This window comes from Dermacentor albipictus, chromosome 6 (genome assembly GCF_038994185.2).
Source record: "Dermacentor albipictus isolate Rhodes 1998 colony chromosome 6, USDA_Dalb.pri_finalv2, whole genome shotgun sequence".
In the NCBI taxonomy this organism is placed as follows: Eukaryota; Metazoa; Arthropoda; class Arachnida; order Ixodida; family Ixodidae; genus Dermacentor; species Dermacentor albipictus.
In genome coordinates, this window is record NC_091826.1 from 109957636 (window position 1) to 110192184 (window position 234549).

A 234549-nucleotide genomic window follows, 5' to 3' on the forward strand; every position below is an offset into this window, starting at 1 on the left:
ATAAAGCGAGATATAAGAAAGAAGAAGAAGCATGTGCTTGCTGCGGTAAAGCTAGGGAAATGGCGGAGCATATTTTATTAGAATGTGAAGACGTCTACCCAGAGGTCGATTTAGGCACCACTGGCCTCCTTGAAGCCCTTGGGTTCAGCGGGGGCAGTGGTAAAGCAAACAGGTCCGCAATAGACATTAGTAAGAGGCGATTGGAGGATTGGTGGAAGAAAAGTAGGGAAACGACAAAAGGCGGAGACGCACAAAAGCACTGTTCGCAATAAGGGATCAGAAAATTTGGACGTGGTAGTTCATAGCGTTTTTTTTCTTTTTCTCATTGGTTAACCTAGATAGGATATTAGGCAGCATAGTAACAAGAGCTTGGTGGCGCAACCCACCGCCCCGTTCCAAAGGGGATGCTCATAACATCCATCCATCCATCCATCCATGGCTTCTTTGTGGTACGTTGGCGAGCAATCACTGTCGGAGGAGGCCTGACACTGAAACTTCGATGCGGACTACTAAAGCGCTGTTTAAGTTTCCGCATGACTCAAAACTAGACCAGCGGATCTAGCAAGGCCACTGTCTAACGTACATAAGCACTCGCCACTTCTTTCATCACCATCATCCATCCCAGTACTTTCACTCTCCTTCCCTCTTCGCCAGCGCTGAGGAGCGGACTAAAGCGCACTTGCGAAGGTCGACCTGTCTTTCCTATAAATAAAATTTATCGATCTAACACATGTCGCCGGAAGTGCGAGGGCTCAGTCGTCCCCTTGAGCCGGCGGGTGACGTGCAGTACTGGTGCGGTGAATGACCGCGACAGTCCTTGAAGATGAATTCCATGAACTCGTAAAAAAGACAGGGCCTTTGTCACTCAGCCATTCTTGAACACGTCACATCGCCCGAAGTGCTGCGCAGAGCTGTGCTACCATGGTCGCCGTAGCACAGCGACTGCCATCCAATATGCTCAGAGGGGACCCATAAACTCTCGTGGGCGGTGGTCGAAGGCACGTACCCGGAAGAGCAAATGCCACAGTGTAGCAACCAAACTATGGGAATAATTGTTGGTGTCGAAATAAACGCGTCACTGACAACGCCCTCGGAGTAGCAAACGCAAATCTCGAAGGCCATACTTTTGCATTCAGCATTCGCGGGTAAAGACTGCACATCCGGAACACAGGGACTCTAGCTCAGAAGCCCGATATTGAAACCATTAAAGGGACCCTGAAACGATTTTGACGATTTTCTACAAACATACTGAGTCGTTAGAGTGGGTCCTTCTGATCATTAATTGACACATCTAAGTGCTCCGCGTAAAGCGTGTAATTTCTTATAAGGTTTTAAAAATGCACATCGCTGCCGATCGCAGCACGCTGCTCGGCGGAATTTTAAGCCGCCCCTACCCATATGACGGAAATCACCCATATGACGTCAGTGGGGCGAGCTATCCGATTGGCTGAGCAGGGCGCGTGATCGATAATTTTTCCAACTTTATGGTAAACAATTGATCTTCGTAATAGTTGGAATGTCAGTTAATTTGTTTTTGTAAAAAGAAAGTAACATAAAGGGAAGGCACAAGAACAATTTTTCAGTACACTTAAGCACTTCCGGCAGACAGCAAGCGTCGTCTGCTTGTGTTACAACGTACTCCATTTTGACGAGAGCTCCGCGGTCAGAGTCGGTCTCAGTCTTTTCGCGAGCACTATGATTCGACTTTGTTGCCTTGTGGACTGCAAACCTAGCGACTGGCAATATGTCAAGCTGCGACATCGTGTCCCTCTACAAGGCAGCATACGAGCTAACTGGCTGCTGCGCATCGGACTGCCGCTATCCGATCAATGCCAGGATTTGCGCGTTTGTGGCCGTCACTTTACACCGGAAGATTACTAACGCAATAGCGTTTGGCGAGTCCGGTATTAGGGCAAACGCAAGCGCAAGGGGACAGGGACTGGCCGGCTGACTGTGCTGGGATGAGCCATGAGATGAGCAGAAGGGCGAATGTGAGTGGTCTAAAGCCCCACAATCTCCCAAAGTAGCGCCATTCACTTCCCTCCTCCTCCGCTCGGCGCGGCCTCGACGGTGGCGCCGCCGGTGGTGGGCCTCCCTTAGCAGACGACGGCTAACACGCTACGGGAGGAAATCCGCGGAAAAGTTCGTTCGAGTCCTGCGGAGCAGTTTTTTCAATCTAGATCTTGCTTTGTCAGTCGGTAACTGGCCTTAAGAATGTCGTGTCGGATTTGCGGAAAAAATAGAGAAAAGCACCATTATTCAAGGCGCATTTAAGGCGTAAAGCGTGCGCGCGTTGAAAGTTCGTGTTGCTGAAACACGACACAAGCACGCGGTATGCTCAGACACGCAAGTAATTACCAGAGTTTCAGGTTTTGACAGCGTGAAAGTATGTGCACGTGGTTTCGTAGGTTAATTTACGTACCTGCAGGATGCTTTTGTTCGGCCGGCGCGTGAGAGATTCCGACTGTCTGCGGTCAGCAATGCCTGGCAGCAGGGCCGTTTCTGTTCCGCGCGTTTTACAGATGTACGTAGCTCATGCACAGGTTGTGGTGGCCATGAGCAACGTTTTCACACATAGGCGGTATAGATAATTTGAACAACGTACCAGCATATGAAATCGTTATTTATTTATTACAGTGGAAATGGTTAGAATTTGATAGAAAAAAAAAGAAGGAACTTGATGGGACAACTGGAAAGAGGTTCGAAAATAATTATACCCCTCCCCTCATTGGCACCAGCAACACTCTTGTTGAAGTGCTAATTTCATCTCTGTATACTACGTGCGTCTGTATTCTTTTGCGTTGTAAATTTTCATAAGGAAGCAGTGTTCCGTTAACTGGAACAGTCAAGGCACATAAGACAGAAAAAAAGTTGATTCTTGGGTCTTGCATCCGAACACCACGATCTCATAGGGCACGACATAATGGGGGCTCCGGATTAATTTTTTTCCAGCTGGGGTTCTTTAACGCGCCCCCAATGCACTGGACACGGGCCCGTTTTGACACGGGCGTCAAAAGAAGAGGTTGGAGGAGCCGTGGCACTTCACAAAGCCGCGCGTTCTTTGCCACTTGCTCGAAGTCAGCCCGCCCGATCTTGTGAATCCACACTCTTCTTCGTTTTGCGTTGCGCCCGGCGGATGGTAAAGCAAAAAGCTTTTTGCCGTCACTGGGTCTGTTGTGGCAACCGTAGGCGCAGCAGCACGGCATCGCAATTAAGCACTCGGCCCTAACACATTGTATAAAACTACCGCGCTCCTTCAAACCGCCTGCCGTACTTTCGTCGCGTAGGCCCAAGAATGGGCGTCGCAGCGCGTTGGAAAGAAAAGATATACAAAAGCGCGGCGCCTGCTCTGCGCCGGAAAGAAAAATTATACAAAAGTGCGGGGCATGCTTTCACGTGACACAGATTGGCCAATAGGGGAGCGGAGGAGGCTGGGGCGACAGGAGGAGTGGAGGAGGAAGCACCTGGGTGAGCGGGGTGGCGGAAAGATCTAATGGCGTTTTTCACTGGTCGATTCGGAGCAGGATTTCTCGCCCCGTGGCAACGAATCCGAATTTCACTGGTCGATCTGGAGCGAGTTCGCGCGTTCCACTGGTCGTTTCGGATCAACTCGCTCCGCGCCGGATCGCTCTCACTTGCTCCGCCGCCGAAGCGCGGATTCGGGCGGAAATAGCTCGCGTCACTTCCGTCTACAAGCGAAATCGGTACCGGTTGGCACGCACAACTACAGAGGCTAGAAGGTTCTTCTAGCCAGGCCTCGAGCTCCACCACTGGAAAAGCTGGCGCCACCGTCGGCGTGACGTGCTAGGAGGGATCACGTGGACATAGCGGCCGCGTCGGCTGCTTCGGGAGCGCCGAAGCGAGCTGAAAACGAGTTTAAATTCCCTCGTACGCTGCGGTCCTCATTTAGTGGCGAAATTTTCCCCTTTCGAGTGTATCCTTTACAACGCTTGCAAGCACTACAATAGGTAGTGGCTGCCTTTGAAGGCGCGCAAAATGGTAGGCTACTGCTCAGTGCCGCAGGGCTGGACGCACGTAACGGAGGCCGGTGTCAGGCTTATTCACACGTAGCCGCAGGACAAGAAGCTGCGTGAAGCTTGGCTCGCGAAACATAAAACCGGCAAACAGTCATCGGCTACAACTCGGGTATGCAGCAAGCACAGACGCGAGGAAGATTTCTGCTACGGCGCCCGGTCTGCGATGTTCTGAAAACGCGCACTGAGACGCTCGCCCCAGTCCGCTGCCCGACTAATGTCATGATGGTTTGGTCTATGAACCTGTCGATGCTATAGATACTGGCAAGTTCAGAGGAGTGGAAAGGCAGCGGTAAGAAGCACATTTTAAAAAAGCATGGCATATGGTCATGTTTATGTTATTCGAATTAATGCACTGGATTACAAAAAAGGAGCAGCGGGAAATTGCACGCTCAGAACACCGATAAACATACAGTGCCACGCAACTCGAGAAATAATATTGAAAGTTCAAAGAATTTAGAAGAAAAAAATATTGAATCGTCGCGACGGCACATCACAGTCGCTGTTGGCGTCGAAGTCTCTACAATGAAATTATTTTTGAACAGGTCTGATAGTGTCCACGCAACAATGGTTGCTTGTATACTGTCAAATGCTCATATTCTGCGGCCTAAAGCTCATGGCACGGTGCGAAAACGCGCGCGCGGTGAAAGCGAAACACTGCGCGGACAAGCATGCAGACGCGCAGTCGGTCGCTGCGAATCTGCGCGATCGCTGCATTGAGGCTTCGTTCTATTACGCTCCATTTAGTTATACAAACACTATAAGAACATATTTCACATAGTTTGTTCTCAGCGTTTACCTACCTTTTACGCAAGAAGCTGGTTCGGGATACTTCATCGCGGCGACCGCACGCAGTGGCGTTCACTGTACGTATTCGGTACAGAGAAAGCGTCTGTAAACGATTGTGTGCTTTCAGTTTGTCCAAGATTATTATTTAGACAGTAAAAACTTCTCTCGTTTCTAAAGTGCTTACAGAAATGTCCGGGAGAGCTCGCGCGTGGTGTTTTCAGTGAGCGCTGACAGCAAAACCTATGAGGAGCGCGCCACGTGATCCCTCATACTACGCCAGCGAGGCGCTGCCGATAGATGGCGACTCCGCAACTCCTCGCCGCAACATTGTTATGGTGGCTAGCCACCATAACATTGTGTTGCTTCGCAAAATGGCTGCGTTCGTTGCTGCTGCAGAGCTCGCGTTTAGCGACGAGAGCTCGGACGACAGCGATTACTAGGTGACGCAGGTGCTGTACGAAGCCTTCTATGCACGTTGTCCATGCATAATCCTTGCGGGCGCGACATGGAAATGACGGACTCTGCGATTGCCGTGGTCAAATTACACACGGGGGACGGTGAGTTTGGTTGCCGTGGAAACGTAGAGAGCAGAAGTCGGGCATGGTTTCCGGAACCGGTTTGTGCGACGTGCACGCAGACTTCCTGTGGGATCCCCCACGGAGCATTTTTGCGCTCCGCTGGCCGATTCGGATTCGCGAAACCCGAGCGCTCGCTCGAGGACTTCGGCGGCCCCTCCAGATCGACCAGTGAAAAACGCCATAAGAATGGCGCTACATTTGGAAAATTGAGGGGCTTTAGAGTGGTCTGCACGGTGCAGCCACCTGGTGGCACAGAGCTCAACCATACACAGTAGCAGCAACAAAGTGTAGTCTTCTTTGCTGCTGGTGTGGATTTTTCGCAGGAGTGTAATCATCAACACCTTGTTTTTATAAATGTTTAGAATGTTTTACACTTGGTCAGAGCAATATAAGCGCTTTGTTTGACTGGTTAAGCGCTGCGCCAAGAAGTGTCTGGACCGTGCTGACCAATCAGGCTGCTCACGTACGTCTACGCTAAAGTTCCTTCATCCGCTTGAGTTTATGCCTCCAGTCATTAGCCGAATGACCAGCTTGCCTGTGGTTACCGGAATACCGGACACATTCGGCGCTACGACAGAATGCTCGCAACGCACGCTGCTTCGATAGCTCTTGGTCGACGGCCAAGCGGCTAGCGGAGAGGTCTCGCGCGGGAGGGGGCGTGCTCCAAAACAACCGGAAGTGGACAATGTGACGTCGCATCGTGACGCAGTGCCAGTGAAGGTGGAGTTTAGCGCCGCTCGCTCGGCGAGCGAGTTGAGGGGGAAAAGCATGGCTAGGGAGGAGGGTAGCTTCTAACCGCTTGTAGCTCAATTATTCGGTAACGCTTCGCTTAAATTGTGGTGTGAATGTTCTAGTTAAGCTGTACCCTACGCGCCTACAAAATTTGTCCGAGCCGTTTCAGGGGCCCTTTAAGCCACGGACGCATGCATCGACAAACGAATCAAACGCCCTTATGAATTTATCGCGGGCATGCCAGTGCCTTGAGACGCTTGGCGCGTTTCGATTTGGCCACCTGGACAAGCTCAATCATTGCAATTAATAGCAATTGTACGCGTTCCGGCGTCTTGTGCACTTCGAAGAATATAGACTGTTTTTTCGTAGGCGCCACCATATTAGGGTGGCTAGAATGGGTGGCTAGAATTCTAGCCACCCTAGCCGTATTGCGAACGCAGTGGCGCCGCCTATGAGCAGCGCCATACTGGCTTTGGTCTTTTGCATGGCAGGTATACGCTCCGCGGTAGGTTCTGGCGTTTGTTTTCGCGGTCGTGCGGTCTGTTTAGTATGACGTGCGTCTTCTACGTGGTAAACGGTTCTGTGAGATGTGCTGAAGTGGTTTAAGGCATCATGGCATAAATTTATGTTGCCGTTGAGGTGAACGGAACACGCAGCGCGATGTGTGCGCGCATACTTGAGCCCACAATGAGCCTCGGAGATCAATTGTGTATTTCTGAATGTTCCAATCACTAATATTACCATATTGCAGTATTATCCTCTATTTCTAAGCTGTGGTTTACGAGCCATGAAACATACGCGACGATCCGAACAGCGCCGGTACCGTTCTGCTACAATATGAGCTGTGATGTTATACTACGACATGCGTTCAAACTGTTCGCTGCAGGTTACATTGCGTGACTACTTGGTTGGATGGATGTGGTTTCCGCCCCTGAATAAAATAGTTTTGGCAAGTAATAGCAACATACCTTACAGTCTGAATTAAGCTTCTCCAGCAAAGGGACTGTTTACGAATTGCGCGAGCGTCCTAAGCAGTGGTAGGTGCTGGATTACATATATCTTTGTTCTATATACCGCGTGGTCCGAGCATACGGCATCAGCGGTTACATATTTATAAACGCTGTGCGGAGTGAGTATGCGAGGTCCTATCGCGGCCTTAGCCAGTTTTCTCTTGCTTCTTCGAGAAAGAGGCTGATAACCGAATATTTTTCGGTTGTGTTCGTTCCGTTCTCTACGACACACTTACACGTATTACGGAAATGTTGGCATCGCATTCTTTTTATGCGATCCCTCTCATATGTTATGACTGTATGCAGGCCAAAAAGACAATGCCGAAGCGCACAGCTTAAATGTGTATCGTGCTGGTTCATCAACCGCAGTGATCGCTGTTTAGCAGAGCCGTCGGCCTGATGCAGGAAGGCTAGCGTAGACATGTGGTTATTTGAAGCCTACTAGACTTTAAATGCGCGAGAACGACGCCGGTGTATCACAAATATTTGATAGCCCTGCCGCTCAGATGTTTCGTGGTTGCCTTAGTTTGGCCGTGCACGAGCATGCGCTCTTATGTTTTATGTTTTGCTCCCTACGCCAAGCGATCAGACCATGAGCTGATTTACCATTTAATGCTGGTAATACAGAGACGCCGGTTTTCTTTGTTGAATTAAAATCGACATAAGCAAAATAGTAAACAACACATACACGCACCGCGACTGATAATGCGCGTACACCGCGGCTGATTATGCGCGTCACATTTTCGCGCCCCCAAGACGTATTTCTGCTTACAGTATAGTTACTGATACACTGAAAGGCTTCCTTGACGATCTTATATGAACGAACATGGCGTAAATTTCACAACGTAAGATCTAAAACATCTCGAAATCGTTCCGCAGCACGCGACAGCAATACTTTCAAGCAGCGCCGCGCCGGATCGCCCAAGCCAGAGAGGAGGAAAGGCTCTCCGCGCGCCCTATCCTCCTCGCCCGGTGAAACGGTCTATATAGGTTGCGCTGAAATATACGAGAATAACATTTATATAGCTAATATACAAAGCTACAAGAACGTCTGAATCCACAAGCACGAAGATCAGACAAATCCATGTACTTCCCATCATTCCCATGGTAGGACAACGACTGCAGCGCCAGAGTTCCCTCTAGTAATTTTTGTAGGAAACTCTATGGGATCGGCCACACTAATATCTCCCCACCCAGCAATTCGCGAAAAATGCAGAAATAGCAGCGGCTAAGAAGTTAATCTTACTCTTAACATCAGAAACGTAACAGACTCGTGTAACACATCTTGTATTCCGGTGCCAATAACAGCAGCGCGCTACGCTGACAGACAGTCCTGGTAGGCGTCCGGGGACTCGTACTTTTGCTTGAAGAACTCGAGTGTCTTCTTCACTGTGGTCAGCAATGGAAACTTTCCCATTCCACAGTAGCCATCGTAATCCGAAAACTCAAGTCCCACCGCCGTGAATCCGTACTTCAGTGTGGTTGCGTTCTTCCGGCTAAGGCAGAGCTTTAGAAATAAAACAGAAGAAAGTAAAAACACATAAGACTTGACATAACAATTGCAAGGTACATATGCATATTGACAGGCGCTTATGAGTAAATTGTCTGATAATCGGTGTCTAACTGAAGATTAATGGAAACTTGTAAAATTTAGAAACGAGCCAGAACTTGAATGAAGGCATAAAGAAACCAAGGGACAAATTAACAAGGCCTTTAGTTCATAAGTATCATTTTCTAATGGCCGGCGGCCTTTGCAAATAATACGCACGTACAACATCAGGATTGGTTCCTACGTGCTTTTACTGACAATTCTACACTCTTAAACAATATTGCACCCTTTGGCTCGTATCTTGCCACACAACGATAATCGTCGTCTGTCTTGTCCGCATTTACTTTCCTTAACGCTGCGAGCCCGGTACTTCCAACTCACAAACGGCATGCACGTTATCAGTACGAGAAAGCATTTTCGACAGGAAACGTACGTTTTCAAGAAAGGAAACGCAAGCAAGGCAGATGATTATTGTTATGTGACAAAAAAGGGTCTAAAAAAGGGTCTAAAAAAGGGTCTAAAAAAGGGACAAAAAATTTGTCTAAGAGTGTAGCGCAGGAGCTTTTTTGTAAAAACGGACCCACATCGTTAACCGCGTGCGCAAATGTCTTCGAGCAGGGCAACGACGCAGCCAGCGTCGTGTAGTCAATAGATAAATATTCAATAGCAACACAGATTTGCAAAATATACGCACGCAGTACGTACTGAAAAAAGACTTCAGGCATACGCATAACGCAGTTGAGGCAAGGAAGACAATGCGCAGTGATTAATCAATGACGACTTCCTTTCGGCAATGCTTTATCTCATATGACCATCCACTCTCTCAACACCCAATAAATTAGATTCCATATAGGGAAGCGCCCCAACGCAGCAGCTTGAGATGTACTGGCGATCGTGTACCAATGCATTACGAATTATTTTCTTTCCACGTACACTTCTGATAAGCTATGGACATATAAGGAATACTTTATTTAGCAAGTAAGGCAGCAAATTCATAGACAGTTGATATAGTAGTTTTCATAGAATTGACGTAATAAGAAAGTGATGGGACGGACTTAGTTTGATTGTAAATAAAATTTAGAACACGTGTGGACACAGACAACACATTCTCCGTTATAACTAACCTCACGTTTGGAGAGGTTGAGTAATTTGATGTGCCAGCATATCTTCTTTCTATTTTTCTGTTTTTTTTATAATATCCTGCTTTCAAAGTGAGGAACCTGCTGTTGTTTCATATATATGTAGCAACTCGTGAATTTGTTTTTTTTTTCTGCCATAGAAAAGCACACTGTACAGCCTTGTAGGCTCGGGACCCGCTGCCACGTATGCATATCTAACGGTCATTCAAGCCCCGTCTGTGAGCTTTTTTTTTTCCTTAGCCTAGCCCCATGTAGGTGGAATTGTTATCGGAAAGTAACAACGAAACTTGAAAGGAATGTAACGATAGCGGTACAAGATTAGATTCGTAACGCTAATGAATATCTTCCTGCTGGTACTAAGAAAAACATGTGGAGCTGGACAAGTTATATACAGTCGCGCCCAGATTTTGCGTAGTCGACGGGGAGTGATGGAAAGTCCGTAAACTCGAGAATTCGGTAAAATCGAAAGATACGAAAACTCCATGGTTAGACGGCTAATTTATTTCTCGTGAAAAAAAAAATCGGTTATCTTTACTTGCCTACGGTTTTTCAATGAGAGTGCCACGCCGCTCACGTGTGTCGCCAAAGCGAAGAGTCTGTTTTGTTATTTCTTCAGCCTCGGCAAATTGCTAGGAGGAGGTCGATGGTGTCCGTGACCTCGCTAGCTGTCGGCACGCGACCTACGTGTGCGTTCGTGTCGTCACCTTCTCACCAATAGGTGTTGGAATACCAACACGCCCTAACCTACGCTCTCTCTCACGCTTGCTCTGCGTCGGCAAGAAGCGTCTCAAGCTATCCCAATTTTCTGTTGCATTCATGTCTGTCGTCATTGCTTACGTAGACGACGAAGTCCACGCCTGGCGGGATAGCGTGGCAGTCAGTCAGCGCAAGCCTTGTATTCGCGAATTCCCCCGCGCGATCCCAAAGAGCGTGTCTTTTGCTGCGTGGCATTTTTTAGTTTCCTTTTCCGCTTTTTTTCTTTGGTGTGGCTTCCTAATATCGAGAGGCATGGTCAATATTCCACCAAGCGATGGAATTCGTAGTTTCATTACACCTAATGGAATAAGTTTGGGGAATTTGAATTTCTTCGTAAAATCAAGACGATGAGCAAAACGAGAACAAGGTGAAAGCAGGAGCCAACGTTTCGACAAGTGGACTTGCCTTCTTCGAGGCGACGTACGAAGACAAGTCCACTGGTCGAAACGTTGGCTCCTGCTTTCACCTTGTTCTCGTTTTGCTCATCGTCTTGAATTTCCGTCTAGCACATTCCCCGTGTTTTCGTAAAATCAAGAAATTCATAAAATTGGATTTTGGAAAATCCTCGTTCAACTGTGATACGTAGAGCACATACCATCGGTCTTTTATGAATTTAGAGAATTTGTGCCGGCTGAAAGAACACATAGTCTACATCAAGCGGCTGTTAACTTTTTTTGAAAGATGCAATTAGGATTTCCCTATTCACATGACTTGTTTCGTTTATTCAGGCCAATGTTAAGCGATGTCTGAGCGACACCCGACGTGGATGCTAAGTGGCTATGGTGTTGGACTGCTAAGCACGAGATCGTGGGATCGAATCCCTGCCACGGGGGCCGCATTTCGATGGGGGCGAAATGCGAAAACACCCGTTTACTTAGATTTAGGTGCACGTCAAAGAGCCCCAGGAGGACCAAATTTCCGGAGTCTCCCACTACGGCGTGCCTCATATTCACAAAGTGGTTTTGGCACGTAAAACCCCATAATTTTTTTTATGTCTCAGCGAGGGTTTCTTTATCCTCCTGTAGATTTCGCTGATGTTAGCTATGTCAGCTCAACACTGGCCATTCACAACAGTCTCTAGTGGCTTCAGGATTAAAACGACCTTGGAGAAAACGAATTCATTGGCTCGACTCATTTGTGCTGAAGATGCTAATTACCTTGTACCGTAGTGTCTCGGGCACGTCGTAGACAAAGGTCATGAGCTTCTTGTTGTCAACGTTGTACCTGCACTTGAACAGTTCGTTCTTCTGGACATGCCCGTACTTCCAATCTTTGCACACCTGCGGTCAATTTTGGCGGTTATAAAAGTGGGGCATGACAAACCTGATCATGCAACCTTGAGCCTATGCTTAAGCTCTCAACTTATTCTTTCGATGGGATTTCAACCAATATCATCTAGCTACACCGAAAAATGTAGTATGCACGAGATTTAAAAAGCAACTTATGTAAACCAGTTTTCAAAGCCATGCTTCGATAGACTTCTTATGCAGTGCACCTAGTGAACAACTGAAGGCTTCAGTTAGCCTTTCCATCAAGTGAAATTGTCATATGTAGACGGTGGGGAATGGTTTCGTCGAAAATTACATACGAATGCACATTTTTTAATGAGTGCCGCGTTACTAATTATTGAACTGGACATTGTTAAGGAAACGAGATCATCCTAATGGGGCGACTTGAGTGCTGCGCCCACGTACCTCAGGGGCAGTTATGTCAGACACCCCCTAGCATTTTGCTCGTCAAGCAGCTGGCTTAAATACCGGGACCATGCGCCTATGCTCCCATCTTCCTTTTAAAAAAATACAAGAGGCATCCGCATGGCCAGATGTTCAGGTGCTTCTATCGCCTAAGTGGCGTAGAACCACTATATGATATTTAGTAAACTATGTATACCCAACAATAGCGTTTGGACACATGTTTCTTATGTGATATCATACGCTAAGACCAAATTGTCTTACATGAGTTATTGACCCCTTTCACGGAGTAGTTTGTTCTAGAGAAATCAGATGGCGCTTTTGGCGGCGCGTCGCACGTCGCCTCAGCGAGAGCGCACGAATACGAAACCATTACCGCTTCCACCTTGGTTCTGTGTGATCAGCTGTCGGAAATGCAACTGAGTTTTCGCTGACGCACTGTGCTCCAATCATGCCGGATTGAATCCCGTGGATTGAAGATGTGTGCAGTAGTTGGCTCCAAAAATAGTGGCTAGCATATTAAGGATTGGAGTGAATCTGTGTAGCCAAGATCGCGGACCATTGCGGCAACTGTCTGTACGTGTTACCGGCACTTCGAGATGCACAGCTTTCTTCGAGGATACAGAAATGTGCCCATCCGCGAGCGTTGTATCCCTTAGAGCTGCGCACGGGCTCGGGCCGGCCCGAAAGCCCGGACCCGGCCCGCGGGCCGGGCTCGGGCCATTTGGAGATTCTCTTACTCGGGCTTGGGCCGGGCTCGGGCCAGGCTTTCTATGTCTCGGACGGACCGGTCGGGCTCCCCGATCTCGACTGCGCACCTTATGGGAAAGTAGGCTTGTCGTCTCGCATGTAGATACAGCAGGAAGTGCAATGTATTTATTCATCAAAAATGGAATCTACAGGGCGGGAGAAAAGTACAAACGCCAACAAAAGGCAAACGAAGGATAGCGGAGGCTGGGAATGCGTTTTCGGTTCTACGAAGTACCGACGCTTTGGAAAAGCCGCCGCTTGCAGGCGCCTCCCAGTAAAAAAGCTAAGAAGGGAAGCGTTTGCGGCCCGTGCACAGCTCTAGTGTCCCTAACCTTTGAAGAAAGTGCTTCAGCCCCACAACGTCGGCAAGAGTGAGTTCCGCTCCTTAAACAATGACAAAGGGAGTAGCGCCACTTTCTGTCATAGTACGTTTCGCGCACAGTATCTATGCACGTCTGCCCCAGCGTGCACGGAATCTTACGCAAACTTTGTCGCCAACGTGTCAGTAAGTGAATGGACGCACACATAAATATACGCGCCCTATATGCGCACGACAAACGACGGACTGCACCAATAGCGCACGAATGGTCGAAGCTGAATGTTTCGTGATGGTCCACAAGAGTAAGCGAGTTACTAGCGATAATACATCCTTGCAACAAGGTACTAAAATGTACAAAACGGCCATGTTTCAAGCCTTGTGCGCGGCAAGAACAAATACAGGGTGTTTCAGCCAACACTCCAATTTTTTAAACGTTGCCTGTGGCAGATAGCTCGATTCTAGTTTATTAGCCGGTCTACTCGAAGCGGGGGACACTACTTACACAAAAAATTGAAATGCAATATCGACTAATTAACAAGAATGCACTAATTAACTTTATAACTAATTATGTTATGGCCCATATTACAATTTACAAATTCTAGCAGTGGACTGCGCAAGGCGGATCCAGTTGGAACAAATTCTCCGGACGACACCAGTTTCGAGATATAAATTCGCGAACTTTGCGGAGAAATGCATTGGCGTTCCAGTTACTTGTGTGCTTCGGTGCATGAAACGACGTTTTGTTAACAAATTAACTGCGACGCCAATGCATTTCTCCGCAAAGTTCGGGAAGTTGTATCTCAAAACTGGTGTAATCTTGAGAATTCGTTCCAAGTGGATCCCCCTTGCGAACTCCACGGCTAGAATTTGTAAATTGCAATATGGGCCATAACGTTATTAGTTAAAACTTAATTAGTGATTTTTTATAAATTAGTCGATTTTGCAACTCTATTTTTTGTGCAAGTATTGTACGCCGTTTCAAGTAGACCAGCTCATGAACCAGAATTGTGATATCTGCCACAGAAAACTTTTAAAGATTTTTGAAAGTGTTCGCTGAAACACACTGTATATCAGAACTGAGCACTCCCCCGAGCGATTAGGCCGAAATAATCAGAGAGCGACCGCAACAAGGAAATGTACTGCGTCAGAAATGTGACAAGCATACTGCTTCAAAATATTCGCAAAAATAAAGAACGAAGGGCAAAACATGCTGTTTCAATTCATAAGTGAAAGGTTTGGATAGCTCGGAATACATATTTAGCCTCGCTTTTAAAACAAGCACCATATACGCTGCTCGCGCTGTTTGGGCATATATTTTGATCAGCGTCCAAATTTTGCATGTTCTCTGAAGCTGTGGCCAAAGCTCCGTGTCGTCCATCCAGTCACCGTCTATGATATCTCCTGAAACACGAGGTTTGCTAGGCCACATCTGCGTCATACACACCCATTCTAAACGCGGAGGCAACGGAGGCAGTTGGCGCAAGAAATGGACGCGTAACCACGTGATCAAACGTGGCAGCGGCCACGGGGTCGCCGCGAAGAGGGTCCATAGCGCACATTTTCATAGTATTTTGTAAATCCACAAAGTAGTTCCAGCCGTTTCGCACTATGAACTTTCAAGCAGGTATTGTAAAATACAAGGAAATCTCCATATTTAATGCATCCCTTTTAAATTTTGTGAATGCTTGGAACGTTGTATTTCCTCCCCTTTTATTTTTCGCCTGAGGTCTCACATGCCACTCACCCGCTGCACTCTTTCGGTGTTCCATTCTGATGTGACATATATTTTAAATACCAGCATCACATCTAGAAACAACACGTTAACTAGTCACATCAAGAGAGCCAGCGCTTTACGCACTGGCTCTCTGAAATATTCAGTGGCGATACAGTTAATTACTTACGGTTACTTAACGGTTACGGTTATGCTTACATACAGTTAATTACGTTAATGACAGCTATAATTACTTTCATAAAAAGCTATGTAACACTGCATTTAAACTCGCATCGCCGCGAAGTATTTGAGAAGTCATAGCGTATTCGAACGACAGAATGTTCTAGTTTCACATTTTAGAGATTTGTTTCGGCGCATTGTTGAATGGTGAAACGTGGGCTGAGCCTCCACGAATTACTGAAGCTTAATTTCGGAAATTCGCCCTAACACTCCCAATATTGCACTGCACTCTGGTACACACCTTTGCACTTATATCTTTTCAGTAGAGACCCACAAAGGATTATACTCTCAAAAAGCTTTTAACATACGTCCATTGATAACATCAGCGTCGTATTCAGGCAGTTTTGAGTTGGCCGTTTAATGTACAGATCCAGGCACGTGATACTGTCACAGAGCACTCCTAGCTTCCCGCTCTCAACGAGGCGATGATGATGATTTACCCATTCGATAGTAATTATTTTCTTATAGAGCTAGGCTCGCCTAAAGTCCCTTGATAATATGAAAGTACCGCCACTCTTTGAACTCTGCCGCCGCCGCGCGACCTCCTCGCCTCCTCCTCGCCCCTTGCGTGTCCCCTCCGCGGCAACCAGTTTTGTACCCGTTTTTCTGCACGGCGATTGGTCTCCCTGCCGTTGCCCTTGGAAACGCACGGATCTTGAGTTTTGCTTGTGTTTTTCTTTTTCGTTCGCGCCATTTTCCTCCTGAGTACGGCTGGCTCGGTGCTTTAGCTCGGCGTAGCGAACGTTGTGCGCAGTGTTTCTGGTCTATGTGCTAGCGCTATGCCGGGCTGTTGCGCATATAACTGCAGCAAGAAACCTGAAGATGCTTATACCGTTTTTATGATACCACAAAGAAAGCGTAACGGTTTGCGTAGGAAGCAGTGGCTGCATGACATTGGCCGAAGCAACATCAAGGGGATTCAACGGAACCGAACTTCGGTGAGCCGCACTTTTAAAACCAACGAGAGCCCTATTCGTTCGGCCACGCCGACGGTAGGGTTAGCCCTAACGCCGAACGCTGGCGCGTGGGAGCTCGGAGACCCGCAAGCAGCCACCGTGTCTACGGTGAGCTCTGGGGACGACCCAGCCCGGAACGGTACGATCGCGGGGAAACCAGGCACCATTGCCCACCAACCACCGACACCGAAACCACGGAAGTTGTATCCGAGAGTCACCCGAGACCCCTGCCTGACGAGGCCTTGCCCGGGCCGTCTCCCGTCCTCTCGGAGCAGCTCCACAATCAAGAATCCCAGTGGCAAATGGTCGTTTCCCTTCATCGGAAACGCCGCCTGCAAAAACAACAATCCACTGGTGAGCAAGATCCAGTCGGGCAAACCACGCCATCGGAAACCACACCGTTAGGGCTAGCTCTAACCAAGGTACCAGCCGCCGCCGCGAAAGCCACGTCGCAAGCTACCTGCGAAGAGCGCGGAGCCGGAACACCTATTTCTGAAGACGCGGCTGCAAGGAGCAGGCCTCGCCGACGGGCGCCTCCACTTCCGCGCACTGACATGAAAATCATTATACACCCTGCCCCGGGCCTCATCGTTCGAAAACTACAGACCCACCAAGTGGCCAAGGCGATCGTCCAAGCCACCGGAGGTGCGCCGACCTGCAAGGGGGACGACTTCATCATCCGCCTGCGACACGGCTCGAACACCATCATCGTGAGCACACCTCACGAGGCCACGGCGGCCACATTCATGGAAATTATAAGCCTCACCTTTCACGGACGATCACACCCCGTGAAGGTGTACCTATCAACACCCGAGGGCCTGCTTAAAGGTGTCGTACACGGCATCGACGCAGGCACCGGCAAAGAAGAGCTTATGGCGAATCTTCGGGTCCGCACACATGGAGTCCGCATCGTGCGGGCCCGTATGCTCGGAAAATCCCAGACAGCCCTACTCCACTTCGAGGGACCACAGGTGACAAGATTTGTGTACTACTATGGAGGGGAGATGCCCTGCCGAGACTACCAGCCGACAAGGCAGTTCTGCTGCATCTGTAGAATCACCGGACACCGACCAGACGTCTGCCCCAACCCAACGGTTCGTGCGTGCAACGTTTGCAACTACATTAATTACATTAACTACATTAACCCTGACGCCTGTCACACTTGTGTTCCGAAGTGCGCCCTTTGCGGAGGGGCCCATCTCACCGCCGCAACAGAGTGCAACAACAAGCTCAAACGCATTTCTTTCTTTCTTTCTTTCTTTATTGGTTTATTCAAGACAATGAACAGATTGTCTTAGGGGACACGGCTAAAGGCAATACATATGCCTGACTAGGCCGTGCCACCCGTACATTGGCAGCAACATGGCAGTGGCAGGCTTTCAGTCACACATGAAATTAAAGTAGTACACATTTTCAACACTTGAGTACACAATTCGTGTAAGAAGAAAGGAAAAAAAAAGGTTAAAGTTTATACAGTTTTCTAATCAATTGAAGCACGACAACGACAAAAAAAAAAAAAAACAAGTATGTACGAAATTTTCCATACCGGTAGCTGAAAGGTTAAAGTTTACACAGTTTTCTAAAAACAACAACAAGAAACATGAACAAAATTTTCTATACCTGTAGTTCAACATTTCTATTAGTCTTCGGATAGTAACAATTCTTTTACCGTCTTCTTAAAGCTTTGCTTTGAAATTCCAGAATTTAGCAGGTCCAATACCAAGGGGTAGTCGTTTAGAAGGTTAGGAAGTTGAACTGCTAGTTTTTGATCTCCGTATTTCGTTCTGCAACGTGGTTTTCCTATTAGAGTTTTTCTGAGGTTATAGTTTGTCGTTCTGCCATGGTATTTACTTTGGAAGGAACATTTGTCTTCCCAGAATTGCCGTGAAATTTCGAGGAATAATTTGTAAGTGTGAAGTTTTGATGCTGTTAATATTTTGTATTTGTTATAGTATAGTTTAGTGGTATCAGTACGTTCTAAGTTACCTATCGCGCGCAGTGCCCGGTTTTGGAGTGTTTGAATTGATTTTAAGTTAGTTTGTGTAGTGGTTGACCAAACTAGCAAACAATACGTTAATCGAGAATGTATAAGCGCGTTGTAAATATTGCGCTTCACATTTATCGGTAGCAAATATCGCAACCTATTTAGCACACCGACAGCACGAGCGATATTTTTTCTAAGAACGTCTACGTGCGGTGACCAGGACATATTTTCATGGAATATAACTCCTAAAAATCTGGCTGTTGCTGCCTGTTCGAGGTTGACCTTCTGGAACTGGAGTGTTATCTGAGGGTGGATTATTGTTCCTTTTGACTTAAACACTAGATACTTAGTTTTAGTTATGTTTAATTGGAGTTTATTCGCATTTAGATGTTAGCTTGCTCAAAAAGATTTCCTATTTCCCTTCCTGAGAAGAACACGTTAGTATCATCCGCGTATAATATAATATTGGAACAGCCTTGAATATTGACAATATCATTAATATAGAGTAAAAATAAAACAGGCCCCAAGACGGATCCTTGCGGCACGCCATATTTAATGTGCTGGATTTCGGAACTAACTCCATTTATTGTTGTGTACTGTGTTCTAGAGGTCAGATAGCTTTTTATTAAGGATAATGCGACACCACGAATTCCATAAAGAGGTAGCTTTTTCAAAAGGACATCGTGTTGCACGCAATCGAAGGCCTTCCTAAAATCTAAAAAGATACCTAGAGTTAACATTCGGTTTTCTATGTTGTCAAGGATTTGTTCCTTTATTTCAAGTAAAGCGGTTTCTGAAGATTTAGCCTTACAGAAACCATATTGCTCCTGAGCTATTATGTTATACGTGTTTAGAAACTGACAAAGTCTTCTATTAATTACATGCTCAGCAATTTTCGCGAAGACAGAAAGAACGGATATTGGCCTGTAGTTATTCATGTCGTTAACTGGGCCACTCTTATGAATGACAGTCACTCGGGCTAGCTTCATCCTATCTGGAAACACACCGTTAGAAAGAATTAGGTTACAGATATGTGAAAGAGGCGTGCTTACAATTTCACTGACGGCTTTCAACGGCTTCACTTTTATATCATCTTCACCTGAAGCACAACTGTCTTTCAACGATAAAATTATTGTCTGTATCTCGTACTGCTCAGTAGGCGCCAAGAACAGCGTAGAAGAACATCGATTTAATATATATTCCGTGCAAGAGACTGGTGTATCATTTTGTGAGGACGCACCAGCATCAATAAAATGAGAATTAAAAGTATTTGCAACCTCAATATCTGACAATTCACTATGCTGAAATGCAACTTTTCTTGCGATAGCGCCTTTGTTAATTACTTCATTGATCGCTTTCCACATGAGATTTGAATTTCCCATGATAGCAAAAAACTTGTTCGCGTAATATTCTTGTTTAGAGCGCTTAATATCGGAATTCAATTTGTTACGCTCAGATTTGAAAGACCGAAAGTCATCTTCGCTTCTGCTACTCAAAAAGATTTGGAAGAGCTTGTTACGACATTTTATCCTGTTATAGAGGTCACGAGTTATCCAAGGCTTTCTAGCTTTGTTGTGTTTTTTAAACTTCTTAAGTGGGAAACATCTGTTGTATAACAACGCGAAGGTAGATATAAAAATATCGTAAGCATTGTTTACATCAGTTTCCGCGGTCACTTCGTCCCACCGATAACCAGAGACAAGTTCAACAAATTTCTTAACACTTTGTTCTGAATACATTCTTTTTAAGCTTTCAGGGCATATATTGGATGGCTGTCTATGAGGTAGCAGACAGTATATAGGCAAGTGATCACTAAGATCGCACATCAAGACCCCTGCCCTTACATATTCAGCAGAAAAACTCGTCACACAGAGGTCAAGTGTTGTCTGGCTTGTAGGTGTGATGCGAGTAGGCACGTTGATGACATTTGAACACCCGTATGATTCAAAAGCTTCCTGAAAACGCGTATATTCTGGGTTGTCAGGGCAAGCATCTATATTAAAATCGCCCATTAATATTGTTTCGAGTTTAAGTTCGGTGCTGAGTTCTAATAATTTTTCAGTAAATTCTAAGAACTTGCACATGGATCCAGATGGCGGGCGGTACACTAGGGAAATCAAGGTGTTCATGCACTGAAGACCAATACATTCATAGCATTCGTTAACAATCTTGAGCTCGGGGATTATACTGTACGACAAACCAGAACGGATATAAATAGCAATTCCTCCTCCTAGTTTTTTCGTTCGGTAAACAGAGATACAGTCATATCCAAAAATAGAAGCGCATTCATCCTCTGATGTAAACCACGTTTCACTAAAACAAAGCAAATCGAAGCAGTGTTGCAGCTCAGACAGATACAAACTGACTTCATCAAACTTATTTCTCAAACTTCGCACATTAAAATGAAATATTGAAAGTGGACATCGGTTCTTTAACGACGCGACATCCCCAGAAAATTGGAATTCCAGGGTCGCCATTGTGGTTTAGTAAACATAACACATCTTTTGCTATCACGTATGCGGCCATCACTTCGAGGCTGTAAGACTGGCCAGATCCTCCTCGCCGCGTATGACAACAGCTCGGTCGCCGCTCCTTTTTCGCACCAAAACTTTACCGTTTGAGTGCCAGACGTATGCGTATCCTGAGGTCTGGGCCCATTCCTTCGTCTTTGATAAAATAGCACGTGATAGCCGTGTCATATTTTCACAGAAAAACACGTGCCCATGGTCCTTAAGTTGCTTCTTGTTAGCGAGCCAGGAATCGCGAAGTTCCTGGTGAACAAAACGGATAATGATCGCCCGTGTTTTGCCTGGTTTAGCGGGAAGTCTGTGTATAGCCATAACATCACTCTTGTTCAATAGTGGAAGCTTAATTTGCATCGCTACTTCGTTTACCTTCATCATTAGGTCTTCGTTGTCACTTTCAGTAATACCGTGTACTTCAATATTTAACCTGCGGCTACGGCATTCAAGGTTATCCAGATCCCGTTTGATTTGAGACAATTCACTGCTCGAATCTGCATGTTCAAGTTGTTCAACTCTGTTTGATAGTTGTGTGGTAACTTTTTCCTGAGCCTGCAGCCTCGTCTGAAATTCATCGAATTTATAAGAAATATGTTGCACGGACGATTCTAGTTCCACCAGTTTGATTGGCAGATCCAAAAGGGTATCTAGCTTGGTTTCGATTGCTAGAAGTCGAATTGCGATGTCTCTCTGCGGCGTGTGCCGCTCAATTTCAGCATTCGCCCCTTGTCCCACCCCCCGACATGTCTCACATTTCCATGCCTTCTTAGACATGTCGCGCTTTCCAGTAAAAGCTTCTTCCGTTATACCGGAGCACGAACCAAAATGAAATTTGAATTTGCACTCACAGCAAGTCATGTACAAGCCATTGTCAGGCACCACGGAGCGGCACACACAACAACGCGACATTTCAACAGGTACTAGTAACACTCGTAAATCTCAAGCAGCGTTGGCAGCAGCGGCTAGCACATACAAAAGGTAACTGATGGAAAACCACCAACCTGTAATATTTCAAAAACGTGTTTCAGCGGACATGCGTCAGATGCTGCCGCTACTGCCAAAGTGCGCAGGAAAACGGTTGTCAGGACTTGATATAGCCACTGGTCCAGGGGGCGCTTCGGAAAGTGCGTTGATAGTAGATCTATGGCAGGGAAATCCGCGCGGCGGTATGGGCTCACAGTATCGGCGATGAGGCTGCAAGTGGCAGAAGAAACCGGGAGTACAGTTGAGTGCTTGAAACCGGGGTAGGCCAAAGACGGGGCACGGGCACCACAGTCTTGCGACGAGCGCCCGACAATTCCACGGGTAAAGCTTGTAGACGAGGCAGAAGCCACCGTACCTGTAATATTTCAAAAACGTGTTTCAGCGGACATGCGTCAGATGCTGCCGCTACTGCCAAAGTGCGCAGGAAAACGGTTGTCAGGACTTGATATAGCCACTGGTCCAGGGGGCGCTTCGGAAAGTGCGTTGATAGTAGATCTATGGCAGGGAAATCCGCGCGGCGGTATGGGCTCACAGTATCGGCGATGAGGCTGTAATATTTCAAAAACGTGTTTCAGCGGACATGCGTCAGATGCTGCCGCTACTGCCAAAGTGCCGTGTCATATTGCCACCCAGATGGAAGCCTGCCTCCACCACCACACCCAAAACCCAACGACAGCCCCGCCCGGTCACTCACTCGACCAAGGCGGCTGACCTTCACCCGCGATAGTTCAGCTCCGAGCGGGAAGGCTCCGACTTCGACTACTCGGAGTCTCCGAGCATCTACAGATCCCGGTCCGGTTCCAACCCGAGGTCCAGGTCCCGCTCCTGCTCTCGCCCAGGGTCTCACTTTCGGTCGCCCAGACGGCGATCTCGGTCGACGCCCAAGCAAGGACAGCAGGTAGCACCAGCCATCACGGTACTCAAAGACAAGGGGCCCCAGCAACACCACCGAAAGACCAAGGAAGCCTCAGTCAAGAGGACTACCACCAAAGAACACGAGGTAAGCGGGGCGGCAGTAGCCTCCCCCTCGTATAAAAAACCACAGACGCCACCATCGGTGAAATTGGAACAGGAACTCGCCACCATGCGCGCACAGATACAGACACTCACACAAGAAAACAGGCAACTCAAACAACAAGTGATACAGCTCACACAAATACTACAAGAGGCGGCTCCACACAAGGACATCATTGACCTACAAACCCATATCGATGCCATCCGCACCCAGATGCAAGCCTTTATGGACGCTACACGCGCCCAGTTGGAACAAATAACACAGAGTGCAATACAGCGGACAGATGCAGCAATAAAACATATGGAAGCCACTGTAGACAGCAAGCTTAAGAACCAGCTTCACTCCATAAAACTACGAAAGACACTACGACAGAACCTTTACAAGGCCACACCTGTAGCAGCACCAAACCAAACCGTAACATCACCGACCACAACGTCCAACAATGCCTAGACCATACAGGCAAGTCAAAGAAAACTTAGAAATTTGGCAATGGAACTGCCGTGGGTACCGCAGGAAGAAAGGGCTGCTGGCACAATTGATCGCTCATTCCTCAAAACCACCAGGGGTCATAGCCCTAGAAGAGCCCAGTACCCGACCAACACTACATGGCTACGAAGAATACCACACAAGTCAAGACGACAAGTGGAAGGTAGCCACACTAGTAGACAGAAACATCACAACCATACAAAACAGACCCATAGACGACGTGGACGTACTACATGTACTTTTCGAAATAATATACAAAGGCAACCAGAAACAGAGCGCCTTCGTACTCAACATTTATTGCCCCCCTAGCCAAAGGCGGGCAAACAAAGGAAAACTCTTTGGGGACACCCTCCGCCTCGCTAAAGACAGTCCCCTGGTAATCATGGGTGACTTCAACGCTCAGAACACCCTGTGGGGGTACCAGAGGCAGGATTGGAAGGGTCTCCAGCTACAAACACTAATTGAACAGTGTCATCTCACACTCATCACAGACCCGAACATACCGACGAGGGAAGGGAACAGCGCCACACGCGACACAACTCCCGACCTCGCTTTCATCACTCTAACCACGCGAGCCGAATGGCTCAACACACTCGAAAACCTAGGCAGCGATCACTTCATATTAAACATAACACTACAGACTAGACGCCTACGCAGGCAGATCGGCACAGCTAAACTCACTGACTGGCGAAAGATCAGGGAAGCCCAAGAACAGGACGCCGACACAATCACGAATCTGGAACATTGGTGCGACAACCTCCGTCGACATAAACAACGCCACGCAAAGGAAATCGCCAGAACGGAAGAGACCCCAGAGGTGGATCCCCACTTACTACACCTGTGGGATGCGAAACGGGGCCTTACCAGCCGCTGGAAAAAACAGAAATATAACAGGAAACTGAAGACGCGCATAGCACAAATAACAGTGGAAGCAGAGGAATATGCCATGCAACTCGCTTCCGCGAACTGGTGTAGATTCTGTGACTCCTTCGGTGGCGCGCTGGACACGGCCAAGACGTGGCACATCCTCAAAGCCATCCTGGACCCCACCAAAACCAAAGGAGAAGGACACAGGGCTCTGGAACGGTTACTACACACCTACCCAGGCAGCCAACAAGAACTCATCGATGCCATCAAGACCAAGTGCTATGGAGATCCCTCTCCTACACAACCATGTAGAACACCCTGCACAGGACAACCCAACCCGCTAATGGACGAACCTATCACCGAAAATGAAATGAGAGCGGTCATCGCAGCCACCACTCGTAACACAGCGGCGGGCACGGACCAGATCACAAATTCGATGATCAGAAACCTGAGCGACAAGTCTATCTCCGCGCTCACGGCCTTTCTCAACAAACACTGGGAACAAGGTACGGTACCGGCGATGTGGAAACACGCACGAATAATCATGATCCCCAAACCGGGCAAGAAATTGGCAATTGAAAACCTCAGACCCATATCGCTCACGTCCTGCCTCGGCAAGGTGTACGAAAAAATTATAAACACGAGACTACAGAGACACTTGGAAGATAACAAACACCTGCCGGACACCATGTTCGGTTTCCACGCAGGCCAGTCCACACAAGATGTGCTACTCCAAATCAAGGAAGAAGTCCTCAGCAACGTTTCCCGCTGCGGCGAACACGTCCTCCTAGCAATCGACATCAAAGGGGCTTTCGACAACGTCAGCCACCAAGGAATCCTAGAAGGGCTGGCCAACACCAACTGCGGCGTGCGAACGTACAAGTATGTTCAGAGCTTCCTGAGCCACCGCATGGCGGAGCTGAAGATGGGAGAGATCCAGACTTCAGTGTACCACCCTCCCAACAAGGGAACACCACAAGGTGCCGTCATCTCTCCCACGCTGTTCAACGTCGCCATGATCGGCCTCGCAAGCAAACTGCAGGACGTAGCAGGTCTTCGGCACGCAATCTAAGCAGACGATATAACACTCTGGACCACAACAGGGTATCTCGCTGAAAAAGAAGAACGCCTGCAAACAGCAGCAAATATAATCCAAGAATACGTCAGCCAACGGGGACTACAATGCTCGCCCGAAAAATCTGAGCTCCTACGGTCTGGCGAGGCCGGGGTAACCACGCAGTCCCCACAGACCCAACAAGAAGACTCGAGGTACGCCTCAACGGGGGCCTCATCCCAGAGAAGCCGTTGCTGAGGGTGCTGGGCATGTGGTTGCAGTCCAACCAGCGCGCTACACACACCCTTACACTCCTCAAAACCAGTGTCAAGGCGATATCACGCATGATCTCCCGCGTAACATCCAAGAACAGAGGAATGAAGGAAAGGGACACCCTCCGACCGGTCAGTGGTCTGGTGGGGAGCAGAATCACATACAGCCTGCCTTACTACCACCTCACACAGTCCGAGGCGAAGCAGGCCGACACACTTTTGAGGATGGCGTTCAAGACCGCTCTCCGCCTGCCGATGAGTACATCGACTGAAAAATTATTGGCGCTAGGGTTGCACAACACTCTCAGCGAACTCACAGAAGCCCATTACGTCTCGCAACAACAGTGACTTGCGCGGACTCACATGGGCCGGCAGGGCCTACAAACCTTAGGGTTCCAAGCAATAACAACACGAACCCAAGAAACCTGCTTAATACCTCGTCACGTCCAGGACAGGTTTCACGTTGCCCCGATACCACGCAATATGGACCCTAACCTACACTCCGGCAGGAGGAGAGCAAGGGCCCAGTACATGGAGAAGGCGTTCAGGTTCAATACCACGGCCCGTTTTACGGACGCCGCCATGTATGGGACGAAAAACAAGGGCGCAGTGGCAGTGGCATACGACCACCGAGGCCACGTTACCTCCGCTGCATCGACCCGCCCCTGCACGATCACGGAAGCCGAAGAGATGGCCATCGCGTTAGCCATCCGCGAGGGCCTACACGCAAACCAATCACTGACGATCCTCACGGATTCCCAGCAGGCCTGCCGCAACTTCCTACAGGGAAGAATTGGAAGACCTGCTGCACAAATCCTCGCCGGAATACTCAAGGAGGACCCTGAGGACTTCACCACCCAAACCATCATCTGGATACCAGGCCACACTGGCATCACGGGCAACCTGCAGGCCGACAGAGCAGCTCGAGGATTCGTACATAACCGAGCACTCATCACGCCGGCTGCAGAAGACCCAGACCCTGTCGACCTCGAGTATTCAGCCATCGTTAACTACCACAGAGGGCGTCGCTTGCGATATCCACCACCTCATCGAAATCTAAAGACAGAAGATGCCGCTGCCTGGCGTAGGCTCCAGACAGGCACTTACACGAACCTACACATATTACATCGGATACACCCCACAGCCTACAGGGACGAACGCCCATGGTGTGGGGCCACGCCAACCCTATACCACATTACGTGGGAGTGCACACTACAAAACATAGAACACCTAGACACGAACACCACGAGGGAGCAATGGGAGGCACTGCTGTCGAGCTCGGCCCTCGACGACCAGCTCAAGCTGATAAAGAGAGCCGAGAAGATGGCAAGAGCCAGCGGAGCCCTGGACTAAGGGCCCCGACCATTAGCGGTTTTCTGATTTTCTTTTTATAAAGTTTATCTGTCTGTCTGTTTTGCGAGCTGAGGAGTCTATCTTATAGCTCGTAGCAAAGCATCCCGTAATGCTGCATTTTTTTATCATTCTTCCGGCCTGCTCACCAGCGTTTTTGTTGCAGTTGTCCTCAGTATGCTTAATATTCTGGGGTGGCTCCATCACTTCGCACGTCGTTAACTGTTGTTATTCAGTCAGAAGCACAGTATTATTGACTCTGCTTTGCGCCCTGAAAAAATTAGTGGCAAGTATCCCCGTAGTATTGTAGGTGATGAGCATTCACTAGTCAAAATTGAGCTTTTTTTTAAAGTTTTAAGGCGAAAGCCTTTAGATCTTTATGTTTCAAGGTCGCATTCTAAACTGGAAGTATCACGTGACCCAAGGAAGGCCAGAGGAGACCCAAAGCATGTCCACCCCTGTATGAAAGAATGATGAACCAAGTTAATTAATGAATCATTAGTGGTTGACATAAGGTGGATTAGGGAGGATTAAGGTTGATTAGAGTGTATTAAAGAAGATTATAGTGGATTAGAGTGCATTACGAAGGATTGCATGAATAAAGATTTAGGTGCGTGGAGGAGAACTATGGTGGATTAAGGTGAAGTGTTGATGAAAGGGTATTAAGACCGATTGGGGTGGATTAGGGTGCATGAACAACAATCCAATCACTAATCAATCATTACTTTGGTAATCATTAATCATCTCTTATACGCGGCTGCACATGCTTTGGTTCGCTTCCCGCCTTCCTTCGGTCACGTGGTATTTTCTGTAGCTCAAAACGGGACCTTGAAAAAGAGGTCTAATGCTGTTATTAGCATTTCTCAAAATTTTCAACCCCACTGGGGCGCGCAACTGGCCCAATATAACACGCCTCCATAGAATCCTGCGGCCCGTATGCGGGAGCCCAGGAGGAATAGCGTGTCGTGCGCAGCCGGTGGGCGAGTAGAATCGAGGAGGAAAGCGCCGCGAGGAGGAGAGTGTCGCTACTTTCAAATTATCAAGGGGTTTTAGGCTCGCCCGCTAGGCTCCGGGGGGAGGGTGTGGTGGACGGGTGCGGGGGGGGGGTCGTTTTACGGGTGGCCCAGGTGGCCACGGGTGAACTTTGCGCGCTTCCCCGGGCCACTCTATCTCGAAACCCTTCTGCGCAGGGAACAAGAGTCCGCCGTGCGCTGTGTTTTCGCGGCTTAGTGCGCGTTGATGCGAGAGGCAGCACGAAGACCAATTCGCTCCCTGCTGCTGCCGCGATTTCTCACTGCAGTGTTTTGACAGCCGGCTTCCGCGGTCATCGAGTGAGATGTGCGCATGCTTGCTTGCGCGCGTGTGACACCATGCTTGTCGATTTAGTTAGCATGCCTATGTCTACGACTTCAAACAGCCGATAAAACTACTGCTATCCTTAGTTAATACAGCCATCCACTAATTTGCTATCGCAATCAATGCTTCGCCTTTCGGGCGAAACTTCGACTTTTAATACTAGCTCTACAAGCACTCTTTAAACCCGGTTCAAACTTTTTGTACTAAAGAATTGCATATATATGATTTGCTGTGCAGCCTTTGTAAAAAATATACGGTCCAACCACCGCGTTCACCATAAACGTCTTTCTGCCGTGTGCTCAAGTTTTTATGGCGCCCGTGATAATGAGTGCAATAGTTCTTTTAATTCCTCAGTAAGTTAGTAAATAGTAAGTAGTGACCGTGGCGGTCATAGGAGAACTAGCATGTGTACTTTTGACAAAGACTGTATGTAGCGCCAAGGAAACATAAAATACAGTACCAACACGCTTACTGCACAATTCATACAGAACATTTCTTTGAAACATTTAGGATACGAACGTATGAAGAAAAACTCAGTGCCCTTCCACTCTCTGAAGAAGGATGACCAGCGAAGCTGTGTATGTGGGCCCCTTAATGGCGAACTACACCTCCGCCGTGGGTCGCACCAGTATCGCACTATCTTAGGGATCGGCCCACGTATGGTTAGTGCTTAAAGCTTGTTTCACCTCCGTAGCGGGCCGGCCCGGTATTGTACTACCCTCGATATCGGCCCACGTATGAGGAGTGCTTAACGCCTGCTTCACCCTCGCGTGGGTCGGCCCGGCATTGCACTATCTTCGGTATCGGCACACGTATAGGGAGTGCTTAACGCCTGCTTAACCTCCGCCGTGGGTCGGCCGAGCATTGCACTATTTTCGTGATCGGCGCACGTGTGATGCAATGACATTTTATGCTCGTAGGGCTGTGTCAGTCACGGCGCGTACTCGACGGCACGTACGCATGTGGCGTCGACGCAGACGCCGGAGAGGAGAAGGTGTGCCTCCTGGGGGAACTAGCTCTTAATAGCTTCGCTCTAAAAACTGCAATGTTTCAAGCACTTAAAGGGACACTAAAGGTTACCAGAAAGTGAAGTTAAAGTTGTAGAGCAATGTTGTAGAACGTCTAAGGCGTCAATATAGTCGCGAACAGAGCTTTAGTAACCGAGAAATTGAGGTAAATGCATGACACGATTTGAGACCCCCCCAGCGACATTCCGCTACTGGCCCGATGACGAAAGCACTCCTCATAATTTGTGTTACTAATACTCAACTACTCGTATTAAAAATATCATTTCATTCGATTATAAGACGGAAGAAAATGCTACTTCTATACGTCTATTCGATTCTAAGAAAAAATAACATGTTGACGTTACCCTTCCGTAGTATGGGTGGTCGAAAGGTTTCGTTTTCGCTCAACTCTGCACCGCGCACGCTTTGGAGTTTCAGTAGTTTCGTTATCGCGTCATGCTGTGCGGGTTCTGCTGGCTCGCGAAACTTTCATTTCGAACAAGCACTGAGAATGCCACGTCCATGTGATGTCGTGGGAAGCCCTCGTTGCTTTCCCGCTCCAGAGAGCCGGTGTCGAGGTCGCCGTCGTAGTACGCAACGACGCCGGCAGCGCGAGCCCTCAGCAGCAGGTCGCGCTCGTCAGCGCTCAAATCGCTGAAGTTGAGCCCAGCATCGCGAGCCAATCTGTCGTTGTCAGGGTCCATTGCGACGAGCGTCGAAGGTTGCATCATAGAATAAAGTACCAGTTTATGGTCGCGCGTTTCTCTTTCCGCTAGCCGCCACACTCCTGCTTTCGCTCTGCTGTCGGCTCTGTCTTGGCTCTGTTTCTAGCCGCGCGTTCGCGTTTTGCGCAGAAAAGCCGTAGCGCCGTCTGCGGACGCCGTTCTACTCACCGATGGCGAACGTCACTATGAGACCATGATGTCAGTACTCCTCGATCGGAGGGTGGGCGATTTAACTGCGCTAGAGCGGACTCTTCAGTACGCGGACTCTTCAGAACGCATTTTCTCTTAATATAAGTCTCTCCTTGGGACGAAACAAGCATTTCGAGGTTTCTGGGACGGTATTTCAACAGTCCACGTTCACTTAATAGTAACCTTTAGTGTCCCTTTAAGGCAGCCGCATTTTTTTTTTTCGCGAACGTTGGGGACGCAACAGTTTCAACGCGGTGTTCATCAATCGATTCTTTGCAAGGCGCAGATAAATAGAACCACCAATGACTTACATCGTATAAATATACATCAAGTCGGGCATGTAATCTCAGAGTTTTTAGTTTTATTTGGATGGTTCATTTATTCACATGATTACCGCACATCAGAGTGAACGCCCGAAAAACTGAATACGGTTTGTTAATTGTCGTTGCACTGCACTGCACAAAAAAATAAAAAAAATACGTAAGACAATTCAGTTCCCTCAAGAAACGAATTATAAGGGATAGTTCGTGCAAAGTTTGACATACCGGCACCTTTGCCGCTTTTCATGGCACAAGAAGTCTTCCTTCTACGTTAAAACGGTAGCCGTTTAGGCTAGCTGGGATGCTATAATTAGCTAGATCTACAGCGCTAAGCAGAGGACGAGTACACAGCGTCACAGGCGACGACAAGCGCTAACTTCCAGCTGAGCTTTATTGTACCGGAACACGGAAATAAGTAGACGAAGGCAAAAAAAAAACGTGATTAACTAGAGATGAGGCTAAGGAAAGAGCAAAACCCATACTATCGCTAGGTGCGGTCGTCGGCACCCCTTGTACAGCTTTTCCAGAAGGAAGCACAGACGTCTTGCTCTGAGATAAGCCTTATTCGCGTGTCATCTGAGCAGCTTCAACGATGATGCTACAGTGTGGTCGTGCCAGTGTTTATAGAGTATTCGCATGTGTTTGAAAATTCGTCTACATTTGCATGGCCTGCATGTGGGCAGGAAAAGCCATCCTTGCCACTACGGAGACAATTCGCATGTCCTGGTATGCAGGCGTTCGCACATCTGCTGGTATATGACCCACGCGAAATGGGCCGGCATTGCACTATCTTCGGGATCGGCCCACGTATGGGGAGTGCTTAACGCCTGCTTCACCTCCGCCTCTGGTCGGTCCGGCATTGCACTAACTTCGGCATCGGCCCACGTATGGGCAGTGCTTAACGCCCGCTTCACCTCCGCCGCGGGTCGGTGCGGCATTAGATATCTTAGGGATTTGTATTCCACACCTAGCGCACATTCGACCAAGCTCTTCCCGCGATGAACACTGCAACTATCCGACTTTCTCCCAGGGACCGGTTAGTTTTGCAACGGTAATTGATTTGAAAGGGGCAGAAAACACCACACCGAACGCCAGCCCGTTGTGCAATCTTTTTCAACCAATGGAAAAGTGTGTGCTTCGCAGGAATGACAGCCTTTTCCTGTGCCCAGATTTTCTATCACGAAGGATACACCTCCGCGGTTGGAACGATTAACGCTTCTGGATAGTCTGAAGCCTTATTAAGGCGGGATAGATACTTGAGCTTCAAAGCAGCTGGGACGGTGCAATGGCAACATCGGTCTGAGGCATTCGAAAGGCAACAGTGTGCAGTACCTCGCTTCCCTCTACCATTTCATCGCCCTCTAGCGGATCCCTAAATGTTTTTCTTATTTTCGCTTGGCACTAACGATTATTCTGGCAATCACGTCGCTGCATCCACGATGCCAAAACTCACAGCACCTTTTCCCACGTCCTCGCACTACCACTCGCTTGGGAAAATTTTCCACAGCTTTTACTCCGTGGCTAGATCCACTCTACGACCAGCAAAAATTTAAGACCGCGACAATCGCATTCTGATGGGGCTGTAATGGGAAAATCCCCATTTGCTTGTTGTGAACGCGTGATCAACAATCCAACGTGATCGAAATCAACTCGAAGCCCCCTAGTACTCTCATCATGGCGCATGTGTTTCCTCGGCACATTAAACCCATGGCTTGATTCGATTCGGTGAACGGCTTTGAACACATGTGAACGTGCTCGTCATGGGAGCAGCATTGCTACACCTGCCTAAGCGAGTTGTTCAGTATATGTACGCGCTGTTACGTGCTAGGCACTGGCATTAAAGAAACAAAGAAATGGCACGGCACTTCGGCTACGATTCATTTCTTGAGAACGCAGTGTGCCTTGTTTTGTCTAAGCCGCGGCTAGATATCTGTCCTCAGATGCTCACTCTGGCGAGGCATATATCAGCTTCGCGCTAAAGCGATTTCACGAACCGACACATAGTAAATATTTTATTGATAAAAGAAAAACAAGGCGAAAAAAGGCATCGTATATACTGTGCCTGACGAATGATAAATAGGTCAGCGTACCTTCCGCAATACTTCATAGCACGAGGGTATCATTTGAACATTGAATAAGGCAAATGATGCTCACATCGTTACGCTTCGTGAAGCCACCGAAGCATAAAAAAAAAGGTTCTGTATTCGACATACGTAAGCCCATGTAATCAAATGCATTTGCGTGCGTTCGGATTCTAATCGCCAGAACATGATCGAGTCTCTGAAAGGCGTACGAAATGTCTGCAAGGAGATTCATCGCCGACGAGTAAAACTTGTGTTGCACCGATACAGGTAAATTTGCAGCTGTCTTTGCTAAGCAGCCGAAGCACAAGTGAGCCCTCGTAGGAAGTTCCTCCACAACTTTACTATGATTGCACTGGCAATAACAAAGCGACATATGTGCTAACACCGTACTATATATACATACCTAAACGACGTCGCTATGTCTTGAAATCTCGCGAAATAATACCTGAAGCTACAATATTTACACGTAAATAGGCCCAATACAAATACAGATCGAAATCTATATATTGAATTCGGCTAGAAATAAAAGCAGCGGACACTCGCTGTCGAGATGCCGGTGTGAGGAAACATGGCAGCAGTACCGAGCGACGTGCCCTTCGTGCTGTCTATCGCTTTAGCGTAAACTGAGCGGCGAGAACACACCACGCGCAAAGGTATGAGCCGTCGGCGCACCCCAACGCTGATCGCTTTCAATATATGGTCCGTACGGTCGCGCACGGCTGCGCAATACGAAGTTGCTGCCAGAGTACTACCACAGAGAAACAAATTCAACAGGGGACACGGCGAAAACTGGCAACAGGAAACACGTCAAGCTCTGCGTTCACGCCATCCGTTAGTTGACGCGCGCATCGAGAAAAAAGGATGCGAAATGACCTTATAGACAGCGTTTTATTTTTGATTCTTTCACGCTAAAAATGAAAAGTTCTTGCGTATGAACGAACCTTTACTTTGTGACTTATTTTCCTTGCGTTACCTAGCCAGAAGCTAACGGCATGCCAGACACGCTGACGAAGCGAGCGAGGCCGGCTGCGCATGTGAAGTTCGCGTGTTCGCCTCTTTTGGATGTAGCCTGTTTGTTGGGATCCCGGCGTGTTCTTGCGTTCCTTCCGCACTTCGACACGGCACGACTGCAAAATTGGATCACGGAAAGGCGAGAAATTTTGTTTGACTGTCTGCGACGCATTTTAAGCAATTTAGGCTTTTACGGCACGGAACAGAAGCTCGTGACGTATAGTTCGCGAAAAACAGCTCGGTCATCTTGGCATAGTTAACTTGAGGTAATGACTCATTCTGGGAGATGTTTGCGATACTTTCTGTGAGCCCCAACATTACTGTAACATATTCCGGTGTTGTCTGGGCACGCCACGCTCGCCGCACCCGGCTTCCTGACGCAGTTAGCGAAAAGGAGCTCGGGTGTGTGACGCAGCTAGTTAGTTTCGCGTGTACTGAATGTTACTGGAACTATATAGGAAGGAACAGCGCCAACCAAGACGACCACGAGAGGGAGAACGACACAGGACAGGCGCTTGTCCTGTGTCGTTCTCCCTCTCGTTATCGTCTTACTTGGCGCTATACCTTCCTCGTTCAAGTGTGCATCATCTAGCCCAAATGAATGTTGTTCTGAAACACGAATCTTACTGGGACAATTTTTGGCGCTTTCTCTGACCCCCAACGTTATTGTACCTAATTTCGATGCTTTTTGTGGTACTTTTGAAGCGCAGTGGCCGCACCTGGTGTTGTGACACAATTAGCGAAAAGGAGCTCGGTTGGGATGACAGTTTCATTTATTGATTGATTATTATTACTCATCTTAGCCCCCACTCCTGCATTACAAAGAACTTTCGGGACAAATAGGCAAAGGCTAGTGATAGGTCCGACATTATATATATATATATATATATATATATATATATATATATATATATATATATATATATATATATATATATAAATATATATACACATACATACATATATATATATATATATATATATGTATGTATGTGTATATATATTTATATATACACACACCGGCAACAACAACAAACAGGAAAAACATGACAATGAGTGAAACAGGAAAGTAAGTGGTGTGCTTTTCCCTGCAGCAAACTGGAACTAAACTGAAGTGCACTAGGAAAAAAAATAAAAATAAAAAATATCACGCATGGCAGATTTTTTTTTTTTATATACACAGGGCATGCATAGACTTCAGAGTCACAGTAAAGCTTTTTGCACGTGTGAGAAAATATGGAATGCTGTGTCATGCAGTGTAGAAGGAAAGAAACTAAGAAGTGAAAAAAGACATCGGGATTCAAGATGGTACAAGAAAGCGGAATAAAACTTTGCGTTATATACCAATTGAAATCTTGGACGTTGCAGTGAAGGGAAACAGAATATGTAAGTTTGTAATCTGTAATGTCTGAATGATGAAAAAGAAGATCACGTAAGCGAAAGCAATTGCAGATAATATTCTTCAATTCCTAGGAAAAGTTTTGAGAATGTTTTATTTTTGGTGGTATACTGCTCCATATTTCTACGCCAGCAAATTCTAGTACCCTTTGACCATAAATGTTGCTACTGGGAGGAAGATTAAAGTTACCTATTGTGACATATATAGTGGGGCGGGCTGATGCCTGAAACAGAGCAGCCGGACAGGGATGGCTAAACATTACGACGTTATATGCAATCTGTGCAATTCGTAAGTCGCGTAGCTGATAAAACGGTAAAATTCTGAGCTCTCAAAAGAAAGGCTTGCTTGAAGCGGTGTAAGTAGACTGTGTCATTATTCTAACTGCACGTTTTTGTTATATTCTTATGGGATAAATATACGTTTTAAAAATGCATCCCCAAGTTTCAATACGGTATAGAATTAAGGCAAAATAAACAATCCGCAATATATTGATTTCAAAATAGTTCCATGTTTCTGCAAAAAGAAAGATCTGTACTGCCGAAGTAGAACTATTTATTAATAGCTGCCTTCTGCGACAAAATAATTCATGTAGATACCTTGGTGTAGTTTTTGATAAGTATATGCACTGGCACGAACACATTAGTGGAAAAATAGCATCCGGGTGCTATTTTGGAGCCAACATCACTGATGTGTTCTTGCCAGTGCATATACTTATCAAAAACTACACCAAGGTATATATATGAATTATTTTGTCCCACAAGGCAGCTAATAATAAATAGTTCTACTTTGGCAGTACAGATCTTTCTTTTTTTGTGTGTGGAGAATGGAACATAACATATTTTCTTCTTCAAGTATTGACGGTAATCTTGTTGGCCAAAAACCATTTGGAAGTTCTGTCGAGCTCAGCGTTAGCTTTTGCCGCCAATTCTCTAAGATTTTCGGCTGTTGATACAATGCATGTATCATCGGCATACATGATAATTTCTGCATAGTGTAACAGTTGGCGTGTACTGAATTCCAGTGAGACAAGTTTGTGACGCTTTCTATGGCCCCGCAATATATACTTTCTTTCGGTACTCACGCTTGTCGAAAACGCGACGAGCGATTGCCAAGAGTGATAACACGGGAGTGGGGTGCTTGCGCCGGCAAAACGCCCAAAAGAGCTCAAAAACCAGGAACTTGAATATTTGTCTTCTGAACGACTGAAAACAGCCTTTGCATGCACGTATTTGTCTTGCGTGCGAGCAGAAGGCGTTCTGCAAGCTTCTAGCATGGTGGCCTGTGTTGTGACCACCGCTGTGTATGTAGCGTACCGTCACGTCGGCTGAGTCCAAGTTGTTTTGGAAACGCGCAGTCGCCCGTATATTTGTGCTTTAACATTGCAGGAAATAGTGCCCGGGAATGGGGGAATGCTTGGAAATCAGATGTTTTCTTCGTATTTTATGGTATTGTTTGGGATGAGTCGGGTACATTCTACGGCATGCGTCATCATCAGCAGCAGCATCAGAATCATTGGACTGTTTTATGTCCCCTGCAGGACGAAGGCCTCTCTCTGCGATCTCCAATTACCCTGTCCTGCCCCAACCGGTTCCAACTACTGCCTGCGAATTTCATAATTTCACCTTCCCGCCTATAGCCTTCTGCCGTCCTCGACTGCACTTCTTTTCTCTTGGCGCCCATTCTGTAACCCTAATGGTCCATCGGTTATGTAACCTACGCATTAGATGACCAGTAAAGCTCCATTTTTTTTTCTTAATCTCAATTATGATATCGGATATCCACGCGTTTGCTCTCTGATCCGCACCGCTCTCTTTCTGTCTCTTAACGTTACGCCTAACATTCTTTTTACTATATTTGCGATATTCACTACTATATATTTACTACTATATTTTACATTATTTACTAGCAAACTAATTCCGCTAAATAGCTTAGTTTCAAGTCTTGCGACACATGTTTGTAATCGCCAGTTGAAGGAAACCATCGCATTAGTCTAGTCTAGTGCTTACATGTGTCAAAACGGCTATGTAGATTGAAGTCGCTGGCGTCAAATTTAAATTATCTGATTACGAGCGCGGTGCCTCGTAACGCGACTCTCTGTCGAATCCTTTGTGACGTAAAAAAACGTTGCGTAAAGTGAAGCGGCCCCCGTTCTTAATCCGACTGCTCCTGTGCACAGCTGCCGATTGCATGCATCCGCCGCTTCGGGAGCAGGGGTCGGCCGCACTGATTTATCGCGCCGTACGGCCCAGCTTCATTTCACGCCGCCCCGCTGCGTCACATCCGGCTGCGCTACGTCACTGCGACTCGCGCTTTACGGGGCGGCGTGCGTAATCGACTAAATTGAAGGAATTTGCCAGATGCCAGATATTTTCGGTTTCCATGGCCGTTTCCAAAGTAGAAACACGGAACTAGACTGTAGTGAATCCCCTTCAATGTTACAGTACAAGAACTTGGCTTAAAATTCGTAACAGAGAAGTTAATCATGTAATTGGTTTAATTAGGGAACAAAACGCTTTTCTTTTTGCAAATGATGTCGAAAAAGCAGAAAGTTATTCTTTAGTGACGCGATTGGAGTAAATTTTGTATTTCCTTTATTTCCTTACGAACGTGCTCGAATTAAAAAAATATATATACATACATATTATTCACATTCCCTCCGCTCTATCTCCATGGAGCGAATGCAGGATTCTGTAGTAAGTAAATAATAAATAAACGTGGCTGCTACGTAATGCGTGTGTTGTTATGTGTGTCCCATTGTGGGCCGCCATCGTGCCAAAAGAATCAAAATTTCCAAGGGAAATTACTGATGAATTGTGACAGGTCTAAATTGTCACCTCTCAACGTTCTGCGCTTAAATCAGACACTATTCATGAATTCAAAGATGGTTGCATAGATAGATAGATGCATAGATAGATAGATAGATAGATAGATAGATAGATAGATAGATAGATAGATAGATAGATAGATAGATAGATAGATAGATAGATAGATAGATAGATAGACAGACAGACAGACAGACAGACAGACAGACAGACAGACAGATAGATAGATAGATAGATAGATAGATAGATAGATAGATAGATAGATAGATAGATAGATAGATAGATAGATAGATAGATAGATAGATAGATAGATAGATAGATAGATAGATAGATAGATAGATAGATAGATAGATAGATAGATAGATAGATAGGCCACGGCCAGTGAAAACATAAGGTAATGTGGTCAACCGGAGTTCGTTTATTGGACACAATACATTCGCGTCCTTCCAAGCACCCAGGAGTCGCACTTCGGTGTAATTGCGGGTGCGCAGACGTACCTTGGCGATGCCAGCGAGCTGGTGCCTATTTTCCTTCTGGGCGCAGGCGTCACCAGGGGCGTAGTTCTTCACCCGCTTCCATGAGTCGGTGTGCACGTAGTACCAGCGGCCGTACAGACCCACGGAAACGGACAGCGCCGCCGTCTTCACGCCCTTGTTCCGCATCTTGTCCAGGTCGCCGGCGTGCCTGATTGCAGTAAACTGCGCACGTGTTGCCGCGGTGTAGAGAGGGGTTGTAGATGTCACGTGATTAGGCGTTATCATTCACGCCCTCGCATTGCTACGCAAAGTCGATGGTGGTCGGTATCGACAAAGCAGTTATAGTAGACTCGACCCAGTTATTCTCGAGCTCCAAACTTCGTTTATATAACACAGCGCGGTATAGGTCCGTGGCGTTGGCGTTGCGCTGCCAAACTTGGGCTCACGGGTTCCATCGTGGCTGCATGGACGCATCCCAACGGGGTCAGAATGCGGTAAGGATAACGTTCGTGCTCGGCACATTGGGTGCACATTAGAGAACCCCAGCTGGTCAAGCTTAATCCGCAGTTCCCCAGTAAGGCGTGCCTCATTATGATCCCAGGAATGTACTTTTTTTTTCATTTCTCTCCTCTTTAATGGTTTTGATTTCTGGCATGCGTCCAACAGCTCCACATAACCACAGCTGCACCGGCCAACACATAAAACGGGGGAGACGCCACCACCTTTGAGAGGGAAGTATAGAAATCCCATATTCATAAGCCTACAACGGGATGCATCGTTATAGAAACATAGTATCGATACAAACGGGGCATTCATATAAGCAAAATTTTCTTCGCTTTTACTGAGCGCAGCTGGGTCACCTTTGCATAATGCGCTTATTCACGCTAATTATGACATCATTCTCGGTTGTCACATTATAATGCCAGAGGCTCTGCAAATATCACTTCTTCAATGACGCTTATAAGGGCATAATAAAAAAAAAACGACCTTCGTTGCACGAAGTGAGCTCGCATTTAGCGTGAGCGTACTTTCTCTCATTTCTGCTGTCATTGTTTATCTAATAATTCTCTGATTGTTCATGTTATTGTTCCCCTAAGTATTTCTGTTATTTTTCAGCCCACTTCAATATAGCACAATTACTTCGAATATTAAATGACTGTTTTGTTTCACATCTCATTTAGTAGGATCCGCTGCTGGTGCTTCTTCATCTTCCGACTAAAGCGACGACTTCGGCGTAGGTAAACTAACGTTGTTCTAGACTTCTAGACGGCGCTGGCGTTGCATGTCAGTCCTTCTAAGCTCATCGTTAAGCTGCAAGATCATGAGAAGCACCCGCTCCGTTTAGACTACTTCACAGCAATGGAGCACCGACTGTTCTTTCCACTTGTGGCTATGGTGTTGACCTGCTAAGCACGAGGTCGCGGGATCGAATCCCGGCCACGGCGGCCCGCATTTCGATGGGAGAGGGGAAAGCGAAAACACCCGCGTACTTAGATTTAGGTGCACGTTAAGGAAACCCTGGTGGTCAAAATTTCTGGAGTCCCCCACTACGGCGTTCCTCATAATCGGATCGTGGGTGTGGCACGTAAAACCCTATAATTTTATTTTGAATTTTTCTTTTCTTTCCAAGCGCCGATGCAGAAGAGACTATGCGCCTCTCCGAGCCGCGAATTGTATCTAGCGCTGAAGCCATGCACTCCTGGCAGTGTTAGGTGAGCCGATGACGTCATCCGCAGCGCCGCTTGCCTGTTCTTATCTGCGCCATCGACCGTCCCCCGTGACAGCTGCGCGGCTCACCTCATTCTTGGGGTTGTGCGAACTTCTATCGCCGAGCTTCGTACACCCGCATCGCGAACCTTCAAAAACGGGGCAATATAGGCTCACGCGTATAACAGTCGTACCGAAGGAGATACTCAGGTGATCACATGAGAATCAATACTGCGTAGCGTGCCAGACCTTGTCATCCTCCTAGTATGAAGCTGCTTCTAAGTTCTATTGTGTAAAAACGTGCTCATATAAAGTATAGTTTCTCAATTGAGAAAGCAGGCGCCCCCTAGAACTCTGCAATGTATTGCCTCTAATTGCGCGCCTCTCCCCCCCCCCCCGCAAAACAAAAGAGAAAAGAAAGAACAGTCTCAACAACGAAAACATATATCGAGGGCTACGCTTCCGTGTGCCGCATGAGCTGTAAGTCATAGCAGAAGTCACAATAACTTCACGATGTCCCTGCTCAACTCATGCACTACAAAAAGTATAAAGTGAATCGAGTGTAAGCGTAGCATTTTTGAATACGGCTCCTATTTCTACTACAAAATCCATGTAGCCATTACGAGAGACTGTTAAGTTATTATTACGCGGATTATATACTTCAGATATTCTGCCTTTATTCTGACCATAATACAGGGGAATGTGGTATTGAAGCTTTCTCACCAAGTTGATGTAGTAGACGTATTTGGTCTTAAGATCCTGTGGTACTCTCAGTAGATTCGGTGGCAAAATTCTGCAGGCGTTAAAATGGCTGTCCGGATCGTATAGGTGCGCTTTCGAGATGAATAGATCCGGCATAAGCACGGTCCTAAAAAAAAAAAGAATTGAAACAGTGTGGTGAGCTGCGAAGCATTAGATGAATCCTTCATTCAACTTCTTTATCAAGTTCACTTGATGCTCACAATTATCAGCATGTATAAAAACCTACATTGTTACGTTTGGTTACAAATTTTGTCAACTACGGTTGAGTGAAGTAACTTCATTTCGGTCCAGAGAAGACGCATGGGAGACCCCGCGCCACCCGGCTAGTCCCACGTAGGAACCGCCAAGCCGAGCTTGACGGCCCGATCGCGGGCACTCTGGACGGCCAGGGTTTGGTCGTTGAGTTCGGGGCTGCCCAAGAGCGCTGAAGGAGGAGCCGATGGCGGAGCCGCTGAAGGAGGAGCCGCTGAAGGAGGAGCCGATGGCTTCACACTCCCACAACACATGGTCCAATGCTGCCCTTAGTCCACAGGCAGGGCAGCCCGCACTGGGATATCTTTCAAGGTATATGGCATGAAAAACCGCAAGGTTTGGGTAGGCATGGGCTTTTAAATGTCGAAGGGTAACCGCCCGCGCCCTGCATAAGGCGGGGTGCGGGAGGGGGAATGCCCGTCTTGACTAGTGTGTGGTGATTCCATTAAACGTAAGCAAGGGTTCCCCGCGGGGTAGGGGGACTGCTGAGGCGGCGCGGTCAGTGAGTCCTCGCGCGGCCTCGTGTGCGCCCTCGTTAGGGTTAGAGGGAGAACCCTCTATCGACCCCAAGTGAGCGAGAAAACAAATGAGAGAATGCGGAGAGATACTTTTGGCGCTTTGGAGAATGCGGAGGGCCTGGGGGGAGACCATACCGGTTTGGTAGGCCTTAATGGCTGCCTTATAATCACTATATATTGCCTCTCTGCGACCATCGAGCACAGCCAGCGCGATTGCAACCTGTTCGGCTAACACGGGCCTCGAAGTGCGTACCGTAGCGCAGCAAGTGAGCCTTGAATTGGAGTCTACGATGGAGATGGCGAATGCCTCTTGTTTGACATATGCCGCGGCATCCACGAAGCTTGCCTCAATGTGGTTATTGCGGACATGCTCGAGTAGAGCTGTAGCCCTGGCCCGACGTCTGCCGACGTTGTTTGCGGGGTGCATATTGCGGGGAAGGGGCGCGATGTGCAGTTGAGACCTGATGTCGCAGGGAATCCGCACGGCGTCAGGGCACTGGTCGACAGGATTGAGGCCCATCTCCTACGGTTGAACGTTATGCATTGAAAATAAAGGACGAAGAGGTCACAGCTGACGTGAGAACACCATCATACCCCTGTCACACGGCACGTGTAATGTCATTCGCAGCCAATGAGATTATGTCTCGATGCTATTTTTATTGCTTCTACACGGGCATGCTAAATTAGATTCGCAGCTAACGCTATTCACCCATTCAACGAATTTCCCTAAGTCATGCAAGTGCGACTTATGTAATCTTGAATACAGGGGCTTGGCAAAAATTTACGAAATCGATAACCTAAAACGAAATGTAGTTACAGCAAAGGTTGTCATAATTGGTGTTATGAGCTGTAATAATTTTATGACGTACAGCACGATAGTTGAAGTCGTTTGTGTGCAGCTCAATTCTTGTTCCCAGTCTCCAAGTGCACGCTATATGACCTCCAGTCGGCCATGTTTGCAAACGCTCATTTGTTTTGTTTTCATTTTATTTATTTATTTATTTTTATTTATTTCCAAATACTGCAGCCCTATTCAGGGCTATCGCAGGAGTGGAGTACAGTAAACATAACCGAAACAAAAGCAGTTGAACACTATAGATAATACTAAAAACAACAACAAGGGGAACAGTCTTATCGCACTAGTGCTTCTACAAAATCACGCGGTGTCAATTCACGAACAGAACCGGGTAATTCATTCCAGCACCTGACAACCCTCGGGAAATAACTGTGTTGGAACATGTTAGTACGTGCAAAGAAAGGCTTTAGGTTGAGGGAGTGGCAACGTCTGGTTGGAAGAGCAATGGTATATCTGATGTAATCATCAGCAGATAGTTGACAGCAAGAGTGAATAATTTCTGCTCATTGTTTTCAAAGTGGTGCCGCGTAAAAGCTTATCCGCCCACTACGGAAGCCAACTCTGCAGCTTCGTCAGTGGAAAATGAGAAGCAAAAAAGCGCACTGGACTGACGACGAGAAGCGTGCGCTGCTGAAAGGGCGGGAAGACCACCTTTTTGCAGGGCGAATCACAACCTGAAAGCACGCATGCCGATTGCCCGTGTGCGCAAGGTGCCGACAGACATTGCCATCAATCGGGAATGCCATTTCGCACACCTGTGTATACAGGGAATGCAAGATTGCAATGACATTCGGTATGAATGTCATTTACTGTGAATGACATTACACATGCCGTGTTTCGGAGGTACTGTACAGACTTGCAAACTTCTTTTATGTTGTGTCCAAACTTTTTTACCGAAATATCAGCTTCATACCGGCCAACTCAGTCACGACATATTGTAATAAATTGTGCAGCTTAGGCAGAGCCTCAGAATTGATCACCTTTTTAGGAAATAGGAAGTTCGCGCTTACTTTGATTGCAGGAACGAGACGAAAAAAAAAATAAACTGCCTACAGCTTATGTCCTGTATTGATTTACGCCTTAAGCGCATTTTTAAGAGACAGATTTCGTCAGCGCAAACAGGGGTCATAATTAATGCTGCCACACAGCTTTTGACGAGACCGTTATGAGATACACAAATTATGACTATCTACACCCCTATGGTTTCTCCTTGTTCGGTGTCTAGTTCACGTGTGCTACCGGATGTCTTTCGTAATTACGCATTTGGCCCTTGTCAAGTGTTAATGTGGCGTGGTCATCCACGTTTCTCATGAGTATATTGTAGTTATTTGTCTTGGTTAGTTTGTTCCGATCGCAACGTTTGACATTGTCGTCCAGTCTTATATGTAAGTATTACAATGGGGACTCACGGATGTGCCGTGTTGGTCCCTTTTTTTTTTGTTCCCGTGTATGCGAGTGAGCTCAACTCGCAGGAGGGAAATCGCCAAAAGACATGCAGTTTACTCTCATCATATGGCCTAATTATATCTGATTACAGTGTACGTTCTGCAGAATTTCCGCACACTTTCTGCATCCTGTGACTACAGATGCTTCATGCAGTATTTGCAGTATAAAAACATGCACCAATTCGTAGTAGGGAGGTAGTAAGAATTCGATGCCAAACGATCGATCGATTGGTTCGTTGAAATTCACCCCCACCGTCGGCGTCCGAGACGCACCGTCAGAGACGGTCTGCACAGGTGGCTCAATGGGTGACTTAGGTTCGAAAGGACAAAGCCGCTGCCGTAACAAACGAACAACAACTTGTATTTACAGTTATAATTACAAAGTTCGGTTACAAGATTGCATAGTTACAACAGTACATAGGTTACAAATTGCTACACTGGTTTGGACCACATAGGGCGACCCTATTTCGGCAGAGCCGATGGTGCTTAGCACCGAAGCCAGGTCCAGAACTGCCCTTCGGAGCGCCGCGGCCGCATTTTGTAGACGCAACGCTCCGCCCACAATCTTTGCTGGCGAATTGCCGCCGGGTTGCGTCTCAACTGGACAGTCCATTCACCAATCACTGCGTTCAGCAGAACTTGCGTGCGGGACTGGCCAGTCGAACAACCAAAAGTCAAAGAACATCTTTTTTTTTAGTACAGTTCATGGTGTAGAATCCTCACCCGAAATACACAATATACAACAACAAAGGGGTGAGGGTCATGCCAGCTGTACACATCGCAAGTTCCGAGCAACGGCTCTCGAGCACAGCCGGCACAACAAGCACTGACTAACAAAATACATTCACAAAACCTAAAAGCCTGGGATCGTCGGGACCATGTTTTCCAGTGCTCGAACATGTGCGCGACGCGATCGGATTCCAAGAACCCGCAGGCCATGCGGCGCCTTAAACAAGCAATTGTTTGCAAGCCAAACTGTCACAGAGGAGCCCGGGATAATTGCCCACCCGCCGAGGTCGGCCTCGTGTCCGGGCCGTAAGCCGAAGAAGACGTTCCCACGGCGCCTCGGAACCGAGACAAAACGGCAGGGTCTTTTGTGGCTCAAAGAATCCCTACGCCGGTCAGCGCGCGGTGCAAAGCCGTCAAAGTCAATGAGGCTGGCGCGCCTGCTTGAGGCCGCGCGATCTCCGTTGCCCGCGGCTAGACCCGAACCAAGCACTCTTCAAGGGCGCCGATGAGAGCACCGCGGAAGTCAGACGGGCCCACCCGTTACGGCGTCTGACGCCCAGTCGGGGAGATCCCAGCTGGGAAGGAGTTTACCCCCGCCAGCCGGCCGCGCGCAAAGGAAACGCCTGTGGGGATCCCCAGGAAGCACAATGCGACGGGGGTCCGAAGCTCCCTTTTTTACTGTGAGGCGCGACCGCAAACGTGGCGCTGATGGCCTTCTGCGCTCCCCGAGCTGTGCGGCAGCCCTGGGTGCCGACGGCGTGGTTACTCTGCTTGCTTGCAAGGCCCCGCTCTGGGTCAACCGTTGACAGCCATTACTCAAGTGTGGAAACAATTTCGCCGAGACGCATGTCCCCTGCCCAGATGGCCCGCGCCGTCCGTTTGGGTTTGTTTTGCAGCCGCCCGTAGCGGGGCTTACAGAGGTGGTAGAGGCCGCGTCACAATGTATGCTGAGTGTGTGTACGTCTTTTGCAGACTCGGTGGCACATTGTCTGTAAATTTTCTGTAGAAAGACCGAAAAGATTTTTGTGATTTCCTTACAAAAATATTTTCTAACAATGCCCCATACAAATACCCCAAATGTGGTATTTTACTCTGCCCTGAAAACCGCCTTTGCATGTTCCGGGGTTTTACACACCTTGAAACTCAGAGTAACCGAATTGGCACGGTTTATTATTTTTTGATATGCATTCTTGTATATTCAGCTTTGTACCACAAGCTTCACAAATATGTTAAAAACAGCAATAGCGTCACATATATAAAACTATGAATTAAGATGCTTAATTGAGAATACATGTAAGAGGCTGCAAAGCTAAGCGCAATATCGCAAAAATATGAAGGAGCGAGGAAATGCGAAGTGAACTGCGCATATTAAAATATAAAAAAATACTCTAGGTGTGGGAATAAATTTGCAGCGCAGACTACTAATGCATTTGAAGTTGCTGTATTTCTCATCATTATCATAATGGTTGAGCAATTGCAGTGCCAACTTTTTCATTATGGCACCGTTTTAAGAACATGTGTAATTTGTGTATTGATAAATTTGTGCCTGATAAGTGCAAACTAGTCCGCAAACACACACCGTGGATGACACGTGATATTATCCATATGACCCGCAAGATAAAAAGGTTAAAGAAAACACGTTTACAACCTGATCGAGGTAAAGAAATGAAAGAAAACCTTGCGCGTGCAGTATGCACCTCGAAGGAACACTATTTCAAAATAGTACTACCAAAATTTATTGTTGAACAGCCCGAAAAGTTCTGGAATTACTTGAGCGAAAAAAAGAAGCCAGTAGCACAAATCTGCATCGATGGTTCAATCATTACCGATCACAGGGAAATTGCGAGTCACTTCAATTATTATTTTCATAGTGTATTTTCTAACTCTCGCATTAGTTCACCTACAGACAAAACGTTTCACCCATCCGAAGCTAATTTTATTTCATACCCTGGCTTAGTTTCGATGCTAGTTAACTTAAAAACTAAATCTTCTTGCGGTCCTGACAACCTTCCGAACATTTTTTTGAAACGTTATGCTGAAACTATAGCAAGGTTCCTTCTTATTATATTTCATGCTTCGTTGCCTGCTGGAAAATTACCGGATGACTGGAGGGTAGCCAGAGTTGTACCCGTATTCAAGAAGGGCGACTGTTCATTGTTAGAAAATTACCGGCCAATATCATTAACATCCTCATGTTGCAAACTAATTGAACATATTATTGCCAATCAGATTACCGAATTTCTAGATAAACATTCGATACTGTCTAATTTTCAACACGGATTTAGAAAAGGCTATTCAACAGTTACACAACTTGTCACCGTAATTCATTCACTCGCCTCATGCCTCGATAAAAATGGTCAAATTGACACCGTATTTCCTGATTTTAGCAAAGCCTTTGGTACAGTTCCACATGACCAATTAATAATAAAACTTAGACATTTTGAGCTCCCTGAAATATTAATCGCATGGATAGCAAACTACCTAACAAATCGCCGCCAGTTCGTGGAAATTAATCAGCAACAGTCTGGCTGTCTTCGGGTCACTTCGGGAGTTCCTCAAGGAAGTGTCCTAGGGCCACTGCTCTTTTTACTCTATATAAATGATATTACTACTTCAATCCATCCCAGCGTGCAAATTAGGTTGTTTGCTGACGACTGTGTGCTTTTTAGGGAAATCACTTCAACCAATGATCAAACTGATTTAAATGCTTCTCTAGCTGGCATTACTGATTGGTGCAAAACATGGGGAATGCGGCTTAACGCTGAAAAGACTGTCTTTCTTCGCTTCACTCGTCAGAAAGCTCCACTAACCTTCAGTTACACATTAGGTTCGTTGGCCCTGCAGGAAGTAACAAAATATAAGTATTTGGGCGTCACAATTACTACCAACTTATCATGGAATTTACACATTGATAATATCTGTTCTTCAGTCTTGCGTAAATTATACTTTTTGCGGCATAAACTTAGAAATTCCCCACCTAATGTAAAACTGCTTGCTTATTATTCATTAATTAGACCTAAACTTGAATATGCATGTGTTGTTTGGGACCCGTTTACTAAAGAAAATATTAAATGTCTCGAAAGGGTACAGAAAAAAGCCGTACGATTCATATATTCTAAATTCTCTCGCTATGATTCCCCCTCACGAATAATGCGTGATAATGGCATTGAAGTCCTTCAGCAGAGAAGGCAACACTTAAGAATTCGATTTCTTACCATGCTTTTTAATGGAGACTTATCAATTAATCCTGCATCGTATCTGTTCAGTACAACGTCTAGGCTTACTCGACACCATCATCCCAATTCACTAACACCTTATTTTGCAGGAACGGATATATTCAAGTATTCTTTTTTCCCCCGAACTATAACAGACTGGAATAACGCGTTGTTGCCTGTTTCAATTGATTGACTCATTGTATTACTGTTGTATCTTACCACCTCACTTGATTGAATAATGCATTGTAATATTGTTATGTTTAACCACCCTGCTTGGACCTGTTTTAGGTCTGCAGTATGAAATAAATAAATAAAATAAATAAAAAATTATTAAGTGCAAAAAAATTCCCTAACCTCGATCTGAAATTCTCCAAATTTTACAGCAACGCCAGAGAAGTGTCCCAAGGAGTTGGAACCTTCACGTTCACTTGATTGATATTCCTAGTTTTCTTGACAAAAACAAATAATGGGGAAAACCAAATGCTGAAGTCTTAAGGCGCGCACCTGCATCTCACAGAGGGCCGTGATGCAGATTACCACTTGAGTGAGGCCCTGGCGCAACTAGAAGTGTGGATACGTGATGAAAACGCTGCACTGGCTAAAAACATTTTTTGTTCATTCTTGCATTATCTTCGCACACTGACCTAAAGTCTTGTTTTATGCAAAAAAGTAAGCTCGCTTACCTGAACGCCTCTGCCGCTTTCGAAGCCGAGACTATATCAAAGAACTGATCCCATGCCGACGCCATTACGGTGTAGATCGGGCGCTCAGGGGTCTTCCGGTCTTCCAAGTAACTCGTGAGCCGCTGGGAATTATTCATTTTTACGAAAATCAGTCAGCGCTCTTGGACTACCTTTAGTGCTGCCCATAAGTCAGCAGTTGTAACTGAGCACGTCTATCCGGATTTTTCTATTGCGATTAGCATTCTATGGGAAACTTCACTCAATTTTCGATACGTATATGTATGCTGTCCTTATCAAACGTTATTCAGGCAGTTTTCTACGAAAGAAAGAATAAGAACGTCAAATACTTTGGTGCTGGGAGGAATCAAAACCACGCCATAGAAAATTTTCAAGCGCAGGAATCCGACAACATAGCGCGCTGCGTCACGAATGAGAGGCCAGCACCCGCCGTGGTTGCTCAGTGGCTATGGTGTTGGGCTGCTGAGCACGAGGTCGCGGGATCGAATCCCGGCCACGGCGGCCGCATTTCGATGGGGGCGAAATGCGAAAACACCCGTGTGCTTAGATTTAGGTGCACGTTAAAGAACCCCAGGTGGTCAAAATTTCCGGAGTCCTCCACTACGGCGTTCCTCATAATCAGAAAGTGGTTTTGGCACGTAAAACCCCAAATATGATATGATGATGACGAATGAGAGGCCAGCGAGGAAACAGTTCTTCCGCACACCGGCGAGCCGCGAATCTCGGAGGCATCGCGCGGAGTTCGCGACGGCGTCACCAGATGGCGCACCATGTGCAGGGTAAAGCACCAGAGAGCTAGGAGCTCGGCTGCGATACACGCTTCCTACGTGATGCGTTTCGATGACGGCGACGCTGTGTCGCTGCATTATTCGAATGATAATCAACCGCATTAACATCGACGCTCATCCTGAGATTGGTTCTGCCAGAATGCTTCTTTTTTTTTTCATGATAAACGTGGGGTTGCTGCAGATGCTATATCTTCGCGCTACCCAGCTGACGGGGTTAGCCAAATATGACTCATGTGTGTAATAGCTCTCCTTGCACATTCTTTCCAGTCGTGAGAGGCTAGCCCCAACTCTTTTGGCGGAGAGATCAATACTGCAGAAAAATAGGTCCATCATGACGTTCAGGGAATTTAGCGGAAGAGAACCGAGAGTCGCCCTTGTAAAACTGGACAAGGTTCGTCTAGAGGTTACTCTAAGAAATTAACTAGATAAGGTAGGCATCACCCTGCTACAAGCACGATTACTTATATATTTATACAAAAATCGTGTGCCTTGTTTCCTGCAACAACCAACAAAATGCATTTGGTCACGTCCCACTAAAGTGTATCGGCATATATTTAAACCTTAGCTAAATTTAGCTGAGGCGCTCTGTATGATATGGCTTCTTATTTGGTGATTATTTCACGCGCCAACCTTTTCAATGAGCGCCAATAAAGAAAGCCGTGCAAATACTATTGCATAGCACGCCTGTTTAAGTCACGCGTAAAACACTTGTAGGTAATTCACAAAACACTTGCGAAAATACCATCCGCGATTGGTCACAGTCGCGGTAGTTGTACCATTGTCACACTGACTATTGTCGTGAACGACGGTGGCCTAAAATCCGGCCAATCAAGAAATACATTGAAGTGTAAGAACGGCAGTAGTTATGTAAATAATTATTTTCATTTGTTTATATTTTAAGGCTAATGCAGAGGTCTGAATGGTACTCTGACTACTTTTTCACAAGGAATGACTTGTCGTGAGTAGTCTTTGATCGGAAAGGTATCAATAATAACGAAAGGAATATTTGCACTACTCTGGTCTTGTTTTATGAATAGGGCCCCAATGACATGTGTCACTAGGAACAGTAAACTTTAAGCGTCAGAACACATTAAAAAGAGCATACAAGCCTGCGTAGTAATCAATGTACTGTGTGTGATTGCCTGAAAAACTCCCATGTTTCTATACTTCCAAGTTGACATTCTGATGGGAATGCATGGCAGAAGCAACTGCCCATCGACGCGAAAATTCTAAGCAGCTTATCGCTTTAATCATTTTGCGCTAGAATTACTCCGTCACAACGCACCGTAGATGCAGTATCATCACTGGTGGAAGAAGGTCCTTATCGCTGCTCCTCGGACAATAAATCGGACAGCGGGAATTTAGCAAATATACAACTGTAAAACGCATCGGCAGAGCATCATTGCACTATGATTTGTAATCCATGGCATTGCCTGTTCATTTCAATGTAAGGATTTTCATTTTGCCTGCCGCTGCTCTTGCAGCAGTCTTTTTGTAAAAGCCTTTTCGTTATAGTTCCACCCTTTGGCCGCACGGTCAAGGAGGCTATATTTAAGCGCTAAGAGAGAATAATTTTCAATCACTCAAGCGCAACACACGTACGTAACCACACGGCCATGACCCTATTTTACCATATTTGGCCCTTCGGCAGTAAATGCTGCAGCAAATGGTGCAATACCTTAACACATGCTGCAAACATTAAGGTATATATATATATATATATATATATATATATATATATATATATATATATATATATATATATATCGTTTGCTACTAGGGGTGCGGAATAGCAATTGTCAAGACCGAATTGAATAATTTTCGAATAATGAACAGCCATTATGACATATAATATCGCACGTTCACATCCCAGTATTCTTAAAACTTATCAAGTTTCCATGACACAGTGCCTTATGCAGCATTGTTTATTAAAAGCACAAATAGAGCATGAGACCCAAACAAGTGGTTGCTTCGATGACCAGAGCGCGAATTACCACGGCACAGCTGGTAAAGTATGGCTACCCAAGTCACGCGCAGCCTGCTCCAATATGGAAGTCCACTTGTTCTATGTTTATACTATGCCCTTGGCGGAGGGGGGGGGGGGACTTGCCGTACTTTTTTCCGATGTTATATTTGTTTGGGTGCAGTTGCCGTTTTGAGATTTTCGAAAAGTATTACAAAAACATTAACATTTGAGAATACTGACTTTTCGATTCGAAGACCGAATCAAATACGGCACTATTTCATTAGTTATTGGGAACTTTCGAATATTCGCACATCCATATTTGCTACCGTGAAGACAAATCCCGCGCTTCCAGTTTGCACTTAAGCAAACTTCTTTTTCTCACTTTTGTTTTGCGAAAAGCTCATATACATACCTTTAGTATGTGCAGCAACTCAACCATCCTTCTTTTGTCGAATACGTAAGTGTCGGTGTTGATGTAGCCGTAATGGAAAATTCTCTTCATAAACAACTTGTGCAAATGACCTTTCATGGAGGAGTCTTTCGATGCCGCAGCCATGTGGCTACGTGTTCTGTTGGATTGAAAATGTAAAAAAAAATGCACGCGAAAAACGAATTCTTTCACGGGCGTCAACAGGCACAGAGACAACACGCATGCACCTGCTCGGCCGAAATACCCTCATTAAATAACGACCGGAGAGGGCAGCAGTAATAATTGGATGCAATGACAAATATCAAACGCTATTCGAGCCAAGAGCGTAGAATAACCTACCCAAAGTAATTCAATTCGACACAGAGTGTTTCCTATGCGTTCGAAATATTCACGCTGTAAACAGAACTTCCTGATCTCTGCGATCGGGGCAAAATAGCACCCAGCCAAGTCTCTTCGTTGAAGAGGAAGAAAAGACAACAGGGTCAGTGAATCCTCAAAGTGAGGAAGCTATACGTCTTTTAGGGGTAACCTGTAGTGGAGGCGCCTGAAATGGCCTAGTGACCTCCGGTCAATTCTTCCAGCGCTACAGATTTAGATGGGATGCGTTTTAATTTTCGAGATCAGTTGACACTGCTCAGATGGCGTAATTTATTTCATGTTCCCTTTCTGTTTGTTTGTACATACTGTAGCGCAATGAGGGCTGTAGCAGGCGAGAATTAACAGATGGAAATTGTACACCGTAAAATACGATACAATGATGAGGGCGATGTGCAAAGACCATACATCTTGGATGGCAGATACAAAACTTCGGGATGGGCATGAGAGAATAGAGCCAAGTAATGAATTCCAGTCTTCTATGCAAGGAAGGAAAAAGCTGAATGTCAACATATTAGTGCGTGCAAAGTAGGCCTCAGGTTTGAGTTGTGGTGTCGTCTCGTCGATGACTTTGCCACGAGGTTAGCATAGTTTTTTAAAAGTGTAACGGAAGAATTGAAGATGATGTGCAAGAAATCTAATAATGCTATGCGGCGACGTCAGTAGACCGAAGTTAAATTCAAGGAACGAAGTGCAGAAAAGGGTGGAAAGTCACGATCATAAGGGTGACATATAAATCTTACAGCTTTCTTTCTGAATTGTTCCTAGCGCGTTAATCTCACACTGCTTATAAGGATTTCAAACGACAGATGCGTAGTCAATAAGAGGATGGATTAGCGATTTATTTAGTAACAGCTTATTATCTTTTGGATAGTGTACGACGTAGGAAACCACATTTTTAGTGTTTTGTTATAAATTATGCAATCAACGTGATTAGACCATGACTTGTTACACGCAAAAATGACACCGAGATATTTTTGCTCAGATACTCTACACAAAGCGTGGTTATCGAAGGAGTAATGCAAAAAGAGAAGTTTTTTACAGAAGTACACATGGACGGTTTTATCAAATTTAATGCTATTAGCCAGGTGTTATCTAGAAAATTACTCCTGGAGGCGGCAGTGGTGATTAGAACAGTTAATAATTTCATATTGTCCCGTGGTGGTGACGTTCAAAAACACAGTAGCAATACTGTGAAAGACAAAACTAACTTTTTTTGGGCGAACCTGTGCCCACAAAAAAAAAGCCCACAAAAACAGGCCACCCACATGCCTTCCACAAAGTTCTACACCATTCGCGTCAGGTGATGAAATCAGATAACATAAGGTTCGCTGACGACAGACAGCGGATAGAAGCATCGATAACTTTCCAGAAACTTCGGATACATGCAGGCGCGTCCCGCGCTGTGCGATAAGATCTGTTAGGCGGTGAAACGTGTCGCCCGATAAATATAAGTGCACGCGTCAATATAAAACACAATCATCAGCGTAAAGACAACTGTCAGAAGAGGTGTTAACAGTCAGATCATTTATGTAGATTAAATAAAGCAGTATCCCAAGAACGGAGTCTTGGGGCACTCCATATGTCACATCATCAGCAGCAGACTCGCTCGAGCTGTAAGAGACATACTGAGAGCGAAATCAAAGAAAGCTTGGAATCCAGTGAACTAGCTGCGAATTATTTAGTACAGCGCTGAATTTAGCAAGGAGTTTAGAATGTAATACCCTGTCAAATACTTTAGATAAGTCTATAAAGATGGCGTAAACCTTGTTGCCAACATTAAAGTTAAGGAAAATGTTATGCGTAAACTGAAATAACTGTGTTTGCGTATTAAAACCGCACCTAAGCCCATGATGTATGTTAGATAGCAGATACTTTGATTACAGGAAAATCACTACGTGTTCATGAACATGTTTTAATATTTTGCATGACTGCGATGTTATTTAAATCAGTCTGTTGTTCGACAAAAACTGCTTATCTCCTCATTTATAAAGAGTAAGCATTGTAGCTAAATTCCTCGAGGAAGGAACAGTGACAGATGATAAAGATTTGTTGAATATATGACCGTCAGGTATCTTGATGACCACAAAGAGTAGCGAACCAAGAATGCATTGTGTATCTCGTCCGGACCGGTGCATTTCTTGGTATCCAACTTTAACACCAGGTTAAAAATGCTTTCATTGTTTAAGTCAATGTCACTGATTGCTTCAGAGCAAACTATAGTGGTGAGAAAAGGAATGAAGTTGTTATTGGGTAAAAATACAGTCGGAAAATACTTCTCTCGTACAAGGCGGTATCATAGCGTAGTTTCAATCTATTTAGACTCTTCTGCAATTTCTAACTTCTGAGCTGCGGACAGATGGCGCATAAGCCAAAAAAACATTGAATTTCATCTTTCATCCTTGCAACATGCAACATTTGTGTTTACCATCGTTCACGCGGGCTTGCACGGACACCATGTGCTTTTCCATCTGCGTATTTATTATTTATCACAGCAGAGCGCTCCAGCCCTGCAACTGATACACGTCGCCCCCGAGCGCAGAAACTTTCCTTCTTTTTGAGGTATTGCTCCCGGCTCCTCCTTTCCTTTTTCCTCGAACATCGTTTTCGCCGGACCTATTGTCAGGCTCACTTGCCTCGCACAACAGCAGTACGTGCACGCTTAGCTTATCGGTTTTATTTCATCTATAAATAAGAGCGCAACAATGCCGTTTCTCTCTGCTGTTTGACTGGTCGTGTCCTGAGCTCAGAACGCAAAGGCTTAGAAATCGACGAAGTTGGGCCCCACTTAAAAATACAACAATGGAAAAGCAGATGTCGGCCTTTAATCCGAATTGGTTCTCTAGACTGCGCTGTGCTATGCCTGACTTACAGCAGAGTCCACGTGTAAATCTTATCGCTTGGATCTAGCGTCTGCGATCGCATTTATTCGTCTTCGTCTAGCTGTCGCACTGACGGGGCATGAACGTATTCCCACTCGCCCTATTCCCACTACTTGTCCCTACTCTGCTTGCCTAGCTTAGCGTTGTCTAGTTGCGTCCTCGCCTACCTTCCATTTCTCCACGGCGTTTTTTATCGTTTTTCAGTCTGCTTACTCTCTTCCTGAATATGTGAGGCCATGGAACTGGCCTTTAACAAAAAAAAAGGGGGGGGGGGGGCAGGTCGTCGCTCCCCAAGGCCAGGCTCACGCGTAATCGAAGGCGACGCCGTACTCGGTCTTCGTGTGCCGCGCCGCGGTGTTGATGAAGTGCTGCACTTCGGACGGGTACGGCCCGCCAAAGTCCTTGGCACGCGAGGCGGGCATCTGCTCCAGGAAGGTGTAGTCGCACACGCCGTCCTCGGGGAACCGAGAACTCGCCTTGATATCCGGCCCATACGTGCACGCCAGCGAGTACTGTGGGATGGGCCGCTCTGTACGCGCAAGGCACGAGTAGAGCAAGCACAAAGATGGAGGGCACATCACGTAGCATCAACGGGAATGCTCTAAGGAGCACTACAACGATTTATAGGAAACTATTATCCTGGGCGATAACTACATGCAATGTGCTTTTGATTGGAGTCATCGGTAATGAGATGGTATTGGATGCACGCCCTTCCGCACTTTGCGGTCGAAGCTCTGCCGACCTGAGGCGATGCTCGCGATGGGCCGATGAAAACTTAGATTTTTTTTTATGTCGCTAAAAGGAGTACGCGAAGTACGGTTTCCATTTCCAGCCAATGTTCCAATTATTGACGAACGAAAATGGATTAGTGACTAACTTAAAACGTAAACTTCCTAAGGAAAGTCAACAATCGGTGATTACGGCAATTAAGCCGCGACAAACGTGCCGGATCCGTAAGCACTTTCAGGCCTCAACAAATACTGACTTGCTGGAGGACAGCCGGCAGTAAAGTGCTGTTTTCCGACATCTATTTTCAATGACACAAAATATATTTATTAATTCACCAAAATATACCTAATACCAGTGCTTTTCTTAAATGTACAATACCTTACGTAGTCCCTATGCGCCTTCAATGTAAACACAGATCCTGTCAGCTAGTCAACTCTTATAGGTAAGGTAATTCATGCCTACATTTTTGTTTTTCTCCATTCGGTCATTGCACGTTCAAACAACAGCTCTCAAGACACGGTTTACTTTGAGAGGACGTGTAGGTTGTGTGCCGCGCACACGCGAATGTTTAGTTCCGGTGTTGATGACGACATTGTGTAAATACTAGACTGGCTCCGCGCATTAAAAATTTATACAAGCGTTTCCCGGCCAACGAACAATGACACATTCGCTAGTTTTTTCAAAGCACCGCGCACGCCCTTGGAGCACTTGGGAGGCGCTTTCCTCGCCTAGTTGCGAGAGTCACGGAGACATTTCCAGTCACGTGGTCCCTCCGATTGCTCAGGGAGCAGCTGAACGTACGGCTAAGGCCAGGCTTTCTCCAGCTTCATTGTGGAGAGGCAGCATTGGCGACAAACCATTCGGAGTGCCGGTATAGGAACCAAACTACAGCAAGGGCCGAGTACATTAACGGGCCGAAAGGAGCTCATTTATTTTTAAGTTGTAGAAAGATGTGATATATGTGAAAGATGCAAAGTCTTCGAAATAGCCGGTGTTTCAGCTAACGCTCTCCTCCTTTTTTTTAAATTGCATGTGGCAGATTGCACAATTGTAGTGCATGAGCTGGTCTGCTCGAAGAGATGGACATTACTTGAAGAAAAAATTGCAATGCAAGATCGCCTATTTAACAAAAAATTCAATAATCACATTTTCAGCTACTCACCTCATGGAACATATTGCAATTTAGAAATTCAAGCCGGGGAGGCGGATCCGCTTGGAATGAATTCGCAGGATGACAACTGTTTAGAGATAATATTTCCCAAACGATGCGCTCAAATGCATTGGCGTTCGAGTTACTTTTGTGGTTCCATGCATAAAACGACGTTTTGGTAAGAAAGTAAGGGGAACGACAGGACATTTTCACAGCCATTTTGACAGCGCATGTCTGGTAAATGGTGTAATCTACAAATTTATTTTCAAGTCGATATGCCTTGCACTCTCGGTGGCTAGGATTTGTAAATTTCGATATACTCCGCAAGGTAATTAGTTAAAAACATAATTTGTTTTTGTTGATTAGTCGATTATGTCATTCATTTTTTTGTGCAAGTAATGTCCGCCTCTTCGAGTAGGCCAACTCATAGACTATAATTGTGCCATCTGCCAGAGGCAAGTTCTAAAATAAACATTCGTGGGGTTTCACGTGCCAAAACCACTTTTTGATTATGAGGCACGCCGTAGGGGAGGACTCCGGAAATTTCGACCACCTGGAATTTTTTAACGTGCACATAAATCTAAGTACACGTGTGTTTTCGCCCCCACCGAAGTGCGGCCGCCATGGCCGGGATTCCATCCCGCGAACTCGTGCTCAGCAGCCTAACACCATAGCCATTGAGTAACCACGGCGGGTTAAAATAAAAATGAAAATCGAAAGTGTTCATTGAAACATCTTGCATGTGTGTGAGGCGTGTCGCATGGTTTACATATATGTAATGCGTTAGTATTAGGAGTGTCAAAGGGAAAAAGCAATGTCTGTTAAATTTGGGAAGCCGGCATGAGAGCTGGAGAGGGGATGGGACAGCTTGGAAGAGAGCGTATATATATATATATATATATATATATATATATATATATATATATATATATATATATATATATATATATATATATATATATATATATATATATATATATATATATATATATATATATATATATATATATATATATATAATGATCTTCCAGTGCCGATCTTCCACTCTGAATGGCTCGACCTTATAATCCTACAAAGCGCGAATTATGCCAATGAAATCCCCTGAGGCAGAACTTGCGCGGTTAGCGCGAAATTGACAAGGGGAAGGCAGGTGCGGTTGCCAGTAATTGTCAGCACAGTGTGCGGCACGGTAACACCACGTGTAACTGCTGGAATTGGTGCGACAACGTAATTACCGTCAGGTACAGCTGGTCAGTACAACAAGTCGACGTGTGTCAGAGTGGGGCGGTAGGCGAATAAAATCCACGCAGCTCAAACAGCTTGGAGGTGGGTCCACAGGGTCGGCAAGAAGAGGCAAGTCAAGGCAAAGTGAGCAGGCCGAACAGTCAATCAGGGCAGAATGATTGGCAAGAAAATCCAGACCGAGAATGAGTTCGTGAGGGCAATGCTCGATGACGGTGAAGTGAACGACGGTGTGTCTGTCAGCAATGGTGAGTCGGGCAGAGCACATGCCAACAATAGCGACAGTCCCTCCGTCGGCGACTTGTACAACTCGGCTCGGGGCGGGCGTCAGAACTTTCTTGAGGCGACGGCGAAGAGCAGCACTCATAATGGGCACGTGCGCCCCGGTGTCAATCGACGCGCGCACGGGAACATTGTCGACGAGAACGTCCAAAAGATTCTTGTTCGAGGGTAAGCAGAAGCGAGGATTTCGTGCCAATGTCGTCATTGCAGCTTCACCCACAGAAGCTGCACTGTCTAGTTTTCCGGTCGGGGGCGCGGCGAGTAGGTCGGAGAAGGAGCACGGCGTAACGGGGGCGAACGAGATTGACGACGGGAGGAAGAAGGCGAGCGGGAGTAATGGGGTCGTGTCAAAGGGATCGCAGGGTCATATGATGGAGCGGGCATAGAAGGGGCGAAGGAAAAGGATGCGCTAGGGGGGCGAGGGTGGTAATCAGAAGAATAGCGCGTCGGAGAAGTCCAGCGGCTGCTGCATTGGCGAGCGACATGTCCAGTGCATCGGCAGTTAAAACAGATCAGCTTGTCGTCCACGGTTCATCATTCGGAGGGGTTGCGCTGTCCGTAAGAGGAGTAAGAACAACGCGGTGGGGACGTGCGTGGAGAAAGAGGTTCCGAGCGTTTGGAACGAATGGATTGCAGGTAGACGTTAGACAACTCCTGACGGACGACGGCCTGAATCAAGGAGATTGTCACCGGAGAATGATCAGGTGACGGGAATGAAGGGGCCGCCGGTTGTGCCGCTTCGACCTCACGACGAATGATGCGGGCCAAGTTGTCACATCGCGACGGCTGGTGGAAGAGGTCGTCGCAGGATGACGTAGTAGCTGTGTTGGGAAGTCGGGTGATGTGCTGGGATACCCGGCGGCTTTTAGCATCCTCGAGACGGCGGCACTCCTTGAGGATGGTATCGATGCTGGTGACGTTCGTAAACACCAGCAAATTGAAGGCGTCGTCAGCGATGCCTTTGAGGACGTGATTAACCTTATCGTCCTCAGACATGGTCGAGTCAGCCTTGGCACAAAGGGCCAGGACGTCGAGAATGTACGACACGTAGGACTCGGTCGACGTCTGTACACGTGTGGCAAGGGCTTTCTTGAACGAAAAAACCAGTCAAAAACACAAAGGACAAGAGAAGAAGTTCACGACACAACGACTGGACTATCAACTGTGGTTTATTAGAATTGGTGTAGTCCCAGCAAGGGCAGCAGAGCATGCGCAACCGCATCATTACTTATCACATAGCATGAAAAGACAGCACCGTTTCTATCGGGACCGACTTAGAAATTCAAATTCTTTTTCTTGTAAGCGCACCGAGGTTGTACTAACGCAGTCATCACCTAATATACTGATGAAGTACGCTTCCAAGATTTCACGCTCTTCTTTGCCCTTGCCCCTACCAAGAATCATAACATTGCTAAACAATGGATAACAACCACACTCATTGCAATGGCGAGGCAAGTTTGCACCGTTATCTGACCCCAGGGAGGAGTGGTGCTCACGCAGGCGGTCATTAATACATCGACCGGTTTGGCCTATGTAAAATCTTTCGCACGTGAGAGGGAACTTATAAACAACCCCTGCAGCACATGTCGTGAAACGATTTTCATGCTGCGTTGTGCAAACATGGTTCCGTGCCCTGCCTCGAGAAATGCGCGAACACAGACCCGAAAGCTTACAAGGGGCAGAAAAAACAACACTTACTCCCTGTTTGGCGGCAACTTTCTTAATACTGTGGCTCACTTTATGTACGTACGGCATAACTTCAAGTTTCTTACGTTCAACAGCCCCACCATCTACCAGCTCCGTACGTTCCTTCTTTAGCCTCTGAAGCAGCGATTCAGCCACCGCTTTCAAAAGAGGCGGAGGGAACCCTGCGGCTTCTAGACGTTGGTATTGTGCGTCAAAGCTACTTTTAATGGCGTGGTGACAGCTTCTTTCAAGTGCATTGCGGAAACAATTCATTGCAATCCCTCTTTTTACAATCTTTGAATGTGCAGATCCAAATGGTAAAAGAGCTTTCTTGCCCCTAGGTGAAAACATCCAGCACAAATGCCCGTCGTCAAAGAAAGTTAGTTGCAGTTCTAGGAACCTGATGGAATGCTCTTCTACACAATTCCGCATGATGAATTGTTTGTAGCTGTGCGTGAACTTATTGATCACTGCAGTGCTGTAAACTTCTAGAATGCATGTGGTATGTCGGTGGATGCCTTTCTAGAGCTCCTATTCTTTTATCTGTCATCCACTGTTGTTGAATTCAAAGGTTCCTTGTTCCTTCAGAAAAAAGGAATATGTATTGGCTGTAGTGTTGCCCCAGTGCTTTCCCAGATATTTTTAGCAAAATGTGACAGGAAACTTCAAGGCTTCCTTCTAAACAAGCATGTGTGCTAAGTTTTTAGGTAAGTGGACGATTTTTTAGTACTTCTAGAGCTTTTACCAAATGACACTCTGCCCGCAGCAGTCAACGATGTATTGACTGCTTTTAACGCTTTTTCACGCTCTCTTAATTTCACTCATGAACTTCCTAGCAATCATTCCATCAGGTTCCTAGAACTGCAACTAACTTTCTTTGACGACGGGCATTTGTGCTGGATGCTTTCACCTAGGGGCAAGAAAGCTCTTTTACCATTTGGATCTGCACATTCAAAGATTGTAAAAAGAGGGATTGCAATGAATTGCTTCCGCAATGCACTTGAAAGAAGCTGTCACCACGCCATTAAAAGTAGCTTTGACGCACAATACCAACGTCTAGAAGCGGCAGGGTTCCCTCCACCTCTTTTGAAAGCGGTGGCTGAATCACTGCTTCAGAGGCTAAAGAAGGAACGTACGGATCTGGTAGATGGTGGGGCTGTTGAACGTAAGAAACTTGAAGTTATGCCGTACGTACATAAAGTGAGCCACAGTATTAAGAAAGTTGCCGCCAAACAGGGAGTAAGTGTTGTTTTTTCTGCCCCTTGTAAGCTTTCGGGTCTGTGTTCGCGCATTTTTCGAGGCAGGGCAAGGAACCACGTTTGCACAACGCAGCATGAAAATCGTTTCACGGCATGTGCTGCAGGGGTTGTTTATAAGTTCCCTCTCACGTGCGAAAGATTTTACATAGGCCAAACCGGTCGATGTATTAATGACCGCCTGCGTGAGCACCACTCCTCCCTGGGGTCAGATAACGGTGCAAACTTGCCTCGCCATTGCAATGAGTGTGGTTGTTATCCATTGTTTAGCAATGTTATGATTCTTGGTAGGGGCAAGGGCAAAGAAGAGCGTGAAATCTTGGAAGCGTACTTCATCAGTATATTAGGTGATGACTGCGTTAGCACAACCTCGGTGCGCTTACAAGAAAAAGAATTTGAATTTCTAAGTCGGTCCCGATAGAAACGGTGCTGTCTTTTCATGCTATGTGATAAGTGATGATGCGGTTGCGCATGCTCTGCTGCCCTTGCTGGGACTACACCAATTCTAATAAACCACAGTTGATAGTCCAGTCTTTGTGTCGTGAACTTCTTCTCTTGTCCTTTGTGTTTTTGACTGGTTTTTTCGTTCAAGTATGTACCAACTGGCCCAGATTTCAACCCTTCTGCAAAGGGCTTTCTTGGCATTGGCTTGGCGACCGAATTGATTGCCAAAAAGGTCGCAGAGCTTCTCTTCGAAGAGATTCCAGCTCGAGATCTCGTCTTCGTCAGTCTGGAACCATGCAAGTGGGGCTCCGTCGAGGTAGAAAAGAACCTTCGCAAGCATATTAGTCGGATCGCACCTGTGACTGGTGCTGACACGTTCCTATAGGCGGAGCCAGTCGTCAATATCAGGACTGCCGACTTCGTTGAAAACACCAGGATCCCGAGGGGGGAAAACGGCGAAGTAGGTCGGGGCTGCAGGCGGAGACGGTTGCGTAGATGAAGTGCCGCCAGCAGAAGCCGAAGTTGCACTGTCGCCGTTGCAACCGCTGCGAAGCTCCATGATGGGTACGGGGAACGTCCCCCTCCACCAAATTAATGTTATGTGCTATGCTATATATGCTATATACAATGCTATATACAATTTATCTACAGCGAGGTCTGCGGCACCAAAGAAAACATACACCACCAGCTTTGCCACTGTCTACGACATGCCCCAGAAAGACAAGAACTTGCTAACGCTCTTTAAAAACAGGAAAATCGGCCGCTTTCTGTGCAGGTGCTGCTGGAACACCGCCCCCGTCGCTCGTCGTCCCATAAAGCGGCGAAGGCGCTTTTGTGCTTCTTGAGGACGACGGACTTGTGTGAATGTCTGTGACTATTAGTGCAATTTCTATTAGACCACACGCGTGAGCGAGCTCACCGCTAATGTCCTTCTTTCCTTCCCTCCTCTCTCGCCCTCTCATCTTTGTTTTCCCCTTTCCCATTCCCCCGGAGTAGGGTAGCCAACCGAACGTTATTATGGTTAACCTCTCTGCCTTCTGCTTTTGTCTTTCCTCCCTCCCCTACGTGTTTACATGTGCTTGTATCGGCGTGAATAGGTTCAAAGGCCGTTTCTTCCGTGGCTGTAGCGCAGTCTGCTGCCCTACGATGTTCGACGGTTTTGAAAAGCATTTAGCATTGCGCTGTCGTCTTTGCGCTGCAGTAAGACAGGTGGAAGAAATTTCCGGAGTCCTCCGCTACGGCGTGCCTCATAATCAGAAATTGGTTTTGGCACGTAAAACCCCATATTTTTTTTTTCTTAAAGATCAGTGAACGCCCGGGTCAAGCGCGCGATGTGTGATTGTCGCGCCCTGCGCTCGCCACAATCACATCACCTTTATTATGGCATCGTTTTTCGAGAACATCACAAAAGAATCGCATGTTGGTTTAATTAAGTGAAGTCGCTGCAGCGAGACGTGAATACCGTGCTAAAAAAAGTGACTCGTCACGGTTTGTCGTTCGCTCCGCAAACTCTGAGTTGCCACGAAACATGAACAGAGTGGTGTGAACATCACTCAAAGCAGTAGAAAAAAAAAGAGCCTTAAGCGTGCATTCATGTCATACCGCATCATACACTTTATGAGCTTGATGCAAGACAAGGGCCACTATTAGCTGAAGTAAAACTAGCGAACGATATTAGCTCAAAAAGTAATTGCAACTTTGTCACATCGCTGTTGTGCGCGAAACAGTGCAAGGACGATAAAAATAACCTCGTCTGAAGGGACCTGATGAGCGTATACAAACGTACTGTCACAGTGGCCTAGCTTGCCTAATTGAACTCATTAACTGTTTGCATTTCACAGCGAATAAAAAAAAAGGAATTCAAGCTGTAGAATGCGCATCAGTTGGTGGTGTAGAGCGCGCATTAACTTGCTACTTTACCTTTGTTTTACAGCAATACACACTCTTTTTTTATACAGTGCAAGACTGTCACAGAATGCACCATTAATAACTGACGCAACTGTGTTAACAGACTAGGCGGAATCCAAGCCGAACATACACAAAAAGCCCCGAGAAAGTGCTGATACAAAGACTGCGTTGTTGAGTGCCAGTCCCCCTTTGAACGAGAGTACGCGCTTCTTTCGCGTAAATGGAAATGCTGTGCGGATTTCGTGCAAAAAAAAATGTGGCGCTGGAGGGCAATATGGGACCAGCACAGTACAGTCAGCGGGTTTCATTACCTGAAAATCGGGCCAAATCGTTCACAGTGGAATGCCCACGCCCACACGCCAATGCGCGCCGTCGAAGGCCTATGCACACTAACGCGGCGACGGTGGTGCCACCTATAGTTCGATATCGCGGTAAATATTTGATATTCTGGTGCTTTGTTAGAATCTCTCCTTGCATATTTTGCATTGCCTTGTACTAGCACAGTCCATCCGCCATCCTCATTCGGGAGTTACATGACCTGTACTATAAGTAAACATATATATATATATATATATACATATATATATATATATATATATATATATATATATATATATATATATATATATATATATATATATATATATATATATATATATATGTATAGATAGATAGATAGATATATATAATCGTGCACTTGGATTTTCCGCCCTTCTTTTCACACCAGTAGTCAAAAACGAGGATTAGCATCGCAGCAACTGTGCTGTCGTTAATATATATATATATATATATATATATATATATATATATATATATATATATGTTGACGACAGCACAGTCGCTGCGAAGCTAATCTTCGCTTTTTCTACTGGTGTGAAAAGAAGGGCGGAAAATCCAGGTGCGCGATTTCAGCTAGTCACAACAACGTGGTTTTTGTCACCGCCGATTCAGCAAGAGCTATCGTTACAGTCAATATGATCATGAAAAGGATATCGAAACACCCGCAATTTAGCATATCGCTGACGAATGTTCAATCATTAAATATTTCCACATTTTATTGTTAACTCCGATATTCACTAAGGAATCCGTCATGATCAATATATGTATAGAGCAACGGCAACATGTATACTTCGTCTTGCCTTTAAGTAACGTTCAATAATTTTTGTGCGTGCGTGAACCGCTATTTTTAAACTGCCCTTAATAGGACTGTGCGTCAGATACTCATCCTGATGAAGAATAACAAATGGCGGAGGCGCTTTATTTCTTTTCCACTGGTTGTGGTTCTTATAAATTTCACGAAAGTCAACGTAAAACAGAATCACCCTAAGCTTACGCGTCGTTGTCGTTGTCGTCCTCTTTGTTGTCGTCCTCTTTGTTGTCGTCCTCATTGTTGTCGTCTTCCTTGTTGTCGGCTTCCTTGTTGTCGTCTTCCTTGTTGTCGGCTTCCTTGTTGTCGTCTTCCTTGTTGTCGTCTTCCTTGTTGTCGTCGCCTTTGTTCTCGTTGCCTTCGTTGTCGTCTTCCTTGTTGTCGTCTTCTTTGTTGTCGTTGCCTTTGTTGCTGTGGTGGTCGTCGTTGTCGCTGCGTGAGAAAAAGATTTAGTGCACGTTTGTTTAATTATAAAACATTTCCGTAAAATTAACTAAGGTTTTGAAATGATTCCTAATTTTAAGTGCGCTGTATGCAAACACCATCACAACACGAACTCAATAAGTTTTTTTATTTCTCACATGCAGTCTTTTTTTCATTCTCCTCCCGACTTAGGCATGCTTTATGTAGGTGGTTTATACGGGGCGCCTTTAATTTTTGCTGCGTGTTTTATTTCTTTCACTACTGTACTTTCATTATTTTGCAGGTTAGATCCGGAGGAAAAAAAACACAACTACCCAAATCGCTAACATTTAAGTTTTAAACACGAGCGCATATGTTAAAACAATGCATACAATTTTTCTCGATTTCCAAGCTTCTTTTCCTCCCGCAGATGCATTAGTCGTCGCCTTTTAAGCAAACTTATAGACGTCTTACCGTGTTTCTTCCTTTTAATGGCTTTACCGCAGAGACCAGCCAGAACTTTTGTGAACAAAGCGTAATTATTACTATTAATACAAGAGTCCTCGAATAAATCATGTATTGTGCCAACATTCTAGGCCAGTTACAGGAAGCACACTAAGCTTCGTTTTCCTTTCGAACGATTTGTGTTGATTGATGAAAACTTTGGCCTTACCCGCTTTTACTTTATTACTGAAAAAGAGTTGCTTGCTTCGTTTCAATCTGCGTACCACTTGACGCACAGTACAAATGATAAAGCTTCCCTTTTTGTCTGTTCAGGGAAACGTGGAACTATCATGACCTATGCAATGGTACCACTTTTAACGCGATAGCGTTAAGGAGCTCGTGTCGCAGAAAAGCCGGTGTCGTCGGCGTCGGTGTCGGCGTCGGCGGCGTTGACCGTGAGCGATAAATCACGGCAGGCGCTTCATAAATAAAAAGCAACTTCCAAGATTGGCCCGGTGGGAATCGAACCCAGGTCTCCAGAGTGTGAGACGGAGACGCTACCACTCAGCCACGAGTTCGATGCTTCCAAGCGGTGCAAACGCGCCTCTAGTGAATGCGGTGTTGCCTTCGAAACGAGCCGTGGAAAGTTATACTGCGGTGTATATCGGTAATTATGAACATGTAACGTACAGAAGTCACAATTACACGAGTTGCGAAGTGCGTTTCCGCTGCATTTCTTCTGCGCTTTCCGCACACGCAGAGCCATCTTGCGGCAAACACAGAAGACCCCCTCCTCTCAATGTACGGCGCTGCCCCGACAGGAGGCGCGCCGCGCGCGCATTGGGACCGCTGCCAGGCGCGTCGCGGGACTCCCTCTCCCCTGACGACGCTTCGCCGTGCTCCCGGTTTAGATTACTATCTATCTCTCTGCCCGTGCCGATCACGACGTTTGGCTGGCGTAGATCGTTTCCCCTCCGAGACACCGAGTTCTTTGGTTCGTTTCTTTCGCTCAGGCGCACGTTTTTTGCTTACTATTTTTATCTTTATGCCTTGTTCTGTATACATCGATCTGAACCTTCGCTGTACATACATTGAAATAAAACATTTTCTATTAAAATTTTAATGGTGGACTCTCGTGCAGTGATAGTACGCGTGAGCGTAGATGGCGAGGGACGCGAGCACCTGAGGAGAAAGGGGCCTGGAGGAAAAGAGAATCGCAGCGTTTGCGCCCTTTTCCTTTGTGCTTCGACGCCGCCGTGCTCGCTGTGCACCTTCGAGTCGCCTCTTCTTTGCACTTGGGTGCCTCGATGTCCTCCTCGCCCGCTGCTCCGTACAAAGTGCAGACAGCGGTGGCATCTACTATGGCGTTGAGCACGCGAATGGCGGACGTCGTTGCAGCCTTTGGCGAGCGCCATCTAGGACGCGTTGCCGGCGCTCGTGTGTATCCGCCATTCGCGTGCCCAATGCCGTAGTAGACACTGCGATTGTCTCTGCCCTGCACGGAGCGGCAGGCGAGGAAGACATCGAGGCACTCTGCACGCGTATAGCGATATACGCCTGGAGGTGGAGAAGAGAATCGCCACGTTTGTGTCCTTTCCATTTGTGCTTCGACGCCGTGGTGCTCGGTGTGTATGCATGCGGCGTGCTTACGCTTGCGCGGAACCTACATTCACGGAGTGAAACGTCACTATAACTTTATTATTTATTTGAGGCTCTAGGAAGATTCACGGCGTCCAATGTTTGGCGCGCTTTTTTTAACAGTTGTTGCACCAACTTTACTAACAGTGAAATAACAGGGCAAGCGCACATTGCTGCAGATGCAAAGAAGAGGTGCCGCATGCATTGTTAAGAACGGCCCACCTAAGGTGCAAGTTTTGCCAGCCACTTCCGACAGGGGCGGCAACTTTCCCTGGCGTTACGCTCTAACCTCGTCGCCGTTGTGACCGAATGAGTTCGACGAAGCAGGCTTTGTGCGCAAAACGACACCGCCTACCTGGGTCGGCCGTGAGCGGGGGAGTGTGCCCGTGGGAACGTCTACTGATGCTCCTTCCCACGCGTTGACCAAGACGCAAGACAATGGCTACTCGGCCGCGCTGCGAGGGTCAGCTCCGAGTTCTACAAAACTTGCGTTACGTCGGTTCCGGACCGGACCGTGAACCTGTGTGTGTGTGTGTGTGTGTGTGTGTGTTTGTGTGTAAGCCGTCCCGGAGAGAGGCGGCGTGTTTACGATGACTGGACGAACGTTTTCCGTCCCCTTGGAATTCAAGGGGGGATCGAGTGTTTATACACCGCTGTTGTGCGGATGCTCGAGACACTTTCTTAAGCAGTCATGTTGGACTGAGACACTCTCTCAAGCAATCGTGTTAGACTGGCGTACTTTCTCTCGCAGCCATGCTAGACTGATGAACTGCATGTAAATACTATAAATAAACCCTTATTCCTCGTTCTCTATGAGAAGCAGTCCTTCCCTTCATCAACGTCCTCAGCGTGGATAAGTTGGATGACGGCATGTGCCAGCTACCTCCGAATTCATGCCGGACTCCAATCTTGACAACGAGTTACGAGCGATGGGATTGAGCCCCCAATCCTGACAACTGGTGGCAGCGGTGGGATCGTCCTAAAATCTTACAACTGGTGGCAGCGGTGGGATCGTCCTAAAATCTTGCTGCATGCACGGTGAGCACTGCGGCGTCCAAGCAAACAGAGAAAGGGGGCGAGCCTGCCGACTCTCTCCTCCACCTCCAGGCGCCTTCCTCCTCCGGTGCTCACTTCCTTCGCGGCTTCAAACGTAAGCTCGCCGATTTCACAGCTCGCCGATCTACGCCTACGCGTAAAATCAGCTCCATCTTAGTATTACCGATAACGATTTCGTGTTCGTGGAATTGCTACGGTATTTTACGTGTATCAGAGTGCGCGTAATTGCTCCTTTTTCTCTCATGTAGCAACACCGGTGCCTTCTCATCTCCATTTTGAGTTATGCTTGAGTTCACTTCCCCAAGGGTCATTTACGTACGAGCTGAATCTGGGTGACCTTATTAAGAGACTGCGCTTCGTCGTGTCAAGTCAACATAATTATCAATTTTCACATTTTTCTCGAGTGGAGAAATAGCCTTTCGGCTAAGTAGCAAACGCAACACAAATTTCAAAATTCTCTAGCGTATCCAACATAACAGTCAACAGGTCAACAGTATCAAATGCACGCATCAATTACAATACCGGTGAATATACTGCCTCGTTCATATCTGACATAGAGCATTTTCTTATGTCTTCATTAAAACTGAGATTATAGAATGTCTTGCTTCATTGCCTTCATTCCATGTACAGGGAATCACTGCTAATCTCAAACAAACGTTTAAGATATACAGAGTGGCTCTCAAGGCGACTGTGGCAATCGCAGTAGGATAATCATTTGTGACCGTTCACTTATCGCGCGGTATTTGTGAAAGCTCCTTCAGTCTCTCCTCTTTGTACCAAGCGTGTGTGAAATGTTCCAGCCTGCTATTCTGTTTTGTCGGCAACGAGCATATTAAATATTTGAACTAGTCGTGAAGGCTACGCATGACGATGTTGCTCATGCGACACACGGCGCGACAAAGTCATTAGCTGATTCAATAAAAGCAAAGCCTGCTTGCGCATTATTTCTCGGCTATATGTCGTTAAGATTCCTGCTAGCGTTCACCGTTGTACGCAGATCACGCTTCAACCTCGAAATCTGAGGCTGTTTTCGTTTTCTATGAACACATATTGATATGTATAAGCGATAATTCAGCGAGAAACTTATGCTCACGCGTTGTCTTCCTCGGCATCACTGCGAAAAAATTCAATTATTCAGAACATGCTAGTTCATTCCATCCTTCCCTTATACGAATTATGGAGGTCGCCTTTGTCTCGCTGTCGCCCAAATATGAATCATTACTGTGCAAATTTACAAATATACCTCTTTTTCCGGAAATCATGACACAATTTCATAAGGATTGTGTAGGAATGATGCATTACCTTTTGTAAGCCAGTATTTAGAGTGGTACGCTTTAGGAATATTCGCGGTACGCTTTTTCAACAGTTCTGGCACAAACTTTCGTAAACCTTAGATGGTCGGACCCAATACCATCTGCTTGAAATTTTCTTAACCAGCGCTAAACCTTCAAGACTATCAGGCAGATATTATATGATATCGTCACACGCAATACTGCTATTTTTACCACTGCCTAAAAATATTCATGAGAAAACGCCACATTGACCGCTGTAATATATTTCGCCACACATCCTAAATCCCAATATATTTCCACACTGGCACTTGAAATTTGGGTAAATATACATAAATTCAGTTAGCGCTGTTTTCAATTCCAATTTAAATCATTACAGCGAGAGTTCATTTTGCCTTGCCTAATGTCTCAACGACTTCCCGACGGCTCTCTCCACGCGTTTACCCTCAGTCTGTGGCCAACATCGACACTCTTCCACTGACATGCTAACAGGAATACGACTGCCAAGCGTAAGTTAGAGCTTGCCTAGTGTACTATTCCATTTCTTTTTCTTTTGGACGCCAAATAATATGAACGTTTCTGCTCACCTGGCTTCTTCGATGTGGTCGCTCTCCTAGTACCTGAAAACAGGTTTTCGTTTGTTTAAAGTAAAATAGTACTTGTTCGTCACACTCATGTTCGCAAAACATAAAACGTGGCTGCAGTAAAAGTTGAAAGCTTTTTGTAATCTAGAGCGATTCGTACGGACAAGCACCGAACCAGTTAGTCCGTGCGAATACACGAGGCGTTTCTACGAAGACAAGAAATGTCTAAAGATTGCTTGCGTCAGATAGCACAAATGTGGGCCTTGAGCCAGTATGCTCGAAGAGGCACACATTATTTACACGATGAATCGAAATGCATAATAGACTAATGGACAAGAATTCACAAGTTAGCTTTTTATGTAATTCCTTACCACATACATTCTATTTTACAAATTGTAGCTGGCGAGACCGCAAGGCGTATCCACTTGAAAAGAATACTGTGGATGACACTGTTTTCGAGGTACGCGCCATGAAACTGGCAGTAAAAATGCACTCTGTAAATGGCGTTGGCAAAACCGCCATATTGGAACAAAATGACCTTTTGCACTAAAGTATCTGGACTGCCCATGTATTTCTTCGCAATGTTTGTGATTTAATATTTCAAAACTGCTGCCATGCTGAGAATTCGAAGTGGATCTGCCTTACGAACATTGTAAATTTGTCAGATTTGTAAATTAAAATATCTGCCCAAGGCAATGAGTTAAAAAAACTAAACCAGTGAATGTTTGGTAATTGATCGATTGTGCGTTGCAATTTCTCCTGTAAATTATGTCTGCTTGTTTGACCGATACAGCTCAAGGATTAGAATTGTGTTATTTGGCAGAGGCGATTTTTTTTTTTGAAGTCATTGCGCAGACACACAGCACAAGCGGAGAGGTTGCACCATCTTAGCTCAGACGTGCTTTGTGGGGAAGTGTGCCTGGCGTTATGCATACGTGCCGGCACAAACACTGCTTCCCAAAGGTAACCAGCACACGGACGGCCACGAACAGCGCAGGGCAAGCGAGAAAGTGTTAGCGATCTTGACCGAGTTGTCAAACATGGTGGCCATATCCTCGCGCCGCAGGCTTTACGTCAGAAGAAAGCCAACCTTTGCAGTATCTGACAGTGATAGCACACTTTCAACAATTTTCAATATGTTTAGTAATGATATATTCGCTAAGAAGCATTCTAAACAGTATAGAAAAGTGGTGTGGTTCCCAACCTATCAAGTAATGGAAATACCAATTCAAGCTAAATTGCTATATCTACAAGCAAAATTTTAGAAGGAATTGAATTTTATAACAAAGCATATGCTTTGTCATTTTGCCAGTTTAAGCTTACCTAGATTTCATTGCACAAATTATATTTTCTATACGAGAACTCATACCTCAACATTCTTGGTGCTGTACATTCTTTGCGTAAAAAATAAGATATACTTTTTTTGGGTTGGCAGTAAGCTTTGCCTGTGCGTATTTTTTTGGTTTCGTATACTCCCAGAATACGATGGTGCCGCGAAAACTATTATCACATGTGAGCGCAACAAATCATTGTGATCCAACGCTGAAAACTGTTTGCTCCCTGACAGTATACACAGATTTCAGCGATGAAGAAAAAGCGTAGTTTGTAGGATGCGCGTGTAAACGAAATGATATAGGCGCTAAGTTGTTTTGCCTTGGCTGCTATACGATTTGCTACCCCCGTAGTCACCTTCGTATCTGTGTATTACAATACGCAGCCTCTATGTAGAATGCATGAAAGAAGGAAGTCGCGGTAACTGTTGGACTTTATGGTCGACACATTACCGCGGTGTCACAGAACGCGAGTGGATGAAAAGGTGAAAGAGTAAAGTCATAGCCTCATTTGTAGGGAAAAGTACGGAATGATGGAGTAATCGCTCATTTTGAAACAGGTTGCCTAATGTCGACCTTCTTACCACCACTGGCATGTACTTTCGGTGCACGCAGGGCGTCTTTAGCTAATGTGATGCCGTCACCCAAGAGCAACGAACTGTCGCATAACGGCTGAGTCGTTCGATCTTACTCGTAGGGATATAAATGCTAGCTAAAACTGCTCTACTAATGTTCCTGTGTAGACTTTCAGCTATATTATTACACAACAAACAGGCTGCTGATTCATTCCACATGTGGAGCAGGACGTGTATGCGATAAACTAAATCATGATAGCTCGATTTCACTAATTCACGCCTCCACAAACCAATTAGCAATTTGACCTGTCATTTAAAACCAGCTTTAGCAGGCACGTGGAATGCCTCAGATGCGATGGCATGCACGGGAATTTATAGGGCCGCATTACAAAAAATGCCGAAGGGTTGGGCTGAAACACACAAAGGGCTTGACCTGGCAAGCATTCCCCTAAAGCTGTGTAGGGGTGTCAAAAATGGGAAATGTCTGACAGCACGTGGGGATCAGCTAACGCGAGCCGGTGATTCCAAACATGTAAGACTGGCAGCGTGACCACAACTCAAATTGATGCTGTTAATGGTATATATTTTCACCTACTGCACCTTATAATTATGGCCCGCTGCGTTCCCGTGATGTTTGTGTTGGCCGTATGAGACAGAATTTAGTTAGGCCTCATTACCTTTCGAAGTAGGCTCCTGTGTGATTCCCTAGGTTTCTGCAAGAAGTTGTACCCGCACTACAGTATAAGAGCCGACTAAACACAAGTAGCAGCTATAGGGAAGGAATACTTCACTTCTTTGAGAGCCTTACAATAGAGTACTGGCTCACAAGTTCTGTCTCAATGCTTTCTTTGATAAAGTAGAAACAGAAAATAACAAAACATTATTCTAATTATCACACTACGAAGTTCTGGTTGCGTCACACCCCCGCCCCCAAAACATGCTAATTCGTCATACTAGAAATGGGTGGCTGTGCTGTATTCCTGCTGCCTTTTGCTGTTGTCTGCACTGCCGCACATCATCCTGTATGCAAGTGTCGAACCTCAGCTGATTTTCGAAATGTATTTTTCAGAAACAATTCCCGCCGTTTCGATGACACAAAGGCAATATACCTTATTCACCTGGTTTGAGGCCAGCCATCGTTTAAGGCCCCCACAGCCACTTTGGAGTATGAAATTAAAAAAAAACAGAAGTCACGGAATGCCCTGTGCATACTAGCGTCTTGATTGATTCCCGCAAGTCGCTACAAGATGGCACTAGTCCATGTCCAAAAGTTCGTCGGCCACTGTCAATGTGTTCATAGTCTGTGGCCTGTGATTGCATTTATTTGCACAGCAGTCTGAGCGCAGTATGACGCTTTAGTCAAGTAGCCACAAATTTGCCCCGTGTAAAGTCCGTACCGGTAAAAATATTGAAAAAATGGCTGTGGCTTAGGTAAGGTTAAGCCCAGGATGCGAAGCATACTAGCCTTTATTTTAGTTGTTGAACCACTGTTTAGCCTGGTGAACTGCTGTTGCTTGGCTATATTTGGTTCGGCTAGACGAAGAAACAACTCATGCATTACTTCTTCGCCTTCAAGAGTGGAACGCGACAGCGTTCCCGTCGACCCGCCAAGGGGTGTAAGAAAATGGGCTACAGGGCAGCGACTACGCGCCCCGCATTGGACGCGGTGAGCGTCGAGCAAAGCAGCGTTCGGCGCGGCAACGAAATGTGCGCCTGAGCAAGAGACGCACGCCTTAGAAACAGCGCGTTTCTAAGGCAACACCGCATTCACTAGAGGCGCTTTTGTACCGCTTTGAAGCGTTGTACTCGTGGCTCAGTGGTAGCGTCTCCGTCCCACACTCCGGAGACCCTGGTTCGATTCCCACCCAGCCCGTCTTGCAAGAGTTGAGCCAAAGCCACTTCTCCTCTGTCGTGACGTCACGGTGTCACGTGATTTCATGGTCACCGCCGCGCCTGAGGAGCTGGGTTGAGCCCTCGTAATATGCTTCGCATAAAAGAAATTACGCATGGCTCCGCTATCGCAAATACTAGAGACTAGGCGAGCTAGGGGAACTTAGGGCTTACAGAAAAATGCATGCCGCCTTCCTCTGTAAGGGGTTTCGGTTGGGACGGCGCGCCATTTGAGGCAACCGCCGCAACAGAAGCGATTTGTTGAGACTCCATATGCGTCGCGGTGTCGTGTGCCAGACGCTTCACGGACGCGACGCGGCGGTAACCTTCGACGAGACGTTCATTTGAGGAATCGCCAGCCGTTTGTGCGAAGGCGCGACTAAGAGCGGGCGCGAGAGTGAAAATCTGGGGGCTTTTTCTCCTTGAATATATAACCATAGAGAAAGATATAACTCTGCCTACATACTACGAAGGAGGTTTCTCCTTCGTAGTATTTTTTTTTTCGCAAAAAAAAACAGGCACACGTGAAATCAGGTGATGTACATTTACTCAGACCAGCTCGGAGCTAAATGATTCAAAACACACAGGAACATAATCTCAAGTAAATGCACACACACGCACACACACACACACACACACACTCACACTCACTCACACACACACACACACACACACACACACACACACACACACACACACACACACAGAGCGATAGAGAGAGAGAGAGAGAAAGAGAGAGAACGAAGTCATAAGGAAATCAGGGAGGTTAACGAGGCTGAGCCCGGTAGGCTACCTGCACTGGGAAAAGGTGATTGAGAGATGAGAAAGAAGAGAGTAGGTCGCACTTTACACTGGTACATAAACAATCAAGGTTTAGTTGTTCACTCAATCAGAAACAGAATAAATGCAGAAAACACAATTCCCAAAACAGGTTACATAAAGCGCACTAAGGCACGATGTAATATTGTTCCAACATTTGCTTGGCGAAAAGAAATCTGTTGAAGAGCACAACAAGCGCTTATCTTTGGGCGTCCTCACTGTTTCTACAGTGGTAATAGAAAATCAGAGGCACAGTATTTAGTATGCAGTTATTTTATTCACTTCTACAGTATATTTACGCAGCTTTCTTCGTTTTATACAAAATACTCATATTGTGTGAGCAGAAAGAGAGGTTCGTTGCTGAGAAAATTGGTGTGTTTGTCTGCGTTGACAGGTGACGAAAACTAGTTGCTGCTATAGAACTATTTTGATACATACTATAGAATGGTCACTAAATTATTCTAATACTTAGACGTGTGCAGCTGCATAAATTAGCCAACAAAATGCAAAGCTAAGAATGTAAAGTATGCGCCTTTGACACTTTATTTATACTGCTTCATTCAAACGTTCAGACTTTTAAAATCTGTCCTGGAAGAAACCACAATTTTGTCGCTCTGGCTGCGTTACACGGAGGTGTAGTCTATTAGAACAAAAAAGTGAAACGCAATGTTGAGTAATTAAAAATGCTTCACTAATTTACTTATTAAGTAAACGCTTCATAGACCATATTCTAATTCAGGAGTTAAAGCACGTTACTTGCAATGCACGTTACTTGCAATAAATCTGTAAACGAGACTTGAGGTAAGCCCCGCTAAACTTCTTTTGAAATAACTGTTGCGAGAATAACCAATTTAACAAAACGCTGTCCTAATTAGTACTGGACCAATTTAATGGGAATCCAATACATATTGCTACACAACTGGAAAATCAGTTTCTCCAAACTGATTCCAGTTTAAGGATTCCTGCTAAGCTAATGAGCATGATTTACAAACAGAGACTATTTCCAGGGATGGTCAAGATGGCTAAACACTTGCAAGGTCCTGGCCATCGTCGTCGTCTTCGTTAGCCCAAGGAGGTGGTTCGTAAGACCTAACCTCACCGGCGGTCGGAGCACCGTCTCGGCGCAGACTAATTAAACAAGGAAGACGTGGTGGAAAAGTTGGGCTTCAAGCGGGGATACATGCACGACGTCACGAGATGACAGGGTGGATGGTTGAGAAGTGTCCAGTGGCACGATCTCGTAGTTCACGTCGCCAAGTTGCTGTAAAACCTTGTAAGGTCTGGTGCAACGCAACAAAAGCTTTTCAGAAAGACCTACACGATGAGATGGAATCTGGAGAAGTGCAAGAGATTCCGAAGCAAAGCCGGGCGAATGGTCGTTCCCTACGGCGACTCTTGGCCTGCTCGAAGCGCTGGCACTCCTCGATCACGGCACCGACGGTAGCACAATTTCTGCACATGAGCAGATTGAATGCGTCGTCCGCTATCCCCCTCAGGACGTGGCCGACCTTGTCAGACTCTGGCCTGTAGCTGTCAGCATTATGACACGGTGCCAGCACATCCTGTATGTGTGACAGGTACGACTCCGCGGACGTTTGGGCTCCAGTTGACAGCGGTTTCTTCGCAGTGATTTTGCGACTGTAGGCCTTGCCGAACAGATCAAGGAGCTTTTATTTGAATGTATCCCAGCGCCCAAGTTCGGCCCCACGATTGTCATACCACAACTTCGCCGTTCCACTCAGATAAAAGACCTCATTGGCCAGCATGACCGTCAGGTCCCATTGAATGTGTACGCTCACGCGTTCGTATTGTGTTAGCCACTCCTCAACGTTGGTGTCATCGGTCCCATTGAGCGTTTCAGGGTCTCGAGGGTGGGCTAAACCAATCGTGGTCCGCGGCGCAGACGCAGATTCTGGCTGCTCTGCCATGGTGGTTGCACCGCAGCGCCGACCGCTTCGAAGCTCTGTCCTGGGGCGAGAGCACCCCGCACATCCACTAATGTGTGACGCGGCGTCAAATAGATGAAAACGAAGCACGATTTAAAAACAGACTCTTTACAGGGATGGCCAAGATGGCTTAACACGCACAGCGTCCCGGCCGTCGTCATCTTCTTCGTTTGTCCAAGGAGGTGGCTCGTAACAATATAGATAAAGTTGTTTAAAATAAGCTTCGTTGTTTAGTTAAATATGCATTTTGATGACTCACGCATCAATTGCCGTGCTATTCCAGAATTCCAGCTTAAGTAGCCAAAGTGTACTATCAACTGTGAACGATTTAGTAAAATTCTCGTAACAGCACAACAAAACGGTGTTTAAAGTAGGAATGACAAAGGAGACACGAAGTATACACATGGAACCATGATGTAACGTTTTGTAGCATAAAAGCTTCTCAGCGTGTTTTCTGCCATGTTAATGGATTTGTTTCGCGATATAGCAAGAACTGATATGCATTTCCGCAGCTTATTCTTTTGAGGCCACATTTGAAACTCGAGGCAACTTACTCTTTTTTTTCGTTGAGAGTGTTTTCTTCGTCTTCCCCTTCGTCGTCTCTGAAATGTTGATAAATAATGAGAACATGGCTGGGAGCAATACATTATAAGCCCACCGCGCATCCCACTAGCTCAAATGCAATGAACCTAGAGCTCGAAACACGTACAAAATACTCACTGACGGCCTCGCAACCGCCGTACTTACAGCCAGCAACGCAAAAAGCTAGAGGCCAAATTATTCCCGAGTCCCCCACTGCGACGTGTCTCATGATCGAAGCCTGCGTTTTGCGCCCAATACCACAGAATTCAATTCATTTCAATCCAGAAGCGAGAGGTTGTTTCGATTCCTCTGTATCAATGTTGTGAAACTTATCAACAAGACGACGATGTGATGTCCCTGACGTCACGTCTGTGCCTTCTACAGCAAGCTGCAGAATGGGATGCTATGCCATTTTACGAGATTCGAAGACTCCTTCATGCCTGTAAGGTATTGTTTACAACGAAATCTGTCCACATGCCAGCTGCTGAGCACCTATGGTCCCGTGTGCGGGTGCTTTTTACAGAGTCGTACTTCAGCGGCTGGTATCCGTTGCGTATTCTCAGCTCTCTTACACCATGCTATGCGAACCAAGCGCCGTATTCGAGCGCACACGGAATATTCTTTTCCGTGACTACACGCGATCCCCACTCTGCAGCTACAAAGAGTACTCGGTGAATTATTGCAATGAAGATTGATTAATTGAGTGAGTGAGTGAGTGATGTTCCCATCTCAAAGAAGCTCGATGGCTATGAGAGACGCCGCTGTGCAAGTCTGAGACATAATCTTGACCACCTGTCCGTTCCAGTGGAATATGCCAGTGCGCATTCCCAGCGGCACGTACGTACTTACCGAGTCGGCGTCAAAGACGTTCAACAAAGAGCGCCACACACATTGGCACACACCCGGTGATCCAAGCTGGCCCGATGGTTGGTTTCGACCCATATTATTTCAGCGCAGCATGCAGCCCGATACGCTACCCATTCTATCAATGACTGTTCAGTGACATAGGTATAGGCGTCAAAACGATTAGATACAAACATAAAACAAATATAGATAGCCTCCGAGAAGTGCATGAAGTACCCAAGGGATGCTAACACATTAAAAATATCCCTTTGAGAAAAGGAGAGGCCCAGGCGTAAAACAGGACCTTTAACGCAGTGAGCGTTGGAGTGCTCGACTTGAACCAGTGTTGTTTACTGCGGGTCTTTCCGGGTCCATGGCGCACATCTTTACAACCCTTTACAAGCCTCTTTACAAGTGGTAGAGGTGCTGGAACCATGTCACTCCTGCACTCTGGAACTTCTATCCTACACGCTACACTCGACCATGCCTTCCAATGCATCGCATAGACGCCACCGCCGGCAGTCATCCTTTGCTCCGGCGCGCTTAGCCGAAGAGATCCCCGGTGTGTTCAGAGGCGGAGGTGACCATGACGTCGAGGACTTGCTCACGTGTTACGAGAGTGTGAGCACGCACAATCGATAAGACCGCGAAGTCGCATAACGTCATATTTTACTTCTCAGATTGGCGAACTTGTATAAAAACCATTCAACAGACTTTCAGACCTGGTCCGCTTTCAAGGCGTCGTTCTTTAGGCGTTTTCGGCCGCCCTGCCATCCGGAAGTCGCGCGCCGAACAACGTTTGCGCGCTCGGGTGCAACATTCTCGGGAGACTTTTACAAGTTATACCGAGGACGTCGTCGATCTGTGGAAGCGTGCCGACACTTCAATGACAGAATCTGCTAAAGATCAGGACGTAATGAAGCCTATCGACGACGGTGTTTCGAGATTCACCGTGGCCCAACTTGTAGCGCTGCGTCAGATTTATGATGAATTGCTAAAGAAACGAACTTGACCCGACGTCCTTACCAACGCGACGACCCACTCACGGGGCTGGCAGTCGACCCTGACCACTTGTCAATCTTCACACAAACTAAAACGGACGTCCGTGAAGAGACGGCTCGTCAAATATCTCTCGTGTCCACCATCACTCAGCATCTGGACCTGCTACAACAGCAGCGGTAGCGTACCAACAGCAAGGTACCTCGTTCGGCTTCCGTATTGTCGCAAGGATTTAATAGAAGTATTACTACCCAGTACCCGCGGCTGACATAAGAGCAGCAGCTGCAGCACCAGCCGCCGCTGCGGCCAACCCTTCGTCTCGGACTCTCCATCACGCGATTCAGGAAAACATCCCTAAGGCCCTACTGGTGTCCGTCCTGCAGCAGACTGTCGCCGCGCCCCTGAGTTACGCCGAAGCAGCTAAATGGCACTCACTGCAAACCTCCTTGCCGTTTCGCCAAGTGTACCCAACGACAGTCGCTTCTACGCCCGTAGCTTGGCATCGACCCATCGCAGCCGCGAATCTTAAGCCTACGGACGATACCGGGCAGATCTGTTTCGCGTGTGGCAGCCTCAATCATATCGCCAGACACTGTGATCGCCACGTGCAAACGTCGCGGGACGCTCGTCATCCAACCTACTACGTTGACCGGTCCCGATACACGCGACGAAACTTGTGGGGGGATTGGGGTTCTCCTCCGTGCTCTTGGGACAAAGGAACGACAACCCAGTAGTGCAAACAATCCCAAGGGCATTTATTGCACCTTTCATAGATCAATGCCTGCTTGCCGAGTTGAAATCCACAAAACATGCCGATGGGCGCGCGACAAATCTAGAAGTCCGACTCACCGCGACCGGAAGCGAGCGAATATGTTCGCCCCATGCTGGATCCCAACGCCCGGTCGTTCGCGTGTATAGTCACGCGAATCGTGGCGCGTTCGAAGGCGACCACGCGAGGCGGTCTCGCAGAAGCATCGGTCGCCGCGCGCGCGGAATGTCCGCGCTGTTTGCCGACCCGCCGGGAAAGAGGGTCACTGCACGCGCGGCATGGCACGTCCGTGCTGCTTGCTGTCTCGAACCCAAGAGAGAGCACCTTGTCTTTCCCGCACCCAAGTAACCGCGCAGCGGCGCGACACTCACGCCATCTCTCGCACCGCGCTTGTACCACTCCGACCACCGCACGGAGAAGGGGGCTATGCGGGAAAACAAGATATCAGGGGAGGCGCGAGGGTCGCGCATCCCCACACACTTCAGATTCGCAATCCAGAATTCCCCTAAATTTCTTAGATGCTAAGCAGAATTCAGAACGAGCAGAACATCACAAGATTCCTGAATGTCCGCAACCCGATGCTTTAGCAGTCTGCGCCTAAAATGCAAACAGTATGTGCCGCTTTTCAACGCGGCAGCGCTACATGGCGCCAATTTTTCTTCGGGAAGCGCGAAAGAGGAATCCCGTTGCTCAAACGCCTCATACATAACTCTTTTCGACGGTGGCAATGCGTTCTGTCGATATATTGATTCAATACAAAACGCATTACCGTTGACACACGTCAAGAGATGGGTTTCGCCGAAATTTTGCATTAATAACTGGACGGCGAATCGTGCCTAATGTGGATGTCGACCCTAACGATCACCACTGCTAATGTGTGTTGCTGAAGATGTAAATGCTGGGAATAATTTTTTTGCTCGGTTTGTTCACGAGTAAATGATCAACTAATCGTCTCAAACTAGCAGGAAAAACTTGGTACCACACTTACTGGCCCCGTTAGTCGCCGTATTTCCTGCGGAGCCCCTGTCCACGACGTACGACTGCGGTTGCTTGGTCGCGTCACTGTCTTCATCGTCTTTCCCGGCGCCGTATTCCGACGAAGCAGCTGGAGTTCGGAAAAGACAGAGAAATAAAGGTATATGTAGTCGCCATGCTTTTAAGGGTAGCGTTATAGATGATACAGGACGAAAAAAAATACATAACATGAAGCAGTAACAACTCGCACAGTTTACTGTTCCTTAGTCGCTATGCTTTTATGCTGTCGTACCAACCGTTGACTTCGCGTACCTAGATAAGTGTCCCGTTGTATAGATATCGACAGCTACAAGTCGTAGCGGAACTCCTATACTGCTCAAGTGATAGTTACTTCTGGATCGCTCATTTACACACTTCGCTGCAAGCATGGCATCCAAGATCGAGAGGCGCGCGCTGCGGGATCTTGGAGGCCGTGCTTATACTGCTGCACTATTCACTTTGCCACTACGTGGCTACGTGGCAAAAGTTTTTACTTTTGATAGGACTGTTCCAGTGGTGCGTTGTGCCACAAACTAAATTCGTAACATCGTGCCGACTGTCGCTTTCAGAACACAGCTCGCCTGCTCCTGCGTCGGCGCTGGCGTCCCTCGTAACCAAGCGAACGACGAAAGAGCGAACGTGAACGCAGCGGGGGATGAAAGACGGCGATAGCGAAGAAAGCGCGCGAAGGAAAGTGGAGGAGGAGGCTGCAGTAGAGCCATGAGCCAGATAAAGGAGGAGTAGGGTATGGCGAAAGCTTGAGAAGTTCACTTACCGTTCACCGTTCACTTACCGCAATTTATTGCTTTTACAACCAATAACACACCGCTCCGCTCCAAACAAAGCTTTGACATCTGTGAACTTTCAGTCCCACGCGCTTACCCTGTGGCTGCAGCCCAAATTTTACAGCCAAGCTGTAAATGGCTAGCCGATTCATTCGTACGTCTGTCGCCTGTACGCCGAAAAAACTCCTTCGACGCAACACCATGCGCATGCGAAAAAAAAAGAAGAGAGAAAGAGAGGCACGCGATTGGCTGTGCCAGCAGTGATGTCGTTGCTCTTTATCGCAGCCGAGCGCACACAGGAGTTTCTCTCCGGCTCCGAAATGGGTAGGCCACGGGTCATACGTACTCCTGAGGAGCAGGCAGCCTTTGAATTGCAACGCCGCGATCAGAGCCGGGAACGAGCTCGTATACGCCGGTTCGTGCCGATGCTGCAGAAACACAGGCTCATGCAGCCGAGCTCAAGCAGTGGCTGCGTACCGAAGACGCGGCAGCCTACCAAGCCGTCGTTTAATGAACTGTCGGAATTAACCCAGTTATAAAAGACCGGGGCTGCACGTTTCACCTTCGCTGGTTAGCCATCTGGACGCAGTGCCTGGACGGCAATTTTTTGTATTACTAATGCTTAATGGGCCATCCAGCGGGCCGAGGACCCGCGGGGCCCACAAACTCCTGGCCGTCACCTAGGCGGGTCCTTTGGCCTTCCCCACATACTCGCAGGGCACGCAATAAAGTTATTTCCTCCTCCTCCTAATGCTTAAACGCCAACTGTGCCCTACGTACGACTGAGTAAAGGTTTACTGGCATAGTTCCAACTCTCTATTTTTACCTCTATTAAAGGTCGTTGAACTAGTTAACATTAGAATGATGGTGATATTAAGAGTGGTCTAAATATTGACTATAATGAGATTTCTAAAGCCAGTTTTTGTATCGGTTCGAAGGAGTTGACTTTGTTATAAAAATCAGTCTGGTGTTTTCGTGCCACAACCACAATATGATTATGAAGCATGCCGTAGTATGGGGCTCCGGATTAATTTTCACCACCTGGGGTTCTTTAACGTACACGCAATGCACAGCGCACAGGCGTTTTCGCCCCCATCGAAATGCGGCCGGGATTGGTACGGCGCCCTCGGCTTAGCAGCGCAAGGTCAAAGTCACTAGGCCTCCTTGGCGCGTAATAGTATGCAATGACGTTATGAGAAATGTCAATCACGGGGGAGCAGGATATAATGGCGCCTTTCAGACTCGCTCCCACTTACTATGTTATGCTGCTACATTTCGACTCGCAAAGAGGTGCAGCATAGGACCAAGCGAGCAGGAGTGAACCTGGTAGAATACGGTTACTCATCAAGCTCAAGTGGTTGTTGAGGACATGTGCAATTTTCGTGAAAAAACCCTATAAGCTCGCGCAATAATCGCGGTTAGCTATAGCCCGCCACTCCCGCCGCTGCATTTTCACAAAGCAGAGGAAGCATGACTTACACGAGCTGCCTGTGAGCAGAAGCACTGCGATAATCAAGACCACGAGGATGGCCAAACAGACGGCCACTGCAACATATACATTCTTGTTGCTGGATTCGTTCCTTTAAGCAGAAGCGCAGTGAGGAGCACTTCGATGTTCATACATTATCATAGCTTCTGAGGTATGACCGAGTGAATGCTCGTTCATGAATATGCTTCGGTTTGTCTTATATATGGTGCGGACACATGAATGCTGGGTAAAACATTCTACACGAACTGCTACAGGATTTATGGCGCTATACCACCTCCATGAAATTCAGCGCGAACAACCAAGGCACGTTTATGGTGACATAACTTTTCAAATGAAATGAAAAGGCCAGCGCCATTCAAAGCATACCAACCAGCCATCGCCGGTGCCTTTCAGAGGAGCTGCGAAAAGCCGCGTTAGAAATGGTCGGGTTAAGTATGTCAGACTGTGCACAACAGCCTCCAACACGCGAGGCCGTACGATGCGAGAGCAGCGGGTATTCGGTACGTCCGCTTTCCCACGTATTCCCACACGAAGCTCTCGATCAACTTCACCGGGAGGAGGACAACGCCTCCCAACGACTGATAAAGCAGATACGTACGATTCCCAAAATTCGGCAGAGACACGTAAAACTGCTTACGCCTGGGAATGCGAAAACATTATATTCGCTTTTGTGAAATGTTTCTTTTCTGCGCCTTCCTTGTCCGCGCAAGCTCTCATCGCCTGCGTTTTATATGAGCCTGTGTACGGCCAAATGAAAAGTTGTAGATAGCGCAAGCTTCGCCGTTAAGAGTGGAACGCCATAGCGTTCAGAGACCCCTTACTGCATTTCAGACTTCCCGACAACTGCAGCTTATGTAACCGTAACGTTTACCGAAAAACGCTGGCTGCGAACACTATGCGCGAAGGCGAGCGTTCTGGTAGAAACGCGGCCTCTTGCGTAGGTCTGTATCCTGTTATTGTTTCGCACTTTAACGGGAACAACCGCTAAGCGGCACTGGATGACTTGCAGAGTGGCGCGTGTCCTCTTACGTGCAGCGGCAGTACTACAAAATTTGGTTGGAAAACGGGTGCCAAGTTGGACCGCTTCTCGGCGAACTAAGTTCGAGTGCTTGCACATGTCAAATGAGTTTGCTTTGTTTATGTAAATATTAGGGTTCTTATAAAATAAAAGCTACGTGTTCAAGACAAAAGTGCTATCTTTGCATGAGTATTGATGACTTGACCTGCAATAAAATTCGCTAAGATGTCCTGAGTTCATCCAAAAACCAGTAACACGAAGACACACGTCGACCATGTATGTGAGGCAAAAAAAAATGGCTGTGGCTTAGGTAAGGTTAAGCCCAGGATGCGAAGCATACTAGCCTTTATTTTAGTTGTTGAACCACTGTTTAGCCTGGTGAACTGCTGTTGCTTGGCTATATTTGGTTCGGCTAGACGAAGAAACAACTCATGCATTACTTCTTCGCCTTCAAGAGTGGAACGCGACAGCGTTCCCGTCGACCCGCCAAGGGGTGTAAGACAATGGGCTACAGGGCAGCGACTACGCGCCCCGCATTGGACGCGGTGAGCGTCGAGCAAAGCAGCGTTCGGCGCGGCAACGAAATGTGCGCCTGAGCAAGAGACGCACGCCTTAGAAACAGCTCGTTTCTAAGGCAACACCGCATTCACTAGAGGCGCTTTTGTACCGCTTTGAAGCATCGTAATCGTGGCTCAGTGGTAGCGTCTCCGTCCCACACTCCGGAGACCCTGGTTCGATTCCCACCCAGCCCGTCTTGCAAGAGTTGAGCCAAAGCCACTTCTCCTCTGTCGTGACGTCACGGTGTCACGTGATTTCATGGTCACCGCCGCGCCTGAGGAGCTGGGTTGAGCCCTCGTAATATGCTTCGCATAAAATCAGATGTCTTAAGAAACTTTGGTTAGAAAATACCTTTCCTGCTCATGCGCAGTATATTTCTGCAAATGGGTAATTGTACATTAATGCTTTTTACCGCGCCAGCGCTGAGGGCACCGTGTAGCATACAATCCGGCTTCTTGCGTCGGACCTAGTTTGGCGAACAATCCTTCCGTACCACAACCACTCAGGCCCTACATGTGGCGCAGAGGCGTTACTGCAATAATTGAATTTCTCAACGTAAGATGTGTCAGAAAAATCGAACAGTCTAACCAGAACCTACAGACATGATAGCGTCGCATTGTAATTGGAATATGGCAGAAAGCATAATTCTGTTACGCGGAAACTCAAACATCAACCTATTTCCAGCGTTTCTGCCATTCATAGAGCAGCGCGATGAGCTCGCTTCCTTGAAATAAATCAATCCAGATGGCGCTACCCTCCTCGCATTTGCGGCCCACGCAAGAGGCTGCGTTTCTACCAGAAAGCTCGCCTTCGTGCATAGCGTTTGCCGCCAGCGTTTCCCGATAAACATTACGATTACATAAGCTGCAGTTGGCGGGGAGTTTGAGAAGCCTTCAGGAATCTTTGTATGCTATCGCGTTCCGCTCTTGAAGGCTAAGCTTAAACGTCCTCCAAATTTTTATTTAATACATTCACTTTATTCTCTCATGACCTGGTGCGACCTCCTACACATTGGCTGCGCCGTCACGTGCTCAATGACGTACGCTCTAGGCCGCACGTTCAGTCAGCCAGGTGGTTGCGACGTGACATGCGCAATATGACCCGTGCACTAAGCGCGCATTTAGTCAACCGGAACCGTGGAGCCGCCGTGGAGTCGGCGAAGGGAGCTCGCCTCGTAGCCCGGACGCCCGGGCTCGATTCCCACCCAGGCCTAAATTTACGTAATATTGTTTTCAAAGGTATTATTTTACTTTGTTCACGGGGACCTCCCTGAGAAATCTCACGTCAGTTCTAGTATTTTTTTATGTTGGTTTACTCTTTGCCGTCGGCCATTTTTGGTACCAGGATTCGGTCGTGCCACCAACCCTCGCGAAATGGGGCATATGTAATGCTTTCCCATTAAAACCGCCGTGGAATGCGAATCAGGTGCAGGGACAGTTCCTATAAAAGAATGGCGCAGCAATCAACTCTCTTATGCAGCTTACGAAAATGAAAGTCACGATCCGGAGAGTGACCAGGGGTGGAAGGTTCGCTTAAACACGAGGAAACGAAAGTAGCTGCGAAACAGGCTATCTGCTGGAATGTATCCCAAAAATATTGTTCCTCTCCAAGCGAGCACCAACGCCGTGACTTTCCCGTAGGCGATGACACGTCAACACCTTGCGCTTGGTGACGGAAGTGCTTTCCGAATGAAGTGTGCGGTCTCACGGATTACAAAGAGGAGCAGGCTCGCGAAGTTCCGTGCAAAGACAGATGCTACGTTACAGGAAGCTATGACAGAGGCGGATGCGGCGACTGATACTTGAAGCACCCCAGAAGCGATTATCATCATCATCCATGATGGCCTTCAAGACATTCCCCACAGCAGCGTACTTGTAACGAGATGCCGTATAAACTCAGTAGTGCGATCTCGACTTGGAAAGAGAGCAGAGAGGAGCACCCTGTGTGTTATATGGGATGTCTGAAGTGTCGACCGAAGAGGTCTTGTATTAGAAGTGTTAGCAGTGAAACGATCAAGTTAAAGTAGCTTGCACGAAAATGGGTCCGCGCGAGGAATTTGTCAGGGAACCACACATAGCTCGAGTCAGCCATCAGGGCCTGGTGCAGAGCCATATCGCGGCGGAAGAAATGGGAGAGCGTGTGGGTCGTAGGATGTGAGTTTTTTTTTAGGTCTTCGTCCAACCCACGCTACCCAGCACCAACCCTGGATGAAAACGTCAGCAGTAGCTCCGCTTATGCTTGCCCCTGGACAGCTAATCCTCCAAATGGCAGGGCCAAAGTTACAGGCCAAACAAGTGCTGCACCCCCACTACGCCAAGTTGTGGCCCCGCCATGGCCGTTGCCATCGCAAACGAAGCTTCAGATTGAATTAGTAAAGGAAAGGCGCAGAAGACCAGGACTCAATAAGAACACAAACGACAGGACCTTGAGTCCTGGTATTCTGCGCCTTGCCTTTACTAATTAAAGCATGAACCAACTAGCCCAATCAAGAGTTTTACTAGAGCTTCAGTGTCGGTTTCCTGAATATGAATGGTGCCCGCCGGTGGGAATAGAAGTGAATATTGCTATATAGTGTCCTAGTGCAAGCGATATCTCGCTTCGTGCAGTTGCATAAATACACCTCCGAGGTCTTGAGCACCCCCTAGTGCATCTTGGATGACATTGGGCGGGCAAGAATCGAACTGGAGGTGACCGGAAGGGTGGAGAGGTTGGACAATTCTGACGTCGAGCTATGCAGTGGCAAAGTGTGTGTGCTACGGTGTGAATCATTTGTGGACACTGGGGGATGTTCTGGGCAGGTCAACTGCTGTGTTCGTGGTGTATGAGTCAGTCGGCAGCAAACAACACACTGCCAATACTCAGCTCGTGGAGTGCCTCTTCAGGGACGCAAAAAATTGCCAGTAGGTAGATAATTCTTGTGGGCCACTTTATTGAGGAATGGGTTCACAGATGGAAACGGACACCTCTTGCTTCGAATGACCGAAGAGATTAAACTAGTTGGGGCGAATCTGGAACCACACTGTCCGGGTATAGTTCCACGAGGACGCCAGGTAACCTGAGGGGGAGGTGGTATTCTGTAAGAGTCCACCTAATGGACGGTCCGTTTCGGCCGCTGCTGATTGGCGAGGGCCGCTCGTCTCCTCCTCGCTCGTACAGCTGCATCCGATCAGCAGTGGCCAAAATGGACAGCCCACTAGGTGGATTCGTCCGAATACCTTATCCCCCGCGGTGTCCCCATGACAGCTACACATCCATCGATTATAACCCTTTGTGGGACAGTGGGACACATACGTCCCACATAGTGCTCCACTCTAAAGGGCTCGTACGAAGCAGAAGGAAACCGGAATCATTCTTGTGATGTGCTGCCACCTATTGAGAGGTTTCAGTACTTCTTTTAAATATAGTTTCAGCAGCCTCCACTAGATGAGGCAGTGAGTCCAGAACTTGAAACTTCGTTCTTTTTTTCTGATGCATTGGAAGTTTTCGACTATATGCGATCCGGCAGAAAAGAAAATCAACATGCCTGGTAAGTAATTCCTTTTTTCTGCATTCAGAGAAACAACCCTGGATTAAAATCAGCTCTTGTTTCTGAGATTTGAGCTTACATATAATGAGATAAATGCAAATTTTCAATACCATGCTGAAAAAAGTTGCACATTTTGCTAAGCCTAATGGCAGAATTTTGAGCGGTAATTTTCGAATTATTTGATCTAGAACTTGTCGTTGCTTTCTAATGCAGGCAAGCGATTTCTATCACAAGAAGAAGCTCTCGAGCTCTATTTTAGCATATCGGACGATCCGAACTCCAATGATTCGGATGGGGAAAGCACAGACGAGAATGTCATTCCCGAGCTTGCGCCTCATTGTACAGATGAGGATGCCAGTGCAGATGAAATGGCTGCGTCAACGAGCAGACAGGCAAAACGCAAGGCAACCTATACAAAAAAGAAAACAAAGAGGCGGAAAAGATCGCTAGACCTGTGCGACAACATCGTGGAAAATGAGGAAGAAACGCCGGGCACATGGGGTTGTGACGAGCCAGACCATGTTCTGCAAGTCCCAAAAACATGGGATCCTGAGATGTCACAAAAGTTGCCATCCAAACCGATTGAAGCTTTTTCACTCTACTTCGACGACGAAGTAATGCAGCTCCTTGTAGAGGAAACAAACCGCTTTGCAGAACAGAAAAACCGGCGAAAATGGAAAACGATCACGTTAGATGAGCTTCGGGCTTTCTTCGGCATTCTGATTCTCATGAGTGTAAACCCGAGACATCAGCTGTACCTTTACTGGAGCAGCGATAACTTTTTCAATGCACCAGAAATCTCAAAAGTCATGTCGTTCAAGCGATTCCAATCCATCATGAATTGCCTGCATTTGAGTGACAACACGAAAGAAAAAAAAAGAGGTGAAGATGGATATGACCGGCTGGCAAGAGTACGCCCTCTCATCGATGCTCTGAACAAACGTTTTCAGAAAGAGTACACGCCATCGGCTCATCAAGCTATAGATGAGAGTATGATCCTATTCAAAGGAAGATCGTCTCTGAAGCAATACATGCCAATGAAGCCCATCAAACGCGGCTACAAGGTGTGGTGCCGGGCCGATTCAGAAACCGGCTACCTGATTGCGTTTCAGGTGTATGAAGGAAAAAATGCGAAGCGTCCTGCCAACCAAGCACTTGGAGAGTACGTCGTATTGTCTCTGGTAGAAGGCGTTGAGCCTGGCACGCAACTCTACTTTGACAATTTCTTCACTTCCACTCGCCTCATGGAGGACCTTGCACAGAAAGGAATTCTTGCTGTTGGTACAGTCCGGACAAACAGGAAGGATCTGCCTGATGAATTGAAAATGGACAACAAACTCCAGAAAGGAGAATATATCTGGCGATCAAAAGGAAGCATTGTTGCATATCAGTGGCGTGACACAAAAAATGTGCATGCTTTATCGAATTTTCACCACCCAAAGGACACAGAAGAAGTTGTCCGCAAGCTTGCAAATGGGTCTTCGGTTTCCGTCCAGTGTCCAAAGGCTATATCCGACTACAACACTTGGATGGGAGGAGTCGACAAATTCGACCAAAAGCGCAATGCATACCGAGCTGACAGGAGGTCCAAAAAGTCCTGGTACAGAATATTTTATTTCTTGCTCGATGCAGCCATCGTCAACGCGTTCATTCAAGTAAATGCTGTGAATCCAATGACCTACTTATGGTTTCGATTGGTTCTTGGACGGGAACTCATCAATGGCCAGACATTCAGAACCACCGGCAGCAGGAAGCCGTTCAGAATGAACAAGGAGGGTAGAAAAAATGGCCACAAAATGGTTGGCGTATCGGATGAAGTTCGGTTCATGGGAAGAGAGCACAACCCTGTGAAAGTGGAAAATAGGCGCAGATGCCGTTGGTGTTCCACGAGGGGGAAAGAAGTGCGAACAAGTTTCTTGTGCAAGGCATGCTCAGTCCCGCTTTGTGTGACCTGTTTTGGAAAATTCCATGAAGTGGTTAGTCAGAACTAACCTAGTGTGGCACCCGTGTAGGTCAATGGGATAAATACGTCCCACATTTCATTTTCCCATTTGGTGTCAATGGGACAAATGCGTCCCACATTTTTTTCTTTAACTATACATAATAAAACTGTGAAATTTGTTTAGAATCATTTCTGTACACCTCATTTTCAAGTGTAATAAAAAATTTTTTATAATTCTTGCAAAAAATATATGTTGTCCCACAAAGGGATACCCTGGGTGTCAACAGGCCTTAACCACTTTCTTGGGCAGATGAACATCAACGAGGAAGGCTTTTACAGAGCTTGCAGCGACCACAATCGGCTGGTTATTTAGTTAAACTGCTCGAGTAGTTTGGTGCCTCACGCCCGATATACAAAGAAACAGGGTAAGTACCTGCCCAGCCGAGCCTCTACGAATGTCGTGGGTGAGTACGAGACGAGTGCTTGATAAGTAGGGCTGTGACCTAGTATGACTATTTGGCAGCCTTGCACTTAGTTATACAAGGACATATGGTGTGGTAAAAGCGCGGTACACGTGCAGTACGCAAACCTTGGTGGAAGCAGAAGAAACACGGCAAGTCCGCTGCGAGGCCAACCGCCAACACACCGATTCCTTGTCAAGAAAGGAGACAAATAGACACGCTCGGCTGCCTGGGCTGAGTACCTTGACCTCAAACACGATCTGCAAATGCTGATACGGGTAAGGATCGTTATATATAATGCCCGTCTGTTTTGCTCTTTAAACGAGGAGGGTAAATCTGCAGCGCAGAGATTCTGGCGATATGTCCAGTCTATGGACTGGACTCATAGATTCTATGTTCAGCTCTTAAATGCGGATACCGGGGAAGCAAGTACGGAGCTTGAAAAGCATCTCACTTCCCACGTGCGTCGCTTATATGGCCATGAAGAGGGAAGCTAGGCCGCAGGCGGAGGAGAGTCATCCCATGTGCCTGAACACGAGACATTTCCAGGAGAGATGCCAGGGTAGGGTTTGGGTGTGTGGTAGCAAGTCAGCGTAGGTGAAATTGATTGTGCATTAAAATGTAACGGCGCCCGCAAAGCAGCTGGACTGGACCGCCTGCCAGCAGGAGTATTTATAGGCTTCGGCAATGAGACGAAAGAACAGCTCACTGGACTGTTCACAGAGATCACTGAAGGTGCGCTAATCCCAAGGCAGCTCGGCCGCTTGTCTTTTTCATATCGAAGAAAGGAGGCAAAGTTGATCTTGTCGAAGAATGCCGCCCACCAGCGCTCTCCACAGGCTTTTTGCAGGAATCTTAAAAGAGTAAATAAGCAGGTGAACATAGGCAAAACACCTGCTTACGGAAATACAGAATAGTTTCCGTCCAGGTCGATGACTGGAGAACGATTTCCTCGTGCTTAGTGGGTGTGTGGCGATTGCCAAGACAGAGCAGCGCTCCCTCCCATGTTGCTTGGTACGCAATGTACCACATGCTCCACTTATTGACTGCCTGTCTACAATCGAAATCCGGGCAACATTGCTGTCTAAAGTACAGCGCCTGTACAGAAACAATACTGCCATTGCTTACTCTGGGGGTCTACTTTCCTGACCTATAAAGGCTGCGAGGGAACTACGACAGATGCCCTGTCGACTACGAGAGGGATACGCGTATAATCTGTATGTAGCCAACCTGAAGCACAAACTTCTCAGTAGTGGTCTCGGTTTCCAGCTATGACTTAGTGCGGTGGACGTGAATGAGAAGTGCAGATTACCTGTTCTCACCTTTGCTGACGACCTTGTATTGATGGCACATTGCCCTCAGGACCTACAGGCGCTGATTAACATCTGTCAGGTGGAGGTAACTCTCCTAGTACTCCGCTTTAACTGCAAAAAATCTGCAATAGTCCCTCTCGCGGGCCCGTCCATGAATCAGGGCGATATAAGGCTAGGGGACGAGGTCCTGATGGTGTGATCGGCATGCAGATACCTGGGAGTGCAAATGTCAAGTAGACCGGAGCTACGTGGCCTACAAGAGGACATCCTCCACCAGATGGCACTTCGGACACAGTGCATCATTCGTCGCCGATGTCTCTGGGGACGGAGCAGCTTTACCATGGTTAGCGACCCATTCAAAATCGTTCATGTTCAGGCGCTAACGTTCGCAAAGGCTGTGCTCTGTCTCTCGGTGCCCACGCCAGAGGTGCTCGAGCGGAGCCAGTGAGATGTTGGTCGAATAACTGTCGGCTGTCATGGTGCGGTGTCCAACGAGGCTATTCAGGGCGAGCTGGGCTGGTCGAGCTTTTAGGCTCGGAAGGTGGTCGGCATAAGCGCATACCCTGGCCACCTGCTCTACATGCCTCGAGGGCGGTGGGCGAGACGTGCATTTGATTACTTGTCAGCGACATGCATGCGCATTCCGAGAATGAGGCGCTTATGTCGCACAAAGAGTAAATACGGCCTATTTCGCGCCGCTGTCAGCGCAATCTCACCAAGGGAATTGGGCAAAACAGGCACCGGAACGAGTGCAGGACGAAGAAACACGTTGGATGTGGGATATGGCGACGAAGTCGACGTTGGCTGTGTGTTGATGTCATAAGAACACTATTGGCATGGTGCACCTGTATGACGATTCCCTTGGGAGTATAGGTTGCCTCTTTGAAGCAAGACCTGGTGTGCTCCGTACACTTGTGCGCCTTCGAAGTATAAACAATGATGTGCGGTGTCAGGCGTGCGGTAAGGAGGACAAAGCCATTGAACATGTGCTGCTACGGTGTGAGGGCATTGGGCCATCTGCAGTACAGGATGTATCCCTGGAGGATGCTCTTGGCTTCGAATGGACTAGTGGAGAAGACAGTGCTTGAGGTGTAGGCAGAGCTGCAGTGGCGGAGATGGCTCATGGCCCAAACTTCTCCAAGTCTAAAACATTGCGTAAAAATAGCAGCATCTTTACAGCGGAAGCATTCGGTATTCTGATAACTGTTGAGCATATAGTACAACACAAAATACAAAAGTCTATAATATACACAGATTCTTTAAGCGTTGTCACAGCCCTGTCCTGTGGCAAAGCAAGCCGAAACCCTGTATTAAACATGCTCCTTAAACACATTCACGTAGCGTATAAACAAAACCTAGCTCTTGTTGTATGCTGGGTGCCAGGCCACTCTGGGATCACAGGCAGTGAAATGGCGGACAAAAATGCTGGACAAGCGGCTCATAGGAATACCGTTGATGTAAGCAGGATGCCTGGTGTGGACATGAAACCTGTGGTACGAAAGGCGCTCGGTATTCATTGGCAAGCTGAATGGGACAAGGTAGTTGAAAATAAGCTCCACCTGCTTAAACCGCAGTTAACCAAACCTTTCCCACTGAAGCTTGATAGACACTCCGAAGTCACACTGGCACGACACAGAATAGGACACACTTATGGCACACACAAACACCTCTTGACTGCAACTGACCCACCGACGTGCACACGCTGCGGTGAGAACTTAACTGTCCTACATGTCCTCATTCAATGTCCTGAACTTCACCGAGAGCGAGTGGCTCATTTTAGGGAACTTTATTCAAATCATATACCCCACAATCCATCAATGTTTTTATCAGAGGATGCATTCTTTAACTTTGAAAGAGTGCTTATATCCTGCAGAAGTTGATTTTCTAGACATAATCTCATATCATCCTAACCATCAGATTGTGCCTCACAGGTGAGGCACAGTCTGATGTACAAAGTATGTCTGAGCTCTCTTGCACTTCTTGCGTAAGCAAGAATTGTACAGCAAGGGTCTCGGGCTATCGGCAATAATTTACTATGTGTGCCTATAACCAAGCATTCGAGGCTTTATATTTATCTTCGTAATTTAACATTCATTCACTAATATTTACAGATTTGTCGTACGTGTAGGCCTCTATACAGCCTCTATTTTAGGCCATAGAACTAAACCCACAATTCTACTAAACCAAACCAGATATCCTGGCGCTCTTTGGCCTTGATGCCCTTGCGCCACTAAACTTCAATCATCATCAGATGCCCCGAATGCTATGGCGAGTGGCACTTGCGAATGGGCACAAAGGACTGCCCATGAGTGTAGCGTGCTCTCCCATTTTTCTTCTTTTTTTCTTTATTGTTCTCCTCTTTCCTACCCGTGCTTGCTTTGCTCAAATGGGTAGGCAGCAGAGCGTCATCCTGGCTTAGGCGTGGTTGCCACGTTCACCCGATACAAAGGGTTGGCAACAACATCATGATCAGTCGAGCGAAAGGACACTCTGGAATACAGGGATTCGAATGCTACTCCTAGCCTCCGGATAAGTTATACTTCCAGAGCATAGCTGAAATAGAGTATTCAACACCTAAACATACAGAGTTTCATGCGGGAGCTTCATTCGGGGCCGTTCAGCCAGCATGGTAATTATGGCATGTGATATGATTTACGCAAACTTCGTCCCTCTGGCTTCGAACGGCTTGGTGACTTTGTAAACTCGTCATTTTCTACAAATTTCTGTGTAATAAATAATTAAATAAACGTTATTAAAGCTGTCCAACGGCAGGATTCGAACACAGGAGCTATGATACAGAGGCCCCCCATTGAAACCATCACGTCACGGACGCCCTTATGAATTCCTAGCGGGCAAGAGAGTGCATTGAGACACTTGGCGCATTTCAGTTTGGCCACCTCGACAAGCTGTAGCAATTGTGCAGGTTCGGAGAATATTCCGCAAGTAGAAAAGTAGGATTGCTCTGAAACTGAAGACAATGAAGGCAGAAAAAGCGAACAATAAACAATGCCACAGGAGCGTCTGAACCCGCAAGCATGAAGACCAGATAAATCCACGCGCTTTCCACCATTACCATGATGGCTGAACGATCGCTGCGACATAGTTCCCTCTAGTAATTATTGTATGAAACTCTATGCCTAATACTAACAGAACGTGCAAGAAGGCATACCGTACGAGTCAAGATGCGGTTTACGTGTTGCAGTGTCTTAACACATAGTTCACGCAAAGAAGCAAGAAAGACAGGTCGAACCATTCATATGGTGGTGGATCAGCCAGCAAAGCGGCTTCTGACGCTTATACGCAGCCTCAAACAACCTACTTCACGCTTTCGAGCGGCCTTCAGTGCGCGCTCTTCATCGGTAGCTTGTGCTCGCCGCTGACGATCACTCTCTCGCATCTGCTCTCGGTGATGTTCTTCGGAGGCAAAGTCACTGGCCGCATTCTCCGCTTTCGCACGGGCATATTGTCGTTGGTTATAGTCGCGTCTCTGCTGTCGACGCATCTCGTCGTACTCGGCTTGTTCTTCAGCCGTGCGCACAATGGATGGCCTTCCCACGTTTCCCATTTTTTTCGAAGTTGTAACTGTTGCGATCATCTACCTCTGCAATGCACATTCCAGTTTTTACACACGTACCGCGGCGCACATCCCCGTGTTTTCCACAACAGCTCTATGCTTTCCCTCCACAACAGCCGCGCCGTTGCATTGAGGGCAGACGGCAGCAGACGCAGCCGGCAGCAACAGCGGCCTGCGCGGGATCACTCCCCCACTACGCAGTTCTGGCGCGCCGTGAAATCACGCGTCCTTTCTTTGTTCTGCGCCGTACTATGGTTCGTTATCTTTTCTGCTCACTTTACGGACGTTAGCTAGCCCAGATACCCCCCCCCCCCTTCCCCCTACGACATCTCACAATCTGCTCACTCATACTAGTCCGTCACGTACGCTGCTTCGCTGTAGAAAAACATCATTCTTGATTTCTGCCGGCTAACAGGAACGGATTTCACGGCACATATAAAAGGCTGCCGACGATTTGCTGTGGCTGCCGACGGAGATAACGGCAGCCATCCGACCTTCGTTTCGTGCTTACACACACACACACACACACACACACACACATATATATATATATATATATATATATATATATATATATATATATATATATATATATATATATATATATATATATATATATATATATATATATATATATATATATATATATATAAAGTTACACAGCTACACAAAATAAGGTTATGGGTAAATTCAGTAAACGTTCATTTATTAACAAAATTTGCAAGCATGTGACAGTACAACGTTAAACTATTCCAATCTCTTTTTATTGCGAGAGCTCGAGGCAGCACGAAGGTAAATCCGCTCGCTGCTGCTGCCGTGCTTCCACACTCCAGTGTTTGGTCAGCGAGTTTCTGCGGTCAACGGAGATCTGCTTGCGTTCCCGGTACGCGCGTGACGTCACGCTTATTAACTTCGTAAACAATAGCTTATAATTTTATACGACCGTTAAAACAAGTATTCTTACTTCGCATAGCTGTCGATTAAGTTGCTATCTCATCGATGCTTCGCGTTCAGAGCGAAACTGCGATGGAAAAATTGTGCGTTACACCGAACACAGTGCGGTGGTCGTACAGGCAGACGTGAACAGATGTCACTCGATGACCACGGACACTCGCTGCCTGGACTCTGACGTGATGAAGAACGGCAGCAGCGGTCAGCGAACACTTCGTGCTGCCTCTACAGCTTCAACGAGTCTCTAGAAATTGAGATGACGCGGCCTCCAACTCTAGGGATGGACAACACAGCTCACACGAATCCACAGGTTATCTCGTCTCACGAAATCTTTGTATCTGCCGCCGCTGATAACCTTCAAGATAGGTCCAGTGCGGCCACTATCAGCTGTGCCACGCGCAGCAACGGCTGGGCTAGAATTGGAGACACGCTCATTTGCCTCTACCCCCTCCACCCTTGTAGGCTAACACTCGAACGCTTTCCCTCGCACCTACAACATACCTACAACATACCGCACCTGATCGTCAGAACCACGAGGATACCACCTTCGAGCCGGTAGGCCCATTTTAGGACTTTTTATCGGACTTCGAAGATCTCCGACGTGGCCGGGGATCTAAGTCTCGCGTTAGGCTTAGCCACACCCGACACCCAGGCGGGCAGCAAGTAGGTCGGAGCGACAAGGCATCGACCGAAATGGATCCCCGGGGCGCTACCAACTCTGTGACAAGCAATTTTATGGCCGGGCCGGCCCAAAACCCGGCAGAATGCCAAGTAATGGAGGAGGCGCCCGCCACCACGCATTCGAGCACGGAGGAAGCGGGCACCGGAGCCGCAGAAGGGGACCTCATGCAGCAGGACGCCACGGGCTAGGCGAGCCGGCAGCAAGACGGGGAAAAAAACTGGCAAATCTACCATTCCAGGCGCCAGAAAAAGAATCTCAAGCGCGCTACAGAGAGCGACGTCATTTTGAAGACGAGAGGATCCCAAGCCACGGGGAACAATAACAAGATGACGCCGGCAGCCACAGCTGGCAGCGGCGTCACGCAAGACGGCGTGACGGGAGCGCTGCAGCAACAACAACAAAAGGTGCGAGCGCCGCGGCAGCCGAGGCAGAGGCTGCCACCGCTACCAACGGACGACGCGAAGATCATCATCCGGCCCAAAGGGGGGCTGAAAATCAAGGACATGAAACCATATCAAGCAACGCAAGCCATCATAGAGGCCTGCGGGATGAAATTCAAGGAAGAAGACTTTCTGGTCAGGCTCCGACCAGGGTCCAACATCGTCATCGCAACTAATTCCAAGGAAGAAGTAGCGGACGTCATCAGGAATATCAAGTACCTCCCATACAGCGGCATCAATTACGAAGTAAACGCTTACGTGGCGATGCCTGGGGACGTAAAGCGGGCGGTCATCCACGGACTACCGATAGGATTACCATCTGAAATACTGGAATCTAAGCTGCGAGTACGTACTAAAGGGGTGGAGATCCTGGCGGCAAGGATGCTGGGCAAGTCGAAGACGGCGCTAATCACCTTCGACGGCCCCATCATTCCCAAGTGGGTCATCTTCAGCGCAGTAGAATACAAGACATACCCCTACAGACCAACCAGACAGTTTTGCTACGTATGCGGCACGCAAAGACACCGCTCGGACGTCTGCCCAACGCCGGGAGCGAGAACCTAAAGGCAGTGCGGAGCAAACAACCCAGTTGAAGGACATCAGTGCCAACCAAAGTGCCTGGTATGCGGAGGCGAACACGCCGCCGGTACCCGGGACTGCCGGATGCGCCTCAAGAACATCGACGAGCTGCGAGGACGAGCCTCGCAGAAAAGCCGAGGGCGGAGCCGGAGCCGTAGGCGCCGTCCCAGGTGGCTGAGCTCAGAAGGAGAGCAGAGCCGCTCGCGGAGCCGAGGCCGCAGCCAAACGCGGAGCCGGGACCGCAGCCACTCCAGGGACAGCTCCTTCCCACCGCTGGGGCCACCATCCGCAGCCAAAGGGCAGTGGGAACAGCAGCCAAAACCACAACAACAACAAAAGAAGGGCGGAGTTAAGGTAAGCTGGGGGGCAGGCCCTCCCAAATCACGGTTTCCGCACATGGAAAATAACAATAACGACAACGAACTTAAACAACTAAGGGAAGAAAACAAGGCTCTAAGGCGAGAACTAGAGCAGAGTAGGAAGAAAACAGAACAACTAGAGGAGAGAGTCAAAGAACTAATCAGGGAACTGTGAGAGCAAAGGGCGGGTAGCCTGCCGCGACAGCAGACTCCACCTCCAGCTATGGAGCAACAGCCACATCAGTCGGAAAAGGGAACCATAGAAATGCAAATGCAATCCTTTATGCATAAAATGCTGGAGCAAATGAGTTTGATGCAACAAAAGATCGCAATGCAAGATCAAAGCTTTCGCAACTACATAAAAAATCAAAATAGGCAAAAGATAACAAATGAGCCTAGAGATAGGCTCTATCACGAAAAAAGATTCGGCACCGAAAACGAAAGTATAACAACAACCAACAATAAACCAACATGGCTAGAAACAACACATTAGATATATGGCAGTGGAACTGCAGATGCTACCGCAAAAAGCAAGGCCCGCTGCAGCAATTCATAAATTCACAGTTAAGTCGTGCTGACATAATCGCGCTGCAGGAGACAAACACCATGCCGACACTCAAGGGATACACGTGCCAAGAAAAAGATCGCACGGCCACCTTAATTAGTAAACAACTAATCGCCATAGCACACGATGAAATTCCGGACACGCGGATAGTACACATCGTGACAGAGGTAATTCCAAAGAAAAAGGGAAAACAAAAAAGCACTTTTATCATAAACTTATACAGTCCGCCACGACAAAATGACGGGGATTTTCAGAAACTTTTCATACGAGCCAGCACGCTAGCGAAATCCAACACCCTGCTTATAATGGGTGACTTTAATGCCAGGGGGCAGAGCTGGGGATATCAAAAAGACACTAAGAAGGGAACGCAAGTTAGCGACGCAGCAGAAATCGCAAGCTGCACCGTTTTAACGGATGCAAACCATCCAACGCGAATAGGCAACAGCGTTAGTCCCGACACATGGCCAGACCTGACATACGTCAGGGGAGCTAGACAAGCCACGTGGGAGAACCTGCTGGAGAACCTGGGTAGCGACCATTATATTATAAGAACGCAAGTGTCAGCAGAGAACAGCAAGCGCAAGGTAGCAACAGCCAAAATAACGGACTTGAACGCTTTTCGCAAAGAATGCAAGCACATGGAGGGGGCGATAACCTCCATAGAGGAATGGTGCAAACAACTTAAGGAAATACAGCAACAATACACCCAGGAGGTCGAAAGGTCAGAGCAAACATCGGAGGTGGACTCGCGACTCCTCAGGCTATGGGAGGCAAGGCGTGGACTAACAAAAAGGTGGAAGAAACAACGACTAAATAAGAAGCTAAAGAAGAAGATAGCAGAGGTTACCAAGGAGGCAGAGGAATACGCAGCCCAACTCACACGACAAAGTTGGCAAAAGTTTAGCGACACGCTGAATAGAACCCTCAGCACCGCAAAGACCTGGCGTATCCTCAAGGCTCTAATGGACCCAACCAAGACCAAGTCAGAAAGTAACAAGGCCATCCAAAAACTAGTACACCAATTTGAAGCGACAGAAGAAGAGCTACTGGAAAAAGTCCGTGTAAAGTGCTACGGGCAAGATAACCCGAAGCGTACACGGAGAGATACCGAGGCGAAGAAAACCCCGACCTAGACAGACCCATCACCAGGGAGGAAGTTTTCGCAGCAGTTAAGGCATCGACCCGGAACACAGCAGCAGGTGCGCACAAGATTAGGAACGCACTAATCCGCAACCTAAGTGATGAGGCGGTCACAAAGCTGACGAACTTCCTCAATACACATTGGGAAGCGGGGACACTGCCAGAGGAATGGAAACATGCGGAAGTAGTTATGATCCCCAAGCCAGGGAAAAAGCTACTAGTAGAAAACCTACGGCCGATATCACTCACTTAGTGCCTTGGCAAGTTGTACGAGCGAATCGTGACAAGGAGGCTACAACAATACATGGAAGATGAAGATCTGTATCCCCACAGTATGTTCGGCTTTCGCACCAAATTATCAACCCAAGACGTCCTACTACAAATTAAAGAGGGGGTTCTAAGCAACATCCCCTACAACGGAGAAAACATAATAATGGCACTCGATGTCAAAGGAGCATTCGACAACGTCAGCCACGCGGCCATCCTCAAGGGACTGGACGATCTCAATAGCGGACGAAGAATCCACGGCTACGTGACAGCGTTCCTATCAAACAGAACAGCCACGGTGCGGTGGGGTTAGGAGACCTGCGCACAGACAAGTTCCACACGCCTAACAAAGGAACCCCGGAGGCATCCGTGATCTCACCGATCCTTTTCAACATTGCAATGATTGGGATAGCGCGGAAGCTGGAAGGGATCGACGGCATACATCACGCAATTTATGCCGACGATATCACCATCTGGACTAACCAAGGCTCACTCAGCCAAAAAGAAGAACGACTACAAGCCGCAGCAACATGCGTGGAAGAATGTGTTAGGGAAAGTGGCCTCGCCTGCTCGACGGAGAAGTCAGAGCTCCTGCGAGTCAGAAGAGGAAAACGCTCGGAAGAACAAATCAGCGTCACCCTAGAAGGACAAAAAATACCAGAAATGAAGCCGTCAGGATTCTGGGAATGTGGGTGCAGAGCAATCAATGCTGCACACACACCATAAACATACTCAAGCAAGCGACGGCACAGGTGGCACGTATGATCACCCGCGTCTCGCAAAAAAGAAGTGGCATGAAGGAGGAAGATACAGTCAAGTTGGTTAAGAGCCTCATGATCAGCCGGATTACGTACGCCTGCCCATATTACTACACAAACAAAGGCGAGCGGGACCAGGCCGACGCCATCACAAGGAAAGCGTTTAAAGCAGCGCTTCACCTGCCGGCCAACACCTCGACAGAGAAGCTGCTGGCCCTCGGACTCCACAACACGTTCGAGGAGCTCAAAGAAGCTCAATTAGGGTCGCAGCTACTCAAACTCCAGCAGACTACCACGGGCAGAGAGCTCCTAAAAGAAACTGGGCCATAAAGAAATTGAGAGGGAAGAACAAAGATCGGCAAACCTACCCGATGAGTATCGCAGTACTATCAAAGTAGGGTCCCTGCCAAGAAACATGGACCCGAATTTACACACAGCCAGGCGGAACGCTAGGGCAAAGTATGTAGAAAAATACCTAGCAACCAAGGCGAACACGGTATACACGGACGCCGCGGTATATCCTCGAGAACGAAGGGAAAAAGAACAGTAATAGGCTCGGACTATAGGGAAATCACTTGCGCGTCGGCACGGTAACCGAGGGAGAGGAAATGGCTGTTGCTCTAGCAGCTGTGGAGGGCTACCGCACAAATAGATCCCTTATAATTCTAACAGACTCCAAGTAAGCATGTCGAAACTACACTAACGGCAGAATTGGTCTAAAAGCGCTCCAAATCTTCCTCCGCGCTGGCCAACAGAATAAACACATTGGACACACCATCTTTTGGGTACCGGGGCACACTGAGATTGAGGGCAACCAAAGGGTCGATAGGATCGCTTGCGAGCATACAAACCGAGCGGGCCTAAACAGAGATCCTGAGGACTTCATGACAGTGATCCCAACGTACTCTGACATACTAAATTACCATAGAGGGACGAGGATCAGATATCCCCCGCCTCACAATACACTCACTCAACAACAGGCAGTTCACTGGCGAAAGCTGCAGACAGGAACTTTCCCAAATTTACGTAAACTACACAAAATGTCCCCAGGTCAATACAGGGACACATGCCCGTGGTGTGGCGCAATACCCACACTTTATCACATCACATGGGAGTGCAATACGAATAAGGCATTCCACAAAATAGAAAATCCGAGTGTGGAGCAGTGGGAGAGCGTGCTCTCCAGCGGCGACCCTAGGCTCCAACGGAGGCTGGTGGATCATGCCCGACGAGCAGCCACGCTCAGTGGTGCCCTGGAATAGGGGCGCCAACCATGCAGGCCGGAGATCGGCATCAACCATTAGAAGATGAAGACATCCGGCCCGACCGCTGAATTACTCTTTCTAGGGCAATAAAGTTTACTTCCTCCTCCTCCTCCTCCTCCTCCTATATTTATATAACACAATAGTTTTTCATGCTGTAACTGGGGTTACGCTAACTATAGACTTTCTTCGTCAGCACATAAAAGTTATACAAAACAATTGCAAAAAAGAATTTTGATATTGCTGAGGGCGCCAAGTAATACATTTCACAAGCACGGCTTTTGTATAGCAGAGAAAGTGAAAATGGTAGCGTTGCCAAAGAATTATTTCTTCTTTAGAAAGTACAAGAAATAACTTTGCGCAAACTTACAGGGCCCAATTTTCGAAAAGTCCAGTGATGAAAATTTGCATATTGACACGCGCATGGATAGCAAAGCATAAGTCAACAAAAGTCAATGTAGAATTTACTGTAATCCCCACTCTAACAATTTCACATACAAGCTGTTTTAGACAGAGAGATGCAATTTCGTTTCCTTGATTTTCACGGAGTGAAGAAAACATATCATGCAAATGCGCTTCGGTCATTCAGAGACGGCACCAGTCTCTTCCAATGTGGGCATTGCCCCTAGCTTTAACTTACTTTCGCTTGTGTAAGAAGACGCTGTAGGTGAGAGACAAATGGAAACACGTGAGTGGTAACTACAGCACGTAACCAATGCCTCATCGTTTAGAAAGTGTCAAACCTCCATTTCCAGTCCACCGTACCTCAAGCTTAGAGTTATGAGTTAATTCTGGAACGCTTAGACGAACTTACTGTCGGCCTAGCCGGTGTATATTTGAGAAATATTTTTAAGGCGCAAACAAGAGACACGGCACAAAGTTAAGGTCATACACAGGACCGGCGCTTGCCCTGTGTGTGTGACATTCCTTTTGTGCCGCGTCTATTGTCTGCCTCTTAAAAGTATTCGTCAAATCTGGAACGCTCATTGCAAACAAACAAAATGGCTGCAATGTGTAGTCCAACATCTTAAACGATTAAATCATTAAAATGTTTCCTAATTAATTTCATTCATGCATTAACGGTCGAGATTGGCCTAACCTGATGGCCATTTTAAAAAGGAGAGGGGTGAAGACCTTGCAATTATCTCTCAGTTGCATCAACAAGCCATCAGCTGAAAGGTTAAAAAAATTAAATTGTGTGGTTTTACGTGCCAAAACCCCTTTCTGATTATGAGGCGCGCCGTAGTGGAGGACTCCGGAAATTTCGACCGCCTGGGGTTCTTTAAGGTGCACCTAAATTAAGTACACGGGTGTTTTCGCATTTCGCCCCCATCGAAATGCGGCCGCCGTGGCCGGGATTCGATCCCGCGACATCGTGCTCAGCAGCCTAGCACCATAGCCACTGAGCAACCAGGGCGGGTAGCTGAAAGGTTTGGAAGATTATAATACGCTGTGTTCAAGAAAAGTTGTAGAGAATTACTTCATCAACATGGCTTTACCCTGAATTCCTGCAAATTCGTTGACTATTTTCTAGAGCCACATTGTTTTTTTCCCCTTAAATTACGAACACTAAGGCATATAACGTGCATTTCTGGTAGACTTTATTGCCTGCAGAATGATTCTTCATTCTCTGAAAAATTTCTTCTTAATTATATTCTATAGAGTGACCTTGCTACTGCGCCATAAACTCGCCAACAGCCAGAAATCGGAAAAAAGCGCGAAGGGGGCAACTGCGGCGCTGTTGTCCTACGAGTGTTTATTTTGGTGTAAGAATATGAAGGCAAAAAAAGCAACAAACGGCTGATAACTCATAAGACTTATATAAATAAAGCTGACTATCTACCATCATACCATAGATTCTAAGCTCGCACGTAATTCGCATATATATCTTTAAGGCGACATTTCTCTTAGATATAAGTTTTATCTATACCGGCATCAGTATTGGAATGTCCTTATTATTCAGAGTGCAATCGCATAACTAATACATTCGAACGAGCTAATTAGTATGTTACCGAACGTGCGTACTCCAGTGCCGCCCCTAATTCTCTGCAACTTCTGCGAAACGCCGTGTCGATGCAGATTTCGAATATTGTTTCATAAATACCCGTGGCTGGAGCTCAGTAGATAGGCAACCGCGCATTTCAATAATTAGCTTCTCAGCTAATTTGGCTAAACGATAACCAACTGACCCAACTAAACAAACCAGCAGAGTGGGTTTCGCCATTGTAATGTGTCACGAGTCCGAGTCAAAGGTCGGCGTGGCATCCGCAGTTCTTTTGGCCGAGCTTGCTACGAAACTCGTCAATTATCCACTCGGTTGCTCCAGTTCCCATATTAGCAAAAGTGAGGATGCGGTACTGTCGTAATTTCTCAGGCATTCGGCGTTTCGCATTAGTGACCGAGGAATGGAAGAAGGTACGCTTCGCATTTGCAGTCCGCTTGGAACTCTGTGTTACCATATGCCGTGACTTGAACCTCAATGATCTTTACACCACTGCACCCGAGCAGAACCGTGCCGTGTGCTTTACTGAGGGCAGTATTCGAACCCGGTGGGTCGGGCTGCATAGAACATATAGGCTGTCATGTTGGCCTCATGAATTTCCGTCCATCCTGCTAGCACCGGCCACTACAACAAGAGTTTTCAAAGCATCGCCATGCATATATCGTTTTAGGCTGTTTCTGAGCCTGCGGCAGCACCTGCTTCATTGCACTAGCAAGAGTGAAGAGCCTGCCTTTCGCTACCGCTCGCAACTGTCCTGAAAGCGTGCGCTTTGGCATCCTGACGTAATCAGCCGAAAGGTGCTACGCCCTCACGTGACCGTTTGGCTCTAATGGTTGGGAGAAGGTTAGCACGCTTTAAAATCAAAATACAAAGACATTTAGAGCAGGCTGTATGGCTTCGAGGATGGCGAGTATGCAATGGCCACATCCTAGTAGCAGGGACCGTATTACGAGCCGCTCGCAACACTGCTCAATACTGTGAGTTGCGTAACAAAGATGACCATGCATGCTATGTTAGTCGAAATACGAACAGCCTTGCTGACAAATCGAAGCTATTGAAAGTACAGCCACGATTGTGATTCCTAACGAAATAACCTGAAGCAGCAGAAGCTTGATGTGGGCGAGTTGGTTTTGCATACTTGAAGAGCGCTACGAAGACGCGGATTAAAAGAAGAACATGTACGACGGACAAAGCGCTTTGTCCGTCGTACATGGTCTCCTTTTAGTCCGCGTCTTCGTAGCGCTCTTTTTATGCGAAGCATATTACTAGAGCTCAACCCAGCTCCTCAGGCGTGGCGGTGTCGCCTTCAATACCACGTGACACCGTGACATCACGACAGAGCAGAAACGGGGCTCCAACTCGCGCCGTCGCTCGCGGCGTCGCCTTCAAGGCTGACCACGTGACACCATGACGTCACGACAGAGGAGAAACAGGGCTCCAACTCGCGCTGTCGCTCGCGGCGTCGCGGCGGTATATAAGCAGCTGCGCTTGCCTCTGCTAGACACTCACGAAGTGAGATACCTCCTGGAGACAGAGCTGCTCGTCGGAATGAGAAGCGAAGGCTGCGGCGTGCTACACAGACTGTTTCTAGGCGGCTTTGCTACGGCGCAGCGACTACGCGCCCCGCACCAGACGCGGTGAGCGTCGAGCAACGCAGCGTTCGGCGCGACAACGAAATTTGCGCCTGAGCAAGCGCCGCACGCATGAGCCAAAGATACCGGCTTGTCTGCGACACGAGCTCCTTAACGCTGTCGCGTGAAAATAAAGGCTAGTATGCTTCGCATCCTGGGCTTAACCTTAGCTAAGCCACAGCCAGTTTTTCTTCAAGTAACGAAATAAGGCGGTAGCGCTGTTCAGTGTAAAAAAAAGGGTTTTACGTGCCAAAACCACTTTCTGATTATGAGGCACGCCGTAATGGAGGACTCCGGAAATTTCGAACACCTGGTGTTCTTTAACGTGCACCTAAATCTAAGTACACGGGTGTTTTCGCATTTCGCCCCCATCTAAGCACAGCCGCCATGGCCGGGATTCGATCACGCGACCTCGTGCTCAGCAGCCCAACACCATAGCCACTGAGCAACCACGGCGGGTCGCTCGCTGCTCGGTGTAGGCGCTGAGGAAGTAGGATTGGTCAGTACTACATCTCCTTCAGGTACACCTTGAGGAATTTTACACTTCTTTTTCACTGCGAAAGCTGTATATGACTAACCTTCCGTTGTTTCTTTGGCGTCGGGCAACAGAAACGGACTTAGCGATTTGTAACAAACCCATACCGGTGTAGCACGGCAGCGCAGATGTGAGAATGCGGAGCCGATCAGAACAGTTCGCCGTGAAAAATACCGTGACGTCAAGGTTATCGCAGTATATAAGCAGGAGAGGTATCGGCGCTAAAAACAGCTGCGTTATCGTTGGGGCGGACACGTATAGTTCGTACACTCGAAGAACAACATGCGTACGAGGAGCGCCCGAGGGTACAGCAACGAGAATGCAAACGGCGCAGGCACGAAACGACCACCAACGAAGAACGTTCCCGCGATTCTGAACGAAAACGACAATCTCCAGCCCGGGCAACCATTCCACTCTGTGAAGATGGAATGACAGCGAAAGCACTTTGCTTCTCGTGTGAGAGCTTTGACTGTCAGCTTTCGCTGCCATTCCATCTTCACAGAGTGGAATGGTCGTCATTCTTTAATTCCTTTTTAGACACATACGCGAAACTTCGGAATGCCTACCGCGGGTAATATATGATGCACATGATGCCTAATTAGGTGCAAAAAAAAAATCAAAATGACCATGATTCTGAAAAAAAGCAGCAGACATTTGGTCGTCTTTCTGTGCGCATGAATTTCGAAATTGCTCCAGTAACAGCTCAAACGTTTTCAGAGTGAAGGTGCTATGTTTCGAGCGTGGCACGTCTTTCTAAACGTGGTCATCGGGACTTACCTTCCACAGTGGACTCGACCGTCGACATCTCTGTCTCACCTTGTCATGTGCGAAAGAAGAAGAAATTATGGACCAACAATGCGGGGAATACAAACGTGAATACAATTATAGCCAATGAATAAGCGCGTGACAGAGGTACACACGTAGTAAGACAAGCGGCCTTGTATACGTAGTAAGACAAACGGCCCTTGTATTTCCGGGATGCATTTATCTGGGTAGATGAGGACCGCCAAGCAGTATTACGCGATCAGTAACACGGAACATCTTACCCGTACCAGAACGTTGACTTCCCGCAAAAAAAGCGTTTATCAGGTGCACTTCATATATTTGATTTATAATTTCGTTCCTTTAATTATTAGCTTATTACTTAGTTGCTAGCATTTTTTTGCTTATTAGATTTCTCTCGTCTCTTGCAATCTTCAATACACACTTCTTCCACTATGCAGGTTCTGTGAGTCTGACACATTTAGACATTAAAAAAAAGAACTCATTTTAAAAGAAACGATGCTTTGTGCATCTCGTGGTTACGATAAGGTGCACGGAACTACAAATTGTGAAAGAGGCAGAGGCGATGTTTATTAGCATATTTGCGACTAGGGCTGCACAATGCTTTCGGCTGTGTTCTGCTGCGTTGCGTGGTTTATCTCAAGCCACCGAAGCTCAAAATGGGTGTGAACGGGGCAGATGTCTATAGATGCCTGTAGATCGCAAGTAGCGGCTGCCATAAGGTTCTTTCTATTTAAATTTCGAGCTGAATGCACACATGATCCCGGAACGGGAGCCCGCAGGCGCATTGTGCATCTGTATACGCCAACAAAGACGACTTTACTTGCGTATAGGTACATCCTCTTGCACCCGCACCTTCTATGCCACGGCCTGCCTATTACTAAGGTTGCGCAGTGGAAATAAACAGGACACGCAGGAACACAAAGCGACGTACTCGAGAGACATGTTGCATGATGCATGAGGCATTTTATTTCGTTTTCCCGTTATATGGGTTCTTTGTGCTGTTTTACTTTTGCGCTCATTATTTCGGTTATTATTATTGTATTTTTTGCCCAATGACATTAGAGCGGCTATATATTTTGCGTTGTTTACGAGAACAACTGTATCTTTTGTCGTTTCTCTGATATGTGCACTACAGGTCCTATTATTTTTGCGCAATGATTTAATGTATGCATAAGATGTTGTGCATACATTTTTGTACTGTCTGCTAATAATGCATATATATTATGCTTTGTTTTATGCCCAACATATATACTCTGCTAGTCTTTCGTGACGCCCCCCTTACCGCATACCTCGTGCGAGGCTTGTAAGGACATTGTTGATAGACAAATAAATGAATAAATAAATAAATAAATAAGTAAATAAATAAATAAACTAGCCCTTGAGCGAAATCCTTTCGTTAATAGCTTGGTATTCGTGTCACAGCGCTGTAATGTGTACGCCAAGGAAAACAATACTAGGTGGAAGCTTACCATCACAATTTTGAAGCTTATATTCATTAAAACATATAAAGGAAAAGCTCGAGGGCAATCACTATATCATAATCAAGCAGCACACTCTCATAAAAGTAGTAATTCGCCTTTCGGGGCGTATCTTGACCTCAAACAATAATCGACATCTATCTTGCGTACCTTTCCTGTCCACAAAGTTGCGCACTTGGTGTACTTCTAGGTCACGAACTGCATGTTCGTTAACACCGTGGCGTAACAGTCATCTCTTTCTCTTTCATCAAAAATTTGTAGACCTTTTACAGCGAGCAGTCTGCGCACCAGGAGCGCCGCCATTGGACGCCTTCTGGATCGAGAGCAGACGGGCGTCAGCAGCCACTAGCTGCTCCAGCAACGTTCCGCCGAAAGGCCGCGAATCGCTGATTACTATTATTTGAAAATGTGAAAGAATAGAGGAGGAGACGAGCTCTGTCGTGAACTGCAAGGACTGCGACAGAGTCCTGAATGTGTCAAGAGCATAGACTTGAAGAAAAATACAGGACACCTCTTGGCAGATCCCTGACGAAGGCAAGTATTATTTTGTCTATTCGATCACTCCAACCTGGAATATGCCGTTTTCAACCATAGTTTATTGCTTCGTCTGCTTTTCCCTTGAACATCAGTTCCCAGTGGACGTCCTCGCTAGCTTTGATAACAGGCAGAGGTATGTTGCTCTAAGGGTTCAACACAACTGCTTCGGCAGCGAGAAACAAGCGCGAGGAACACTGCTTGATGCATTTTATCTTTTACAACTCTGTAGATGAAGCGGATGGCAAAGACAATTTCCATCGTCATCATCAGCAGCAGCAACGACATCAGCAGCCGGTTTTGTGTCTACTGCAGGACGAAAGCCCCTCCCTGCGATCTCCAATTACCCCTGCCCTGTGCCAACCAATTCCAACTAGCGCCCGCGAATTTCCTAATTTCGTCGCTCCACCTAGTCTTCTGTCGTTCTCTATTGCATTTTCCTTCTCTTGGTACCAATTCTGTAACCCTAATGGTCCAACGGTTATCTAACCAGTGCATTACATAACCTGCCCAGCTCCATTATTTCCTCTTGATGTTAATCAGGATATCGTCTACACCCGTTTGCTCTCTGATCCAAACCGCTCTCTTTCTATCTCTTAACGTTATGCCTAGCAATCTTCGTTCCGTCGCTCTTTGCGTGGTCCTTAACTTGTTCTCAAGCTTCCTTGTGAGCTTCCAAATCTCTTCCCCATATGTTAGCACCGGTAAAATGCACTGATTGTACACCTTCCTTTTCAACGATAACGGTAAGCTTCCAGTCAGGAGCTGGCAATGTCTGCCGTGTGCGATTCAAGCCATTTTTATTCTTCTGTGAAGTTCCTTCTTATGATAAGGGTTCCGTGTGATTAATTGACCTAGGTAAACGTACTCCTTTACAGACTCTAGAGGCCGACTGGCAATCCTTAACTCTTGTTCCTTTGCCCGGCTATTTATCATTATCTTTGCCTTTGCATATTAATCTTCAACCCCACCCTCACACTCTCTCTGTTAACGTCTTCGGTCATCTGTTGTAACTCATCCCTAGTGTTGCTGAACAAGACCATGTCATCTGCAAATCGAAGGTAGCCGAGATATTCGCCGTTGGTCCTTGCTCCTAAGCTTTCCCAGTTTAGTAGCTTGAATACTTCTAAACACGCACTGAATAGCATTGGAGAGATTGTGCCTCCGTGTCTGACCCCTTTTTTTATAGGTATCTTCCTGCGTTTCTTGTGTAGAATTAAGGTAGCTGTAGAACCTCTGTAGATATTTTACAAGGCATTTACGTAAGCGTTCTGTACTCCTCGATTACGTAATACCTCCATGACTGCTGGCATCTCTACTGAATCAAATGCTTTTCGTAATGTATGGAAGCCATATAGAGAGGCTTATTGCACTCTGCGGATTTCTCGATAACCTGATTGATGACATGGATTTAATCCATTGTAGAGTATCCCTTCCTGAAGCCAGCCTGTTCCCTTGGTTGACCAAAGTCCAGTGTTGCCCTTATTAGATTATTTTGGTAAATATTTTGTATAATACTGGGAGTAAGCTAATGGGCCTATAATTTTTCAATTCTTTAATGTCTCCCTTTTTGTGGATTAGTATAATGTTTGTATTCTTCCAGTTTTCTGGGACCCTTGTAGTCGATAGACACTTATAAAGAGCCGCCAGTTTTTCAAGCTTTGTCTCCTCCATCTTTGTTTAAATCGACTGTTATTCCACCTTGTCCTTCCACTGTTCCTCGTTTCATGTCTTTCAAGGTCCTTCTGACATCATCGATAGTGATAGGAGTTCCTGTATCCTGTTCATTACTGTTTCTAATGGAGGTATCCTGACTCCTCTGGGTAGTGTACAGGTCAGTATAAAATATTTCCACTTCCTTTACTATATCTTCGAGATTGCTGATGATATTACGCTGCTTATCTTGCAGTGCATACATACTGGTTTGTCCTATGCCAAGTTTCTTTCTCACCGATTTCAGGCTGCGTTCATTTTTTACGGCCTCTTCAGTCTTTCCCACGCTATAGTTTCGAATATCCCTTACTTTCGCCTTGTTGATCAGTTTTGACACTTCCGTGAATTCTATCCTATCTCTTGAGTTGGACACTTTCATTTTTGTCGTTTCCTTAATTATTAGCTCATTTGTTACTTGGGAGAGCTTGCCTACTAGTTGCCTTGGTGCCTTGCCACAATTTTAGGCACTGTTCATTCTTTGGAAATGCTTTTGCACGTTAATTCGAGTGGTAAGTGGCGTATATGTTATTTGGTGACGGCAAATTCACTATTGGCAGCGATGGCAGCAATAATGTAATTAGGAAGCGCTAGTTGTCTGTCCGGGAAAATACCCAGCGGCCCCCATACTCGGTAACCCAAGTTGTCTACTGTGCCAGGCAGCACCCAGTAGCCAGTTCCCGCGACTCGTGCTGCCTGCACGGCGGATGCCTAGTGGCCCAAGCTGGTAGACAATTTAGGTGACATGGACGAAGGGCGTAAAGTAGCTGAATAAGGCTTAGAATACTAATGAGGTTACAAAAATATGCCTCGCATTTTGCGCCGCTCTAATCATGCTGCTCTGAGAGGCAGTAAAATATTCAATGTTTAAAGATGGGCAAAATCAAATAAATGCTAAGACGCCTTGTTTGGTACAGGGATTGTGTTTTCCCACATTTCCTCTAGAATCTATGGAAATGTTGATGTTTTGATTAATGCTGTGGCTATTCTTTTGACAGCAAGCAGGATCGCTCGAAGTAAATTTTATGGGCAGTTTTCGCAAATTGCACGCGTGGATTATGATCACTGACAGCGCGAGAAAAGTGAAAACTTGAGCAAGCACTAAGTGTAAGCAGCGTGTCATTGTTTAGTAATGTCGCTGCATCCGGGACAACAAAGGAGCGACGGGGACACAAAATGAAACCCACACATTCCAGTTGTTTGAAGGCTCGCCGAGATCTCCACATGCAGGTTATGTATGAGATCGACTGTCTAGAAGAGCAGACGACCGACTTCTTTTACGAACGCTCCCACGCGCGCTTAGGCCTCGGTATGTTGTAAAACAATGTACACCCTAATAGTGAGTAATAGTATAAACCATTCTATATCTAGCACCCATACCCACTCTGGGGCGTACGTGCATGCCTCATTGTGTAAGGGTGTGAGTTATAGACTGATTTACACCTTTGTTCACTTTTGAGGGTGTAAATTATTTTGCAGTGTAGCCCCAACCACCTGACCACCCTGGTACGAGCTTTGATCCCCTCGTTGCCCTCTGGGTGCCCTGAAGATCCTGCCCAGTGGGCTTTATTGTACTTTCAGGCTTTCTCCTTTGTCCTCAGTTTGCCAGCATTTTATTTTCTTGCATGCTAAGTCATCTCTAACCAGCAAATAACACTAGAGACAATGGACGTCGGTTCGACCAAGGGACACTATGGAAATGCTGGATGGTATAGTTATCCAGCTTCGACTGGTTGCCGGCAAAATAGCCTATTTGTTTACGCTGAATCCCGAAAACTGACCTAGCCAGATGCGTTGGTCACATCATCATCATCATCATCATCATCATCATCAGCCTAGTTACGCCCACTGCAGGGCAAAGGCCTCTCCCATACTTCTCCAACTACCCCGGTCATGTACTAATTGTGGCCATGTTTTCCCTGCAAACGTCTTAATGTCATCCGCCCACCTAACTTCCTGCCGCCCCCTGCTACGCTTCCCTTCACTTGGAATCCAGTCCGTAACCCTTAGTAACCATCGGTTATCTTCCCTCCTCATTACATGTCCAGCCCATGCCCATTTCTTTTTCTTGATTTCAACTAAGATGTCGTTTACCCGCGTTTGTTGCCTCACCCAATCTGCTGTTTCCTTATCCCTTAACGTTACACCCATCATTCTTCTTTCCATAGCTCGTTGCATCGTCCTCAATTTCAGCAGAACTCTTTTCGTAAGCCTCCAGGTTTCTGCCGCATATGGGAGTACTGGTAACACACACCTGTTATACACTTTCCTTTTGAGGGATATTGGCAACCTGCTGTTCATGATTTGAGAATGCCTGCCAAACGCACCCCAACCCATTCTTATTCTTCTGGTTATTTCAGTCTCATGATCAGGATCCGTGGTCACTACCTGCCCTAAGTAGATGTATTCCCTTACCACTTCCAGTGCTTCGCTACCTATCGTAAACTGCTGTTCTCTTCCGAGACTGTTAAAGAATACTTTAGTTTTCTGCAGATTAATGTTCAGACCCACCCTTATGCTTTGCCTCTCCAGGTCAGTGAGCATGCATTGCAATTGGTCTCCTGAGTTACTAAGCAAGGCAATATCATCAGCGAATCGCAAGTTGCTAAGGTATTCTCCATCAACTTTTATGCCCAATTCTTCCCACTCCAGGCCTCTGAATACCTCCTGTAAACATGCTGTGAATAGCATTGGAGATATCGTATCTCCCTGTCTGACGCCTTTCTTTATAGGGATTTTGTTGCTTTCTTTGTGGAGGTCTACGGTGGCTGTTGAGCCACTATAGATATCTTCCAGTATTTTTACATATGGCTCATCTACACCCTGATTCAGTAATGCCTCCATGACTGCTGAGGTTTCGACTGAATCAAACGCTTTCTCGTAATCAATATAAGCTATATATAAGAGTTGGTTATATTCTGCACATTTCTCTATTACTTGATTGATAGTGTGAATATGGTCTATTGTTGAGTACCCTTTCCGGAATCCTGCCTGGTCCTTTGGTTGACAGATGTCTAAGGTGTTCCTGATTCTATTTGCGATTACGTTAGTAAATACTTTGTAGGCAACGGACAGTAAGCTGATCGGTCTATTATTGTTCAAGTCTTTGGCGTCTCCTTTCTTATGGATTAGGATTATGTTACCGTTCTTCCAAGATTCCGGTACGCTCGAGGTTATGAGGCATTGCGTATACAGGGTGGCCAGTTTCTCTAGAACAATCTGACCACCATCCTTCAACAAATCTGCTGTTACCTAACCCTCCCCAGCTGCCTTCCCCCTTTGCATAGCTCCTAAGGCTTTCTTTAGTTCTTCTGGCGTTACCTGTGGGATTTCCAATTCCTCTAGGCTATTCTCTCTTCCACTATCGTCGTGGATGCCACTGGTACTGTATAAATCTCTATAGAACTCCTCAGCCACTTCAACTATCTCATCCATATTAGTAACGATATTGCCAGCTTTGTCTCTTAACGCACACATCTGATCCTTGCCTATTCCTAGTTTCTTCTTCACTGTTTTAGGCTTCCTCCGTTCCTGAGAGCCTGTTCAATTCTATCCATATTATAGTTCCTGATGTCCGCTGTCTTACGCTTGTTGATTAACTTAGAAAGTTCTGCCAGTTCTATTCTAGCTGTAGGGTTAGAGGCTTTCATACGTTGGCGTTTCTTGATCAGATCTTTCGTCTCCTGCGATAGCTTACTGGTTTCCTGTCTAACGGCGTTACCACCGACTTCTCTTGCGCACTCCTTAATGATGCCCATGAGATTGTCGTTCATTGCTTCAACACTAATGTCCTATTCCTGAGTTAAAGCCGAATACCTGTTCTGTAGCTTGATCCGGAATTCTTCTAGTTTCCCTCTTACCGCTAACTCATTGATTGGCTTCTTGTGTACCAGTTTCTTCCGTTCTCGCCTCAAGTCTAGGCTAATTCGAGTTCTTACCATCCTATGGTCACTGCAGCGTACCTTGCCGAGCACGTCTACATCTTGTATGATGCCGCGGTTTGCGCAGAGTATGAAGTCGATTTCATTTCTAGTCTCTCCATTCGGGCTCCTCCACATCCACTTTCGACTAACCCGCTTGCGGAAAAAGGTATTCATTATCCGCATATTATTCTAGAAGAGTTGACTGTTGGGCTAGTTGGTCGTCCATATTTGAAGTAGTAGCTTAGCGCAAATAAAACCACAGACACGAGGAAGACAGACAAGGACAAGCGCTACTCACAACTGTTTAATGGAAAGGAAGGATAGTGCATATATATATATATCCTCTTGTCACGCATGCGCATACCAAGCAGAAGTGAAGCCGGTATATATATATATATATATATATATGGTGCATATATATGCACTATCCTTCCTTTCCAATAAACAGTTGTGAGTAGCGCTTGTCCTTGTCGGTCTTCCTTGTGTCTGTGGTTTTATTAGCGCTAAGCTACTACTTCAAATAAGCATATTATTCTGTTCTGCAAACTCTACTAATAATTCTCCTCTGCTATTCCTAGAGCCTATGCCATATTCCCCCACTGACTTGTCTCCAGCCTGCTTCTTGCCTACCCTGGCATTGAAGTCACCCATCAGTATAATGTATTTTGTTTTGACTTTAGCCATTGCCGATTCTACGTCTTCATAAAAGCTTTCGACTTCCTGGTCATCATGACTGCATGTAGGTGCATAGACTTGTACCACCTTCAATTTGTACCTCTTATTAAGTTTCACAACAAGACCTGCCACCCTCTCGTTAATGCTATAGAATTCCTGTATGTTACCAGCTATTTCCTTATTAATCAGGAATCCGACTCCTAGTTCTCGTCTCTCCGCTAAGCCCCGGTAACACAGTACATGCCCGCTTTTTAGCACTGTATATGCTTCTTTTGTCCTCCTAACCTCACTGAGCCCTATTATATCCCATTTACTACCCTCTAATTCCTCCAATAACACTGCTAGACTCGCCTCACTAGATAGCGTTCGTTAGGCCGCTCATCGTCGAACAGGCAGAATGGACGGCGTAGGGCTGCATGATTGTTTTGTATATACTTTTGCAGTGCCGCGAGTTGCCCATGCGTTTTGTGAATGGGGAAGCGTCCACCCCCCAGCGCCTCGGGCGGCAACCGTTTCTGCTGTTGAGGGGTCGGACGGCCCGCGTGGTGTTGGGTGACGAGCCGAGGCGCGCGCTGCCGCGGGGGGCGCGGTGCGGGAGGCGGAAAACGGATTCGGAGAACATGCTTTTACGCGCGCTGTGTTGACATTCCGCCGATGGTCATAATAGGGCCACGCGGACAAAGCTCGAGTGGGACGGTTGTATACGCGACGTTGTGGCGCCGGCTCTTGAGTCCCCTGCTAATTAGAGACGCAGCTGCTAGCAATGTTGACCACGTCTGGCGCGTACGGAGCGGGGGGTTCACGCCCCTACGCATTCGGGCGGCAGCCACGTGCATCTTGTTTTGAGCGCTGGGGAGAGCCCGCTTGGTGTCGTGTTACAACATGCAGTGCGCGCCGTAGAGAGGGGCGCGGTGCGCATGCGGAGGCCGCGTTCGGAGAATGTCGTTTTAAGAGCACCCGAGTCCGAATGCCGCCAGCGGTGATTATTTTTCTACCAGGAAAAACCTTGAGGGGGACTACGGTACGCGGTGTTGGGACACCAGCGCCCGAGCCCCCTTGCTGGCTAGAAACGCCGCTGAGGTGCGAGATGGCCTCAATAAATCGTGCATGCCTGGCGTGTTTGCCGAGGCCGTCACTGACCACGTGGAAATAGGAGGGGGAGAAGAAGATGTGGGAAGAGGGAAAACAGGATGGTTTTCCAATAGATTCACTTATGAGAGTAAGCCCATCCCTTTGGGTTGTGGCTTAAGAAACTGTCAACTCTCATTGGCAATTGCTTCCGTGGGATGGGCTAACGACCCTACCGCCCTTTTTCTTTGTCTCTTTCCCCTATAACAACCGAGACGAGGTGCTTGTTCCTCAGTCTAGGCTGTAATCACTAAACCTGATAGAACAGTAAGACTCCGTACGATGCAACGCTAGTCTGGGCCGTAACCACTTAGTGGTAGAACAGTGAGACTCGGTTGGTCGTATGTAGTGACAGTTGTCCTAGGCTCTAACTTAAGAGAAGTAGAAGAGTAAGGCGCTGTTTACTTGTGTGTTTTGTATCAGTGTTCTTTTGCTAACTCTGTATATGACTGTGTAAATATTTCCGTTGCAATATATCTTCAAGTTTTGTTACCTCCAACCTGCCTCCTGCTTCATCAACGCCGATAAACACCTTGAAGAGACTGGTAGACTTCAAGGAGAAAAGAACAATCCAAAACTTAACTGCGTTCTAACGTTAAACGTTGCCAGGTTCAGATTCCAATGGCGGCCTGTCCGGAGCCAGGTATTCTTAGCACCCTCTGCAGCGTCACAGATCTGACCGTCGCCGTGGTCAGTTGCTTCGCGGCTGCTAGGGACTGAGGACCGGGGTTTGATTGTTGTATTCATATAGGAGGTTGTGGCCAAGTACTGCACCAGGGTGGCCAATCCTACTCTGGTGAGAGAGTGCGTTACCGGTTCTGGTCACTGGGATCAGGCCGCACTCCAGGCCTGTTTGTGCAATTTTCTCAACACACGGTTTTTTGTATTTTCCGGTGAAGAATTGCGCGGCGCCGGGATTTGAATCACGGTCCTCTTGCACTGGAGATGGATACTCTACCGTCCCCGCAGGAGTTATAATAAAAATTAAATTATGGCGTTTTACGTGACAAAACCGCTTTCTTATTATGCACGCCGTAGTGGAGGACTCCGAAAATTTCGACCACCTGGGGATCGTTAACGTGCACCTCATTCTAAGTACACGGGTGTTTTCGCATTTCGCCCCCATCGAAATGCGGCCGCCATGGCCGGGGTCCGATCCCGCGACCTCGTGCTCAGCAGTCTAACACCATAACCACTGAGCAACCACGGCGGGTCCCGCAGGAGTTGTACGCCTCATTTAACTTACAGTGGTGCCCTGTTTAGCGGTAATAAACTAAGAATTCCTGCCACAGAAGTTCAGCACGTAGAAATTGTTTACCCGGCGTTCTCGAGACATAGACGTGGACGAGATAGCTCACCCATTTTTTTGCCAAGTTGTCACCAACGGAGAAGCCGGAAGAGAGCCAGTGGCACAACGGGTTGCCTTCGTCTTTGCGGTGCATGCACGCATGATGATGATGGTGGTGGCGGTTATTCCAGACATTGGCGAATACCCACGGCGCAATATTGGCCATGTAGTACACGGTAGGATCATATGACAAGAAGGGGAAGTTATGTTACAATGAGAAAAATAATAAAGCCAGCGATTATTTTGACATATGCGTGTACGTAAGAATGAAGAAACCGCTCAAAAACCCTACTGGTTATTCAACTACGAGTTCTTTAGTACAGTTAGAGTGTACTAGCACAGTGTACGTAGAAAAAGAAATACAGTTGAAAACATAGGCTCCCTTGAAGTTGAGTGAAGTGATGGTCAAAAATTGCATCGAAATTGTCGTCCCGACCGGTTTTCGAACAGTCAAATATAGCTTAGATAGGAAATCAATCTTTTTATTTTCAGCGCGGTCGAGTGCTTTTGGGAACAAAAAATCTATGCGCATCCTCACCTAGGCCAACACTGACAGTTTTGCAGTTCTATATCGTGAAAAAATTGTTTTGTTTAAGAATGGTAATAAGGTGTAGATTAGCTGAAGAATAATGAGTTCAATGCTAAACGAGTAATCACGGCTAAGAGCCAGCAAGTTCCGTTGACGTCCCAGTTATGTTTTGGCTCCTAGAAAACTGTCTTTGTGGATAGCCTAAGACACTTAGGTGTGCATTTTGCGGGTCACCTGAGTTGGGATAATCGTGCAAATGCAGTTGCAACAAAGCTGTGTCGTATAGGAGGACTAATAGGCTGACATCGGCACTTCCTTCCAATGAAAGTAAAAGTCTTGATCGTGTAATTTACAATTTTGTGAGACCTGAATTATTGCCAGCTTGTATGGGGAACAGCAATCGCTACTAACTTGCAAAAAAATGTTCACTTTATAGAAGAAGGTGTTGTGCTCCATTTCTAAGGAAAGTATTTTCACACACGAAGATGACTTGTTCGTTTGGTACATACGTTAATAAATTTCTGACATTTATTGCGTTAGGCTAACTGATAGTTACAGGAGGTAAATAAGAGCTAATGTCAATACCCTGTGCGCTGTGGCGCATCTTCATACCAATGTACCCGTGCATAACAGCAGGCACTGAGACCTTTGGCACGTTCCGAAATGCTAAACTAAGTACATATCTCAAAGTTTAGTTAACATCCTACCACGTATATTAAACAAATGTAAACACATGGAAGCACTTGTATGGAATATTTCTCGCAAAACTCTAATTTATATCCCTTGTGGTGTGTCTTAGCCATGTGTTTATAACATTCTGCGAAATAAGTGTTGATACGGTTGCTACAGCATGCCAGTTTGTTGCAATGTATATACCATCGGAATACAGTGTCATCGTCCTATGCTCTGTGTAATGCTTTCGTTTAAGCGCTTATCATTTGCTGTATAAGCATATTACTGCGAGATGTTTTGTTTTCATTCATTGCGAATCTCTGGTTTACCTTTTCTTAATTTCACTACATACTTCACAACATCATTTTAATACTTCTATGTTCTGCCTCATGTTCGAGCATGTTTTGTTTATTGCGAATATCCAAAACTTTGCGTGCGAGTTTTTTTATTTTTCTATATGCATCCGGCTCGGCGACTGTGACAACGTACTGTAGAGGTAGATGGGCTTGTCAAGCTGCTCATGAAGCTTTGTTTCCTCGGCTCTCCCCATGTGCCATTGGAAAATTAGAATCATTTCCATTCAACTCATATCATTGGTGAGACTATGGAGGCCTTGGATAAGAAAGTCCAATGAACAATGTGCATTAAAACTCGCTAAAAGATCGATTTCGTATTTCAATTCACAACTGAAACACGCCATGGACACAAGAAGTGGTTTTATATAAACGAACGGCACTCTGCTTTCGAAGGACGCATTTTAATTTACGTCTGGAATATGCAAAAATGCAGCCAATGATCGCCTACTTGAATTCTGACAGCGTTTATTTACACCTTCTTCACCCGTGACTTGTACTTCTCTCAAACCCTGGAATAACCTGCCGTTGTCGGGTATCGTTTTCTCAACGTAGGAAATATTTTATTGTAGGTAGTATCCCAGACAAGCATATTAAACTAGAACCCAACAGGTTTCTATTGGTAGTGAATGTGACCAACCGGTTCCAGCAGGAAACCAACTGGTCCCAGTTAAACAGGACAACAGGTGCCAGTTAGAAGCCAACTGGCTAGCAACTCGTTTCTGTTGGGATTCAACTGGAGCCATCTCCAGTTGTACTGGAAGCAATTGGTTCTATAGTTGGGATCCATGAGATACAGTTACCAGTATTGGTTTTATAATTCCTTACATCAAAAGATGAACTAAGTGGTATAATGGTGAAGCGAGTGCAACATTTGAACGAATGGGTTTTACCCGATGCAAGATTTATTGACCTGTCGTGGTTGCTCAAGGGCTATGGTATTTGACTGCTAAGCGCAAGGTCGCGGATTCAAGTCCCGGCCCCGGCGGCCGCATTTCAAGGGGGGCGAAATGCGAAGACATCCGTGTACTTAGATTTATGTGCATGTTAAAGAATCTCTGGTGTTTCAAATTATTCCGTAGTCCTTCACTACGGCATAGCTCATAATCGCATCGTGGTTCTGGCACATAAAACCCCATAGTTTAGTTCAACTTTTTAATATTCATTTCTATGAATAAATGAATCGTGCAGGATCCCGTTGCAGAAATGCGCAACGCATCGAGTTGTCAAGCAAGCACGCCTTAGTTTCAGCGCACTAAGCGTGTGAAAGTAGGCCCCGGTCCTTACAGTCGTCGAATGCGTCATTGGTTCGTCTCGTGACATTACTCGGCGTGACTGGTAGCCATCGTGGTGGTGCGGTAATGTTACACCGGCTTTGCTGCCGCCGTTGCCTAGCTATGCGCTAATGAGCTTAATGATATTTCGAGAAGTCAGCTGATGTTTGCAGCACGTCGATTATTTCACTACGACAAAGAAAAGCAATTGCTCCACAAGCGTAGAGCTGCAGAGACACACGAGTGCATCAGCCCACTTTTTACCGATGGACCCTATTGTGTTTGATATTGCTGGCATAGAAAGAATAACACATCAGTTAAAAGTTTCTTCATCATGTGGCATTGACAATATGAATTCCAAGTATTTAATCAGCACTAAAGTGTACAGTGCTGTAATGCTTTCTCATCTATCCCAGCAAGCTCTTCAGACAGCCTTCATTCCAGAAGACTGGAAGGTTGAGGAGGTGATTTCCTTGCACAAGTCTGGGGATAGCCATTCGTCACATAATTAGTGGCCCATTTCACTTACGTGCATTCCCGGTGAAATTATGGAACATGTCATGATCATTAGCATGGAATTTGCAAGTCATTTTCCTGTGAAACTCAACTTTTATCGTTTACACAGGATCTAAATTCCACACTTGACAAGAGTTCCATTGTTGACTGTATATTCCTACATATTTCGAAAGCGTTTTACAAGGTTTCTCATCAACTGCTTCTTTTAAAGCTAAGTAAACGTAACCTTGATCCTAACGTTCTTTCATGGCTGCACTCTTTTCTCACCGATTGCTTGCAATTTGTCACAGCTAATAGCACTTCCTCTGTCATTTCTACAGTTGAATCGGGTGTGTAACAAGTATCTGCGCTGGGACCGTTGCCTTTTCTCATTTACATTAACAATTTACCTGATAGCTTATGCTCATCAATTAATCCTTTTGCAGGTGACTGTGTCATATACCGCGAAATTAACAGCGACTCCGACTTAGGTCTTCAGTCTGATACCAACTATGCTCCTGACTGGGCTAACACATGGAACAAGGAACTAAACATAAGCCAATGTAAGTGCATGCGTTTTTCTCATCGTGATACTACTCTGCCCTCATATCATGTTAAGAATAGTAACCTCAAATGTGTGCCCTGTTATAAATGCCTAGGCATATTTATTTCTTCCAATCATTTTTTGGAACATGCATGTAGACCATATAACCAACTATGCTAATCGCATGCTGGGCAACATACGCCGCAATTTTCATCTTCTAGTTCTGTAAAACTACTTAACTTAATTTGTCCAGAACCGGGCGCCTCGCTTCATTCTTTCTAATTATCACCGTAACTCCAGCGTCACTAATATGAAAGGAAGCTTATCATTACCATTGGTTATCACAATGTAGGAATATTTTGCCTTTGCCTGTTGCATAAGTTACATTATGACAACCCAATTCTTAACAAATTGATAACGCTCCCTCGTTACCTTTTAGCTAGCACCGACCATCGTCATAAGGTTAGTATTCCTTCATGGCACACCAACCACGTTTTCAATTCATTCATCCCAAGTACGTCAGCCAATTGGAATCACCGTCCCCAATCTGTCTTAAAAATATCAGATAAACCGAAGTTCAAAGCTGCTTTAACTAACCTGCTGCTGTCAAAACACACGAAATTGCAGCACTGTCAATTTAATTTTTGCTTAGCCCATTTATTTATTTATTTATTATTCTCCTGCAGCTGATTCAGACGCTGACACTTTTGTTTTGTTTTTCATATTTTTTACTCATTCAAGATTTTCCGATTGATTTGTAACAGCAGACAGCTGTGTGCAGTGAAGGAGCCTGTGCAAGGTGATATCTCTATGCATACAGTGGGATATTTTTATTTGCTGAGAAAGAAAGAAACAACTGGTGAAGCTTGTCTGTGTTCAGTTCATAATAAAGTGGTTCACAAGTGTCCCAAATAAAGCAGCTAGGTTCATTGCTGGTGCCACAAAAAGCCTGCCCCCTATACGCGTGTGGCTTTCTCTCTCAACCTCAGTTCACTTTGCTCACAGGATGGCAGACTTTCACAAGACTCTGCTCCCTAAAAAAGCATGTGTAGTAGCTGTAGTGGGAACTAAAGAATGACGACGAAGAAGCTGCAATGTAGTGCCAACGCCTTGGTGAAAGGGTTTTCCTATTTAAAATATAGATGAGGGCAAGTATTCTCGTTGAAATGTTGGCACCAATTCAAGGCTTCCTAGTTGTCTTCCTTGAGCTCCCTCAATGTCGCTTGTGAGTGTATTTGTATGTACCACGGGAGAGTATCTTATCTTTTTTCACTGCATACCTCGGCCCATATTCTGAAACATTCGCCTTCCACAAAACTACCGCCTTGGCCACACTTCCGCAAACGGCGCTCACTGATTGGCGTTTCTAGCAAAACCGGAAAATAAACACCATCTAGTAGTACCGGCCTACGCCATTTTAGTGTCATGGTGTTGATGGGTGCTCTCGACATATATTGAATAAATGAACACGTCATTTGGTGTTCGGTTGGTGGTGGAGTGTAGTAGAGATAAGGTAGGTGGTAGTTTATAGTAGCTTTTTTGTTGGCGTCTTACACGTTGTTTCACAGCGATATTTGTTGATTCATTTAAAATAAAACATTTCACCCTTCCTTATTTAATTTATTTTACCTAAAGGGGCTGCAATCAACCGTAGTCGGTACGCAGAACCCGTACTGCAGCCACTACACTCGAGAACAACACACCCGAGGAGCTCTGCACGGTGCTCTTTCTCATGCAATGTGAAGCGTGCGACATCGCATGTTGGTAGTGCACGCTGACGTCACGGGTAAGCTGTCGCTTGATTTATTGAACGTGACTATCGCGGAAGGCGAACGTTTCTGTATATGGCCCCTGTGGACAAATTGGAGCTCATTGAAGCATACGTTTATGCAAATGAAAGAAGTGGACAAGAGTTCCAGGGGTGGGAATTCTGTTCCAATTGCCGCATTTTAATATTCGCACAAATTCCTGTGCCGAATTTCACCAAGAGTGCCTAAATGATGAAGACTGCACCAAGAAATAACCAAAACAACTTTGGCTCCGTCACTTGGAGCGTCGGGTATTTGGGAGTCATCCAGGTGAACCGTTAGTGCGTTTATTCTGAAATTTTGCACCGAAGTGTTACTTTTCGGTGAGTTTAGTTTAACACCATGCTTGCAGGCATCACTTACCTTTTTCTTCCGCAACAAATCTGAAGTGCACGTGAACTACAGCGACACTTATAGAAAAGCGTTCGTTTTGCTGCAAGAGATTGGCGGTGTGATCTGTCATGACTACGGTGAAGCATGGCTTTCTTGTCATTATTTTAGCGGCATCGCTGCAATTGATGCATACTTTAGATTTACTTGAGGGTATTTATTGAAAAATGTGTTGAAGAAGTATGTATTTAAGCTTTTGGTGTTTTCACCATTATTGTATGAGGGACATTCCTAGAGTAAGCTTCGTCAGTTATTTTCACACGGAAACATTATTGCCAAAAAACAAATGCACCATGGCATCACAAACTATACACCTTGCACTATTTTTCCACATAGTTGCCACCAACATTGAGACATGTTGTAGTGCGCAATGAGTTTGAAGAAACCACTCGGTTAAAACTCGGTACCCCGCGACGCAAGGCCCGAGACGTGACCTCTTCGCGATACAAGATCATACAAGATCTGTAGGCGTTCATCGATGAGGGACACAGTAGTCCCACATGCCCATTCATACCGGAGAGCGGCACGCACTCCCATTGCTGACCACATTGTCGGCACACATCTGTCTGCCATTGTAATTTGTACTCGAATAACCATGGGCACGGCGGTCTGCTATCGCTCTCTCTTCGGCACTCAGCACATGCGTCATTAATGCCTCCTCCACTGATGCTGCTGACGTCGTTGAACCAGCAATGGGCATGAATTCTTATGACGATTGTTTCTTTCACCTGGTGTACCATCTTCTCTATAGAAAAATATGACGAAGCTTACTTTCGAAACGTCCCTCATACTTTTTTATGAACAGTTATGATTACATGAATGATCATGAATAGGAGGAGGGAAGAGCGTGCGTCTCAATTTTGGGCACTCCTCGGCCCCTAGGTTTATGAAAATTTGAGTGCGAACTAACCTAAACTGGAAGTCTTATTTCAGTGCAATCTGGAAGAGTTGTATGTACCTGGCGCTCATATTTTCAAAGAACTTGTAGAGGGAATGTTTGGGAAACTAAAATATCTTCACGGCTTCTGTCATCCCTTTACGTATCACGAGGAGGCATCGGCATGAGGTGGTATCGGCAATATCACTTTATTGCGATCACAAAAAACACAATGAGGGAAACAGGCTATCACAAGTACTCATATACAGTTAAACCTCAATATAATGAACTTTCTTGCGCACTAGAGATTCAGGTGCCATTGTCTGCTCACCCTTGCGTGCTTCAACTCGCACGTACTGTACAGCATACGGCACATGGCGACGATATTATTGCCCCTGGACTTTATACGGAATACCACGGCGATGCCGATGGCAGAAATGCACTTGGAGTGTCCGTATGATTGATGTCGCAATAAAAACAGATTTAAATAGCTTTACATTATATTAGCCCGGGTTGATCGCGGCTGTCTGAGTCTGCAGTGACTTATTGTGACTGAGAATTTGTTACCGCGTCGATTGGACCGCGTAATTTGGGAGCATTTTCCGCTGTCATCATGAGCGCTGGCGTGCGAATATATAGTTCGATCGTAGTGCCACTGACGTTCTCGGCTTTACAGGAAAGCATGTGCCGTGCCGCCTCTCGACACACTCTTCCACATAACATCGGGCCCCTTGAGTTACCTCCTTTCTTCTCATTATCTTCCATATTCTAGTATGCTGTAGCTACAAAGTGCACTTCTGCTACGTGCTTCATGTTGGTTTCATCGCGGTTTTGAAGTGTGCTGCCATATTTCATTTACCAATATTCTGCCAAAATTTAGATTGACCTGCTCCAAACAGCTTCAATATTAAATTTTATCTGCTCCAAATTGCTCCAAAATGAAATTTAGACTGTTCCAAGATGCAATTTTACGTGCTCCATAAATTGTACCAAAATTTCATTGGGCAGTCACACCCCAGAATGAAGTATTTAAGTTTTCATAACCTCTTGTCCATTGAACACCACCTATTTAGAACCTCAATATAACGAAGCGCGTTTGTATGCTATCTCAAAATAGCGAAATTTCACTGCTGCCTCAAAGGAATGCCGAGACAATAAATGGAAACTTCCAGGAAAGCCCGGTCAAATGATTGAATTACGAGCGGCTGCTTGCAAATGCACATCTGAAGTCGCGCGCTGCGCAACAAGAGCGAAACCACCGAAGTGGAACCGCATCGTGTTCCGTATAAAGTCCCAAATGTGACAAGATCCTCTCGCACCCCGCACAATGTGCTTTATGTGCGAGGGTGAGGCGCAACATGATTGCTCCACGAGTGCCGCCTTCCCGCGCAAGCAAAAGAGGGGAGCGAGCTCGCGGTAACGCGATCAAGAACGCGCCAGGGGGAGGTGGAGTGTAGCAAGTGGCTGATAATTAACTGAGTGGATGATAACTTGTTTGTATCTTATTCAGTGTATTGAAATATCAAAAGCAGAAAGCAGGCCGTTGTGTGTGGCCTTTTTGGACATTACAGGAGCCTACGACAACGTAGACCGCAACATTTTGTTGGATATTCTGGAAGGCGAAGGCTTAGGTAAAGATTGTCTACAGCTTTTCAGAGAGATATACCTAGAAAATACCGTTTGCGTTTAATGGGAAGGGATGAGGAGCGAGGAGAAAGTTCATATCAACAAGGGACTGACGCAGGGGTGTCCTTTATCCCCGCTGTTGTTTATGATGTACATGGTGAGGATGGAGAGGGCGCTAGAAGGAAGTAATATCGGGTTTAATCTCTCATACAAACAGGCGGGTACAGCAATAGAGCAGCAACTCCCAGGTTTATTTTGTGCGGACAACATTGTGTTGCTAGCTAACAAGCAAAGTGATTTGCAACGTCTGGCTAATATCTGTGGACAGGAAGGCAACAATTTAGGTTTGAAATTTAGTGTTAGAAAATCAGGTGTTATGGTATTCGATGAAAACAGTGAACAGACAGTGGAGATACAGGGCCAAGAAATGCCTCGGGTAACAGAATATAAATACCTTGGTATATGGATAAACGAAGGCAATGGATATATGGAAACAGGAAAAAACCATAACAGTCAAGGGGAAGAGAAATGCAGCCATAATGAAGCACAGAGCGCTATGGGGATACAATAGGTACGAGGTCCTCCGAGGTATGTGGAAAGGGGTAATGGTTCCAGGACTTACTTTTGGAAATGCGGTTGTTTGCTTTAAATCAGGGGTACCATCGGGACTCGATGGGAACCAAAGATCAGTGGGTCGCCTCGCATTGGGCGCTCACGGGAAGACTACAAATGAAGCTGTGCAGGGGGATATGGGCTAGACTAGTTTTGAAGTGAGGGAAGCTCGCAGTAAAATTGAGTATGAAGAACGGCTGAGGAATATGGAAGAAAGTAAATGGGCTGGGAGAGTGTTCAGGTATCTGTAGAGGCGAAACATTGATTCACAGTGGAGGAAAAGAACTAGGAAGCTTACCAGCAAGTATGCGGCCTGTGGGGTGGGCAACACAGCAACAAAGAAGGTCAAGTGGAAAGTCAAAGAGGCTGAATTAATCTCATGGGTGGCGGCAATGGAAAAGAAACCTGCCATGAGTAGCTACTTAAGAGGAAAAAACGAATTCAGGAAAGAAACCATTTATGATAACTCAAAGGGAAGCTCCACCTGGTATGGGTGCCAGGGCACCTGGGGCTCACTTTAAACGAGTCAGCAGACGCACTAGCAGCGGCATCTCTTAAAAGCCCGGTACTGAGGATCTTAAAACCGTCGGTATACGTCACTTCTGCAAGATTTAAAAAATTTTCAATTCAAGAAGAACATGCCAAATCATGTGTATTAGATAACGCCGATTTTCAGCACCTTAGATTTCCTTGGCACAGCGGATGCTGTGCAACAAGAAAATTTGAAGTTTCATTTACGCGTCTGCGTTGCCGAATACCACGGCTTAATTTCTATTCTCATAGGTCTGGTTCGGCACCTTCTCCTAAATGTTTTCACTGCAATGAGCCCGAAACTATGGATCATTTTTTTATTGAGTGTCGTAGGTTCAACGTGCATAGAAAACGACTTCTAGAAGGTCCCTTCCGCCAACTTGGATTAGCCATCACGCTACCTATCATTCTGTCTCTGGGGGCGTCGGCACTAGGACACTGTAATAGGAACGTATAGAATGCCATATATAATTTTATAATGGAAACAAGGAGACTTCCATGCTAAATTTATTGTTTTATTTTCCAAAACAAGCAACCAAAAAAATATTAACTTCTAATTTTAAGAAACTATAGCATGAAAATTATTATTAACGATTAGAATTTTTTTAATATCACATATACAGTAAAAAAATCCTATTTACGTATTTATTGTTTTTCAACCCACTGCAGCCCGATTCATGGCCAATCCCCTGTAGTGGGTTGTGCTATATCTACAGGCTCCAAACCAAACCAAACCAAACCGAAGCTCATTACTTTTCGAAGCGAGATCGGGATGCATTAGAACACGCACCAATAAAGCGAGATATAAGAAAGAAGAAGAAGCATATGCTTGCTGCGGTAGAGGTAGGGAAACGACGGAGCATATTTTATTAGAATGTGAAGAAGTCTACCCAGCGGTCGATTTAGGCATCACTGGCCTCCTTGAAGCCCTTGGGTTCCGCGGGGGCAGTGGTAAAGCAAGCAGGTCCGCAATAGACATTAGTAAGAGGCGATTGGAGGATTGGTGGAAGAAAAGTAGGGAAACGACAAAAGGCGCAGACGTACAGAAGCACAGTTCGCAATAGGGGATCAGAAAATTTGGACGTGGTAGTTTGGACGTGGCAGTCGGCGGCAAGGCTGTACCATGTACTGATCTGTTATTTTGCTGTCGACAGGCTGTCCGGTTGCGCACGCACCCAAAGCTACCAATCCGGTAACACGCATCGACGCGTGCTGGCTGCCTGGATCACCGATTTTTGCATCAAGATACCAAAGGACCTGCATCGGCTTCATTCCCTGTCGCCCTACGTCGCTCCTGTCGCCTTGGTCACCTGGTCTCGGCAGCCCAATCAAGTCTTACTACCGTCTACAAAAGGACTGCTCTCGCTGAGTCCCGTCGCAGTCGGCGGCAAGGCTGTACCATGTACTGATCTGTTATTTTGCTGTCGACAGGCTGTCCGGTTGCGCACGCACCCAAAGCTACCAATCCGGTAACACGCATCGACGCGTGCTGGCTGCCTGGATCACCGATTTTTGCATCAAGATACCAAAGGACCTGCATCGGCTTCATTCCCTGTCGCCCTACGTCGCTCCTGTCGCCTTGGTCACCTGGTCTCGGCAGCCCAATCAAGTCTTACTACCGTCTACAAAAGGACTGCTCTCGCTGAGTCCCGTCGCAGTCGGCGGCAAGGCTGTACCATGTACTGATCTGTCATTTTGCTGTCGACAGGTGAGTTGAAACGACCACCTGCCCGCGTTCTTTTTTCTGTTTTGCTCTCTGCCGCCGACTGCACCACAATGCCTGATTGTACCGCTTGTGCTGAGCCATTGCCGCGAGACGATAAGTTTCTGACGTGCTCTGTTTGTAATGAAGCTTTCCACCTGGGTAAAAACTGCTCGGCGGTCGCTGAATCAACTTTTTCGAAAATGTCGGCAGCAAAACGTGGGTCTTGGGTATGCCCGGCATGCAAGACACAAACTGTCAAGCACCCTTCAATGGGTAATAAATCGGATGATGGAGTACTTGAACAGCAACTTTTGACTGTAAACGATAAACTGGACCGGCTGACGACTACTGTTGAAATGTTGGCTAGTCGAGTGGAAGAACTACTGACCTTCAAAGCTATCGGAGAAAAAACTGCAGAAACTGTTCTGCAGATACAGGGGTCGCTCGATTCCCTTGCTGTTAAATATGAATCGGTGTCATCGACAGTAACTGCGAACCAGATAGCAGTCGGCGAGCTTGGCACGCAAGTAGATACACTCTCCTCTAAGATTGCTGCCCAGGCTGAATTGCTTGAGAAGGTTGGCTCTGAACTTAGCGAATTAGAGCAATACAGCCGACGCTGCAATTTCGAGATTCATGGCCTGCAATATAACCCCAACGAGGATTTGCCTTCCTTCTTGTCAGGACTGGCGGCGAAGCTAAGCATTTCCGAATTCAAACTTACCGATGTTTCTGCTGTGCACCGACTTCCCGCGCGCAGCAATACCATTCCTGTAGTCCTTGTGCAATTGCACACTGTTTCGGCCAAACAGCAATGGCTCGCTGCACGAGGAATCCTACGTGACCTTGCTCAAGACAGTACCTTTCCACGGCTTTACTTCAACGATAATCTTTCGCGTGCCCAGCGGGAACTGTATCGGCTGGCAAGGCAGAAAGGCAAAGAATCAAAATTTAAATTTGTTTGGACCAAAAACGGCAGGATACTGGCTAAGAGGGATGAACATGCACCTATTCTGCATATCAATAAGGCATCTGATCTCGAGATTATTGCATGAGCATGAACAAAGTTGCCTTCAAGACATGTACTAATCTAAACGAGGTTCTTAGTTTCTTCCCAAATCCTAATGGTTGCGCCTTCCGTGCTGTTCACGTCAACATTCGTAGTATTAGAAAACATTGGGACCATTTTCAGGCCTTAATTACTCCTTTCAACTCCTATTTCGATGCGATCGTGCTTACCGAGATTAACATACCGTCCGCCTGCATCAATCAGTATCAGATTATTGGATACCAAGTTTTTTCATACACTAGGCCAATTAAAAGGGGAGGAGGCGTGGCAGTTTTCATCCGGGACACATGGGCAACAACTGAGCTGACTTTTTCGTTTTCCCAAGCTGAAATTGTGGCAGTGCGTCTTTGCGCACCTTCCTTGTCACTACTTCTGCTTGCGGTTTATCGCCCACCGTGTTGCAACGGTCGTATATTCCTGGATGAACTTGATACTGCCCTGGCCTCGATGTCGTCAATGGACCATGTTTGCCTAATTGGGGATGTCAACATAGATACGTTACGCCCTTCAGCAACGACAGTTGGCAATTATTTGGACGTCATTTCCAAATGGGGCTTGAAAAACACGATCTGTGAACCTACACGCGAAGAATTCCTTGCTGGTCATGTAGTTACATCTTGCATAGATCACATAAATATACGTGCACATAACTTAAGTGTCAAATCTGCCGTTATTACAACGAAACTTGCTGATCATTACATGGTCTGCTGCTCTCTAACAGATGACACTACCGACTTGGTCGCTCCAAACGAAGTCAAACAAATATCATTTGTTGACCCCTTGGCTTTCGAAAAATTTGCAATGAATCACGACTGGCATAACTTTTTGATGACTGTTCCTCCAAGCGACGCCTATGACAACTTTGTAACACCATTCACCGATTTCCGGCTTGCAGCTACACGGGTCTGTAAAATCAAACAACGTAAATTGGACCAAAAATGGATGTCTACAGAAATCCTCACGGCAATACAAGCAAAAGACTTATTATGGGTTCAAACAAAGAGAAGTCCTAATTGTACTGCTTTGCGGCTTCGGTACAAAGAGCTTCGAAATAAGGTCAATGCTATGATACGTCTAGCAAAACGCAATAACTTACGAGCAAAATTCACGGACGCTCGTTGTGACAGCAGGAAAACATGGTCCCTAATTAACAATCTTAGAGGTGGTGATGTAAACGCTAATCGCCATGTTGATCTGATGTCTCATTTTTCCTCAAATGGTACTGCCACCGCTAATGAGTTTAACTCATTTTTTTCAAAAGTGTCTGGTGTAGCGAGACCTCATCCAGATACTTGCACATTGCAAACTAGTATTTCAGAATCCGCCCTTCTTCCCATGTTTTCGGAACATGACCTCAAATCAATCCTTTTCAGTCTAAAACCAAATAAATCTCCCGGAATTGATGGTATTTCAATATTAGAGCTGCGAAGAACTTTCGAAGCAATAAAACATGTGCTACTACTCATTTTAAACAATATTATTACCACTGGTATCATTCCCGATAATCTGAAGAATGCGCTGGTCATTCCTCTTTTTAAAAGTGGCGCACGCAACAATATTGAAAACTACCGGCCTATTTCTATCCTTCCATGCATTGGGAAGATATTGGAAAAACATCTGCTCAAGACAATGAGCAGCTTTTTAAGCAATCATGGCGTGTTATCTCCTAGCCAGTATGGTTTTGTGCCGAATCGGGGTACGCAGTTGCTGCTTGAAGATTTTTCCGATACACTAAACTCTGCGTTTGAACACAATCAGATTGCTTGTGCACTGTTTCTAGACGTCCGCAAAGCGTTTGACAGTGTCTGCCATAGTATACTGCTAACCAAACTTTCTTTGCTAGGCTTTCGGGGGGCGTTTTTGCGGCTTCTGAAAAACTTCTTATCTCATAGGCAACAACTTGTGTCTATTGGAAAATTTCGTAGCAGCCTGACTGAAATTAAAGCTGGCGTCCCCCAGGGTTCAATTTTAAGTCCGTTATTATTTAACCTATATTTTAATGATTTATCTAATGTTGTGAACATCAAATTATATCAGTATGCTGATGACACTGTCCTTGTTTCACACGCTCGAAGTTACACTGACGCCATCTCTTCTTTACAAATGGCAACAACAAGAGTGATGGACTGGTTTCAGAATAATGTAGTCCATATAAATGCGTCCAAAACTCAACTGATCTGTTTCCACAACCCTGTCAAGCAAGTTACCCTGTCCTCCCCGTTATATTTGCACACATCACATTGCAATCCCTGTTCGTGTGCCCCTGTGCAATACGCTTGTTCAATTAAATACCTTGGGGTCTTTTTTGACAGTGATTTATCCTGGAACTCTCATTTCGCATATATTTGTCAAAAACTTCGCGCAGTGTCTTGTGTTTTGTATAACATAAAATTTTACATGCCATTGTCTGTCCGAAAGCTTGTAGTACATGCCTTATGCTACAGTGTAATCCGGTATGGGATATCTACATATGGTCATGGCGCTCAACATTTGGTAAGCCGGGTCAACTCCGTCCTTCGTGGCATTCTGAAGCATGTTGCTTATGATGTCTCCCCCAAATCTGATGTGTTCAAAACTTTGTCTTTACCTGATTTCAATTCTTTGCTGCTTGAAACTGTTATCTTAAAACATTTTTGGTTAAGTCAGTATAAAATTCCTTATGTGCCTGTCCGTTCCCTGAGACCAAAGAATCCTTACATTACACCCCGCTGTAAGACGAGATATGGTCGAAGACTTCGTAACTATTATGTCCCAGCAATGTTTAATCTACTTCCTCAAAGCATACAAGATGTGAAAACAAAATATGGTCTTAGAAAGGCTCTTAGACACATGAATGCGTGATTGGAAGCCTGTCATGTGAGTGTGTATGTGTGTTTTTTTTGTTTTTTTTTTCACTGTTACTGATGGCTCTGTCGCTGTCTGCCAGGCACTGCCGTTCAAGCCCACTGTGGCTTTGGCAGGCCCGATTCTTGCACTGTATGCTTCCGAAGTCATCAATAAAGTATTATTATTATTATAGTGTTTTTTTTTCTTTTTTCATTGGTTAACCTAGATAGGATATTAGGCAGCACAGTAACAAGAGCTTAGTGGCGCAACCCACCGCCCCGTTCCAAAGGGGACACTCATAACATCCATCCATCCATCCATGGCTTCTTTGTGGTACGTTGGTGAGCAATCACTGTCGGAGGAGGCCTGACACTGAAACTTCGATGCGGACTACTAAAGCGCTGTTTAAGTTTCCGCATGACAGAAAACTAGACCAGCGGATCTAGCAGGGCCACTGTCTAACGTACATAAGCACTCGCCACTTCTTTCATCGCCATCATCCATCCCAGCACTTTCACTCTCCTTTCCTCTTCGCCAGTGCTGAGGAGCAGACTAAAGCGCACTTGCGAAGGTCGACCTGTCTTCCCTATAAATAAAATTTATCGATCTAACACATGTCGCCGGAAGTGCGAGGGCTCAGTCGTCCCCTTGAGCCGGCGGGTGACGTGCAGTACTGGTGGGGTGAAGGACCGCGACAGTCCTTGAAGATGAATTCCACGAATTCGTAAAAAAGACACGGCCTTTGTCACTCAGCCATTCTTGAACACGTCACATCGCCCGAAGTGCTCCGCAGAGCTGTGCTACCATGGTCGCCGTAGCACAGCGACTGCCATCCAATATGCTCGGAGGGGACCCATAAACTCTCGTGGGCGGTGGTCGAAGGCACGTACCCGGAAGAGCAAGTGCCACAGTGGAGCAACCAAACTATGGGAATAATTGTTGGTGTCGAAATAAACGCGTCACTGACAACGCCCTCGGAGTAGCAAACGCAAATCTCGAAGGCCATACTTTTGCTTTCAGCATTCGCGGGTAAAGACTGCACATCCGGAACACAGGTACTCGACAAACGAACGAATGAAAACGAATGAAACGAATGAAACGCCCTTATGAATTTATCGCCGGCATGCCAGTGCCTTGAGACGCTTGGCGCGTTTCGATTTGGCCACCTGGACAAGCTCAATCATTGCAATTAATAGCAATTGTACGCGTTCCCGGCGTCTTGTGCACTTCCAAGAATATAGACTGTTTTTTCGTAGGCGCCGCCATATTGTGAACGCAGTGGCGCCGCCTATGAGCAGCGCCATACTGGCTTGGGTGAAAGCGGTCTCTATGGCGGTCTTTTGCATGGCAGGTATGCATCGCTCGGCGGTAGGTTTTGGCGTTTGTCTTCGCGGTCGTGCGGTCTGTTTAGTATGACGTGCGTCTTCTACGTGGTAAACGGTTCTGTGAGGCGTGCTGAAGTGGTTTAAGGCATCATGGCATAAATTTATGTTGCCGTTGAGGTGAACGGAACACGCAGCGCGATGTGTGCGCGATTACTTGAGCCTACAATCAGCCTCGGAGATCAATTGTGTATTTCTGAATGTTCCAATCACTAATGTGACCATATTGCAGTATTATCCTCTATTTCTAAGCTGCGGTTTATGAGCCATGAAACATACGCGACGATCCGAACAGCGCCGGTACTGTTCTGCTACAATATGAGCTGTGATGTTATACTACGACATGCGTTCAAACTGTTCGCTGCAGGTTACATTGCGTGACTACTTGGTTGGATGGATGTGGTTTCCACCCCTGAATAAAATATTTTTGGCAAGTAATCACAACATACCCTACAGTCTGAATTAAGCTTCTCCAGCAAAGGGACTGTTTACGAATTGCGCGAGCGTCCTAAGCAGTGGTAGGTGCTGGATTACATATATCTTTGTTCTATATACCGCATGGTCCAAGCATACGGCATCAGCGGTTACATGTTTATAAACGTTGTGCGGAGTGAGTATGCGAGGTCCTATCGCGGCCTTAGCCAGTTTTCTCTTGCTTCTTCGAGAAAGAGGATGATAACCGATTTTTTTTTCGGTTGTGTTCGTTCCGTTCTCTTTTTATGCATCGCATTCTTTTATTCCGTTCTCTTTTATGCATCGCATTCTTTTTATGCGATCCCTCTCATAGGTTATGGCTGTATGCAGGCCAAAAAGACAATGCCGAAGCGCATATGTATCGTGCTGGTTCATCAACCGCAGTGATCGCTGTGTTGAGCAGAGCCGTCGGCCTGATGCAGGAAGGCTAGCGTAGACATGGGGTTATTTGAAGCCTACTAGACTTTAAATGCGCGAGGACGACGCCGGTGTATCACAAATATTTGATAGCGCCTGCCGCTCAGATGTTTCGTGGTTGCCTTAGGTTGGCCGTGCACGAGCATGCGCTCTTACGTTTTATGTTTTGCTCCCTACGCCAAGCGATCAGACCATGAGCTGATTTACCATTTATTGCTGGTAAAGCTATGTTCACACTACGGTCGTAACGCGCGTGACAGCTTTTTCGGCGTATCGAACGTAACGGTTGTAAAAAACGTTACGGCAGTTAAGCCGGCACCTTTGTTCACATTTACTGCTGCGTAAATTACGGCTTTTACAACAGGCCAATCAAATTTGGAGCTGCAGAATCGAAGTCACCAGCGGTCCAATATGGCTCCTGTCAACAGGCGAGCGCTGGCCGAGATCGAAGAAATTCACGTTCAAAACAAGCTTATAGTCATGTATTCAATCGCGCAAAGAGGACGAAGGTGACGCAGAAGGGTTTGGGAGCGGCAAGTATTTCTCGACGGGGCCGTGGACGGCGATTTTCACAACCTTTTTGCCAAGCTCCGAGTTGGTGACGCTGTGATGTTTCATAACTTTATGCGCATGTCGCCCCCGCAGTTCCGCTTCCTAGAAAGCCTAGTGAGACAACTCATCGAAGTTCGTAGCACGCATCTGCGGCCATCAATTTCCTCGGCGGATCAACCACATGAACTGAAAACAGTCTCCCAAGGCGCACTGCACACATTTGCACGAACACAGGCAACCTAATCGTGCGCACAGAATTGCACTTCCCGCGCCCGGAGCTGTCTGCAGACGGGAGGACGGGAGTGTCGTCACCGGTTGTTGAAAACCGAAAGCTTATCGGTCATTGGCTGTGTCGCAACGGTCGTAATATCACAGCCGTAAATGTTGCCGACCCTTTAACACTCTCACCCACGATTTTCGCGTGAATTGCGCATGTTGGTACATTTACGTTCGCAGTCTGAACTAGACGCATACGCTTGTTGCGCTTCCGCTTACGCATGTTACGAAAAATCGGCGCCTTACGAACATAGTCTGAACGTAGCATAATACAGAAATGCCGGTTTTCTTTGTTGAATTAAAATCGATATAAGCAAAATAGTAAACAACACATGTACGCACCGCGACTGATAATGCGCGTACACCGCGGCTGATTATGCGCGTCACATTTTCGCGCCCCAAAGACGTATTTCTGCTTACAGTATAGTTACTGATGCACTGAAAGGCTTCCTTGACGATCTTATATGAACGAACATGGCGTAAATTTCACAAAGTAAGATCTAAAACATCTCGAAATCGTTCCGCAGCACGCGACAGCAATACTTTCAAGCAGCGCCGCGCCGGATCGCCCAAGCGAAAGAGGAGGCAAGGCTCTCCGCGCGCCCTATCCTCCTCGCCCGAGGAAACGGTCTATATATAGGTTGCGCTGAAATATACGACAATAACATTTATATAGCTAATATACAAAGCCACAAGAACGTCTGAATCCACAAGCACGAAGATCAGACAAATCCATGTACTTCCCATCATTCCCATGGTAGGACAACGACTGCAGCGCCAGAGTTCCCTCTAGTAATTTTTGTGGGAGACTCTGTGGGATCGGCCACACTAATATCTTCCCACCCAGCCATGCGCGAAAAATGCAGAAATATCAGCGACTAAGAAGTTTATCTTACTCTTAACATCAGATACGTAACAGACTCGTGTAACACATCTTATATTCCGGTGCCAATAACAGCAGCGCGCTACGCTGACAGACAGTCCTGGTAGGCGTCCGGGGACTTGTACTTTTGCTTGAAGAACTCGAGTGTCCTCTTCACTGTGGTCAGCAATGCAAACTTTCCCCTTCCACAGTAGCCATCGTAATCCGAAAACTCAAGTCCCACCGCCGTGAGTCCGTACTTCAGTGTGGTTGCGTTCTTCCGGCTAAGGCAGAGCTTTCGAAATAAAACAGAAAGAAGTAAAAACACATAACCCTTGACATAACAATTGCAAGGTATATATGCATATTGACAGGCGCTTATGAGTAAATTGTCTGATAATCGGTGTCTAACTGAAGATTAATGCAAACTTGTAAAATTTAGAAACGAGCCAGAACTTGAGAATGAAGGCATAAACAAACCAACGGACAAATTAACAAGGCTTGTGGTTCATAAGTATCATTTTCTAATGGCCGGCTGCCTTCGCAAATAATACGCACGTACATCAGGATTGGTTCCTACGTGCGTTTACTGACAATTCTACACTCTTAAACAAAATTGCACCCTTTGGCTCGTATCTTGCCACACAACGATAATCGTCGTCTATCTTGTCCGCATTTACTTTCCTTAACGCTGCGAGCCCGGTACTTCCAACTCACAAACGCCATGCACGTTATCAGCACGAGAAAGCATTTTCGACAGGAAACGTACGTTTTCAAGAAAGGAAACGCAAGCAAGGCAGATGATTATTGTTGAGTGAAAAAAAAAAGGTCTAAAAAAGGGACAAAAAACTTGTCTAAGAGTGTAGCGCAGGAGCTTTTTTGTAAAAACGGACCCACATCGTTAACCGCGTGCGCAAATGTCTTCGAACAGGGCAACGACGCAGCCAGCGTCGTGTAGTCAATAAATTAATATTCAACAGCAACACAGATTTGCAAAATATACGCACGCAGTACGTACTGAAAAAAGACTTCACGCATACGCATAACGGAGTTGAGGCAAGGAAGACAAAGCGCAGTGATTAATCAATGACGACTTCGTTTCGGCAATGCTTTATCTCATATGACCTTCCACTCTCTCAATACCCAATAAATTAGATTCCGTGTAGGGAAGCGCCCCAACGCAGCAGCTTCAGATGTACATGCGATAGTGTACCAATGCATTACGAATTATTTTCTTTCCACGTACACTTCTGATAAGCTATGGACATATAAGGAATACTTTATTTAGCAAGTAAGGCAGCAAATTCATAGCCAGTTGATATAGTAGTTTTCGTAGAATTGAAGTAAAAGAAAGTGATGGGACGTACTTAGTTTGCTTGTAAATAAAATTTAAAACACGTGTGGACACAGACAACACATTCTCCGTTATTACTAACCTCACGTTTGGAGAGGTTGAGTAATTTGATGTGCCAGCATATCTTCTTTCTAATTTTCTGTTTTATTTTATAATCTGCTTTTAAAGTGAGGAACCTGCTGTTGTTTCATGTATATGTAGCAACTCGTGAATTTGTTTTGTTTTTTTTTTCTGCCATAGAAAAGCACACTGTACAGCCTTGTAGGCTCGGGACCCGCTGCCACGTATGCATATCTAACGGTCATTCAAGTCCCGTCTATGAGCTTTTTTTTCCTTAGCCTAGCCCCATGTCGGTGCAATTGTTATCGGAAAGTAACAACGAAACTTGAAAGGAATGTAACGACAGCGGTACAAGATTAGAGACGTGACGCTAATGAATATCTTCCTGCTGGTACTAAGAAAAACATGTCGAGCGGGACAAGTTATATACAGTCGCGCCCAGATTTTGCGTAGTCGACGGGGAGTGATGGAAAGTCCGTAAACTCGAGCATTTGGTAAAATCGAAAGATACGAAAACTCCACGGTTAGACGGCCAATTTATTTCTCGTGAAAAAAAAAAATCGGTTATCTTTACTTGCCTATGGTTTTTCAATGAGAGTGCCACGCTGCTCACGTGGGTCGCCAAAGCGACGAGTCTATTTTCTTGTTTCCTCAGCCTCGGCAAATTGCTAGGAGGAGGTCGATGGCGTCCGTGACTTCGCTAGCTGTCGGCACGCGATCTACGTGTGCGTTCGTGTCATATTCTCACGCTTGCTCTGCGTCGGCAAGAAGCGTCTCAAGCTATCCCAATTTTCTGTTGCATTCATGTCTGTCGTCATTGCTTACGTAGACGACGAAGTCCACGCCTGGCGGGATAGCGTGGCAGTCAGTCAGCGCAAGCCTTGTATTCGCGAATTCCCGCGCGCGATCCCAAAGAGCGTGTCTTTTGCTGCGTGGCATTTTTTAGTTTCCTTTCCCGCTTTTTTTCTTTGGTGTGGCTTCGAAATATCGAGAGGCATGGTCAATATTCCACCAAAAGATGCAATTGGTAGTTTCATTACACCTAATGGAATAACTTTGGGGAATTTTAATTGCTTCGTAAAATCAAGACGATGAGCAAAACGAGAACAAGGTGAAAGCAGGAGCCAACGTTTCGACAAGTGGACTTGTCTTCTTCAAGGTGACGTATGTTGCCAAGGCGACGTATGAAGACAAGTCCACTGGTCGAAACGTTGGCTCCTGCTTTCACCTTGTTCTCGTCTTGCTCATCGTCTTGAATTTCCGTCTCCCGCATTCCCCGTTTTTTCGTAAAATCAAGAAATTCATAAAATTGGGTTTTGGAAAATCCTCGTTCAACTGTGATACGTAGAGCCCATACCATCGGTCTTTTATGAATTTAGAGAATTTGTGCCGACTGAAAGAACACATAGTCTACATCAAGCGGCTGTTAACTTTTTTTTAGTGATGCAATCAGGAATTCGCTATTCGCATGACGTGTTTCTTTTATTCAGGCCAATGTTAAGCGATGTCTGAGCGACACCCGACGCGGTTGCTTAGTGGCTATGGTGTTGGACTGCTAAGTACGAGATCGCGGGATCGAATCCCGGCCACGGCGGCCGCATTTCGATGGGGGCGAAATGCGAGAACACCTGTTTACTTAGATTTAGGTGCACGTCAAAGAGTCCCAGGTGGACCAAATTTCCGGGGTCTCCCACTACGGCGTGCCTCATAATCATAAAGTGATTTTGGCACGTAAAACCTCAGAATTTTTTTATGTCTGAGCGACGGTTTCTTTATCCTCCCGTAGATTTCGCTGATGTTGGCTATGTCAGCTCAACACTGGCCATTCACAACAGTCTCTAGTGGCTTCAGGATTAAAACGACATTGGAGAAAACGAATTCATTGGCTCGACTCATTTGTGCTGAAGATGCTAATTACCTTGTACCGTAGTGTCTCGGGCACGTCGTAGACAAAGGTCATGAACTTCTTCTTGTCAACGTAGTACCAGCACTTGAACAGATCGCTCTTGTAGGCATCGTGGTACTCGCGATCACGGCACAGCTGCGGGCAATTTTGGCGGTTATAAAAGTGGGGCATGACTAACCTGATCATGAAACCTTGAGCCTATGCTTAAGCTCTCAACTTAATCTTTCGATGGGATCTCAACCAATATCATCTAGCTGCACCGAAAAATGTAGTATGCACGGGATTTAAAAAGCAAGTTATGTAAACAAATTTTCAAAGCCATGCTTCGATAGACGTCTTATGCAGTGCACCAAGTGAACAACTGAAGGCTTCAGTTAGCCTTTCCATGAAGTGAAATTTTCATAAGTAGACAGTGGGGAATAGTTTCGTCGAAAATTACATACCAATGCACATTTTTTAATGAGTGCCGCGTTAATAATTATTGAACTGGACATTGTTAAGGAAACGAGATCATCCTAATGGGGCGACTTGAGTGCTGCGCCCACGTAGCTCAGGGGCAGTTATGTCAGACACCGCCTAGCACTTTGCTCGTCAAGCAGCTGGCTTAAATACCGGGACCATGCGCCATTCTCCCATCTTCCTTTTAAAAAAATACAAGAGGCATCCGCATGGCGAGATGTTCAGGTGCTTCTATCGCCTAAGTGGCGTAGAACCACTATATGATATTTAGTAAACTGTGTATAACCAACAATAGCGTTTGGACACATGTTTCTTATGTGATATCATACGCTAAGACCAAATTGTCTTACATGAGTTATTGACCCCTTTCACGGAGTAGTTTGTTCTAGAGAAATCAGATGGCGCTTTTGGCGGCGCGTCGCACGTCGCCTCAGCGAGAGCGCACGAATACGAAACCATTACCGCTTCCACCTTGGTTCTGTGTGATCAGCTGCCGGAAATGCAACTGAGTTTTCGCTAACGCACTGTGCTCCTAGTCATGCCGGATTGAATCCCGTGGATTGAAGATGTGTGCAGTAGTTGGCTCCAAAAATAGTGACTAGCATATTAAGGATTGGAGTGAATCTGTGTAGCCAAGATCGCGGACCATTGCGGCAACTGTCCGTACGTGTTACCGGCACTTCGAGATGCACAGCTTTCTTCGAGGATACAGAAATGCGCCCATCCGCGAGCGTTGTATCCCTTAGAGCTGCGCACGGGCTCGGGCCGGCCCGAAAGCCCGGACCCGGCCCGCGGGGCGGGCTCGGGCCATTTGGAGATTCTCTTACTCGGGCTTGGGCCGGGCTCGGGCCAGGCTTTCTATGTCTCGGACGGACCGGTCGGGCTCCCCGATCTCGACTGCGTACCTTATGGGAAAGTAGGCTTGTCGTCTCGCATGTAGATACAGCAGGAAGTGCAATGTATTTATTCATCAAAAATGGAATCTACAGGGCGGGAGAAAAGTACAAACGCCAACAAAAGGCAAACGAAGGATAGCGGAGGCTGGGAATGCGTTTTCGGTTCTACCAAGTACCGACGCTTTGGAAAAGCCGCCGCTTGCAGGCGCCTCCCAGTAAAAAAGCTATGAAGGGAAGCGTTTGCGGCCCGTGCACAGCTCTAGTGTGCCTAACCTTTGAAGAAAGTGCTTCAGCCCCACAACGTCGGCAAGAGTGAGTTCCGCTCCTTAAACAATGACAAAGGGAGTAGCGCCACTTTCTGTCATAGTACGTTTCGCGCACAGTATCTATGCACGTCTGCCCCAGCGTGCACGGAATCTTACGCACACTTTGTCGCCAACGTGTCAGTAAGTGAATGGACGCACACATAAATATACGCGCCCTATATGCGCACGACAAACGAAGGACTGCACCAATAGCGCAAGAATGGTCGAAGCTGAATGTTTCGTGATGGTCCACAAGAGTAAGCGAGTTACTAGCGATAATACATCCTTGCCACAAGGTACTAAAATGTACAAAACGGCTATGTTTCAAGCCTTGTGCGCGGCAAAAACAAATACAGCGTGTTTCAGCCAACACTCAAATTTTTTAAAGGTTGCCTGTGGCAGATAGCTCGATTCTAGTTTATTAGCCGGTCTACTCGAAGCGGCGGACACTACTTACACAAAAAATTGAAATGCATTATCGACTAATTAACAAGAATGCACTAATTAACTTTATAACTAATTATCGTATGGCCCATATTACAATTTACAAATTCTATATATAGCAGTGGACTGCGCAAGGCGGATCCAGTTGGAACAAATTCTCCGGACGACACCAGTTTCGAGATATAAATTCGCGAACTTTGCGGAGAAATGCATTGGCGTTCCAGTTACTTGTGTGCTTCGGTGCATGAAACGACGTTGTGTTAACAAATTAACTGCGACGCCAATGCATTTCTCCGCAAAGTTCGGGAAGTTGTATCTCAAAACTGGTGTAATCTTGAGAATTCGTTCCAAGTGGATCCCCCTTGCGAACTCCACGGCTAGAATTTGTAAATTGCAATATGGGCCATAATGTTATTAGTTAAAACTTAATTAGTGATTTTTTATAAATTAGTCGATTTTGCATCTCTATTTTTTGTGCAAGTATTGTACGCCGTTTCAAGTAGACCAGCTCATGAACCAGAATTGTGATATCTGCCACAGGAAACCTTTAAAGATTTTTGAAAGTGTTCGCTGAAACACGCTGTATATCAGAACTGAGCACTCCCCCTAGCGATTAGGCCGAAATAATCAGAGAGCGACAGCAACAAGGAAATGTACTGCGTCAGAAATGTGACAAGCATACTGCTTCAAAATATTCGCCAAATAAAGAACGAAGGGCAAAACATGCTGTTTCAATTCATAAGTGAAAAGTTTGGATAGCTCGGAATACATATTTAGCCTCGCTTTTAAAACAAGCACCATATACGCTGCTCGCGCTGTTTGGGCATATATTTTGATCAGCGTCCAAATTTTGCATGTTCTCTGAAGCTGTGGCCAAAGCTCCGTGTCGTCCATCCAGTCACCGTCTATGATATCTCCTGAAACAAGGGGTTTGCTAGGCCAGATCTGCGTCATACACACCCATTCTAAACGCGGAGGCAACGGAGGCAGTTGGCGCAAGAAATGGACGCGTAACCACGTGATAAAACGTGGCAGCGGCCACGGGGTCGCCGGGAAGAGGGTCCATAGCGCACATTTTCATAGTATTTTGTAAATTCACAAAGTAGTTCCAGCCGTTTCGCACTATGAACTTTCAAGCAGGTATTGTAAAATACAAGGAAATCTCCATATTTAATGCATTCCTTTTAAATTTTGTGAATGCTTGGAACGTTGTATTTCCTCCCCTTTTATTTTTCGCCTGAGGTCTCACATGCCACTCACCCGCTGCCCTCTTTCGGTGTTCCTTTCTGATGTGACATATATTTTAAATATCTGCATCACATCTACAAACAGCACGATAACTAGTCACATCAAGAGAGCCAGCGCTTTACGCACTCGCTCTCTGAAATATTCAGCGGTGATACAGTTAATTACTTACGGTTACTTAACGGTTACGGTTACGCTTACTTACTTACTTACATACAGTTAATTACGGTAATGACAGCTATAATTACTTTCACAAAAAGCTATGTAACACTGCATTTAAACTCGTATCGCCGCGAAGTATTTGAGAAGTCATAGCGTATTCGAACTACAGAATGTTCTAGTTTCACATTTCAGAGATTTGTTGCGGCGCATTGTTGAATGGTGAAACGTGGGCTGCGCCTCCACGAATTACTGAAGCTTAATTTCGGAAATTCGCCCTAACAGTCCCAATATTGCACTGCACTCCGGTACACACCTTTGCACTTATATCTTTTCAGTACAGACCCACAAAGGATTATACTCTCAAAAAGCTTTTAACATACGTCCATTGATAACATCAGCGTCGTATTCAGGCAGTTTTGAGTTGGCCGTTTAATGTACAGATCCATACACGTGATACTGTCACAGAGCACTCCTAGCTTCCCGCTCTCAACGAGGCGATGATGATGATTTACCCATTCGATAGTAATTATTTTCTTATAGAGCTAGGCTCGCCTAAAGTCCCTTGATAATATGAAAGTACCGCCACTCTTTGAACTCTGCCGCCGCCGCGCGACCTCCAGCCTCCTCCTCGCCCCTTGCGTGTCCCCCCCACGGCAACCAGTTTTGCCCCCGTTTTTCTGCACGGCGATGGTCTCCCTGCCGTTGCCCTTGGAAACGCGCGGATCTTGAGTTTTGCTTGTGTTTTTCTTTTTCGTTCGCGCCATTTTCCTCCTGAGTACGGCTGGCTCGGTGCTTTAGCTCGGCGTAGCGAACGTTGTGCGCAGTGTTTCTGGTCTATGTGCTAGCGCTATGCCGGGCTGTTGCGCATATAACTGCAGCAAGAAACCTGAAGATGGTTATGCCGTTTTTATGATACCACAACGAAAGCGTAACGGTTTGCGTAGGAAGCAGTGGCTGCATGACATTGGCCGAAGCAACATCAAGGGGATTCAACGGAACCGAACTTCGGTGAGCCGCACTTTTAAGACCAACGAGAGCCCTATTCGTTCGGCCACGCCGACGGTAGGGTTAGCCCTAACGCCGAACGCTGGCGCGTAGGAGCTCGGAGACCCGCAAGCAGCCACAGTGTCTACGGTGAGCTGTGGGGACGACCCAGCCTGGAACGCTACGATCGCGGGGAACCCAGGCACCATTGCCCACCAACCCACCGACACCGAAACCATGGAAGTTGTATCCGAGAGTCACCCGAGACCCCTGCCTGACGAGGCCTTGCCCGGGCCGTCTCCCGTCCTCTCGGAGCAGCTCCACAATCAAGAATCCCAGTGGCAAACGGTCGTTTCCCTTCATCGGAAACGCCGCCTGCAAAAACAACAATCCACTGGTGAGCAAGATCCAGTCGGGCAAACCACGCCATCGAAAACCACACCGTTAGGGCTAGCTCTAACCCAGGTGCCAGCCGCCGCCGCGAAAGCCACGTCGCAAGCTGCCTGCGAAGAGCGCGGAGCCGGAACACCTATTTCTGAAGACGCGGCTGCAAGTAGCAGGCCTCGCCGACGCGCGCCTCCACTTCCGCGCACTGATATGAAAATCATTATACGCCCTGCCCCGGGCCTCATCGTTCGAACTACAGACCCACCAAGTGGCCAAGGCGATCGTCCAAGGCACCGGAGTTGCGCCTACCTGCAAGGGGGACGACTTCATCATCCGCCTGCGACACGGCTCGAACACCATCATCGTGAGCACACCTCACGAGGCCACGGCGGCCACATTCATGCAAATTATAAGCCTCACCTTTCACGGACGATCACACCCCGTTAAGGTGTACCTATCAACACCCGAGGGCCTGCTTAAAGGTGTCGTACACGGCATCGACGCAGGCACCGGCAAAGAAGAGCTTATGGCGAATCTTCGGGTCCGCACACATGGAGTCCGCATCGTGCGGGCCCGTATGCTCGGAAAATCCCAGACAGCCCTACTCCACTTCGAGGGACCACAGGTGACTAGATTTGTGTACTACTATGGAGGGCAGATGCCCTGCCGAGACTACCAGCCGACAAGGCAGTTCTGCTGCATCTGTAGAATCACCGGACACGGACCAGACGTCTGCCCCAACCCAACGGTTCGTGCGTGCAACGTTTGCAACTACATTAATTACATGAACTACATTAACCCTGACGCCGGTTACACTTGTGTTCCGAAGTGGGCCCTGTGCGGAGGGGCCCATCTCACCGCCGCAACAGAGTGCAACAACAAGCTCAAACACATTCCACCCAGATGGAAGCCTGCCTCCACCACCACACCCAAAACCCAACGACAGCCCCGCCCGGTCACTCACTCGACAAAGGCGGCTGATCTTCGCCCGCGATATTTCAGCTCCGAGCGGGAAGGCTCCGACTTCGACTACTCGGAGTCTCCGAGCATCTACAGATCAGGGTCCGGTTCCAACCCGAGGTCCAGGTCTCGCTCCTACTCTCGCCCAGGGTCTCACTTTCGGTCGCCCAGACGGCGATCTCGGTCGACGCCCAAGCAAGGACAGCAGGCAGCACCAGCCATCGCGGTACTCAAAGACAAGGGGCCCCAGCAACACCACCGAAAGACCAAGGAAGCCTCAGTCAAGAGGACTACCACCAAAGAACACGAGGTAAGCTGGGCAGCAGTAGCCTCCCCTTCATATAAAAACCACAGACGCCATCATCGGTGAAATTGGAACAGGAACTCGCCACCATGCGCGCACAGATACAGACACTCACACAAGAAAACAGACAACTCAAACAACAAGTGACACAGCTCACACAAACACCACAAGAGGCGGCTCCACACAAGGACATCATTGACCTACAAACCCATGTCGATGCCATCGGCACCCAGATGCAAGCGTTTATGGACGCTACACGCGCCCAGTTGGAACAAATAACACAGAGTGCAATACAGCGGACAGATGCAGCAATAAAACATATGGAAGCCACTGTAGACAGCAAGCTTAAGAACCAGCTTCACTCCATAAAACTACGAAAGACACTACGACAGAACCTTCACAGGGCCACACCTGTAGCAGCACCAAACCAAACCGTAACATCACCGACCACAACGTCAAACAATGCCTAGACCATACAGGCAAGTCAAAGAAAACTTAGAAATTTGGCAATGGAACTGCCGTGGGTACCGCAGGAAGAAAGGGCTGCTGGCACAATTGATCGCTCATTCCTCAAAACCACCAGGGGTCATAGCCCTGGAAGGGCCCGGTACCCGACCAACACTACATGGCTACGAAGAATACCACACAAGTCAAGACGACAAGTGGAAGGTAGCCACACTAGTAGACAGAAACATCACAACCATACAACACAAACCCATAGACGGCGTGGACGCACTACATGTACTTCTAGAAATAATATACAAAGGCAACCAGAAACAGAGCGTCTTCGTACTCAACATTTATTCCCCCCTAGCCAAAGGCGGGCAAACAAAGGAAATCTCTTTGGGGACACCCTCCGCCTCGCTAAAGACAGTCCCCTGGTAATCATGGGTGACTTCATCGCTCAGAACACCCTGTGGGGGTACCAGAGGCAGGATTGGAAGGGTCTCCAGCTACAAACACTAATTGAACAGTGTCATCTCACACTCATCACAGACCCGAACATACCGACGAGGCAAGGGAACAACGCCACACGCGACACCACTCCCGACCTCGCCTTCATCACTCAAACCACGCGAGCCGAATGGCTCAACACACTCGAAAACCTAGGCAGCGATCACTTCATATTAAACATAACACTACAGACTAGACGCCTACGCAGGCAGATCGGCACAGCTAAACTCACTGACTGGCGAAAAATCAGGGAAGCCCAAGAACAGGACGCCGACACAATCACGAATCTGGAAGATTGGTGCGACAACCTCCGTCGACATAAACAACGCCACACAAAGGAAATCGCCAGAACGGAAGAGACCCCAGAGGTGGATCCCCTCTTACTACACCTGTGGGATGCGAAACGGGGCCTTACCCGCCGCTGGAAAAAACAGAAATATAACAGGAAACTGAAGACGCGCATAGCACAAATAAACGCGGAAGCAGAGGAATATGCCATGCAACTCGCTTCCGCGAACTGGTGTAGATTCTGTGACTCCTTCGGTGGCACGCTGGACACGGCCAAGACGTAGCACATCCTCAAAGCCATCCTGGACCCCACCAAAACCAAAGGAGAAGGACACAGGGCTCTGGAACGGTTACTACATACCTACCCAAGCAGCCAACAAGACGTCATCGATGCCATCAAGACCAAGTGCTATGGAGATCCCACTCCCACACAACCATGTAGAACACTCTACACAGGAAAACCCAACCCGCTAATGGACGAACCTATCACCGAAAATGAAATGAGAGCGGTCATCGCAGCCACCACTCGTAACACAGCGGCGGGCACGGACCAGATCACAAATTCGATGATCAGAAACCTGAGCGACAAGTCTATCTCCGCGCTCACGGCCTTTCTCAACAAACACTGGGAACAAGGTACGGTACCGGCGATGTGGAAACACGCACGAATAATCATGAACCCCAAACCGGGCAAGAAATTGGCAATTGAAAACCTCAGACCCATATCGCTCACGTCCTGCCTCGGCAAGGTGTACGAAAAAATTATAAACACGAGACTACAGAGACACTTGGAAGATAACAAACACCTGCCGGACACCATGTTCGGTTTCCGCGCAGGCATGTCCACACAAGATGTGCTACTCCAAATCAAGGAAGAAGTCCTCAGCAACGTTTCCCGCTGCGGCGAACACGTCCTCCTAGCAATCGACATCAAAGGGGCTTTCGACAACGTCAGCCACCAAGGAATCCTAGAAGGGCTGGCCAACAACAACTGCGGCGTGCGAACGTACAAGTATGTTCAGAGCTTCCTGAGCCACTGCATGGCGGAGCTGAAGATGGGAGAGATCCAGACTTCAGTGTACCACCCTCCCAACAAGGGAACACCACAAGGTGCTGTCATCTCTCCCACGCTGTTCAACGTTGCCATGATCGGCCTCGCAATCAAACTGCAGGACGTAGCAGGTCTTCGGCACGCAATCTACGCAGACGATATAACACTCTGGACCACAACAGGGTATCTCGCTGAAAAAGAAGAACGCCTGCAAACAGCAGCAAATATAATCCAAGAATACGTCAGCCAACGGGGATTACAATGCTCGCCCGAAAAATCTGAGCTCCTACGGTCTGGCGAGGCCGGGGTAACCACGCAGTCCCCACAGACCCAACAAGAAGACTCGAGGTACGCCTCAACGGGGGCCTCATCCCAGAGAAGCCGTTGCTGAGGGTGCTGGGCATGTGGTTGCAGTCCAACCAGCGCACTACACACAACCTTACACTCCTCAAAACCAGTGTCAAGGCGATATCACGCATGATCTCCTGCGTAACATCCAAGAACAGAGGAATGAAGGAAAGGGACACCCTCCGACCGGTCAGTGGTCTGGTAGGGAGCAGAATCACATACAGCCTGCCTTACTACCACCTCACACAGTCCGAGACGTAGCAGGCCGACACACTTTTGAGGATGGCGTTCAAGACCGCTCTACGCCTGCCGATGAGTACATCGACTGAAAAATTATTGGCGCTAGGGTTGCACAACACTCTCAGCGAACTGACAGAAGCCCATTACGTCTCGCAACAACAGAGACTTGCGCGGACTCACACGGGCCGGCAGGTCCTACAAACCTTGGGGTTCCAAGCAATAACAACACGAACCCAAGAAACCTGCTTAATACCTCGTCACGTCCAGGACAGGTTTCACGTTGCCCCGATACCACGCAATATGGACCCTAACCTACACTCCGGCAGGAGGAGAGCAAGGGCCCAGTACATGGAGAAAGCGTTCAGGTTCAATACCACGGCCCGTTTTACGGACACCGCCATGTATGGGACGAACAACAAGGGCGCAGTGGCAGTGGTATATCACAACCGAGGCCACGTTAACTCCGCTGCATCGACCCGCCCCTGCACGATCACGGAAGCCGAAGAGATGGCCATCGCGTTAGCCATCCGCGAGGGCCTACACGCAAACCAATCACTGACGATCCTCACGGATTCCCAGCAGGCCTGCCGCAACTTCCTACAGGGAAGAATTGGAAGACCTTCTGCACAAATCCTCGCCCGAATACTCAAGGAGGACCCTGAGGACTTCACCACCCAAACCATCATCTGGATACCAGGCCACACTGGCATCACGGGCAACCTGAAGGCCGACAGAGCAGCTCGAGGATTCGTACATAACCGAGCATTCATCACGCCGGCTGCTGAAGACCCGGACCCTGTCGACCTCGAGTATTGAGCCATCGTTAACTACCACAGAGGGCGTCGCTTGCGATATCCACCACCCCATCGAAATCTAAAGACAGAAGATGCCGCTGCCTGGCGTAGGCTCCAGACAGGCACTTACACGAACCTACACATATTACATCGGATACACCCCACAGCCTACAGGGACGAATGCCCATGGTGTGGGGCCACGCCAGCCCTATACCACATTACGTGGGAGTGCACACTACAAAACATAGAACACCTAGACACGAACACCACGAGGGAGCAATGGGAGGCACTGCTGTCCAGCTCGGCCCTCGACGACCAGCTCAAGCTGATAAAGAGAGCCGAGAAGATGGCAAGAGCCAGCGGAGCCCTGGACTAGGGGCCCCGACCATTAGCGGTTTTCTGATTTTTCTTTTTATAAAGTTTACCTGTCTGTCTGTTTTGCGAGCTGAGGAGTCTATCTTATAGCTCGTAGCAAAGCATCCCGTAATGCTGCATATTTTTATCATTCTTCTGGCCTGCTCACCAGCGTTTTTGTTGCAGTTGTCCTCAGTATGCTTAATATTCTGGGGTGGCTCCATCACTTCGCACGTCGCTAACTGTTGTTATTCAGTCGGAAGCGCAGTATTATTGACTCTGCTTTGCGCCCTGAAAAAATTCGTGGCAAGTATCCCCGTAGTATTGTAGGTGATGAGAGTTCACTAGTCAAAATTGAGCTTTTTTTTAAGTTTTAAGGCGAAAGCCTTTAGATCTTTATGTTTCAAGGTCGGATTCTAAACTGGAAGTATCACGTGACCCAAGGAAGGCCAGAGGGGACCCAAAGCATGTCCACCCCTGTATGAGAGAATGATGAACCAACTTAATTAATGAATCATTAGTGGTTGACATAGGGTGGATTAGGGAGGATTAGGGGTGATTAGAGTGTATTAAAGAAGATTAATGTGGATTAGAGTGCATTACGAAGGATTGCATGAATAAAGATTTAGGTGCGTGGAGAACTATGGTGGATTAAGGTGAAGTGTTGTTGAAAGGGTATAAAACCGATTGGGGTGGATTAGGGTGCATGAACAACAATCCAATCACTAATCAATCATTACTTTGGTAATCATTAATCATCTCTTATACGCGGCTGCACATGCTTTGGTTCGCTTCCCGCCTTCCTTCGGTCACGTGATATTTTCTGTAGCTCACAACGGGACCTTGAAACAGAGGACTAAGGCTTTCGCTTAATAAGCCACACACAAAGGGATGTGTCACAAGCAATACTAGACCAGACGCACGAAGTAAAGCATCTGATCATGTGGCAGAAAAATTGTCTGGAGTATAGAACTCGCCTCAAAGCTCCCTTTAAATCAGGATACCCCGTTCATACGGCTTTAAGAAAAAACCAACCTTCTCATAAACATAAGCATTATCGATGCTGTTATTAGCATTTCTCAAAATTTTCAACCCCACTGGGGCGCGCAACTGGCCCAATATAACACGCCTCCATAGAATCCTGCGGCCCGTCCGCGGGAGCCCAGGAGGAATAGCGTGTCGTGCGCAGCCGGCGGGCGAGTAGAATCGAGGAGGAAAGCGCCGCGAGGAGGAGAGTGTCGCTAGTTTCAAATTATCAAGGGGCTTTAGGCTCGCCCACTAGGCTCCGGGGGGAGGGTGTGGTGGACGGGTGCGGGGGGGGGGGGGTCGTTTTACGGGTGGCCCAGGTGGCCACGGGTGAACTTTGCGCGCTTGCCCGGGCCACTCTATCTCGAAACCCTTCTGCGCAGGGAACAGAGTCCGCCGTGCGCTGTGTTTTCTCGGCTTAGTGCGCGTTGATGCGAGAGGCAGCACGAAGACCAATTCGCTCCCTGCTGCTGCCGCGATTTCTCACTCCAGTGTTTTGACAGCCGGCTTCCGCGGTCATCGAGTGAGATGTGCGCATGCTTGCTTGCGCGCGCGTGACACCATGCTTGTCGATTTAGTTAGCATGCCTGTGTCTACGACTTCAAACAGCCGATAAAACTACTGCTATCCTTACTTAATACAGCCATCCACTAATTTGCTATCGCAATCAATGCCTCGCCTTTCGGCCGAAACTTCGACTTTTAATACTAGCTCTACAAGCACTCTTTAAACCCGGTTCAAACTTTTTGTACTAAAGAACTGCATATATATGATTTGCTGTGCAGCCTTTGTAAAAAATACATGGTCCAACCACCGCGTTCACCATAAACGTCTTTCTGCCGTGTGCTCAAGTTTTTATGGCGCCCGTGATAATGAGTGCAATAGTTCTTTTAATTCCTCAGTAAGTTGGAACTTTTGCCGTGTCATGACATGGCAAAAGTCCTTAAAAGCTGAAAATAGCCAGTAGTGACCGTGGCGGTCATAGGAGAACTAGCATGTGTACTTTTGACAAAGACTGTATATAGCGCTAAGGAAACATAAATACAGTACCAACACGCTTATTGCACAATTCATACAGAACATTTCTTTGAAACATTTAGGATACGAACGTATGAAGAAAAACTCAGTGCTCTTCCACTCTCTGAAGAAGGATGACCAGCGAAGCTGGGTATGTGGGCCCCTTAATGGCGAACAACACCTGCGCCGTGGGTCGCACCAGCATCGCACTATCTTAGGGATCGGCGCACGTATGGTTAGTGCTTAAAGCTTGTTTCACCTCCATAGCGGGCCGGCCCGGTATTGTACTACCCTCGATATCGGCCCACGTATGAGGAGTGCTTAACGCCCGCTTCACCCCCGCGTGGGTCGGCCCGGCATTGCACTATCTTCGGTATCGGCACACGTATAGGGAGTGCTTAACGCCTGCTTAACCTCCGCCGTGGGTCGGCCGAGCAGTGCACTATTTTCGTGATCGGCCCACGTGTGATGCAATGACTTTTTATGCTCGTAGGGCTGTGTCAGTCACGGCGCGTACTCGACGGCACGAACGCATGTGGCGTCGACGCAGACGCCGGAAAGGAGAAGGTGTGCCTCCTGGGGGAACTAGCTCTTAATAGCTTCGCTCTAAAAACTGCAATGTTTCAAGCACCCAAAGGGACACTAAAGCTTACCAGAAAGTCAAGGTAAAGTGGTAGAGCAATGTTGTAGAACGTCTAAGGAGTCAATATAGTCGCGAACAGAGCTTTAGTACTGAGAAATTGACGTAAATGCATGACATGATTTGAGACCCCCCAGCGACATTCCGCTACTAGCCCGATGACGAAAGCACTCCTCATAATTTGTGTTACTAATACTCAACCACTCGTATTAAAAATATCATTTCATTCGATTATAAGACGGAATAAAATGCTACTTTTCTACGTCTATTCGATTCTAAGAAAAAATAACATTTGACGTTACCCTTCCGTAGTATGGGTGGTCGAAAGGTTTCGTTTTCGCTCAACTCTGCGCCGCGCACGCTTTGGAGTTTCAGTAGTATCGTTATCGCGTCATGCTGTGCGGGTTCTGCTGGCTCGCGAAACTTTCATTTCGAACAAGCAGTGAGAATGCAACGTCCATGTGATGTCGCGGGAAGCCCTTGTTGCTTTCCCGCTCCAGAGAGCCGGTGTCGAGGTCGCCGTCGTAGTACGCAACGACGCCGGCAGTGCGAGCCCTCAGCAGCAGGTCGCGCTCGTCAGTGCTCAAATCGCTGAAGTTGAGCCCAGCATCGCGAGCCAATCTGTCGTTGTCAGGGTCCATTGCGACGAGCGTCGAAGGTTGCATCATAGAATAAAGTACCAGCTTATGGTCGCGCGTTTCTCTTTCCGCTAGCCGCCATACTCCTGCTTTCGCTCTGCTGTCGGCTCTGTCTTGGCTCTGTTTCTGGCCGCGCGTTCGCGTTTTGCGCAGAAAAGCCGTAGCGCCGTCTGCGGATGCCGTTCTACTCACCGATGGCGAAAGTCACTATGAGACCATGATGTCAGTACTCCTCGATCTGAGGGCGGGCGATTTAACTGCGCTAGAGGTACGCGGACGCTTCAGAACGTATTTTCTCTTAAAATAAGTCTCTCCTTGGCACGAAACAAGCATTTCGAGGTTTCTGGGACGGTATTTCTACAGTCCACGTTCACTTAATGATATTCCTGTAGTCTCCCTTTAAGGCAGCCGCATATAGTTTTTTGTTTTGCACGAACGTTGGGGACGCAACAGTTTCAACGCGGTGTTCATCAATCGATTCTTTGCAAGGCGCAGATAAATAGAACCACCAATGACTCACATCGTATAAATATACGTCAAGTCGTGCATGTAATCTCAGAGTTTTTAGTTTTATTTGGGTGGTTCATTTATTCACATGATTACCGCACATCAGAGTGAACGCCCGAAAAACTGAATGCGGTATGTTAATTGTCGTTGCACTGCACTGCGCAAAAAATAAAAGAAAATACGTAAGACAATTCAGTTCCCTCAAGAAATAAATTATAAGGGATAGTTCGTGCAAAGTTTGACATACCGGGACCTTTGCCGCTTTTCATGGCACAAGAAGTCTTCCTTCTACGTTAAAACGGTAGCCGTGTAGGCTAGCTGGGATGCTATAATTAGCTAGATCTACAGCGCTAAGCAGAGGACGAGTACACAGCGTCACAGGCGACGACAAGCGCTAACTTCCAACTGAGCTTCATTGTACCGGAACACGGACATAAGTAGACGAAGGCAAAAAAAAACGTGATTAACTAGAGATGAGGCTAAGGAAAGAACAAAACCCATACTATCGCTAGGTGCGCTCGTCGGCACCCCTTGTACAGCTTTTCCAGAAGGAAGCACAGACGTCTTGCTCTGAGATAAGCCTTATTCGCGTGTCATCTGAGCAGCTTCAACGATGATGCTACACTGTGGTCGTGCCAGTGTTTATAGAGTATTCGCATGTGTTTGAAAATTCGTCTACATTTGCATGGCCTGCATGTGGGCAGGAAAAGCCATCCTTGCCACTACGGAGACAATTCGCATGTCCTGGTAGGCAGGCGTTCGCACATCTGCGGGTATATGACCCACGCAAAATGCGCCGGCATTGCATTATCTTCGGGATCGGCCCACATATGGGCAGTGCTTAACGCCCGCTTCACCTTCGCCGTGGGTCGGCCCGGCATTAGATATCTTAGGGATTTGTATTCCACACCTAGCGCACACGCAACAAAGCTCTTCCTGCGATTAACACTGCAACTATCCGACTTTCTCCAAGGGACCGGTTAGTTTTGCAACGGTAATTGATTTGAAAGGGGCAGAAAACACCACACCGAACGCCAGCCCGTTGTGCAATCTTTTTCAACCAGTGGAAAAGTGTGTGCTTCGCAGGAATGACAGCCTTTTCCTGTGCCCAGATTTTCTATCACGAAGGATACACCTCCGCGGTTGGAACGATTAACGCTTCTGGATAGTCTGAAGCCTTATTAAGGCGGGATAGATACTTGAGCTTCAAAGCAGTTAGGGACGGTGCAATGGCAACATCGGTCTGAGGCATTCCAAAGGCAACAGTGTGCAGTACCTCGCTTCCCTCTACCATTTCATCGCCCTATAGCGGATCCCTAAATATTTTTCTTAATTTTCGCTTGGCACTAACGATTATTCTGGCAATCACGTCGCTGCAGCCACGATGCGAAAACTCACAGCACCATTTCCCGCGTCCTCGCACTACCACTCGCTTGGGAAAATTTTGCACAGCTTTTACTCCGTGGCTAGATCCACTCTACGACCAGCAAAAATTTAAGACCGCGACAATCGCATTCTGATGCGGCTGTAATGGGAAAATCCCCATTTGCTTGTTGTGAACGCATGATCAACAATCCAACGTGATCGAAATCAACTCGAAGCCCCCTAGTGCTCTCATCATGGCGCATGTGTTTCCTCGGCACATTAAACCCATGGCTTGATTCGATTCGGTGAACGGCTTTGAACACATGTGAACGTGCTCGTCATGGGAACAGCATTGCTACACCTGCCTAAGCGAGTTGTTCAGTATATGTACGCGCTGTTACGTGCTTCGCACTGGCATTAAAGAAACAAAGAAATGGCACGGCACTTCGGCTACGATTCATTTCTTGAGAACGCAGTGTGCCTTGTTTTGTCTAAGCCGCGGCTATATATCTGTCCTCAGATGCTCACTCTGGCGAGGCATATAGCAGCTTCGCGCTAAAGCGATTTCACGAACCGACACATAGTAAATATTTTAGTGATAAAAGAAAAACCAGGCGAAAAAAGGCATCGTATATACTGTGCCTGACGAATGATAAATAGGTCAGCGTACCTTCCGCAATACTTCATAGCACGAGGGTATCATTTGAACATTGAACAAGGCAAATGATGCTCACATCGTTATGCTTCGTCAAGCCACCGAAGCATAAAAAAAAGGTTCTCTATTGGACATACGTAAGCCCATGTACTCAAATGCGTTTGCGTGCATTCGGATTCTAATCGCCAGAACATGATCGAGTCTCTGAAAGGCGTACGAAATGTGTGCTGCGAGATTCATCGTCGACGAGTAAAATTTGTGTTGCACCGATACAGGTAAATTTGCAGCTGTCTTTGCTAAGCAACCGAAGCACAAGTGAGCCCTCGTAGGAAGCTCCTCCACAACTTTACTATGAGCGCACTGACAATAACAAACCGACATATGTGCTAACACCGTACTATATATACATCTCCAAACGACGTCGCTATGTCTTGAAATCTCGCGAAATAAAACCTGAAGCTACAATATTTACACGTAAATAGGCCAAATACAAGTACAGATCGAAATCTATATATTGAATTCGGCTAGAAATAAAAGCAGCGGACACTCGCTGTCGAGACGCCGGTGTGAGGAAGCGCGGCAGCAGTACTGAGCGACGTGCCCTTCGTGCTGTCTATCGCTTTATCGTAAACTGAGCGGCGAGAACACACCACGCGCAAAGGTATGAGCCGTCGGCGCACCCCAACGCTGATCGCTTTCAATATATGGTCCGTACGGTCGCGCACGGCTGCGCAATACGAAGTTGCTGCCAGAGTACTACCACAGAGAAACAAATTCAACAGGGGACACGGCGAAAACTGGCAACAGGAAACACGTCAAGCTCTGCGTCCACGCCATCCGTTAGTTGACGCGCGCATCGAGAAAAAATGATGCGAAATGACCTTATAGACAGCGTTTTATTTTTGATTCTTTCACGCTAAAAATGAAAAGTTCTTGCGTATGAACGAACCTTTACTTTGTGACTTATTTTCCTTGCGTTACCTAGCCAGAAACTAACGGCATGCCAGACACGCTGACGAAGCGAGCGAGGCCGGCTGCGCATGTGAATTTCGCGTGTTCGTCTCTTTTGGATGTAGCCTGTTTGTTGGGATCCCGGCATGTTCTTGCGTTCCTTCCGCACTTTGACACGGCACGACTGCAAAATTGGACTACGGAAAGGCGAGAAATTTTGTTTGACAGTCTGCCACGCATTTTAAGCAATTTAGGCTTTTGCGGCACGGAACAGAAGCTCGTGACGTATAGTTCGCGAAAAACAGCTCGGTCATCTTGGCATAGTTAACTTGAGGTAATGACTCTTTCTGGGAGATGTTTGCGATACTTTCTGTGAGCCCCAACATTACTGTAACATATTCCGGTGGTGTCTGGGCACGCCACGCTCGCCGCACCCGGCTTCCTGACGCAGTTAGCGAAAAGGAGCTCGGGTGTGTGACGCAGCTAGTTAGTTTCGCGTGTACTGAATGTTACTGGAACTAGGAAGGAACAGCGCCAACCAAGACGACCACGAGAGGGAGAACGACACAGGACAGGCGCTTGTCCTGTGTCGTTCTCCCTCTCGTTATCGTCTTACTTGGCGCTATACCTTCCTCGTTCAAGTGTGCATCATCTAGCCCAAATGAATGTTGTTCTGAACCACGAATCTTACTGGGACAAGTTTTGGCGCTTTCTCTGACCCCCAACGTTATTGTACCTAATTTCGATGCTTTTTGTGGTACTTTTGAAGCGCAGTGGCCGCACCTGGTGTTGTGACACAATTAGCGAAAAGGAGCTCGGTTGGGATGACAGTTTCATTTATTGATTGATTACTTATTACTCATCTTAGCCCCCACTCCTGCATTACAAAGAACTTTCAGGACCAATAAGCAAAGGCTAGTGATAGGTTCGACATTATCTATCTATATATATATATATATATATATATATATATATATATATATATGTATATATATATATATATACACACACCGGCAACAACAAAAAACAGTCAAAACATGACAATGAGTTAAACAGGAAAGTAAGTGGTGTGCTTTTCCCTGCAGCAAACTGGAACTAAACTGAAGTGCAATAGGGAAAAAAATAAAAATAAAAAATATCACGCATGGCAGATTTTTTTTTTATATACACAGGGCATGCATAGACTTCAGTGTCACAGTAAAGCTTTTTGCACGTGTGAAAAAATATGGAATGCTGTGTCATGCAGTGTACAAGGAAACAAACTAAGAAGTGAAAAAAAGACATCTGGATTCAAGATGGTACAAGAAAGCAGAATAAAACTTTGCGTTATATACCAATTGACATCTTGGACGTTGCAGTGAAGGGAAACAGAATATGTAAGTTTTTAATCTGTAATGTCTGAATGATGAAAAAGAAGATCAGGTAAGCGAAAGCAATTGCAGATAATATTCTTCAAGTTCCTAGGAAAAGTTTTGAGAATGTTTTATTTTTGGTGGTATACTGCTCCATATTTTTACGCCAGCAAATTCTAGTACCCTTTGACCATAAATGTTGCTACTGGGAGGAAGATTAAAGTTACCTAATGTGACATATATAGTGGGGCGGGCTGATGCCTGAAACGGAGCAGCCGGACAGGGATGGCTAAACATTACGACGTTATATGCAATCTGTGCAATTCGTAAGTCGCGTAGCTGATAAAACGGTAAAATTCTGAGCTCTCAAAAGAAAGGCTTGCTTGAAGCGGTGTAAGTAGACTGTGTCATTATTCTAACTGCACGTTTTTGTTATATTCTTATGGGATAAATATACGTTTTAAAAATGCTTCCCCAAGTTTTAATACGGTATAGAATTAAGGCAAAATAAACAATCCGCAATATATTGATTTCAAAATAGTTCCATGTTTCTGCAAAAAGAAAGATCTGTACTGCCGAAGTAGAACTATTTATTAATAGCTGCCTTCTGGGACAAAATAATTCATATAGATACCTTGGTGTAGTTTCTGATAAGTATATGCACTGGCACGAACACATTAGTGGAAAAGTAGCATCCGGGTGCTATTTTGGAGCCAACATCACTGATGTGTTCTTGCCAGTGCGTATACTTATCAAAAACTACACCAAGGTATATATATGAATTATTTTGTCCCAGAAGGCAGCTATTAATAAATAGTTCTACTTTGGCAGTACAGATCTTTCTTTTTTTGTGTGTGGAGAACGGAACATAACATATTTTCTTCTTCAAGTATTGACGGTAATCTTGTTGGCCAAAAACCATTTGGAAGTTCTGTCGAGCTCAGCGTTAGCTTTTGCCGCCAATTCTGTAAGATTTTTGGCTGTTGATACAATGCATGTATCATCGGCATACATGATAATTTCTGCATAGTGTAATAGTTGGCGTGTACTGAATTCCAGTGAGACAAGTTTGTGACGCTTTTTATGGCCCCGCAACACATACTTTCTTTCGGTACTCGCGCTTGTCGAAAACGCGATGAGCGATTGCCAAGAGTGATAACACGGGAGTGGGGTGCTTGCGCCGGCAAAACGACCAAAAGAGCTCAAAAACCAGGAACTTGAATATTTGTCTTCTGAACGACTGAAAACAGCCTTTGCATGCACGTATTTGTCTTGCGTGCGAGCAGAAGGCATTCTGCAAGCTTCTAGCGTGGTGGCCTGTGTTGTGACCACCTCTGTGTATGTAGCGTACCGTCGCGTCGGCTGAGTCCAAGTTGTTTTGGAAAGGCGCAGTCGCCCGTATATTTGCGCTTTAAAATTGCAGGAAATAGTTCCCGGGAGTGGGGGAATGCTTGGAAATCAGATGTTTTCTTCGTATTTTATGGTATTGTTTGGGATGAGTCGGGTACATTCTACGGCATGCGTCATCATCAGCAGCAGCATCAGAATCATTGGACTGTTTTATGTCCACTGCAGGACGAAGGCCTCTCTCTGCGATCTCCAATTACCCTGTCCTGCCCCAACCGGTTCCAACTACTGCCTGCGAATTTCATAATTTCAGCTTCCCGCCTATAGTCTTCTGCCGTCCTCGACTGCACTTCTTTTCTCTTGGCGCCCATTCTGTAACCCTAATGGTCCATCGGTTATGTAACCTACGCATTAGATGACCAGTAAAGCTCCATTTTTTTTCTTAATCTCAATTAAGATATCGGATATCCACGCGTTTGCTCTCTGATCCGCACCGCTCTCTTTCTGTCTCTTAACGTTACGCCTAACATTCTTTTTACTATATTTGCGATATTCACTACTATATATTTACTACTATATTTTACATTATTTACTAGCAAACTAATTCCGCTAAATAGCTTCTTAGTTACAAGTCTTGCGACACATGTTTGTAATCGACAGTTGAAGGAAACCATCGCATTAGTCTAGTCTAGTGCTTACATGTGTCAAAACGGCTATGTAGATTGAAGTCGCTGGCGTCAAATTTAATTTATCTGATTACGAGCGCGGTGCCTCGTAACGCGACTCTCTGTCGAATCCTTTGTGACGTAAAAAAACGTTGCGTAAAGTGAAGCGGCCCCCGTTCCTAATCCGACTGCTCCTGTGCACAGCTGGCGATTGCATGCATCCGCCGCTTCGGGAGCAGGGGTTGGCCGAACTGATTTATCGCGCCGTACGGCCCAGCTTCATTTCACGCCGCCCCGCTGCGTCACATCCGGCTGCGCTACGTCACTGCGACTCGCGCTTTACGGGGCAGCGTGCGTAATCGACTAAATTGAAGGAATTTGCCAGATGCCAGATATTTTCGGTTTCCATGGCCGTTTCCAAAGTAGAAACACGGAACTAGACTGTAGTGAATCCCCTTCAATGTTACAGTACAAGAACTTGCCTTAAAATTCGTAACAGAGAAGTTAATCATGCAATTGGTTTAATTAGTGAACAAAACGCTTTTCTTTTTCCAAATGATGTCCAAATAAGCAGAAAGTTATTCTTTAGTGACGCGACTGGAGTAAATTTTGTATTTCCTTTATTTTCTTACGAACGTGCTCGAATTAAAAAAAACATATACATACATATTATTCACATTCCCTCCGCTCTATCTCCATGGAGCGAATGCAGGATTCTGCAGTAAGTAAATAATAAATAAACGTGGCTGCTACGTAAAGCGTGTATTGTTATGTGTGTCCCATTGTGGGCCGCCATCGTGCCAAAAGAATTAAAATTTCTAAGGGAAATTACTGATCAATTGTGACAGGTCTAAATTGTCACCTCTCAACGTTCTGCGCTTAAATCTGACACTATTCATGAATTCAAACATGGTTGTATAGATAGATAGATAGATAGATAGATAGATAGATAGATAGATAGATAGATAGATAGATAGATAGATAGATAGATAGATAGATAGATAGATAGATAGATAGATAGATAGATAGATAGATAGATAGATAGATAGATAGATAGATAGATAGATAGATAGATAGATAGATAGATAGATAGATAGATAGATAGATAGATAGATAGATAGATAGATAGATAGATAGATAGATAGATAGATAGATAGATAGATAGATAGATAGATAGATAGATAGATAGATAGATAGATAGATAGATAGATAGATAGATAGATAGATAGATAGATAGATAGATAGATAGATAGATAGATAGATAGATAGATAGATAGATAGATAGATAGATAGATAGATAGATAGATAGATAGATAGATAGATAGATAGATAGATAGATAGATAGATAGATAGATAGATAGATAGGCCACGGCCAGTGAAAACATAAGGTAATGTAGTCAACCGGAATTCGTTTAATGGACACAATACATTCGCGTCCTTCCAAGCACCCAGGAGTCGCACTTCGATGTAATTGCGGGTGCGTACACGTACCTCGGCGATGCCAGCGCGCTGCTTCTTCATTTCCTGCAGGTTGCATGCGTCACCAGGGGCGTAGTTCTTCACCCGCCTCCATGAGTCGGTGTCCACGGGGTACCAGCGGCCGTACAGACCCACGGAAACGGACAGCGCCGCCGTCTTCACGCCCTTGTTCCGCATCTTGTCCAGGTCGCCGGCGTGCCTGATTGCAGTAATCTGCGCATGCGTTGCCGCGGTGTAGAGAGAGGTTGTTGATGTGACGTGATTAGGCGTTATCATTCACGCCCTCGCATTGCTACGCAAAGTCGATGGTGGTCGGTATCGACAAAGCAGTTATAGTAGACTCGTCCCAGTTATTCTCGTGCTCCAAACTTCATTTATATAACACAGTGCGGTATAGGTCCGTGGCGTTGGCGTTGCGCTGCCAAACTTGGGCTCACGGGTTCCATCGTGGCTGCATGGACGCATCCCAACGGGGTTAGAATGCGGTAAGGATAACGATCGTGCTCGGCACATTGGGTGCACATTAAAGAACCCCAGCTGGTCAAGTTTAATCCGCAGTACCCCAGTAAGTCGTGCCTCATTATGATCCCAGGAATGTACTTTTTTTTATTTCTCTCCTCTTTAAAGGTTTTGATTTCTGGCATGCGTCCAACAGCTCCATATAACCACAGCTGCACCGGGCAACACAGAAAACGGGAGAGACGCCACCACCTTTGAGAGGGAAGTATAGAAATCCCATATTCATAAGCCTACAACGGGATGCATCATTATAGAAACATAGTATCGGTACAAACGGGGCATTCATATCAGCAAAATTTTCTTCGCTTTTACAGAGCGCAGCTGGGTCACCTTTGCATAATGCGCTTATTCACGCTAATTATGACATCTTTCTCGGTTGTCACATTATAATGCCAGAGGCTCTGCAAATATCACTTCTTCAATGACGCTTTTAAGCGCATAATAAAAAAAAACTACCGTCGGTGCACGAAGTGAGCCCGCATTTAGCGTGAGCGTACTTTCTCTCATTTCTGCTGTCATTGTTTATCTAATATTTCTCTTATTGTTCATGTTATTGTTCCCCTAAGTATTTCTGTTATTTTTCAGCCCACTTCAATATAGCACAATTACTTCGAATATTAAATGACTGTTTTGTTTCACATCTCATTTAGTAGGATCCGCTGCTGGTGCTTCTTCATCTTCCGACCAAAGCGACGACTTCGGCGTAGGTAAACTAACGTTGTTCTAGACTTCTAGACGGCGCTGCCGTTGCATGTCAGTCCTTCTAAGCTCATCGTTCAGCTGCAAGATCATGAGAAGCACCCGCTCCGTTTAGACTACTTCACAGCAATGGAGCACCGACTGTTCTTTCCACTTGTGGCTATGGTGTTGACCTGCTAAGCACGAGGTCGCGGGATCGAATCCCGGCCACGGCGGCCCGCATTTCGATGGGAGAGGGGAAAGCGAAAACACCAGCGTACTTAGATTTAGGTGCACGTTAAGGAACCCCTGGTGGTCAAAATTTCTAGAGTCCCGCACTACGGCGTTCCTCATAATCGGATCGTGGGTTTGGCACGTAAAACCCTATAATTTCATTTTGAACTTTTCTTTTTCTTTCCAAGCGCCGATGCAGAAGAGACTATGCGTCTCTCCGAGCAGCGAATTGTATCTAGCGCTGAAGCCATGCACTCCTGGCAGTGTTAGGTGAGCCAATGACGTCATCCGCAGCGCCGCTTGCCTGTTCTTATCTAAGCCATCGATCGTCCCCCGTGACAGCTGCGCGGCTCACCTCATTCTTGGCGTTGTGCGAACTTCTATCGCCGAGCTTCGTACACCCGCATCGCAAACCTTCAAGAACGGGGCAATATAGGCTCACGCGTATAACAGTCATAGCGAAGGAGACACTCAGGTGATCACATGAGAATCAATACTGCGTAGCGTGCCAGAACTTGTCATCCTCCTAGTATGAAGCTGCTTCTAAGTTCTATTGTGTAAAAACGTGCTCATATAAAGCATAGTTACTCAATTGAGAAAGCAGGCGCCCGCTAGAACTCTGCAATGTATTGCCTCTAATTGCGCGCCTCTCCCCCCACCCCCCGCAAAAAAAAAGAGAAAAGAAAGAGCAGTCTCAACAACGAAAACATATATCGAGGGCTACGCTTCCGTGTGCCGCATGAGCTGTAAGTCATAGCAGAAGTCACAATAACTTCACGATGTCCCTGCTCAACTCATGCACTACAAAAAGTATAAAGTGAATCGAGGGTAAGCGTAGCATTTATGAATCCGGTTCCTGTTTCTACTACAAAAGCCATGTAGCCATTACGAGAGACTGTTAAGTTATTATTACGCGGATTCTATACTTCAGATATTCTGCCTTTATTCTGACCATACTACAGGGGAATGTGGTATTGAAGCTTTCTCACCAAGTTGAAGAAGTAAATGTTGTTGCTCTTAAGATGCTGTGGTCGTCTCAGTATATTCGCTGGCAAAATTCTGCAGTCCTCAAAATTCCTGTCCTTGTCGTATACGTGCGCTTTCGAGATGAATAGGTCCGGCATAAGCACGGTCCTAAAAAAAAAGAATTGAAACAGTGTGAAAAGCTGCGAAGCATTAGCTGAATCCTTCATTCAATTTCGTTGTCAAGTTCACTTGATGCTCACAATTATCAGCATGTAAAAAAACCTACATCTTCACGTTTGGTTGCAAATTTTGTCAACTACGGTTGAGTGAAGTAACTTTATTTCGGTCCAGAGAAGACGCATGGGAGACCCCGCGCCACCCGGCTAGTCCCACGTAGGGACCGCAAAGCCGAGCTTGACGGCCCGATCGCGGGCACTCTGGACGGCCAGGGTTTGGTCGTTGAGTTCCGGGCTGCCCAAGAACGCAGTCCACCTATCCTCGCTAAGGAGGAGCCGATGGCTTCACACTCCCACAACACATGGTCCAATGCTGCCCTTAGTCCACAGGCAGGGCAGCCCGCACTGGGATATCTTTCAGGGTATATGACATGAAAAACCGCAAGGTTTGGGTACGCACGGGCTTGTAAAAGTCGAAGGGTAACCGCCCGCACCCTGCATAAGGCGAGCTGCGGGAGGGGGAATGCCCGTCTTGACTAGTGTGTGGTGATTACATTAAACGTAAGTAAGGGTTCCCCGCGGGGCAGGGGGACTGCTGAGGCGGCGGCGCGGTCAGTGAGTCCTCGCGCGGCCTCGTGTGCGCCCTCGTTGGGGTTAGAGGGGGAACCCTCAATCGACCCCAAGTGAGCGGGAACCCAGATGAGAGAATGCGGAGAGATACTTTTGACGCTTTGGAGAAGGCGGAGGGCCTGGGGGGAGACCATACCGGTTTGGTAGGCCTTAATGGCTGCCTTGGAATCACAATATATTGCCTCTCTGCGACCATCGAGCACAGCCAGCGCGATTGCAACCTGTTCGGCTACCACGGGCCTCGAAGTGCGTACCGTAGCGCAGCAAGTGAGTGAGTGAGCAGCAAGCGAGCCTTGAATTGGAGTCTACGATGGAGATGGCGTATGCCTCTTGTTTGACATATGCCGCGGTATCCACGAAGCTTGCCTCAATGTGGTTATTGCGGACATGCTCGAGTATAGCTGTAGCCCTGGCCCGACGTCTGCCGACGTTGTTTGCGGGGTGCATATTGCGGGGAAGGGGCGCGATGTGCAGTTGAGACCTGATGTCGCTGGGAATCCGCACGACGTCAGGGCACTGGTCGACAGGATTGAGGCCCATCTCCTACGGTTGAACGTTATGCATTGAAAATAAAGGACGAAGAGGCCACAGCTGACGTATGAACACTTTCATAACCCTGTCACACGGCACGTGTAATATCATTCGCGGCCAATGAGATTACGTCCCGATGCTATTTTTATGCGAAGCATATTACGAGAGCTCAACCCAGCTCCTCAGGCGCGGCGGTGTCGCCTTGAAATCACGTGACACCGTGACGTCACGACAGAGGAGAAGTGGCTTTGGCTCAACTCTTGCAAGACGGGCTGGGTGGGAATCGAACCAGGGTCTCCGGAGTGTGGGACGGAGACGCTACCACTGAGCCACGAGTACGATGCTTCAAAGCGGTACAAAAGCGCCTCTAGTGAATGCGGTGTTGCCTTAGAAACGAGCTGTTTCTAAGGCGTGCGTCTCTTGCTCAGGCGCACATTTCGTTGCCGCGCCGAACGCTGCTTTGCTCGACGCTCACCGCGTACAATGCGGGGCGCGTAGTCGCTGCCCTGTAGCCCATTGTCTTACACCCCTTGGCGGGTCGACGGGAACGCTGTCGCGTTCCACTCTTGAAGGCGAAGCAGTAATGCATGAGTTGTTTCTTCGTCTAGCCGAACCAAATATAGCCAAGCAACAGCAGTTCACCAGGCTAAACAGTGGTTCAACAACTAAAATAAAGGCTAGTATGCTTCGCATCCTGGGCTTAACCTTACCTAAGCCACAGCCATTTTTTATTGCTTCTACTCGGGCATGCTGAATGAGATTCGCAGCTAACGCTATTCACCCATTCAACGAATTTCCCGAAATCATGCATGTGCGACTTATGTAATCTAGAACTACAGGGGCTTGGCAAAAATTTACGAAATCGATAAGCTAAAACGAAATGTAGTCACAGCAAAGGTTGTCATAATTGGTGTTATGAGCTGTAATAATTTTATGACGTACAGCACGATAGTTGAAGTCGTTTGTGTGCAGCCAAATTCTTGTTCCCAGTCTCCAAGTGCACGCTGTATGACCTCCAGCCGGCCATGTTTGCAAACGCTCATTTGTTTTGTTTTCATTTTATTTATTTATTTATTTCCAAATACTGCAGCCCTACCAAGGGCTATTGCAGGAGTGGAGTACAGTAAACATAACAGAAACAAAACCAGTTGAACACCATAGATAATAGAAAAAAACAACAACAAGGGGAAGCAATCTTATCGCACTAGTGCTTCTACAGATTCACGCAGTGTCAATTCACGAACAGAACCGGGTAATGCATTCCAGCACTCGACAACTCTCGGGAAATAACTGTGTTGGAACATGTTAGTACGTGCAAAGAAAGGCTTTAGGTTGAGGGAGTGGCAACGTCTGGTTGGAAGAGCACTGGTATATCTGATGTAATCACCAGCAGATAGTTGACAGCAAGAGTGAATGATTTCTGCTCATTGTTTTCAAAGTGGTGCCGCGTAAAAGCTTATCCGCCCACTACGGAAGCCAACTCTGCAGCTTCCTCAGTGGAGAATGAGAAGAAAAAAAGCGCACTGGACTGACGACGAGAAGCGTACGCTGCTGAAAGCGCGGGAAGACCACCTTTTTGCAGGGCGAATCACAACCTGAAAGCGCGCATGCCGATTGCCAAGTGCCCGTGTGCGCAAGCTGCCGACAGACATTGCCATCAATTGGGAATGCCATTTCGCATACCTGTGTATACAGGGAATGCAAGATTGCAATGAAATTTGGTATGAATGTCATTTACTGTGAATGACATTACACATGCCGTGTGACGGAGGTAGTGTTCAGACTTGCAAACTTCTTTTATGCTGTGTCCAAACATTTTTACCGAAATATCAGCTTCATACCGGCCAACTCAGTCACGACATATTGTAATAAATTGTGCAGCTTAGGCAGAGCCTCAGAATTGATCACCTTTTTAGGAAATAGGAAGTTCGCGCTTACTTTGATTGCAGGAACGAGACGAAAAAAAAACAAACTGCCTACAGCCTATGTCCTCTATTGATTTACGCTTTAAGCGCATTTTTAAGAGACAGATTTCGTCAGTGCAAACAGGGGTCATAATTATTGCTGCCACACAGCTTTTGACGAGACCGTTATGAGATACACAAATTATGACTATCCACACCCCAATGGTTTCTCCTTGTTCGGTGTCTAGTTCACGTGTGCTACCGGATGTCTTTCGTAATTCCGCATTTGGCCCTTGTCAAGTGCTAATGTGGCGTGGTCATCCACGTTTCTCATGAGTATATTGTAGTTTTTTGTCTTGGTTAGTTTGTTCCGATCGCAACATTTGACATTGTCGTCCAGTCTTACATGTAAGTATTACAATGGGGAGTCACGGATGTGCAGTGTTGGTCCCATTTTTTTTTGTTCCCGTGTATGCGAGAGAGCTCAACTCGCAGGAGGGAAATCGCCAAAAGACATGCAGTTTACTCTCATCATATGTCCTAATTATTTCTGATTACAGTGTACGTTCTGCAGAATTTCCGCACACTTTCTGCATCCTGTGACTACAGATGCTTCGTGCAGTATTTGCAGATAAAAAACATGCACCAATTCGTAGCAGGGAGGTGATAGAGGCCGCGTCATATGTATGCAGAATGTGTGTACGTCTTTTGCAGACTCGGTGGCACATTGTCTGTAAATTTTCTGTAGAAAGACCGAAAAGATTTTTGTGATTTCTTTACAAAAATATTTTCTTGCAGACTCGGTGGCACATTGTCTGTAAATTTTCTGTAGAAAGACCGAAAAGATTTTTGTGATTTCTTTACAAAAATATTTTCTAACAATGCCCCATACAAATACCCCAAATGTGGTATTTTACTCTGCCCTGAAAACCGCCTTTGCATGTTCCGGGGTTTTACACACCTTGAAACTCAGAGTAACCGAATCGGCACGGTTTATTATTTTTTATATGCATTCTTGTATATTCAGCTTTGTACCACAAGCTTCATAAATATGTTAAAAACAGGAATAGCGTCACATATATAAAGCTATGAATTAAGATGCTTAATTGAGAATACATGTAAGAGGCCGCAAAGCTAAGCGCAATATCGCAAAATTATGAAGGAGCGAGGAAAGTGAACTGCGCATATTAAGATATAAAAATACTCTAGGTGTGGGAATAAATTTGCAGCGCAGTCTACTAATGCATTCGACGTTGCTGTATTTCTCATCATTATCATAGTGGTTGAGCAATTGCAGTGCCAACTTTTTCATTATTAAGTGCAAAAAAATTCCGTAACCTCGATCTGAAATTCTGCAAATTTTACAGCAACGCCACAGAAGTGTCCCAAGGAGTTGGAACTTTCACGTTCACTTGATTAATATTCCTAGTTTACTTGACAAAAACAAATAATGGGAAAAACTAAATGCTGAAGTCTTAAGGCGTGCACCTGCATCTGACAAAGGGCCACGATGCAGATTAACATTTGAGTGAGGCCCTGGCGCAACTAGAAGTGTGGATATGTGATGAAAAGGCTGCACTGGCTAAAAACATTTTTTGTTCATTCTTGCATTATCTTCGTACACTGACCTAAAGTCTTGTTATATGCAAAAAAGTAAGCTCGCTTACCTGAACGCCTTTGCCACGTTCGAAGCCGAGATTTCATCATAGAACTGACTCCATGCCGACGCCATTACGGTGTAGATCGGGCGCTCAGGGGTCTTCCGGTCTTCCAAGTAACTCATGAGCCGCTGCGAATTATTCATTTTTACGAAAATCAGTCAGCGCTCTTGGACTACCTTTAGTGCTGCCCATAAGTCAGCAGGTGTAACTGAGCAAGTCTATCCGGATTTTTCTATTGCCATTAGCATTCTATGGGAAACTTCACTCAATTTTCGATACGTATATGTATGCTGTCCTTATCAAACGTTATTCAGGCAGTTTTCTACGAAAGAAAGAATAAGAACGTCAAATACTTTGGTGCTGGGAGGAATCGAAACCACGTCATAGAAAATTTTCAAGCGCAGGAATCCGACAACATAGCGCGCTGCGTCACGAATGAGAGACCAGCGAGGAAACTGTTCTTGCGCATACTGGCGAGTCGCGAATCTCGGAGGCATCGCGCGGAGTTCGCGACGGCGTCACCAGATGGCGCACCATGTGCAGGGTAAAGCACCAGAGAGCTAGGAGCTCGGCTGCGATACACGCTTCCTACGCGATGCGTTTCGATGACGGCGACGCTGTGTCGCTGCATTATTCGAATGATAATCAACCGCATTAACATCGGCGCTCATCGTGAGATTGGTTCTGCCAGAATGCTTTTTTTTTCTTTCATGTTAAACGTGGGGTTGCTGCAGATGCTGTATCTTCGCGCTACCCAGCTGACGGGGTTAGCCAAATATGACTCATGTGTGTAATAGCTTTCCTTGCACATTGTTTCTTGTCGCGAGAGGCTAGCCCCAACTCTTTTGGTGGAGAGATAAATACTGCACAAAAATAGGTCCATCATGACGTTCAGGGAATTTAGCGGAAGAGAACTGAGAGTTGCCCTTGTAAATCTGGACAAGGTTGGTCTACAGGTTACTCTAAGAAATTAACTAGATATGGTAGGCATCACCCTGCTACAAGCACGATTATTTATGTTTATACAAAAATCGTGTGCCTTGTTTTCTGCAACAACCAACAAAACGCATTGGGTCACGTCCCAGTAAAGTGTATCGGCGTATATTTAAACCTTAGCTAAATTTAGCTGACGCACTCTGTATAATGTGGCTTCTTATTTGGTGATTATTTCACGCGCCAGCCTTTTAAATGAGCGCCGATAAAGAAAGCCGTGCAAATACCATTGCATAGCACGCCTGTTTAAGTAATGCGTAAAACACTTGTAGGTATTCACAAAATACTTGCGAAAATACCATCCGCGATTGGTCACAGTCGCGGTGGTTGTCCCATTGTCACACTGACTATTGTCGTGAACGATGGTGGCCTAAAATCCGGCCAATCAAGAAATACATTGTAGTGTAAGAAGGGCAGTAGTTATGTAAATAATTATTTTCATTTGTTTATATTTTATGGCTAATGCAGAGGTCTAAATTGTACTCTGACTACTTTTTCACAAGGAATGACTTGTCGTGAGTAGTCTTTGATCGGAAAGGTATCGATAATAACGAAAGGAATATTTACACTACTCTGGTCTCGTTTTATGAATAGCGCCCCAATGACATGTGTCACCAGGAACAGTAAACTTTAAGCGTCAGAACACATAAAAAAGAGCATACAAGCCTGCCTAGTAATCAACGTAGTGTGTGTGATTGCCTGTAAAACTCCCATGTTTCTATGCTTCCAAGTTGATATTCTGATGGGAATGCATGGCAGAAGCAACTGCCCATCGACGCGAAAATTCTAAGCAGCTTATCGCTTTAATCATTTTGCGCTAGAATTACTCCGTCACAACGCACCGTAGATGCAGTATCATCACTGGTGATAGAAGGTCCTTATCGCTGCTCCTCGGTCAAGAAATCGTACAGCGGGAATTTCGCAAATATACAACTGCAAAAGCGCATCGACAGAGCATTATTGCACTATGATTTGTAATCCATGGAATTGCCTGTTCATTTCAATGTAAGGATTTTCATTTTGCCTGCCGTTGCTCTTGAAGCAGTCTTCTTTTAAAAAACTTTTCGTTATAGTTCCACCCTTTGGCCGCACGGTCAAACAGGCTATATTTAAGCGCTAAGAGAGAATAATTTTCAATCACTCAAGCGCAACACACGTACGTAACCACACGGCCATGACCCTATTTGACCATATTTGGCCCTTCCGCCACAGACACCACATTCGTCATAATCAACCACGCTCCAGTCGCATGGTACCAAATGGCAGCAAATGCTGCAAACATTAAGGTATATATGTATATATAGCTATCGTTTGCTACTAGGGGTGCGGAATAGCAATTTGTCAAGAGCGAATTGAATAATTTTCGAATAATGAACAGCCATTATGACATATAATATCGCACGTTCACATCCCGGTATTCTTAAAACTTATCAAGTTGCCATGACACAGTGCCTTATGAAGCATTGTTTATTAAAAGCACAAATAGAGCATGAGACCCAAACAAGTGGTTGCTTCGATGACCACAGCGCGAATGACCGCGGCACAGCTGGTAAAGTATGGCTACCCAAGTCACGCGCAGCCTGCTCCAATATGGAAGTCCACTTGTTCTATGTCTATACTATGCCATTGGCGGAGGGGGGGGGGGACTTGCCGTACTTTTTTCCGATGTTATATTTGTTTGGGCGTAGTTGCCGTTTTGAGATTTTTGAAAAGTATTACAAAAACATTAACAGTTGAGAATACTGACTTTTCGATTCGAAGACCGAATCAAATACGACACTATTTGATTAGTTATTGGGAACTTTCGAATATTCGCACATCCCTATTTGCAACCGTGAAGACAAATCACGCGCTTCCAGTTTACACTTAAGCAAACTTTTTTTTCTCACTTTTGTTTTGCGAAAAGCTCATATACATACCTTTAGTATGTGCAGTGACTCAACCATCCCTCCTTTGTCGAATTGGTAGGTGTTGGTGTTGATGTAGCCGTAATGGAAAATTCTCTTCGTAAACAACTTGTGCAAATGACCTTTCATGGAGGAGTCCTTCGATGCCGCAGCCATGTGGCTACGATTTCTGTTGGATTGAAACCGTTAGAAAAAAATGCACGTGAAAAACGAATTCTTTCACGGGCTTCAACAGGCACAAAGACAACACGCATGCACCTGCTCGGCCGAATTACCCTCATTAAGTAACGACCGGAGAGGGCAGCAGTAATAATTGGATGCAATGACAAATATCAAACGGTATTCGAGCCAAGAGCGTAGAATAACCTACCCAAAGAAATTCAATTCGACACAGAGTGTTTCCTATGCGTTCGAAATATTCACGCTGTAAACAGAACTTCCTGATCTCTGCGATCGGGGCAAAATAGCACCCAGCCAAGTTTCTTCGTTGAAGAGGAAGACAAGACAACGGGGTCAGTGAATCCTCAAAGTGAGGAAGCTATACGTCTTTTAGTGGTAACCTGTAGTGGAGGCGCCTGAAATGGCCTAGTGACCTCCGGTCAATTCTTCCAGCGCTACAGATTTAGATGGGAGGCATTTTAATTTTCGAGATCAGTTGACACTGCTCAGATGGCGTAGTTTATTTCATGTTCCCTTTCTGTTTGTTTGTACATACTGTAGCGCAATGAGGGCTGTAGCAGGCGAGGATTAACAGATGGAAATTGTACACCGTAAAATACGATACAATGATGAGGGTGATGTGCTAAGACCATACATCTTGGATGGCAGATACAAAACTTCGGGATGGGCATGAGAGAATAGAGCCAAGTAAGGAATTCCAGTCTTCTATGCAAGGAAGGAAAAAGCTGAATGTCAACATATTAGTGCGTGCAAAGTAGGCCTCAGGTTTGGGTTGTGGTGTCGTCTCGTCGATGACTTTGCCACGAGGTTAGCATAGTTTTTTAAAAGTGTAACGGAAGAATTGAAGATGATGTGCAAGAAATCTAATAATGCTATGCGGCGACGTCAGTAGACCGAAGTTAAATTCAAGGAACGATGTGCAGAAAAGGGTGGAAAGTCACGATCATAAGGGTGACATATAAATCTTACAGCTTTCTTTCTGAATTGTTCCTAGCACGTTAATCTCACACTGCTTATAAGGATTTCAAACGACAGATGCGTAGTCAATAAGAGGATGGATTAGCGATTTATTTAGTAACAGCTTATTATCTTTTGGATAGTGTACGACGTAGGAGACCACATTTTTAGTGTTTTGTTATAAATTATGCAATCAACGTGATTAGACTATGACATGTTATACGCAAAAATGACACCGAGATATTTTTACTCAGATACTCTACACAAAGCGTGGTTATCTAAGGAGTAATGAAGAAAGAGAAGCTTTTTACAGAAGGACATACGGACGATTTTATCAAATTTAATGCTCATTTGCCAGGTGTTGCACGAAGTGCAAAATCTAGAAAATTACTCCTGGAGGCGGCAGTGATGATTAGAACAGTTAATAATTTCATATTGTCACGTGGTGGTGACGTTCAAGAACACAGTAGCAATACTGTGAAAGACAAAATTAACTTATTGGGCGAACCTGTGCCCACAAAAACACGCTACACTTATAGCACAACGATAGCGGCGAGCACGGTCAGCGAACACAGTCGTCGAATGTTCCAGACTAATCGTTGGGACCCGCGTGCCTTCCACAAAGTTCTACACCATTCGCGTCAGGTGATGAACTCAGATAACATAAGGTTCGGTGACAACAGACAGCGGATAGAAGCATCGATAACTTTCCAGAAACTTCGGATACATGCAGGCGCGTCCCGCGCTGTGCGATAAGATCTGTTAGGCGGTGAAACGTGTCGCCCGATAAATATAAGTGCACGTGTCAATATCAAACACAATCATCAGCGTAAAGACGACTGTCAGAAGAGGTGTTAACAGTCAAATCATTTATGTAGATTAAATAAAGCAGTAGCCCAAGAACGGAGTCTTGGGGCACTCCAGATGTCACATCAACAGCAGTAGACTCGCTCGAGCTGTAAGAGACATACTGAGAGCGAAATCAAAGAAAGCTTGGAATCCAGTGAACTAGCTGCGAATTATTTAGTACAGCGCTGAATTTAGCAAGGAGTTTAGAATGTAATACCCTGTCAAATACTTTAGAGAAGTCTATAAAGATGGCGTCAACCTTGTTGCCAACATTAAAGTTAAGGAAAATGTTATGCGTAAACTGAAATAACTGTGTTTGCGTAGTAAAACCACACCTAAGCCCATGATGAATGTTTGATAGCAGATTCTTTGATTACAGGAAAATCACTATGTGTTTATGAATATGTTTTAATATTTTGCATGACTGCGATGTTATTTAAATCAGTCTGTAGTTCGACAAAAACTGCTTATCTCCTCATTTATAAAGAGTAAGCATTTTAGCTAAATTCCACGAGGAAGGAACAGTGACAGATTATAAAGATTTGTTGAATATATGACCGTCAGGTATCTTGATGACCACAAAGAGTAGCGAACCAAGAATGCATTCTGTATCTCGTCCGGAGCGGTGCATTTCTTGGTATCCAACTTTAACACCAGGTTAAAAATGCCTTCATTGTTTAAGTCAATGTCACTGATTGCTTCAGAGCAAACTATAGTGGTGAGAAAAGGAATGAAGTTGTTATTGGGTAAAAATACAGTCGGAAAATACTTCTCTCGTACTAGGCGGTATCATAGCGTAGTTTCAATTTATTTTGACTCTTCTGCAATTTCTAACTTCTGAGCTGCGGACAGATGGCGCATAAGCCAAAAAACATTGAATTTCATCTTTCATCCTTGCAACATGCAACATTTGTGTTTACCATCGTTCACGCGGGCTTGCACGGACACCATGTGCTTTTCCATTTGTGTATTTATTATTTATCACAGCAGAGCGCTCCAGCCCTGCAACTGATACACGTCGCCCCCGAGCGCAGAAACTTTCCTTCTTTTTGAGGTATTGCTCCCGGCTCCTCCTTTCCTTTTTCCTCGAACATCGTTTTCACCGGATCTATTGTCAGGCTCACTTGCCTCCCACAACAGCAGTACGTGTAGGCTTACCTTATCGGTTTTATTTCATCAATAAATAAGAGCGCAACAATGCTGTTTCTCTCTGCTGTTTGACTGGTCGTGTCCTGAGCTCAGAACGCAAAGGCTTAGAAATCGACGAAGTTGGGCCCCACTTAAAAATACAACAAAGGAAAAGCAGATGTCAGCCTTTAATCAGAATTGGTTCTCTAGACTGTGCTGTGCTATGCCTGACTTACAGCAGAGTCCACGTGTAAATCTTATCGCTTGGATCTAGCGTCTGCGATCGCATTTATTCGTCTTCGTCTAGCTGTCGCCCTGACGGGTCATGAACGTATTCCCACTCGCCCTATTCCCACTACTTGTCCCTACTCTGCTTGCCTAGCTTAGCGTTGTCTACTTGTGTCCTCGCCTACCTTCCATTTCTCTACGGAGTTTTTTATCGTTTTTCAGTCTGCTTACTCTCTTCCTGAATATGTGAGGCCGTTGAACTGGCCCTTAACAAAAAAAAGGGGGGGCAGGTCGTCGCTCCCCAAGGCCAGGCTCACGCGTAATCGAAGGCGACGCCGTACTCGGTCTTCGTGTGCCGCGCCGCGGTGTTGATGAAGTGCTGCACTTCGGACGGGTACGGCCCGCCAAAGTCCTTGGCACGCGAGGCGGGCATCTGCTCCAGGAAGGTGTAGTCGCACACGCCGTCCTCTGGGAACCGAGAACTCGCCTTGATATCCGGCCCATACGTGCACGCCAGCGAGTACGGTGGGATGGGCCGCTCTGTACGCGCCAAGGCACGAGTAGAGCAAGCACAAAGATGGAGGGCACATCACGTAGCATCAACGGGAATGCTCTAAGGAGCACTACAACGATTTATAGGAAACTATTGTCCTGGGCAATAACTACATGCAATGTGCTTTTGATTGGAGTCATCGGTAATGAGATGGTATTGGATGCACGCCCTTCCGCACTTTGCGGTCGAAGCGCTGCCGACGTGAGGCGATGCTCGCGATGGGCCGATGAAAACTTAGATTTTTTTTATGTCGCTAAAAGGAGTACGCGAAGTACTGTTTCCATTTCCAGCCAATGTTCCTAATATTGACGAATGAAAATGGATTAGTGACTAACTTAAAACGTAAACTTCCTAAGGAAAGTCCACAATCGGTGATGACGGCAATTAAGCCGGGACAAACGTGCCGGATCCGTAAGCACTTTCAGGCCTCAACAAATACTGACTTGCAGGAGAACAGCCGGCAGTAAAGTGCTGTTTTCCGACATCTGTTTTCAATGACACAAAATATATTTATTAATTCACCAAAATATACCTAATACCAGTGCTTTTCTTAAACGTACAAAACCTTACGTTCTCCCTATGCGCCTTCAATGTAAACACAGATCCTGTCAGCTAGTCAACTCTAATAGGTAAGGTAATTCATGCCTACATTTTTGTTTTTCTCCATTCGGTCATTGCACGTTCAAACAACAGGTCTCAAGACACGGTTTACTTTGAGAGGACGTGTAGGTTGTGTGCCGCGCACACGTGAATGTTCAGTTCCGGTGTTGATGACGACATTTTTTAAAAAAAATAAACTGTCCATAGTGTTTAAGTACACCCATATTGTATAGAATGTATGATGTAGGCTGTATGCGTGTACTCTTTGTAACACCGCTTCTCTTTTGTTACCAGCTCTCTGCTGTACTGCTGCAGACTGCTCCTTTTGTTACGGGGGCAGAGACCTCGTCAGGCAATCGTGCCTTTAGTTTCTGCCACCCGCAGGATGATGTGATTTTCCTGCAAATAAAAACTGACTGACTGACTGACTGATTGTGTAAATACTAGGCTGGCTTCGCGCATTAACAATTTATACAAGCGTTTCCCGGCCCACGAACAATGACACATTCGCTAGTTTTTTCAAAGCACCAAGCACGCCCTTGGAGCACTTGGGAGGCGGTTTCCTCGCCTAGTTGCGAGAGCGACGGAGACATTTCCAGTCACGTGGTCCCTCCGATTGCTCAGGGAGCAGTTGAACGTACGGCTAAGGCCAGGCTTTCTCCAGCTTCATTGTGGAGAGACAGCATTGGCGACAAAACATTCGGAGTGCCGGTATAGGAACCAAACTACAGCAAGGGCCGAGTACATTAACGGGCCGAAAGGAGCTCATTTATTTTTAAGTTGTAGAAAGATGTGATATATGTGAAAGATGCAAAGTCTTCGAAATAGCCGGTGTTTCAGCTAACGCTCTCCTTCTTTTTTTTAAATTGCATGTGGCAGATTGCACAATTGTAGTGCATGAGCTGTTCTGCTCGAAGAGATGGACATTATTTGAAGAAAAAATTGCAATGCAAGATCGCCTATTTAACAAAAAATTCAATAATCACATTTTCAGCTACTCACCTCATGGAACATATTGCAATTTAGAAATTCAAGCCGGGGAGGCGGATCCGCTTGGAATGAATTCGCAGGATGACAACTGTTTAGAGATATTTCCCAAACGATGCGCTCAAATGCATTGGCGTTCGAGTTACTTTTGTGGTTCCATGCATAAAACGACGTTTTGGTAAGAAAGTAAGGGGAACGACAGGACATTTTCACAGCCATTTTGACAGCGCATGTCTGGTAAATGGTGTAATCTACAAATTTATTTTCAAGTCGATATGCCTTGCACTCTCGGTGGCTAGGATTTGTAAATTTCGATATACTCCGCAAGGTAATTAGTTAAAAACATAATTTGTTTTTGTTGATTAGTCGATTATGTCATTCATTTTTTTGTGCAAGTAATGTCCGCCTCTTCGAGTAGGCCAACTCATAGACTATAATTGTGCCATCTGCCAGAGGCAAGTTCTAAAATAAAAATTCGTGGGGTTTCACGTGCCAAAACCACTTTTTGATTATGAGGCACGCCGTAGGGGAGGACTCCGGAAATTTCGACCACCTGGAATTTTTTAACGTGCACATAAATCTAAGTACACGTGTGTTTTCGCCCCCATCGAAGTGCGGCCGCCGTGGCCGGGATTCCAACCCGCGAACTCGTGCTCAGCAGCCTAACACCATAGCCATTGAGTAACCACGGCGGGTTAAAATAAAAATTAAAATCGAAAGTGTTCATTGAAACATCTTGCATGTGTGTGAGGCGTGTCGCATGGTTTACATATATGTAATGCGTTAGTATTAGGAGTGTCAAAGGGAAACAGCAATGTCTGTTAAATTTGGGAAGGCGGCATGAGAGCTGGAGAGGGGATGGGACAGCTTGGAAGAGTGCGCATATATATATATATATATATATATATATATATATATATATATATATATATATATAATGATCTTCCAGTGCCGATCTTCCACTCTGAATGGCTCGACCTTATAATCCTACAACGCGCGAATTATAGCCAATGAAATCCCCTGAGGCAGAACTTGCGCGGTTAGCGCGAAATTGACAAGGGGAAGGCAGGTGCGGTTGCCAGTAATTGTCAGCACAGTGTGCGGCACGGTAACGTCACGTGTAACTGCTGGAATTGGTGCGACCACGTAATTACCGTCAGGTACAGCTGGTCAGTACAACAAGTCGACGTGTGTCAGAGTGGGGCGGTAGGCGAATAAAATCCATGCAGCTCAAACAGCTTGGAGGCGGGTCCACAGGGTCGGCAAGAAGAGGCAAGTCAAGGCAAAGTGAGCAGGCCGAACAGTCAATCAGGGCAGAATGATTGGCAAGAAAATCCAGACCGAGAATGAGTTCGTGAGGGCAATGCTCGATGACGGTGAAGAGAACGACGGTGTGTCTGTCAGCAATGGTGAGTCGGGCAGAGCACATGCCAACAATAGCGGCAGTCCCTCCGTCTGCGACTTGTACAACTCGGCTCGGGGCGCGCGTCAGAACTTTCTTGAGCCGACGGCGAAGAGCAGCACTCATAATGGACACATGCGCCCCGGTGTCAATCAACGCGCACACAGGAACATTGTCGACGAGAACGTCCAAAAGGTTCTTGTTCGAGGGTAAGCAGAAGCGAGGATTTCGTGCCAATGTCGTCATTGCAGCTTCACCCACAGAAGCTGCACTGTCTAGATATCCGGTCGAGGGCGCGGCGAGTAGGTCGGAGAAAGAGCACGGCGCAACGGGGGCGAACGAGATTGACGACGGGAGGGAGAAGGCGAGCGGGAGTAATGGGGTCGTGTCAAAGGGATCGCAGGGTCAGATGATGGAGCGGGCATAGAAGGGGCGAAGGAAAATGATGCGCTAGGGGGACGAGGGTGCTAATCAGAAGAATAGCGCGTCGGAGAAGTCCAGCGGCTGCTGCAGTGGCGAGCGACATGTCCAGTGCGTCGGCAGTTAAAACAGATCAGCTTGTCGTCCACGGTTCACCATTCGGAGGGGTTGCGCTGTCCGTAAGAGGAGTAAGAACAACGCGGTGGGGACGTGCGTGGAGAAAGAGGTTCCGAGCGTTTGGAACCAATGGATTGCAGGCCGACGTTGGACAACTCTTGACGGACGACGACCTGGATCAAGGAGATTGTCACCGGAGAATGATCAGGTGACGGGAATGAAGGGGCCGCCGGTTGTGCCGCTTCGACCTCACGACGAATGATGCGGGCCAAGTTGTCACATCGCGATTGCTGGTGGAAGAGGTCGTCACAGCATGACGTAGCAGCTGTGTTGGGAAGTCGGGTGATGTGCTGGGACACCCGGCGGCTTTTAGCATGCTCGAGACGGCGGCACTCCTTGAGGATGGTATCGATGCTGGTGACGTTCGTAAACACCAGCAAATTGAAGGCGTCGTCAGCGATGCCTTTGAGGACGTGATTAACCTTATCGTCCTCAGACATGGTCGAGTCAGCCTTGGCACAAAGGGCCAAGACGTCGGGAATGTACGACACGTAGGACTCGGTCGACGTCTGTACACGTCGGGCAAGAGCTTTCTTGGCATTGGCTTGGCGACCGAATTGATTGCCAAAAAGGTCGCGGAGCTTCTCTTCGAAGAGATTCCAGCTCGAGATCTCGTCTTCGTCAGTCTGGAACCATGCAAGTGGAGCTCCGTCGAGGTAGAAAAGAACGTTCGCGAGCATAATAGCCGGATACCAACTGTGACTGGTGCTGACACGTTCGTATAGGCGTAGGCAGTCGTCAATATCAGGACTGCCAACTTCGTTGAAAACACCAGGATCCCGAGAGGGGAAAACGGCGAAGTAGGTCGGGGCTGCAGGCGGAGACGGTTGCGTTGATGAAGTGCCGCCAGCAGAAGCCGAAGTTGCACTGTCGCCGTTGCGACCGCTGCGAAGCTCCATGATGGGTACGGGGAACGTCCACCTCCACCAAATTAATGTTATGTGCTATGCTATATATGCTATATACAATGCTATATACAATTTATCTACAGCGAGGTCTGCGGCACCAAAGAAAATATACACCACCTGCTTTGCCAATGTCTACGACATGCCCCAGAAAGACAAGAACTTGCTAACGCTCTCCAAAAACAGGAAAATCGGCCGCTTTCTGTGCAGGTGCTGCTGGAACACCACCCCCGTCGCTCGTCGTCCCATAAAGCGGTGAAGGCGCTTTTGTGCTTCTTGAGGACGACGGACTTGTGTGAATGTCTGTGACTATTAGTGCAATTTCTATTAGACCACACGCGTGAGCGAGCTCACCGCTAATGTCCTTCTTTCCTTCCCTCCTCTCTCTCCCTCTCATCTTTGTTTTCCCCTTTCCCATTCCCCCGGAGTAGGGTAGCCAACCGAACGTTATTATGGTTAACCTCTCTGCCTTCTGCTTTTGTCTTTCCTCCCTCCCCTACGTGTTTAGATGTGCTTGTATCGGCGTGAATAGGTTTAAAGGCCGTTTCTTTCGTGGCTGTAGCACAGTCTGCTGCCCTACGATGTTCGACGGTTTTGAAAAGCATTTAGCATTACGCTGTCGTCTTTGCGCTGCAGTAAGACAGGTTGTCGAAATTTCCGAAGTCCTCCACTACGGCGTGCCTCATAAACAGAAAGTGGTTTGGGCACGTAAAACCCCATAATTTTTTTTCTTAAACATCAGTGAACGCCCGTGTCGAGCGCGCGATGTGTGATTGTCGCACCCTGCGCTCGCCACAATCATAGCACTTTTATTATGGCGTCGTTTTTCAAGAACATCACAAAAGAATGGTACGTTGGTTTAATTAAGTGAAGTCGCTGCAGCGAGACGTGAATACCGTGCTAAAAAAGTCACTCGTCACGATTTGTCGTTCGCTCCGCAAACTCTGTGTTGCCACGAAACATGAACGGAGTGGTTTGAACATCACTCAAAGCAGTAGAATAAAAAAGAGCCTTAAGCGTGCATTCATGTCATACCGCGTCATACACTTCATTAGCTTGATGCAAGACAAGGGCCGCTATTAGCTGAAGTAAAACTAGCGAACGATATTAGCTCAAAGAGTAATTGCAACTCTGTCAAATCGCTGTCGTGCGCGAAACAGTGCAAGTACGATAAAAATAATCTCGTCTGAAGGGACCTGATGAGCCTATACTAACGTACTGTCACAGTGGCCTAGCTTGCCTAATTGAACTCATTAACTGTTTGCATTTCACAGCGAATAAAAAAAAGGAATATAAGCTGTAGAACGCGCATCAGTTGGTGGTGTAGAGCGCGCATTAACTTGCTACTTTACCTTTGTTTCACAGCAATGCACACTCTTTTTTTATACAGTGCAAGATTGTCACAGAATGCACTATTAATAACTGACGCAACTGTATTAACAGACTAGGCGGAATCCAAGCTGAACATACACAAAAAGCCCCGAGAAAGTGCCAAAACAAAGACTGCGTTGTTGAGTGCCAGTCCCCCTTTGAACGAGAGTACGCGCTTGTTTCGCGTAAATGAAAATGCTGTGCGGATTTCGTGCAAAAAAAAAATGTGGTGCTGGAGGGCAATATGGGACCAGCACAGTACAGTCAGCGGGTTTCATTACCTGAAAATCGGGCCGAATTGTTCACAGTGGAATGCCCACGCCCACACGTCAATGCGCGCCGTCGAAGGCCTATGCACACTAACGCGGCGACGGTAGTGCCACCTATAGTTCGATATCGCGGTAAATATTTGATATTCTGGTGCTTTGTTAGAGTTCTCTCCTTGTATAATGCTACGGGGTCGCATTCCCACTGACGAAGAGCCGCGCAGGAAGAAGACGAAGATGACGATTGGAAGCTAGCGCGGGCTGTTGCCTCTTGGTCAACTGCGGCGTATTGCCTTGTAAATATACTGGTAAATAGCTTTTTCGTCGGTGTCTTCCTACGTAACAATATTTTCCATTGAATTGTACTAGCACACTCCATCCCCCACCCTCATTCGGGAGTTACGTGACCTGTATTATAAGTTTATATATATATATATATATATATATATATATATATATATATATATATATATATATATATATATATATATATATATATATATGGTAACGACAGCACAGTTGTTGCGAAGCTAATCTTCCCAGGTGCGCGATCTCAGCTAGTCACAACAACGTGGTTTTTGTCGCCGCCGATTCAGCAAGAGCTATCGTTACAGTCAGTATGATCATGCAAAGGATATCGAAATACCCGAAATTTAGCATATCGCTGACGAATGTTCAATCATTAAATATTTCCACACTTTATTGTTAACTCCCATATTCATTAAGGAATCCGTCATGATCGATATATATATAGAGCAACGACAACATGTATGCTTCGTCTTGCCTTTAAGTAACGTTCAATAATTTTTGTGCGTGCGTGAACCGCTATTTTTAAACTGCCCTTAATAGGATTGTGAGTCAGATACTCATCCTGATTAAGAAAAACAAATGGCGGATGCGCTTTATTTCTTTTCCACTGGTTGTGGTTCTTATGAATTTCACGAAAGTCAACGTAAAACAGAATCACCCTAAGCTTACGCGTCGTTGTCGTTGTCGTCCTCTTTGTTGTCGTCCTCTTTGTTGTCGTCCTCTTTGTTGTCGTCCTCTTTGTTGTCTTCCTTGTTGTCGTCTTCCTTGTTGTCGTCTTCCTTGTTGTCGGCTTCCTTGTTGTCGTCTTCCTTGTTGTCGTCTTCCTTGTTGTCGTCGCCTTTGTTGTCGTCGCCTTTGTTGTCGTTGCCTTCGTTGTCGTCTTCCTTGTTGTCGTCTTCTTTGTTGTCGTTGCCTTTGTTGCTGTGGTGGTCGTCGTTGTCGCTGCGTGAGAAAAAGATTTAGTGCACGTTTGTTTAATTATAAAACATTTCTGTAAAATAAACTAAGGTTTTGAAATGATTCCTAATTTTAAGTGCGCTGTATGCAAACACCATCACAACACAAACTCAATGAGTTGTTTTATTTCTCACATACAGTCTTTTTTTCATTCTCCTCCCGACTTAGGCATGCTTTATGTAGGTGATTTATACGGGGCGCCTTTAATTTTTGCTGCGTGTTTTGTTTCTTTCACTACTGTACTTTCATTATTTTGCAGGTTAGCAATCCGGAGGAAAAAAAAACACAACTACCCAAATCGCTAACATTTAAGCTTTAAGCACGAGCGCATATGTTAAAACAATGCATATAATTTTTCTCGATTTCCAAGCTTCTTATCCTGCCGCAGATGCATTAGTCGTCGCCTTTTAAGCAAACTTATAGACGTCTTACCGTGTTTCTTCTTTTTAATAGCTTTACCGTAGAGACCACCCGTACAAAAATGAGTGTTGATTAACCATTGATATATTGTTGGGGAATTGTTGAAACAACTGATTTCAACAAATTTTCAAGAGCAATTGAGTTCACTCAACCCTTGCACAACAATATTACCGTTGAGTGCTCTCAATAAACAATTTATTGGGTAATTTGTGTTGATTTTTCTAGTTGTTCTTTTGTTGTGTAGCAGTTGAGTCCAGTATACAATAATTAGAACTCGCATATGAACACATTCCAAACATGTTTTGCGATGCGTTCCAACCTCATTCCTGTCACTTTGCGGCAGGTAGGTTCTTCTTTCGCCTCGCTTTCATTAAAACAAAATTATGTGTGACCGATGGGGTGGAATCGAACGTCGGCCGTCGAGCCCGGTACTCTAACCAATAGGCCACGAGCGCGCGCATACTCCTCTCATTCGAAAGCCAGTGAGCTCTGAAATGCTTGGCGTGTGCGCCGCGTGCCACTTCCTGGTGCTGTCGCTACAGCTGGCGCTTTGAAGCGCCTATCTCCGGGACCGCCCCACTTTCGTAGCCATTTTCGCTACGTAAAAGCTGCAACGTTAGACTAGATTCATGACCGCCCAAGTTCATAACGATTTATTCCTTCGCCGGTGTACAAATGCCATCGTCGTTTTAACATACACTAGATGACATAACCATTGGTACGATCCGAAATGAGCACGTTTTGGGGAGCAGAAGAATGCGAAACTCACTTGCCAACACGGTGACTACGCGCATGTGGAGTTCCCCAAAAGTAGACACGGCGGCAGCGCGGCCGGCGAAAAGACAGGTGCCGACAGGCGACGACGCTACCTTCGAGCATCGGACGCACTGTGGGAACCGTAGGATGCAAGCGCGCACACGCTACAAACATACACGGGTGAGGTCTTCGAATTTCCTGCGACGTACCCTCTGTCCGTAAAGCAAATATAGTTTCTGTCCAATGTCCGTGGTACTAGAGATCAAAGAATGAACGCCCTTTGAGATCGCAGCGCGCAGCCGCTATAACCATTGACTTCAAAGAGCTTCAGATTCAGCAATAGCCGCAACAGTATCACAGCTAATCGCTGTATCTGCGGCTGCTCCCGTTTCGCGCCTTTCAAGCAACACGCGATTTATTTGAGCCTCGCCGAACGGTCGTCCTCTCCCAAGCCTGCAGGTCTCGTATGTTCAGTTAAGAAAACCAAAGGGAAATGAAAGAAATACAGGTAACGGACTCTTATTGTACCCAACTTGTCACCTCGTCATCTGCAAAAACGCTACAAACTATTTTAGAAACTTTATTTTTGTAAAAATAGCAATACTAGTAGTAATTTTTATTTCTAGGTGGCGCGACAAACGTTAAGGTAGCGTTTGGGTGTGCATATGTGCGCGCAAACGGGCGCAACCGAGCTTCGTATTGCGCACACTTTTGCAACAGTACACATGGTTACCGCTAGTTTCGTAGTCGCATTTTTCGGTCGTAGTATTTATTGTTTACGCTATAAATTAGGTAGTTCTTAATAATTTATGAAGGTTAGTTGATAAAAAATTATTGCTAATTAATTAGTGGTTCTTAAGTGCCGTTATTTTGTGTTTGAAAGGTTTTTCTAAATGAATACGATAGTGAAACCATGTGAAGCTGTGAACGGCTTTCGGACTCAGTTATTCGGTTGCAGTTGTGCGGTGGTTCACGCCTCGTGCTTCTTGATGAAAGTATTTTCTTTTCGGACATCATGACGCACATTTTAGTGGAATGCTTTAACGACGATAAGTGGGACGTGTATCCGGTGAAGTGGTTGGCTCACCCAGCAACTAGTCTTCTACTGATGTGCGAGCCTGACGGTTTTGATGAGTTGCGCGGCAGAGGCCATGATGCCTGTTGGAGAGAAGGCACCCCGAAACAGTCGCAGCCGCACTTCTGAAGATAGGTAAGTAATCTCGTTTTCTTGGTCACGTAGCCTTCTTTTCTATTTTGACATTGACGAGCGTGACATGTTAAGCACACCGTTCACTTTCTTGAAGCAAACCGCATGCCCCGGAGCAAATGCGCGCGATACTAACTCTCGCTGCCGCCGTCACTTCGTTTGAAACAGAAACAATGGTAGGCGAAGAGGCAGCGGCGCCCCATGTGCGTAAAATTGCGTTGCTTCATTTGTTCCTGTCTAATAACGTGTCCTTCATTTGTATGAGAGAACACAATTGGAACATAAGGATCGGCTTCTCTGCGCAGTGATAATTTTGTACAGTGGCCACGTCATTTTTCATGGGGGCTCACGTATGCCGTCTAAGCGCTTGTTATCGCGTTCCGATACGTGAGAGGCGCGCTGCCTTTCAAGGTATTTAGGCAGGCACTACGAGTTTAGGAGAACCGCGACAAATAATCGTGCAGCAGGTGTGCAGCTGTGCTACGCTTGTACCACACTCGTACCGGAAGGCAGTGTTGCACTTCACGCTTACGCATTTCGTAACTATGGCGGCCTCCGTGGCAATTTGGGGATCCAGGTCGTGGATACGATCCCTGCAGCGGCCGCATTCCAAAGGAGCGGAATGCAAAAACGCTCGTGTATTGTGCATTGTACGCACGTAAAAATTTCAAGGAAGTCAAAATTAATACGGAGCCCCCAGCTACGACGTGCCTCGTAATCAGATCGTTGGTTTGGCACGTGGAACATCAGAATTTTTTTTTCCGTAGTGGCTGATCGTATACCGTACGGTTAGTGTGATCACCTTTAGTGCCGTAGCGGTTAAGCGCGCCTCGATTTAGGTTGCGTCTAATGATGCGGCGCACCGCGAAATATATTTCGCCTCTATGGGATTTTCGGAGAACGGCCAACCGATTAGTCACAGCTTCCGCGCGGTGACTGTGCATGGATACACAGCGCAAATGAACAGAGGTGTGGTGACGTGGTCTAAGAACACAGCCGCCGACGGGCTCACCTTATCGTCTATCACCGCCAAAACTACCGCAGTAAGCATCTTTATCTAGCGCGGCGGTTTGCCGTTGAAGACGTACTGTACAATTTTAATAAGCGATAACCGAAACATGCCACCGTTCTCTGCTGCCTCTTTGAGTTGGACCGATCTGAATATGGGTTGTTTCCAGAAGCGAAAGGAGCGCCAATCGGCGCGTTGTCGCCTCGAGCTAAGCGTCGCACTCGAGCACCGTTTGCGCGGTGAAGAATGACGCGTGCATGAAGCTAGCTCACTGCGCGAATGCTACCGCGCAACGCAAGGGCGTGTACCCGACATTCTGCACACAAATCGCGCGGGATGATCGGAGCCACGCCGGAGCGCGGCTAGCTTCAAAGAAGCGGTACATGTTCTCACTCGTACAGGCACGCTCACGCTCGCATCGCTCTCGGCGTATGTTTAGGTCATCCCCTCTACTGGACTTCTACCAAAAGATTCGATATCTGTTTGGTATGGGTTATGCACTGTCGCGTGGTCTTTGGTTCTGCGAGAGAGCCGGGAATATTTTCCCCACTGTGAAACATCGCTGTGCGTGTTTTAGCTAACATTTACCGTAGCAACCCATTCCTTCCTTTTCTCGATGGCACTCGTAAAGAGTCCCAAAGTTTTACTTGTCAGTATAGTGTGTACTTCTATTTCGTGCGTAGTTATCTGCAGTGCGTGGCAGATTCTTAATCCGCGCAATCTCATTTTCTGTCCACATTCCCTTCTCACAGGTTACGTATGCAGTAAATTCCCAGATGCTAAAGTGTTCTACGCCAAAAGCACCTTGGCGTCGTGCAAGAGACACCCATTGATATGTGGCTGATTCACTAGCAAGCTCGCATCAAGTGGGATTTTCAGCTATTTTTTTGTGTTACTCTGTGGTGTACCAGCTGCTGCATGGACGCTGTGAAGGCTTACTTTCGATTTGCTCTGGCGTTTTGTAGTAAAGGATGGGCTACCTTTTGAGGGGAGGCATTTACTTTTGTTTGTGAGAATGTTTACCAGCCTAACCAAGTGATACGTGGGTACTATAAACAGCAGTACGAACAGAGGCGGACGACGAAATAGGTAGGAGCACACACGAGCGCAAGCCCTACTAAATGTTTGCTTTTGATGACAAAGGTATTAAACACACTGGTCAACTTGGCAAAGGTAAAAATCCGTGCCTGCGTGGCAGAAACAGCCACGTGCGAAAAGAAAAAATATGAAAAAGCCATGTCATGTAGAATAAACGTGCGTGAAAAACGAGAACTATCGGTGAAATCTATTGAAAAAGCGAAAGATTTGTACGATAAGTGATACTACCCAACGGGAAATACTCATTTGAGAACAACTTTTTCCCACTAAGGGCAACAGATAACTTGGTTACGCAATTGTTTCGTTTGTGATCAATAAATATTGCTTCTGGAACTCCTCTGGTGTTGCGGTATAGAGCAGAAAGAACGATTCTTTCATCACAGACACCAGAGCACAAAAGGACTTACGGAAGCATTATTTATTGATCACGAAAAAATATTCATAAACAAGATTTCTGTGACCCTTAGTGGGAAAGAGTTGCTACAGTACTTCTAGTTACTATCGCTTACAGGAGAAACCTTTCAGTTTTCATCTTTTTGTTAGTTTTTGGAGCACATGTTTATTCTACAGGACGTATTTCGGTCCTTTTTTGTTGTGCCGGGCTGTGTATGCTGCGCATCCATGGCTTTTTCTTTGTGAAGTTGGCCAGTGTGTTTAAAATCTTCGTCTTCACGAATAAACTTCTACTTGGGTCAGCGTTCATGTGTGTTCCTACCTTAATTCATCCTTCTCGTCTCTGTTTGGGTGGTTGTGAAATATAAATGTGCACCGAATTGGCGAAGTGTCCATAGAATTGATACATGAAGTTATTTGCGCTGTTCATTTCAGGAAGAACGCTATAGGGTCTTATCTTCTCTTTGTTTTTGACACTGAGTACATTTTTCTAGTTCAATTTCAAGGAGTCCCCTCAGGAAGCCAATAAGAGTGATGGTAGCTTCCTTTGTGTGTAAGATTTATGAATTTCATCCATTCAAGGCATGACATGGCACATGCCTGATTGTAGGTTGCAAGCATTCGTAGTAAGATCTGTTTTTCGGTTCTCATGACGCTTCTTCGTACTGCGCTGCATTCTCCAGGCACATGAACCTTTTTATGCTCTAAGTGCATGCGTTCTTTTTCTATGTGTTGGAGCGAAAATTGTAAACTTAAATATGCAGATATATCATTTTCCTTGTAATCTTTTTCAACATGGGTGCGCTGTAGCTCCCTCGGTCTTTCAGTTACTGCTTTGTCCCAATTTTTATGCAACCTTTATATATTTTATGCAGCAAAATTCTGGTGCTATTTTAATAACATTTTATCTGTGAAATTGAGGTAATTGGTGTTTCGTATATGGTTTATTTGCGTTTTTCACTGTCTCAGCAATCGGGCTGTCGAGTCATTGGAACCTTTTCTCATACTGTAAGACTATTTATGGGGTGCTTGATACTGAAAGTGCAGGTGACCATTTATTTGGCTGTTTGGAATTGTGTTAGCCATGTGTTACTACCAATTTTCTGTGCTAAATAATTATTTTTTCTCTTATCGTTCAAGGTATTAGCCTTTCCTTATCTCTTTATTGACTGAGGTAGCACTTAGTTGCTGGGTATAGGAAAAAAGGCCCCAAAAAGTGCTTTAATTAGCTTTGTGCAAGTCCAGAAATATTACCTGAAAATGAGCTCACTAAATTGAGGAAATGCCTCTAACGAACTACTCTGTACCCCAAATTAACATAATCAAATGGCGTACTGTTTGTTCTTGACTTGTACCAGGGAGATAAGCTGCTTTCATTACACAAAAGCTTTACAAGTTTATTTCTGAAGAAAGCAATCCTGGCTTGTCAGAAACACGATTCAGGTGTTCATCATGCCCGACAACTTTCTAAATGATGTCTCGTCAAATAATAGCTAAGTTGAGTGATGTTATTTTATAAAATAATTGGGCAACATGAAAATATATATATCGCGAAGGCAAAGCTCAGGCAAGTCTACTTTGGTACTTCATTAAATTTTAATCACGGTGAAAGACGTGTGCTAAAGGTTGTATATATTTACGTGAAGTCATTCGTTTCAAGTTGGTTATTTTGCCTTGTCACAGTCATCCGTAGCTCTTCCTGTGATGTGTTTATGTGCGCAACATTTTAATGTAAAATATTCAGATGTCTTTTGTGTATTCACATGCAAGCAGCTCCAAGTGTTCATGTGTTCAAAGTTGGTTGTTGCAAGAGTATGCTTAAGCCCTGCCTTTTGAGTCGCTTTGCCTTCTTAAGTCGAAAACTTTGCAAACTTAAGTCGAAAGTGAAGAGCACAATGATAGTTTTGATTGGATTCATATGTATAGGTTTTTTCAGATGTATTTACACTGCTAGAGTGCTGTAGGTACTAGCCTGTGTCTCCAGGTTAGATGTAGGGGTGCCTTATGTACTGTAATAATGTTTCACGTGCACACATCTTTAGTGTAAATAAAGGTACTTCAAGTTGATCAGTCTCTCCTTTGATTTTGTTTGTGTTTGGGAAAGTTATGAGCAGGCACCGGGGCATGCAAGTGTGAACAGCGAAGCAATTTCAATATATGAATAAAAATACACTAGCCCAACGGAACGTCAATCATATTTCAATGGCGACTTCTGAAATCTCAATGGCATCTCAACAGTGGCACGATATGCTTTTCAATGCTGTGGCAATAATAACTCAACGACAGGTCAACAGCACTACCACAACGTTAGTTCAACGCAGTAGCAATGGTAACCCAACAACCATTCAACAAAACAAACACAACGGGCCGTCTAAGCACAATGGACTTTCAATGGTAACTTAACAATTATTCAACATTGAGGTACCCAATGGTGTTTCAATTCGATTTCAGTGGCCAATATTCAAGAGTGCTCAACACTCAACCCAACAATTCTCCAACATACTCTCAATAATTCCTCAATAAAGAACTCAACATTGACCAACAATATTTCAATGCCTTCTCAAGAATTTTTTTGTACGGGCAGCCAGAACTTTTGTGAACAAAGCGTAATTATTACTAATAATACAAGAGTCCTCGAATAAATCATATATTGTGCCAACATTCTAGGCCAGTTACAGGAAGCACACTAAGCTTCGTTTTCCTTTCGAATGATTTGTGTTGATTGATGAAAACATTGGCCTTAGCCGCTTTTACTTTATTACTGAAAAAGAGTTCCTTGCTTCCTTTCAATGTGCATACCACTTGACCCACAGTACAAATGATAAAGCTTCCCTTTTTGTCTGTTCGGGGAAACGTGGAACTATCATGACCTCTGCAATGGTACCACTTCTTGCTTACTATTTTTATCTTTATGCCTTGTTCTGTATACATCGATCTGAACCTTAGCTGTACATACATTGACATAAAACGTTTTCTATTAAAATTTTAATGGTGGACTCTCGTGCAGTGATAGTACGCGTGAGCGTAGATGGTTCGTCTGTGAAATTGGCGAGATTGTGTTTGAAACCGCGAGGGACGCGAGCACCTGAGGAGAAAGGGGCCTGGAGGAAAAGAGAATCGCAGCGTTTGCGCCCTTTTCCTTTGTGCTTCGACGCCGCCGTGCTCGCTGTGCACCTTCGATGCGCCTCTTCTTTGCACTTGGGTGCCTCGATGTCCTCCTCGCCCTCTGCTCCGTACAAAGTGCAGACAGCGGTGGCATCTACTACGGCGTTGAGCACGCGAATGGCGGACGTCGTTGCAGCCTTTGGCGAGCGCCATCTAGGACGCGTTGCCGGCGCTCGTGTGTATCCGCCATTCGCGTGCCCAATGCCGTAGTAGACGCTGCGATTGTCTCTACCCTGCACGGAGCGGCAGGCGAGGAAGACATCGAGGCACTCTGCACGTATAGCGATATACGCCTGGAGGTGGAGAAGAGAATCGCCACGTTTGTGTCCTTTCCATTTGTGCTTCGACGCCGTGGTACTCGGTGTGTATGCGCGCGGCGTCCTTACGCCTGCGCGGAACCTACATTCACGGAGTGAAACGTCACTATAACATTATTATTTATTTGAGGCTTCCTCTTCCAAATGAATCATTTACATGCAAAGAATTAGAAACTTCTTCAGATCAAAAAAGAGATTACAATTTGAGCACTTGCAAGGTCATTGCAAGAAGCCGTACACTTCACGAGTCTACACAGGCGGGTGACTAACTATTGGTTAGTTAACATCATTGCGACACTTTGCCTTACAAGCACCATTCCTCTGAGCAAGCCGCACCTCTGCCTGAACTTATGTCGGTGCACTACACAGAATGCGTGTGAGGTAGCGTGCAGGCACACTTTCTTCAGCATCGGCCCACCCACGTCTGAGAGCAAGTCGTCTGCGTGGCGTGGGTCCACATCGCGCTACAATGGACGACACGTCGCTCTCTTAGCCCGGGATGCAGCCGCAATTTGCGTCAAGAAATATGCTCACGCAAAATTAAAAAAAAGAGACTCAGATAGAACCGGGAAAATAACTCGACATAATAATAACAATGACCCAAATCCAGGAAGAAGATGTAGTATTATGGATGCGGCCGGCCCCAGGTACCAGGTACTTCAGCGAGAACTGTTACCAGGTTATAAAATACGATGAATTCAAAGATAAGGACATTTTCGTTCGCCAAAGTTCGCAGCAGTAACGGAAATCAGGAAGCGCGAGTAAGGCCCGCTGGCGAAGAATCACAAAATGTATTTTAATTAGACACTTTACAGAGGCAGTCGCATAACACTTGTCATACAACCGCAAAATTGCTGTTGGCATGGACGCACGACAGGAATGATGGCCTCACGCATCTTTTTGTTCATTCCACAGTTATTCGGTGCCCTGGTCCTTGGCCGGGAATGTCATGCTGTCTCTCGTCACGGTGGAGCTCTCTACAACGGTTCGTTAACCACGGAAGCAAAGTTTCAAGACATCTGTGCCTCACCTACCTCATCTTATCCTGGCGACTGCTGCTTGCCACCAAATGAGATGCTCCCTGTCGACCAGTGCCTCACCAGCAACGGTACAGTTGGTGACCCTTACGACGAAGCTGCGATGGCGGGTGCTTTCCCAGCTTCCATGTGTCCGTACGCTGCCGCCCTCCTCTGGCAGGGTGGTTACGTCACTGGTCATTTGTCACCTGATGTGCACTGCGCATCTTCAGCGTCTTCAGCTGCGCCGATAGCGAGTCAGCTTAAAGCCAGCGCTCCGAGCGAAATCTTCAGTGGGCATGGACGCACGACAGGAATGATGGCCTCACGCATCTTTTTGTTCATTCCACAGTTATTCGGTGCCCTGGTCCTTGGCCGGGAATGTCATGCTGTCTCTCGTCACGGTGGAGCTCTCTACAACGGTTCGTTAACCACGGAAGCAAAGTTTCAAGACATCTGTGCCTCACCTACCTCATCTTATCCTGGCGACTGCTGCTTGCCACCAAATGAGATGCTCCCTGTCGACCAGTGCCTCACCAGCAACGGTACAGTTGGTGACCCTTACGACGAAGCTGCGATGGCGGGTGCTTTCCCAGCTTCCATGTGTCCGTACGCTGCCGCCCTCCTCTGGCAGGGTGGTTACGTCACTGGTCATTTGTCACCTGATGTGCACTGCGCATCTTCAGCGTCTTCAGCTGCGCCGATAGCGAGTCAGCTTAAAGCCAGCGCTCCGAGCGAAATCTTCAGTGGGCATGGACGCACGACAGGAATGATGGCCTCACGCATCTTTTTGTTCATTCCACAGGTCAGTTGCCTTTCCATATCAAGACTAAAATCCGACGATCCATTTATAATCGTGCTTCCATGCCCAGAAGCAGTGCTTGGTCCTTTTTGTTCTTTGTTATTGCTTTTGTGCGGTGACGTTGAGAGTAATCCTGGTCCTCCGAGAGAACAACCATCAGATACATTATCCGAAGTTCTGAAAACCTTACGCGATTTGAATCAAAGGTCTAAAAGAATGGAGGATAACCAAAAAGCAATGCTGGACACTATTACAGAGTTAAAAACGCATCAGGAAACGGTGGCGGAAGCGATATCAGAAATTAAAGAAAGACTTGCGACGGTAGAAAATCAGACCGGTAGATTAGAAAAATGGCAGCATGAACTCGGTGACGTGCGTGAAGCGGTTGGGAATATAGCAAAGGACGCTGCATTCCTACGCTCCCGACTGGATGATGCGGAAGACCGCTCTCGTAGAAATAATCTACTTTTTTATGGTTTAACGGACATCGCCACCGAATCCGCTGTTCAATCGGAGGAAAAGATACTGGACATTCTAACAAACACTCTAAGCCTCAGAATAACTAGTGACAGCATATCGCGTGCACATCGTATTGGTAGATTCAGTCCAGGGAAGTCTCGTCCGTTGATAGTAAATTTTGCTGCCTATAAAACGAAGGAAGTAATATTATCGAACCGCCCCATGCTAAAAGAAATGAGTATCTCTGTTAGTGAAGATTTCAGTCCCGCTACACGCTACGCCAGAAGAACTCTTATCGAATACGGAAAAAGTCAGAATTTACCATTTAAATTAAGATATAACAAGCTACTAATTGGTAAAAAATGCTATGTATACGACGCCACTGAGCAAAAGGTCTGTGAATTGAAGCCGTTAAGCAGTACCCCAGATGATGCCACGGCGTCTGTTCTATCCTTAAGATCAGGCCGCAATGTCCTAACAGTGCGCCCATAGGATAACGCGAGGGGTAGGGACCTCGATCCTATAATATCAAGACTACCGGTTCTTTTTACTAATATTCGTAGCTTCTTACCTAAAAAAGATGATCTCTGTAGCCTAATAAATGATTGTGATGCAGACATAATTGGAATAACCGAAACGTGGTTGACGAGTAAAGTAACAAACTCTGAGTTATTCTACTGCAATAAAAAGTATAATATTTACCGTACTGATCGCGCTAACACACTAGGCGGTGGCGTCTTAATTGCTGTTAATGAATGCTTTGACTGTTTCCCTGTATCCATATCATGTAACATTGAATGTGTATGGTGCTGCATTTCTGTAAATTTCAAAAAAGTTGTGATCGGTGTTTGTTACCGACCACCATCATCAGCCCCTACTTTTTGCGATAGCATGTATGATTGCTTGTGCCAGATAAGTGTTCGCTTCCCCGGAACGCCAATATTACTTATGGGCGATTTTAACTTTCCGAATATTTCCTGGTCAAGCACGTGTCCTTTACTAAATACAACTTCCGCAGAATCAAAGCATTTTGCAGAGGTATGTGCTGATTTCAACCTGGTTCAGGTAGTTACTTCCCCTACACGTGTAACGAACACCACATCATCTCTTTTAGATCTTGTTTTAACATCATCAACATATATCATATCTAAGGTTACACACTCACCCGGCTTGAGTGATCACGACGTCTTGCATTTTTTCATTAGCTTGGCAATCCTACCGTCCCAAAACAGTATTAAAACCATTCGTGATTATAAAAACGGCAATTTCACCGCTATCAACAACGAACTTGCTCTAGTCCTTGATAATTACCTGCCTAAAGTTGCTGAGCGCTCACTGGATACTAACTGGAATATATTCAAAGAAAAAATTCACGATCTTGTTAACAAGTTTATTCCGAAGAGGCGTGTTTTTTCGAATAACAATGCTTCATGGTATACTAAATCTTTGAAACGCCTATCTAACAGAAAAAAACGTCTTTTTCGCACCGCTAAGCAGACGGAAAGCCAGGCTAAATGGTCGGCTTACAAAGAAGCTGCCTCGGCCTACTCATCTGCGATAAAGAAAACAAAATTTTCTTTTTTCAATAATACCCTTCCGAACATGCTTATCAATAATCCAAGAAGCTTCTGGAATGTAGTAAGGCCTAGTGCGTCGAAAATCGTATCACTTAGCACGTCTTCCGGTGAGCCTATACCTCGGCAGCACTGCGCTACGATTTTAAATAATGTATTTATAAAGGCTTTCACTCCTTCAGCACATGATAACGACCTTCCTAAGCTACCATGCTGCAATTTTTTTCCTATGGATCCCGTAATTTTTAACTCTACTGGCATAAAAAAATAATAGACACTCTTAAACTTACGTCTTCTTGTGGAATAGATGAAATCACGACGAAATTTCTAAAAAATACTAGTGAGTATTCCTCTATCATCTTAGAGAGCATTTTTTCACAATCGTACCTGTCCTCATCCTTGCCTCATGACTGGAAAACAGCAAAGATTATTCCTATCCACAAATCTGGCGAAACTCAAGATCCTTTTAACTACAGGCCCATATCGATTACCTCAGTACCATGCAAAATTATGGAGCATATCATATTTTCTAACCTCGTCAACTTTCTTGAAGAAAATAATTTTTTCTCTAACGGTCAACATGGCTTTCGCAAATTTTTTTCTTGTGAGACCCAGCTGGTAACTTTCACTAATGACTTACATGTATATCTTGATAGCGGTTTTTTGACTGATTGCATATTTTTGGATTTTTCTAAAGCTTTTGACAAAGTGAAACATGTACTGCTACTACACAAACTTAGCGCACTCAACATTGACCCTGGAGTACTCAGCTGGATCCAATCATTCCTTTCTTCTCGTTCCCAATTTGTTGTAACTAATGACTCCACATCTCACGCGGCTCCAGTTGAATCCGGTGTTCCACAAGGGTCTGTTCTTGGTCCTCTTTTATTTTTAATATATATTAACGATTTACCTGATAACATTTCCTCACAAATTTGTTTATTTGCTGACGACTGCGTTATATATCGAAAAGTTACTAATGCTTCTGATATAGCTACCCTTCAATCCGATTTAAATAACATATCTAACTGGTGCCTCACTTGGTGCATGGAACTCAACATTAATAAATGCAAATCTATGCGGGTTTCTCGTTCTAACACAACTTGCCCTACCTACGCCCTTAATGACTGCCCCATTCAATCCGTTACATGCTACCGTTATCTTGGCATTCATATAACTAACGATCTTTCTTGGAAGCAGCATGTACAGTATGTAATATCTAAAGCTAACCGCTCCTTAGGATATTTGAAGAGAAATTTTTCGCTTGCGCCAGTTTCATTAAAACGGCTGTTGTACACGACATACGTCCGCCCCCAATTAGAATATGCTTCATCCGTTTGGGATCCTCATCAGATCACATTAATTAACGAAATTGAATCGGTGCAAAATCGCTCGGTTCGTTTCATTTTAGCTAACTACCATCGCACTGCTAGTGTTACATTAATGAAGAGAACCCTTCAAATTCCATTATTATCTCTTCGAAGAAAAGAATCACGCATTTCCCTTTTTCATAAAATCTACTACCACAACACATCTCTTCGTCCTCTTTGGATCCAACCTGCACCTTATTATTCGGCTCGTCGTGACCACTTACATAAAGTTAACGTACCCCGTCATAACACCGTTGCGTGTTCACAATCATTCCTTCCTAGGACTTCAGTCGACTGGAATAACCTACCAACATCATTAGTAAGCATCAGTGACCCCACTCGTTTTAAGAATGCACTAACCAACACAAAATAATGTATGGTAGCAAACGGCATGATTATGTACTTATCCGTCAACATTGTCTGCTTGTTAAAGTGTATTCTTTGTGTATTTTCATGTTATGTAAGCCTCTGAGATTTGTTATGAATGTGTTGCTACTTTTTTCATATTGCTTTTGTTCGTTGGAAATTCATTGAACTAATCCTGCATTTTTTACTCTTCGAATGTATTCGCGCCCCTCCCCTCTGCAATGTACAATTATGTACCTTGAGGGTATCACAAATAAATAAATAAATAAATATTGCATGCCTGCTCGACATTAACCTGCTGAGACACCACACGGTCAAATACTGCTGCTAAAAACCTCACAGGGTTTGCAATGTAACAGTGCATTTCATGATCAATTATAGCTATTGCCACTTTGCAAGTTGAGATCAATTATAGTTATTGCCACTTTGCAAGTTGAGATCTATAGTTTCCCTGAGTTTTCGGTACTAATTACTCAAACAATGTTGCAGTGACGTCTCACTTCGCGAATGTGGGTTATGCGCAAACGTATGCTCTCCGCGAACATGCTCCTTTTTTCAGAGATTATGATACAACTTCGTTAAGATTGTGTAGCAAAGACGCCTTAATTTTGAGAGCCAGTATTTAGAGCCGTCAGCTTTAGGAAGATTCACGGCGTCCAATGTTTGGCGCGCTTTTTTCAAAGATGCCTTAACTTTTGCGAGCCAGTATTTAGAGCCGTCAGCTTTAGGAAGATTCACGGCGTCCAATGTTTGGCGCGCTTTTTTTAACAGTTGTTGTACCAACTTTACTAACAGTGAAATAACAGGGCAAGCGCACATTGCTGCAGATGCAAAGAAGAGGTGCCGCGTGCATTGTTAAGAACGGCCCGGCTAAGGTGCAAGTTTTGCCAGCCACTTCCGACAGGGGCGGCAACTTTCCCTGGCGTTACGCTCTAACCTCGTCGCCGTTGTGACCGAATGAGTTCGACGAAGCAGGCTTTGTGCTCAACACGACACCGCCTACCCGGGTCGGCCGCGAGCGGGGGAGTGTGCACGCGGGAACGTCTACTGATGCTCCTTCCCACGCGTCGACCAAGATGCAAGAGAATGGCTACCCGGCCGCGCTGTGAGGGTCAGCTCCGAGTTCTACGAAATTCGCGTGACGTCGGTTCCGGACCGGACCGTGAACCTGTGCGTGTGTGTGTGTAAGCCGTCCTGGAGAGAGGCGACGTGTTTACAATGATTGGACGAACGTTTCCGTCCCCTTGGAATTCAAGGGGGACCGAGTGTTTACAAACCGCTGTTGTGCGGATGCTCGAGACACTTTCTTAAGCAGTCATGTTGGACTGAGACACTCTCTCAAGCAGTCGTGTTAGACGGACGTACTTTCTCTAGCAGTCATGCTAGACTGATGAACTGCATGTAAATACTATAAATAAACCCTTATTCCTCGTTCTCTATGAGAAGCAGTCCTTCCCATCATCAACGTCCTCAGCGTGGATAAGTTGGATGACGGCATGGGCCAGCTACCTTCGAATTCATGCCGGACCCCAATTTTGACAACGAGTTACGAGCGATGGGATTGAGCCCCCAATCCTGACAACTGGTGGCAGCGGTGGGATCGTCCTAAAATCTTACAACTGGTGGCAGCGGTGGGATCGTCCTAAAATCTTGCAGCATGCACGGTGAGCACTGCGGCGTCCAAGCAAACAGAGAAAGGGCGCGAGCCTGCCGACTCTCTCCTTCACCTCCAAGCGCCTTCCTCCTCCGGAGCTCGCTTCCTTCGCGGCTTCAAACGTAAGCTCGCCGATTTCACAGCTCGCCGATCTACGCCTACGCGTAAAATCAGCTCTGTCTTAGTATTACCGATAACGATTTCGTGTTCGCGGAAGTGCTATGGTATTTTACGTGTATCAGAGTGCGCGTAATTGCTCCTTTTTCTCTCATGTAGCACTCACTCATACTAGTCCGTATAAAAGGCTGCCGACGATTTGCTGTGGCTGCCGACGGAGATAACGGCAGCCATCCGACCTTCGTTGCGTGCTGCTAAGATTTCAGGGCAATGGGAACGTTAGGATGCACGAGCGCAAACCCGCTATACTTACTGCTCTGGTCCCACAGTACCTGCGTGCAGTCAGTTCGACTTCAGGAACAGCAGTGGAAAGCTTGTGCGTCGTTATCTGATGCGCATAGAATTACTTCCTCTAATATAAATTGAATACACACACACACACACACACACACACACACATATATATATATATATATATATATATATATATATATATATATATATATATATATATATAGTGACACAGCTACACAAAATAAGGTTATGGGTAATTGTAGTAAACGTGCATTTATTAACAAAATTTGCAAGCATGTGACAGTACAACGTTAAACTATTCCAATCTCTTTTTATTGCGAGAGCTCGAGGCAGCACGAAGGTAAATCCGCTCGCTGCTGCTGCCGTGCTTCCACACTCCAGTGTTTGGTCAGCGAGTTTCTGCGGTCAACGGAGATGTGTTTGCGTTACCGGTACGCGCGTGACGTCATGCTTATTAACTTCGTAAAAAATAGCTTATAATTTTATACGACCGGTAAAACAAGTATTCCTACTTCGCATAGCTGTCGATTAAGCTGCTATCGCATCGATGCTTCGCGTTCAGAGCGAAACTGCGATGGAAAAATTGTGCGTTACACCGGCCATAGTGCGATGGTCGTACAGGCAGACGTGAACAGATGTCACACGATGACCACGGACAATCGCTGCCTGGACTCTGACGTGATGAAGAACGGCAGCAGCGGTCAGCGAACACTTCGTGCTGCCTCTACAGCTTCAACGCGTCTCCAAAAATTGAGATGACGCGGCCTCCAACTCTAGGGATGGACAACACTGCTCACACGAATCCACAGGTTATCTCGTCTCACGAAATCTTTGTATCTGCCGCCGCTGATAACCTTCAAGAGAGGTCCAGTGCGGCCGCTATCAGCTGTGCCACGCGCAGCAACGGCTGGGCTAGAATTGGAGACGCGCTCATTTGCCTCTACCCCCTCCACCCTTGTAGGCTAACACTCGAACGCTTTCCCTCGCACCTACAACATACCTACAACATACCGCACCTGATTGTCAGAACCACGAGGATACCACCTTCGAGCCGGTAGGCCCATTTTTGTACTTTTTATCGGACTTCGAAGATCTCCGACGTGGCTGGGGAGCTAAGTCTCGCGTTAGGCTTAGCCACACCCGACACCCGGGCGGGCACCAAGTAGGTCGGAGCGACAAGGCATCGACCGAAATGGATCCCCGGGGCGCTACCAACTCTGTGACAAGCAATTTTATGGCCGGGCCGGCCCAAAACCCGGCAGAATGCCAAGTAATGGAGGAGGCGCCCGCCACCACGCATTCGAGCATGGAGGAAGCGGGCACCGGAGCCGCAGAAGAGGACCTCATGCAGCAGGACGCCACGGGTGAGGCGAGCCGGCAGCAAGACGGGGAAAAAAACTGGCAAATCTACCATTCCAGGCGCCAGAAAAGGAATCTCAAGCGTGCTACAGAGAGCGACGTCATTTTTAAGACGAGAGGATCCCAAGCCACGGGGAACAATAACAAGATGACGCCGGCAGCCACAGCTGGCAGCGGCGTCACGCAAGACGGCGTGACGGGAGCGCTGCAGCAGCAACAACAAAAGGTGGGAGCGCCGCGGCAGCCGAGTTAGAGGCTGCCACCGCTACCGATGGACGACGCGAAGATCATCATCCGGCCCAAAGGGGGGCTGAAAATCAAGGACATGAAACCATATCAAGCAACGCAAGCCATCATAGAGGCCTGCGGGATGAAATTCAAGGACGAATACTTTCTGGTCAGGCTCCGACCAGGGTCCAACATCGTCATCGCAAGTGCTTCCAAGGAAGAAGTAGCGGACGTCATCAGGAAGATCAAGTACCTCCCATACAGCGGCATCAATTACGAAGTAAACGCTTACGTGGCGATGCCTGGGGACGTAAAGCGGGCGGTCATCCACGGACTACCGATAGGATTACCATCTGAAATACTGGAATCCAAGCTGCGACTACGTACTCAAGGGGTGGAGATCCTGGCGGCAAGGATGCTGGGCAAGTCGGAGACGGCGCTAATCACCTTCGACGGCCCCATCATTCCCAAGTGGGTCATCTTCAGCGGAGTAGAATACAAGACATACCCCTACAGACCAACCAGACAGTTTTGCTACGTATGCGGCACGCATGGACACCGCTCGGGCGTCTGCCCAACGCCGGGAGCGAGAACCTAAAGGCAGTGCGGAGCAAACAACCCAGTTGAAGGAAATCAGTGCCAACCAAATTGCCTGGTATGCGGAGGCGAACACGCCGCCGGTACCCGGGACTGCCGGATGCGCCTCAAGAACATCGACGAGCTGCGAGGACGAGCCTCGCAGAAAAGCCGAGGGCGGAGCCGGAGCCGTAGGCGCCGTCCCAGGTGGCTGAGCTCAGAAGGAGAGCAGAGCCGCTCGCGGAGCCGAGGCCGCAGCCAAACGCGGAGCCGGGACCGCAGCCACTCCAGGGACAGCTCCTTCCCACCGCTGGGGCCACCATCCGCAGCCAAAGGGCAGTGGGAACAGCAGCCAAAACCACACAACAACAAAAGAAGGGCGGAGTTAAGGTAAGCTGGGGGGCAGGCCCTCCCAAATCACGGTTTCCGCACTTGGACAATAACAATAACGACAACGAACTTAAACAACTAAGGGAAGAAAACAAGGCTCTAAGGCGAGAACTAGAGCAGAGTAGGAAGAAAACAGAACAACTAGAGGAGAGAGTGAAAGAACTAATCAGGGAACTGCGACAGCAAAGGGCGGGTAGCCTGCCGCGACAGCAGACTCCACCTCCAGCTATGGAGCAACAGCCACATCAGTCGGAAAAGGGAACCATAGAAATGCAAATGCAATCCTTTATGCAAAAAATGCAGGAGCAAATGAGTTTGATGCAACAAAAGATCGCAATGGAAGATCAAAGCTTTCGCAACTACATAAAAAATCAAAATAGGCAAAAGACAACAAATGAGCCTAGAGATAGGCTCTATCACGAAAAAAGATTCGGCACCGAAAACCAAAGTATAACAACAACCAACGATAAACCAACATGGCTAGAAACAACACATTAGATATATGGCAGTGGAACTGCAGATGCTACCGCAAAAAGCAAGGCCCGCTGCAGCAATTCATAAATTCACAGTTAAGTCGTCCTGACATAATCGCGCTGCAGGAGACAAACACCGTGCCGACACTCAAGGTATACACGTGCCAAGAAAAAGATCGCACGGCCACCTTAATTAGTAAACAACTAGTCGCCATAGCACACGATGAAATTCCGGACACGCGGATAGAACACATCGTGACATAGATAATTCCAAAGAAAAAGGGAAAACAAAAAAGCACTTTTATCATAAACTTATACAGTCCGCCACGACAAAATGACGGGGATTTTCAGAAACTTTTCATACGAGCCAGCACGCTAGCGAAATCCAACACCCTGCTTATAATGGGTGACTTTAATGCCAGGGGGCAGAGCTGGGGATATCAAAAAGACACTAAGAAGGGAACGCAAGTTAGCGACGCAGCAGAAATCGCAAGCTGCACCGTTTTAACGGATGCAAACCATCCAACGCGAATAGGCAACAGCGTTAGTCCCGACACATGGCCAGACCTGACATACGTCAGGGGAGCTAGACAAGCCACGTGGGAGAACCTGCTGGAGAACCTGGGTAGCGACCATTATATTATAAGAACGCAAGTGTCAGCAGAGAACATCAAGCGCAAGGTAGCAACAGCCAAAATAACGGACTGGAACGCTTTTCGCAAAGAATGCAAGCACATGGAGGGGGCGATAACCTCCATAGAGGAATGGTGCAAACAACTTAAGGAAATACAGCAACAATACACCCAGGAGGTCGAAAGGTCAGAGCAAACACCGGAGGTGGACTCGCGACTCCTCAGGCTATGGGAGGCAAGGCGTGGACTAACAAAAAGGTGGAAGAAACAACGACTAAATAAGAAGCTAAAGAAGAAGATAGCAGAGGTTACCACGGATGCAGAGGAATACGCAGCCCAACTCACACGACAAAGTTGGCAAAAGTTTAGCGACACGCTGAATAGAACCCTCAGCACCGCAAAGACCTGGCGTATCCTCAAGGCTCTAATGGACCCAACCAAGACCAAGTCAGAAAGTAACAAGGCCATCCAAAAACTAGTACACCAATTTGAAGGGACAGAAGAAGAGCTACTGGAAAAAGTCCGTGTAAAGTGCTACGGGCAAGATAAACCCGAAGCGTACACGGAGAGATACCGAGGCGAAGAAAACCCCGACCTAGACAGACCCATCACCAGGGAGGAAGTTTTCGCAGCAGTTAAGGCATCGACCCGGAACACAGCAGCAGGTGCGCACAAGATTAGGAACGCACTAATCCTCAACCTAAGTGATGAGGCGGTCACAAACCTGACGAACTTCCTCAATACACATTGGGAAGCGGGGACACTGCCAGAGGAATGGAAACATGCGGAAGTAGTTATGATCCCCAAGCGAGGGAAAAAGCTACTAGTAGAAAACCTACGGCCGATATCACTCACTTCGTGCCTTGGCAAGTTGTACGAGCGAATCGTGACAAGGAGGCTACAACAATACATGGAAGATGAAGATCTGTATCCCCACAGTATGTTCGGCTTTCGCACCAAATTATCAACCCAAGACGTCCTACTACAAATTAAAGAGGGGGTTTTAAGCAACATCCCCTACAACGGAGAAAACGTAATAATGGCACTCGATGTCAAAGGAGCATTCGACAACGTCAGCCACGCGGCCATCCTCAAGGGACTGGACGATCTCAATAGCGGACGAAGAATCCACGGCTACGTGGCAGCGTTCCTATCAAACAGAACAGCCACGGTGGGGTTAGGAGACCTGCGCACAGACAAGTTCCACACGCCTAACAAAGGAACCCCGGAGGGATCCGTGATCTCACCGATCCTTTTCAACATTGCAATGATTGGGGTAGCGCGGAAGCTGGAAGGGATCGACGGCATACATCACGCAATTTATGCCGACGATATCACCATCTGGACTAACCAAGGCTCGCTCAGCCAAAAAGAAGAACGACTACAAGCCGCAGCAACATGCGTGGAAGAATGTGTTAGGGAAAGTGGCCTCGCCTGCTCGACGGAGAAGTCAGAGCTCCTGCGAGTCAGAAGAGGAAAACGCTCGGAAGAACAAATCAGCGTCACCCTAGAAGGACAAAAAATACCAGAAATGAAGCCGTCAGGATTCTGGGAATGTGGGTGCAGAGCAATCAATGCTGCACACACACCATAAACATACTCAAGCAAGCGACGGCACAGGTGGCACGTATGATCACCCGCGTCTCGTAAAAAAGAAGTGGCATGAAGGAGGAAGATACAGTCAAGTTGGTTAAGAGCCTCAAAATCTGCCGGATTACGTACGCCCGCCCATATTACTACACAAACAAAGGCGAACGGGACCAGGCCGACGCCATAACAAGGAAAGCGTTTAAAACAGCGCTTCACCTGCCGGCCAACACCTCGACAGAGAAGCTGCTGGCCCTCGGACTCCACAACACGTTCGAGGAGCTCAAAGAAGCACAATTAGGGTCCCAGCTACTCAGACTCCAGCAGACTACCACGGGCAGAGAGCTCCTAAAAAAAAACTGGGGCATAAAGAAATTGAGAGGGAAGAACAAAGATCGGCAAACCTACCCGATGACTATCGCAGTACTATCAAAGTAGGGTCCCTGCCAAGAAACATGGACCCGAATTTACACACAGCCAGGCAGAACGCTAGGGCAAAGTATGTAGAAAAATACCTAGCAACCAAGGCGAACACGGTATACACGGACGCCGCGGTATATCCTCGAGAACGAAGGGAAAAAGAACAGTAATAGGCTCGGACTATATAGGGAAATCACTTGCGCGTCGGCACGGGATTGTACGGTAACCGAGGGAGAGGAAATGGCTGTTGCTCTAGCAGCTGTGGAGGGCTACCGCAAATAGATTCCTTATAATTCTAACAGACGCATGTCGAAACTACACTAACGGCAGAATTGGTCTAAAAGCGCTCCAAATCTTCCTCCGCGCTGGCCAACAGAATAAACACATTGGACACACCATCTTTTGGGTACCGGGGCAAACTGAGATTGAGGGCAACCAAAGGGTCGATAGGATCGCTTGCGAGCATACAAACCGAGCGGGCCTAAACAGAGATCCTGAGGACTTCATGACAGTGATCCCAACGTACTCTGACATACTAAATTACCATAGAGGGACGAGGATCAGATATCCCCCGCCTCACAATACACTCACTCAACAACAGGCAGTTCACTGGCGAAAGCTGCAGACAGGAACTTTCCCAAATTTACATAAACTACACAAAATATTCCCAGGTCAATACAGGGACACATGCCCGTGGTGTGGCGCACTACCCACACTTTATCACATCACATGGGAGTGCAATACGAATAAGGCATTCCACAAAATAGAAAATCCGAGCGTGGAGCAGTGGGAGAGCGTGCTCTCCAGCGGCGACCCTAGCCTCCAACGGAGGCTGGTGGATCATGCCCGACGAGCAGCCACGCTCAGTGGTGCCCTGGAATAGGGGCGCCATCCATGCAGGCCGGAGATCGGCATCAACCATTAGAAGATGAAGACATCCTGCCCGACCGCTGAATTACTCTTTCTAGGGCAATAAAGTTTACTTCCTCCTCCTCCTCCTCCTCCTATATTTATATAACAAAACAGTTTTTCATGCTGTAACTGGGGTTAAGCTAACTATAGACTTTCTTCGTCAGCACATAAAAGTTATACAAAACAATTGCGAAAAAGAATTTTGATATTGCTGAGGGCGTCAAGTAATACATTTCACAAGCACGGCTTTTGTATAGCAGAGAAAGTGAAAATGGGAGCGTTGCCAAAGAATTATTTCTTCTTTAGAAAGTACAAGAAATAACTTTGCGCAAATTTACAGGGCCCAATTTTCGAAAAGTCCAGTGATGAAAATTTCCATATTGACACGCGCATGGATAGCAAAGCATAAGTCAACAAAAGTCAATGTAGAATTTACTGTAATCCCCACTCTAACAATTTCACATACAAGCTGTTTTAGACAGAGAGATGCAATTTCGTTTCCTTGATTTTCACGGAGTGAAGAAAACATATCATGCAAATGCGCTTCGGTCATTCAGAGACGGCACCAGTCTCTTCCAATGTGGGCAACACCCCTAGCTTTAACTTACTTTCGCTTGTGTAAGAAGACGCTGTAGGTGAGAGACAAATGGAAACACGTGAGTGGTAACTACAGCACGTAACCAATGCCTCATCCTTTAGAAAGTGTCAAACCTCCATTTCCAGTCCACTGTACCTCAAGCTTAGAGTTATGAGTTAATTCTGGAACGCTTAGACGAACTTACTGTCGGCCTAGCCGGTGTAAATTTGAGAAATATTTTTAAGGCGCTAACAAGAGACACGGCACAAAGTTAAGGTAATACACAGGACTGGCGCTTGCCCTGTGTGTGTGACATTCCTTTTGTGCCGCGTCTATTGTCTGCCTCTTAAAAGTATTCGTCAAATCTGGAACGCTCATTGCAAACAAACAAAATGGCTGCAATGTGTAGTCCAACATCTTAAACGATTAAAACATTAAAATGTTTCCTAATTAATTTCATTCATGCATTAACGGTCGAGATTGGCCTAACCTGATGGCCATTTTAAAAAGGAGAGGGGTGAAGACCTTGCAATTATCTCTCAGTTGCATCAACAAATCTTCAGCTGAAAGGTTAAAAAAATTAAATTATGTGGTTTTACGTGCCAAAACCCCTTTCTGATTATGAGGCACGCCGTAGTGGAGGACTCCGGAAATTTCGACCGCCTGGGGTTCTTTAAGGAGCACCTAAATTAAGTACACGGGTGTTTTCACATTTCGCCCCCATCGAAATGCGGCCGCCGTGGCCGGGATTCGATCCCGCGACATCGTGCTCAGCAGCCTAGCACCATAGCCACTGAGCAACCAGGGCGGGTAGCTGAAAGGTTTGGAAGATTATAATACGCTGTGTTCAAGAAAAGTTGTAGAGAATTACTTCATCAACATGGCTTTACCCTGAATTCCTGCAAATTCGTTGACTAGTTTCTAGAGCCACATTGTTTTTTTCCCCTTAAATTACGAACACTAAGGCATATAACGTGCATTTCTGGTAGACTTTATTGCCTGCAGAATGATTCTTCATTCTCTGAAAAATTTCTTCTTAATTATATTCGATAGAGTGACCTTGCTACTGCGCCATAAACTCGCCAACAGCCAGAAATCGGAAAAAAGCGCGAAGGGGGCAACTGCGGCGCTGTTGTCCTACGAGTGTTTATTTTGGTGTAAGAATATGAAGGCAAAAAAAAAGCAACAAACGGCTGATAACTCATAAGACTTATATAAATAAAGCTGGCTATCTACCATCATACCATAGATTCTAAGGTCGCGCGTAATTCGCATATATATCTTTAAGGCGACATTTCTCTTAGATATAAGTTTTATCTATACCGGCATCAGTATTGGAATGTCCTTATTATTCAGAGTGCATTCGCATAACTAATACATTCGAACGAGCTAATTAGTATGTTACCGAACATGCGTACTCCAGTGCCGCCCCTAATTCTCTGCAACTTCTGCGAAACGCCGTGTCGATGCAGATTTTGAATATTGTTTCATAAATACCCGTGGCTGGAGCTCAGTAGATAGGCAACCGCGCATTTCAATAATTAGCTTCTCAGCTAATTTGGCTAAACGATAACCAACTGACGAAACTAAACAAACCAGCAGAGTGCGTTTCGCCATTGTAATGTGTCACGAGTCCGAGTCAAAGGTCGGCGTGCCATCCGCAGTTATTTTGGCCGAGCTTGCTACGAAACTCGTCAATTATCCACTCGGTAGCTCCAGTTCCCATATTAGCAAAATTGAGGATGCGGTACTGTCGTAATTTCTCAGGCATTCGGCGTTTCGCATTAGTGACCGAGGAATGGAAGAAGGTACGCCTCGCATTTGCAGTCCGCATGGAACTCTGTGTTACCATATGCCGTGACTTGAACCTCAATGATCTTTCCATTACTGCACCCGAGTAGAACCATGCCATGCGCTTTACTGAGGGCAGTATTCGAACCCAATGGGTGGGGCTGCATAGAACATAAAAGCTGTCATGTTGGCCCCATGATTTTCCGTCCATTCTGCTAGCACCGGCCATTACAACAAGAGTTTTCAAAGCATCGCCATGCATATATCGTTTTAGGCTGTTTCTGAGCCTGCGGCAGCACCTGCTTCATTGCACTAGCAAGAGTGAAGAGCCTGCCTTTCGCTACCGCTCGCAACTGTCCTGAAAGCGTGCGCTTTGGCATCCTGACGTAATCAGCCGAAAGGTGCTACGCCCTCACGTGACCGTTTGGCTCTAATGGTTGGGAGAAGGTTAGCACGCTTTATAATCAAAATACAAAGACATTTAGAGCAGGCTGTATGGCTTCGAGGATGGCGAGTATGCAATGGCCACATCCTAGTAGCAGGGACCGTATTACGAGCCGCTCGCAACACTGCTCAATACTGTGAGTTGCGTAACAAAGATGACCATGCATGCTATGTTAGTCGAAATACGAACAGCCTTGCTGACAAATCGAAGCTATTGAAAGTACAGCCACGATTGTGATTCCTAACGAAATAACCTGAAGCAGCAGAAGCTTGATGTGGGCGAGTTGGTTTTGCATACTTGAAGAGCGCTACGAAGACGCGGATTAAAAGAAGAACATGTACGACGGACAAAGCGCTTTGTCCGTCGTACATGGTCTCCTTTTAGTCCGCGTCTTCGTAGCGCTCTTTTTATGCGAAGCATATTACTAGAGCTCAACCCAGCTCCTCAGGCGTGGCGGTGTCGCCTTCAATACCACGTGACACCGTGACATCACGACAGAGCAGAAACGGGGCTCCAACTCGCGCCGTCGCTCGCGGCGTCGCCTTCAAGGCTGACCACGTGACACCATGACGTCACGACAGAGGAGAAACAGGGCTCCAACTCGCGCTGTCGCTCGCGGCGTCGCGGCGGTATATAAGCAGCTGCGCTTGCCTCTGCTAGACACTCCCGAAGTGAGATACCTCCTGGAGACAGAGCTGCTCGTTGGAATGAGAAGCGAAGGTTGCGGCGTGCTACACAGACTGTTTCTAGGTGGCTTTGCTACGGCGCAGCGACTACGCGCCCCGCATCAGACGCGGTGAGCGTCGAGCAACGCAGCGTTCGGCGCGACAACGAAATGTGCGCCTGAGCAAGCGCCGCACGCCTGAGCCAAAGACACCGGCTTTTCTGTGACACGAGCTCCTTAACGCTGTCGCGTTAAAATAAAGGCTAGTATGCTTCGCATCCTGGGCTTAACCTTAGCTAAGCGACAGCCAGTTTTTCTTCAAGTAACGAAATAAGGCGGTAGCGCAGACAGTGTAAAAAAAAATGGGTTTTACGTGCCAAAACCACTTTCTGATTATGAGGCACGCCGTAGTGGAGGAGTCCGGAAATTTCGAACACCTGGTGTTCTTTAACGTGCACCTAAATCTAAGTTCACGGGTGTTTTCGCATTTCGCCCCCATCTAAGCACAGCCGCCATGGCCGGGATTCGATCCCGCGACCTCGTGCTCAGCAGCCCAACACCATAGCCACTGAGCAACCACGGCGGGTCGCTCGCTGCTCGGTGTAGGCGCTGAGGAAGTAGGATTGGTCAGTACTACATCTCCTTCAGGTACACCTTGAGGAATTTTACACTTCTTTTTCACTGCGAAAGCTGTATATGACTAACCTTCCGTTGTTTCTTTGGCGTCGGGCAAAAGAAACGGACTTAGCGATTTGTAACAAACCCATACGGGTGTAGCGCGGCAGCGCAGATGTGAGAATGCGGAGCCGATTAGAACGGTTCGCCGTGAAAAATACCGTGACGTCAAGGTTATCGCAGTATATAAGCAGGAGAGGTATCGGCGCTAGAAACAGCTGCGTTATCGATGGGGCAGACACGTATAGTTCGTACACTCGAAGAACAACATGCGTACGAGGAGCGCCCGAGGGTACAGCAACGACAATGCAAACGGCGCCGGCACGAAACGACCACCGACGAAGAACGTTCCCGCGATGCTGAACGAAAACGACAATCTCCAGCCCGGGCAACCATTCCACTCTGTGAAGATGGAATGACAGCGAAAGCACTTTGCTTCTCGTTTGAGAGCTTTGACTGTCAGCTTTCGCTGCCATTCCATCTTCACAGAGTGGAATGGTCGTCATTCTTTAATTCGTTTTTAGACATATACGCGAAACTTCGGAATGCCTACCGCGGGTAAAATATGATGCACATGATGCGTAATTAGGTGCAAAAAAAATCAAAATGACCATGATTCTGAAAAAAAGCAGCAGACATTTGTTCGTCTTTCTGTGCGCATGAATTTCCAAATTGCACCAGTAACAGCTCAAACGTTTTCAGAGTGAAGGTGCTATGTTTCGAGCGTGGCACGTCTTTCTAAACGTGGTCTTTGGGACTTACCTTCCACAGTGGACTCGACCGTCGACATCTCTGTCTCACCTTGTCATGTGCGAAAGAAGAAGAAATTATGGACCAACAATGCGGGGAATACAAACGTGAATACAATTATAGCCAATGAATAGGCGCGTGACAGAGGTACACACGTAGTAAGACAAGCGGCCTTGTATACGTAGTAAGACAAACGGCCCTTGTATTTCCGGGATGCATTTATCTGGGTAGATGAGGACCGCCAAGCAGTATTATGCGATTAGTAACACGGAACATCTTACCCGTGCCAGAACGTTGACTTCCCGCAAAAAAAAGCGTTTATCAGGCGCACTTCATATATTTGATTTATAAGTTCGTTCCTTTAATTATTAGCTTATTACTTAGTTGCTTGCATTTTCTTGCTTATTAGATTTCTCTCGTCTCTTGCAATCTTCAATACACACTTCTTCCACTATGCAGGTTCTGTGAGTCTGACACATTTAGACATTAAAAAAAGAACTCATTTTAAAAGAAACGATGCTTTGTGCATGTCGTGGTTCCGATAAGGTGCACGGAACTACAAATTGTGAAAGAGGCAGAGGCGATGTTTATTAGCATATTTGCGACTAGGGCTGCACAATGCTTTCGGCTGTGTTCTGCTGCGTTGCGTGGTTTATCTCAAGCCACCGAAGCTCAAAATGGGTGTGAACGGGGCAGATGTCTATAGATGCCTGTAGATCGCAAGTAGCGGCTGCCATAAGGTTCTTTCTATTTAAATTTCGAGCTGAATGCACACATGATCCCGGAACGGGAGCCCGCAGGCGCATTGTGCATCTGTATACGCCAACAAAGACGACTTTACTTGCGTATAGGTACATCCTCTTGCACCCGCACCTTCTATGCCACGGCCTGCCTATTACTAAGGTTGCGCAGTGGAAATAAACAGGACACGCAGGAACACAAAGCGACGTACTCGAGAGACATGTTGCATGATGCATGAGGCATTTTCTTTCGTTTTCCATTTATATGGGTTCTTTGTGCTGTTTCACTTTTGCGCTCATTATTTCAGTTATTATTATTATATTTTTTGCCCAATGACATTAGAGAGGCTATATATTTTGCGTTGTTTACGAGAACAACTGTATCTTTTGTCGTTTCTCTGATATGTGCACTACAGGTCCTATTATTTTTGCGCAATGATTTAATGTATGCATAAGATGTTGTTCATACATTTTTATACTGTCTGCTAATAATGCATATATATTATGCTTTGTTTTATGCCCAACATATATACTCTGCTACTCTTTCGTGACGCCCCCCTTACCGCATACCTCGTGCGAGGCTTGTAAGGACATTTTTGATAGACAAATAAATGAATAAATGAATAAATAAGTAAATAAATAAATAAACTAGCCCTTGAGCGAAATCCTTTCGTTAATAGCTTGGTATTCGTGCCACAGCGCTGTAATGTGTACGCCAAGGAAAACGATACTAGGTGGAAGCTTACCATCACAATTTTGAAGCTTATATTCATTAAAAAATATAAAGGAAAAGCTCGAGGGCAATCACTATATCATAATCAAGCAGCACACTCTCATAAAAGTAGTAATTCGCCTTTCGGGGCGTATCTTGACCTCAAACAATAATCGACATCTATCTTGTGTACCTTTCCTGTCCACAAAGTTGCGCACTTGGTGTACTTCTAGGTCACGAACTGCATGTTCGTTAACACCGTGGCGTAACAGTCATCTCTTTCTCTTTCATCAAAAATTTGTAGACCTTTTACAGCGAGCAGCCCGCGCACCAGGAGCGCCGCCATTGGATGCCTTCTGGATCGAGAGCAGACGGGCGTCAGCAGCCACTCGCTGCTCCAGCAACGTTCCGCCGAAAGGCCGCGAATTGCTGATTACTATTATTTAAAAATGTGAAAGAATAGAGGAGGAGACGAGCTCTGTCGTGAACTGCAAGAACTGCGACAGAGTCCTGAATGTGTCAAGAGCATAGACTTGAAGGAAAAATACAGGACACCTCTTGGCAGATTCCTGACGAAGGCAAGTATTATTTCGTCTTTTCGATCACTCCAACCTGGAATATGCCGTTTTCAACGATAGTTTATTGCTTCGTCTGCTTTTCCCTTGAACATCAGTTCCCAGTGGACGTCCCCGCTAGCTTTGATAACAGGCAGAGGTATGTTGCTCTAAGGGTTCAACACAACTGCTTCGGCAGCGAGAAACAAGCGCGAGGAACACTGCTTGATGCATTTTATCTTTTACAACTCTGTAGATGAAGCCGATGGCAAAGACAATTTCCATCGTCATCATCAGCAGCAGCAACGACATCAGCAGCCTGTTTTGTGTCCGCTGCAGGACGAAAGCCCCTCCCTGCGATCTCCAATTACCCCTGCCCTGTGCCAACCGATTCCAAATAGCGCCCGCGAATTTCCGAATTTTATCGCTCCCCCTAGTCTTCTTTCGTCCTCTATTGCATTTTACTTCTCTTCGTACCCATTCTGTAACCCTAATGGTCCAACGGTTAGCTAACCAGCGCATTACATAACCTGCCCAGCTCCGTTTTTTCCTTTTGATGCCAATCAGAATATCGTCTACACCCGTTTGCTCTCTGATCCAAACCGCTTTCTTTCTGTCTCTTAACGTTATGTCTAGCAATTTTCGTTCCATTGCTCTTTGCGTGGTCCTTAACTTGTTCTCATGCTTCTTTGTTAGTTTCCAAGTGTCTGCCCTATATGTCAACAATGGTAAAATGCACTGATTGTACACCTTCCTTTTCAATGATAATGGTAAGCTTCCAATCAGGAGCTGGCAATGTCTGGCGTATGCGATCCAAGCCACTTTTATTCTTCTATGAATTTCTTTCTCATGATCAGGGTTCCCTGTGATTAATTGACCTAGGTAAACGTACTCCTTCACGGACTCTAGAGGCCGACTGGCAATCCTTAACTCTTGTTCCTTTGCCCGGCTATTTATCATTATATTTATCTTCTGCATATTAATCTTCAACCCCACTCTCACACTCTATCTGTTAAGGTCCTCAGTCATCTGTTGTAACTCATCCCTAGTGTTGCTGAATAGGACAAGGTCATCTGCAAATCGAAGGTTGCTGAGATATTCGCCGTCGATCTCTACTCCTAAGCCTTCCCAGTTTAATAGCTGAATACTTCCCGAAGCACGCAGTGAATAGCATTGGAGAGATTGTGGCTCCCTGTCTCACCCCTTTCTTTATAGGCATCTTCCTGCTTTTTTTAAGTAGAATTAAGGTAGCTGTAGAACCTGTGTAGATATTTTCCAAAGTATTTACGTAATCATTCTGAACTCCTTGATTACGTAATGCCTCTATGACTGCTAGTATCTCTACTGAATCAAATGCATTTTCGTAATCTATGGAATCCATATAGAGAGGCTTATTGCACTTTGCGGATTTGTCGATAACCTGATTGATGGCATGGATTTGATCCACTGTAGAGTATCCCTCTCTGAAGCCAGCCTGTTCCCTTGGTTGACTGAAGTCCAGTGTTGCCCTTATTGGAGATTATTTTGGTAAATATTTTGTATAATACTGGGAGTAAGCTAATGGGCATATAATTGTTTTCAATTCTTTAATGTCTCCCTTTTTGTGGATTAGTATAATGTTTGCATTCTTCCAGTTTTCTGGGACCCTTGCAGTCAATAGACACTTCGTATAAAGAGCCGCCAGTTTTTCAAGCATTAGGTCTCCTCCATCTTTGATTAAATCGACTGCTATTCCATCTTGTCCTTCCGCTGTTCCTCGTATCATGTCTTGCAAGGTCCTTGTAACTTCATGGCCAGTTATAGAAGGAGCCTCTGAAACCTGTTCTTTACTACTTTGAATGGTGGTATCTTGGCTGCTTTGGGTACTGTACAGGTCAGTATAAAATGTTTCCACTTCATTTACTATATCTTCGAGATTCCTGATGATATTACGCTGCTTATCTTGCAGTGCATACATACTGATTTGTCCTATGCGAAGTTTCTTTCTCGCCGATTTCAGGCTGCGTCCATTTTTCACGGCTTCTTCAGGCTTTCCCGCGCTATAGTTTCGAATATCCCTTACTTTCGCCTCGTTGACCAGTTTTGACACTTCAGCGAATTATATCCTATCTCTTGAGTTGGACACTTTCATTTTTGTCGTTTCCTTAATTATTAGCTCATTTGTTACTTGGGAGAGCTTGCCTACTAGTTGCCTTGGTGCCTTGCCACAATTTTAGGCACTGTTCATTCTTTGGAAATGCTTTTGCACGTTAATTCGAGTGGTAAGTGGCGTATATGTTATTTGGTGACGGCAAATTCACTATTGGCAGCGATGGCAGCAATAATGTAATTAGGAAGCGCAAGTTGTCTGTCCGGGAAAATACCCTGCGGCCCCCATACTCGGAAACCCAAGTTGTCTACTGTGCCAGGCAGCAGCCAGTAGCCAGTTCCCGCGACTCGTGCTGCCTGCACGGCAGATGCCTAGTGGCCCCATCTATTAGACAACTTACGTGACATGGACGAAGGGCGTAAAGTAGCTGAATAAGGCTTAGAATACTAATGAGGTTACAAAAATATGCCTCGCATTTTGCGCCGCTTTAATCATGCTGCTCTGAGAGGCAGTAAAATATTCAATGTTTAAAGATGTGCAAAAGCAAATAAATGCTAAGACGCCTTGTTTGGTACAGGGATTGTGTTTTCCCACATTTCCTCTAGAATCTATGGAAATGTTGATGTTTTGATTAATGCTGTGGCTATTCTTTTGACAGCAAGCAGGATCGCTCGAAGTAAATTTTATGGGCAGTTTTCGTAAATTGCACGCGTGGATTCCGACCGCTGACAGCGCGAGAAAAGTGAGAACTTGAGCAAGCACTAAGTGTAAGCAGCGTGTCATTGTTTAGTAATGTCGCTGCATCCGGGACAACAAAGGAGCGACGGGGATACAAAATGAAACCCACACATTCCAGTGGTTTGAAGGCTCGCCGAGATCTCCACATGCAGGTTATGTATGAGATCGACTGTCTAGAAGAGCAGACGACCGACTTCTTTTATGAACGCTCTCACGCGCGCTTAGGCCTCCGTAAGTTGTAAAACTATGTACACCCTAATAGTGAGTACTAGTATAAACCATTTTATATCTAACACCCTTACCCACTCTGGGGCGTACATGCGTGCCTCATTGTGTAAGGGTGTGAGTTATAGACTGATTTACACCTTTGTTCACTTTTGAGGGTGTAAATTATTTTGCGGTGTAGCCCCAACCACCTGACCACCCTGGTACGAGCTTTGATCCCCTCGTTGCCCTCTGGGTGCCCTGAAGATCCTGCCCAGTGGGCTTTATTGTACTTTCAGGCTCTCTCCTTTGTCCTCCGTTTGCCAGCATTTTCATTCTCTTGCAGGCTAAATCATCTCTAACCAGCAAATAACACTAGGGACAAATGACGTCGGTTCGACCAAGGGACACTATGGAAATGCTGGATGGTACAGTTATCCAGCTTCGACTGGTTGCCGGCAAAATAGTCTGTTTGTTTACGCTGAATCCCGAAAACTGACCTAGCCAGATGCGTTGGTCACATCATCATCATCATCATCATCATCATCATCATCATCATCATCATCATCAGCCTAGTTACGCCCACTGCAGGGCAAAGGCCTCTCCCATACTTCTCCAACTAGGCCGGTCATGTACTAATTGTGGCCATGTTGTCCCTGCAAACGTCTTAATGTCATCCGCCCACCTAACTTCCTGCCGCCCCCTGCTACGCTTCCCTTCCCTTGGAATCCAGTCCGTAACCCTTAGTGACCATCGGTTATCTTCCCTCCTCATTACATGTCCGGCCCATGCCCATTTCTTTTTCTTGATTTCAACTAAGATGTCGTTTACCCGCGTTCATTGCCTTACCCAATCTGCTCTTTTCTTATCCCTTAACGTTACACCCATCATTCTTCTTTCCATAGCTCGTTGCGTCGTCCTCAATTTCAGCAGAACCCTTTTCGTAAGCCTCCAGGTTTCTGCCGCATATGTGAGTACTGGTAACACACACCTGTTATACACTTTCCTTTTGAAGGATAGTGGCAACCTGCTGTTCATGATTTGAGAATGCCTGCCAAACGCACCCCAACCCATTCTTATTCTTCTGGTTATTTCAGTCTCATGATCAGGATCCGTGGTCACTACCTGCCCTAAGTAGATGTATTCCCTTACCACTTCCAGTGCTTCGCTACCTATCGTAAACTGCTGTTCTCTTCCGAGATTGTTAAACAATACTTTAGTTTTCTGCAGATTAATTTTCAGACCCACCCTTCTGGTTTGCCTCTCCAGGTCAGTGAGCATGCATTGCAATTGGTCTCCTGAGTTACTAAGCAAGGCAATATCATCAGCGAATCGCAAGTTGCTAAGGTATTCTCCATCAACTTTTATGCCCAATTTTTCCCACTCCAGGCCTCTGAATACCTCCTGTAAACATGCTGTGAATAGCATTGGAGATATCGTATCTCCCTGTCTGACGCCTTTCTTTATAGGGATTTTGTTGTTTCTTTCTGGAGGACTACGGTGGCTGTGGAGCCGCTATAGATATCTTCCAGTATTTTTACATATGGCTCATCTACACCCTGATTCCGAAATGCCTCCATGACTGCTGAGGTTTCGACTGAATCAAACGCTTTCTCGTAATCAATGTAAGATATATATGAGGGTTGGTTATATTCTGCACATTTCTCTAATACTTGATTGATAGTGTGAATATGGTCTATTGTTGAGTAGCCTTTCCGGTATCCTGCCTGGTCCTTTGGTTGACAGAAGTCTAAGGTGTTCCTGATTCTATTTGCGATTACCTTAGTAAACACTTTGTAGGCAACGGACAGTAAGCTGATCGGTCTATAATTTTTCAAGTCTTTGGAGTCCCCTTTCTCCTGGATTAGGATTATGTTAGCGTTCTTCCAAGATTCCGGTACGCTCGAGGTTATGAGGCATTGCGTACACAGGGTGGCCAGTTTCTCTAGAACAATCTGACCACCATCCTTCAACAAATCTGCGGTTACCTGATCCTCCCCAGCTGCCTTCCCCCTTTGCATAGCTCCTAAGGCTTTCTTTACTTCTTCTGGCGTTACCTGTGGGATCTCGAATTCCTCTAGGCTATTCTCTCTTCCACTATCGTCGTGGATGCCACTGGTACTGTATAAATCTCTATAGAACTCCTCAGCCACTTGAACTATCTCATCCATATTAGTAACGATATTACCGGCTTTGTCTCTTAACGCACACATCTGATTCTTGCCTATTCCTAGTTTCTTCTTCACTGTTTTTAGGCTTCCTCCGTTCCTGAGAACCTGTTCAATTCTATTCATATTATAGTTCCTGATGTCCGCTGTCTTACGCCTATTGATTAACTTAGAAAGTTCTGCCAGTTCTATTCTAGCTGTAGGGTTAGAGGCTTTCATACATTGGTGTTTCTTTATCAGATCTTTCGTCTCCTGCGATAGCTTACTGGTTTCCTGTCTAACGGCGTTACCACCGACTTCTATTGCGCACTCCTTAATGATGCCCATGAGATTGTCCTTCATTGCTTCAACACTAAGCTCCTACCTATTCTGTAGCTTGATCCGCAATTCTTCTAGTTTCCCTCTTACCGCTAACTCATTGATTGGCTTCTTGTGTACCAGTTTCTTCCGTTCCCGCCTCAAGTCTAGGCTAATTCGAGTTCTTACCATCCTATGGTCACTGCAGCGTACCTTGCCGAGCACGTCTACATCTTGTATGATGCCAGGGTTCGCGCAGAGTATGAAGTCGATTTCATTTCTAGTCTCACCATTCGGGCTCCTCCACGTCCACTTTCGACTAATCCGCTTGCGGAAAAAGGTATTCATTATCCGCATATTATTCTAGAAGAGTTGACTGTTGGGCTAGTTGGTCGTCCATATTTGAAGTAGTAGCTTTGCGCAAATAAAACCACAGACACAAGGAAGACAGACAAGGACAAGCGCTACTCACAACTGTTTAATGGAAAGGAAGGATAGGGCATATATATAAATCCACTTGTCACGCATGCGCATACCAAGCAGAAGGGAAGCGGTATATATATATATATATATATATATATATATATATATAGTGCATATATATGCACTATCCTTCCTTTCCAATAAGCAGTTGTGAACCCGCCGTGGTTGCTCAGTGGCTATGGTGTTGGGCTGCTGAGCACGAGGTCGCGGGATCGAATCCCGGCCACGGCGGCCGCATTTCGATGGGGGCGAAATGCGAAAACACCCGTGTGCTTAGATTTAGGTGCACGTTAAAGAACCCCAGGTGGTCAAAATTTCCGGAGTCCTCCACTACGGCGTGCCTCATAATCAGAGAGTGGTTTTGGCACGTAAAACCCCAAATATTATTATTATTATAATAAGCAGTTGTGAGTAGCGCTTGTCCTTGTCGGTCTTCCTTGTGTCTGTGGTTTTATTAGCGCTAAGCTACTACTTCAAATAAGCATATTATTCTGTTCTGCAAACTCTACTAATTCTCCTCTACTATTCCTAGAGCCTATGCCATATTCCCCCACTGACTTGTCTCCAGCCTGCTTCTTTCCTACCCTGGCATTGAAGTCGCCCATCAGTATAGTGTATTTTGTTTTGACTTTAGCCATTGCCGATTCTACGTCTTCATAAAAGCTTTCGTATTCCTGGTCATCATGACTGCATGTAGGGGCATAGACTTGTACCACCTTCAATTTGTACCTCTTATTAAGTTTCACAACAAGACCTGCCACCCTCTCGTTAATGCTATAGAATTCCTGTATGTTACCAGATATTTCCTTATTAATCAGGAATCCGACTCCTAGTTCTCGTCTCTCCGCTAAGCCCCGGTAACACAGTACATGCCCGCTTTTTAGCACTGTATGTGCTTCTTTTGTCCTCCTAACCTCACTGAGCCTTACTATATCCCATTTACTACCCTCTAATTCCTCCAATAACACTGCTAGACTCACCTCACTAGATTGCGTTCTAACGTTAAACGTTGCCAGGTTCAGATTCCAATGGCGGCCTGTCCGGAGCCAGCCAGGCTTCGCGGCTGCTGGGGACTGAGGGCCGGGGTTTGATTGTTGTATTCATATAGGAGGTTGTGGCCAAGTACTGCACCAGGGTGGCCAATCCTACTCTGGTGAGAGAGTGCGTTACCGGTTCTGGTCACCGGGATCAGGCCGCACTCCAGGCCTGTTTGTGCAATTTTCTCAACACGCGGTTTTTTTTTGTATTTGCCGGGGGAGAATTGCGAGGCGCCGGGATTCGAATCACGGTCCTCTTGCACTGGAGATGGATACTCTACCGTCCCCGCAGGAGTTATATTAAAAATTAAATTATGGCGTTTTACGTGACAAAACCGCTTTCTGATTATGCACGCCGTAGTGGAGGACTCCGAAAATTTCGACCACCTGGGGTTCTTTAACGTGCACCTAATTCTAAGTACACGGGTGTTTTCGGATTTCGCCCCCATCGAAATGCGGCCGCCATGGCCGGGGTCCGATCCCGCGACCTCGTGCTCAGCAGTCTAACACCATAACCACTGAGCAACCATGGCGGGTCCCGCAGGAGTTGTACGCCTCATTTAACTTACAGTGGTGCCCTGTTTAGCGGTAATAAACTAAGAATGCCTGCCACAGAAGTTCAGCACGTAGAAATTGTTTACTCGGCGTTCTCGAGACATAGACGTGGACGAGATAGCTCACCCATTTTTTTGCCAAGTTGTCACCAACGGAGAAGCCGGAAGAGAGCCAGTGGCACAACGGGTTGCCTTCGTCTTTGCGGTGCATGCACGCATGATGATGATGATGGTGGCGGGTTATTCCAGACATTGGCGAATACCCACGGCGCAATATTGGCCATGTAGTACACGGTAGGATCATATGACAAGAAGGGCAAGATATGTTACAATCAGAAAAATAATAAAGCCAGCGATTATTTCGACATATGCGTGTACGTAAGAATGAAGAAACCGCTCAAAAACCCTACTGGTTATTCAACTTCGAGTTCCTTAGTACAGTTAGAGTATACTAGCACAATGTACGTAGAAAAAGAAATACAGTTGAAAACATAGGCTCCCTTGAAGATGAGTGAAGTGATGGTCAAAAATTGCATCGAAATTGTCGTCCCGACCGGTTTTAGAACAGTTAAATATAGCTTAGATGGGAAATCAATCTTTTTATTGTCAGCGCAGTCGAGCGCTTTCGAGAACAGAAAATCTATGCGCATCCTCACCTAGGCCAACACTGACAGTTTTGCAGTTCTATATCGTGAAAAAATTGTTTTGTTTAAGAATGGTAATAAGGTGTAGATTAGCTGAAGAATAATGAGTTCAATGCTAAACGAGTAATCACGGCTAAGAGCAAGCAAGTTCCGTTGAGGTCCCAGTTATGTTTTGGCTCCGAGAAAACTGTCTTTGTGGATAGCCTAAGACACTTAGGTGTGCGTTTTGCGGGTCACCTGTGTTGGGATAATCGGGCAAATGCAGTTGCAACAAAGCTGTGCCGTATAGGAGCACTAATAGGCTGACATCGGCACTTCCTTCCAATGAAAGTAAAAGTCTTGATCGTGTAATTTACAATTTTGTCAGACCTGAATTATTGCCAGCTTGTATGGGGAACAGCAATCGCTACTAACTTGCAAAAAAATGTTCGCTTTATAGAAGAAGGTATTGTGCTCAATTTCTAAGGAAAGTATTTTCACACACGAAGATGACTTGTTCGTTTGTTACATACGTTAATAAATTTCTGACATTTATTGCGTTAGGCTAACTGATAGTTACAGGAGGTAAATAAGAGCTAATGTCAATAACCTGTGCGCTGTGGCGCTTCTTCATACCAATGTACCCGTGCATAACAGCAGGCACTGAGATTTTTGGCACGTTCCGAAATGCTAAACTAAGTACATAACTCCAAGTTTAGTTAACATCCTACCACGCATATTAAACAAATGTAAACACATGGAAGCACTTGTATGGAATATTTCTCGCAAAACTCTAATTTATATCCCTTGTGGTGTGTCTTAGCCATGTGTTTATAACATTCTGCGAAATAAGCGTTGATACGGTTGCTACAGCATGCCAGTTTGTTGCAGTGTATATACCATCGGAATACAGTGTCATCGTCTTATGTTCTGTGTAATGCTTTCGTTTAAGCGCTTATCATTTGCTGTATAAGCATATTACTGCGAGATGTTTTCTTTTCATTCATTGCGAATCTCAGGTTTACCTTTTCTTAATTTCACTACATACTTCACTACTTCATTTTAATACTTCTATGTTCTGCCTCATGTTCGAGCATGTTTTGTTTCTTGCGAATATCCAAAACTTTGCGTGCGAGTTTTTTTTTTTTTTCATCATGCATCCGGCTCGCTGACTGTGACAACGTACTGTAGAGGTAGATGGGCTTGTGAAGCTGCTCATGAAGCTTTGTTTCCTTGGCTCTCCCCATGTGCCATTGGAAAATAAAAATCATTTCCATTCAACTCATATCATTGGTGAGACTATGGAGGCCTTGGATAAGAAAGTCCAATGAACAATGGGCATTAAAACTCGCCAAAAAATCGATTTCGTATTTCAATTCACAACTGAAACACGCCATGGACACAATAAGTGGTTTTATATAAACGAACGGCACTCTGCTTTCGAAGGACTTATTTTAATTTACGTCTGGAATATGCAAAAATGCAGCCAATGATCGCCTACTTGAATTCCGACAGCGTTTATTTACACCTTCTTCACCCGTGACTTGTACTTCTCTCAAACCCTGGAATAAACCGCCGTTGTCGGGTATCGTTTTCTCAACGTAGGAAATATTTTACTGTAGGTAATATCCCAGACAAGCATATTCAACTAGAACCCAACAGGTTTCTATTGGTAGTGAATGTGACCAACCGGTTCCAGCAGGAAACCAACTGGTCCCAGTTAAACAGGACAACTGGTGCCAGTTAGAAGCCAACTGGCTAGCAACTCGTTTCTGTTGGGATTCAACTGGAGCCATCACCAGTTGTACTGGAAGCAATTGGTTCTATAGTTGGCATCCATGAGATACATTTACCAGTATTGGTTTTACAATTGCTTACATCAAAAGATGAACTAATGATATAATGGTCAAGCGAGTGGAACATTTGAACGAATGTGTTTTATCCGATGCAAGATTTATTGACCTGTAGTGGTTGCTCAAGGGCTATGCTATTTTCCTGCTAAGCGCAAGGTCGCGGATTCAAGTCCCGGCCCCGGCGGCCGCATTTCAAGGGGGGCGAAATGCGAAGACATCGTGTACTTTGACTTATGTGCATGTTAAAGAATCTCTGGCGTTTCAAGTTATTCCTTAGTCCTCCACTACGGCATAGCTCATAATCGCATCGTGGTTCTGGCACGCAAAACCCCATAGTTTAGTTCAACTTTCTAACATTCATTTCTATGAATAATTGAATCGTGCAGGATCCCGTTGCAGAAATGCGCAACGCATTGAGTTTTCAACCAGGCACGCCTTAGTTTCAGCGCACTAAGCGTGTGAAAGTAGGCCCCGGTCCTTACAGTCGTCGAATGCGTCATTGGTTCGTCTCGTGACATTACTCGGCGTGACTGGTTGGCGAGCGGTAATGTTACACCGGCTTTGTACCGCTGACGCCGTTGCCTAGCTATGCGCTAATGAGCTTAATGATATTTCGGGAAATCAGCTGATGTTTGCAGAACGTCGATTATTTCACTACGACAAAGAAAAGCAATTGCTCCACAAGCGTAGAGCTGCAGAGACGCGCGAGTGCATCAGCACACTTTTTACCGATGGACCGTATTGTGTTTGATATTGCTGGCATAGAAAGAATAACACATCAGTTAAAATTTTCTTCATCATGTGGCATTGACAATATGAATTCCAAGTGGTTAATCATCACTAAAGTGTACAGTGCTGTAATGCTTTCTCATCTATTCCAGCAAGCTCTTCAGACAGCCTTCATTCCAGAAGACTGGAAGGTTGAGGAGGCGATTTCCTTGCACAAGTCTGGGGATAGCCATTCGCCACATAATTATCGGCCCATTTCACATACGTGCATTCCCGGTAAAATTATGGAACATGTTATGATCATCAGCATGGACTTCGCAAGTCATTTTCCTGTGAAACTCAGCTTTTATCGTTTACACAGGATCGAAATTCCATACTTGACAAGAGTTCCATTGTGGACTGTATATTCCTACATATTTCAAAAGCGTTTTACAAGGTTTCTCATCAACTGCTTCTTTTAAAGCTAAGTAAACCTAACCTTGATCCTAATGTTCTTTAATGGCTGCACTCTTTTTTCACCGATTGCTTGCAATTTGTCACAGCTAATAGCACTTCCTCTGCCATTTCTACAGTTGAATCGGGTGTGTAACAAGTATCTGCGCTGGGACCGTTGCCATTTCTCATTTACATTAACAATTTACCTGATAGGTTATGCTCATCAATTAATCCTTTTGCAGGTGACTGTGTCATATACCGCGAAATTAACAGCGACTCCGATATTGGTCTTCAGTCTGATACCAACTATGCTGCTGACTGGGCTAACACATGGAAGAAGGAACTAAACAAAGGCCAATGTAAGTGCATGCGTTTTTCTCATCGTGAAACCACACTGCCCTCATATCATCTTAAGACTATTAACCTCAAATCTGTGCCCCGTTACAAATGTCTAGGCATATTTATTTATTCTCATCATTCTTGGAAAATGCATGTAGACCATATAACAAACTATGCTAATCGCATGCTGGGCAACATACGCCGCAATTTTCATCTTCTAGTTCTGTAAAACTACTTAACTTATTTGTCGAGAACCGGGCGCCTCGCTTCATTCTTTCTAATTATCACCGTAACTCCAGCGTCACTAATATGAAAGGAAGCTTATCATTACCATTGGTTATCACAATGTAGGAATATTTTGCCTTTGCCTGTTGCATAAGTTACATTATGACAACCCCATTCTTAATAAATTGATAACGCTCCCTCGTTACGTTTAGGCTAGCACCGACCATCGTCATAAGGTTGGTGTTCCTTCATGCCACACCAACCACGTTTTCAATTCATTCATCCCAAGTACGTCAGCCAATTGGAATCACCGTCCCCAATCCGTCTTAAAAAATATCAGATAAACCGAAGTTCAAAGCTGCTTTAACTAACCTGCTGCTGTCAAAACACACGAAATTGCAGCATTGTCAATTTTATTTTTGCTTAGCCCATTTATTTATTTATTTATTATTCTCCAGCAGCTGATTCAGACGCTGACCCTTTTGTTTTGTTTTTCATATTTTTTACTCATTCAAGATTTTCCGATTGATTTGTAACAGCAGACAGCTGTGTGCAGTGAAGGAGCCTGTGCAAGGTGATATCTCTATGCATACAGTGGGATATTTTTATTTGCTGAGAAAGAAACAAACAACTGGTGAAGCTTGTCTGTGTTCAGTTCATAATAAAGTGGTTCACAAGTGTTCCAAATAAAGCAGCTAGGTTCATTGCTGGTGTCACAAAAAGCCTGCCCCCTATACGCGTGTGGCTTTCTCTCTCAACCTCAGTTCACTTTGCTCACAGGATGGCAGACTTTCACAAGACTCTGCTCCCTGAGGAAGCATGTGTAGTAGCTGTAGTGGGAACTAAAGAATGACGACGAAGAAGCTGCAATGTAGTGCCAACGCCTTGGCGAAAGGGTTTTCCTATTTAAAATATAGATGAGGGCAAGTATTCTCGTTGAAATGTTGGTACCAATTCAAGGCTTTCTAGTTGTCTTCCTTGAGCTCCCTCAATGTCGCTTGTGAGTGTATTTGTATGTACCACGGGAGAGTATCTTATCTTTTTTCACTGCATACCTCGGCCCATATTCTGAAACATTCGCCTTCCACAAAACTACCGCCTTGGCCACACTTCCGCAAACGGCGCTCACTGATTGGCGTTTCTAGCAAAACCGGAAAATAAACACCATCTAGTAGTACCGGCCTACGCCATTTTAGTGTCATGGTGTTGATGGGTGCTCTCGACATATATTGAATAAATGAACACGTCATTTGGTGTTCGGTTGGTGGTGGAGTGTAGTAGAGATAAGGTAGGTGGTAGTTTATAGTAGCTTTTTTGGTGGCGTCTTACACGGTGTTTCACAGCGATATTGGTTGATTCATTTAAAATAAAACATTTCACACTTCCTTACTTAATTTATTTTACCTAAAGGGGCTGCAATCAACCGTAGTCGGTACGCAGAACCCGTACTGCAGCCACTACACTCGAGAACAACACACCCGAGCAGCTCTGCACGGTGCTCTTTCTCATGCAATGTGAAGCGTGCGACATCGCATGTTGGTAGTGCACGCTGACGTCACGGGTAAGCAGTCGCTTGATTTATTGAACGTGACTATCGCGGAAGGCGAACGTTTCTGTATATGGCCCCTGTGGACAAATTGGAGCTCATTGAAGCATACGTTTATGCAAATGAAAGAAGTGGACAAGAGTTCCAGAGGTGGGAATTCTGTTCCAATTGCCGCATTTTAATGTTCGCACAAATTCCTGTGCCGAATTTCACCAAGAGTGCCTAAATGATGAAGACTGCACAAAGAAATAACCAAAACAGCTTTGGCTTTGTCACTTGGAGCGTCGGGTATATGGGAGTCATCCAGGTGAACCGTTAGTGCGTTTATTCTGAAATTTTGCACAGAAGGGTTACTTTTCGGTGAGTTTAGTTTAACACCATGCTTGCAGGCATCACTTACCCCTTTCTTCCGCGACAAATCTGAAGTGCACGTGAACTACAGCGACACTTCTAGAAAAGCGTTGGTCTCGCTGCAAGAGATTGGCGGTGTGATCTGTCATGACTACGGTGAAGTATGGCTTTCTTGTCATTATTTTAGTGGCATCGCTGCAATTGATGCATACTTCAGATTTACTTGAGGTTATTTATTGAAAAATGTGTTGAAGAAGTATGTATTTAAGCTTTTGGTGTTTTCACCATTATTGTATGAGGGACATTCCTAGAGTAAGTCCCGTCAGTTATTTTCACACGGAAACATTATTGCCAAAAAAAAATGCACCATGGCATCACAAACTATACACCTTGCACTATTTTTCCACATAGTTGCCACCAACATTGAGACATGTTGTAGTGCGCAATGAGTTTGAAGAAACCACTCGGTTAAAACTCGGTACCCTGCGACGCAAGGCCCGAGACGTGACCTCTTCACCATACAAGATCATACAAGATCTGTAGGCGTTCATGGATGAGGGACACAGTAGTCCCACATGCCCATTCATACCGGAAAGCGGCACGCACTCCCATTGCTGACCACATTGTCGGCACACATCTGTCTGCCATTGTAATTTGTACTCGAATAACCATGGGCACGGCGGTCTGCTATTACTCTCTCTTCGGCAGTCAGCACATGCGTCATTCCTCCCCCACTGATGCTGCTGACGTCGTTGAACCAGCAATGGACATGAATTCTTATGACGATTGTTTCTTTCACCTGGTGTACCATCTTCTCTATAAAAAAATACGACGAAGCTTACTTTCGAAACGTCCCTCATACTTTTTTATGAACAGTTATGATTACATGAATGATCATGAATAGGAGGAGGGAAGAGCGTGCGTCTCAATTTTGGGCACTCCTCAGCCCCTAGGTTTATGAAAATTTCACTGCGAACTAGCTTAAACTGGAAGTCTTATTTTAGTGCAATCTGGAAGAGTTGTATGTACCTGGCACTCACATTTTCAAAACACTTGTAGAGGGAATGTTTAGGAAACTAAAAAAGTTTCTTCAGGGCATCTGTCATCTCTTTACGTATCACGAGGAGGCATCGGCATGAGGTGGTATCGGCAATATCACTTTATTGCGATCACAAAAAACACAATGAGGGAAACAGGCTATCACAAGTACTCATATACAGTTAAACCTCAATATAATGAACTTTCTTGCGCACTAGAGATTCAGGTGCCATTGTCTGCTCACCCTTGCGTGCTTCAACTCGCACGTACTGTAAAGCATACGGCACATGGCGACGATATTATTGCCCCTGGACTTTATACGGAACACCACGGCTATGCCGATGGCAGAAATGCACTTGGAGTGTCCGTATGATTGATGTCGCAATAAAAACAGATTTAAATAGCTTTACATTATATTAGCCCTGGGTTGATCGCGGCTGTCTGAGTCTGCAGTGACTTATTGTGACTGAGAATTTGTTACCGCGTCGATTGGACCGCGTAATTTGGGAGCATTTTCCGCTGTCTTCATGAGCGCTGGCGTGGGAATATATAGTTCGATCTTAGTGCCACTGACGTTCTGGGCTTTACAGGAAAGCATGTGCCGTGCCGCCTCTCGACACACTCTTCCACATGAAATTGGGCCTCTTGAGTTACCCCCTTTCTTCTCGTTATCTTCTATATTCTAGTATGCTATAGCTACAAAGTGCACTTCTGCTACGTGCTTCATGTTGGGTTCATCGCGGTTTTGAAGTGTGCTGCCATATTTCATTTACCATTATTCCGCCAAAATTTAGATTGACCTGCTCCAAACAGCTTCAATATTAAATTTTATCTGCTCCAAATTGCTCCAAAATGAAATTTAGACTGTTCCAAGATGCAATTTTACGTGCTCCATAAATTGTACCAAAATTTCATTGGGCAGTCACACCCCTGAATGAAGTATTTAAGTTTTCATACCCTCTTGTCCATTGAACACCATCTATTTAGAACCTCAATATAACGAAGTGCGTTTGTATGTGATCCCCAAATAGCGAAATTTCACTGCCGCCGCAAAGGAATGCCGAGACAATAAATGGAAACTTCCAGGAAAGCACGGTCAAATGATTGAATTACGAGCGGCTGCTTGCAAATGCACATCTGAAGTCGCGCGCTGTGCAACAAGAGCGAAACCAACGAAGTGGAACCGCATCGTGTTCCGTATAAAGTCCCAAATGTGACAAGATCCTATCGCACCCCGCACAATGTGCTTTATGTGCGAGGGTGAGGCGCAACATGATTGCTCCACGAGTGCCGCCTTCCCGCGCAAGCAAAAGAGGGGAGCGAGCTCGCGGTAACGCGATCAAGAACGCGCCAGGGGGAGGTGGAGTGTAGCAAGTGGCTGATAATTAACTGAGTGGATGATAACTTGTTTGTATCTTATTCAGTGTATTGAAATATCAAAAGCAGAAAGCAGGTCGTTACATGTGGCCTTTTTGGACATTACAGGAGCCCACGACAACGTAGACCGCAACATTTTGTGGGATATTCTGGAAGGCGAAGGCTTAGGTAACGATTGTCTACGTACAGCTTTTGAGAGAGATTTACCTAGAAAATACCGTTTGCGTTTAATGGGAAGGGATGAGGAGCGAGGAGAAAGTTCATATCAACAAGGGACTGACGCAGGGGTGCCCTATATCCCCGCTGTTGTTTATGATGTACATGGTGAGGATGGAGAGGGCGCTAGAAGGAAGTAATATCGGGTTTAATCTCTCATACAAACAGGCGGGTACAGTAATAGAGCAGCAACTCCGAGGTTTATTTTATGCGGACGACATTTTGTTGCTAGCTAACAAGCAAAGTGATTTGCAACGTCTGGCTAATATCTGTGGACAGGAAGGCAGCAATTTAGGTTTGAAATTTAGTGTTAGAAAATCAGGTGTTATGGTATTCAATGAAAACAGTGAACAGTCAGTGGAGATACAGGGCCAAGAAATGCCTCGGGTAACAGAATATAAATACCTTGGTATCTGGATAAACGAAGGCAATGGATATATGGAAACAGGAAAAAACCATAACAGTAAAGGGGAAGAAAAATGCAGCCATAATGAAGCACAGAGCGCTATGGGGATACAATAGGTACGAGGTCCTCCGAGGTATGTGGAAGGGTGTAATGGTTCCAGGACTTACTTTTGGAAATGCGGTTGTTTGCTATAAATCAGGGGTACAATCGGGACTCGACGGGAACCAAAGATCAGTGGGTCGCCTCGCATTGGGCGCTCACGGGAAGACTACAAATGATGCTGTGCAGGGGGATATGGGCTAGACTAGTTTTGAAGTGAGGGAAGCTCGCAGTAAAATTGAGTATGAAGAACGGCTGAGGAATATGGAAGAAAGTAAATGGGCTGGGAGAGTGTTCAGGTATATCTGTACAGGCAAAACATTGATTCACAGTGGAGGAAAAGAACTAGGAAGCTTACCAGCAAGTATGCGGCCTGTGGGGTGGGCAACACAGCAACAAAGAAGGTCAAGCGGAAAGTCAAAGATGCTGAATTAATCTCATGGGTGGCGGCAATGGAAAAGAAACCTGCCATGAGTAGCTACTTAAGAGGAAAAAACGAATTCAGGAAAGAAACCATTTATGATAACTCAAAGGGAAGCTCCACCTGGTATGGGTGCCAGGGCACCTGGGGCTCACTTTAAACGAGTCAGCAGACGCACTAGCAGCGGCATCTCTTAAAGGCCCGGTACTGAGGATCTTAAAACCTTCGGCATACGTCACTTATGCAAGATTTTAAAAAATTTCAATTCAAGAAGAACATGCCAAATCATGTGTATTAGATAACGCCGATTTTCAGCACCTTAGATTGCCTTGGCACAGCGGATGGTGTGCAACAAGAAAATTTGAAGTTTCATTTACGCGTCTGCGTTGCCGAATACCACGGCTTAATTTCTATTCTCATAGGTCCGGTTCGGCACCTTCTCCTAAATGTTTTCACTGCAATGAACCCGAAACTATGGATCATTTTTTTATTGAGTGTCGTAGGTTCAACGTGCATAGAAAACGACTTCTAGAAGGTCCCTTCCGCCAACTTGGATTAGCCATCACGCTACCTATCATTCTGTCTCTGGGGGCGTCGGCACTAGGACACTGTAATAGGAACGTATGTGATGCCATATATAATTTTATAATGGAAACAAAGAGACTTCCATGCTAAATGTATTGTTTTATTTTCCAAAACAAGCAACGAAGAAATATTAACTTCTAAATTTAAGAAACTATAGCATGAAAATTATTATTAACGATTAGAATTTTTTAATATCACATATACAGTAAAAAAAATCCTATTTACGTATTTATTCTTTTTCAACCCACTGCCGCCCGATTCATGGCCAATCCCTTGTAGTGGGTTGTGCTATATCTACAGGCTCCAAACCAAACCAAACCAAACCGAAGCTCATTACTTTTCGAAGCGAGATCGGGATGCATTAGAACACGCACCAATAAAGCGAGATATAAGAAAGAAGAAGAAGCATGTGCTTGCTGCGGTAAAGCTAGGGAAACGACGGAGCATATTTTATTAGAATGTGAAGACGTCTACCCAGCGGCCGATTTAGGCACCACTGGCCTCCTTGAAGCCCTTGGGTTCAGCGGGGGCAGTGGTAAAGCAAGCAGGTCCGCAATAGACATTAGTAAGAGGCGATTGGAGGATTGGTGGAAGAAAAGTAGGGAAACGACAAAAGGCGGAGTCGTACAAAAGCACAGTTCGCAATAGGGGATCAGAAAATTTGGACGTGGTAGTTCATAGTGTTTTTTTTTCTTTTTTCATTGGTTAACCTAGATAGGATATTAGGCAGCATAGTAACAAGAGCTTGGTGGCGCAACCAACCACCCCGTTCCAAAGGGGACGCTCATAACATCCATCCATCCATCCATGGCTTCTTTGTGGTACGTTGGTGAGCAATCACTGTCGGAGGAGGCCCGACACTGAAACTTCGATGCGGACTACTAAAGCGCTGTTTAAGTTTCCGCATGACACAAAACTAGACCAGCGGATCTAGCAGGGCCACTGTCTAACGTAAATAAGCACTCGCCACTTCTTTTATCGCCATCATCCATCCCAGCACTTTCACTCTCCTTTCCTCTTCGCCAGTGCTGAGGAGCAGAATAAAGCGCACTTGCGAAGGTCGACCTCTCTTCCCTATAAATAAAATTTATCGATCTAACACATGTCGCCGGAAGTGTGAGGGCTCAGTCGTCCCCTTGAGCCGGCGGGTGACGTGCAGTACTGGTGCGGTGAAGGACCGCGACAGTCCTTGAAGATGAATTCCATGAATTCGTAAAAAAGACACGGCCTTTGTCACTCAGCCATTCTTGAACACGTCACATCGCCCGAAGTGCTGCGCAGAGCTGTGCTACCATGGTCGCCGTAGCACAGCGACTGCCATCCAATATGCTCGGAGGGGACCGATAAACTCTCGTGGGCGGTGGTCGAAGGCACGTACCCGGAAGAGCAAATGCCACAGTGGAGCAACCAAACTATGGGAATGATTGTTGGTGTCCAGATAAACGCGTCACTGACAACGCCCTCGGAGTAGCAAACGCAAATCTCGAAGGCCATACTTTTGCTTTCAGCATTCGCGGGAAAAGACTGCACATCCGAAACACAGGTACTCGACAAACGAACGAATGAAAACGAATGAAACGAATGAAACGCCCTTATGAATTTATCGCCGGCATGCCAGTGCCTTGAGACGCTTGGCGCGTTTCGATTTGGCCACCTGGACAAGCTCAATCATTGCAATTAATAGCAATTGTACGCGTTCCCGGCGTCTTGTGCACTTCCAAGAATATAGACTGTTTTTTCGTAGGCGCCGCCATATTGTGAACGCAGTGGCGCCGCCTATGAGCTGCGCCATACTGGCTTGGGTGAAAGCGGTCTCTATGGCGGTCTTTTGCATGGCAGGTATACGCTCGGCGGTAGGTTCTGGCGTTTGTCTTCGTGGTCGTGCGGTCTGTTTAGTATGACGTGCGTCTTCTACGTGGTAAACGGTTGTGTGAGGCGTGCTGAAGTGGTTTAAGGCATCATGGCATAAATTTATGTTGCCGTTGAGGTGAACGGAACACGCAGCGCGATGTGTGCGCGCATACTTGAGCCTACCATCAGCCTCGGAGATCAATTGTGTATTTCTGAATGTTCCAATCACTAATGTGACCATATTGCAGTATTATCCTCTATTTCTAAGCTGCGGTTTATGAGCCATGAAACATACGCGACGATCTGAACAGCGCCGGTACCGTTCTGCTACAATATGAGCTGTGATGTTATACTACGACATGCGTTCAAACTGTTCGCTGCAGGTTACATTGCGTGACTACTTGTTTGGATGGATGTGGTTTCCACCCCTGAATAAAATATTTTTGGCAACTAATAGCAACATCCCCTACAGTCTGAATTAAGCTTCTCCAGCAAAGGGACTGTTTACGAATTGCGAGAGCGTCCTAAGCAGTGGTAGGTGCTGGATTACATATATCTTTGTTCTATATACCGCATGGTCCAAGCATACGGCATCAGCGGTTACATGTTTATAAACGTTGTGCGGAGTGAGTATGCGAGGTCCTATCGCGGCCTTAGCCAGTTTTCTCTTGCTTCTTCGAGAAAGAGGATGATAATCGATTTTTTTTTCGGTTGTGTTCGTTCCGTTCTCTACGACACACTCACACGTATTACGGAAATGTTGGCATCGCATTCTTTTTATGCGATCCCTCTCATATGTTATGGCTGCATGCAGGCCAAAAAGACAATGCCGAAGCGCACAGCTTACATATGTATCGTGCTGGTTCATCAACCGCAGTGATCGCTGTGTTGAGCAGAGCCGTCGGCCTGATGCAGGAAGGCTAGCGTAGACATGTGGTTATTTGAAGCCTACTAGACTTTACATGCGCGAGAACGACGCCGGTGTATCACAAATATTTGATAGCGCCTGCCGCTCAGACGTTTCGTGGTTGCCTTAGGATGGCCGTGATCCAGCATGCGCTCTTATGTTTTATGTCTTGCTCCCTACGCCAAGCGATCAGACCATGAGCTGATTTACCATTTAATGCTGGTAATACAGAGACGCCGGTTTTCATTGTTGAATTCTAATCGATATAAGCAAAATAGTAAACAACACATGCACGCACCGCGACTGATA

At 46.3% G+C, this 234549-nt stretch overlaps 3 protein-coding genes across 8 annotated transcripts; 1 reads left to right on the forward strand and 2 right to left on the reverse strand.

Annotated features, from left to right (window-relative positions):
* Positions 1-8411: 8411 nt before the first annotated feature.
* Positions 8412-118339, reverse strand: LOC139061340 (uncharacterized). Of its 6 annotated transcripts, XM_070541248.1 has the most exons (15): positions 118258-118276; positions 107443-107481; positions 103138-103158; positions 80803-80919; positions 77176-77223; positions 70064-70096; positions 69281-69301; positions 64834-65079; positions 55110-55332; positions 51529-51685; positions 48345-48466; positions 40608-40752; positions 38199-38399; positions 11745-11867; positions 8412-8650 (listed from the first exon to the last, which is right to left on the reverse strand). In XM_070541248.1, the coding sequence occupies exons 1-15, from the start codon at positions 118259-118261 to the stop codon at positions 8459-8461; spliced, it is 1692 nt and encodes a 563-aa protein (XP_070397349.1). In that variant the 5' UTR covers positions 118262-118276; the 3' UTR covers positions 8412-8458. The 6 variants fall into 6 exon arrangements, with proteins under 6 accessions (XP_070397349.1, XP_070397351.1, XP_070397350.1 ...); XM_070541250.1 differs by lacking the exon at positions 103138-103158 and having other exon boundaries at positions 118258-118335; XM_070541249.1 differs by lacking the exon at positions 69281-69301.
* Positions 88026-90344, forward strand: LOC139046998 (piggyBac transposable element-derived protein 4-like). The gene has a single exon (XM_070520928.1). It carries the CDS (start codon positions 88573-88575, stop codon positions 90193-90195), a length of 1623 nt encoding a protein of 540 aa, XP_070377029.1. The 5' UTR covers positions 88026-88572; the 3' UTR covers positions 90196-90344.
* Positions 118340-137536: 19197 nt separating the features above from the next.
* Positions 137537-221419, reverse strand: LOC139061341 (uncharacterized). The gene is made up of 10 exons (XM_070541254.1): positions 221367-221419; positions 211676-211714; positions 183859-184131; positions 176517-176739; positions 172870-173026; positions 169964-170085; positions 165079-165223; positions 162671-162871; positions 140854-140976; positions 137537-137816 (listed from the first exon to the last, which is right to left on the reverse strand). Exons 1-10 carry the CDS (start codon positions 221368-221370, stop codon positions 137625-137627), a joined length of 1479 nt encoding a protein of 492 aa, XP_070397355.1. The 5' UTR covers positions 221371-221419; the 3' UTR covers positions 137537-137624.
* Positions 221420-234549: the final 13130 nt, after the last annotated feature.

Coding starts and splice junctions, on each gene's coding strand:
- LOC139046998 (XM_070520928.1), top strand. CDS start 88,573: ATGGCTGCGTCAACGAGCAGACAGGCAAAACGCAAGGCAACCTATACA.
- LOC139061340 (XM_070541248.1), bottom strand. Junction 51,686..55,109: donor GGCGTCGCCTTCGATTACGC/GTGAGCCTGGCC, acceptor TCAATCCAACAG/AACACGTAGCCACATGGCTG. Junction 8,651..11,744: donor CCGAGACACTACGGTACAAG/GTAATTAGCATC, acceptor TTATTTCTAAAG/CTCTGCCTTAGCCGGAAGAA.
- LOC139061341 (XM_070541254.1), bottom strand. Junction 173,027..176,516: donor GGCGTCGCCTTCGATTACGC/GTGAGCCTGGCC, acceptor TCAATCCAACAG/AAATCGTAGCCACATGGCTG. Junction 170,086..172,869: donor AGTCACTGCACATACTAAAG/GTATGTATATGA, acceptor AATAATTCGCAG/CGGCTCATGAGTTACTTGGA.